General features: G+C 39.3%; 17 protein-coding genes, 4 long non-coding RNA genes and 1 pseudogene across 30 annotated transcripts; 9 read left to right on the top strand and 13 right to left on the bottom strand.

Annotated features, from left to right (window-relative positions):
• Positions 1–8,323: 8,323 nt before the first annotated feature.
• On the bottom strand, positions 8,324–9,776 carry LOC143890243 (large ribosomal subunit protein P2y-like). Its single transcript, XM_077394842.1, has 3 exons — positions 9,614–9,776; positions 8,660–8,901; positions 8,324–8,538 (listed from the first exon to the last, which is right to left on the bottom strand). The coding sequence occupies exons 1-3, from the start codon at positions 9,699–9,701 to the stop codon at positions 8,512–8,514; spliced, it is 357 nt and encodes a 118-aa protein (XP_077250957.1). The 5' UTR covers positions 9,702–9,776; the 3' UTR covers positions 8,324–8,511.
• A 1,747-nt stretch (positions 9,777–11,523) lies between these two features.
• LOC143890241 (Putative AT-hook DNA-binding family protein) lies at positions 11,524–12,354 on the bottom strand. The gene has a single exon (XM_077394841.1). The coding sequence runs from the start codon at positions 12,341–12,343 to the stop codon at positions 11,594–11,596; it is 750 nt and encodes a 249-aa protein (XP_077250956.1). The 5' UTR covers positions 12,344–12,354; the 3' UTR covers positions 11,524–11,593.
• Positions 12,355–13,328: 974 nt separating this feature from the next.
• On the bottom strand, positions 13,329–38,999 carry LOC143890240 (uncharacterized). 3 transcript variants are annotated; one of them, XM_077394839.1, is made up of 10 exons: positions 38,698–38,999; positions 37,892–37,935; positions 37,346–37,463; positions 37,049–37,175; positions 32,058–32,767; positions 30,610–30,916; positions 29,959–30,211; positions 14,919–15,083; positions 14,214–14,702; positions 13,329–13,936 (listed from the first exon to the last, which is right to left on the bottom strand). In XM_077394839.1, the coding sequence occupies exons 1-10, from the start codon at positions 38,852–38,854 to the stop codon at positions 13,658–13,660; spliced, it is 2,649 nt and encodes an 882-aa protein (XP_077250954.1). In that variant the 5' UTR covers positions 38,855–38,999; the 3' UTR covers positions 13,329–13,657. The 3 variants fall into 3 exon arrangements, with proteins under 3 accessions (XP_077250954.1, XP_077250955.1, XP_077250953.1); XM_077394840.1 differs by having other exon boundaries at positions 14,205–14,702; positions 30,610–30,895; positions 38,698–38,998; XM_077394838.1 differs by having other exon boundaries at positions 14,205–14,702; positions 38,698–38,996.
• A 2,661-nt stretch (positions 39,000–41,660) lies between these two features.
• LOC143890238 (uncharacterized) lies at positions 41,661–47,979 on the bottom strand. Its single transcript, XR_013255148.1, has 3 exons — positions 47,839–47,979; positions 47,537–47,633; positions 41,661–42,012 (listed from the first exon to the last, which is right to left on the bottom strand). It is a non-coding gene; the product is annotated as an uncharacterized LOC143890238 (long non-coding RNA).
• Positions 47,980–48,329: 350 nt separating this feature from the next.
• LOC143890236 (uncharacterized) lies at positions 48,330–73,929 on the top strand. Its single transcript, XM_077394836.1, has 11 exons — positions 48,330–48,508; positions 48,688–48,732; positions 62,347–62,388; positions 64,432–64,551; positions 64,789–64,934; positions 65,034–65,181; positions 65,285–65,368; positions 70,802–70,917; positions 71,992–72,050; positions 73,183–73,273; positions 73,478–73,929. Exons 1-11 carry the CDS (start codon positions 48,427–48,429, stop codon positions 73,706–73,708), a joined length of 1,164 nt encoding a protein of 387 aa, XP_077250951.1. The 5' UTR covers positions 48,330–48,426; the 3' UTR covers positions 73,709–73,929.
• On the top strand, positions 51,782–52,916 carry LOC143890237 (uncharacterized). Its single transcript, XM_077394837.1, has 2 exons — positions 51,782–52,240; positions 52,311–52,916. The coding sequence occupies exons 1-2, from the start codon at positions 51,797–51,799 to the stop codon at positions 52,788–52,790; spliced, it is 924 nt and encodes a 307-aa protein (XP_077250952.1). The 5' UTR covers positions 51,782–51,796; the 3' UTR covers positions 52,791–52,916.
• A 3,204-nt stretch (positions 73,930–77,133) lies between the features above and the next one.
• LOC143890235 (Protein kinase superfamily protein) lies at positions 77,134–82,546 on the bottom strand. Of its 3 annotated transcripts, none has more exons than XM_077394832.1 (7): positions 82,404–82,546; positions 81,588–81,843; positions 81,145–81,483; positions 80,773–81,027; positions 80,513–80,646; positions 77,750–77,951; positions 77,134–77,657 (listed from the first exon to the last, which is right to left on the bottom strand). In XM_077394832.1, the coding sequence occupies exons 2-6, from the start codon at positions 81,721–81,723 to the stop codon at positions 77,751–77,753; spliced, it is 1,065 nt and encodes a 354-aa protein (XP_077250947.1). In that variant the 5' UTR covers positions 81,724–81,843; positions 82,404–82,546; the 3' UTR covers positions 77,134–77,657; position 77,750. The 3 variants fall into 3 exon arrangements, with proteins under 3 accessions (XP_077250947.1, XP_077250950.1, XP_077250948.1); XM_077394835.1 differs by having other exon boundaries at positions 81,588–81,791; positions 82,404–82,530; XM_077394833.1 differs by lacking the exon at positions 82,404–82,546 and adding an exon at positions 82,318–82,403.
• A 2,401-nt stretch (positions 82,547–84,947) lies between these two features.
• Positions 84,948–88,178, top strand: LOC143889236 (uncharacterized). The gene is made up of 3 exons (XR_013254797.1): positions 84,948–85,084; positions 87,884–87,953; positions 88,054–88,178. It is a non-coding gene; the product is annotated as an uncharacterized LOC143889236 (long non-coding RNA).
• A 2,480-nt stretch (positions 88,179–90,658) lies between these two features.
• On the top strand, positions 90,659–116,804 carry LOC143890234 (two-pore potassium channel 3-like). Of its 2 annotated transcripts, none has more exons than XM_077394831.1 (2): positions 90,659–91,725; positions 116,115–116,804. In XM_077394831.1, exons 1-2 carry the CDS (start codon positions 90,689–90,691, stop codon positions 116,260–116,262), a joined length of 1,185 nt encoding a protein of 394 aa, XP_077250946.1. In that variant the 5' UTR covers positions 90,659–90,688; the 3' UTR covers positions 116,263–116,804. The 2 variants fall into 2 exon arrangements, with proteins under 2 accessions (XP_077250946.1, XP_077250945.1); XM_077394830.1 differs by lacking the exon at positions 90,659–91,725 and adding an exon at positions 93,762–95,037.
• A 1,363-nt stretch (positions 116,805–118,167) lies between these two features.
• Positions 118,168–126,475, bottom strand: LOC143890232 (forkhead-associated domain protein). 2 transcript variants are annotated; one of them, XM_077394828.1, is made up of 6 exons: positions 126,034–126,475; positions 125,482–125,681; positions 123,710–124,161; positions 123,042–123,108; positions 122,908–122,965; positions 118,168–118,447 (listed from the first exon to the last, which is right to left on the bottom strand). In XM_077394828.1, exons 1-4 carry the CDS (start codon positions 126,233–126,235, stop codon positions 123,069–123,071), a joined length of 894 nt encoding a protein of 297 aa, XP_077250943.1. In that variant the 5' UTR covers positions 126,236–126,475; the 3' UTR covers positions 118,168–118,447; positions 122,908–122,965; positions 123,042–123,068. The 2 variants fall into 2 exon arrangements, with proteins under 2 accessions (XP_077250943.1, XP_077250944.1); XM_077394829.1 differs by having other exon boundaries at positions 118,168–118,358.
• Positions 126,476–133,196: 6,721 nt separating this feature from the next.
• Positions 133,197–141,786, top strand: LOC143890231 (ABC transporter B family member 9-like). The gene is made up of 12 exons (XM_077394827.1): positions 133,197–133,972; positions 135,669–135,723; positions 136,284–136,459; positions 136,760–136,981; positions 137,094–137,332; positions 137,798–138,323; positions 138,427–138,700; positions 138,797–139,472; positions 139,547–139,775; positions 140,129–140,395; positions 140,502–140,765; positions 140,867–141,786. The coding sequence occupies exons 1-12, from the start codon at positions 133,721–133,723 to the stop codon at positions 141,512–141,514; spliced, it is 3,828 nt and encodes a 1,275-aa protein (XP_077250942.1). The 5' UTR covers positions 133,197–133,720; the 3' UTR covers positions 141,515–141,786.
• A 5,105-nt stretch (positions 141,787–146,891) lies between these two features.
• LOC143890230 (uncharacterized) lies at positions 146,892–148,639 on the bottom strand. Its single transcript, XM_077394826.1, has one exon. The coding sequence runs from the start codon at positions 148,533–148,535 to the stop codon at positions 147,309–147,311; it is 1,227 nt and encodes a 408-aa protein (XP_077250941.1). The 5' UTR covers positions 148,536–148,639; the 3' UTR covers positions 146,892–147,308.
• A 5,575-nt stretch (positions 148,640–154,214) lies between these two features.
• On the bottom strand, positions 154,215–155,460 carry LOC143889233 (mitogen-activated protein kinase kinase kinase 20-like). Its single transcript, XM_077393411.1, has one exon. The coding sequence runs from the start codon at positions 155,415–155,417 to the stop codon at positions 154,215–154,217; it is 1,203 nt and encodes a 400-aa protein (XP_077249526.1). The 5' UTR covers positions 155,418–155,460.
• A 7,116-nt stretch (positions 155,461–162,576) lies between these two features.
• On the bottom strand, positions 162,577–163,849 carry LOC143889232 (mitogen-activated protein kinase kinase kinase 20 pseudogene; annotated as a pseudogene).
• Positions 163,850–169,957: 6,108 nt separating this feature from the next.
• LOC143889282 (uncharacterized) lies at positions 169,958–170,552 on the top strand. The gene is made up of 3 exons (XR_013254802.1): positions 169,958–170,034; positions 170,119–170,213; positions 170,312–170,552. It is a non-coding gene; the product is annotated as an uncharacterized LOC143889282 (long non-coding RNA).
• A 1,489-nt stretch (positions 170,553–172,041) lies between these two features.
• Positions 172,042–173,067, bottom strand: LOC143891314 (uncharacterized). Its single transcript, XM_077395914.1, has one exon. It carries the CDS (start codon positions 173,065–173,067, stop codon positions 172,042–172,044), a length of 1,026 nt encoding a protein of 341 aa, XP_077252029.1.
• Positions 173,068–176,948: 3,881 nt separating this feature from the next.
• Positions 176,949–184,017, top strand: LOC143890229 (protein SRG1-like). Its single transcript, XM_077394825.1, has 4 exons — positions 176,949–177,234; positions 177,904–178,151; positions 182,977–183,301; positions 183,566–184,017. Exons 1-4 carry the CDS (start codon positions 176,980–176,982, stop codon positions 183,836–183,838), a joined length of 1,101 nt encoding a protein of 366 aa, XP_077250940.1. The 5' UTR covers positions 176,949–176,979; the 3' UTR covers positions 183,839–184,017.
• A 955-nt stretch (positions 184,018–184,972) lies between these two features.
• Positions 184,973–188,225, top strand: LOC143889231 (protein SRG1-like). The gene is made up of 4 exons (XM_077393410.1): positions 184,973–185,318; positions 186,448–186,695; positions 187,303–187,627; positions 187,876–188,225. The coding sequence occupies exons 1-4, from the start codon at positions 185,067–185,069 to the stop codon at positions 188,122–188,124; spliced, it is 1,074 nt and encodes a 357-aa protein (XP_077249525.1). The 5' UTR covers positions 184,973–185,066; the 3' UTR covers positions 188,125–188,225.
• A 1,596-nt stretch (positions 188,226–189,821) lies between these two features.
• LOC143889230 (uncharacterized) lies at positions 189,822–195,461 on the bottom strand. The gene is made up of 2 exons (XR_013254795.1): positions 195,006–195,461; positions 189,822–190,062 (listed from the first exon to the last, which is right to left on the bottom strand). It is a non-coding gene; the product is annotated as an uncharacterized LOC143889230 (long non-coding RNA).
• A 3,815-nt stretch (positions 195,462–199,276) lies between these two features.
• Positions 199,277–201,688, top strand: LOC143890228 (uncharacterized). The gene is made up of 2 exons (XM_077394824.1): positions 199,277–199,855; positions 201,316–201,688. The coding sequence occupies exons 1-2, from the start codon at positions 199,385–199,387 to the stop codon at positions 201,361–201,363; spliced, it is 519 nt and encodes a 172-aa protein (XP_077250939.1). The 5' UTR covers positions 199,277–199,384; the 3' UTR covers positions 201,364–201,688.
• Positions 201,689–201,930: 242 nt separating this feature from the next.
• Positions 201,931–211,746, bottom strand: LOC143890227 (bidirectional sugar transporter SWEET2a-like). 2 transcript variants are annotated; one of them, XM_077394822.1, is made up of 7 exons: positions 211,447–211,738; positions 210,361–210,397; positions 210,050–210,266; positions 209,798–209,956; positions 209,403–209,522; positions 208,963–209,101; positions 201,931–202,472 (listed from the first exon to the last, which is right to left on the bottom strand). In XM_077394822.1, the coding sequence occupies exons 1-6, from the start codon at positions 211,505–211,507 to the stop codon at positions 208,988–208,990; spliced, it is 708 nt and encodes a 235-aa protein (XP_077250937.1). In that variant the 5' UTR covers positions 211,508–211,738; the 3' UTR covers positions 201,931–202,472; positions 208,963–208,987. The 2 variants fall into 2 exon arrangements, with proteins under 2 accessions (XP_077250937.1, XP_077250938.1); XM_077394823.1 differs by lacking the exon at positions 209,403–209,522 and having other exon boundaries at positions 211,447–211,746.
• Positions 211,747–222,369: 10,623 nt separating this feature from the next.
• LOC143889229 (uncharacterized) lies at positions 222,370–230,628 on the bottom strand. Of its 3 annotated transcripts, none has more exons than XM_077393409.1 (4): positions 230,244–230,628; positions 229,457–230,121; positions 228,899–228,991; positions 222,370–222,805 (listed from the first exon to the last, which is right to left on the bottom strand). In XM_077393409.1, the coding sequence occupies exons 1-3, from the start codon at positions 230,317–230,319 to the stop codon at positions 228,905–228,907; spliced, it is 828 nt and encodes a 275-aa protein (XP_077249524.1). In that variant the 5' UTR covers positions 230,320–230,628; the 3' UTR covers positions 222,370–222,805; positions 228,899–228,904. The 3 variants fall into 3 exon arrangements, with proteins under 3 accessions (XP_077249524.1, XP_077249523.1, XP_077249522.1); XM_077393408.1 differs by having other exon boundaries at positions 228,899–229,000; positions 229,457–230,118; positions 230,244–230,623; XM_077393407.1 differs by having other exon boundaries at positions 228,899–229,000; positions 230,244–230,619.
• Positions 230,629–257,798: the final 27,170 nt, after the last annotated feature.

Genomic DNA, 257,798 nt, shown 5'->3' with positions numbered 1-257,798 from the left:
CACCTAGGTCTTGGTCACAATCTGTTTAGATCTCTTAATCTGATCGTTTTATAGTGCTTTTCGGATTCTACTTTCTAAGTCTAAGTAACAATCCATTTCGAGTATGTGTTAGGCCCTGCGTGGGGGCTCGGCTAGGACTGGATGACCCAGCCTGGTATGAGGCAGGTTTAAAGGGCCTTGCCTAACGCGTTCCATCAGCTCTAGAGCTTTTGGCGTATCGGTAAGGTACCTAACATTACGCTTAGGTTTAGAGAGGAAGAGAGACAAAACTGAGAATCATCAAGGAAACCAGAACCAACAAAGCAAACTGTTGTTTGTCATTTTGAGTAGGGGTTTTTCAAAGTTATGAAAATAGCCACCAGATATAAATGAAAAATATTTATAATGGGTAGTATTTTCATGCAATCGAATCTAGGATGCTCCATTGAATTGTACTGATATGTCTACTCAAAATCCGAAAAAATTTCGGACCTTAGGATATGAATCCATAAGACAGAATTCGGATCTAACTGTTGGGTCCAAATCCTGTCCATTAAAGTTCGGATTTTTTTGGATCCATCAGACCCTCTGGGTCTATTAACACGGCTATTTATGCTTAAGCTGCAAGGCATACTAAAAACTTTTTCGTTGATGAGTAAAAAGAAGGCCTAGAAAAGCTACAAATGTTTCACACAAGAGTGGAATCAAATAGAGAATGAAATGCTCGAATCCGGTCAGTTTAAAGAACAGTTAAATTCAGCTTAAAATAATGGTGATCCTTTTAATATGCTGCCCTTCTTTAAAGAGATGCTTGCCGTGTTCTTCAGTCTTTAACAAAGCAAGTACTAGCCAATGAGACACGTCTCACAATGGCGTAGACCAGAGATTGCCATGAAAGTCCCGAGGAAGCCTAGCCGATTTGATATTAGTATTCATCAGGGCAGTGATAAATCGACCCCCTATGTGTCTTTCTCTTTCCTCATTTGGAGGAGAGACAAAGACACGTAGGGTCGATTTAAGATATTTGGGGTCGATTTATCACTCTTGTGTGATAAATCGTCACCCCCGGGGCCATGGTTGCAACTATTTATGTCGTGGGTTTGTGGTGTAACTGTGTAAGTATCTCACAAGAAGGAGACAGTCATTGAATTTACCTCTATAATTGTGGTGAGTTGGTCCCCTATCATGGTAGATATAGAGAGAAGAGAAAAGGTGAAGAAAGAGAGAGAGAGCATCATTCCAAGAAATCCAAGCAAAGTTTATGGGCATTGCAATCATAAGGGGACAAGGGTGACATGAACAGACATGGCAGACATGTAATGATAAACCAAGAGACATCCCTAGTAGTCTCCTTGGATGTCAACGATGTATTGGCAATCAAACAAGGGTTTTTGCTGACATGGGACCCAAATGCCAAACAAAACCCCTAAGGCTCCGTTTGGATGTAGATAGTTACCTTTGATTAGTGGTATAAGTAGTCAATAGGGCGTAAACAAACATAAGTAGTGTTTGGTTGCCAATCTAGTAAATGTAATGGGAGGGGGTGTCATTACTAATTTATATCAAGAGTAGAGTAGAGTAGAGTAGAGTAGAGAGAGAGAGAGAGAAGAGAAAAAACAAATTCTACTTGAGGAATTTTACTCTTTTTGAGAGGGATGGCATGGAAGGTATAATAAGTAGGGAAGATGAGTGCCACCTCACCAAACAAACATTAATTAGCTTTGAATCTTATCTAGTAATCTCTAAGGATTGTGGTGCTGAATTGGCTACCAAACACCATAAAAGTTACAAAAAAAGTATTTTTTTTTTTTACTTGGGACATCCTTGAGGATGCCAAGCATGTGGCAATCAAACAGAGCCTGCGTTATCCAGGCTTTTGTGCAACCAAACATAAAAAATTGAAAGCCTCAGAGTGCAACCAAACCAAAAAATGAATGGTTTGGTTCATCTAATAATGTGGCTGCACCTTATAAGTGCACATTAAGTGAGCAAGAAATTATATAATGAAGTACCACACTCGATATTTGCTCCAACATCAGCTCCTTAAAAAGTGAGTTGTTGTTGGATCAAATATCAAGGATGGTATGATGAGTAGGTGTTTGTAAGGCGCTTCATCCACAGGGCTCCTGATAATCCCTTGGGACAAAGTTCTTGTTCATTAATAAGAGGATCCAAATGTAGATCATTGTTCATTTCTTCCAAGAGCGGTGTCACAGACCTTTGGTTTGGGATTGAGGTCTGTGCGGCCCGAAATGGCCACGTGACAGCGGTCTGGTTGTATACTAACCAATTTCTTGGACAAATTAGAACATAAAAATGTGCTTTCTACCATTTGGCTAACTCATTTTTCATGCAAATTTTGAGGGTTTTTCTCTTTTTCTAAAAGTATTTAATCCCTTCTGGATCTTGGAATATTTTTCCATGGAATTTTTTTTCAAAAATTGAAACAAATCCTTAACCGTCCATCCGTCTGATCGAATGGTTACAAAATGGTTCTCAAATCATGCCGTCAGCACGCCAGAATTCATTAATAAAGACCAAACTAGGGGGCTGTTTGGATGACATGGAAAATGAATTTTCCAGCATTTAGTAAACTCATTTTCAATTGATTTTTACCCATGTCAAAAAATTTAACTTGTTTTCTAGGAAAACTGCAAACCTAATGGACATTGGATTTTTTTTTTCATGAAATATTTTTACATGTAAAATATACTTTTCCACAAATCTCTTTTTCCTAGATCTGAACACCCCCTTCGTTTCCACAATGTAGCTGTGAAGGTAAACCCGTCCTTTTTACTCTCATTTCCCTCGCGAGCTCAGATTCGATTTTCCTTCTCAAATACCAATCTCCAAAATTTCTGGTTTTGAGTATATCCAAGGAGAATTTTCAATTTTAGGGGCCGTTTGGATACATAGATTTTAGAATCCAGGTCTTCGTTTGAAAAGAGTGTTCATGATCAAGCCGATGTATGCTGTCGGGACAGCATTTCTTGGATTTTAAGTGAGAAATTCATGTTTTAGAAATCTCTCCCCCATCCTGAGATTTCTAAAACCTGAAACATGAGACAATCTCCTACTATTGACTGATTTTCCAAGGTTTTTGTACCATTGTTTTTTACCCTAAGAAACAAGCTGAGTGACCATCACCTTATCAAGACCTCTCTCTAATTACCACAGCCACTCTAAAACAAATGCTGTTCAAAATAACTGTGAACACTTAAAAATCTTTCAGACACTTCCAGCTCCACAACCAAGCAAAATCCCCTCACGTCATAGGCAAAACCTAGACTTAGAGAATCAGTAGAGTGCTGCTGACAAGGGAACCAGCAGGCCCCGCATCAGCTTCATGCATTACATGACTAACTCAGGCCAAAAGGCTGCAGACAACCAGAAGCATCCTTGATGCAAGCAGAGCTGCAGCCCAAGGCAATGCAGTTCGCCACAAACGTTCGTGGTGGGAGATAAAACCGTCGAAGTACAATTGTGAGCTAAGAGGAGGATGATCAGGTGTGGAAAAATATTTAAAAGTTTGAATTTTGAATCTAGTAGATTGGCAGATTTAAGCTAGGTGGTATTTTTAGATTTCAAAATTGATAGTTTTAGGGAGCTGATATATTCGCCCCTTTTCATTACTGGGGACACCCGATTCAAAACCTCCTGGCTAATGAAAGTATCGGGTTAGACATACTTAGTCCTTTAGGAAATGACCAAAATGCCCAGGCAACACTCATCCTATCTCCATGCCTATTACTTTCGCCCAAATCCAGAGGCGCCCAAGTCCAGAGATGATGCCCCAGGAAGTGCAGAAACGTGCTAGGTCCCTCTCTCTCTCTCGCTAGAAATCAACAACTCTGGAAATTTTGTTCTCTTCGAGCATCTTAATTTGTTGTATCCCACCAACAAAAAGTTCTCACTGCCACCCAAGAATTATAACAAACATTAGCTCGGAGGCAGTTTTGGGCAATTTCTGGGAACAGATGGTTTTCTCTTTCGAAACCCTTTGATCTATAGAGAACTTGTGAGTGATTCACAAAATATGATTCCAAGTTTTCTGCATAAATTAAAATTTAACTTATCCTTTTACCACCATTGTCATCAAGCATGAGGCAGCTAAGGAACTCTGTCGAGAGAAAACTTCTCTGATTTTCTAGATACAGAATTCTGATGGCCCCATGCCATAAGAATACCATTTTTATGCTTAGTTTCTACGTCACAGTTGGTTCCAACACCCATGTCCACCAATGAACAATGAGAGAGGCTTGGGCGCTGGATTTGGTTTCTGAAGTTGGACTCTCCATTTGGACTAGAGGTGAGCGAGATCTAGTAGCCATACATAATATATTAGAAGAATGTGTAGATGACATAGTAGCCAGATCTAAAACTACGGATACTCATTTTTCTGTCCCCCACAAAATTGTTAATCTATAGAAATATAATCTCCGCTTCACCAGCAAAAATGTACATTTGGTGCTACTACAGGCAAACTGTTTTAAGAGTTTTATCATTAATCAACAAGGCATTGAAGTAGATCCTCTGGGGGAAAAAACTACATAAATGCCATCCCCTAAAAGCATGAGTGATACATGTAGCTTCATTGGGCATCTTGCTTCCATTTATAAGTTCATCCATCATCAAGCCTTGCATTGTAAATTTTTCACCAAAGAACTTCTCAAAGATACCCCACTCCAACTGACTTCTAGTTCTCGACAAGTTAATGAAGATCTTTCTCATGAACCCAGAAGTTCAAACCAGTCCTCACTGGTTGCACCACCAAATGGCTTGTCTTGCAGTCGGAATTTGACATCCAATGTCCATCAGACAGCAAGTAAAGATTAAGCCATTGTTGGCCATCTTCCCTGATGAATCTATATATTAAAAATCAACCTCAATGACATTCCTATTGATTGTTGAAGATTTCTCTTTGATGATTCCTACATCGGTCGTGGAACCGACATTTGAGTTGTCCTTCGCACTCCTGAAGGTGTCTTAATTCATAAATCTTATTGATAAGGTTTTTTTCTGCAAAGAATAATGTTGTCCGATATGAATTCAGGGCTACACGCTGTGTTTGCTTTAAATATTTAACACCTTCTAGGCCATGGTAACTTTTTCATCATTCAAAAAGTTAGAGAATTTCAAACAAAAGATGGAGAACCCCTACCATTTAAGTCTCTTGTTGGCAAATTAACTCCTTGCTTCACGTGCATAGAAACTTAACCAGATCTCTCTCTCTTCTAATCATTATGCTGAAGTCATTCCATTGGCTCGATGCTACAACTACCTCTTGAAGTCACACTATTCCTTTGCAATTGAAAAACTCTTTACCAATTCCTCCAATATTGGAGCTTAACCAAATCTCTCGCTCCAATAATCTTCTAAGGGGAAACCCTATATCGATGTTCTTTCGATGGCAACCAACTTAGGTGATTCACCCAACCCACCACCAAGGAGCTCACATCGAGGCAAGCAGCGGAACTAGTGCAGTCCAAAATCACTAAACTCCACACCAAATCTCAAACAAAAACATCATCATCTCAATCCCCAAATAAATCCTATTTTTTTCAAAAACAACTCAAATCAAGCCCTTTGCCATCTCAAAACAACACCAAATTGATTCTGCAAACCCCTCTCTTCCTTTATAAAAGCTTAACCAAGGGGACTTTTGAGAACACAAACTTCCACTGAGAAAGCCTTAACAAAGCTCTCTTAAAACAACATTTTTTTTCCCTCTTCGCTTGTGTTTTTTTCATGTTGAGTAACAACGCCTGGCAGCATCTCCACAGTCTACAACCAAGGTCTCTAAGACTCATCGCACACATTCTTTCTGGCCAAGTCGCATCTGTCAAAGGTTAGGTTGTTTTTGTGTGTGTGGTGTGGTGTGGGGGGGAGAGAGATTTCTCCAACTCCACTGCCAAAGCAGGATCTCCACAAGCCGGGTAGTACTAAACTCAATCTATTCTATTTGTGCATGATTGTTCGATTGCTAGAATTCCAATTTTCTCTATTAGATTGACTAAAAATTCATAATCCTTTAGTATGGATTTTATTTATTTGCTAAATTTTCTTCTAGTTTTATCTATTTAACTATTTTAGATATAACTATAATCATTCAGATTTAAATCAGATCAATAAGATTCTTATTTATTCATCCATTTTAGCACCCATTTTAAGGCTTTCTTCTAACAGCCTACGAATTAATTCAATTACAATCTTGCTTCTAGGCATTTACTAATTTTTCATTCCCTTTTTCTACTTTATTGATTTCATTAATTGCATATATGAAAGGGCGAGCCTGGGTGCAACGGTAATGTTGCTCCATTGAGACCTGGTGGTCACGAGTTCGAGTCACAGAAACAACCTCTCTGCAAAGCGGGGTAAGTCTGCGTACATCTAGCCCTCCCTGGACCCCACAATAGCAGGAGCCTCGTGCACTAGGTCGCCCTTATTAATTGCATATATGAGTTTCCATCGTATAGATCATAAACCTGCTTTAACTCAAGTAATCTTTGACGTTTAACTGGCATTTAGGGCCGTTTCTATGAAATCCAATTAATTCGATATTAGGTCCTTTGTCTATTATTTCAATTGACCATCTATTCGTTCTTTGTTTTCCAAATCAAAATTGCATAAATCTGTAGTTCGCTTAAATTCTGAATTATTCATTCAAATCAAGTGTCATACTTTATTTGCAAATTCTTTTCTATTCTTCCAAAGATACCATGTCAATCCATAAGTATATAAATCTATTTTGCTACTAATATTACTTTCATATCTCATTTTTTTTTTTGAATGGTGTCTCAGATTCTTTCTTGAATGGTATCTCATATCTCATATTCTTTACTCATATGTTAATCATCTAACCATTCTTTTCTTCACTTATTGGTAGAGCAAAATTAGTCTCATAATCTGTTTTGAGCCATTCACTTAATTAATGACAGCCTCATATTGTTAAAATTTTGTTACATATTTCCCTCAGTGAACAGAAAACTTAATTTCATTTGATCTCCTATTAGATTTTCTGCTGAACATTATTTGTCTGTTTAAAAGAATTCACTGAACTTCAGTTCACACCTAAGATTTCCAATACCAAACTTGCTGTGCTGGTCTCATTCATTTCCCGTTCTCTTCATTGATTTATTCCTATGCTTATTTTTCAATTGCCATAGATAACGTATCTAGAATGTGCATACTTAAATATAGACAGCACATTAAATTTCATAATTGACATTATTACATAAATGATTTCTGTGTTTCCAAAACATAACAAGTAATACACTATGATTTGCACCACTTTCATCTTTCATTTCTTACATAGCTTTGTCATTCAACCAGAAATACAATTAGCCAAAATTTGAAATATATCTACTCATTAGACCTATTTCTGTCGTATTTGAATCGCCAAAATCATCCCAAACATTAAACCTTATAGAACTATATCTTAAAGTTTAAATTTCAAATTGACTAACCTTTAAGGCCAGACTACACTCACTCAACCCACAAAAACTTGCAACTCCAAAGTTATTAAAATTAGTCAGGTCAACTATCAATTTCACATTGCATTCACCCAACCTATTCAAGTTCAGCACATTCACTATATAATCCAAACTATTATCCAAGATAGGTTGCATTATTAGAATCACTCTGTCCAATAAACTTGAAATCTTCATATTGCACATCTCACTGATCCTGGAAATCTGATCCTTAACTGCACTCAAGATTAATATTCAAAACTACGTTGAATCTACTGATTGAAAATCTCAAAATACCTTCTACCATCAACTTGGCAATCTACTAGATTCAAATTCAAATCTTTAAAATTTTCTTATTCTCATTTGCCACTATATTCTAACTCAAGCTTTTAAATTTTCCATGTTTTCACTTAGGTTTGACCAGCAAGAAATAATTTCTTGAACCACACGAGCAAAAGATAGCCAAAGGACATCAAATATTGGAGAGAGCTACAGAAAGAAAATGACCTTTATTAACAGAATTTTTTTTTCTGAAAGGCGAAAATTTACTAAAAACTTTACTAACAGATATAACAGAAAATCATGGTGTTTTTTCTTCCTTGTGTGTAGATAGAATGCCCCTGATGTTGTGCTGTCATCAATTTTTTTTTAAAAAAGACGTACTGATGTTAATGTTCTATGGTAGAAATAAGACTTGAAGAAATATTAGAAGTCTTCTCAATGTTTAAAAGATATGCAGGTATTTCTGAAAGACCCGGCAATAGAGGTGGGGATGTCATTAGAGAACAAAACAAAACAACCGCAGAGCTTGTGATCATTATCTCCAACAAATTCAGATACTCAGCTTGCATACCAAGCTCCAATGGCACCATTACTAGCAAAATTTTAGAATGTTATAGTTATTGAATCAGATGAAAGACAATATCAGTCGAATAACAGCTCATCACAAATCCCGAGAAGTTTAAATCACAAAACCAAACTACACCTAATTAAAGCATCCAAATTACCGACATCTCGAAGCAGATACATATATGCCATACCTACCAAAAATAGATGGAACCACTCAATCAAACAAACTAAATCCCATATCCTGCACAAAAAAAAAACACAGAACAAACAAGATGAAGATCATCATAATAGAAGAGGGCAACATATTAAGATGAACCAAAGATGGAAAAAAATCAAGAATTTTGAGTTCTAAGAAGCAATACATCATCAGATTCCTCCTTTTCTTCCACTTTCTCCTCTTTCTTTGCCTCGGGGGCAGGAGCTGCAGCAGCGGCTCCGCCGCCGCCGCCGCCACCAGTGGCGGCAGTCACCGCTATGCCACCACCACCACCGGAAGGAACCGAGGCGAGTTTCTCCAATCCGGCAGCAACAAGCTCATTGATGTCTTTTCCTTTGACTTCCAACAATAGCAGCTCGATCATTTCTTCTTCTGCTTCGGCTCCCACTACAGATCGAAACCAAAGAAATATCAAACCCTAAACAAATGGAAAACCCTAGACAAGCCTAAATCTACACTACAAAACGAAAGAAAAGAAATATCAAACCCTAAACAAGAGGAAAACCCTAGAGAAGCCTAAATATACACTACAGATCGAAAGCAATGAAATATCAAACCCTAAACAAAAGGAAAACTCTAGAGAAGCCTAAATCTACACTACAGATCGAAAACAAAGACACATCAAACCCTAAACAAGAGGAAAACCCTAGAGAAGCTTAAATCTACACTACAGATCGAAACCAAAGAAATAGCAAACCCTAAACAAGAGGAAAACCCTAGAGAAGCCTAAAACTACACTACAGATCCAAACCAAAGAAACATTAAACCCTAAACAAAAGGAAAGCCCTAGAGAAGCCTACATCTACAAAAAAGATCGAAACCAAAGAAATATCAAACCCTAAATAAGAGGAAAACCCTAGAGAAGCCTAAATCTACACTACAGATCGAAAACAAAGAAACATCAAACCCTGAACAAGAGGAAAACCCTACAGAATCCAAAATCTACACTACAAATCGAAACCAAAGAAACATCAAACCCTAAAGAAACGTAAATTTACACTTCAGATCCAAAGCAATGAAATAGCAAACCCTAAAAAAAAAAAGGAAAACCCTAGAGAATCCTAAATCTAGAAATGTAAAGCGGGAAACCTAGATTTACCAGATCCGAGGATCTTTTTTATGTCGCCAGCTGAAGGATGTGAGTTTCCGCCGAGATGGGCCAACAAGTAGGCAGCGAGGACCTTCATCTCTGCGGCAGCAAAAGGGCGGAAATGAAGAGAAGAGGGAAGTTATGGAAGGATGAAGAGAGCATTGTGGGGCAAAGGTGGAGTTTATATGGGTTTTATTACTCGTCAAAACCCTAGGGCAAGTGGGCAACCTCATCGTGAAACAATGGGGCCCACTATTGTATATTGGGTCCCAGCTGTGGTTGATCCGAACCGTCCACGCTAATCGTACCCGTTCCATTTGTGTATTTTTTTTTTAATTTTTGAAACATTTGACCGTCAAAACTACAGGGAACGGTTTACATTCGACAAACTATACTAAAATGCTTTGATGCTAAGCCGGAAGAGATCTAAAGCTATGCATTTTGAATGGACGGTCTGGATCAATCAAATGTGAGATGATGTTATGCCATCATGATCTAAAGAACACTTAAGATATACAAGCAGATGAGGTAACTACTTGTCTTGCCCAGGCTAACAAGGCATGAACCTATGATATGAACCAATTCCTGGGGCCGAAGTCCTATATAGTGGCTAAAGCCAACTAGAGGCATACTGTGGTGCTTAGGGTGCAACAACAAACTATCAGCATCAGTTTGTATGCGTAGTGTGTGTGTGTGTGAGAGCCTTACCCACCTATAATGTCTTGGGCCTGTTTGGTTGCCACATGACCGGCACTTCAAGGATGTCCCAAGTAGAAAAATACTTTTTTGGTAAGCATTACTCTTACGAGATTGGCAATCAAACTCTACTTATCACTATTCTACCAGGTAAATCCTAAGTAGATCAAACATTACAAATGTTTGTCACCTCCCGACTACCGGGTAACTATTTGCATCCAAACAGATACTTACGAAGTTACGAATCATACCACAATTCCGCCAACTACCAAGGTTTTGGCCCACCACCTATTAGGCCTGTAGGGGAGAAACAACTACTCATGCCACTCTGGGTCCTAACTAAGTGCATTCGATGTCCCCTCAATATAACCAACTATTCCACACAATTCTCCCATCCTTGGGCCTAATATAGCTCTGCATTCCATGACAATGCATCACTCAAGTGCAACTATCATGGAAAGGGAAGCAACTGGTTTCTCTGTGAAGATATAGCGGTTTCTCTTAAAAAAATCTAAACCAAACTGGGCGTGTTTGGATCAAGGAGCTAAGATCATTAAATGATAGTGAGATTGGCCCCAATGAATTGTACCCATGGTGTCCAGCCAAATCAGCTTGCTCTGATTGCCTCCGACATCCATGCATGTTGGCATGTTGTATGGGCTGTACCAATCCAAACTAATCTGAGTAGATGTTAACCCTAATGTTATTATAATAAAGCTTACAGGGATTTGCTAGGGACCATCGCATAAGATTTCGCAGGCGGGCTGTTGCATGAGAGAGCAACCACATAGGACGAGTTAAATTAATAAGACAAAAAGTGAGCCTATGTGGGTGCTCCCTCATGCAACAGCCGGTCCGCGAAATGTGATGGTCCCTAGCAAATCCCAATCTTAAATAGAATAAATCGGTTAGTTAGTCTCTTACATTTGAGGATTTGTTCAGATGATTTTCAATTCCACAAAGCATATGAACGGTTTGGATCAATCAAAGGTGGGACCCAGTGTGCTGTAGTGGGGGTGCCACTTTACTAGAGCATTCCTCCTTTGTTATAAACTTCATGGCTGTTTGTTAATGAAGATGGTTGTAACCATCAAATTATTAGTTATCACACGATTATTTAAGAGCCTTTAAATGAAAAGAGTAATCTTAATAAAAATAACATATCTCCATAACATCACGAGAAATCATTTCTCGAGTAAGGTAGCTAACCATAGAAAAAGAACAACTTCAATACATTCTAGTACTTCTATATTATTAATAACCAAATCAAATAAGCTAGATTAGCTTCTTAATCTAACTCTTCGTAAGTTGCCTCCCCGGCGCCCAAGTGTAAAGATCCGGAGGCAAGCTCCCATTGGCAATCAAGTTCTGAGAAACCCCATACAAGTTCTGCACCTCAAGGTGGTGGTGGTGGTGGTGATGCTGCTGGTGTTGATTATGTGTGGCAACTTCATCTTCATCTATAGGCAATCGATCAAACGTGGCGTTTGTAAATGAAACCGCCATGACCACCACCGGACCTGAAGCAACGAGAGTTCCGACCACCCCACCACCCACAACTTGACCTCCGGCGCCGGCCAAGTAGATTGTTAGGCCGGTAATCCCCGGTGGTGCCGGCGGAGGCAAGAATGAACCTATCAATGAAAGTATTTCGAACCGCCCATGAAGGGTGACAATTGCACCAGAAGAACCCGGTTGGCGTAGTGTTACATTCATCACAAACCCACTTCCACTAAGTAAGCAAACTCCGCGTTGTTTCCTTCTCGCGAAGTTTGCTATGCTCTCGCCTATATCGCACCCAGAGCCCACCTCCATGGCGTGGGCACGAAGGGCGTTGGCACTATCGTGTGTTATTATGATGGGTGGCTTTGGCTTGTTCTTGGACCCAGCAGGCCGACCTCGCGGCCTCTTGATAGACTCCCCCTCTGCCTTTGTTAAGGGCATGGTGGATACTAATAAAGCTCTGTGGTTATTGTTGGTGTTTTCTTGGCAATCAGTATTCTTGGATCCAACAGAGGGGGTTCCTAGATCTGCACTAGCCATTCATGCATTCGTTGTACACCTTTCCTCTTTGATTGTAAGAGAAAAGGAGCTCTTTGTTACAAGAAATGTGATTGGGATGAGAGGGTTTAAGTAGGAGGTTTATGTCCATAAAAATATGGGGAAAACCCAAAAGAATGATTGGGAATTAGGAGGTGGTTAAGTAAAACCAACCTTTTAATTTTACAGTATAGTATTTTTCACACTATCTAACTTTCAACAGACTCTCCTCCCATGTTATTTGTCTTTCCTAACAGATATCTGCCGATGGTTCCTTAAGACTAATGAAATAAACCCACCATAAAAAAGAGATGGGGGAGGAGCTTTTCAATAGTGACCATGTTTTCTATAAGGCCCTGTTAAATTTGAGTCCAATAATCAGTTTTGGACTCACAATAGGTTCTCGAAATAAAAAACAAACGGGCACTTGGGGTTTTGAGTCCACAAATGATTACTGGACTGAAAAATAAAACTCAATTTTGCGCCCATAATAAGCTTTGGACTCAATATCCAGAACGAGCAGGGCCTTAGAAGGAGTAATAGGCCATTTCACAACTAAAACTCCATGCAGAACTTGGTCTATTTACCCACTCTAAATTGACTTATCTCAAACATATAATCATAATATATAAAACCTCTGTTTTGGGTCCTTTGAAATAATAAAAAATCTGATGCAATTCAAAGTTCCCATGACTCTGCTTTGATGGAAATTTCATTATGCGATTGTGCAATCCAGTCTATCTCCATGATCCTAGAAACATGCAATTTCTTATGTCATAATTATCACATGAACCAAGATAACCTAAATATGCCTACTGTTTCAAATAATCAACAATGGAGACACCAAAATCGAATTCAACATAAGAACGAAGCAAGTGAATACATAGTTCTTTCACAATGGAATAAGGATTTGGAGAAATAACCCACACAATAAGAGTAGCTATTGAAAAATTAATTAAAACTGCAGCATTTTACCAGATAATTAGTCTACAGGAAAGCAAAAACTAATATGGTTAGATAACTTAGTTTCACTGTTACAGAGGTGCCAAGTCCAAAAGAGTGGCTTTTCTAACAACACAAAACACTAAGCTCATGACAGTCCCGTGTGCTCCTATGTTAAAAGTTAAAACATACCCAACAGTCGAAAAGTAGAATACAAACTCAACACACAAACTAGTAGCCAGTCATGTTCTCTTTAGTATGTACAGTTGATCAGAACCGTTAAATATTTTGATCGAACCATAACAACACCTCGGATTGGCCACGTTCCAACTAGTTATGAGATCTTGAAAAAAGAACAGAAGGCATCAGAGAGGATTAGTAACTTTGTTGCCACATCTGGTGGGACTGCTGAGATGGGGGACCTTGTGAGGCAGTTAGAGCCCCATCATTGGGTGTTTGCTGATGTTCTTGTGAGACTCCTGTCTGAGAATGGTAGAAATTTGGGTATCCCAGACTCCCATAATGTGAGGGCTGTTGACCTTGTCGAAACCCGCTATGCTGGTTCTGCCCTTGAAAGCTGTAATATGTGCTGGCAGGGAGAGCTGAAATCGTTCTAGAACCAGGCCCATGGACCCACATGGCAGAGCCTTCATTCTGGCAATATTACAAAAAGATAAATACTTGACAAAGAAAGGGAAATGATATCACCACAACCCTTATTTGATATTGGCACTAACTCATCTTGTCTTTTATTATTTAAAGAGCTGTCAAAGGTTATTACAGTTTCCAACAAGCTCTCATAAGCAAATTAAAAGAGAAAAGACGAGATGGATTTGTGCAAATATGAAAACATGGTTGTGCTGATATCATTTCCCCCAAGAAAACCTAATATAATAAGGCATAAGTGTGTGGGAGGAATCACCTGATTTACCTGCTGAAGAGGGACATAATGATTGTTGTCTTTGTACTGAGAGCTTATCACATCTTCGTAGCCCATTGTTGTGCTTGGAAGGGTAGTAGAAGGATTCAGTGTAAAGTTTCCAGGAATGTTAGTTGAACTTCCAAAACCTCCATAAGCCGAAGCTATATCAGCCGCCGACTGAGGTAAACTGCTGACAGAGACAGTGTTTTTATATTGTGGTAGTGTATATTTTATACCAGCACTGTGTACCGTTGCCGGAGACTGATGGTAAGCACTGTTCCCTGCATATGCTTGCTGGAAAGCCGGTGGCATATATGTATAACTCTGAGGCAGTAATGGGTAGCCAATCATGTTGGCAAAAGGACCTAATGGAAGAGTTGCTTGTGAATAAGGGTGCATAGCTAGATGTTGAGGAAGTGCGGGGCCCGTGGGAATGCTGGTGTTCGGCAATGTCTGTTGGGTTGGCTGAGGTGTATTAAAGGCACCTGCCTTTGAGGCCTGTATGTGCCAGAAGAGTAGCAGCTTAAGTAAGTTTTGAGTCACAAAGTTTAAATATTCGAACCCAGGACCCAATTTTCCATGTGCAAGAGCCACATATGGCTCCACCTATTACGCTCATCCCCTTACGTAAATGGCCCAATCAAGCTATATTGAACTCTGCATGTGTAACTACAAACAACTGAATTGTAAAGATGAGTTTCTCAAAGTGTTTACCTCTGGGATGGAAATGCTTGGACCGCTGATGGAAGACATAGCAGTGCTATATTTTGTTGGCATTGATTGTGTTGCAAGGAATGGTGAGTATGAAAGATCAGATTCTCGCAGAGGTTGAACACTAGACGCCAATAAATTACTTGGTAGAGAATTTGTATATGCTTGCTGTACCACAAGATACAATGTCAGACTAAGATTCAAAATCTGATTTCAATTCTTGCAATAGAAATTAGTTACACAAAAACAACTCCAGCAACATGAAAATGATGTAACAAACAGATATGCTAATTAATAACTTTACTAACTATACGAGATTTGTTTGAATACATTATGAAATACCAGAAATTATTTATGGCATCATTGCGAGGCAATGTACCATCCCCGAGACACTTATTATGAAGCAACTTGGTTTCTTATATGAAGATCTGTTATCGAGTTCACAAGCCTCAAGGTTCAAAGAGAATCAATAATCTGCTATCAGAAAGAAATAAATATCTAAGTATCACTTGTCATAATAATTACGTTGGTTTCAGTTTTTAAATGGGCCTCTGGCCTCTACTGATTTTTCTGATTCACTAATTTACATTAAAAGCATATCACATAAGTGGAGGCAATTCTATCCAGTTAAAACATCTGTCAGCAGTTGCCTTCACTTGGAATTTATGACGAATACGGAATACCCATTGTGATTATTTCATGAACCTTTTTTGAAATTGGAAATTCCATTGCAAAACAAAGAGAAAACTACATGAAAATTTTAAGTCGCTCCATTGTTGTGGATCTTGCAATGGTATTTGAGATCCTGAAACTTACAGATATGTGATATAATATTGAATAATAATTTGGCACAGGTGTAACACATCCAGAATATCTGGTTAGATGTTTTCCTGATTTTTTTTATTGAATGGTAGTATTTTATTAAAAAGAGAGGGTAGCATTTTCCTCAAACTTACAGATCCATGATATAATATTGAATAATAATTTGGCTCAAGTGCAACACCAGGTCGGTCCACCCTTTAGTTACCTACCTTTACACGAATTGCAAAAGCCAAGCAAGCCAATAAGGGCGTTTCTTGATTTACAGCAAGGTCCAAATCAGATTTTATCCCATATGAATTTCATCTAATTTAACCAATTAATATTACCAACTAAATCCTCAAAACCACAGCTTAAGAACTCCCTGTGTCAATCACCTAATCGCCGGTGTCGACTTGGTTTTACCTTGGCTGAGATCTCGTCAAACTCCGAGTTCAGCCCTACCAAGTCAATTAAAAGCACCTTCTATTTGCCTGACTTAATGAAAAGTTGATCATGTCAATCACCGACTCGCCCAAGCCAACACCTTTTTACCTTGGCCGAATTCTCCTTTGAGTCTGCTCAAAACAGTTACAAGAAAGCAGTTTCACCTATATAAGTCTAAAAATTATCATGTGGGCAAATCAGTGCATGCATTTACATGGATGTAAGAAACTAAGAATAATCCTTACTTTTGATCTTTTTCTTGTTTCCGGTGCTATGTATATACCATTTATATTTTATCAATGGAATCCATTCATATAGATTCATGTACAGATATTTTATAAGTATATAAATTTAAATTTAAATTATTACGCATGATAATATAAGAGAAAAGTGTTAAGCGCACCATTTTTTTGGTGCACTTAAGTGGTTATAACGCCTCCCCATTGGTTCGCTTAAGCGGGACCCAAACATTTAAACGAATGGGAGGCATTATAACCACTTAAGCGCACCAAAAAAATGGTGTGCTAACACTTTCCTCTTAATATAATCGTATAACTATGTGAGCATGTTAACATTCAAGTTTATTGGATCCAGCATGCCATCTCCATGTCTAGAGCGCAACAATACGGTCAGTTTTAAGTTACACAGATCTCACAAAAATTATAACTAATGACTTTAGAACTCTCTCAATAACTATATTCACAAAAGCTGTTGCAGGAGATTAAAACAAAAAAAAATATTCACAAAATAATCAGTTGAGTTTTGATAAGCTAAGAACTTAAGGTCAATAGATGGAAAGAGCTGGAAGGAGCGCTACAAATTGAGTTTAGTGCTTCCATCCAGGATTGGGGTAGAACCATAGAACAATAGTTGACGCTAAGGACAGAACACTTTCCAAAGGAAAGGATCAAGACAGAGACCCGAAGAGAGGTAAATCGAGATCAAGAGAGGGTAGAAGTATCTTTAGCCATGTGGGTCATGGTATTGATCCTCGAGATGTGGTTCAACAGTTGAGGTCTAAAGAGAGTGAAGGCTGTGGAAGGTAGATGAAAACCTAAATATGGGGGATTGGATCTGCCAGCTGAAGTTGTGGAAAATACTGGAGCTCGGCCGACGGAGAAGAAGGGACCCCGGGTGGGTCTGAGAAGTCTGATGCTAGGAAGAATGGGAAGCCTTCTGCCCATAAGGGTTCGTTGGTGGCTGTGGAAGGACCAAATGAGTTCTGACTCGCCCTGGCAGGGACCTTCCTTCAAAGAAGAACTGGTTGGTTCGAAATCAGTCTCGACGAGTCCCATTGATATACCAGGGGCTAGGCATCCTTACATTTGGTACGGGGTTTTATAGTAGCATGGGCGGGATTCAAGGGCTCTAGAAGTTTGGTTCAGGAAGGTTGGGGTCCCCGAGAAAGTGAAGGTCGTGTTAACTAGTTCTACGGTAATATTGGTCCTTGTCGAGGACGTTGAAGACACGGAGTCTCGGCCGCAGGTACTGCTGGAAACCATGGACTGCCCTTTTATTTTCTCAGCCTCGTCTTATGGAGTAGATTCAACGGCACCAAGGCATCTGCAGAGTGGTGAGCAGTACGAAGAGTCCTACACACACATCGTCCTAGTATTACAAACTCCAAAGCAGTGTTGAGGCAACAACAGTGCCGGGATATTGTCCGGACCAGTCATCAGTGAAGGTTCCGGAAGGCAACACTTTGAACCTGTTGGTCATCCTCAGCGTAGTCTTGGTTCTCTGGTGGCTTGTGGCAGTATCCGTGAGCTTGCATGGCAAGCCCAGGTGACGGGTACATTGAGTGGTGTGCTTTTGCCTAGCAAGTATTGGCTTAAGCATCATTGTTTCCAAGAGGTTTCTAAGGAGCCTTTTGTTGTGGATACTGGTAGTGACCAGCCTTTGGTGGGGCCCATCAATCAAAGTAGTATTGCAGAGGGTGATGGAAGGACTAGGCAAGGCTAACGGATAAGTAGCTGATTTTTTTTTTTTGGGGGGGGGGGGGGGTGAGGGTTGGGGGTTTATGAGAAGAGCACTGATTTTGAACATTCGACTGCAATGTCTTCTTTTGATAGGGGGTTCAATAACAGAATGGATGGTAGAATAGATGTGATAGTTGTTCTACTGTGAGTAGGCCCAGTCCTTTTGGGATGAATGTGTCCCCTGAGGTAACAGTAGAAGGCTGCTAGTTGGCTGGTTCAAACCTGGGGGTTCACAGGTTATTCCGGAGAACTTATAGGAGCTATATGAGTCAATCTCCAAGGATATTAACACAAACCAGTTCCAAGATTCATATTAAGCTTTCAATAGGTTAATCAAATCGTGTTAGTATTATTCTAAGTCAACCTTTGAGATAATTCATCAATAGACAAAATTCAGTTCAAACATCATTTGCAATAACAACTCACAACAAAGATAACAAATAGATAATTATGGGCAGGAATAAGTATAACGTCTGAATACAATCCGAAAATAATAAAAGTACAAATTCTAAGGCCCAAATAACAACCATCAATCTATAGGAAAACAGTCTCAAGAATAAGGCCGAAGGTAGTCAATGGTATCAAAGGTGAAATCAACTCCAATGAGATAGAAACGGTGTGATGCAGCACCGTGAAGAAAAATTGAGAAAAGGGGAGAGAAATAGACAAAAGGGGATAGAATTAGAAGAATAGGGGAAGCAGGGACGAAAATAACCTGAAGAAGAGACGAAATAACCTGAAGAATAGACGAATTTAGGAAGAGAAGAGAAGAGAAGAATTCAGAAGAGAAAAGAAGAAAACCAGAATTAGAGGGAGAATAATCTTTATTCCATAATCATCAAAAGTTACAAAATAAACTGTAAAGAGACCTATATTTAGGCAAATAAATAACATAAAAGATAGAAACCTATTAAAATAAGAATTATTAAAAGACTAAACTTCCTAATTCTAAATAACATAGAAAATAAAAGCTTAAAAACTAAATAACATGAAAAATAAATACTAATGGGCAAATATGCCACTTATTTGGCCTATTATCTGCATCACGGTGTAGGTTAGATTTCACCCTGAAAGTCACCACAACAGCCTCGAAACTCGTATGCTGGAGGTCCAAGAGGGTTGTGGAGAAACCCGGAAGCCCTGAACAGTCCCAACACAGCAATAATCAATAGTAGATGATGACATGAGTGGAAAATACAAGTGTTTAAAAATGCAGATGCGGGTCAAAATGCGCCCAAGAAAAATCCTTGTCGACTAGGCGCGGATGCAGCCAAGAACGCGGTTGACACGACTGAGTACTCGGTTGACGTGGTCATAACTCGAGAGATTCAAAGGAAATTTTATTGACACTGTAGGGGAAAACGTGGAACGCAGCAAAGGGAAAGGGAGTCGACTCAGGGGAGTCCACGATGACACGGGGAAGTTTTAAAACTATAGAAAATGCAGTGAGAATCTGCTTGTGTGCAGCTCAAACGAAAAGAAACTATTATAAGACGAAAAATCTTAAACAAGACGGTGCAAATATGAGAAGAAATCAATGAAATATCCCAGCAAATAGAAGGGTGCCTCTATGGAGCTATGTTACATGCATTCTTCTGAATGTGAGAAGGATCCGTGTCGAACAATGCTCGGATTCGGATTCCAATACGTTAGGATTCACAGAGAAACTTCTCGGTCTCTTTTAATTGTTTTTTTAATACACCAACCACAACCTTACCGTTACTACATGTTTTAAGTTTTATCCACCCTAATAGTAAGTTTTTAAATTTTTATATAAAAATAAAACATTATATTTACTCAACCTACAAAAAATTTAATATATTGTTTATTACAGTTAAAATTTCAGAATTAATTAAGATATTTTGGCAAATTTTGGAGAATCCACGAATCTTTCTTTTTGACGTTTACCGAATCCGACACTCAATACCCATGCTGGATTCCAACACTTTACCCATACTGATGCAACATAGCTATGGAGTACGAAAAATTCAGCAGGGAAGGGTAAGAAACTTGGAGAAAGATGGGAAAGAGAGAAGGGTAAGAAACTAGGAGAAAGATGGGAAAGATGGAAAGAGAGAACGTTATGATGAACAGTCTCTAAACCACTCTCTAACAGCCCCAAAAGTCTGCAAAAACAACAAAGAGAGGTTGAGGCAATCAAGAAAGAAAGAATGAGCAGGGGAGAGAAAAATAGAAGGGATGTAGATAAGAGAGAGGGAGAAAAGAGGGCTTGTGCAACTGGATGTTGCAATCAGTCACACGGTTTTGGAAGAGGATCAAATTGTGGGGAGTAAAGAGAAATAAGAGAGAAGAGGATAGAAGAAAAGAGGTTAAGAGGAGGAAGAGATGAGAGGAAAGTATGAAGGGGAGAAAAATCGAGGAGAAATAGACAAGGAATGAGGAGAAAAGGGAGACAGATTGGAGGAAGGAGATTTGCCTTAAGTGAGTGGTCCCTATCAATAACCAATAGGATATAAGAGTTTTTAAGTTACGAATTATTAATAAATGACTTAGATACCATTACGTAAGTCATAACTAAATACTACTCACTTAAGGCTAATATGGTCCAAGTATGCAATGAAATGGGAAATGGGGTGTGAGGTGGTGTGGGCCCTAGGTGATGTGGACAACGCCACACTAGGCTCCAAAATAGCAAAAATACCAAAATAGAAAGTGTATACCGAAGAAAAATAGAAACTATAAATAAAAAGCGTAATTCACATCATTGGCTCAGTGATGGGGGACCATACAAGATGATACAAAGAATCAAGGAGTTAAGAAAATGTGGGCCCATTATTACTATTAAAAGAGTTTTATTTAGTTTTTAGAGTGCTATTTGAGGGATGGGGGACCACACACATAACTCAAAATGTTTGAGCCACATGTTTTAAAATGGGTAAGTGATTGGGGACCACACACACACACACACCATATATATATATATATATATAGTTTTTAGAGTGTTATTTGAGTCTTTTTAAGTCATATAGGGGTATTAAAGTCTTTTTACATCAAAATAGCTTAAGTTCTTTGAGTTATGTGTGTTTTAAAAGGGCCCCATATGTGTATTACAGGATTTTTAAGTAGGAAGCAAGAGGGTATTTCGGTCCATAAGTATTGGTTTTTTCTTTAGGGTTTTAGAACTTTCTAGTTCTCTTCTTTCTTCTTTTATGTTGTAAACCTTAGGGCACTTTTTTATTATGCTATGTTTTTTTTTTTTGAATGGTTCTATTATGATATGTTATGCTATGGATGAATGAAAAACAATTTTATCTTGCTTTCTTGCAAATCATGGATGCAAAGTCTACTTTCCCTATAGTGTGATGCCTAGGAACCCCTTAGGAATTGAGGCTCGCTGTAATGTGGATCGAGGAGCACCCTCCGCATGCCCCAGCAGAAACAACTTAATGCCAGTTTTCTACTTTTCAATCTCTTGTGAGAGCCAGGTTCATCAGGTGGCGGATGTTACGAAGACAGAAGGATTGGTCTATCCGCTTAACTTTAAGATGTGGTATATCGCTCAAGTTTATCGAGAGGTGGAGGCTCCCTCTTTAGTCCAAAGGAGTATAACAAGTCCTACCTCCGGCTCTGATGGCGCTGCTGATTTGGAAGGCTGTGCAGCAACTCCCTCAAGAAACGGGTAGCCATTGGATGAGGCGGCAGACCCAAACTTGTTGCCAGATAATAGTAGACCGCCGATTCCGTCGGTAACATAAGAGAATTTTCATATCCTTTGGCAGAGCGGTAGTGTCCCTTCAGAATCGGGTATGAATATCTCACACTCTAGTTATTTGGGTGATTCTTGTAGTTTTGTGGTGATGCAGGTATGAATATCTCACACTCTAGCTCCAATAATTGAAGGATTGGACAGAGTGTTGAAGTGGGAGTTGAACGGAAGCTTGTAAGTGGGATCAAAGAAAAGATCATTTAGGATCTTGTGGATAATCACATAATGGTGATGAGCAGTACTAGGGCTGCCCTTCATGGGCCTAGAGGCAGAGGTCAGACTATTGTTTAGCAAAGCGCCGTCCTTCGTGGGCCTAGAGGCGGACACTGCTGTTTAACAAGAATGAGGTTCAAGATAGAAACATGCAAGACCCATTGGATCCAGCATGGAACGAAAGAGCCAGAAGAAAGATCAAGGAGTTGGTCCGGATCCAATCAACCGTGAATTACAAAAACGGATTAGCACGAGTGGTTGCACTAGTACTAGAACAGGAGGCAACAGGTGGTCGGTGGGCGCTCACAGCTAGATGTTTGCCAATGAAGATTCTTTGCGGGAATGTAAGGGGCTTGGGATCCCAGAAAAGACAGCCCATGTTAAGGAAATGCTGAGGATCAATAAACCTGTGATCTTTTTTTTACCATTTCAAAAAATAAACCTGTGATCTTTTGTTTTCAAGAAACAAAGTTAGTAGGGTGTAACAGAACTCTGCTCAGATAGTCGGGTTGCAACTGAGGTTTTATTTTTCCTGTCTACACTATCGAGGCTGTTGGTGTTATTCACTTATTCTAGTGGTTGCGCTTTGTTAACTTACCAACTTCTCCAAAAGCTTAAGCTGTTGGAGAAAGCCGTTATTTATCTTTTATGCTTTAACACTCCCCCTCACGTGTGGCCCACTTGGCAAACACGTGGCACATGTGGTCCGACTTTGGGCCGACCATCGCATGTGGATTTTTGCTATCCGGGAGGTTTGAACTCGAGATGACGAGATCTTTGGCTCTGATACCATGTTAACTTACCAACTTCTCCAAAAGCTTGAGCTGTTGGAGAAAGGCGTTATTTATCTTTTATACTTTAACAAGGTTCAAGATAAAAAAGGAAGTGACTTGGGTGTTCTCGGGTGTCTACAGTCCTTTCTCTGCAACGGATCACAGCATTCACTAGTTAGAGTTAGACACTATTAGAGCCAGATGGCACCATCCTTAAGGTATTGGGGTAACTTCAATGTCACCAGATTCATCTAATATCGTGTGAGGTGCACAAGGATCTCCTCCAGTATGCTAGATTTTCATATTTCATCAAACAGGAATTCGATCATTAATCTGCCATTGTCAGGGGCGAAATTCACTTGGTCAAGAAATCAAAGTAGAAGCAGCTTGTATCGCTTTCTGGTTTGCCATTCCTGATAAGATCGGTTCCCCAATACTTGCCAAGGTGCGCTGTCTACACCAGTCTCCAATCATTGCCATATTCTCTTGGATCCAAGAATGAGCTCTTTGAGACCAACACCTTTTCGCTTTGAGCTTGCTTGGCTTTAGGAGTCCAAGATGCTTGAGAAGCTTGCTGGTTGGTGGTCAGAAGCCTGGTTTTTTAGCGCCACTGATGTAAGGATTTGACAGAAATTAAGATATGTCAAGGATAAACTCAAGAGGTGGTTTCAAGAAGAGAAGGGTTGGACTGTTTATAAAAAAAGATGATTTGTTGGGGAGGGTCAAAGAGCTAAAGGACAAGGAAGAACTCAGAGCTTCAACTCATGAAAAGGTGACCCAGAAGGAGGTCCCCAAAGAAGACTACAGTCGGATGATTCTTCAAGATGAGTTGACGTGGAGACAATGGTCAAGGGTGAAGTGAATAAAGGTGGGAGACAAAAACACAACCTACTTTCTTGGCATCACGAATGGGAGACAAAGGAGCAATAGAATCTCCATTCTTTCATGATAAATGGGGTAAGAAGCGAGGATCAAAAGGCTACTATCATTGAAGAAATAGTGAATATTAATTGCTTTTCATACTCCTCAGACGACGACTCGACTCTGATAAAGCCTGAGGGTCTCAACTCCAGTCAATTGGACACGGATGGTTGTCATCAGCTTGAAGTTTTAGTGAGGAAGAAGTACGAAGAAGCATGCTCTCAAAAAACGAGAATTGAGGTATGTGCCCGGATGGTTACTGCCTAGCCTTCTTCTAGTTCCAAGTATTTTGGATGCCTTTGGACTAAGCACAGGAGCTTTCCTTTGGACTAAAGCATGGGAGCAACCTTCATTGCCTTATTTGTAAGAGGTATGGTGCCAGAAGAATATCAAATTTCAGACCCATCGACCTGGTAGGCAGCGTGTATAAGCCAGAGCACTTTTATGGGCATGATCAAGAAGAATATGGGCATGATCATCTCTCAGAACCAGAGCACTTTTATTAAACGCAGACAAATTTGGACAGAGTTCTCATTGCCAATGAGCTAGTGGATACCTCTTCTTATCATAGTTTCAACTTTCAAAACTTCCCTTCGTCATCGTCCAAACAGCCCCACTCAACTCTATCGTATGTCTTTTCCAAGTTCAATTTGCACAAAACAACATTGATCCGGCTATGATTCAGTGTTTCCAAATGCGGTTGCAGGCCAAAATGTAACCGTGAGGATGGTTTTTGGTGCGAACTGGTGATCGTGGATTTATAACTGCAATTCCTCGCAGGTATTGAGTAGAATGTTGGATACGGCTAAGAACCTCAAGATGAAAGAAGTTTCAAAATCAACCCCTCAGGTATTGAAATTTCTTATCTTCTGCAGGCATTCATTGCTATGAAGCTACTACGGGGAAGAGCTTGAATTGCAACAAGTCTATGTTAACGAGAATTTGTTTGAATGAGGAAGAGAAGATGTTTGCCAGAATTTTGGGTTGTGAAGTGAGATCCATTCCCAATATCTACTTGGGTAAGTTGGGTTTTCCAATTAGTGGTAGATATCCCCGCAAAGCCCAATCGGACCCAGACATAGAGAAGCTCCTCTCTTTCTGGAAGAAGAACAACCCTATCTCTAGAAGAGGGAGGGGGGACACAGTTACCTTGTGCTAGCTAACATGCCTCTGCATTCGTATTACTAGTCGTTGTTCAAATGTCCAATCATTATTGTCAATAAGATTGGACCGTTATAGCAAAATTAATTGTGGGACAACTTGAAATCCAAAAGTTGATTCCACTGGGCGGATTGGAAAGAAGTTTGCAAAGATAAGTGCTCCGAGGGCTTGGGAATCAGAAGTTTGAAGTTGACGAGCATGGCCCTTTTGGAAAAATAGGTTTGGAGATTTGGGGAAGATTGCAGTCAACTCCGGAGAATAGCAATAGCGGAAAAAAATGACGAGGACTTCAAAGGATGGACCTCTTTGGATGAGCACAGGTTTGGAGTGTCTACGGTGTGGGGAGGTATTATGTCTAGATTACATCTTTTCCACAAATGTGACCACTTCAGAGTGGGTCAAGACAATAAGATTGGGTACTAGTATGACTTGTGGTGTGAGGAAACGCCTCTCAAGGTTAAGTTTTCCGACCTTCTCCTAGTGGCTTTGGATCCAGGGTTCTTGGTAAAAGATTCGCTCCAGAGGCAAGATTATGATATTAGTTGGAGAGTTCAATTCCGCGGGAATTCCTTCAATAGGGAGATTGATAGGGTGGTCGGCTTCACGAAACTGCTAGACTTGATTTGTAGTCATGAGAAATGGAGAAGATAGGAGGGTGTGGGTGTGGGAATCAAGTGGTGTTCTCTCGGATCGCTTGTTCTAACAATACTTAATTCCTGCTTCATCTGCCTCGTCAACATGCAGAGCTTGGAGACATAGAGTGTATGCATTCGCCTAGACTTAGTGCCTCAAAAACTTTCTCATTGTGAACCATCTAAGAAGCCGGAGGATGATAATTATCAACAGTTGCATCCTCTGCCTCATGGTGAGAGAGACGGTGGATCATATATTTATTTATTGCAGTTATGCATGGAAGATTTGGTCCTATGTGTTCCAGTTGTTCGATGTTACTTGGACTCTATTTGTTCACATTGAGGATCTATTAGGGAGCTGGTCCTTTGCTCCGCGGCCTAAAAGATCGAGCGCTTAAAAGCGTTATGGAGCTTATTGTAGAGAGGAACAATCGTGTGTTTAAAGGAGTTTCCACAAGGAGTTTGCAGACGCCAACAACGTATTTTCTTATTGATGGTGCGGTGGGCTTGTGTTGCCGGATTTTAGGGGTGCTACATAAAACTCTATAAAAAATAGTGACACGAGGTCCGATTAGGGAAAAATAGGTCGGTGGGCAATGGTGGTCTACTTCATGAGCATAGCAAGATAACGAGGTAGGTTTCTTGGAGCCATCGGGATAGACAGGCGCAATTATGACAGAGGTTCAAGCCTCATTAACAGGCATTTGCTTGTTGGATGCGAGGGATCCAGAGTTTTAGACCAGTAGACCACTATCTAGTGGAAGGAGATTCCAAGAATGACATCAATGGACAGTTAATGGATCAGATTACCCCTGGAGATATGCAGACACATTGAAGAAATCCTCGATAGAGTCAAAGGTCATGCCGTCAAAATTCAGCATATTTAGAGATCTGCCAATAATGAGGCTGACCAGTTAGCTCACTTTGGAGCTGATAGAAGTGCCATGGAAGCCTTCGATTTTTATCCCCCACTTCTAGGGTTTTTTTTTTTTTTTTGAAATGGCCCCACTGATATGTTTCAAGTAGTATTTTGTCTATCTTTGCTTCTTTGTACTCTTCATCTCTTTACCAGGATTTCAGCACATTTTTTTTCAATGAATTACCAATCAAAAAAATAATCAGTTGAGTTTTATGCACATGTTTGTAAATTGGATGCCACAATTAACTGCTCCCATGTTCAACCACACCGTTGACCTTATAAATTGCAGTCTGTACATGTTTGAAGGCCTTTAAATACAAGCTTAGACATACATTGATGCAAGTATGCCCTCACCACACGAAGAAGAACGGTATGAAATGGTTTTTCCGCGACATCCCTACAACTTAGAGGATTCAGCACCCCCCCCCACCCCCACCCCCTTTGCCCATTCATACATGGGCCCCAGCTTAAAAGAAGTCCTACAAAACAAGAAACCATTTCCTTTCCCCTTTACTCGCCAAAACAGTGGGGAAAATACTTGTTTCCAAAACCCATTATCATACTCTTTATCAAGATCTTCCTCCTTCCCATTCCCATTTTTTATTCCATATGTAAACAACATTCTCCTTTTCAAGATCTTTATCCTTCCTCCTTACAATTCTCCACCTCCACCCCATTCATCCTTCTTACTTCCCTCTCAAAACTCAATAAAAACAAACCAAAGAACTCCAAAAAGCCCAAAGAACAAAAAGAATAAGAGAAAAAAGAGAAAACGAGAGAGAAATTACACAAGTTGCTGGTGGCATGTGTCGAGGCCTATGTCGACCGATGTCTAGCGCCACTAGTACAAGTACTGGCACTGCCTCTCATGTTTCTTTTAGTGAGCGGCCATTGCACTCTTGGCCTCACCATTTCAACAATACCACCCCATGAACCAAACCTTCAAATCATATCCGGTTGAAAACAAGAGCTTTAATCTCTCAAAACTGAATCAAACTCGATATGCAGCAAACGAAACGATGAGATGTAAGAAACACAAACACACAAAGCACGAAAACATAAGATTTGTGTGATTCAGCAGTGTGTCTACGTCCACGGGAGAAGTGTTTCATAATTTCTATTAGGGTTCCAAACTCTCATTTCTTCCTTTCCTCTCAACCAAGAAATAGCCAAAAACCTCACAACCCTGTAACCCTAATATGCGGCTTATATATTTAAAAAATCATTGAAATACCCTTATAGTGTAAACCAAAAATATTTTTTTCTTCCGGAGTACTACCCCTCAACACCCCTTCCTAATGAACTGACCGCACAGCTCAATCCGTGTGTATGTCCAGCACATTAGTCCGCCAAGGTGATGAATCACTGCCAGAATACAAGGCATCTACACAACACATGCACTTCATGTACCAAATGGGCACGTCCTCACCATCTACACCATCTAATCGGCACTTGGCAGCCCCCCATCCATCTCAACATTGGCCTACTCTTTCCTTCTTGATGACTAAAATAATGATTGCTCCTTCTCAGATAGAAAGTCGCACATGCCTCTCCATTATAAGGTGTGTCATATCGGCCAATACACGATTGCTACTGATGAATTCGAAAGATGAGATCTTCGTCATGTCATCTTTCCCTTAAATGTGTAACAACTGACAAAGCACAACAACTGACAAAGCACCAGTGCTGGAAGAGAGAGAGAGAGAGGACCAACAACTCTTTCTCCCTCTTTAAACCCTATAGAGGGGCCAACCTAGAAAGAAGTAGAACATGATAGACAAAGACAGACATGGAGAGATTAACCGATCACCGCCCCCAATCAATATTAGAGGGTGTCTGCAGAAAAATAAGGGGCAGATTTATCAGCTCTCACAGGTTATAAAGGATAAAAGGTGAGGACAGTAATTACACTGTATAACTTAAATCACTTCAGTTAGAAAGAAGTGAGGCCTATCACTTAAGTGAAGTTTTAATTAAGTAGTCAATAAATTATTTGGACGGCTAGGATTAAAAGAAAATAAATGGTTGTGATTGGTTTTAGGGTTTTCGTTTGCAGCTAAAAGAGGGGACTGGTTGTAGAGAAGACTACATTGAAGAAAAAGCATATTTTCATGGGTTGACTCCCCAAAACTGCTCGAGTGGCACGAACCACCACTAGTTGGTGATTTTTGCCCCAGTTTTGCTTATTTTCTGCACATCTCATTAATCTTTTTTACATCAGATATGTCTAGGCCTGTATCTCTTGCCTGCATCATTCAGTTGCAAAATCAGATGTGAGGAGACTCTTCCAGAATCAAGTTTTGGTACAACAGGAAAGTCTGAAATCCCAAGACTAGACTTAATAAAACTGAATATTGGCTCAACTTCATAGAACAATTCCTACTCTTGTTAGATTTTTCAAGATATATGGCTGCAGTAGCAAAACAAATCAATGAATATTCAAGCAATGTTACTCACATACTAAGAAACAGGTACCCTTTCCATGCCTTTAATATAAGTGGACAAGCAATGCCTATGATGTACCTAATAGTGTCTCTGGGTAGCACAGGATTCAATTAACAAGCAAATCAATTAGCCATTCAAAAAAAAAAAAAAAAACCAAGCAAACCAATTAGACTTAGCCACTTAGGGTTCTCAAAACAAGTTTGATCAAACCCAAAGCAGAACCCTTTTGATACCATGAAATAAGATGCAGAATGAGTAAATTTAACCTATTTGTTACAGACACAGGTCTTTATAAGTAATAAAGTACATGATCCAGCCGAGAACTGCACATTACTTAACATAATACGTCCACACAAAGTAACCTACTACAGAAACATCAAACTCCAACAATACAAAGCAAAACATATGGCTCCAAATCAGAGTTTCCACATAGTATACATTATATTGTCATGCATGAGTATAATTGATGTTAAATACATGACTGATGGAAAATGATACATCATATAAGAATCAGGTGCCCGGTTCCGATGTTTTGTCATTTTTTCTCTTTTAGTAATTACTCTTGAGATTCCCCAAAAAATATTTTGGTTCATAATAAATTTAAAGGCAAGCAACTTAATCCCCAATGCAATTTTTCTAATAATGATTTTAACAACAGTGTGACAGCAAAAAGATACAGACAAAGTTGCCAGTACTGAAATGAATAAAATGTGCTGACAAGAACAAAAGGGACTCCTATGTTAATCACAGCTGCTTGGAGTACTGAAAAAAAAAGGAGGTTTCTGGTCACAAAAATGAAAAGCTACCACCACTTCATGCTTCATAATATTCAGTTCATATAGTTTGCATACACAACAGAGCTTGATTTTTCAGTATATGTGCAGAGAAAAATGAGGAAAATATGTTGCCATTGTTCTCAAGAAGGGAAAAACAGAATCAGAATTCAGCAAGAGTCTGTCCAGTGTCCCTATTCAAGCCTGGTCAAATAGATAAGTTAGTGGGTCATGCAGTCGTGGAATTTACATTACCAATACACTTGAAAAAGGAGCAAGATTCTGCATCTGAGAGTTTGTTTGTGCGTAGGAATATGCTGAAGTACTCTGCTGTGCAGTGTTCTCGAACGCATAGTTAGGTACAGATGATGGAAAGCTGTACTGATGTCCATGTGTCATTTCTTCAGCGGTATCATGTTTGACAACCTCAGGTTGTGAAGATGAAGGTGAATCAACATTCTCATTCGACGTTGATCTCAGATTCTCATTTCCATAGTATTCAGGATTTCTGTCAGGAATGAGACAGAGAACATCACAAATGATCCACAAGTAAGATAAGCTATGTCACAAATATCTCCAATATTTTCAAAATATCAGTTTTTATCGCTATATTTTGATAAAAAGACAAAATCCAAAATAAGACCGAGATTTTAAAAATACAGCGATATTTTCCATTTTATCATAAAATATTGCAATAATATTATATTTACGATATTTTTATTTTATACTTTTTCTTAAATTTTATATATTTATATATTTTTTAAATATTTTTATTTTTATCATTTTTTCCCAATATAAACCTGAAAAAATTAAAAAATTTAATATATCCCGGGATTTTCCCTTCCCGAGAAATTCCAAAGAACAATATTTGTGACATAGAACATAAGTAAATAGCAGAGGGAATACCTGGAATCTGGGTGCTCGACAGAAGAACCATCACCGGATACAGAGGCATCCTCTATGCTACCCTTCAGTGTCTTTGACGCGAAGGATCCAGAAAACGTAGCGCTAATACCCGATCCAAAACTACCGAAGCTCAAATGAGAACAGTCAACAGTAGGCACCTGCAAGTGCTTTGGGATTATTACAGCCCGGTTATCTTCCGCTGGTGTCGCACCTAGATCATCCTTTTGTAGATTTAGTTGTTGCAAGTTTACAGTAGCTGATGATATGGCCACACCGGTATCCTCATCTGACAAAGGCACGGGATAATCTGGAATTGATAAATGTGAGTTGCCACCAATTCCTTGAAACAAATAATGATCTTTCAGCAGTTAGCAGAACAGCAAAAGTGTTTGCACATGATAAAAATAGAAATATTCTCAACTTCGCCAACTACACACTTGGTGAAATCAAACGTATTTGAGAAATCCACCCAATTTATGCATATTTTCACGTATAGTGAATATTTTATAGCGTGCAAGTGTTGGTTGGTAGCTCTCTTGAATGTGTTCTTCTGTTGGACCAGCGTATCCATGTTAGGCGCACATCACAAAAGTTATATGGGAATAAAGCACTTCCGGTATCAAGATCGGTAGATTGTTATATGGGTTCTCTTCTATTGCAATAAAATTGGCTACCATTCAAAAAAAAAAGATCGGTAGATATCTGACTTGCCAACACAACAGTTATACCGATGCTATGAAAGCCAAAGCCAAGATGCCCAAGGAAGATCTTACAATTATTTCAAAGTTCCAAATGCATAGCTACGTAGTGCATGCAAGAAGATTTGTTAATAGGGGGCAGCCTTGAGAATATTCCCTCTTGGAAGTCGTCACATAAGTTGGATAAGCATTTACTTGCTCCTTTGCTTTGAGGTGGCCAGGATCAAAGGGCAACTACCTTGCAATTAATGCAATGACTACTGCACAATTAATGCAGTTGAAAGATCCATTTCAATGTAAATATTTAATCCATTGACGTGGTAATACTCAACTCAACTCAACTCAACTAAGCCTTCGTCCCAAACTAGTTGGGGTCGGCTAATGAATCCTTTAGAAAATTTTCATGAAGAAGGATTGACGTGGTAATACTACAAGCACAAAATCTACGGAGCTGGATCATTGCCATAGGTACAAGGATATTGCTCCCTGTAGGGGATATGCATATCCGCATATTTCAGCGTGCCATAAATATGTCACACTGTACGCCATCATTATTTTTTAAGGTTTCATTAACCCTGTTACCCTACCCCTGTAACCGACCACCATATCATTAAGGGAATGTTACTAGTTCAAAGCTAGTCATATTGCATATGAAGATGCAAGCAATGGAGTATTAACAACCAATTGAAAAGATGCAAGACTTGAGGATACAAATCGAAATAAAATGTAGAGTGACAAATCAGAGATTACCTTCTTGATGCTCAAATGCAAGTCGTTGAGACGGGTAAGCACCCCTGCTCTGGAATGGGCCATCATCAAAATGAGATATACTTCCAGAATTATCTGCTTGTATTAGTCTATCAGATGCAGAGGCAGGTCCAATACAATCCGCCGCCAGATTTTCCACAGTATCATCTCCCTCCATTACTCGAACCTCATCTAACTGAGGATTTAGATGAACATTTACTCTATCAGCGTCCAGGCTAGATGAAGATGGGTCAGCATAAACTCCAGAACTACCAGAAGGTTCTACAACAGATGGCCCACTAGCAGCCGTTGAGGGGTCAATTAAGGGCCAATCATCACGAGAGGCATGCTGGCTTACAGCCATACCGGGCTCATGAATTATCTCTGAAAACTTGGAAGCGGGCTCTTGAGATGAATGTATATTATGCTGTGATTCTGAAGGAAGAGGTTTGGAATCCAATGGATGTTTGACATTGTGCTCTGATGTGTTTAACATATTCGCATTATGTGCTGAGTAGGAAACCTCTGGTGCTGAAATTGGAGTGTTGGAAGGCTTTCCATGAGGCCTACCCATCTTCACAATGTCAGCCATTGAAACTTGACCTGGGGCCCGCACCCAAGCAGGTTGAAAGCCTGATGAAGGTTGGGAAGATAAAGAGATGTCGTCAGCTGTTCCTATCATCTGTACTGTGTTTTCCGTGGAAACAGAGTCGCTGAAGAACAAAAGAACATGTCAAACACCTTTGATGCTAGTTTTTGGTAAGGTAGACCAAGAACCACAGAATTCAAAAATATGAGCACAAAAGTATTTAAACCAAAGAATAACTAGAGCAATACAACATTCCACAAAAATCTCATCTTAAATTTTCTAAATTAGTTAAATATTTGGATTGTATGAGTTATACAGTGTGAGACTGAGAAGTATATAGTATATACCTAGCATCCTTTTGAGACAGCCATGCATCAAATGCAACACAACAATGCCAACTGGGAAAATGAAAAAACAGAAAAATATTAGATGTTTCAAAACTATCCAGCCTCACGCCTATGCACTGGTTTCACTCAGGCATCCCATTGGGTTTCTAAAAAGACTAAAGCCATCGATGGTTGGTTCAAGAACCAAAGGATTATTTTTGCCAAACCCAATCCTCCATCACTCCCAAGAACCAAGCAATCGAATACAGTGTCCCAGAGTCGTCCGGTTACAAATCGAGGTAGGACTTTTTTTTCTGGTTTTACTTTCTTAGTTATCCATATTTTCTTTTCCTTTGTATTGGTTTTGTGAGCAGCCCCCATTTTTCTAAGGTTTTCTTTTCAGATTAGGGCCTGCCATAATCTCCTTGCCATCGAGTTCCAGCAGGACTTTTAATTTCTCCTCACTCCCATAAGCCAACAGCATTGAGAATTCACTCAGCCCCACATGTGGAAGAAGAGACAATCTCGATCAATGATTAGAAGGTGCCAGGTACCAGGAACTCCCTTCCCATGGATTTCCAGTAGCAAGAAAACCTTGGACATAACCACTAAAAAACAGAGAACCTTGGACATATTGGCAATCTGCCTAAAATCCATGCCTAAGGGTTCTAGCAGCCCAATTTTCATTGTAGTCATAGTCATAAAACTGGTTATTTAGAATGCATATATAGGTAAGGATTCACAATTTGTGGTTCACCACTTGTAAAATTTACCCAGAACAATAGTAAACTAAGTCGTCAGTTTTTTGACCTTTTGCTTCAATAATTTCAACTCACTAATCTGACATGCTCTATGTTAAACATATTTATGGGATGGCCCAGTAGTAGTGCTACAATTTCAGGAATGTTTATGATAGGAAAATTCAGATTCAATAAAACTTTAGATATACTCCGCTTCGACATGAACTACTAAGTTTAACCTTCCCACAGGAAGGACAGCTTCATATCCAGGAAGCATAGGAATATGATCTTATGGAGGTCACGGGCTGGTTTACTAAAAACAACACTTGTGCTCGCGGTGTTGTAGAGCCACTATCAGTCATTAAAATATGCATCGGTTGTTTTTTGAAGGGTGTGGGCAATATGCTGAGATGCTATCGTGACTGCATGTTTCTTAATCAATTGGTTACCATCTCTTGTGTTGAATAATAAGTTTTTTATTGACTAATATAAGTTTGTCTGGTCACCATCTGTTATTCCACTTCTATATCCGGTTGTGTGTTGATGCAATCGCATATGGGTGGAAGTGTAAAAAAATTAATCGCAAAAGGGAAATAACTTCAACCTTACCAGTGCAAAATAGAGGAAAAAGGGAAAAACTCGACATTTTTCTCTTCTATTTTATTTTTCTTCATAAAAGCAAAAACTGCATTGCATGTGGTCGTCCACTCCTTTTCCATTCCCATGGTGTGCTTTATTTGACCATGCATGGGAATGGATACGAGTGTGCCTTATTTGTCCATGCATAGGAATGGAAGTGATCCGACCGTTAGGCATGATTGGGATCTAGACATGATCCAATGGCTCGGAGCAATTAGGGATGGGCGCGATTGACAGGCGAGATTCAATGGCCAGGCGTGATTTCATTGGCTCGTCGAGATCAGAGGAGGGCTTGAATTACTAGCATATCTCAGCTTTTACACGGGCCCGACCGACCAACCGATGCTTACGGTTGGGGCAAGGTTGCCAGGGCGGGAATTGAAGGCTCCTAGGATGGTCGGAAGCGGGAATCGTGAAGAAGTGCGTGAAGGGTCGAAGGATTATTTTTAATAGTTAAATATATTTAAAAAAATTAGTAAAAAATATAAGAAATAATCATATGAACCAAATATTTTAAAAAATACTTTTTCTTAAAAGATCCAACATTTACTTAAAAGGAAAATCACTATCAGCCGAAATGCCTGTGTTGACCAGTGCGTTGATCAGTGCCTGACAAGATGATAAAATTTTAGAGACCAAATTATGAGATTTTTTTACCAGGCTTCTGAGATTTAATAATGTTTGGACTTGATAGAATTTATGAATTTTTTAAATTGGAAAAATACCCCATCGTTTGAAAGATGTTAATCTTAAGTAAATGGAGAATAAAAGTAGTAAAGACATAAGAGGAACGGCAAGAAGAGAAGAGGATCGGCAAGAGACAGAGAGGGTGGGTAGGAAACGCAGTTCCCATAGAGTGGGATACGTCGTACACGTTTCCCATAGAGTGGGAATCGCGTTTCCCATGTTTCCGAAACGGGATTCCCAAAAAATGGGGAATCGAGAAGATTCCCATTTCCGAATTGATTTTCGTTGAATCGGGATTCCCCGTTATGAATAGAGATTCCTGCTTCCTTGGGTTGGGGCTCCTTGCACATGAGCCTCTCCGATCTCTCTAGTGCTTTGGGGAGGGCCCACTGGCTCTCGATCTCATCATCGACGGCGTGGGACGCATCATATATGCTTCATTCAAAACTTGAGAGCATCTAAAGACAACTTGTCTAATTGTTCCACTTAGTGTATCTTTGTTGGTTATTCTAGGTTTTAAAAAGGATAGATGTGCATTGAACTCCTTCGATTAGGCCATTAATTGCAGCTCTACTTACTCAACTACATAGAGAAATAACAATAGAAACAAATTCCAGGTCAAAAGCACTAATTAAACTGAATTAATGGATCCAAAGTACTCCCGGAAATCCAACCCACGTCTTGCATCCAACCCACATCTTTATAATACGTAAAGACGTATTGTAACTTCTATAAGAACATGAACGAAAGAAACGGAATGCAATTGGAAAAATGAATAGTAATAGATTTTTCTTTATTCTTTCTTTCCACCATCCCATCCATATTTAAAGTATCCGTTATCAAGGAATTTCAGTTGAGCCTCATGTCATAGCAGTTATGATAAAGCGCTGCAGCATTGAGGCCATAGGTTCTACCAGCTTAAGCATATAAAAAGAAAGAACAAAGTATATGCATGAAAATACGCATACAAGTCGACAACCATCCCCCCCCCCCAATCTCTCTCTCTCTCTCTCTCTCTCTCTCTCTCTCTCTCTCTCTCTCTCTCTCTCTCTCTCTCTCTCTCTCTCTCTCTCTGTGTATATATATATATATATATATATGAGGAAAGTGTTCTTGAGCTATAGCTCAAAAACACATGTGGCCCCACATTTTTTGGGGGATCCAAAGCATTCATTTGAAAGGCCCTTCCACGGATAGGGTGTGTACCAAAATATCAGCCCTATAGGATCATCCTAACCCTGCCATTTGTGGAGGGAAAAAATGAGCAAAACATGGACACGCATTGTCTGTCCATTTTCCCCTCCACCATTGATTGGGTTAGGATGATCATACAGGGCTGATTTTTGGTACACACCCTATCCGTGGAAGGGCCTTCCAAATGAATGCTTTGGATCCCTCCAAAAATGTGGGGCCACATGTGTTTTTGAGCTATAGCTCAAATAAGCTTATCTGAGCTATAGCTCAGGAACAATTTCCTCTCTCTCTCTCTCTCTCTCTCTCTCTCTCTCTCTCTCTCTCTATATATATATATATATATATATATATATATATATATATATATATTAATGAGTTCCAGACACAATGCATTCAATTAAACTCTATGATTTGTGGACACGGACACGGAGCTTCGGACATGGCAAACCCCCAAACTTTAGAAATGGGGACACAGCTAAAATAGAAAGTATATGTAATCATGATTTGTGGATAGGGATTTGTGTGTCCAGTTTCGACATGGATACGAGTTGTCTAAATGAGGTAAACACAATATTCAATAAAAAACAGAATGTCACACTTGACACGGTACAAAAACATGTCCACACACCCACATTAAGTCTAACACTTCCAGTAATACAAGTAAAAGAGTCCAAAGGAGTGTCGACACGCGTGTCGTGTCGGACACGGCAGGACATGTGAGCCGGCAATAAATTTGAAGTGTCGGCCAAATAATAGAATTAAAGTCACATTCTAATACTCAAAACACTGCCTTTAACTAGAATATGTGATTGAACTAACCTGGGAGCTGTCGATCTGCGATTAATGTTACTTCCAACCATGCCAGATGCAGAATATGAAGAATTTGGAATGATAGTTGCGCTATTTTCTTTCTGGTACGCTGGTTTACTGCGGATAACTCCAGAGTCTGACAGAGTATGTAAGTGAAGGAATGTTAAATACAAATAGAAGGGGTTCAAACTTCATCCTTAATTCCCTACCTATCAAAATTAAATACAAATACCTACTATGAAATCCTACATCAACATCCACAAAAATATGGATCTGGGACATGATTTAATTATAACATTTACATACCGCTAGAGCTGACTTGAGTGGAGCCACTGCGTCCAACACTGCGCTCAGTACCACCCCTACCACCACGACTTGAAGTGCTATGAACACCTCGAGACCTGTAGTCTGTGGTCTCCTTGATCTGAAGTAACGAGAAGACAAAGAGAAACAATAAGGCCTCGTAGAAAGCATCCTAGCGAACATGAGGATTACATGTGCTGACAGCTCTAAAGCATTTTTTGTTGAATGTGAATCTAGTTCCTAGGTTATGTAAGCTCGTACATAATAGCGATAAAAGAGAGCACGCTATCTCCATCTTTTATTGCACAATGAAACAACCCCTATCTCCATGAGAAATAGTCACAGTTATTATCATCTAGCAAAAGGTCTGAAACATTAAATATTTTCATATATACAGACAACCCAACCATGAAGTAGCAAGCAGTGAAATTTAACGGGCAATGGATGTCTAATGTAAAGCATGTATTAAGACCTCTCTCATACACATGGAAACTCAGCAATCAACTTATATAACTTATGAAACTGTAGAAACTTTCTATATGCACTCACCTCCTTTTTCTTTTCTCGCTTGCTCTTCACCTCATGAAACGTATCTACATGTTTGACAAGCATCAAATTAAAAATGAGATTCATAATGATTAAAAATGTATCTACGTGTTACGGATAGTGTCAGGAATGCTAAAATAGATAATGTGCTTGATATTTCTGGTGATTACAGAAGAAACGTATCGATGTATGTAAGAATTCCTCCAGTTGGACTTTTAATGCCTTACCATATTTTCTTCATTTCCCATGTAAGCATGTTTTATAAGGTTCAGATTCTAGAAATAAAACTTTATCACTTCTTACACATTCAAGATTCAAACAGAATATAAGATCGATCAAATCTTTTATGGATATAATTCACAATAAAGAGAGACACTGAAAATACCACCTAGGAAAAAAAAATTAATCAAGAACAGTAAAGAAAATCCTAAAAAGGGAAATCACTGAAAGAAACTGAAAACCCCACCTTATAACTCAAATGTAAATATGGTACTTTCAATAGAAAAAGAGATCAAATAACAACGGAATATAACTATCCAAAAATAGACATCAAAACCAACAAATAAAACACTATGGTTTTAAAAAGAAAGCAAAAGGGTTTTCCAAGAAAATAAAAGAAAAACAACACAACACGCAAAAAAGAAGTAAAAAAGGAAAACCCACCTAAGAAGGTCGCATCACATAAAGGGATTTCAAGACATCAGATAAGAAATCTAAAATATGGGTTTTGTTCAACGAAAAAAATAAAACAAACCCAACTCAAAGAAGATCCAAACAAAACAAGAGGAGAGAAAAGGGTTGTTCTTAACCTTGAGAAAGGAGCCTATTAACGGTATCATTAGGGTCCATATTGCACTCTTTGAGCATGGCATAGATCTCATGTTCAGGACAGTTTACAATCTCCTTCAAGCTCTGAACCATCTTCCTTGAAGTCAATGGGATCGAAGAGGCCCTCACGTTACTCATCTTACCTCTCTCTCAAGAACAAAAACAAAGACAAAGAATCCCAACCTTAGTTTTTTTTTTCCCCTTCTTTTCTTTCAGTTCTATGATGCTGCCGAAAGATATCCGATCTAAGCTTACCTTGATATAAACCCTCTCTTTTTCATTCAGTTTTCTATATTTCTATTAATAATCGTTTCTTGATAACGATTAAAGTCTTACTATGTCATTTTGAGATTTTATATGGTGTAACCGTGTAAGCCCTTACGGACATATAGTCCCTTATTTTTCAAACAGTATGTGCCGACCACACTATAGGATGATCCAAACCGTCCATGTGATGGGCCACAACGTAACAGGTTGTGCCCAAAAAATCACTTGCATAGGATGACCCTAGCAATCTGATCTAAACCATCCATGTGATTATGGAAACTTCTATAGATAAGTGGGCTAGGATCATCCTATGGAAATGATTTTTGGGGCACTGTCTATTTACACTGTCGGTCATTACCTGGACGGTTTGGATCATCCTATAGTGTTTTCCGTATAGTACGTTTTGAAAAATAAGGGATTATAAGGGCTTACACCATACAAAATCGCGTCATGTTGTAGATAGGTCATATAATCGCCTCTCCTTTTTACTTGGTACAGCCCCCACTTGTGTAATTAATATTTGAGAAAACGGTTTTTACACACAAGTGTAGATAAGTTATCCACACACTAGCATAAAATGCAGCGGAGTGCATATTGTTTAGGCGATCCAAACCATTCATTTGACTGGCCTCACATAGATAGGGTGTCCACAAAAAATCAGCTCCATAGGATCATCCCAACCCTACGATTTGTGGAGGTAAAATGGACGTGTATAAGTCTTCACAAATCTGTCCATTTTTTACCTCCACAGTTCGAAAGGTTAAGATGATCCTATGGAGCTGATTTTTTTTGGACACCCTATCTATGTGAGAGCCAATCAAATGAATTGTTTGGATCACCCAAACAATATGGGCCTTCACTGTATTTTAAGCTAGTGTGTAGATAACTTATCAACACTTGTGTGTATAAACCGTTTTCTTTTAATATTTATGAGTTAGGACTACTCTTTTGTACGAGCGGGGCTGTCCCATGCAAAAAAAGAGGGGGGGTAATATGTAATTCCCGTGTAGATATTTGTAATCCATAGAGAAATAGATGCCTTCTTTCTGTAGCTATATACGCAGTTACGAATTTACGATCATCTTTTAAATTGTTTGTATAGTTGGACTGATATCCGCACTGAAATATTTTTTATAATGCCACTACTCTGTTTTACATTATTTTATTTTTATTAGCTGGTCAGAGCTCTTTGGAAATTGTAATAGAGTTTGACGGGGTTACAAAAGTGTGAAATGAAAAGAGTGGTGTCATTATCAAAATATAGTAATGCCGACATCAGCCTAGGGTTTGTTGAAAGAATCCACTAGTATAATAAAAGCCAAAGTATAATGCAATTATAAAAGGGCGATGATATTGTCACCCCCCCTGCGTACGCATTCGCCCCCCTTATTAATGCTTTTTGACGTCAAATCAAGCCAAAAGGGGAGCGAATGCGTAATTTAGGGGGGGTGACAATATCATCGCCCTTATAAAAAGTGCAATTATTGGTAGGAAACCCTAAAATCAATTTTTTAAAGTTTAGTGACCCTTTTTCTTTTGGTAAAAGTATTTTCAAGTAAATGTTTTTCATAAAAAAAAGCCCTTGAAGGAGTTTTTTCCAAGTCGTTCCTTTCCTTATTTGTCTGGCAAAATGTTACAATTCTTTTGTTAAAAGCACATGAGGTGGAGGCCGTGGGCCTGCCCCATGCACATGCTAGAGTGGAGATCATGGGACCCACTCTATCAAAGCATAGTGAGTGTAGTTGTTGGGACCTACGCTATCAAAACACGCTGTAAAGTTGTGGGGCTATGCAAGGATTTGGGCAGAGATGGTGGACTCATTCATGGATGTAAAATGTTGGGCTCAACCGCTCAACCATACTTATTGTCTTGGGTAGATATGGTAGGCCTTATCATATCCAAACACGAGCTTAAAACGATGGACCTCACCCATGCATATGAATGAGTTAAAAAGTCCACAATAGAAAAAATCCTAGTAAAAATGTACCATGGAAAAAGTTTCCCAGTAAAAATTTTCCATTTAGGCCATGTCTCGCAGCTAGGATTTTTTGTTCATGATGAGTCGGTGTCTGGAAGTGGTGAGGGAGGGGGTAGGGCAGTGAGAGAAGGAGAGAGATTTGAGAGGGCACGATTGAAATGAGAGCGAGAAGTGGCTAAAATCTAGTTTTGAGTTGAGTTTTTTATTTTCTGATTTTTAGCCACTTCTCATAGAGACACTAGTTTCCTAATTTTTAGCAACTTCACCCTCATCTCCACTTGGATACACCTATCTATCATGGGGAAAAAAATCATGACAGCCAGACGTGCCCTAAAAGAAACCAAATGACACAGGAAGAAACATCGTATAGTATGTATTATAGATCACATATTTTGCTCATCTTCCTGAATTGAATCTGCTCGGCGTAAAAAACATGTGAAAACTCATAAAGCAAAAAATGAGAGAAGCCCTATGGATAATGGTTGGCAAAAATACTCTTAATGTATTGAATATTTGAATAGAAGTGATAGGTTTTTCTCTCTCTGTCTACCTACTACATCTGATGTTAAAATTTTAATTAATACAAAGCATATAATTAGTAACTTGATCCAAAATAACTAAGCTTTTGTAGCTCTTTCGCACTAACGTTTGAATTTTAATTAATACAGAGCACATAATTAGCAACTTGATCCATAATAACCATGCTTTTATAGCTCTCTTGCGCAAACTAGATTTTCATACTTTCCTTTTCTTAGTTCTTTAGCTTTGAGATACAGACCTTCTTACATAGCAAGAAAGATAATCTACCCATACTCTCACTAATCTCAAACATGCACAAATGTAAGCTCAATTATATTAATACAACGGAACATGGGGAAGTGAATAGAAAGATACAAGGAGCTTTCGGTTTGCACCTTCTACTATCCAAATCAAATGGTTTCCTCAAAGTTCTTGCAAAACAAAATAATAATTACTTGGTTTGATCACATTCCTTGTCCTCGAATTGTATATTTGCCTCGGAAAATTGACTGGACACCTTTTCCACGAGACTCTGCCAACTCAAACGATGTTGTTTAACTACTTGTCGGATGAGTCACTTGGGATAATCTATCAAAACCAATTGACTTGACTTTGAGCAAGGCTGATGTAATAGCTTAAACAAATCCACTAAAATGAGTAGTTGAACTCTCTTAAAACTAATACAAATGTGTCGATTTTCATTGATATGCTCGAAGGGGATGGTGGGTGGAAAACCTAGTGTTTGGAAATAGAATGGATGGAAAGTTGGAAACCCCCTAACTAACAAAAAGCAAGAAAGAATATAGTTTCTTGATATGATGATCTTAACCCTTTGATAGTTGAGGTTTAGAAGGCGGCACGTTATAAAAATATGCACAAATTGGAGGGTTAGGACCACCCTGTGGAGATAATTTTAAGGCTTCATTGTATGAAACGAAGGGAATTTCCAGCAACCATTCTTCACAAGGCTTCTTTCAACTTTGCCTCGTGAGAATGAGAAAAAGGTGAAAATTAGAAACATCTCATTCAGCAAGGAGACCAGTTTCTGACTGTTTCTATAGATTCCTACAAAAATGGTGTTTGAGAATGTGTTTTCACCTGAATTTTTGAAGCCATACGTATGAATTCGACCTATTCTCATTGGTCCACTCTTCAGACGGAGGACTAAAAGGGCTGCTGAAAACCCTAAACAATTGTGGAAAAGGCTACATGGAAAAAAAGGCTAGATTGAAAACCATGACGTAGGCTGTTAAGGACGACGGATGCGGAGAAGCATGGTGTAATGTTACGGTCCAAAGTGGGGGCTTGCCTAGGTATGTGATTTGGTGGGACCTGACCAAGTATGGCACAGTTTTAAGACGCCTAAGTAACAGTGTAACACCAATTTTTTCTTTTACTACAAGTAGTTTGTGTTAGCTCTAAGAAAAACCAATAGCCAAGCCTAGCCAGATTGTCTGTACCCTGAAAAAATCAAATGTATTACAAATGAGTAGACCTGGCAAAAAGTGACCCGGACCCGCCCGGAAATTCCGGGTCCGGGTCACCAATATGTGACCCGTTTGAAATTGACCCGCGGGTCCACCCGGCCCGTCAAAACTGGGCCGGGCTGGGTGACCCGCGGGTGCCCGAAGTACAAAAGTTTTATTTTGGCCTTTTTTCCCTGTAATTGTCATAATTTTCTTTGTAATTTTTTTTGCTAATTGTCATATTTTAATACATTTTTTTTGGTAATTTTTCTACTTTGATTCCATTTTTCCGTAATTTTCATTTAAAACTTACTACCCGCATGATTATTATATATTGCTATTATTTATTGCTAGCCACCTTTGTGCAAATCATACTTCTACTGATCTTTGCAGCAAAGGATAGCCTCGGCAAAGGTGGCTAGTGAATCCCTATACAAAAAAAAAAAACCTTGAAAAATCCGGGTGACCCGCGCGACCCGGCCTGTACGGGCCTGGTGCGGGTCCAAGCTCAATGACCTGTAAAATTTTCCGTTTGACCCGGCCGGGCCGTTTGCCATGTCCACAAATGAGAAAACAAGAAATGATCCAGTGTACTCATTACCGTTCGATCAAAGATCAAGGATCAATAAAATCGATAGTGAAGTGAAGTGGGGTTGTACTTTGATCCCTCCACCTAGGGGTGTAAACGGATCGAATTCGAATCGGATATGGCTATATCCGAATTCGATTACAGTATACATTATTCGAATTCGGATTCGGATTCGAATTAGACGGATATTTAATATCTATTAGCAAATTCGTATCCGCCGGATATTGTTCGAATTCGGATATTATCCGTATCCGTTTATCCTGTAAATTCGAATATTTTATTGAAGCACTTTATCTTTCTTCTTCTTACTCCTCAAATGAATTGTCCAAACCCTAAAACCAAACATCTACCTTCTCTTCGCAAAATTAACATTCAAACCCTAAAATATATGAGATCCTCTTCTTTTTGAAACAAAGGCAGAGAGAGAGAGAGAGAGAGAGAGAGAGAGAGAGAGAGAGAGAGAGAGAGAGAGGCATTGGGGATGGATGATGGTGTTCGTAGTAGTCTTTGGGTTTTTTTTGTTTTTGTTTTTTTGTTTTTGTATATGATGGAATTGGTTTGAGCTATTTTGAACAGGGGCAATGGGAGTGCTGATTGTGGAAGATGAAGATAAATGGGGATGGAGATGAGATTGGGTTAGAGATGGAGGTGTCTGGTGGTAATGGAGGTGGCTGTGAGAAGGTGGAGAGGGGATTTTGGTAGGGTTGGAGGCACTAAGGAATGCCGAAGATGGTGTCTCAGCTTTCTCCTTTCTCCTCTCTCTTGCTTCTCCTTGCAAACCTTAGAAGTCCATTCTTTTAATTGCATTTTGGGTTTTTACATAACCCTAAGTTGAAAAATTGATCTGATCCATCAATGACCTAGATGGCGTTTTTGCATTAGAATTTTCTAGAAACTATGACATTTTTCAGTCACCGTCATCCATTTGTCTCTTTCATCCTACATCCCACATTTGTTGCTTCATAAAGAAGCCATGTCAAACTCCAAGAATGCCCTTAAAATGAGAGATTACTTCATTTCCTACTCAAAACACTTTTTGTTTTTGTTTTTGTTTTTTCTAAAAAGAAAATTCACTTTTCTTTTAGAAACAAACAAAGGATAGTGTGTCATTACTAAAATTAAATATTAATGATATTATTAATAATAAATAAAAAAAATTTACTTCTCAGATTCGGATGTTAAACGGACCGAATATACCATTTACCAGATTCGCATCCGCTAAGAGCCGGATATCTCATATACGGATTCGGATAATATCCGCTTGAAACAGATCCGGATAATATTCGCTTTAAACGGATACGGATGCGGAGCGTAATCGAATTTTCGAATATCCATTTACACCCCCTACCTCCATCTCCAAACAAAGTTCAAAAAATCAAACAGATGGGAAAGAAGCCATTTACATTACCATGAGTACTCTCACTCCTCATCCCCCACCAGCAAAACCCACCAGAATAAATGCCCGCACTGGCAGAATTTCCACACACCCATTAATCTCCATGTTAGAACTCTGCAAAAACATGAACGAACTCACCCAAATCCATTCAAATCTAATCAAACTCGAACTTTTCCACCACCCTCTTGCCTTCACCAGAGTCATGGCATTTTGCTCAATCTCTCCTTCCGGTGACATAAACTACGCGAGATCGATTTTTGACCGAGATAAAAACCCAAATTCTTTTGCTTACAATGTAATGATCAGAGGCTATTCGCAGAGTAATCGGCCTGAAGAGGCGATTTCTTTGTTTTATGGGATGGTTTGTGACGAGAACTCGACGCCCAACGGACTAACTTTCCCGTTCGTTTTGAAGGCGTGTTCACGGTTAAAAAGTGTGGAAGAGGGGAAGCAGATTCACGGGCAAGTTTTCAAACATGGGTTGAGTTTGGACTTGTTTGTTCAGAATGCTTTGATCGCAATGTATGCATGTTGTGGGTCTGTTGTGTATGCTCACAGGGTGTTTGAGAAAATTCCTCAACCGGATGTTGTTTCTTGGAATTCAATGATCACGGGTTTAGTGGATATTGGTCTTATAAGGGATGCGCACGAGCTGTTTGATAGAATGCCTGAGAGGAATTTAGTTTCTTGGAACTGTTTGATTGATGGGTATGTAAAACTTGGGTCATTGGGGATTGCACGGGAATTGTTCGATGATATGTCTATGAAGAATTCGATCAGTTGGAACACTATGGTTGGTGGGTATGTCTCTTCTGGTATGATGGAAGATGCTCGCTGGTTGTTTGATCAAATGCTGCCGGAGATGAAGGATTTGATCACCTTTAATAATATGATTGATGGGTATGCAAAGGATTGTCAATTCAAAGAGGTCTTAGAACTCTTTAGGGAGACGCAAGTAGTGAAAGTTAAACCAAACAATTTCACATTGGTGACGGCGCTTCTTGGGTGTTCTTATCTTGGAGCTTTAGATCAATGCGAGTGGATCCATTCCTATATAGAGAGCAATGGGATTAAATTGAATGCTGTTTTAGGAACAGCGCTTATGGATACGTATGCGAAGTGTGGGAAAATAGAGAGAGCCCTTTCCGTGTTTAAGATTATGGAGGAGAGGGATGTCGGGGCATGGAACTCAATAATTTCAAGTCTTGGCATCCATGGTTATGGTAAAGAAGCTATAGAAATTTTCTTAGAGATGTTGGAATCAGACATTGTGCCCGATGAAATAACTTTTGTTTGCATTTTGAGTGCCTGTCGGCATTCAGGATTTGTCGATGAGGGTCGCAAATTCTTTAAGCTCATGAGTGAAGTATATGATATAGTGCCCAAAGTAGAACATTATGGATGTATGGTTGATCTTCTTGGTCGGGCAGGGCTGTTAGACGAAGCTAGAGAGCTTATAAAAGCTGTGGATGTGAACTCAAGTGTTCCTATGTGGGGGGCACTACTTGGTGCTTGTAGTCGGCTTGGTAATGTAGAGATGGGTGAATATGCAGCAAAACGTCTCTTCGAATTGGATCCTAATGATATTGGTTGCTATGTGGTTTTGTCTAATATCTATGCGGCGGTGGGCAGGTGGGATGATGCCGTTGATGTACGGAAGCGAATGAGGGATAATGGGAAGGAAAAGGTCCCTGGTTGTAGTTCCATTGAAGTGAATGGTGTAGTTCATGAATTTCGAGTGGGGAATAACTCTGATTCTTTGGAAGAACTTTTCTAGTCTAGAAATTAGCTATTTCAACAAGATAGATTTTGATCTCCACTTGAAGATCAAAATGTTTGGGAACAACAGAATCTAGTCAAATCACCCTGAAGTTGATTCTCTGTTCTCTAATTCAACATGTCACGGTGGGGGCCTGCCTAGGTATGGGACTAGGTGGGAGCCAGCCTAGTATGGGACAGGTTTAAAGGGTCTAGCCTAACATGTTCACGTTTCGTCAGTTCTAGAGCTTTTGGCCTTTTGGCTTATTGGTTAGGTATCTAGGCTCACCGTGGTTATCCAAATCTTAATCCAATCCATGATCGATCTGTAATGGCAAGAAACAAAGCAAATACAGAACATGGACCTCGAGTTATTTGGTTCATTTCCAATGGAAGCTACATCCACAGATTAAGATGAGAATTTTCCTCTATATTCGAATTGCCACAGGTACAAGAGAAGGATATTTGGTTGTGTAGACCTGCAATATAGAATGGCTGAAAAACTCCAATTTGGGTGTACATCCAAAAGCTCCCAGAAGTATATATGCATCTGTTGTGATTACCATGTGTTGCTCATGTTTTTCCTTCTCGGGATTATGAACATCTTGTGATAAGGCAGCAATTTTATGATGCAATCAGTTGCACATTCCACTGCTAGATTAGTGATTGTTTTTCATTGGGTTTTTATTTGGTGGTTAATTGCTATCCATTCTTTTAGAAAATTCAACAGGCCTTATTCAATCTGATCACACACACAAAAAAGGAAAGAAAGAAAGAAAGTAAAAGAAAACAATAAGTACAAAGATAACACAAGTGGATAAAGTAGTAGTGGAAGTAGATGCCTTACATGTCATCCGGTGGGTCTCGTGCTCTCATCTTCATCCTTGAAGATTTGCACATTACTTTGGTGAAATCCAAGACTAGATTGGGTCCTCATCTTTAGCCTGTTATCATGTGAGAAGATCAGCCAACATCATTGCAGATAGCTTAGCGTGAGAGGGTGTGAATGAGGAATCGTTAAAAGGCTACGATTCCTTGCATCTTTGATCGACCATCTCGATCCTGTTTTTCTTCTAATAAATTATTTATAACATTAAAAAAAAACCGGGCCTTTAGGACAATTCTTGTTGAGACCTGGGTGGAACTCACCATTAAAAGCCAGCCTTTAAGGGGAGGATGCCCAATTCCTTATAAGCACATCTGCATCCATTCAATTTTCTGATGTCGGATCTTTGCTTTCGCATGGAAGTGGTGGAACCCCAATGCTGGGGGTGACTCTCACTTCCCCATATAAAGTCATGAATTATATAATAGAGGGGTCTACCAGGACGGAGGACTTATTGGTCAAAAGGGCAATGGACCCACAGGTATATTAATTATGGCTAATGATGTTGGCACTACCTTCTTTTTTTTTTTTGTTAATTACACTATCTCAATTAAAGGAGAAAAGGCAAGCTGACTTTGTGCAATTATTGAACCATGGTAGTGCCAATATCAGTACATTAATTATCCCTTTCCTGATCAAAAGCATGGTCGATCAAATGGACGGTTAAGATTCAGATTGATCAAAGGTAGGACCCACTAGGCCGTGGTAGGACAGAAAAAGTGCGAGCAAAGATCTCTACGTTAGATAGATCATTGATCAGACAAAACTCGAGTAAAGATAGATAGACCATTCATCAGACAAAACTCGAGTAAAGATATCGACAAGTCGCAAAACCCCTTCCAAAACCCTAGATGGATCATCATGGGGACGACGAAGAGGAAGTTTTTCTCGACGAAAATGATGTAATCCACGAAATCACCATTGATGAAGAAGGTATGGCCCATCTCTGTCTCTCTGTCTCTGTCTCTCTCTCTCTCTCTCTCTCTCTCTCTCTCTCTCTATATATATATATATATATATATATATATATATATATATATATATATATATATATATATATATCTGTTCCATTCCTTTATTTGCTATTTATATTTATTAAAACCCTAATACAGATCTTCCTGATGTGGGCGATGATGAAGTTTCAGATGGAGATAGTGGTAAGTTCCATCAATTTTTTTCGAATTTTGATTTCTCTGCTTAATTTCATATGTATACAAGTTTTTGTAGAAGATTTTCGGGTTTGTTAGGGTTCTGTAAATCGGTTTTATGCCTTTTTCGGTGTCAACCAATGTAAATACTATCTGAGCATTTGATAATTTAAGGGCCCGTTTGAATACCTCACCTTTTGTATTTGTATTTGGATTTGAGTTTTGGGTACAAAATAAATCGATCATCCTCATGCTCATGTTGTACAGAGAGAGATAAAGGAGCAGAGAGGGTGAAGGAAATTGTTGTATATACATGGATTTCCATAAGATTTGATTTGAATATTAAATTGTAAGATTTTCAAAACAATATCAAGACTGGCATTGTTGGTGTTAGACCGAAAATCGGTAACAGGTACGACAGTGACGTAAGAGCTGAGCTGGTTGACCAGAGGTACTGAATCCTGGAGGACCGGAGGTGAGATGAAGTGGCTGAGTCCCGCTATGAGGGCTGAGTCCTGCACAAAGGCAAGCGAGGTCAGAAGACCAACCCGGGTTTTACTCCGGACAGGCCCTTCGACACTCAAGTCAGTATGAGCAGGAGTGCAGAGCTAGTCTTAAGAGTTTTGGGTGGAGAGGGTTTTTTGCATTACCCATTGGTTTGAGCTTTGAACCCCTATTTATAGGGGAAAACGTGGTGACGTGAGATGACCTGTGCGAGGACAGGTGGTGGCCTGTGAGAGGCTGGAGTTCACCTACTCCAGGACAGGTGGTGGCCTGTGAGAGGCTGGAGTTCACCTACTCAGGGACAGGTGGCGGCCTATGAGAGGCTGGAGTTCACCTACTCCAGGACAGGTGGCGGCCTATGAGAGGCTGGAGTTCACCTACTCAGGGACAGGTGGCGGCCTGTGAGTGGCTGGAGTTTTTACACCCCATCAGTTGCCCCCCAGTTTTCCAAGTCCTTGAGGGACTTGGGAAAGTGTGGTTGATGGATTATCTGAACGGGCAGGCGCCGTATGGAAGTGAATCGAAAGGTTCAGTCGGGAGGTCCAGTTCGGAGTCCGGAGGTTCAGTCCGGAGTTCGGCTGGAAGCAGGTCTGGAAATCCAGTCCGGAGTCCGGCTGGAAATGAGTTCGGAAATCCAGTCCGGAGTCCGGCTGGAAATGAGTCCGGAAATCCAGTCCGGAGTCCGGCTGGAAAAGAGTCCGGAAATCCAGTCCGGAGTCCGGCTGGAAGTGAGTTCGGAAATCCAGTCCGGAGTCGAGCCAGTCCGGCTGGAGATGAGTTCGGAAATCCAGTCCGGAGTCGAGCCAGTCCGGCTGAAGATGAGTCCGGAGTTCGCCAGTCCGGAGTTGAGTTTTGTCGTTTAGCGAACGCGTTATATCCAGTCCGGCTTGGGCCGGACTGGTTTTTGTCGTCTTGTGTCCAGTCCGGCTTGGGCCGGACTGATTTTTGTCGTTTTGTAGAAACGCGTTATATCCAGTCCGGCTTGGGCCGGACTGGTTTTTGTCGTCTTGCGTCCAGTCCGGCTTGGGCCGGACTGATTTTTGTCGTTTTGTAGAAGTGCGTTATATCCAGTCCGGCTTGGGCCGGACTGGTTTTTGTCATCTTGCGTCCAGTCCGGCTTGGGCCGGACTGATTTTTGTCGTCTTGCGTCCAGTCCGGCGTGTGGAAATCCAGTCCGGAGTGCGGAAATCCGGTCCGGTTGTCCTTTGGAGATACGCGCATGCTCAATCACATCTTTGTCTGGGGGAACGTGTCCATCATTTAATAAGGGACACGTGGCATCATTTGAGTGCCCTCGAGATGCGTGCTTCGCATTTAATGCCCCACCGCCTTCGAAAAGTTATAAAAGGAGGTTTTTACCTCTCATGTTTCACTTTTCACTCTTCACCTTTTATCTTCTCTTCTCTTGCTCTGCGAGTTCGGCTTCGCAGTTCGGCTTCGCAGTTCGTGGTTGGAGTATCGCGCGGATCTTGGAGCTTCCTATTCACCGGTATTCCTCTCAGTCCCTCCTTTTTCTACATGTCTGATAGTAGTTCAAGTTCCGAGTCCGGTTCTGAGTCTTCCACCAGTAGTAGCTCAGAGCTTAGGCCGCTGCAGAAGCCTGTAATGGCTAGTCCGGCCGCTAGCATAGATATTATAGACAGTGACGACGGAGGGGACAAGGGCGAAGTGATATTAGATCTGAACGCCACCCCACTCCCGACTGATAGTCTCTACCGAGTAGGAGGGACTGGGGGTAGCGACGTTGCTGAGGCGTCCACAACGTTCCTTCCTGACCGGGCCGTGGAGGTCATTGCTAGAGCACGGATGGAGGCCAACCCTAAGTACAACATGTGGGCTCTGGTTGAGGAAAATCACCTCACCGAGTCCATGCTGAGGAACATTAGAGATAAATACTGTGTGCCCCCATCGTTCGAGCTGAGAGCGGCAATAGAGGGAGATAGGGCGTGTAACGAAAGCTCTGATCTCTGCATTTACGAAGAGTCGTTGAGAGCAGGGTTTCGCTTTCCTTTGCACCCCTTCTATGTCGCGGTGCTCCGATATTATGGACTGGCTCCTGCCCAGGTGGCTCCGAACTCATGGAGGTTACTGACTGGGTTTTTGTATCTTGTTCATGGCCGGCTGGAGAGGGGCGTGTCCGTGCCTCTATTCCGTGCTTGTGCTCATCTGAAGCGGCACAAAGAAGGGGGCTGGATTTATATCAGCCAGCGCCCTGATATGAAAATCATCACTGGTATCCCTTCGTCGATACACTCGTGGAAGAATAGGTTCTTCTACGTCAAGGACTCGGAGTCCAGGGAAGCCTGGCCGGTTCCTCTGGTGTGGGATACTCCGAATACCAGCGGACTGAGCCGCAAACCGCTTCTTGAGGGCGACGATAAGAGGACATTAATCCTGATGCGGGAGGAAGTGGAGCGAACAGGTCTCATTCACTGTTCGGAATTTTCAGGAGAAGATATTCTGGTCGGACTTGGTATAAGTACCGCGACTCCGGCACGTATGTAGCTAGACTCTAAAAACTGCTGTTTTTTCCTTTTATCTGCTTCTGACTGCTTCCTTACTTGCAGAAATGAAGAAACAATCAACAGTGGAGAAGATAAGGCAAGGAGCCCAGCCAAGGGCGCAGGAAGGGGCTCAACAGGCACTCCAAGATCGCCAAAAGAGAAAGGCGACCGAGCTGGCGAGTCCGGCCCCATCACGAGACACAGCGCCACCCCCGGCTCAGAAGGCAAAGACCACGGTGAGGCTAGTGGGCCCTTTTGCTCAGGGAGGTGGTTCTTCTAAGTCTGGTGGTACATCCACTGGAACTGGAGCTGGGGCCCGCCCTTCCGTGAGGACGAGTGACAATGTTTTTCGGCCCAATTGGGCCGTTCAGAAAGACGACACTGGTCTGGGCGAGAGCCGAGTAGCGTCTGAGATCGTGAGCAAGTGTCTCCTTGTGAAGGACAAGCAACAGGTCGTCCACGAGCCGCCGGCTACTGGTGAAGAGGCGGTGTTCTCTTCACTCTATCAGGTAATGAATTTGTTTACTTTCTGTCCATCTCTTGCTTTCTTCCTATACTGATGCTTGTTTCTGTCTGTAGATTGGGATATACTACAACGATCTCAACCAGAAGAGCAAGAAATTCTCCGAGGCCATCACCAAATCTGAAGAGGTGAACGGAAAGCTAGCCCGCGAGGTCCAGGAGCTCCAAACGAGCATCGGACGGGTGCAAGCTGAGAAGCAGCTGCTGACGGAGGATTTGGCCCTAGAGAGGCAGAAGTTGGACAAGGCTGCCGAGGCCATGGACGCCCAGAGGAGGAGAGCCAAAGAGAGGCAGGATGTGGCAGTAAAGGCGGCCGCAGAGGCGAAAGAGGCCGAACTCTTCAGCCTGTCGAGTGAGGCTTATAGTCTTGGGTACTACGACTGCCTCCAGGAACTCCAGGCGTGCAACCCGAACTTGGTGATGGCCAATCTGACTCTTCCTTCCAGGCCGACGATTGTTGACGAGGAGCCAGAGGCCCCTGCCGATACCGCTGCCGATACCGCTGTTGACACTGCCACCGACTCAGATGCCTCTTAGTATTTCTTTCTGCTTCTTTTTGTAATGGTCCTTGAGACCCTATACTTTTTGACAGCCTTTTGAGGTTAATTCTGTAATGGCCCTCGAGGTCTCACATTTTGATTAATGAAATCATACTTGTCCGTATCTGTTCTCCTCTTTCTGATAAGCTTTAGCTGAGTAACTTATCCGTCTTGCCAACTAGTTTCAATAACCTGGGATTTGGGGCGTTTGAGAGCACCCATGTTTTCTAAGCTGGGTTTTCAGAGAGTACCCAAGTTTACGAACTGGGTTTGCAGGCGGCTTTGGTTTTTGCTGTCCGGCTTGCTCCTAACCAGGAGTGGGCTCCTGGTTTTTGTGGAGACAAGCCGCAGCGAACCAAATGGCAAGTTCCCTAGTTTTAATGAACCAGGGTTTCTCAGCAACGAGTACCCAGTTTTAGCGAACCGGGTTTCCAAAAAGTACCCAAGTTTTATGAACTGGGTTTCCAGGCGGCTTTGGTTTTTGCTGTCCGGCTTGCTCCTAACCAGGAGTGGGCTCCTGATTTTTGTGGAGACAAGCCGCAGCGAACCAAGCGGCAAGTACCCTAGTTTTAATGAACCAGGGTTTCTCAGCAACGAGTACCCAGTTTTAGCGAACCGGGTTTCCAAAAAGTACCCAAGTTTTATGAACTGGGTTTCCAGGCGGCTTTGGTTTTTGCTGTCCGGCTTGCTCCTAACCAGGAGTGGGCTCCTGGTTTTTGTGGAGACAAGCCGCAACGAACCAAGCGGCAAGTACCCTAGTTTTAATGAACCAGGGTTTCTCAGCAACGAGTACCCAGTTTTAGCGAACCGGGTTTCCAATTATAAGAGGAAAATTTGAATCTGCAAAAAGAATTATTTATTCATATAAACATAATTTACAAAATCACCTCTCACACCAGACGATGTGCCTACTGATAATATTTCCTGAGGTTTTTGGAGTTCCATGCGTGGGGTAGTAGACGCTCCTCCAGTGTCTCTAACTTGTAGCTACCTGGACGGATAACTTCTTTCACTCGATATGGCCCCTCCCAAGTCGGGGAGAGTTTCCCGACTTTCAATGGTTGGGAGACGGCCGCTCTCCTGAGGACTAAATCTCCTGTCCGGAATTCTCTGGGACGTATTTTGGAGTCATGATAGTTGGATACCTTCTGCTTGTAGGCGGCGACTCGGATTCGAGATTCTTCCCGGATCTCCTCTAGTAAGTCAAGATTGGCGCGGAGCCCGTCATTGTTAAGCTGCTCGTTGAAGCTGGTGACCCTGGGAGACGGAGTGCCTATATCGACCGGTATCACAGCCTCTGTTCCAAAGGAGAGGTTGAATAGCGATTCACTGGTTGGCGTGCGAGGAGTAGTGCGGTATGCCCATAGAACGTGATAAAGCTCGTCCGCCCAGCGGCCAGCTTTTTCATCCAGCCTTTTCTTTATCCCCTGAAGCAGGATCCTATTAGTCACTTCTGTTTGCCCGTTGGTCTGGGGGTGAGCTACTGAAGTGAACCTCTGTTCAATCTTTAGGTCGGAGCAGAACTTACGAAAGTTCCGGCAATCTAACTGTTTGCCGTTGTCCGTTATCAATGCACGAGGAATCCCAAATCTGCAAACTACTGATTTCCAGAAGAAGTTCTGCACGTTTTGCTCTGTGATCTGCGCTAGGGGTGCCGCCTCCACCCACTTAGTAAAATAGTCGATCGCTACTACCACGAATATGCCCTTTCCGGAGGCCGGTGGGAAGGGGCTAGGGGTGTAAATGGATATTCGGAAATTCGATTACCGTCCGCATCCGAATCCGTTTAAAGCGAATATTATCCGAATCCGTTTCAAGCGGATATTATCCGAATCCGTTTATGAGATATCCAGCTCTTAGCGGATGCGAATCTGGTAAATGGTATATCCGATCCGTTTAACATCCGAATTCGAGAAGTAAATTCTTTTTACTTATTATTAATAATATCATTAATATTTATTTTTAGTAATGACACACTATCTTTTGTTTCTAAAAGAAAAGTGAATTTTCTTTTTAGAAAAAAAAAAACAAAAACAAAAATGGCCCAAACCCATTCCATCATATATAAAAAAAGGAAAAACCCAAAAACCACTACCAACACTATCATCCATCCCCACCGCCTCCCTCTCTCTCTCTCTGCCTTTGTTTTAAAAGGAAGAAGAGGATCTCATATATTTTAGGGTTTGAGAGTTAATTTTGTGAAGAGAATGTAGAGGTCTAGTTTTAGGGTTTGAAAAATTCATTCAAGTAAGAAGGAGAAAAAAGATAAAGTGCTGCAATAAAATGTTCGAATTTACCGAATAAACGGATACAGATAATATCCAAATTCGAACAATATCCGGCGGATACGAATTCGGTAATAGATATTAAATATCCGTCGAATCCGAATCCGAATCCGAATTCGGATAGTGTATACTGTAATCGAATTCGGATATAGCCATATCCGCTCCGAATTCGATCCGTTTACACCCCTAGAAGGGGCCCAGGATGTCCATCCCCCATACTGCGAAGGGAAGTGGACTAATAATTGGAGCCATTGCCACGACGGGCTGATGGATGGTTGGAGAGAATTTCTGACACCTCTCACACCTTTTAACCAGACTCAGCGCATCCTGCCTTATGGTGGGCCAGTACAGACCTCTGAGCAGTACTTTTATTGCCAGGGCTTTGCCCCCTAGATGTTCTCCACAAATTCCTTCGTGCGTCTCCTGGAGTGTGTATGCGGCGTCACCCGGCTTAAGGCACTTCAGGTACGGGAGAGTATAGGATCTCTTATACAAGACGTTATTGTTGAAGGAGAATCGGGCAGCTCTTTGTATCACCTTGCGGGCTTCCTTTTTATCCTCAGGGAGTTTACCGTCGCGCAGATAACTGATGATCTCGTCCATCCAGCACGGCTCATTCTCTACCTGCATTGTTTCTACGGCTTTACTTTCGATGCTGGATCTTGGCAGGAACTCCATGTGTATGCTCCCAAGGGTGGTATATCCGGAGACAGCGAGTTTTGATAGCACATCCGCCTTGGCATTTTCTGTCCTGGGGACTCTGATGACCTCAAAACTTTCGAACTTACTGACGAGTTGGTGGACCTTGGCGAGGTACTTGATCATACGCTCGTCTCGAGCTTCGTAGACTTCCTGAATCAAGTTTGCGACTAGCTGAGAATCGCAGTATGCTTTTAAGTTCCGGGCGCCGGTTTGGATTGCAAGGCTCATTCCGGCAAGGAGAGCTTCATACTCCGCCTCGTTATTGGATGCGCGGAATCTAAATCTTAAGGCATAATCCGCAGTGAAGTCATCAGGTCCGGTGAGGATGAGGCCAGCTCCACAACCACTTTTGTTTGAAGACCCGTCGACATATACTTCCCAGATTAGTGCGCTGGTCGTGGAGCTCTGCTCGGCTGGCGGATGAATGATTTCCGTTTCTGCTCCTTTGCTATACATTCTTTAGGGGCTGCTTTCTCCGCGACTGGGAGCTGCACAGCTTCAGAATCGACGAACTGCTGGGGGATGGTGCATTCAGCTACGAAGTCTGCTAGTACTTGAGCCTTGATGGCTGGCCTAGGCGCGTACTGAATATCAAACTCGCTTAGCTCCACGGCCCATTTCACAAGTCGCCCGGAGATATCTGGTCGATGGAGTACTTGCCGGAGTGGCTGATCAGTCAAGACTTTTACGGTGTGGGCTTGAAAGTAAGGCCTTAACTTCCTGGCTGCCGTTACCAGCGCGTAAGCCAATTTCTCGACCCGCTGGTACCTTGTTTCTGCGTCGTGAAGAACCTTGCTGACATAATAGATAGGTTTTTGGTATCGGTGCTCTTCGCGGACAAGGACAACTGCCAGAGCCGTTGAGCTAATGGAGAGATACAAAAATAGCTCCTCACCCGGCTCCGGCTTTGTTAATAGTGGTGGGGAGGACAGGTATTTCTTCAACTCCTCGAATGCGGTCTGGCATTCCTCCGTCCAGGGCGCAGTCTTGAGTCTTCTGACAACGCTGAAGAAAGGCAGGCACCTTTCCGCGAACTTGGAGATAAAGCGCCCCAGCGCGGCTATCATTCCCGTGAGCCGCTGAACTTCTCTGATAGTTTTTGGAGCAGTGAGCTCTATCACATCGTTAATCTTCTCTGGATTTGCTTCTATCCCTCGTTGGCTTACCATGAACCCCAAAAATTTTCCCGAGCTGACTCCGAAAGTGCGCTTGGTAGGGTTAAGCTTCATGCTGTACTTTTTCAAGACCTGAAATGTTTCTCTGAGATCAGATACATGGTCCTGCGCACTGCGACTCTTGACCAGCATATCGTCCACATAGACTTCCATGTTGCGGCCGATCTGGTGCTGAAAGAGTATGTTCACCAGTCTTTGGTAAGTAGCTCCGGCGTTTTTGAGGCCGAAGGGCATAACATGGTAGCAGTAAGTCCCTTGATCTGTGACGAAGGAGGTCTTCGGTATGTTTGATTCGTACATCCTGATTTGGTTGTATCCGGAGAAGGCATCCATAAAGCTCAACAATTCGTGACCCGCAGTGGCGTCGATGAGTTGATTGATCTTTGGGAGCAAGTAGCTGTCTTTAGGGCAGGCCTTATTTAGATCGGTGAAGTCGACGCAGGTCCTCCATTTTCCGTTTGTCTTCTTGATTAGGACTACATTTGCCAGCCAGTCCGGATATCGAATCTCGTGAATGAAGTCAGCCTTCAGAAGCCTCTCCACTTCTTCTTTTATCGCCTGTCGCCTTTCAAAAGCGAAATGCCTCCTTTTCTGTTTAACCGGTCTACAGGTTGAATCAACACCAAGCCTGTGCGTACTGATCTCTGGGTCAATGCCGGGCATATCAGCAGGAACCCATGCAAAGACATCTGCATTGTCTTGGAGAAACTTGGTGAGCTGGTGCTGAATGCTGCTGCTGAGCGAGGAACCGATCAGAGCGACTTTTTCACTGTCTTCTGGGCATAGTGGGATGGAGATGAGGTCTTCAGCGGGTTGAGTCCCCCTGAGCTCGTCCCTTACATCGAGCAGTTCGATTGGCAGTGATTCCATTGCATTTTTGCCCTTGAGTGCCATTGCATAGCACTCCCTGGATTGAGGTTGATCTCCTCGAACTTCCCCCACGCCGTTGGGGGTTATGAACTTCATTTTTTGGTGATACGCTGAAGCGACCGCTCGGATCAGGTTCTGGCCAGGCCGCCCTAAGATAGCATTATAGACCGAAGTGGCCCTTACTACCAGGAAATTGACCATGGCGAACGCTTGGCAAGGTGGCTCTTCGACAAGGACTGGGAGCTCAATCTGCCCTTCTACTTTCACAACCTCTCCGGAGAAGCCAAACAGGTCTGAGCTTGCCGGCTTCAGGCGGTCGTCACCTATCATCATCTTCTGAAAGGCGTGATAGTACAAGATATCTGCCGAACTCCCGTTGTCAACGAGGATTTTCTTTACTTCCCAGTTGGCGACGAGCATGGTTACCACCAGTGCATCGTCGTGAGGCAGTATGAGGTTGTCCAAATCTGCATCTGAGAAGGAGATCTCATTCTCTGTTCTTGTCTTCTTGCTGGTCGTGTGCACGGCGTTGATCCGTCGTGCATACGCTTTGCGGGCAGCGGAGGACGTGCCCCCAGCGGCAGGTCCACCCATGATTGTACCAATGACCCCCCTTGGCTGAGATCGAGGTGCCTCTGGCTGCGTACTGGGGGGCTGAGGAGTTTTGTTCCGAGCAGGGGGCGGCTATGATCTTCGAGGGCTGCGGCCTCGGGGGCTATTTACCCTGCGCTCTTGCTTGCGGCCGTCAGTTCAGATATACTTTTTCAAATAACCCCGGCCGATCAGCTGTTTAATTTCCTCTTTGAGCTGCCAACACTCATCTGTGTCGTGACCGTGGTCCTTATGGAACCGACAGTATTTTGATGGATCTCTCCTGTTTCCTTTGGAGATCATTCTAGCAGGCCACTTCACGAATTCCTCTTCGCTGATCGCAGCCAATATATGTTTTCTGGAGGTGTTGAGGGGTGTGAAGTTCTCTCCTCTTCTTTGCGGAAGTGGGGACTTCTCTCTTCTCGGAGGTTTATCCTCCCTGCGCTGCTTGGGGGGATTTTTCTCTTCAGAGGTTATCCTCCGAATTGAGTTAAGAGTTGCCAGCGTTTCTTCCACCGTTATGTACTCCTCTGCCCCGGCCATGAGGTCTGCCAGTGAGAGCGGATTTTGTCGACCGACAGCCCGACGGAAATCATTAGACCTGGCACCCGCGAGGAGCGCATTCATAGCTGCTGAGGGATCTAAATTTGGCACCTGAAGTGCCTCCCTGTTGAAGCGGCGGACAAAGGTTTTCAGAGGTTCATTATCCTCCTGCCGTAAGGCCATCAAGGATGCTGTTGTTTTCCTTGGCCTGCGGCTGCTCATGAAGTGGCGGACCAGATCCTCCCCGAAGTCGTCGAAGTTACTGACAAAGTTTGGTTTCATTCTGGTGTACCAGTCTCTTGCCGCACCAGTTAGCGTCGTTGGAAACGCTCTGCAAATGAAGCCGTCGGAGGCGCCGTGGAGGAGCATCATTGTTCTGAATGTTTTCAAATGGTCAACGGGGTCAGTAGTCCCGTCATACTGCGGGACGGCGGGCATTTTGAACCCTCTGGGTGCCGGGGCACCCAGGACATCGTCAGTGAACGGCGTTCTACTTGAGAATGCCCTGGAGGCGGGCCGGCTCTGATCCTTCTTCAGTTCCTCTATTCGGTGGTCCATTTCCTCCATTCTCTGTAGGAGCGGATCCGTTCTACGTTCCAAGGACCTGATTCTTCCCACAGATTGGCTTGCCGCGGAGCCGGACTGACTCTCCGGACTCGTACGACGAGGCCGGGACTTCACTGGTGGTGCACGATCTTCATGAGCTCGACGCCTTTGTGCGGAGCAGGACCGCGACCTTTGACGGCGGTGAGTCTCTATTCGGGCATGCCTCGCTGTGGGGTGATGGACTTGTCTGGTGGAGTGGTGAGTTCGATCCTCACCATGGCGCGACGACTCTCCCCTGTGGATGTCTGGCCTTTCTTGGACAGATCGCGGAGCCTCTGGAGGAGGTTGTGAAGGCGTCTGAAGCAGTTGCTGGTACTGCCCAACGAGAGCTGTCATCTGTTGAAATAGAGCTTGAACTTGCTCCGGAGTGGGCAGGGGATTCAGGTGCCCTGAGCTAGTAGGGCTCTGCTCAACTGTAGCAGAGGCCGCCACCACCAGCGAGGCGATTCGTTCACTTCATGTCCTGCGAGGCAGCACGGCTTGATCAATCCGTGCAGCTGGTACCCGCGCATTCTTCCGCCCTGCCATTTTTTGTGAGAGATCTGAACAGCTTTTAGTTCTGGGGTCCCACGGATGGCGCCAATCTGTTAGACCGAAAATCGGTAACAGGTATGACAGTGACGTAAGAGCTGAGCTGGATGACCAGAGGTACTGAATCCTGGAGGACCGGAGTGAGGTGAGGTGAAGTGGCTGAGTCCCGCTATGAGGGCTGAGTCCTGCACAAAGGCAAGCGAGGTCAGAAGACCAACCCGGGTTTTACTCCGGACAGGCCCTTCGACACTCAAGTCAGTATGAGCAGGAGTGCAGAGCTAGTCTTAAGAGTTTTGGGTGGAGAGGGTTTTTTGCATTACCCATTGGTTTGAGCTTTGAACCCCTATTTATAGGGGAAAACGTGGTGACGTGAGATGACCTGTGCGAGGACAGGTGGTGGTCTGTGAGAGGCTGGAGTTCACCTACTCCAGGACAGGTGGTGGCCTGTGAGAGGCTGGAGTTCACCTACTCAGGGACAGGTGGCGGCCTATGAGAGGCTGGAGTTCACCTACTCCAGGACAGGTGGCGGCCTATGAGAGGCTGGAGTTCACCTACTCAGGGACAGGTGGCGGCCTGTGAGAGGCTGGAGTTTTTACACCCCATCGGTTGGCATCTTTAGAAATGTGAAGGGGGAGGTTTTCAAAGTATTGTTTTTAGTCCCCTAAGTTTGCACCCGTGCCTCTTTTGAAACATTGAAAAAAGGATCTGAGTTAAGTGGAATTCCTTGCTCTTCACACCGGTTTGTGTAATCTATAAGGAGAAATAGTCGGGTGTCGATGGAGGTGGCCAACATTATTGCATGGGCATCGAAGTCGAGTTTGGGTCATCCCCCTCTTTAGTTTTTTTTTTTTTTGCGTATTGGTATGTACATTCCACTTTTTGATTTATGTCATTAGATCATCATTTTTTAAATTTTTTTAAAAAGATGGAAGCGACTTTCTAATGTAAGCTGGAAAGGAAATTTGTCCATCTATTTGTTGCATGTTTCATATGACGAGATAACATTGTCATGCCTTTGATCTGCCGCTCTCTCATGTCTTCACCTTAAGAGGAACCTTAAGCAAGCGGAAATGTATGCCTTATAGGTTATCTCCTATCCCTTGACAAAATCAGAAATCTGCATTTCTCCTTGCAGGCATGACCCGAGAATTTGGGCACCCAAACAATATATTTTCACCCAAAAGGACATAATTTAAAAAGTCTTCTTCCAAAACCAAATCGGTACACTAGTTGTTTTTCTATTTATTTGTTAATGGTGGTAGGGGGTGAGGGGGTGGGGTTGATCATAATTTTAAATTTCGGCTGAAATAAATTACATTGAATAGGATTTTTACATGATTTCCTTGAAATTTCGCCGAAATCCAACTGAAATTTTGTTTTCCACCATTATTTACAAAATTTCTTACAGAAATGTTAAAGATTTCCACTGAAATTTCCACCAAAATGGCCGAAAATTTCACCGAAATTTTATACATTTGAGTGGAAATTTAAAAAAAACCGAAATTTTTGTAAATTTTTTGCATGATTTCGGCCGAAATTTCGGTGGTGGCCGAAACCGACATTTAAAACCTTGGGGTTGATTTTCTTGCAGCAGTGAATAGTGTTGAGGTGTTGAACCTCTATAATTAACAGGGGAGTACTTTATGAACTTGAGATGAGAGGTAAAAGTACAGTCTAAATGAAATAATTTCAAATTTGACCATTAGCTTCTTTTTTAAAAGCATGGTGCTTTCGAAGTTGCTGATTTCAGAGAGTATTTTAATTTCCAAGGTGTGATTAGATAGTTAAACAAACAAACTCTTTCTTCACACCTCTTCCATAGTTTCATTGGATCATATATTAACTGAATGAGTGTATGGAAGCTCATCTCTAATGCAAATCTTGATGATCAACAAGCTCTTATCTGCTTTTTATTACCTGTCGTACCACATATTACAAGCAGAATTAAACTATATTGTCGTATGGAGTCAACATAGCTCTTTAAAAAATCTAGCAGCCTTTCTTTTCTAGACGACTGATCTTTTGGATTGGAGAAGAGGAATCAAGCAAGGGAGAAAGGGACCATAAACTTGTTGTAGGCAGCTACATGCAAAATTTGTAAACTTTAATATACTTATTATTGCTTTTTAATGCAATATTGGGCTTTAAGTATCTTGTATTGTTTTATTCCGTTTGGTGAGCATCACAGAGTCCCGATATTTCTTTCTGTAAAAGTATCTGTTACTAACTGTTGATCATTTTGTGGTTGTAGAAGAACCTGATGATTCCATACACATTTTTATCGGTCATTCTGGTAAGTTCTGTACATATACATTTTTTTTATCCAAATACTGCGAATTTCCTTGTGGTTAGATGAATGTTTACTTGTGATTTCATTATTTGTTTACTGCATTGTGGTTTATCACACATCGGTTCTATTTACTTCTTACAGTTGCTTGATGCGAAATTCGGAAATGAGTTATGATGGTTGTATTAATTAGTGTATTGTTTATAAAAAATGAACATGTAATTCTGCACATTATGTTTGGATTTCCTTTTTTAACTTCTTTGATCAAGATGAGGTGTTGTGGCTATTGCGTCATTGTAGAATATTTTTCTTTTTATTCTCTTCTTTGATCAGCTTAGGAACCTCTTCTTGAATCTGCACATGTTTCATGATTTACTACATGCTAGTACAGTACAGACTACAGAACATCAAACTTTTGATATATGTTCCACTGTGCAATATTGGTTCAAATGACAAGCCTCACAACTACATGAAGTTTATGTTTTACGTCAACGATCTTGACATTTATTTAAAAGAAGCCTATGTACGGCGTGGCTCATTTATGGTCTTTTACTCATAATTCTCGTTGTTATTTATGTTGTTGGAATATGTGCAAGTCAATTTCGAAGTATTTGGTCCAAGCTGGGCATGGATGGCATCCATGCACCAACTTTTGGAGTGTTGAAGATAGGCTCCATCATATGAACTTACAACCATGAGAGGTCAAATAGCATTAGATATGTATCAATACTTAACTCACTTCAGTGTTCTTTGTGTGTAAATGTTAGGGCCCAGCTTTGGATGGACCTAAGAACATTATTATGGTATGGTTTAAGTGAGCATTATAAAAGGATTTAGATCATGGGTGTGGGAGCTAACTCACCCTACGAAATCTTCTTTTTTTGTATTCTTTTTTGTATTCTCGTCTTCTCTAATTCTTCTGTCTCTTTTTACTTTCTTCTCTACATTTATGAGGGTGGACTTGGCAACCTTGACACAAATAAATGATAATCACCCATCAATCAAACCTTCGAAGTATAACTTTTATGCAAGAATAAACAAGGTCATGTATCAATGATCCATCAAGAAGAACATAATCAGTAATTGTTGGATTGACATACTTATTTCTGATGTCTCTTTGTTGATCGTTATTGGTCAATCCTCTCTGACACTTGATCTCAACTGTTGCTGTTCCATCCAGTCATCCACTGCTTCTGCAGCGTAAATCATTGGCTGTCAGTTTTCACGGGAATGCTGTAGGAGTCCGACTTGTCAGAATCTATAGAGCTCACACAATAGGAGCCATAACCGATGACGTGCGGACATTAGGTTCTTTATGCACAGGCATATCTAAACTTTTAATGTTTACCTGACTCATGCCATGCCACTCACTTGTATTCAAATTGTTTGGATTTGGGCTTGTCATCACTAGAATACAAGTTTCAGAGTTCTTTGTTTACATCACGAATCCTAAAAAAAAATTTCGTTATTTTTGTAGATGATAGAAAATATTTTACCATTAAAAAATGATAGTAAATATTTTATTACGTGGTTCTAATCACATTCCATCCAATCTAGTCTTTTACGTGTTTATAAAACTGTTTAGAGTCTGAGCTTAGGGCTTCACATGAGATGCTCTAGAGATGGGGTAAGTAGGTCTGATGGAAGATACAATGGCTTGTAATTTTGTGTGGGTATGCTGGGATCGACCCCCCGACTTCTAGGTCAAAGAACAAAGCCTTTACAATTGAGCTATAGGCTCAATCCCCGCTTGTAAAGGTGTTGCGTTAAGACTGTAGAAACTTTTGTCCACCATGGTGAATTCTCTGGGAACTTGTAAAGATATTGGGTTACCAATCTTACCCTTGTCCTAATTTGCGTAGTCTTTTTGAGTTTTGTTATGGATATTTTATGTTCGATATTTTAACTAGTTGCTGAGCGAGCTAGCTGATCTGTCAATTTTTTTTTCATATAACCTTTTTGGTAGTATCTTAGTTCTTGCAATTTGTTTGTTAATCTTATAAAATAAGAAACTTCTCTTATTGTCTGCTATATTTTATGTTGTCATAGGAGAAGTTTACACAGTTGCATGCAGTCCAACGGATGCAGCATTGGTGGCGACAGGAGGTGGAGATGATAAGGGGTTTTTGTGGAAGGTTGGCCAAGCAGATTGGGGTTTCGAGCTCCAAGGTGGGTGTATGTGTGAGATAGAAGTTAAATTACACGTAGGTGTTATTGAATATACACGTTTATTGGAGGTACCAGATGATCCATATCTTACCTTAGTTTTACTTTTGGAAAGTCAGAATCAAATTATATTGACTTCTCTGGAGAATATTTGATTTGCTTTTGGCTTTTACTTTGGTCACTTTAAATTTAACTGTGTATCTGAACAAAAATGTTCAAATTGTTCTTTTCTCTCTGCAGGTCACAAGGAGTCTGTTTCTACTTTAGCATTCAGTGCTGATGGTCAGTTGCTTGCTTCTGGAAGTTATGATGGACTTATTCATGTGTGGGACACATCATCTGGTACTCTTAAGGGAGTGCTTGAAGGTCCTGATGGGGGAATTGAGGTGAAACCTTGCCAAGGGTGTTCATTGAAAATTGATAGTTTAACATCTTTTTTTTTGTTTCTAAGAAAATTGATCTGAATTTTCTCTTGTACTGCTCAGTGGCTGAGGTGGCACCCAAGAGGACATTTGGTTCTTGCTGGTTCAGATGATTCCACTGTTTGGATGTGGAATGCTGACAAAAGTACCTATCTTAATACGTTCTCTGGTCATGGTAGCACTGTCACATGTGGTGATTTTACCCCTGATGGTACTGCACTACTTTTCTGCCAAAATGTTTACATTTTCATTTTTAAGTTGCTTATAGTTCATGATATAAATTTCTCCCCCTTTGTTTCTGTCGCTGGTTGAAGGTAAATCTATTTGTACGGGTTCTGATGATGCATCATTGAGAATATGGAACCCAAAAACTGGGGAGACCATCCATGTTGTTAAAGGTAAATATTCAGTTTGATACTTTGATTCTTGAATGAAATTCCTTCATTTCTAATAACGGTTCATGTGTGCGTGTGTGCATCTACATGGAAGAAAATGATCCATGTAGACGAACCCAACTAGTGTGAGGATTAGACTCAGTCAATTTGAGCTGGGTAGATTCTTTCACCTTCTTCATGAAAATTTTCTAAAGGATTCATTAGCCGACCCCAACTAGTTTGGGAGAAAGGCTTAGTTGAGTTGAGTTGAGTGTGCTTGTATATATGGGACTTGATAGGCAATTTCGCAGAAGCCGCTTCGCGGATCACTTCTTCTGGAGAGAACAACCACCTAAGATGAATTACATGAATAAGACAAAATCTGCTACGAGGTGGCAGTTCTCTCCTGAAAAAGTGAGTTGCGAAATGGCTTTTGTGAAATTGCCTAGCAAATCCTTATGTTTATATATATCTATCTATCTATCTTCACATATACAAACCATGTTTCTTTCCATTGTCATTTGCTTTTTTTGCAAGAATTTTTTTTATCGGAAAACCTTTTCTTTATATCTCATGTATTGTTTTGATAGGGTGGGGCCTGACATTTTATACCCACGCATAGCACGGGTGGGGGCCACCCATTCCTCGGCTCCAAGAATCAATCTAATAAGGGCTCCATTCCTCCTTTTGGAAAATCCCTTTATGAGTCCAATCTCCTCGGCCCCAAGAATCAATCTAATAAGGGCTTACCTGTCAAGGTAATCCTCACAAATGATAACCGTTTCATCTGTAGATTGGAGATGAGAAATAGGAACTCCATTTCTCCTCGTGGAAAATCTCTTTATGAACCCAATCTCCTTGGCTCCAAGAATCAATCTAATGAGGGCTTTACCTGCCTTGGTAAATAGAAAAGGGGATAATGGGTCACCTTGTCTTATGTCCCTCGAGCTTTTAAAGAACCCTACATCCTTTTCAATAATTAAAATGGAAAGGTGATTAGTGTGCTTTTGTGATTTGCATAGTCCTTTCCGATTGGTCTTTTCATGTGGCAACATGTCAGTTGGCCTTTGGTTACTTCTTAGACTGGGAGTTCAAATACTAGGATATATGCAAAGAAGGTGATGTAGGACAATCAAGCTCTTATACCAAATTTGAATGTATAAAATCTCACAAGGTCTCAAAACACTAGCAATATGCATATGAGGAAGATTCTGGACCTCAAAGAGGGCTTTTGGGTAGGTTTAAAAGTGCGCGGTCACAAGCTAGAAAGTTGCAGATTTATGTCGGGATAGTATGAGCGAAAAAATAGGTAAAAATTAGAGATTTTGGTCCTAAAATAGGTGATTAGATCAAAGAAATATTTCTACGAGGTTTAGGATAGATTTGGAGTTGTGCAGACATATGCTGGAAAGCCGGCGAAGGATTCTGGGAGGGTGTAAAATTAGGTTTAGGAAAAAACAAAGGGGTGTAGGGTATGAATAGATTTGACTGATGTTGCTATGGTAAGAAAAATTTTTAATATGAGAATTTTATGGGTTTTCTATAGAAGATAGGTGAACAATAATGAAAGAGAGGTTTTGGGTGAGAGATTAACGGAGGTTTACGGTTCCTGGGAAGGTGGTTTATAGGAAATAATAAAAAAGAAACATGAAATAGATAGATAGCAAGATTGGAATCTCACCAGCCAAAACCCAAGGTATCGCACCTTAGGGAAGTTCAAGGCATCACACCTTGGCAAAGAGTAGACATCATATCCACACAAGAGAAGAAGCTTTCAAAATCTTTGTTCCACCATCAATTTCATCATTCATTTCATCATGGCTACACACACACACACACACACACATATATATATATATATAGACACACACACACACACACATCCAAAGCATTCATTTGGAAGGCCCTTCCATGGATAGGGTGTGTACCAAAAATCAGCCCTATAGGATCATCCTAACCCAATCAAAGGTGGTGGGGAAAATAGACAGACACTGTTTCTGACCATTTTTTCCCTCCACAAATGGCAGGGTTAGGATTCTCTCCCTCTCTCTCTCTATATATATATATATATATATTCTCTCTCTCTCTCTCTATCTCTCTCTCTCTCTCTCTATATATATATATATATATATATATATATAGAGAGAGAGAGAGAGAGAGAGAGAGAGAGAGAGAGAGAGAGAGGAGGGTTCCTGTGCTCGAGCGCAGATGGCTTATCTGCGCTCGAGTGCTGGAAACAGGGGTGGGGCCACATGGGGGGGTGATCCTAAGCATTCATTTGATGGCCCCTTTCATGTATAGGGTGTCCACAAATCTGCTCATTTTTCACCCCACAAATGGACACCCTATGGTGATCCAATGGAGCTGATTTTTGGTGGACACCCTATCCATGAAAGAGCCTGTCAAATGAATGCTTTGGATCCCCCCCCCCCCCCCCCTACGAATAAATAAATAAATTTGGTCCACCCCTGTCTTTGCACTCGAGCGCAGGAACCCTTTTCTCATATATATATATATATATATATATATATATATATATATATATATATATATATATATATAGAGAGAGAGAGAGAGAGAGAGAGAGAGAGAGAGAGAGAGAGAGAGAGAGAATGGTTTGTGTGCAGCTGCACAGATAAGCTATCTGTGCATGGCTGGACAAACCATAGTGGGGGCCACATTTTTTTGGGGATCCAAAGCATTCATTTGGAAGGCCCTTCCATGGATAGGGTGTGTACCAAAAATCAGCCCTATAGGATCATCCTAACCCAATCAAAGTTGGAATGGGAAATGGACAGACACTGTTTCTGCCCATTTTTTCCCTCCACAAATGGCAGGGTTAGGATGATCCTAAAGGGCTGATTTTTGGTACACACCCTATCCATGGAAGGGCCTTCCAAATGAATGCTTTGGATCCCCCAAAAAATGAGGCCCCCCCATGGTTTGTGGAGCCATGCACAGATAGCTTATCTGTGCAGCTGCACACAAACCCCAATCTCATATATATATATATATATATATATATATATATATATATATATATATATATATATATATATATATATATATATATAGAGAGAGAGAGAGAGAGAGAGAGAGAGAGAGAGAGAGAGAGAGAAGAGTTCCTGCTAACGTTAGCAGGAAACTTATCTGCGGACGTCCTATTATGTTGCTTCCCATTGGCTCGTTCAAAGGGTCCCACAAGGAATTTGCGATGAGGCTTTTGCGTTAAAGAAACAAGTCCATCGTCTAAAACCTCTCTCCTCTTTGAAACAGAAATCCCTAAAACCTCTCTCCCTCTCGTTCAAATGGCCTCCTCTCTTGACGAATCTGGCAAAATCATGGTAGGGCAAAGCCTTCTTCCCTTGGATCTACTCCGATTCCTGTAAGTTCTCCATTTAAACCCTATTTTCTAGTTTTTTTCCCCATTCACTGAGTTATTTTTTGTATTTTGAGAGCTGTCTTCCCTCTTATTTTCTTCATCAATCATCATGGGTTTTGTTTCTGTTCCGTTTTAAAAGTTGAAAAATGGCAACATCAGTGCTTTTAGGGTTGGGTTTCCTTCCCCCTAATTTTGGTCTTTCAGATTTTTCAAGCAAATGGCTTTAAGGTGATTGGGATTCATGAGCTGGTTTTTTTTCCAACCGACTGAGCCATTTAATCAGGCCATGTAGGCCAGTTTGACGGAGAGGTTACCTCGAGTTTTTTTAGGCGCTTGTATTTTTTTCTTCGTTAACATATGTGGGACCCTTATTACGAGCCAATGGGAAGCAAGATAATGAGACGTCCGCAGATAAGTTTCCTGCTAACGTTAGCAGGAACACTTTCCTCATATATATATATATATATATATATATATATATATATATATATATATATAAGAAAATAAAGAGAATTGGAAAATTTTAAAGCCCTAAACAAAAACCTAACACTTTTGGACTAAAATATCCTCTAATGACTTAAAAACTCTCTCCCAGCCCTACTTAAAAATCCCATAATACATGTGTGGGGCCAATTTAAAACACTCGTAATTCAAAATACATAAGTGATTTTGATGAGAGATGACTATGGTACCCCTAACGTAAGGGACTTAAATAACACTCTTAAAAACTAAATAAAAGTTTTCTAATATCAACAATGGGTCCCATCTTCTTAACGCCTTTATTCTTCGTGGATCCTCGAGCTTTTAAAGAACCCTACATCCTTTTAAATTATCAAAATGAAAAGGTGAGTAGTGTGCTTACGAACTAGCGTGCTTTTGCTATTTGTATAGTCCTTTCCGATTGGTCTTTTAATGTGGTAACATGTCTGGACTTTTGGTTACTTCTTTCTTTCTTGGACTGTGAGTTCCAAATGCTCGGAATCCTAGGATATATGCAAAGAAGGCTATTGCGTACTCGTAGGGAGAAATCCTGTAATGTGGAGCAGTATGAAACAAATGACTATTTATGATCAATTGCAGAAGCTGATAAAGAGTCATGGTATCTGCTAGTAGAAATTATTGGCCTCAAATAATTTCGAAAAGATCTTTACGACACTTCACCAATCATCGCTATTGGTAGTCAAAGGCCTAGCTTCACTCTGTAGACAGTGGAAGACTGAAGCACACCGTGATGAGTATTTTTTTTTTGTATGATCAAAAAATGTCAAATTGGGTCATATAAACCCTCTACGTTCGGTGTAAATCCTTTGGAGAGAAAGACTGTCCTATCTCTCAGGCAAATATGCTATGCGTATATCATGCATTTTGGCTTGGGGAGAGAATCAAAATACCATGGATGATTACTGTATTACTTGAATGGGACACATTAGGATAGTGAAGGACCCATTAGCAGTGGCAATTTATATAGCATTCGATTCTTGAATGGGATACACAAATTAGCAAATGCTTACAAATAGGTAGCTGCAATCCCTATTTCTAATTGATGTTTAAAATCCAAATCATCAAGTTACGGTATCCTAAAATTTTTGAGTTGCTTGGGCATGGCCGAAATGCTGAATGAAACAAGGAAGTCAAAATATGAGGGTGTCTGAGACTGTTGTCATAGTGTGCGATGTCTTTGTTTGACTAACATGACCTGGAAGTACTCATGGTTTCAGTATTAATTTTTATTAGCTATAGCTTGCTTATTGAAGAAACATGCTTCATACTGTTAAATACTTAAATTGTGTTTTGTCTATCATGGAGGTAAGCTTTTGCTTAAATAAGATTTATCTAAATTGCTATATATCTGTGCTTAAAAAAAAGATAATCTGGGGCTCCCATTAGTTGACAAGAAGGTCAACCCGTTTGTTGCATGGGTGTCCAATTGAATCAGCCGATGGGATTTGCATGGTTCCAAAGTTGCAGGCTACATAACCTGCACTCTTTGAAGGAACCCATCATTGAAAATTGATATTTCCATTTTAGATTTTTTACGTATTTTATAGTTTTCCTCTGATTTCTACTTTATCTAGGCCATTTTTATCATACCGAGGGACTGACATGCTTGACGATAACCTCTGATTCAACTCTTGCAATCACTGGTTCAACCGATGGCTCTGTCCATGTAGTGAATATAATAACTGGGAAGGTCTGATCTCTCTTTCTCATTGAAGCCCTTTGACTTGTTGTTTCCCTTTTCTTTATTTATTTTTTGTGAATGTTATTTATGCTCATCCTGGTGTAGCCACCATCGAATCAATTATCTGTGCTTCTATTGTTTCATTGTTAAACTAGCGTTCTGGTACTCCATCAACTCATTTTATCTTTCTAGTTACAAAGGAATATGGATCCTAAAATAATAGAGAAAACCTGAAAGCAGAGTGACATTAAAATCTTTTTCGGAACCAATTACATTGACAATCTACCTTGACAAGGATGGCCTATCATCTCATGCTTGCATTAAATGCTCTAAGTTCCATGTTCTCTTAAAATTTAAGATTTATTTGCTTGTGTGGTACTCCTAAATGATTTTTTGGTTGCAGGATTCTGCTTGAATCCATGTGCCTTAGATCTATGTTGCATGGGTATGGGTACGTTTCGGAACCAAGTGTCGGATTTGACTAACCTCAGGGAAACGAATTCATGGATTCATCAATCTATTTTAATTAATTCTAATTTTAATCATTTTACATGATAATATGGTCATAACCTGTAATCAATTTATTGGGAATTTTATTGGGCTAAGTAAATATAATGTTTTATTCCCATTTAAAAAACTTACTATTAGAATAGATAAAACTCAAATCATGTGATAATAGATAGAAGAGTAAATTTTTTGAAGAGTATTTAAGAAAAATATGTAGAAGAGATCTAGAGTGTCGCAGTGAATCCTAAAGTATTGGAAGTGAGAAGGGTATGATGAGTAGATGCGATCTAGTAACACTGGAAGAGCTCCCGTGCTTGGTCTGAACTTTTTGTTTGTTATTTTCTCATCTTTGTGTTGCGCTTGTGTTTATTTCGATTACTTTCGGTTAATTCTTCTGCAAATGCAAAAATCCTCCAATTTTATTGCCTTCTTGTCTTCTATATAAGGGTAGATGTGCTTCGGTTCGTAATAATTTGGGGATTTCACCTCCATCATATGGCATTGAACTAGAATATTGCAGATATTTACATTTATTATATAAAATGGTCCCTAATGGACAAAACCCTTTCTGTTCAGGTGGTTAGTTCTCTAATTGCTCACTCTAAATCCGTTGAATGTGTTGGTCTTTCACTGAGGTACGCCCAGTATCTTGAATAAGCTGTCTTCATCTTTAGAGATTTTTGGAATATTTGAAATTCAACAAGAATTATATTGGACTTAGATCTCTCTCTCTCTCTCTCTCTCTCTCTCTACACACACACACACATATATATCAAATAAAATGTTTGAAGAAGCTTAATTCTTTCTTTTCTTAAAGGAAAAAAAGCTTAATTCTTTCTCCTCTCATATCCTCCATAGTTCAAATTAATTATCTGAATTACCTGCTAATGGGGATTTGAAGAGGGAGTACTTGTATGTGTGAGCTAATGGGGATGTGAAGAGGGAGTACTTGTATGTGAGGCAATATCTGCCCCCTTGTAATTTTTGCTGTTGCTCAATAAAGTTTTCTTGCTGTTAAAGTTTTCTTTATTTCCCTTGTGAGAAGTTTATTGCCAATGAGATAACTTTGATGTGTTATCAAAAGGGGGTTTGAATAGAGATCTTTTTGTATGCGGGGCAGTCTCTGCCCCCTCGGAAATTCTGCTTTTCTGTTTGCTTTTAATAAGATTTCATCAACTGTGTAAAAAAAATAAAGAATAGTTCAGATGTAGACAAACTTCAGCAACTCGATCGAGTAGATAACGTTATCTACTCCGTCGGCAGAAACACAGTGGGGCCACATTGTTTGTTTGATCCAAAGCATTTGTTTGATAGGGTGTGCCCAAAAAATTAGCTCCATAGGATCATCCTAACCCTTCGATTTGTGGAGGTTAAAAATGGGCAGTTTTGTGGAGGTTTATACCTGGCCATTTTAACCTCCAAAAATTGAAGGGTTGGGATGATCCTATGGAGCTGATTTTTTGGGCACACCCTATCTATGTCAGAAGCCCATAAAATGAATGGTTTGCATCACCCAAACAATGTGGGCCCCCACTATATTTTTGGCCGACGGAGTAGATAATGTTTCTCAAAAAGCTCTCATGAGCCAATTAAAGAAGAAAAGGCAGATGGGTTAGTGAAAATATCAAAATACACTTGTGCCGATATCGTTTCCCTATATATAATTTGTATGTGTAAATGATATTCCCACGCCCTCTCTTTTGTATTTCACACTTTTGGACTGGCTATGGCCTAGAAATATAATAACCATTTTGATCTGTCTTGCAGCTTCCCTTGGGCTGCAACAGGGAGCATGGATCAAAAGCTCATCATCTGGGATTTGCAGCATTCATCACCACGATGTACATGCGATCACGAGGTACTGTTGGAAGTTCTTCATTTGCATTTTAAACTAAGCCGCAATGTGAAAGGCCTATATTGCCCCCAAATGCAATTTGATTTATCCCCCCAGATGCTCTTTTTCTTAGTTCATATTAACTGTCCAGTAAACTTTTCATGAATTATCCAACATGAAAAAAAAATCTCTGTTTCATCTTCACGTAGAGATTTTTGTTGTTGACAGGAAGGCGTGTCATGCTTGACATGGCTGGGTACATCCAATTTTGTAGCTGCTGGTTGCATAGATGGCAAAGTACGAGTCTGGGACAGCCTCTCTGGGAATTGCGTAAAAACATTTAATGGGCATTCTGATACCATTCAGTCTCTGGCCGTCTCTGCCGATGGTGAGTTCCTTGTCTCTGTTTCTGATGATAGAACTGCCCGAGTGTTTGAAATTGCGGAGTTTCGTAGGTGAAAAATGGCTCCGTTGAGCCAACCATGTTAAAAATAATTGTTTTTTTAAATGATGAGAATTTTATTATCACAAAAAAAGAGAGAAAAGCCCGCGACCGATATGGTTGGAGCAATAATATGTTCAAAGTATGTGATCTGTGCTGGAGATGTTCATATTGAAATGAATCTGATACAAAGAATGGAAGATCTCCTTGGATGTTTTTATTGAAAACACTGGCTACACCTTCAGCTCTGCTCTATGTTTCTCCAATGGTTGCATCTATATGTGATCCAATCTGTTTATTTCTATTGTCCCTACTATGGATAGGCCATTCCCCAAAAAACTTCTCAATTGGATGACCCTGACCATTTATGTTGTGGGCTGTAAAATGGAAAATAAGATGCAACAGTGAATGGTTTGGATCACCAGGGTGATAGACTCTACCTATACTTTTGCTACGAAGTTTTTTCCACGTGGTGCATTTGATTGAATTCCAGTAAAATGGCATTCTAGTGAAGTGAAAGTATAATGGCCGAAAATTTCACTGTCCTTGGATAGTTACTTAGGGTTCGTTTGGATGCATGTAACATAGAAGTAGAAGGAATGGAATACAGGTTCCCATTTCTTTATATTCATTTTTCTTCTGATTTGAGAGGAAAGTCTGAACAGTATAAAGCATTTGGAAAGTTTACACTTTACAAATGGCAATGCGAATAATAAGTGGTAACCAAACTATGCTAGGAAATGGAAAATGTGTCCTCGCTTTGATTGTCCCTGTTTTTTTTTTGGTATCCACACAGATGCTAAATGAAAGTTTCACTTTCCACGGGGTCTTTTGTTGTCGATAGAGTGTGAGGGAAAGCATAATGCTACGTTTGATGGGATGGAAAGGAGAAGTGAAGTGAAGTGAATTGAACACAGAACACATGGTAAGGCCCGTAACATACTGTGGGTCCCATATGTGGCAGTCCACACATCTAGTGCGGGGCTACCGATGGTAGACAACGCACCACATGGGCCCACAAATAAACGGATCCGATATCCACGATCTGATCTAGTGTTTGAAACCCCCCATTGAATATTTGAAATCATAGAGGGTGTTGCTAGGAAGCCATTTCTATCAATGACCTAATCACCATAGATGCGTGTCACGTGAACAATGGGCCAGATGTTAGTTTTGCTATGTTACCATTTAGTTAAGGAGATTTTTTTTTTTAAAAGGGAGTTTTGTTAAAAAAAAGAAAAAGTCTGGAAATGTTATATTCACCCATTTTTTTTAACTTGGGGCAGCTGACAACCCCCTCTACCGGAAAAGAGCGGTCATAAACATGATTTCAAATTTCGGTTTCGGTCCTCCCCAAAACCGAAATTTTGGCTGAAATCCAACGAAAGCAAATAAACGTCTATTTTATCTCGTATAGAATTTCGGCCGAAATTTAGGGAAAATATTAGATAATTATCAAAAATAGAGATTTTCGGGTGAAATCTCTTAAATTTTGTCAGAATTTTGGCCGAAATAAATGAATGTTTCGGGTTATATCAATTTCGGTCCCGACCACAACCTGAAATTTCGGTTTCTATTCGAAATTTAAAACCATGATCATAAATACACTAGAAAGGGCTGTCCTAAGTAAAAAATATGGCGGCAATTATCTCATTTCCCAAAAAGGTCTCCTATTTCGCCCAATATGCAAAAGCAGTCTTCTAGTTTGATAATATTTGAGTGAATTTTGGAAATCCAGTCTTGCCATCAATTTGTGACCAAATTATTCATGAGAGAGAGAGAGAGAGAGTTCTCATTTTTCCATGCATGACTAAACTTTCAACCGACAAGCGTTTTACAACACACTTTGACAAACACAGATGAGAGAGAGAGAGTTCTCATTTTTCCATGCATGCCTAAACTTTCAACCGACAAGCGTTTTACAACACACTTTGACAAACACAGATGTTCCAAAAATAAAAATTTTGAAAATTTCCAACAACCTTTAGATTCTTGAATTCTCATCTTTCCATGCGGGACTAAACTTTCTTCCCACAAGCATTTTACAGCACACTTTGGAAAACACCCATTTTTAAAACAGAAGAGTGTTTCTGCGCACGCGCAGAAACACTCCCTGCGCACAAGTGGCTTAAAAAGCCACTGATTGGTTCATATGGTGGGTCCACATCTGCAGGGTCCACAAAAAGCAACCTATCGGTGGCCTTTTAAGCCACTTGTGCGTAGGGAGCTCCCTGCGCACGTGTGCAGAAACACTTTTCTCATTTAAAAAAACAAAAAAAAATTTGAAAATTTCCACGAACTTTTGATTCTTGCCTTGGATGGAGCCCGTCCAAGATGCTAGTAAGCTCACACATATGCACAAGAACATAGTATGCATGTGCAGCCTCTATGCATCCATTAGTATAAAAATGTTTGTATTCATGCATTCATGTGTGCGTACATTCAATATTGCATGTGCGGGACCTACATACTTTGTCACTGTACGGTTTTGTGTGAAAAAAAAATGTATGGGTAGAATTTGAATTTTCAATGAGTTTGTGGACATCTAAAATCAGATGTATTTCGTATGTATTTGCATGTTTACATTTCATCAATGGTTTCCATTCTAGTGTGGAATCCATGATGGGATTTTTTTCAGTAAATGCTCCTGTTTCTCCCCCCCCTGAAAGCCTTAGTTGCTACTGAAGTAGCAGAGTTAAGTAAGATGCCAGAGACTGCAAGTTTGTTTAACTATTATTTTGGAGAATAGTTACATATGATATCTTTTTAGTTGCCATTCAGATGTTCAAGGAATAACTATATGTCTCTAGATTGCTTGTCATGGTTGCTGCATGGAGTGGAACTCTTTTTCATGGAAATGTTATGGCTTGGAGTACTGTCTGTATCAACTTTTACTTGAATTGACTTGTACTGAAAACGACTAGGCCTTTATCTTGAGCTTGGAAGTTACAGCATGTCAAGAAAATAGAAAAGGGAGAAGGGATTAAAATAGAAAACAATGAAGAGGTAGAAAGAGTTTTTTCCAATGCCTTCATCTCTGTCATTAAGTTTGGAATAATAGAATTGTATAAACCTTGAAAAATGTTGAAGACTCATGTGAAATACTCCCTTTATTATAGTAAATATGCTGACAAAGGAAAAACATTCTCCATGACTGTATCCTATAGAAGAAGTTAAACATGATGAAAGAGTTACAATGTGAAAACCCAGTGAGCAAAAGACCCCCTTAATAAGATTGATTCATTTAAAACCTGTCTCTCAGTTTCAAACCAGCTTGGCCACCAAATGAGTTGGATCCTGAGCTAGTTCTGTTTCTTTCTTTCTAATATAGTGCTAAATGTACTGAACAATTATATGCCACTTGTCAGGGACCCCCAGACCCCATTATATGACAACAGAGATAAAGAGAATGCAATGAGCGGCGAACAACAACACAACTACATTTTGTTTTTTTAATATCAGAGAATTATATTAAAAGAAGAAAAAAGGAGAGAACCTCCAGGACAGAGCGAGAACAATAACAAAAACTACAACAAATAACAAAAAAACCAAAAGCCTCACAGAGGAAGAAAATAAAAAATCTCCAAAGATGCTCTCCCAATCCCCGCCCAAGCTAAACTGTTCGCATCACTATTGGCCGATCTCCTGACATGCTGGAAGCACACTTGGAAATCCGCCGTACGCTATCCTAAATTTTGTCAATCATATGCACAAATCTCCAAGGAAAATGATGATACATTTTGGCTTTTCCCTCCATGAGATAAGCCCAGTGCATTGGAATGATGGATATGAGAACTGAACTGGCCCAAAAAGCGCTTAGGCACTCTACATACAATGCAGACTCCATCATATATATAACAATTTCTTTCTGAGGGATCCTGAATAGATGATAGATATCTTGTCTCAACTCCTCCCACTTCTGTCAAGTGACCATGCTTTTAAAGTACTGCAAAGAGCTGGACAAACCTGGAGCATATCAACCACGCAAATTAAGTATAGAGAATGAGGATCCATCCATAACAATAACTTCAAATTTTGAAAAGAAAGAATGATCATACTTCAAGACTCTGATACAGGTTTATCTGCTTTTATCTGCTCAAGCATCTTGAGGACCTCTCCCATGGTTGGTCTATTGGATGGCTCTGGTTCAAGGCACTTCATCGCAATACTGAATGCATTTTTAACTTCATCGACAGGTGAACATTCTAAGCTACTATCAATTGCATGCTCCTCCCTCTTGTCCTCCACAACTGCTTTCACCTGTTACATCGTGCATCTATCCACAATCAAATCTCATCCATGATATGCTCAAGTTAAATGACAAGAAAATTAGTAATAAATAGATCGAACAAATACTCTCTACATGACTACAAACTACGTGGCAGGGAGGCACAATCACAAATATTATTTTGGAAACCATATATCTCAAGTAGTTTTGCACACAGTTCTGATAACTTTGGATTCAAGATATGCAAGTTGGTGGTTTCCAATGTCACATGGAAGGGTAACAAAAACATTATAATTTTGATCTCTATGATCTCTTGGCATTATTTACAGTGGTGTTGGAGACTGTTCCAGATTTGGAATTAATTCCAAGTTAATTGCAAGGGACGGCCTATTACAAAATTTAGGAAAATCCAACCCTGGAGGATCGGCCAACGAACTAGACGACTACTGTCGTTTCATGAATGTAAAGGATGTTACTGAAAAATTCATTTTAGTTATCATAGTTCCAAAAACTGCATGACATTTAGGAAAAAACTGAAGAAACATCATATTCCTGGGGAACGGTTATTTGTCACTAGAAAATAGAAGAATCTAAAGGCATCTCATTTATTTTTACGCTGGATAGGCAGAGATTTAATGAAAAAGAAGGGAGAATAAGATACACCAACAAGATATGTGAATAAAAGAGAATGAGGGTCCGGACCAGCTCAAACAATAAAACTGAAAAACAGACCAAGAGAGAAAATACAAGGGGAGAAGATCTAGTGAAATCTGAATTGAGGGTAACTTGATGAAATTGATTAAGGCATCTTTATGTATTCATTCATACATTTGAGCTGTACGCATGAGAAAACAATACCAATGAATTAGCTCATGATTAACTTCTGTAAGTGTAGTAATGAAAAGCTTTGCCATGATAAGAATGCTCTTTGTTGCTTGCCCATGCATTGGCAATGTACTTTGTCAATGGAGACTGATGTGAGAGTCAGTAAAGTTGAGATTAACACAAGACAGACTGTTACCTACATGAGATGCTTCTCCCTGGTCCTACATCTTAGCACTTTAGGCAGTGACTTTGGAAAGATTAAATTGGTCATTGGTTGGACGTGTATGAGACAACTCCAAAATATACCAAGAACTCTTTATTTTGGTAGGTCATCTGGGATTGAAGCTACGACCTCGAGGTTAAGATACAAAGTCTCAACCAATTAAGCTACAGCCTAACTCCAATTTACTGAGAACCCATTTGCTCTTTAGGTGTGAAAAACTAGTAAGGCCCATGGGCTTTTATCCTTTGTTTCTTAGTGATAGTAAAAATCACTTTGCAATTTTAATTGGACCTTTCCTATTGTTTTGTTCTAGCTGTACCAAGCTCAACCAGCCTTCTTTAATTATATTGTTTGCATCTATATGTCATTTATCCTGCTGGCTATGCTTGAGAGTTTGCCAAAAACAGAGCAAAATGGAAGAAGATATAATTTGAACAGCCCTTCATCTGAAGATTATCTCCATATTGCAGTAAACCTAACTCAAATATTCTCTGACCCTTGTGGCGTGATGGATGCCAATGAAGCTTAGGCAAGGGTCTCCTCACGGCTCTTCGAATTATTGATTGTTCAAGGATCAGTTTGGAAGCAATTGCATTATTGAAGCTCCATAAGAAATGTCATCTCCTGGGTCTGAAAGCACTTAGTTTCTTGCTCCTGTAATCCTTGAAATTGTAGATCTTTGCAAAGTGATTAAGCCTTCTCTTCACCATCAATTCAGATCAGTAATTAACAATGTGGACGCCTTAGTGAAGGACAGAATACTGCGCTTAGATTAACTATCAGCGATAATTACCCTATTGTGTGAAGTTCAAATATTTCTTTAGTTCCTTGTTTTTGGCCAAGACAACTCATCCTGATTTTGTACTGCTATTTCTGTTTCTCTGCACTTATATTTTTGAAGTACAACCTTTTTTCAAAAAAAAAAAAAAAAGCAAACTGAAGGGGATTGTATCATTGTCAACTGGAAATATCAATGAAGGATTGATAATTAATCCTCACACTTGAAGTTCAAATAACAGACCTGTACAGTAAAGGTCATGGCAAGGAGAAGTTTCGGCTTCACTGTCACAAACACAAACTTGGAATGATTGATATCCATGCAAAATTTTGATGGGGATCATAGCCAAACTAGTATAACTCAAGTCTAGCCAAATCAAGGCAATATAGTAAATTCAAAGAAAGGGTCAACTTTAACATCTAATTAGAGCTGCAATAAAGTTAAATCTACTTTAAATTGAACATTTTTTTTTGAATGGTACTTTAAATTGAACATTCTCAAACAAATACGGATGCTATCTAAAAGATCCTTATTAATAATCTTCTAAATTGTTCTCTAAAGTCTATGTCAATACATAAACATCCTGTCTTGATACATAAACAATCAATATGCCATGCCAACTAAAATGGAAGTTACAAAACGGGACAATTTAATTTCATAGAAAGCTCAAAGTAATAATCGAGTGTAAAAAAAGATACATAGTTAGGTTGAAACATGTATAAACTCAACTTTCACTTAAACTTGTTTAAAATGGGTGCGAGACTTACCCAGGTCACCAGCTTGGTTCCACTCTCAATGAATGTTTCATCCGTCGGCCTTTTCCCTGTTAACAGCTCAAGTAAGACCACACCAAAACTGTAAACATCTCCTTTTGCTGTTGCTCTTCCCGTATCAAAATATTCTGCGAGGGCATGGCAAAATATGTCAATGTTCATTTTATACCAAGCACTAAATAACCTGGGGAAGGATCCCATGAAAACTGATCATGATCTAAGGTTATGCACCGATCTGAGGTTATTGACCATACCAGGAGCTAAGTAACCAAAAGTTCCAGCAACAAATGTTGATACGTGAGTCCGATCTGGTTGCATCAGTGTAGCCAGTCCAAAATCAGAGACCCGAGCCTCCATGTTTTGATCAAGCAATATATTGCTAGATTTAATATCTCTATGAATTATGTGAGGGATGCAATCGTGATGAAGGTATGCTATGGCCCGAGCAGCACCTACAGCTATCTTGTACCTTGAAGGCCAATCCAAGACTATTTTTTCACTTAATTTTCCTGCACCAAAATCTTTTTATGATAGAGAACTCAAAGATTCAGAGTAACAGAACTATGCTAGAGAAAGACCCATGTAATATTTATTGTAAGAAAGGACAAAAGGTAAAAAATGAATACCATGAAGATATGCATCCAAACTTCCATTTGGCATAAGATCATATATAAGAAGATTAAAGACAGGGGTTGTATAATATCCATGAAGAGTGACAATGTTTCTATGCTTTATGTCACCCATAGCATCCAGTTCTCTCTCAAATCCGCGATCCCTATCAGCACTACCCCTGTTTAGTTTCTTTACAGCAAAAGCGATGGAATCGCTTACAGTTAGTCTGTACACCGTCCCGTAGCCTCCCGATCCGATGATATCCTTATTGGTCAATTTCATTGTTTTCTTCAAAAAGTTCTCCGATGTGAGAGATTGCATCATTGACTTCCGGAACATTACCATTTTCCCTCCTGCTACCAATGCATTATCAGTAAATTTTTTCCATTAAAATTCTTGAGAACCTAGTAAAATTATAATTTGTCCAGTTAAATATGTTGCCAATGGGTGTCTTTACCTGACAAGCTATCCTGGAAAACCATTCGTTTTCTGCACCATCTTTGATAGAGGAGGACTGAAATTATAATCTTCGATATGATAAATGCGACGATACAAAGAGTTATATAGGATGCCAAAATGCGAACATTGCCCATTTTTGTTGAACCCCAACAGTGTATATAATCTGCCAGAAACTTTCCTACAAGTCCATGGTGCTTAAAGCCTCCATATAGCAAGCAAAGCAAGTATTCTCATCATCAAAAGAGCACCCAAATCTAGAAAGCGCATAAAATAATTTTAGTGAACTGAGTTCTCAGGATAATCAAAATTATACAAACATTTGCATTTTAAAAACACTCAGATTAACTGTATCCTTTTCTATTTAATTGACTTCAAAATTCTGATAAAAAAAACAAAAACAAATGCAGGTACAAGATATATCATATACCAAAATCATCCAAGGAAATTCAAACCTACTTAAAGATAATTAAAGAAAGAAAGGAAACTCAATATAAAAGACTCTGATAACTCTCAATAAGATCAAAATTAGAACCCTATCCTTTTTTTCTTTTTAGCTTTATTGATTGATAAATCAATTGTAAAACCCAATTAATTCACAACATAAGGAGTCAAAATAGTTACAAAAATCCAAGCAGCCTTAAGTTAACAAAAAACCCATAAAGGATTCAACCTAAACTGAAAGAGATTTGAACAGTAGTAGTGCATTACTTCCAAATAATGAAACTTACAACTACAGATTCATTGAACTTCAAGAAATTAACAAACTAGGAGCAATAGAAATGTTTTTTTTTCTTTTATTTTAAGAAAGGCTTACCAAATGATACCAACCCAAGTTCTGGATTTTTGTCAAGAACCCAAGCCCAAGAAATGATGAAAGACTAAATGGGAAAACAAAGGGGCTGATAAGTGATAATCTAAAAACAGTGGCTTTGACTACTATATTTATCATTTTCTTAGTCGACTTAAATGTAGAACGTGTAACTGTTGCTTTTTTGACGTTTGAGTTCTAAAGACACGTGAAGAAAAAAGAAGGTACGAGTAAAGACAGCTCTAATCCCCACCAACCCAACACATGGTATCATGTGAATTCATTGGCGTTTTTTGACAAGGAAAGGACGACTAAAAACTTTCCTCTTCGCTGAGATATCACTTTCGTCCTTATTTAAGGATTATGTGGGATTTGCTGGCCTACCCCAACTAGTTTGGGACAAAAGCTGAGCTGAACTGAGCTGAGTTGGGGGCTTTACTGCAACTAAGGGTGTCAATTTTAGCTCGGGCTCGGAGGCTCGCTCGAGCTCGGCTCATTAAGCTTAACGAGCAGGCTCGGCTCGGCCGAAAATCAAAGGTTCGAAATTAATTTTGTCCCGTAATTGTCATAACTTTTAACATTTTTTGGTATTTTTTTCTTAATTGTCATAACATACTATTTTTCTTGGTAATTTTTCATTTTAAACTTTATAAATCAGCTATTTTACTTTTTCTCTGTCATGATTACTTTTTTTTTTCTTTACTTTTGCTACAGACCTTTGCTTTTGCTACCAACCTGTGCCATGTGCGAAACTCGATAAACAAGCTCGATAAAGCTCGCAACCGGCTCGCGAGCCTGGCCGAGCCGAGCCGAGCCCGAGCCGAGCCCGAGCCTAGCCTTTAAGCTTAACGAGCCGAGCCGAGCCTGGCCAAGTTCGGCTCGGCTCGGCTCGGCTCGTTTACACCCCTAGCTGCAACTGTTTTATGGGCAGGAAAAATGAAAGGGTTTGAAAAAGAGGATACCTGTGGCCTTTGGTTCAATCCCAGCTTACGTACGCACTAAAAAGTGGATACCTAGTGCCTGATATTTACAACCCCTTGTTTTGGTTCCATACACCCCCACTTTCTTTGACGCCAGTAGCTTGTACAACTGATTGTAGGGGTGCAACTATGGTTGGGCTCAACCTGAATCCGATGGGTTAGGCTCGGGTTGGGTTGGCATTTCCTCGGGTTAGGCTCGGGTTGGGTTAGGGTTGAAGTCTTGGCAACTTGACCCGAACTAGAACCAGAACCCGACCTCTGTCTTCTACTTTTATCTTGATTTTCTTTGGGTTTATGTTTTTTTCTAATTGGCCCTACGTGAATCGGAACCCAACGCAACCCGACCCAATTTCAGGTTAGATGGCTTGTGTTATGGTTGAGAGATTTAGAGACAAGTTGGGTTAGGGTTGACAATCCTCAACCTGAGGCTCGTTGGGTTAGGTTTGAGGGAATGCTATCTCGGGTTGGGCTAGGGTTGGCCTCAACCGATCCAACCTGACCCAAGTTGCACCCCTACAACGAATGATAATTTTGAAAAGAGTACTTGTAAGGAGTCCAGCTGCCTACCTGAGAGTGGAACCGAACAAATCCCTACATGTCACGTGGCAGAGGGAGGGGTAGTTTTGCCATTTTGAGATGAAAAAAAAAATATTGATAATGCTATTTCGTCGGTTCCCATTGCTATGAGTTCCCCAAAAATATAAATTTGTATCAAATTGGAACTAGTCACTAATCTTAAGATGGAACTACGGGAAAAACTCATATAAGCAAAAGAAATCTCAAATATCCTTGGTCATAAAACATACACTTGTCCTGATAATAACTACGATTAGTATTGACGTAATCGAAGGAAAAACTAGAATTGATGGTCCAAGTCCATAGATATTGATAGATGGAACTGCCATCTATCTGTTGAACAGAGTGCTTGGCCGAAGAGAACCCTTGACTATACTTACCAATGAAACACTAGGAAAAGCCCACATATGACCAAGATGTTTCAGCACTCCGTGTCATAGGTCAAGAATAAGTAGGGAGTATGTTTGGACACGCCTCTGCTAATCAGTCGCAACTTGATTGTTTAAGCCCTATTTGTTTTGGATTTTGAGAATATAATTTGAGTTAATAACTGTTTATTGGACTCAAAATTAAGCTCAATTTTGGGACTGAAAATCAATCCTTAATAAAAATCCAAAATGAAAGGGTGCTAGACAGGCCTGTCACTTGTTAATAGTGATTGGGTGGAAAACTACCAAAACCTGCGAGTGGTAACAAGAGCTCTCTAATGAGAGAGTTGATCCTAACCCTCTATAGATCGGAGGGTTAGGATCAACCTCTGGAAATGATTTTGGGGGGCACAACCTATTTAGGCTGCGGCCCATCTAATGGACGGTTTGGATCATCCTATGGTGTGGGCCATACCATACTTTTAATAAAATGAGAGTCCCTCGTAAAACTACAGTAGTGCTGATAACATTTCCCTTTGTAAATTGTAATTGGATTATGAGAGCTTTTTGGAACTGTAATAAGTAAGTATTAGCCACGCTCTTTAAATGATAAAGAACGAGAAGAGTTAGTGCACTTATTAAAACAAAGTTGCGCGGATATCGTTTCCTTCCTTTTTGTTCTTATTTAAAAAATTAGGGCTGGGATTTGTGAATCTGTAAGAACTCGAAAAGGTTTCGTTTTTTAATCATCTTTCGAAAAATGGTACGCGCTAATAAAACCCTAATCGTTTCTTATGCCTCTGATTTCCTTCATTTGAATCTCTTTTTCCTGCTCTGTTATTGTTAACACAATTAGTATCCAAGATTTTCCCCTTCTCATCGATTAGGGCCTTCACGAATCTTAAATTTAAGTGTCTTGCTTTTTAACTAGACACCCTTTTTTTTTTAATTCTCTCAAGAACTTTGAATCCACTGTGAAATTAGGGTTCCCCATGCTTCTTAAATTCTTATAGCGGTTGAAATCATATGGAGTGTGATCCGTGGAATATTCTAGGCTCTGTTCGTTTACTATCATGCCAACCGATTGTGCGTCCAATACCACTTATTGGACTCAAATTTAGGTTTAATTATGAGTCCAATAATTGGTTTTGGACTCACAATCGGTTGGCATAATCTCAAACCAACAGGGCCCTAGCTGGGTTCGAATTGCTAATTGATTAGTTTTGGTTATTTGTTTCTTATTACTCCACATTTTTTCGTTTATTGGTAGAATAATGATCAATCAGATATTTGAAACTTTAAGGCCCTGTTTGTTTAATATTATGAGCCAAACCAATTTGAGCCCAAAAATCGGTTGGCATAATATTAAACGAACAGGGCCTGAGTAAAATCAATAGATTCTGATAAGAAGGTTTGGGACCTTTCAATCTGATGCTTCTCTGGTTAGGATTATTGGGACTCGTGTATTATTCTTATTATGGAGATAGCATTCCAATGATCTTTGTCGGCAGTTAGTGTGACAAAATGTTTTTCCTTCTGCATTTTAAGAGCCAAGATTTTGTTGAGAAAGATCTATTCAGGAAAAAAGAGCTAGTGTTTGTCAAGAGAAAGTTGATTTAGAGTAAAATATATAGGGAGAACTACCAAAAGCACCCTTTGGTCTATGTTTGTTAACCCAAATCCCCCTATGGTTTGGATGATAACCAAAATCATCATTTGTTTTTGAATGATAGATAATTATAATAAAGAGGAAAAAGATCGTGGCTGAGATGGTCGAAACAATAAGAAAAGCAAATACACAACAACAAAGAATATATCAAAAAGGGAAAATCATGGGGGAAGCGAGTCGTATAACTCCACTCTAATCTTGTCAATTCTTGATTGGGTGAGACGATTTGGCTCGTTGTTAGCCGATCTCCTAACATGCTGAAATCGAACAGGGTGCTCCCGCCATACATTCTTGAATCTCCTCAATCATATCCATGAACCTCCATGGGTGGGGGCGGGTCCCTTCCATTCATCTGTTAACATTGAGGGAGTCTTCCTCCACAATAAGTCTACTTGAATCACTGTTGTTCATGATCTTAATGCCCTGAAGCAGTGCCATCACTTCCTGTTTCCTGCTCATTGGAGCCCTTAACCTTGATGGGACCCGAGAAAGCCCATCTAATGAAACTGGCATCATCTTGAAGGATTCTCCCTAGTCCAGCTAGTTCAGGGTTACCAATACTAGATCCATCAAAGATTCAAAGTTGGCTTCACCCATCCTAGATCTGGAGGGGTCCGTCTGGGAGCAATCGTCTCAATCCTTTCCTTGTACAAATATTCTTCCAATACTATCTAAGGTCTGTGCTAGATGAAAACTTGAAGCAAGGTAAGATCCTTACATAAGAGATGATAAGCAGGATGACTTTCGTATAGATAAATTATGATCCTTTTGCTGCATTTTTGAACTTCCATTCATTCCTCTCCTTCCAAAGGGTCCATGTAGTAGCAAGAAGTGCTACTATTTAAAGAATGCTCCCTTTACTACATCAGCTATAAGAGCACTATCTAGAATTTGACGACCATGGATAAAGCAGATCGCTTCTTAGAGAAGGCCTTGTGCGAAACCTTCTTCACTCTATTGGCTAGAACTTTAGCTAGGACCTTATAAAGGAATCCCACCAAACTAATTCGTCGAAAGTCCGAAATGTTGATCGCATATGTACTTTAGGGATCAAAACAATAAAAGTTGCACCCTTGCTCTTATCTAGCACCAATCTCTCAGAGAATGCTTTGAAGAAGCCACATATATAATTTTTCACTGTGTCCTAGCAGCACTTGAAGAAAATTAAGCAAAGCTCATCCGTTCCAGGAGCTCAATCTCTACTCAAGGAGAACACAACCCTAATCTCCTCCTTGAAAGGTTTATCCAAGAGAGATCGGTCCATGTCATCAATCTAGCTAAAGTCCACTCCCTGTGGTTTGGGATGACCCCCGCCCTAGAGGGAGGGGGGGGGGGGGGGGACCAATCTGGAGAAAGGGAAAAGGATTCCTCCCAGCAGAAGCATATTTGTTGTATAATTGGTACATGGAACTTTTAATGAAATATGTTCACTGGTAAGTTTTATTTGAACAAATGAAAAGTATAATAACATCAATAAGTTCAAGTGAGAGAGGAGCCTAAAAATTACATGTTTGGATTTTGTGGGTGTATTCTTCTGGAGGTAAACGCACCTCAACTACTAGTGTTCTTATGGATATCAGTATGCCTGCCTATAGCTAATATATTGTATTGTTTTGGTACTTAGTAATTTTTTTGTGTCTCTGGTATTGTCTGTCGATGATGATCCACAATATTCTAATCATATATAGGTTTTGATATCTTGTTATGTGATTTTTGAATTCCGAACCATCAGGCATAAAGAGTTTTGACAGGCTATTCCTTGTGAAGTTTTGGATTCCAAACCATCATAAAGAGTTTTGACAGGCTATTCCTTGTGATTGTTAGAGATTTTTTATTTATTTTTAATTTGGAATGTTTACAAAGTCCTGAAAATACACTTTTTTTGTTGACTAGGATGATCCAGAGTTAGAAGCCATCAGGCAACGAAGAATGCAAGAGTTAATGGCACAGCAGGGAGTCATAAGTAATACTCTTAGAGCATGGATGGATTCTACATATGAGTTTGGTACACTTAATTTCTTTCTATAATGCTGCTGCTAATGAATTTCATCTACTGTTTTTAGGGGAATCAACAAAACACAGAACAACAAAAGGCACAAGAAAATGCCCAGAGGTTGGCTTTGTTGCAATTAATGGAATTATGCCATGCCTAAGTTTTTTTTAATTTTTAATTTTTAATTTTTAATTACCAATCAATGGGCTTTTGCTTGCGGAACGCGAATGAATGGACGGATGCTGATTTGGAAATTTCGAATCCTGGGACATTGTCTATGAGCCATTGTCCTAAAATTGCACCATGGCCATTGCTCTCTGATGGACGGATTTTCACTTGCAGAATATCATTTTCACTTGCAGAATATCAGTTACCCGAATTTATTGTCAATCCATACTCCAGGCTTTGAAATTTTACGAGGTGGAGTGAAGTGGGGCGAAGGTGGGAGCCTTGAGGATGGATATTTAACATAAATGGCCATAGTCTATAATTTCTCTCCGTCTTTGAAAGATTTCCACCACCATTTGGCAATCAGAGCCGAATTTCACAGTATGATTGTTTTTTATCTCAATACCCCTAATGATTCCATTGTCACCAGTTTTTTGAGATAATATAGCCTATATTTTCATGTGCCACATTATGTAGAAATGGAGACAATGGTTCCTCCTTTCTAAGACCTCTATGTGGAAAAAGTGGATGAATTGCCTATCATTGATGACTGGATAAGTGAACGGAGGAAATGCATCGTTCACTTCTTTTTTTTTTCATCTGTTCCCTGAACCCATCTAAGGTCTAAAATATTAAGGGTCATTCTGGCCTATCACATGATCTCCAGGTCCAGCTTTAGGAGATCCAATGAAAACAAAGTAAAAAAAAAGATTTTTTTAACAGTAAGAAATAAAATCCTCATCGAGGGAAACCTGAAGGTAATTCTAGGCAAATACAATGCTTGTCTCCTCCCTGTTGACTACTTATTCTACTATGAATCTTATGGAAAAAGGATTTGAGGACATGGAGGAAGGATGGTAGGGCTGGGAGGCCCACATGCAGGGCGCACAAATGGCATCCTGTATCCCCATGCCATGATCTGATCCTTTCAATATGAGAAATTGACAAACTATGATATTAATCACAAGACCTCAATCTCTTGAAAGATCTCATTCACCACTACAGGAAGTTAGTTTTAACTTTTAACATAAACCTTATATCCGTAGGTTTTCTCCTAAAATTACTTTCTCCTCGTATAAGTAGGAAACACAAGATCTACGTTTTTTTTTTTTTTTTTTTTTTGTTTTTTTTCAAACCGTACAAGACTCTCCTCATTGTTCCTTTTCAAATTAGGAACCACATCCACTTGCCTGAAAACAAGACACCAACCTTGTGTCTGTTTGGTTGCACAAAAGCCAGGATGACTTAGGGGTTTCGCTTGGCATTTGAGTGCATGTCAGCAAAAATCTCTCGTTTGGTTGCAAATATAGCATTGAAATCCTGGAGACTACCAAGGATGTCTCTTGGTTAATCATAGCTTGTTTGCTGATGTGGCATACTTGTCTCATAAAACCCTAGCCAAAAACCACAGAAATTGGTTTTTTGCTTGGATTTCTTGCGAATGATGCATTTTTTCTCTTTCTCTCTCTCTCTCTCTCTCTCTCTCTCTCTCTCTCTCTATATATATATATATATATATATATATATATATTGGTAATGACACTCACTAGTACTACTACTTGAGGTTGACAACCAAACACTACTTACCACTATTCTACAAGATAAGTTACAGGTAAATCCAATGCTTGTTTCCTTACACCACTACTCTAGTTTCACAACTTATAGTAGTTCAGAAGTAAGGGATTGTATTCATTGTATGAACCATGGTTTTAAATTTCGACCGAAATCCGAAATTTTGGATTTCGGTTCCTGAAATTTTGATAATTTTGGTCCGAAATTTTGAGAAAATAACATTGTTTTTTTTTTTTTTTTAAAAAAAATGTTACAAAATTTCGGTTCCAAATTTTGAAGCTTAATACCAAATTTCGGATTTCGGTGGGGTTCGAAATAGGTACCGAAATCGAAATTTAAAACCTCGGTATGAACCAACAAAAACACTTCTAAAAGGAGGGGACATGTGGAAGGCTGCCAAACAAGTGGGTGACAATAATAAGACAACGTTCCATAGTTCTTGGGGAAGAGATGGTAAACCGTAGCCGCTGCACCACCTGGATTGATGGTCTGACCTCCCCCCAATCCCAATCCCAATCTCTATAGTACATGTGTCTCTATTAAATGCTTAAAACTATTCATTTGCTAGACCTTACCGTATATTTTCCACAGCCCCGAATCATCCCAATTGGCCAAGCCTAACCATTCAATCCATAGGCTCGTTGCCATTTGAATGTAAACCAATGGCCTTTTTTGGTTCTAATCCTCTATTTTCAAGCGACCAATCAACTGGTTATGATCCTAACTGCAGGGATTTGCGCCGAACCACCAACTCGCGTGGTGCGAGGTGCTACCAAACCGGTCCAAAACATTTGCAACAACCAGCAACAGAAACTAAGAAAAATGGTTAGATGATCAATGTTACTCAATTTGTGGTTGACTTGTAGTTGGCCACTAGTGTGTACAGGATTCAAGGAAGATTGACAACCTAAGAAGCTCCTAAAAATCCAAATAAATACATTCTTCTGCAAAAGCTTACTTAAGCCATGGATGAGATCTTGCTCCCTAAGAGATCACAATCCAGCAAATCACCCAAAAAGGAACCCCTCTTCTCTTTCCCTAACCCCAATTCCTCTTGGCATCATCTACAAGATACCCATCTTCTAAACTTAGACTCAATCACCCCCGTCGGTTCCCAATCGTTCACTCGCCTGACAACCAATTCATCTTTTGTAAATCTCATAACAAACTTGAACAAGCGACGAATAATTACACATCGGTCACATTCCGCCCCTTCATTATTTACATACTCAAAGGAACCAACTCCAAATTTTGCCGACAAAAGTTCCATTTCACAATCGACTCCTGGGATAGTAAGCCGAGCTTTCATCAGCGTTGTAGTTTACATATCGATCGGAGTCATTGTTTTTGTGGCGGCGAGTGGTAGCTTCAAAGGGGATAGTACATTTAGACTAGTAGATGCTCTTTACTTCAGTGTAGTGACTTTGTGTACTATTGGGTATGGTGACATTGTTCCTAACACTACTCTTAGCAAGCTATTTACTTGTGGGTTCATCTTAGTCGGTTTTGGGTTCATCGATATCTTGCTTAACGGATTGGTAACGTATGTTCTAGACAGGCAAGAGGCAGTGTTGATAAGCACAATGGATGCAAGCTGGAGTAATGCCGGATTTCGAACATATATAATGGATATGAAGAAGGGAAGAATGAGAATAAGGATGAAAGTGTGCTTGGCTTTGGCTGTTGTAATTGGTTGCATTGCTTTGGGGATGGTCATGGTTCGTGTCTTGGAGGGGTTGAGTTGGGTTGATAGCTTTTATCTCTCTGTTACCTCTGTGACTACAGTAGGTTATGGGGATTATGCCTTCAAGACATTAAAGGGGAGGTTGTTTGCATCTGTGTGGTTGTTAGTGAGCACACTAGCAGTTGCCAGGGCTTTCTTATACATGACTGAGCTGAGAATTGAGAAGAGAAATCGCGCGATCGCAAAATGGGTTCTTCAGAAGAAGATGACTATAGGTGATCTAGTGGCCGCGGACCTCGACAATGATGGATCAATAAGGTATGATCCCATAGAATTAAGTGACATAATGAACTTTGATTTCAAGGGTAGAAATGTCATTCAACAGAGCCTGGTGTTTAGATTGAAATAAAATAACTTCATGTAAGTGTAGATCTGTATAAAACTAACGGGTGTAATGGTTGTTATACATAGCAATTTTTGTGTGTGATGATTAAATCGGCCAAACCCAATTACCTTAAATGCCTAGGCTGTAGTTTTCTATTTGGAATTTGCATAACTAAGTTATTAAAGATAATTGGTTAGCTCGATGGAGTAGGACCACAAATTCATTTCAAATCACAAACACACAATGTAAAGTCCGTGAAATTGAGTCATTGTCCCTTGCTCTAAGCAATCCTAGTGAAAGAAAACTGCTCATCTCCATAAAAAAAAAAAAAAAATTCATCTCATTGCAAGCTATTTAGAAAAATGTGTAGGGAACTGAAGATTACCCAATTCTCTTTTCACTTGGGGGAACATTTATTTTCATCTACTGTCTTCTAATCTAATCTGAATTGGTACTGATATTAGGAGATTTGATTCATCCCATTAGAACCCAATTTGGTACTTAAATGTATAATTCACAAAGTAATACTTTAGCCTTTAGTGGAAGGTCCTGAAATTGTCCTCTAACCATTTTCATGTTATAGTAATTAGGTCACTCTTGCTTGAAGCATTACACCCAAGATATCTCGTTTGGAATACCGAGTTTGTTGCCTCCGGTCCCTATATATAGAGATACACTAGGGTTTTAATAGGTTAATGGGCTCTAGCCCAAATAGGCCCACTACACCAGTCCATTATCTTATTGGGCTTATATTAGAACATAATAGGGTTATATTATATACCCAACATTTCATTGGTGGAAGCAACTTGGGTCCCATTTGATCTCATGGGAGTGTCCCATATCATTCATAGGGTCCAACCTGTTAAGGATTTCAGGATTTCAAACAGGGCTTGAAATTCACAACACCTAATTTTGATAGACATACCTGCATCTCCTCTTTAATTTTGATTTTTTAATTACCTTGTGTATCTCATAGACATACCCGCATCTCCTCTTTAATTTTGATTTTTTTTTTGGCTTGTGTATCTCATTTCGAAACGTAGCAGCAAAAAAGGGTTCAGAAAGAAAGAGATGATGTTTCTTTCTACCAAAACATTGATGGAGTCTTTTGGGCAAAACCATCTTCTTAAGAAATGACAGACATACCACAATTTTGTCTCTTCGCAAATGCTCCCATTAGATATGCAAATTTCTGAGCACTCATCCAATCTGAGAATACCCTCATTAGATTCCAAATCTACAATCCCATGTAAGCATTCGTACAAGGGGATTGCCTGCGTCCATCGCAAAAGGGTTTTCACGGTTGGTCTATCGAACATCAGACCAGCCACCTCATTAATGAAGGCAACAGCTTTTGTCTCCATTCACGAGGTGGCTGGTCTGACGTGCAACAAACCAGCAGCGAAAAGCCTTTTTCGCCCGGGAGCTTCGCAAATCCCTTCATACAATTATTCCTAAAAATACCCTCATCAATTTTAGACTGTGAACGAAACACTGATACTCTGTTCCCAAAATGCCTCAAGCATAACTCTTCATGTAACTTACTCTTAAAACACCCACATTTATTTACATGCAAATTTGGGAGATTTTATACATTGTAGAGACCTTATAGTATAGTATTTTTTCAAAAAGTAGTGTACGGCTTACACCATAGGATGATCCAAACCGTCCATTTGATGGGCACATCATAAATAATTTGTGCCAAAAAAATCATTTCCATAGGATGATCTAGCCCTCTGATCTATAGAGGAACTGCATATTATGGAAACTTCTATAGATTAGAGGGTTGGGATCATCCTATGGATATGATTTTTGGGGCACAACCTATTTACGTTGTGGCCCATTAAATGTACGGTTTGGATCATCATATGTAAGACGTAAAGTACTTTTTGTAAAATTACTGGACTATAAGTCTATAACTCCAAATTTACATGGATAGTTCGATACCAAATCACATTCCCAAATACCCCCACTCAGTTGCTTCAATTTTCCACACTCAGTTCTTAGTGCCGTTGTCTCATCTTAGTAGAATCCGACTCAGATTCATGTGAGAAACAGAGTATAAATTGAGTTCTTACATGTCTCAGTCAAATTCTCAGCATTTCAGTGAGATCTATAAACAGCCATGAATCATATTTTCTTCAGTCTCTGCTTTTCCAAATAACCACCCCTGTTTTTCCCCTTCACACCCCCAATCTACTACGAATGGACAAAGAGCCCCTCCTCCCCTATCTGAGCCCAAGAAGAAGACCCTCTCTCAACCCTCCTTCCCTTTTCTCTCTCCCTGAAGACGAAGACATAACCCTCCCTCCTCTAACCCCATCAGCCCTCAAAGAACGCCTCATTTTCGGAACATCACCCCCTGAAACCCTAACCCTAAAATCCCCTTCTCCTACCTTCTCAGATGACCAATCATGGCTCTCAAACCCCAATTTCACTCGTTCCAAAACCAATCTCCACCGTTCAAAAACCGCCCCCGCCATGTCCACAATCAACGACCTAGATCACCCTTCTCTCCCAAACCCTAAATTTGCATCCGCATCTATAGTCCGCCAGGGTGTCCTCCTCCTCATTCTGTATCTTTCTCTCGGGGTTCTTATCTACTCACTCACTCGCGAAAATTTTAATGGAATTGAAACCCATCCTGTTGTTGATGCCCTATACTTTTGCATAGTAACTATGTGCACAATTGGTTATGGTGATATCACGCCCAGCTCTACTGCTACTAAGCTATTCTCAATCACATTCGTCTTGATTGGATTTGGATTCATTGATATTCTGCTTAGCGGGATGGTTAGCTATGTACTCGATTTGCAAGAGAGTTTGATCTTGAGCACAGTTAAGGGAAAAGCGTCCCCGTCTTATTTTGTTGATGTTAAGAAGGGGAGGATGAGAATTAGGATTAAGGTGGGATTGGCATTGGGTGTTGTGATTCTTTGTATTGGTGTTGGGACTTGTGTGATGCATTTTGTTGAGAAGCTTGGGTGGTTGGATTCGTTTTATCTTTCAGTTATGTCGGTTACAACAGTTGGGTATGGTGATCGGGCGTTCAAGTCGTTGTCTGGTCGAGTTTTTGCCTCGATATGGTTGTTGGTTTCAACGCTTGCGGTTGCTCGCGCTTTCCTCTATTTGGCTGAAGCTAGGGTTGATAAGCGGCATAGGATGATTGCGAAGTGGGTGCTCGATAGGGATATGACGGTTTCGGAGTTTCTTGCTGCTGACATTGATAACAATGGCTGCGTGAGGTTTGAGATTTTTGTCTTTTTTCATTTCAATAAGATTTGATTACATTATGTTGAGTTGCCAATAGAGGCTACTTATCATCTCAATTGTCTTTTATTAAGCTTATTGCTAGTGAATTTTTAATTTTTTTAAGTCAAATACTTTTGCATATGGCCCCTGCCTTTGAAATGATAAAGATGACCAGCAGTTTTCATTCATTGAATCATAAACTTTATAGGAACCTGGCTCTTTAAAATTAGATTGACAAATGGCACCCCATATTTGTCTCAATACGATATTACGAACTTTTAACATAAATAAACACAAAAAAATAAAAAATGATATAATTTTTCTGACCGATGCTCCCTCGTCAGTCACCTTTACTTTAAAAGTTTCGACTTCATTGAGTGAAGAATCTAGTCCATCTTCATCAAGCCTTCAGAGCTCTGAGTAGTTCATCCCTTTGAGCAATAACTAACCTCCAAAAGAAATCCCGTTGCCATGCGATGCCATCCGAACTAATGCTAATTTGATGCTAGGATGTATCTATGGAAGCAAGGACTCTAGGTAGGGTCAACTGGATCTAAGTTGGGTTGTGATCTAGACAGTTGATCTGGTTACAGGATTTAGGTTTAGAAGGCTCCTGGTTACAAGGTAGGTATGTGACTGATTTAAGGATTTAGAACAAACATATAGACTGGTTTAAAGTTTTATAGGTAGTGCAGTTCGAGAAATATAACCTTTATTGCACGGTTTTATGGATAAGGTAGCACTAGTTTTGGGAAGTATTTTGGGTCGTGGAAGGTTTTTTCTGGGTAGGGTTTTAGATCTGGATCAGTTCTATAACATGTTTAGGATTAAATTTGGTTTAGGAATAAGATGTGGGAAACTTTTACAGTTTTATAACAATTGTAACAGATTAGTAAAGAGCGTAAAGATCTGGAATCACACTTAGGGTCTCCTAAGCATCACACTGTAAGATCTAAGGCATCACACCTTTGGGCAAACCAAAGGAATCCCTCCAATGGCACCAATGACATCGCGCCAAAAACTCGAGCATGAACATCACCCCCACGATCATAAAGTTAGGAAATCACTTCCGCACACAAGGATCAAAGCTTCATTTTTTTCTTCATTCATTCATCATCCTCCCAAAATGTACAAGGATTTCTCTTCTAAGAGATGAGAGGTTCTGGTAGTTTCATAACTACTTGGGGCATTCTTTAAAAGATCGACTAATACATGGAAATGAGTAGTTTTGGTTGGACATAATTACCCGAGCTCTCTTTAAAAGAGAGACTGACACGTGACAATAGGAGGTGATGGTAGTTTCATAGCTATTAGGGCTCTTTCTTTAAAAGAGGAGGAATGATAGATGCAAGGGCCCACTTTATGCAAGGGCTAAAGAAGGGCCCTTGAATAGATCCACGTCATTAAGTGCAACTGAATTCAGTTTCTCAACCCACTTTAAAAATGATGTGGATTTATTCAAGGGCCCTTCTCTCGCCCTTGCAAAAATAGAGCCCTTTCATCTATCATTGAGTTCATAAAAATCATATCTTTGAGTTCCCACTCAAATTAGTCGAATCTTAATGTCTCACTTCCATAGATAAAGCTTGAGCATTCGAAGATAACATGGTTCACAAGTAACACATTACTCCATAAAAATCATATCTTTGAGTTCCCACTCAAATTAGTCATAAAATTTTCTGAGTCCAGCAATTTCGCCACTTACCGGATTTCAGCTTCACTTAAAAGAGATTATGCATTTGTTTAATCATTTTCAGTCTTGTCTCCCTGCCCGCGCCCCCCGCCCCCCAAAAAAAAAAAAAAAAAACACTCACACACTCCCTCCCTCCATATAATCATGAAGAACGAGACCCCATAGACTTCCCCCAGGTTTTCAATCCAGTTAATCTGCTTATCTTAGGTTCGAATGGCTTGATTGGGTTGTAATACATTTCAGAGTATTTGCTAGATGAAATATGCCATTGTTGTAAATGTGGGCAACAAACTTGGGGATTATGATACATTTTATGGAAAAAAGGAACAAAAATGGTGAACTTACTGTGTGATTGTTTATCGTGAAAGCAAAATGAGCTAAAAGGAAAGCCATCCTACCAAATATTACCTTTTTTTGATAATGTAGATTGATTCCACTGAATCTAGATTATAATGTAGGAATTGTTTTGATAACATTATGACGGATTTTTTTAATCAGAATGATTTATTATTAAAAAGAATGGGGCAAGGCCCAAGGTCTCAGAGGTTGATACAAGCCAAACAAAAATGAAGGGATGCAGGATGGGTTGGGTGATAATTAAGGAACAAAGGGAAGGGGTTGTTTTGAATGTTAAACGTTTATTTAAGATGGTTAAGAATTTTGTTAGGGTTTTAAAATCAAGAATAACAATAAGAAAAGTAAGGCTAATCAATGGAACTCACAATAAATAGATGAAAAATTGTAGGAAATAAATACATTAATCAAATAATCACAAGAGATAAATATACTAGTGTAACGACCCGATTTCCAGAACCAGGCCGCTACACCTATTTTGACAAAATCACCTGAATTTTTTTTTTTTTTTGAAAGGAACAACTTAAATGAGCGGAAGCATTCACAATAATAAATCCATCCATAATTTTAAAACTCACTCTGTTCCAAATTAAAGACCTAGCATTCCAAATAAAATTTATTACAGCCCGAAATTAAATAACTTAAACTGAGTTTAATAAAACGACAGGTGACCCATCTGTCACCCCACCCTCTCTATTTATTTCCCCATTCCCGGTTTATTTATATGTCTTCGCTTGCGAAGACTCCCTCTTCTACAAATCCTGTGGAGGGAAAAGTAGCAACGTAAGAGCAATGAAAAAGGGCTAACGACATAAAAGCAACACGGTACAATAACCATAAAAATTCTCAATGATCAATATTAGAATCCATTTTAACTATACAGTTTTTCTCAAATCCTACATAAATGAGACATAACTACATTGGCATTTTATTTATTCAAATTTCAAGAAGAAATATACGTGCAAATAAATCAAGCAATATGCACTCTCATCCCCAATAGTCATACGGCAATTCCCAATAAGATCATGTTCGGTGGCCTTCCAGCCTGGCCGTCAACTATTGACCATCAAGGAGTCCTCCATCCCCTAATGAGACGTGCTCCTTTCTAGGGTTCTCTTTGGGTCACCATATGGTTCCACCCGAAATGCATTGTCAGCCAGGTGTCGTACGCTCTCAGCCTGGGTAACTTTTGGCTTTTGCCCAAGGACGAATCTAAGGGTCTGCCTTAGTCCTTCCTCCCTCCCTCATTTCCAAATCCTAGAATGGCATACAGAATCTACAATTTTTCTTTATGAACATGCTGGGTCTATTTTAATTTACAACTTTATCTAACATAAATCATGGCAAATTTGCTTTCTGAAATGAAAGCCTAAAGAAATATGGTATTGAAACATATGCGATGCCTTTACCTTCTAACACAGTCACATATCAAATAATCATAGGAATTACACTGAGTTACCGTTATGAAGCGAGTCCATATTCACTTGCCTTGTTTTCTTTGGTGTTGGTAAGAAAGGTCTCTATAAGTTGCAAAGGCAGCAGTCTGTACAAATAAAATTTATCATCATCCGATAAGTGTTCTAACCACCGTTCTAACCAATATAAAAATCTTACACTAGACCATTGGGCATTCACGTATGAAATCTGTCACGTTCAGTCAACATGGCCTATTTGAACAAGATCTGTCACCATAGAATAATTTAATCTAGTATTTTATTTCAATAAGTCACAGTTGCACTGTTGCTCACTAGGAGAGTTTTCTACTCCAATTAGTAAGGGTTTTTACATTAATAAGGAGAAGCCTCTATTTATAATAGAGGGCCCATCTACAGTGACAATTATATTGGGACCCCTACTTTAAAAAAGAATGCATTACTCATTAGGACTTCTTGGAATTTCATCTCTTTTGTTAAGCTACCACTTGAACCTGACAAAGTTAATAATAGCTTTGACATCTCTATTTGATAATGACATCCATAATGATACAAACATGCAAGAACCCATTCCAAGAATTTTATACAGTATTTAGGACCCCTTGAAACTCCAAAACTTCGTCCGTGAATTTGCGGCCACAAACCTGATCTTGTAACCCGTACTATATTTTTAAAATATATAGGCCTCAGTACGTGGATTCTATATATCATGTTATGAAATAGACCTCTAACTCCGAGGGGGGGGGGGGTCCACCATCTTGGGCTGTTATGATACTGTCCCAAAACATGACTCGCCAATTTGATGGTTGATCATCATGCGGGCGAATCATGCGACCTTTCTCGCTATATAAAAATCTTACACTAGACCATTGGACATTCACGTATGAAATCTGTCACGTTCAGTCAACATGGCCTATTTGAACAAGATCTGTCACCATAGAATAATTTAATCTAGTATTTTATTTCAATAAGTCAGAGTTGCACTGTTACTCACTAGGAGAGTTTTCTACTCCAATTAGTAAGGGTTGTTACATTAATAAGGAGAAGCCTCTATTTATAATAGAGGGCCCATCTACAGTGACAATTATATTGGGACCCCTACTTTAAAAAAGAATGCATTACTCATCCACCTAATCCACGGCCATGTTTGATTCACAAGCAGGACACTCTCCTGTGCCCTTATTTTACCGATGAAATTTATGCCTCCAAAGGACCGAACCCTCTTGGATAGGACCTGCAAATAGGGGAGAAGAAGAGATGTGGTAGATGTGGAGAATAGAAATGGTAATGGGTTTTAAAGAAGAAAACATGGACCCTTTTTCTACCTTAGACCACCACTCTTAGTATCATTGTTTCTACGTACAAACACTACAATGGGGTGGTACTGGTAGGAAAGGGGGATGAGTAGAACATGATTACCTGATCTTGTAACCCGTACTATATTTTTAAAATATATAGGCCTCAGTACGTGGATTCTATATATCATGTTATGAAATAGACCTCTAACTCCAAGGGGGGGTCCACCATCTTTGGCTGTTATGATACTGTCCCAAAACATGACTCGCCAATTTGATGGTTGATCATCAACTGATGCTAGCATGCGTGTATTGAACATGGGTTTGTGGCCGCAAATTAACGGACGAAGTTTTGGAGTTTCAAGGGGTCCTAAATACTGTATAAAATTCTTGGAATGGGTTCTTGCATGTTTGTATCATTATGGATGTCATTATCAAATAGAGATGTCAAAGCTATTATTAACTTTGTCAGGTTCAAGTGGTAGCTTAACAAAAGAGATGAAATTGCAAGAAGTCCTAATGGGTAATGCATTCTTTTTGAAAGTAGGGGTCCCAATATAGAGTGTCCTGCTTGTGAATCAAACATGGCCGTGGATTAGGTGGATGAAGGCCTCTTGGTTGCCCAACAGATGTGCGTGTCTTGGTGATGCTCCCAACAAAATTTTGCCGAGCAAGATGTGTTGAAGGTTTTTGGATTTCAAAGAAAATTGTATTTGGGTTTTATCAATTTGGTTAAGGTTGTTACATTAATAAGGAGAAGCCTCTATTTATAATAGAGGGCCCATCTACAGTGACAATTATATTGGGACCCCTACTTTCAAAAAGAATGCATTACCCATTAGGACTTCTTGGAATTTCATCTCTTTTGTTAAGCTACCACTTGAACCTGACAAAGTTAATAATAGCTTTGACATCTCTATTTGATAATGACATCCATAATGATACAAACATGTAAGAACCCATTCCAAGAATTTTATACAGTATTTAGGACCCCTTGAAACTCCAAAACTTCGTCCGTGAATTTGCGGCCACAAACCCATGTTCAATACACGCATGCTAGCATCAGTACACTTGTTGCTCTCACACACCTTCAAAACCTGCAAAACCCAAACCTTAGTTAGAACAGGAATTGAATCAAATTATGTATATATATATATATATATATATATATGAGGAAAAGGATTGTACACTTGACCGTACCTAAAGTTAGGTACGGTAGAGTGCCAAATCACATGGGTCCCCCATTTTTGGTGGGCATCTAAACCATTCATTTGCAAGGCCCCATCATAGATAGGGTGCATACCAAAAATCAGCACCATTGAATCATCCTAACCCCTCCAAAACTGGAGGCCAAAATGGGCAGATTTGTGGACAAACACTGTCTGTCCATTTTGGCCTCCACAAATGGATGGGTTAGGATGATCCTATGGAGCTGATTTTTGGTATGCACCCTATCTATGATGGGGCCTTGCAAATGAATGGTGTAGATGCTCACCAAAAATGTGGGACCCATGTGATTTGGCACTCTACCGTACCTAACTTTAGGTACGGTCGAGCGTACAATCTTATTCCTCTATATATATATATATATATATATATATATATATATATATATATATATATATATATGATGAATCTTTTGATCACTAGAAGACGGGGAACCAAGATAAAATCGAAAATTCCAACACCGTTGTTAAAACAGAATTAACCCAATTAAACCTAACAAGATAATAGGATGGTTAGAACGGTGGTTAGAACACTTATCGGATGATGATAAATTTTATTTGTACAGACTGCTGCCTTTGCAACTTATAGAGACCTTTCTTACCAACACCAAAGAAAACAAGGCAAGTGAATATGGACTCGCTTCATAACGGTAACTCAGTGTAATTCCAATGATTATTTGATATGTGACTGTGTTAGAAGGTAAAGGCATCGCATATGTTTCAATACCATATTTCTTTAGGCTTTCATTTCAGAAAGCAAATTTGCCATGATTTATGTTAGATAAAGTTGTAAATTAAAATAGACCCAGCATGTTCATAAAGAAAAATTGTAGATTCTGTATGCCATTCTAGGATTTGGAAATGAGGGAGGGAGGACTAAGGCAGACCTTAGATTCGTCCTTGGGCAAAAGCCAAAAGTTACCCAGGCTGAGAGCGTACGACACCTAGCTGACAATGCATTTCGGGTGGAACCATATGGTGACCCAAAGAGAACCCTAGAAAGGAGCACGTCTCATTAGGGGATGGAGGACTCCTTGATGGTCAATAGTTGACGGCCAGGCTGGAAGGCCACCGAACATGATCTTATTGGGAATTGCCGTATGACTATTGGGGATGAGAGTGCATATTGCTTGATTTATTTGCACGTATATTTCTTCTTGAAATTTGAATAAATAAAATGCCAATGTAGTTATGTCTCATTTATGTAGGATTTGAGAAAAACTGTATAGTTAAAATGGATTCTAATATTGATCATTGAGAATTTTTATGGTTATTGTACCGTGTTGCTTTTATGTCGTTAGCCCTTTTTCCTTGCTCTTACGTTGCTACTTTTCCCTCAGGATTTGTAGAAGAGGGAGTCTTCGCAAGCGAAGACATATAAATAAAGCGGGAATGGGGAAATAAATAGAGAGGGTGGGGTGACAGATGGGTCACCTGTCGTTTTATTAAACTCAGTTTAAGTTATTTAATTTCGGGCTGTAATAAATTTTATTTGGAATGCTAGGTCTTTAATTTGGAACAGAGTGAGTTTTAAAATTATGGATGGATTTATTATTGTGAATGCTTCCGCTCATTTAAGTTGTTCCTTTCAAAAAAAATAATAATTTCAGGTGATTTTGTCAAAATAGGTGTAGCGGCCTGGTTCTGGAAATCGGGTCGTTACAGTTGTGGTATCAGAGCCGCCAGGTTTAGGCTGTGAGGAACCTGATGAACGAGTCTTGGGTACGTCTTAAGATGGGATGCGAAGACCTAAATAATTAAAAGTTATGGCACCTTCCTATTACCTCTGAACAAACTTAAAGGAAAACACACACCAACATAGATAGCTAGGACGAATGGGTTTAAAATCTTCCAACACACCCTGAAAATGTAAATTTGCTGTGTAAGAAGGATATTTTCCTGGAATTAATTGTAGGCTTGTGTTGGCAGAAGATGAATACTTACCAGAGAAGAGGAGCTGGGAGAGATGGCCAGGAAGAGGAGCAAGACCCTCTGCGTATGCTTACGGAGATACTTAGGGGTCAAGCGCAGTCCCAAGCAGCGAATCAGGAGGCTCTCCGAAGTATTGCAGCAAATTTGGCCGTGCGCCAGCCAAGGGAAGATCCTACCAAACTCCATCGTCAGTTCAGGGATTATCACCCTCCTGAATTCACTGGGGTGGGAGATCCTATGGTGGCCGACAGCTGGATCTTGAGCGTGTAATGTATCTTTGCTGTCATGGCGTGCAATGATGAACAGAAGATTAGGTTGGCCTCATTTCTTTTCACTGGCGAGGCAGGAGTCTGGTGGAGAACCACTGTACAGAATTACCCGACGGCGACCACCGAGACTTGGAGCCAATTCAAGGCGAGATTTAATGTCCATTTCTTTCCTGCTCATGTAAAGGACTCACTGGCTGCAGAATTCGCAGCACTGAAGCAAGAAAATTTGTCGGTGGCCCAGTATGGGGCAAGATTCAGGACTCTATCCCGCTATGCCCCGGGTTATGCCGCCACTGAGGAGGATAGGGTAAGGAAGTTTGTGGACGGGCTCCGCCCCACCCTTATGGCCAGCATTATTATCCTTAATCCTCAGACCTTAGCAGAGGCCTGTGCGAAGGCGGAAGTCGCAGAGAGAAGCGAAAGGATTGTTTCGGCTGCAAGGGCGCAATCCTCTGCGAACCGAAATCAACCACCACCTCTAAAGAAGCAGAAGTCAGAGGATGTGAGTCATACTATCCCAGTATGTCCAACTTAGGGAAAGAGACATGCGGGACAATGCTGGAGGGGCATGGATGTATGCTATTCCTGTGGGGACCCTAACCACAAACAGTACAACTGCCCTAGGCTGGGCAGACAGCAAAGTGGGACCCCAACCCAACCTCAGCCTCAGACTCTGATACAGTCTGCCCCTCAGCGGAATCAGTGGAGGGGTAATCAGAACCAGCCGCAAAATCAAGAGAAGAGGAACCAATATCGCCCTCTAAATCAAGATGAGAAGGCGCAAGGAGGGTCAGCGAAGCGTATCTTTGCACTCGTTAACGACATTGCTGAGGCATCTAATGCGATAACTGAAGGTCAGGATTTTAATTACTATTTCCCTTACAATTTTATTATTCTTATAAATCTCAAGTTATGCTTCGTGTTGAAATAGTCGGCCTCCATTCTGGAATGGGGAATCATAAGACTTGGCTTGTTGACCTAGGGTGAAAATTCATAGAGTTTTCATGTCTGAAATTAAGCCTGCGAAAATTTAGATATGAGATGGTAGGATTTGTAAGGGGGAGAAGCTAGTTAAGTGATAGAAGGCAATAATTGAGAATTTAGGGAAATCTTTGCATGGGACATCCTCATTGAGAAATTCTCAGGGAAAAATTTGTGGTTGTGACTCGAAGGATGTCTTTGGCAACGCCAAAATTGGAAGGATTCTAAGAAGATTAAGTCGGATCTCAGAAACTTAGGATGGAACTGTAATTGGAGCAAGGAATCATGGAATCAGATATAATTACTACCATATTGTATGTTCTGAATGGATAATGGTAATGATTTGTTTACAACACTCAGTAGCACTGGAACCCTGTGATGATTTTATTAGTGGATTATAAATTTTGATCAATTGTTGGAAAAACCTTATGGAGTCTGAAGATTTGATTTCTTGATGACTATATTGTTGTTTTTATATAACATGGGCTAACATTATTTTATTATGATATGTGGGATTCAGGATGGCTAGACTACTTGTGACCGCTAGAAAAAGTTCAGCTAAACAACATAAAAAAGATCAGGAGTCACTCAGGGTAAAAAGGCAGGAACCTGAGGTCATTATAATAGAAGATAGTGTCTCCGATGGTGAACCCTCAGAGACCAAGGACGTCCCTGATGCCTCGTCAAGGAACGACACGACCATCATTGCAAGAAATAATCCCAGTGGGTCTAGGCACCGACTTGTGGAAGAAACTTCTTCCAAGAGAGCAAATATTATGCTGGGCGTGAGTGAGACCCCGCCATACTCGGGGATGGAAGTCACTAGTGCCTTAAAGAAAAAAGCAAAGTTTGAGGTTTTGCCTGGCGAGGTTGTAGGTGAAAATTTTCCCACTATTTCTGAGGTATGATTAGTTTTATTTTTATTGGTTCAATTTCCTTGATCGCAAATTCAGCTCAAGTTGTGAGGTGGTATTCGATGGCTTATGCGACACACCCTTTTTCCTTGTTCTTCTAGAATAGTGAATTTCAGGGATGAAATTCTCTTTAAGGGGGGTAGAATGTAACGACCAGGTCTAAAATAAATAAATAAATAAATAAATAGATAGGCAACCCTTATCAAAATTGTGTACTAATTGATATGAACACCCCTATGTAAACATGCTCACTTATTTTTTTTTTATTATTTCAGGGTGGACTTGTTTGATATTTACAACCCTCCATTTAAATTCGTATGCCATTGATATGTACACTCCGATTTAAAATCTCCAAGATCATATTAGTAGCCTAATTATATTAATTGGGTAGATCCCAGTAAATGCATAATTTTAGCCATTAAAGTATAGCTTTAAGGCATTACTTGCTCAAAAAGAAACTTAATTTAGGTAAGCTAGGATTAATGAGAGAATCTAATGAATTTGAAGGATTTACTTCGAAATATAATTATTTTAACTTAAACACTTCTTGTTTGAGTCGCACCAATTAAAGAAGAAACCATGGGAAAAGGAAATAAGATCCTTTTTTTTGGATTTTAGAAAGAGGGTGTGATGGGTTTTAAAGACCCAACGTATGGGTCTCTACTCTCTACCCATTTTCTATTGCCGCTCAAAACAAAAAAAAAAGGAAAGAGAGGGAGGCGTGAGATTTGTGTCACAAGGGAAGAAGAAGAAGACCAAGAGGAGAAGAAAGGCTAAAGAATTACCTCTTCAAATTTGTTTCCAAGTAAGTAACCCTAGATGTTGTTTTTCTCCAAAATTAATTAAATTTTCTTGTGGAAATTTTGTTCATAACCTTAAGATTTTAAAACCCCAATACCCAATCTTCTCGATTGAATTTCAGCCATGAAACCCATAAATTGTAACCATAAAACCTTAACAAACTAGATAAGAAAATGATTATTCAGCCACTTAACCAAATTGATAAAACCCAAATACAATTTTCTTTGAAATCCAAAAACCTTCGACACATCTTGCTCGGCAAAATTTTGTTGGGAGCATCACCAAGACACGCACATCTGTTGGGCAGCCAAGAGGCCTTCATCCACCTAATCCACGGCCATGTTTGATTCACAAGCAGGACACTCTCCTGTGCCCTTATTTTACCCATGAAATTTATGCCTCCAAAGGACCGAACCCTCTTGGATAGGACCTGCAAATAGGGGAGAAGAAGAGATGTGGTAGATGTGGAGAATAGAAATGGTAATGAGTTTTAAAGAAGAAAACATGGACCCTTTTTCTACCTTAGACCACCACTCTTAGTATCATTATTTCTACGTACAAACACTACAATGGGGTGGTACTGGTAGGAAAGGGGGGTGAGTAGAACATGATTACCTGATCTTGTAACCCGTACTATATTTTAAAAATATATAGGCCTCAGTACGTGGATTCTATATATCATGTTATGAAATAGACCTCTAACTCCAAGGGGGGGGGGGGGGGGGGGTCCACCATCTTTGGCTGTTATGATACTGTCCCAAAACATGACTCGCCAATTTGATGGTTGATCATCATGCGGGCGAATCATGCGACCTTTCTCGCTATATAAAAATCTTACACTAGACCATTGGGCATTCACGTATGAAATCTGTCACGTTCAGTCAACATGGCCTATTTGAACAAGATCTGTCACCATAGAATAATTTAATCTAGTATTTTATTTCAATAAGTCACAGTTGCACTGTTGCTCATTAGGAGAGTTTTCTACTCCAATTAGTAAGGGTTGTTACATTAATAAGGAGAAGCCTCTATTTATAATAGAGGGCCCATCTACAGTGACAATTATATTGGGACCCCTACTTTCAAAAGAATGCATTACCCATTAGGACTTCTTGGAATTTCTTCTCTTTTGTTAAGCTACCACTTGAACCTGACAAAGTTAATAATAGCTTTGACATCTCTATTTGATAATGACATCCATAATGATACAAACATGCAAGAACCCATTCCAAGAATTTTATACAGTATGTAGGACCCCTTGAAACTCCAAAACTTCGTCCGTGAATTTGCGGCCACAAACCCATGTTCAATGCACGCATGCTAGCATCAGTACACTTGTTGCTCTCACACACCTTCAAAACCTGCAAAACCCAAACCTTAGTTAGAACAAGAATTGAATCAAATTATTTATATATATATATATATATATATATATATATATATATATATATATATGATGAATCTTTTGATCACTAGAAGACGAGGAACCAAGATAAAATCGAAAATTCCAACACCGTTGTTAAAACAGAATTAACCCAATTAAACCTAACAAGATAAATAGGATGGTTAGAACGGTGGTTAGAACACTTATCGGATGATGATAAATTTTATTTGTACAGACTGCTGCCTTTGCAACTTATAGAGACCTTTCTTACCAACACCAAAGAAAACAAGGCAAGTGAATATGGACTCGCTTCATAACGGTAACTCAGTGTAATTCCTATGATTATTTGATATGTGACTGTGTTAGAAGGTAAAGGCATCGCATATGTTTCAATACCATATTTCTTTAGGCTTTCATTTCAGAAAGCAAATTTGCCATGATTTATGTTAGATAAAGTTGTAAATTAAAATAGACCCAGGGTTCCCAATATAATTGTCACTGTAGATGGGCCCTCTATTATAAATAGAGGCTTCTCCTTATTAATGTAACAACCCTTACTAATTGGAGTAGAAAACTCTCCTAGTGAGCAACAGTGCAACTGTGACTTATTGAAATAAAATACTAGATTAAATTATTCTATGGTGACAGATCTTGTTGAAATAGGCCATGTTGACTGAACGTGACAGATTTCATACGTGAATGCTCAATGGTCTAGTGTAAGATTTTTATATAGCGAGAAAGGTCGCATGATTCGCCCGCATGATGATCAACCATCAAATTGGCAAGTCATGTTTTGGGACAGTATCATAACAGCCAAAGATGGTGGACCCCCCCCCCCCCTTGGAGTTAGAGGTCTATTTCATAACATGATATATAAAATCCACGTACTGAGGCCTATATATTTTTAAAATATAGTACGGGTTACAAGATCAGGTAATCATGTTCTACTCACCCCCCTTTCCTACCAGTACCACCCCATTGTAGTGTTTGTACGTAGAAATAATGATACTAAGAGTGGTGGTCCAAGGTAGAAAAAGGGTCCATGTTTTCTTCTTTAAAACCCATTACCATTTCTATTCTCCAGAAATAATGATACTAAGAGTGGTGGTCTAAGGTAGAAAAAGGGTCCATGTTTTCTTCTTTAAAACCCATTACCATTTCTATTCTCCACATCTACCACATCTCTTCTTCTCCCCTATTTGCAGGTCCTATCCAAGAGGGTTCGGTCCTTTGGAGGCATAAATTTCATGGGTAAAATAAGGGCACAGGAGAGTGTCCTGCTTGTGAATCAAACATGGCCGTGGATTAGGTGGATGAAGGCCTCTTGGCTGCCCAACAGATGTGCGTGTCTTGGTGATGCTCCCAACAAAATTTTGCCGAGCAAGATGTGTCGAAGGTTTTTGGATTTCAAAGAAAATTGTATTTGGGTTTTATCAATTTGGTTAAGTGGCTGAATAATCATTTTCTTATCTAGTTTGTTAAGGTTTTATGGTTACAATTTAGGGGTTTCATGGCTGAAATTCAATCAAGTAGATTGGGTATTGGGGTTTTAAAATCTTAAGGTTATGAACAAAATTTCCACAAGAAAATTTAATTAATTTTGGAGAAAAACAACATCTAGGGTTACTTACTTGGAAACAAATTTGAAGAGGTAATTCTTTAGCCTTTCTTCTCCTCTTGGTCTTCTTCTTCCTCCCTTGTGACACAAATCTCACGCCTCCCTCTCTTTCCTTTTTTTTTTGTTTTGAGCGGCAATAGAAAATGGGTAGAGACCCATACGTTGGGTCTTTAAAACCCATCACACCCTCTTTCTAAAATCCAAAAAAAGGATCTTATTTCTTTTTCCATTGTTTTCTTCTTTAATTGGTGGGACTCAAACAAGAAGTGTTTAAGTTAAAATAATTATATTTAGAAGTAAATCCTTCAAATTCATTATATTCTCTCATTAATCCTAGCTTACCTAAATTAAGTTTCTTTTTGAGCAAGTAATGCCTTAAAGCTATACTTTAATGGCTAAAATTATGCATTTACTGGGATCTACCCAATTAATATAATTAGGCTACTAATCTGATCTTGGAGATTTTAAATCGGAGTGTACATATCAATGGCATACGAATTTAAATGGAGGGTTGTAAATATCAAACAAGTGCACCCTGAAATAATAAAAAAAAAAAAGTGAGCGTGTTTACATAGGGGTGTTCATATCAATTAGTACACAATTTTGATAAGGGTTGCCTATCTATTTATTTATTTATTTTAGACCTGGTCGTTACAACTAGAATCACCTAGTATGTTCTTGCCTTCACACCTAGTGACGAAGACATCGCACCTTGAACTGGAAGTTATTACAGAAACAAACTTTCAAGAGATTCATTCCTTCCATCATTCAAAAATGTACATGGCTTTCTCCTTTAAGAAATGGGAGGTTTTGGTAGTTATGCAATTACCCGGGGCTCTGTCATTAAAAGAGACTTACACAAAACAATTGGCGGTTTTGGTAGGACATACTACTTGAGACCCTCTTTAAAAGAGAGTGACATATGGAAACATGTGATTTTGGTAGGACATAGCTACTTTGGGTTACTACTTGGACTCTTTAAATGAGAAACCGACACGTGGCAATGGGTGGTTATAGTAGGACATAACTACCTGGAGCCTCCCTTTAAAAAAGAGGCTGACACATGGCACCTAATAATGTCTCAATGCAATATTTACAAACTTTGAGCATATTTAAACACAACAAAGTAAAAAACAAGATCTGTTTTCGTGATTGATGGTCCTCCGTCGAGAAGATGGAAATACAAAGAAAAGTTTAAGGAGGAAGATAATCGAAAATATCTATCATTTATCTATCGAGGCATCTCGAGCTAAACGATCAGCCTCACTATTCGCAGACTGCCGAATATGCTGAAAGCTAGTCGGGTGCTCCATTACCCAGTCAAGAACCTTTTCAATTGCGTCAGCACATCTCCAAGGATAAGTTGTGTCATTGCTCATCCAATGGATCACATTTAAAGTCTCTCTTTTCGATAATAAGATGGTCTTTTTTTAATTTTTCATATGGCTTGCATAACCAATATATATATGTATATATATATATATATATATATATATATATATATATATATATATATATATATATATAAAAGGTTGTGTCCTTGAAAATAGTTGGATATGAATAAAAATAAATGTTTTATTATGTTGATGGGGTTAGATGTATGCAGCCTTACCCTTGCTTTGTAGAGAGGCTGTTTCCGTGACTCGAACCCGTGACCACCAGGTCACAATGGAGCAACCTTACCGTTGCGCCAGACCCCGCAATGGCGGGAGACTCGTGCACTAGGCTGCCCCTTTTTATTTTATGTTGATGGGGTTAGTTTTCTATCCCTAAACTCTTGTTTCACCCTCTTTCTTTCTTTCTCTCTTTTCCTCTCTCTACTTGATCTCCCAAGCATTTCATGTCTTTATATTCTCCCGTCTTCTCTTCATCTCTCTCTTTCTTTCCCTATTTTACCTCTCTTCTTCCTTGCCCTGTTCCTTCCCTTTCTTTCTCTCCTCTTACGTTCTTTTCGCCCTTTCTTTTTTCATACCCTTGGTTGGGTTCATAACCCCCCTTAGTTGGGTTCATAAACCGCTCCCCCTCGGTTGTGTTCATCTGGTGCTCCCCTTTCTACTCTTATATTCTCCCTTTCTTGATCTCGATCTTGATTCTATTTCTTTTTCTTTCTCTTGGCTTGACTCACCTCAATTTGGTATCAGAGTGTAGGTTCGAATGGCTACTTGAAATACTAGGAATATCAAGGGAAGATCCCAACCCATGGGTCCTAATCAATACACTATGAGGATTAGACAGCATAATCCATGTGATGACCAACTGATTTGCATTACCAGGAAAACTTTGGCTGGGTGAGCCTTAGAGTGATGGCTATTATTGAAGTAAAAATTGTGCATCATGGGAAAACCACCTGTTATTCGTTGTTGCGACACGAGGGATGTATTTTTTGGAAAATGTTGCTCCAAAGACTTTTTAAGAATGTAAAATACTACAGCTAGAACGATTCAAGATGATAAATCCAAGAAGACCAAAGCTCGTGTGATGAAACTATCTGCTTGTCTAAGGATCCATAAAACATGGCAAATATACAATGTCAAGTGTACAAGAGACAAGTCACTTGTGCCATCTAGATCCAGTCTTGTGTGTGAGGATTGATAGCGCATAAAGTGTTCAATGTCAAGCAACATACAGGAGCTACACTGGTCATCTAACGACAATTTCGACACTCCATTGCTCGTTCACGTTAGTTAAGGATTCAAACAGTGGCTATCATCCTTCATAATTGGTTCCATCAGAAGATGTCCCCTGAAGATGTCTCGTGAATGAGGATCAGGAGGAAAATAACCCTCATCCAGCACTCTTGGAAGAGGAAAGTCATTCTCCATAGTTAGCATGAGCTTCAGATCACACCAAAAAAGTCACCGATCGTAGTGTCTGGACCACTGCTGAATTTTTTACTACTTACTCAGGGACGCCCAAGCAGAAGTCTATAGGCCTAAGGAAGTGGAGGACCCGTGTTCCCTCCCCCCAAGCTGACACATTACAAGGACTGTATCAAAGGCTAGCCTTGTAATCACATTACTTCAAACTGACAATCGAATTGCTCAAAGCTTTTTTCGCGTTGGAAATACTTAATCTACTGAAAGGGCCTATCGTTTATAGATCGTGCGAGGATAAGAATCTATGTAATACGACTTTTATTTCAGTAAGGAGTTAGTAGTTACGTATAATAGAGTTCTAATTAGGCTAGGAGTTATTTTGCAACAAGGATTAAGTCTTTTTCTTTTTAATTTTCATATGGCTTGCATAGCCTCTAAATATGAAAGGTCTATTGTCCTTGAAAACAATTGAATATGACTAAAAAATGATGTTTTCTTATGTTGATGGGGTGTTTTATGCCTTTTCTGAAGTGTGGTGCTTCATATTAGGTCAGTTTTCTATCTCTGAGCTTCTCTTTCACTTTCTTTCTCTCTCTTCCCCTCTACTTGATCTCACTCTCTCATTTCCCATCTTCCTCTCATCCAATCTTCTCTTCACCTCTTTCTTTCCTTCTCTATTTCACCTCTCTGCTTCCTTGCATCGGTCCTTCTATTTCTTTCTCCTCTCTTACATCCTTTTCTCCCTTTCCTTTCCTCACCCCCTCTAGTTGTGTTCATAAACTGCTCCCCCTCAGTTGGTTTAATACATCGCTTCCTTTTACTCTCTCATTTTCTCCCCTTTCTTGATCTTGATCTTGATTATCTTTTCTGTCTCTCTTTTTCTTGGCTGCCATGGATTCGTGTCACTGTTGCTATCACTATTTTGTATTGTTCTAAGGAGTAATCTACTCAATCATCTAAGGCGGCGTTTAAAAACAAACTCTTCCACTTTCATGTCTCCTCACCGTCTTCTTCTTCTATCTTGTTGGAAAATGCCAGTCCCCGACAACCTCATAGCACGTCATATCCTGCTCTTACGAAGCTCCTGCATGGCCATCTAGCTCACCTTCCACCAACCTCCACCTCCATGGCAGTGTTTCTGGACAGGAACCGCATGTCGTAGATCAAGACATCTGAAGAAGACGATGTGGTTTTTCATTTAACCTTGGTCGAAAAACCATATAGTCTCCCATTTAACCTTGGTCTCCTCTCCTACTAAAGTAGAGGAGATAATATGATTTCCTAAAAACAAAAAGAAATAACCACCACGTATAAGGCTTGGCATTTCCCAAAAAAGGACTGTATGTGGAGAGACTGAGCTGAAACCTTATTTTAAACTAGATCTATGTGTAATTCTAATAGAAAGGACCACCGTGGAGTTTAGGAGTTTTAGCAGGAGCATCGTGTTAAACCCCATGATTTATCTTTGCTAGATGCCTTGAGCATTTGAAGAATCTCATTGTTGATTACAATAAAAAAATAAATGAGCATATTATAGGGGTGCACCTTTATATCCACTCTTGATCTATTGATATGTAAATTTCAATTCTGATATGCTCGTGTTATGCATCAGCCCCTGCTTCTAATCACTTCAGCATTTGAATTTATGATTTCTTGAGCAAGGATCATCATGGATTTATCTCAAGGTTTTATGAAGCCCATTTATCTTGTCCCATTGATTTATGGAATCAGTAGACCCAGTCTTATGGCTAAGGTTTTCGCAAGAATATCGTAAGCATGTGTGCGTAAGGTTTTTGCAACAATCCACACAGACGTCGAAAGAGAAATGTCTCGACTGCCCAAGGTTAAGTGAGAAATATGGGGTGATGAAGTATCAAACACGTACAAGAAATCAAAACTAATTCTTCTGAAGCAAGCAACAACTTAAAAGGCCTTATCAGTCGGGTCTGCTAGGCACTTAAGCTATGTTACATGGATTCTTCTGAATGGGTGGTGAGGTACCTGTGTCAATGGGTGGCATAACTGTGAAAGATGCCGGATTCCAATATTTAAGGATTCACTGTCACACTTCTAGATCTCTTTTATTTAATTTTATTTATTTATTCTAAATACTACAACAAATTTACAATTATGACAAATTTTGAGTTTTATCTATTGGAAATAAAATATTATATTTACTTAACCTACTAAAATTTCCAATATTTTATCTATTATTACCATATTATCATATAAAAGAAACAAAATTAAAACTGATTAAAAATTTAAAATATATTGGTGAATCTACATATCCTTTTTTCCGAGGTTAGCCAAATCCGATACACAGTACCCACGTTAGATTCCGACACTCGTGTCTGTACTCATGCAACGTAGTGCTTAAGTTTTTTCAGCTGGTTTCAAAACCCATATTAGTCAGGCACGCAGTGGGCTGTAATTGTGAAAAGGTTGGCGGATCAGGCACCATAAGCATGAGTACATAAGAATTGGTTAAAATATAATACTTATTTTATTCCTGGGGCTGCAGAGATTGCATTCAGTCTTAAATCCATGCTTTGTTGCAAAAATCTTAATATCAAAAGCATAATAGTCAGTGGAGGTAAAGGCGTTCGTGTCGGTGCTTTATTCAGAATTTTAAACTGTAATATGTTATTTTTTATTACCAGTTTCTAATTCTAGACAATGTTTAATGACTGAAAATATCAAGATAGCAAATGTCACAGGAGTTTAGCATAGTTAATAATATTGAGTCTAATAATATTGAGTCAGAAAAAATAAATGTTGAGTTTGTGGTGTGATCAGTACGGGGCTTTCTCCGATATGTTGGGTATTGGTTTAAATTTGCAGCCCTACAGATATTTTGTGCTACTGGGTCAATGAAACAGGTTACAAGAAGAGGTGTGTACTTCGATAAGGGTGGATCATGGATGGTAAAATACAACATTCAATTGATTAATACTAATAGTTGTCCTTACATGAGTATGGGTCTTTACCGCTTTATCCGGTACTATTTGGCCAATCCCAAAGTTGCAAAGATGTAGCAATATATAGATTGTAGAAATAAATTATGCATATTCTCTCCCCCTCCCCCATCCCTCGTTTATGTCTCAACCCTCACACAGATAGGCAGGTCCAATTGAAATCTCCTTTTACTATAGACTGGCATAGTTAAGTGGTACATTTAGGTCTTATTGTTATCTGGACTTGTACTCCACATCTCAACTAGACCAAGGACATCTAAACTCAAGTCCTAGACAAATAGGCTACATAAGATACTGGTTAAGTAAATAAATGCCACAAACCCATCCCCTCCGTTTTTCCCCTTTTTGGTAGGTAATCTGCCTTGAGCCCAGAACATTGTGCTTGCTACATGAAGCACATCACACCTTCCGACTGTGATACAGGCCCAAGCTCAACTCAGCCATTCTTCTGTTTAATTTTTATATCTGGGTTCAGTTGGACAGATGTTACGCATCAGCTTGTTCTCAGATGGCTCTTATTCTTCATTTTGAGTTGTTTGCATCTAATGAGATGGACTTGCTATTATAGGGAGATGGTTATATAACTTCATCTACCTTACTGGAGAGATCCTGGGTTCGAATCGTGGGTATGGACTCTGCCAAGAGATGCGGTTCTGTTTGTGGGAGAGGCAGAATAATGAGCCTAGGCAAATTTGGTTGTAAATTTCCTTGATAGTATGAGCTGATTTGGCAGTGTTTGCTTTTGCACGTGTTGTCTAATTTCTTTAGTCATCTGTGGTCAAATGCTTAGTGTAGTGTTAGTCATCACAAGTTTGGCTCTTAGGAGGGTAAGGTTCTGTTCAAATCTTATCTCACATCACCTTTTTTGTTCTTCCGTATAATAGTTGACCACTGCCGAAAACAAAATAAATCTTAAGGTTTAATTCTAGTACTAAAGAGGTCGGCTTTTTTGGCACCTCTTTCAACACCCTAACCTCATCTGATTAGCGTTCATTCAAAAATTGGAAATACTTTGGGCTTCAAATCTCAATTATTTCCAAGCCAACATCTGACTTGTTATCATAATTCAAATGGTTTCTTTCTCATTATTACGAGTACCTCTTAGTCTTTTACTACCTATCACTAGCAAAGAAAAAAGAAGAAATTACCTGCATCTCCATGTATCTTGAATCACTAAGATCCTGCCATGTGTGTTTTTTTTTTCTGATTATTATTGCGCTATTATTGAACCCCTAGTTTTTGAACTTTGAACATTCTCGTTTATTATGTCAGGTACATTTAATTTTTCATATTTAGCTTTATAATGTCTTGGTTTCTTTTTGTCTAATGTCCATTTAATTGTGGCTTCATATGTATTGGTAATCTCTTCTTATTTGCAGTAAATCTGAGTACGTAATTTACAAACTCAAGGAGATGGGAAAGATAGCAGAGAAGGACATTCTGCAGATCTGCAATCAGTTTGATAGACTAGACTCCGGCAATTGCGGAAAGATTACTCTTTCTGATCTCATGGAGGGTCATCACTGATTTTTGTTGGGGCTGTGTTGTTCTCATGGATGGATGAGAAAGAGTGAGCACCATTATGATCCTACAATGGCACCCTCATGGCTTGCTCCCTTTGGTACAGCAGAAAAGCGATATTCCCCGTCGCATAAATCTATACATATCTGCTATGTCCTGGAGGAAAAAACAGGGCCGCTGGTATCCCACAATCTCTGGTTAATGTTAATCTCCCTGTTCCTTGCTGGTTTTGTCGAGGGAGCAGCTTCCTGCCTCTGTATATGAAGGTAGAAAATGCACATAAACTCCCAGATGGAAGGAGATATTCGGCTTCATTTTTTCTCGAATCTCTCAACATCGATAATTTGTATTTATGATTTCGAAATTTGTAGTTATTTCGTTTACTGGGTTGAATACATAGGATTTTGTGTCATTGGAATAGAAGTGGTGATTGTATATATATCTGTTTGGGAACGAATAGTTTTCAAGCATGGAGTTTCGCCTCCCTTAACATTGGTCAGAATTATGTGACCAATGAATAGGAATGAGATGGCCACAGATTATCTTTGCAGGGGACTTAAGTGGTGCTCATTTGGTTGAAATCAAATCCATTGAGAATGATGGCCAAATTAACATATTTTCTGACAGATTGGCTTTGCAGAGCTTTTGTAAGTGGCTTAGATGAAAGATCATTTTTCTTTGCTTTGGATGTCTTGGGACTGTTAGAACTAGGGGTGGCAAAATTGGCTGAACCGGAACCGAGCCGAAAATTTGGTTTCGGTTTGGGGATCAAACCGAATCGAAACCTAATATTTCCAATGATTATGAGTAAGGGGTGGCAAAATTGGCGGAACCGAACCGAAACCGAACCAAAAATTCGGTTTTGGTTTGGTAAAACCAAACCGATTCAAATTTTGGTTCGGTTCGGTTTGACCCTCAGACCGAACCCCAAACCGAACCGAAACTGAACCATTGCCACCCCTAGTTAGAACTATGACCAACTTACTGATAGCAGAGCCAGGAACTGGCATTTTGTCGAACCCGGATTTCTGCTTAATAACGGAAATGGTTTTATTTAGTAGGTTTGTATCTATCCATGTCCCATTTGCAAATAGAAAAATGGCTTCCAAAAAAGGCCTTGATGTCCCATTTGCAAATAGAAAAATACTACAAGAAACTCATTTTTACACTCCTGCGTAAAAGACGTATATTGATCAGATGATCCTAGGCCCTCATCAATCAAGCCTTGACCTAGCGTCGTTTAGGGTTCTGCCAAGAAAAGCTAAACTATTAAATTTTTGTACTCTATCTAACACATTAGATGCCTGTTTGGTAACAGACCAATATCGGGTGGGCTGCCTCAAAATGTTATACAATATCAATGGTCATGATCTCGCCGACATCCCCCATATGCCCCCCTTGTAGGTTCCTCAAAATGTTCTACAAGATCAATGGTGATGATCTCGCAGACATGCCCCCATATATCAATGGTCATGATCTCGCCGCCATCCCCCATATGCCCCCCTTGTAGGTTCCTCAAAATGTTCTACAAGATCAATGGTCATGATCTCGCAGACATGCCCCCATATATCAATGGTCATGATCTCGCCGACATCCCCCATATGCCCCCTTGTAGGTTCCTCAAAATGTTCTACAAGATCAATGATCATGATCTCGCAGACATGCCCCCATATGCCCCCTTGTAGGTCTCAAAAATTGCCTCAGCCTCGGCACCATCAAACTTAGCTTTATTCCAACACGCCTGAAGCAAAAGATTTGCTAATCGAGCTAAAAATTTTCAGGTCAGCATTACAATTCATATTTTGATGATGACACTACTCACTTTGTTTTTCACCTTTCTTAATTAGCTCTTCACAGCTGTTACAATACTCAAGATGCTATTAACATCCAATTAAAAAATTTGAAACAAAATGAATAAAAACTGTTGTGTTTTATTAAGGTAATATAGATCATAAGGAAGCATTCAGTGTTAACCCAAATCACATAAAGCTTTGGAGCTTACACAAACCCAAAGAAACAGTTCGCATGAAGTGAGGGTCAACTTCTGAACAACTTTGTAGCTAATCACCTGCCATTGCTGTTGTGATTTTCTTCGGAATCACCTGCGAGTAACAGCTGATAAGCACCATCAAAATGATGATTGTATTTAACTCTCCTTGCGCTTTACTTTGCAAGTGTCTGCATTAGAAAGCTAGAGAAGATACGAAAAAAAAAAAAATCAGGAAGCAGCAAGCACTAAAATATTCAGAATTTCAAGCATTAAAAGGAAATTACAGTTTTAAATTCTTTAAAACCAACACAATGCCCTCATGAGTCATGAGAAACGTAGATTGGGAAGATCTACAACAAATATGTGTAAGTCTTCGGAGTTCATCCAAAGGTGTGAGTTAGTCTGTCTTCTTTCGGAGGGGATCACACAACCAACCAAGTAGAATTCTTAGCAGGATTGATAGGGTCGTCATATAAAAAAGACTGGGAGATCAAGTATCCCAATACAATACAACAGACTTTACCTAGGACTTTATCAGATTGCCATCCAACATTGTTAGAATCAAAAGAATTGGGAGGGGCCGATCCGGTTTAAGTTCGACTTGGCACACTTGGATTTTTGGGTTTTGATACAAAAGTGAAAGAATGATGCAGGCGTTTGAGAAGAGGTGGAAAGGTTTTATTTTTTGCAGGAAACTAAGACTTGGTAAAGATAAAAAAGACTTCGATGAAAGCAATATTATAAGGAAAGAGGAGATCTTGCATATAAGTGATGGCATCGATCCCATTGAGGAACAATAAAACCTATTAGTGAAAACAGAAGGAATGAGAGGAATGAGCTGAATTTCGAATATGACTCCGTATTAAAAAGGGAAGAGATTAGCTGGGGACAAAAGTCAGCAGCTTTGTGGCTAAAAGAAGAGGACAAGAATACTAGCTTCTTTCAAAGATTGCACTGTGGAAGACTGAGGTAAACACAATAAATTGTATAGTTCATGAAGAAGAGAGGATAAAACAAATAAAAGAAAAAGGAGAGGATAAAACAAATAAAAGAAAAAGGAGAGGATAAAACAAATAATGATTCCTACCGTTTTCGAAGTTGAATATGAAAGATTAAATTTTGGAGACACAAAAATCGACGAATTGGATTTCAAATCCCTTGAACCCTATCAAAGTAGATGGTTGGAAAGAAACTTTGAAGAAGAGGAAGTCAGGAAGAATATTTTCGCAACGATAAGACATAAAGCACCCAACATAGATGGTTATCCTATGACGTTCTACCAATCATTTTGGGATGTAATTAAGCTAGACCTTCTGAACTTCCTGAATGAATTCGATGGGAAAGGAAAGCTGGGAAAGGAAATTATACTACTTTCATAACCCCAATACCCAAGAAGGCACAATAGAATTAAAAGACTTTTGGCCAATTAGCTAGAGTCATAATGCGTACAAGATTTTGGTGAAGGTGCTTGCAAATTGAATTAAAAGGGTTACGCAGTAGGTTATATCACCATATCAAGGAGCATTTGTGAGGGGTAAATAAATTCTTGTTGGCATATTAATCCGTAGTTAATGCCTGGACTCTAGAAAAAGAGAATAAAGGGCGATGATCATGTGTAAGATTGATATGGAGAAAGCCTATGACAACCTGGATTTGGAGTTTCTGGATGTGATTCAAAGGAAAATGGGTTTTGACAACAAATGAAGAAGCTGGATAAATTCATGCATTTCCTCAACATATTTCTCGAAAATCATTAATGGAGCCCTGACTGGTTTTTTCAAAGGATCAAGTCTCCGCAATGAGGAACCTCTTCCGCTCCAATTGCTCATCTTCCTCTGAGATGCTCTGTATGAATTCATGAGTGAATGGCTCTGGCTCCGGAGTTGGCTGCTGATTTGCCCAACCCATACAGCCAGCGGGGAGGATGGCACTACTGGCAAAGACCTAGCACTGATGAGCTAGCTGGGCGAAGAGATTCAGAAGACCGAGTCAAGCAACTAAAGCAACTACCACACATAGAGCTGGAAGCTGCATATCTCCACATCTGTTTATCATGGTGACCGAGGTTCTTAGTCAGATGCTGAAAGGGCAAAAAAGGCTGATTTGGTGGGGAGCTTCAAAGCTTGCAGGAATATCGCTATTTCTCACTTGCAATTCGCAGATGACATCTTAGTGTGTTTTTTTAAATAAGGATGATGAAGAAGTAGGGAACTTAAAGAGGATTTTTTCAAAGGTTTGAATTGATCTCGGGCTTAAAAATAAAATTTGGAAAAGTTTGATAGCATGGAGAAATACTCCAAAGGAAGACATCCAAGAGGTGGCAAACATACTGGATTGCAGATCTCAACCCGTTCTGGTCACTTATCTTGGCCTCTCCTTAGGTGTGGGTTTGCCAACTCGATACCTCTGAGATCTGGTATTGAAAGAACAGAAAGGAAATTAGCCACTTGGAAGAAGAAATATTTATCTTTTGATGGGAGGATCACACTCATTAAACTGACTCTGCCAAATCTTCTGATATATTTTATGCTGTTCTTTAAGTTACCAATGAAGGTAGCCAACATGATGAAGAAATTCCAAAGGAACTTCTTAGAGGAATTAGGGGAATCAAACAAAAGATTGAAGCATCTCAAGAAATGGGACAGAGTGAGCAAACCCAAAAAAAAACAAAGGGGAGGGGGAGGGGATTGATTGACTGAAATTGAGAAATAAAGTTCTATTATGGAAATGACTAGATATTTGGTGAGGAAAAAGATGCTTTGCAGCACACAATCATTGGAGAAAAATATGGTAAGGAATTGGGGGAGAGAGGGGGAGGGGGTGAGTGTAGGGACCCACCGGTAGGTAAAGGTTCAGGAGTCCGGTAGTCCATTTGTTCGTTAAGACCATTGTTTAAGTCTAGAATTAGAATCAGGTAGGGAAGTGGGGAGGGTACTAGATTATGGGAGGATTTATGGTTAGGAGAGTCTCCATTGTGCCATATGATCCCGAACCTTGGTTCAGGAGTATGGTGGTTCATTTGTTCGTCAAGATCCTTGTTTAAGTCTAGAATTTGAATCAGGGTGAGAAAGGGGGAGGGTACTAGATTCTCGAAGGATTTATAGTTAGGGTAGTTTCTATTGTGCCATATGATCCCGAATCTATGTGCCCTGGTAACCAATAGAGGGATGAGAGTGTGCAACTACATGGAGAAAAGGGGGGGATGGGTCTATCTCTCGGAACATTAGTCTTAGGAGAAATTTCAAAAATTAAATAGAGGACTTTTCCAACCTTTTAAGAAAATTTAACTTTACCTTTCTAACCAAGTGCCTCATAAAAGAGTTTGGATACCAGATGTTCATGGTACCTTCTCAGTTCGTTCATTCTTCTAGGATATTATTAACAAAAAAGGTAGATCTCATATTGCGAAAATATGGAAAGTGACCCTTGTACAACCTAGGGATGTGGCTTTCATGTGGACGGCGATGCAGAAAAAATTAAACACATGTGACAGGCTCAAGTGGAGAAGCTTAAGGCTTGCTAATAGATGTGTATTGTTCAAGAGAGATGAAGAAAGCATTGATCATCTAATCCTTCATTGTGACTATGTGCACATAATTTGGTGCAGGATTATGTGTCGTTTTGGGATAAATTCGGTCTCTCACACTTTAAAAAAGTAGTTCTCAATTGGGGAAGATATCTTTTTGTGAGGCCGAGAAAGCATTGTGGAAATTAGTGATTTACTGATGTGCGTAATAATTGGAAATCTTTGGAAGGAAAGAAACAGTCACAATTTCAATTAAAAAGGTAAATTGTCAGGCAATGTCATATTGGATAAAAATGGATATAATTGCTTGGTCATAAGTTGGCAAGAAGCTACGCTCATTCTTCGCTAGAGATTATGAGAAATTGGAGGATAATTATTAGGGAAAATAGTACAAGATAAAGGCCACCCTCAAACGGATGCCACCGTTGACCGGATGGATAAAGGTGAACTTTGACGGAAGTTCAATGCGAAAACCAGGGTGGTTGGCATAGGGGGAGTTTTCCGTGATTCAAGTAGGAGTCATATCAGGACCGGATGGTGTTTGTGATTCAAATGAAGTAGAAGAAAGAGGGCAGCTAAGTGGGTTGAAAATAATATGATTATAGAAGACTACCCCTTAAATGCCACTGTGAGGGCAAAAATATTTAGCAGCTGGACCTTGGAAGTTTTCAGAGATCATCGTAGAGATTCAAGATCAGAGCAATCAGTTTCAGCAACAGATCGAGCAAAGTCATAGATCAGTAAATCCATTGGCAGATGAATTGGCAAAACAGGGAATTAATTAGGGCAGGTTAGTTATTGGAGAGTCCCATTAGACGTCTAGTGGCAATGTATTTTAGGGGACTGGTCTGTAACCAGGTTTCTGTAGCAGAGTACACGTGATCTGATATGTATTTTGCTTTGGGTTGTATGTTTCCCAATTACGGGATTTCTCATCCCTGTAATTGTTTCTCTTTTTAATAAAGTTACGATTTCGTTTAAAAAAGAAAAGAAAAGAAAGCAGCACAATTTTTAGAGACAATAAAATAATGTAAATGCAAAGAAAAAAGTCCTTCAAATCATTCTCCTACAAACTAAGCAGCTTTTTCACTTTTTTAAACATGAAGGTAAAAGCTGAAGGATGCCTGGTTGTTACCTGTCCTAGCTTCTTCCTATAAAACTTGAGTCGATTTCAAATATCTACTCTGCAAATGCTAAAATCCATAGTACAAATTTAATTAGCATAAATAAAAGACGTCAAAAACAGATTTTTTTTTTCTAATTACCTACCATTGAAGCAAAACCTTTAGATGAAGCTTATCTGCCTTCTGTTCTAGTCTGAATGATGCTTGCAATCCTGTGATATGTAAGAGTTAGATCTAGAGAACAAATCAGGATATTTGAACATAGAAATACTTTGATGAGACGAGAAACACATTGCTTGAACATGTTCCATATAGAGTGTTGTTGTATAGAGAACTTATACAACAAAAGCTTCACCATAAATGCAGCCTTTTGTATGGTTATCTGTACATGCACCCGGTGAGCCTATTGTAGATGGGTTGCAGCCCATAATCTCATTGATAAGGAAATCCTAACCATCAGATCAGTGGGATATAAAGAGAAGAAAAAACAGATGAGGGCAACATTCCAAATTGAATGAGCAAAAGTCTTTTTAAAAAAAAAAAAGGTGATGAGCGAAAGCACATTGATCAGACAGGATTCTCCAATCAGTATAAATTTGGGCTATGACCCATCCATGATAAGTTGCCTCATACATTTTACCAATATGACAATTATAATTATAAGTAGTTAAATGTTTCCTAGAGGACATTATCAGTTGTTCATAATAAAGAAAACCTAAATATCCCCAAACAAGCTTGAATTCATGCTTTAGCTTTTATATTCTTCACATTTCACATTTGCAAAAACAGATAAAAATATAAACTTCAACTCACCTTCCTCTAATAATATGAACATCCTCAAGAAATTCCGCTATTTGCTGCAGTTTTGAATTTTTTTGCTTCTCATTGCTTTCCAATACCAAGGTTGAGAACCTTAAAATCGTGATGAGTTCTACTTCAATTTCATGGAATTGCTGATCAAGGTGTTGCAAAAAATTGTCATAAGATGATATGCCCTTCAATCTTTTGATCGTGTCTTCTCCATTCCAAGTCCCCATGCCAAGAGCCCCTTTAATATTTTCTTCCTGCCAATCAACAACGAAGTCTTGTTCATGGTTCTCATCATATTTCATGGCAACTGGGTCAAAAGCCTCAGTTTCTTTTGACTCTTCTGTTGTGTCTTCCTTTGGAGAGATGATCCGAATTGGATAGGAAGTATCTTCTCCCTTTGCTCCAAGATCCAAATCAACACTCCCAATTAGCTGTGTTTCCTTCACGGTAATTGCCTGAAACCAAATGGGGCTTTCAATCAGATAAATATGTGCAACACTACAATTTTCTATATACATATTTAATGAATTTATTTTAGTATGCTTATTTTTGCTCATGTTATCTTAACCTTTTAATGCTCAAATCACCTTTATTTCATTTTTGTAATCAGTAGTTAGTTTTTTTTTAAATGAATTACTAATTAGCTATTACAGACCTCAGAAACAATGAGATGAATAAATTGTTTCCAAGAGAAAAATTTACGCCTGCTTTGACATCACATACCATGGATTTTAGGCTCGTCTTATTCAGTCCATTCATACTAAATAAAATGAATGCTTTGTATATGTAAATGAAATTCTGCTATATAGTAATCTACAAGCTACTGTTGCTAAAGACTTGCAAAAGAAAAGATAAAGTTGCTTGAGCATAAAAGAAACGAAGGTCTACCCAAAAAAAAGAAGAAGAAAAGATGCAAAAGCCTTGTGAAAATCTAAAACTGCATATTATATTTATGCAAGTTAGAGTTGCTCCCATCTTTTACTCAGGTCTTTACATCATTTGATTCAAGAGGGTAACTACCCTTCTAAAGTTAATGAAATGAGAGAGTAAAGAATCTTAATATAGAGAGAAACATAGAGAGACATATCTACAAATGCTATAATTCTCTTCTTTAAGTATCAACTCAAATATAAAAAAAATCCTTTGATTTAAAGATTAATTGCATACATAACTAAGTAGAAGCATGCTATTAGAAAGTAAGTACAGAAAAATATCATAATCTCAGAGGTTCTGTTTTCATAGCGAAATTTCCCTTTTGTCCCCATTTGGATTTGAATCAATGGCAATTGCCATCCAAATGTTTGCCTATGATTTAGCCGACACTTAAAATTTATTGCTGACACACGTGTTGTGGCTGTGTCCGACACGACGCGCATGTCCACACGTGTTGGCACTTTTAAAGGTTACCTAGAAGTGTCAGACTTAATGTGTACGTGCCAACATTTTTTTGTGCAGTGTCAAGTGTGACATTCTGTTTTATTATTGAATATTGTGTTTACCTCTTTTTTAATTATGGGCGTATCACCATTTTGAGATTTTTAGGAGTTGCCATCTCAGACACACCGTATCCGTGTTGAAACTCGACATATGAATTCGTGTCTACAAATCATGATCATATATACTTTCCGTTTTAGCCATGTCCCAGTTTCTAAATTTTGGGGCGTTCCATTTTAGCAAAACTCGTGTTGTCCGTGTGCACAAATCATAGATGTTCGCTAACTCAAGTAAACAAAACCAAGAAATTAGCATTCTAAATGAACAAACTATAATTTCACCTCATTAAGCTTTGCTGAAAGCTCATCAAGCAACTCAATGCGGCCCTTTGTCTTCTCCAAAGCTTGCATAACCTTCTGCTTCTGTACAAGTAGCTCCCTTGCTTCATTCTCCTTCCCAATTTGCACATCAACAGCTGCCTGCCTTCGAATCTTCTCCGCTGCCTCCGACAATCTCATAAGCCTCGATCTTGCATTATTTGCTGCCAACAATCAGTAGATATACTGAAAATATACTTATTGGAGAAACAAGCTGATAAACTCAGCAAAAGGATTCTTATTTGTGGCTGCAGATTTTCATTTTGATATGGGTATCAGATGTGGAGGGCTTGTAGTTGTAATTTTTCTAATTCATGAATTTGACTCAATTCCTTTTGTTGGGTTGAGCTTCTTCAAAGTTCTGAGGCTTTGGAATCTTGTTGCCTTGTTGGCATGATTCTAGAATGGCTAATGTTACAATTGAAATATTCTGATGAAGGAGATTTGATGCAACTTTTGTACAGAGAGAGAGAGAGAGAGAGAGAGAGAGAGAGAGAGAGAGAGAGAGAGAGTTACCTTTAGCCCTTGTTTGGTGGGCTTCAGTATGAAGTTGGTCGAGTTGGGCTCTCAACTGGTCTGTGTTGTTGCCGGGCTTGGGTGCCGAGGATCCAACTACAAGGGTCTTTTTCTTCTGAGGAGCTATCTGTTGTCTATGTCTCAGATACAGTCTGTGGGGAGAAGGGTTTATGAAAGCAGGATTCAAACTCGTCCACGCCATTCTCCCTCTCCCTCTCTATCAAAGTAAGGTTAAGGTTATTGGACTCTCTTATCTCTCTCGATATCAAAGGTTAAGGTTATTGGACTCTCTTATCTCTCTCGATATCAAAAAGTAAGGTTATTGGAAAGGCATATGACTTTGCTCCTGATTTGATTTTGTCTACTTCAACTTCGCATATCATCGTTTTAGAAAGAAAGAGGCTACCATTCATCGTATTTTGAGCTAATAGAGTTTTGCACAAAACCAACCAATTAATAACCTAAGGCCTCTTTGGATGCCCTCAAACTATTTACATATAATCTTCTATTCAAATAATTAGTAATAGTACTGAGTCCCTATTGGTCTAGTTGTGGCAGAAGAGTAGTCGGCTAGTCTGGTGTCCGCACTAAGAGAAGACGGTCATTAATGCTCAAAATTAGAGCTCTGAAAACCCTTCGACACTCAAGTCAAACGAGGGAACAAATGAGAGCTTCTCATCTGATCAAGCAATAGCCAGCTCGAAATCCCGAGAACTATGGGTCGGCCTCGCATACCTAGGTTGTGGCATTAAGGGTGTTCGTTCGGTTATAACTAAACCGAATAGACCGAAATTTGATAACCGAAATAATTTCGGTTAACAAATTTCGATAACCGAACCGAAATTTCTAAAAACCGAACCGACATCGAACCGATTAAAAATTCGGTTATTCGGTTATAACCAAATAACCGAATAGTAGGAGAAAAAGAGGGAAAAAAGCAAAATCTCGGTTTGGATGGGAGGGCTAGGATCATCCTATCGAAATGATTTTTTAGCACAACCTAATTAAGTTGAGATCAATCAAATGGACGCTTTTGATCATCCTACGGCGTGCTCATATAACACTTTTTTTCTAGAAAAATAATGGTTTTTATCCATAATTTAGATTATTCAGTTAACTGATTTTTTTTTTTGAAATAACCGAACCCGAACTGAAATAACTGAAACCGAACCGAAAAGGGAAAAAACCGAACCAAACCGACCAAACCAATTCGGTTCGGTTATTCGGTTATAATCGAATAATGAACACCCCTATGTGGCATTGCCCTTTAATTGGAGTGGTGGTCCCCGGGGCGGAGGCACATATAGCGTGGGGGTGGCCACAGCCCCCCAATGACTTGCAAAATCCCTTTTTTTTTAAAAGGTAAGCTGGGAGTTAACCTGCAACCTTAGTAAGCTGGCCTCCAATCACCAATGCAGACAAAGTGTAAATTAGTCCCCTCCCCTATGTAAATTCCTGGCGCCACCCCTGGGTGGTCCCCATTTTATAGATGGAGGTCCCCGTAGTCGTGGGTCAGTGATGGGACGACAACATGGCGCATGGTTGTCTGTATGGGTGTGACTATGGCTCTTATACGGCCATCAAGAATTGTGGGTCAACGATACGGTGGCCGATGTAATGTCATACGGTCTCCGGGATACACATTTCTGGAATAGCAGGCCGTACTGCCTTACGCCGGGATTTCAAGGCTCAGCTGGCCAAGGACCTAGAATTCTGCGAAGACCCAATTTGGCCATGTCACATGGCGGCTTCTCACTGGGGATGCAAGGCTATTAGAGTAAATCAGATTTGATGAGATAAGCAGTAGATGAGAGGAGAGGTAGTTAGGATAGATTAGGGAAATAGTTAGTGGTGGCCATGTCCATTCGAGCCATATCCTACTACTAGTTCAGGCAGGCACGCGCGCTCACAAAGGTACTTGGGGGACAATCCGTGTGATCCAGCAAACACCTAGTGGCACGTTTGGTGGGACGACCCAGTGAAAAGGTAGTGCATGTAAAAAAGAAATCATCATCTTCCTCGCTGTGAAATTGAGCATCCCATCCCTCTACAACCTCTCAAAGTAGATATTGAATTCGGCCTCCAATTTCGCCAGATTAGTGATCTTCGTCTTGAGATGGATGATATCCTAAATGTAGAGGTTTCTAATTACGAGATTGGATGGAAGAAACAAAGATGTAGAATTTGGGAAGAAACAGCTAGGATGGAGCAATAGGTACGAGCCTAGGGGAAAAAGGAAAGAGAACAAAAGGAGAACAAAGAAGAGAAATGAGCACCAGTTTTTAATTGAGTGTACATATGTAAACGCAAATTACTTTATAATCCTAATTTCTTAAAAAATAGATAATTCCCAATCAAGGGACCTTTTCCAGCTCATTTTGCAAGGGCGCGCTTGCATCTATCATTCCTCGAAAAATGATCCTTCATATATTTTTTATTCATGTTTATTCATTATGAATGGTATTTTTGTAATATTTAGAATTCATGCTTAAAATGACAAACAATAATTTATTGGGAAATGATACCCCCCCAGAGTCATCGTTAAGTTACGTTAAAGGGGGTAAATTTGTCCTCGAGCGGTGAAACATTCTCACAGAAACCGTGCGTCTGGGGGGAGATAATCTCCCCCCAGGCGCCCAACCCAAAGCCTTAACCATGTATAACAGTAGTAGAATGGAAATGGATCATGAGCCAAAGTCGAAGTATGTACTTTATTCGATACAAAGTCTTTTTTTTAGGATCCACTGTGATAATAAAAAAGATTTCTACATATACGCCCAAATCGATCAATAATATCATCTTATTTTTTGTTTTTTAAGACCTTTAGACAACATTTTGTTCTTTCTTTTAAAATTCTGAAAACTCGAAAATATATATGTTTTACTTTTCTCATTTTTTTTTTTCGAGTTCTTTAAAAATGGGTTCAAACCGAAATTGCATTGTACATCAAGAATAGGCCTAAGAAGACATGATCCCAGTCAGATACTTGGTATGTCCCCCCTCTTCCAGGTCCGTCACAAGGGAAATGAAAACCAAGATTTGAAGAAGTGCAGCAAGCACATTTGCAAGAATCTTAGCAGACAGAATTGTGAACATTTTTTAATTAAATAATATTATCTACATAGGGTAGAGCTTGGGACTCAAAAAGTGTGAAATGAAAAGCACACCTAAACGGTTCAGAACCATATCGTGATCAAGACATAGTGGATTTGATCTGAAGTGGATCCGTTGACACCACTTATTTTTAACTCCGCTTATTTTTAAGGTAAAGTAAGGACTAATTGGCAAAAATAACCTTTAATTTTGGCATTTCCTAAATCAGGTGCAACTTAGGCCCAACAGATTATTAAGGAAAAGATAAGATACTCATATGATTTCCCTCCACTACATTAAACATGTACACCACAAACTACGCCTTATGCTCTGTTTGGTTGCCTTCCCAATATTGGGTGCGTTTCGTTACACAAAAAGTAAGGTTTTACCACTTGTAATCAACATTCTAAATTTAGGCCGAAATCCGAAGCTGACATGTTTTGAAACCGAAATTGCTGAAATTTACCGAGTCGGAAATTTTGGCAAAATTTTTGATAAAATATTAATTTTTATTCCTTTATAGAATTTCAGCCCAAATTTTGGTAATTTTGGCCGAAATTTCGGCAAAAAAAGAGAGACATTTCTAGCGCCTTTACTGGATTTTGGCCGAAATTTCGGGATTTCAGCTAAAATTTTGATTTCGGTGAGGACCGAAATTACCCCCGAAACTGAAATTTAAAACCTTGCCCGTAATTAACAGTTATGCATGTGATATTTTAGGACGGCTACTACACCGTCCTTGCCTGCTGAAGATTTTCCAAATGCGCAGACCATTTTTTAATGTTGGGAAAAAGAAAGTAAAGAAATGGAAAATTGGCTAAATTTTGCATCATTTTTTCCATAATTCGACCATCTTTTAATGTTTTTTTTTAGCATAGAGTTTCAATGACATATAATTTTGTTTCCATATTGATACAAAGAGGAATGATAGACTTGCAGGGCGTCCTTGCAAAAAACCAGTTACAAGGGCACTCCTATTAGTTCTTCTCGACATAGTGTTGCCAGGGCTATCTCCCGTTCTTCCACGCACTTTCCTGTGGTGGACCAATACGGGCGCCCTTGTAACTCGGCGCCCTTCAGTCTATCATTCCTCTAATACAAATAGGGAAATGATATCAGCAGCACCATGTTTTTATAATGGACGAACCCATGTTGTCATTTATTATTTAAAGAGCTGTCAAGGGTTATTACAGCTCCCAAAAAGCTCTTACAAAGCAATTAAAAAGGAAATTACAAGCTGCATTTGTGCAATTATTAAAGAACATGGTTGTGCTGATTTCATTTTCCTACTAATAATATGACCAAGACTTTTTTATCTTTACTTTCCACCGAGGGGAGGCAACCAGACAGAGGAATTTGATACCCTTTTGCAGTAAGCTAGTAGTTCCTCCAACCAAAGAAAGGACTTCACATCACACCTCCTTTTTTTTTATGGCGTACGATGTCCCCACCCCCTTCGGGAGTAGGACTAGTCCCTACAGATACACGCAACGACTCACTCACCACGTGTATCATGTAACTCGGGGGTGGGATCGAACACTCGTCAACAGGAGCAAACCTGTGACTTTATGCTGAAGAGCTCAATCACATCACACCTCCTGTTCTTAACTTTAAAGCAAAAGCTTAGTGCGTGGGTAGGCCCTACAAGCCGTTTACATGGACAACTTAGAGACAGAATCCTTTCACATCATGTTCCTCTCTGTCCACACTACAATTTGGTCTAACAAATGGCTTAGAAGAGGGGAATATCTTAACAGAAACAGTTGTAGAGCCTATCATTCTTAGGGTAAAGCAAGATGTTTATAGCAAATATGAGCACACTACCCTGGGCAGCGGGGCCCACTCGTTCAATGATCCAAACCATTCATATATTAGGCCTAACTATGGAAAGGTATGCACCAAAAATACAGTGGAATTGAATGATGACAGTGACAAAACAAAGACGAGTGTTTGTTTCTCCTTGAAACATGCACTTGTAGTGTAACAGTAAAGCACTAGATGGGGCTGGGGGCTGGCCCAAGGGAAAAAGGGGGCAAATATACCATTTCCCAGAAAATACCAATCTAAAGCTAATGTAATCTCCTTTGGGAGATCACAATATAAAGTAAAAATAACATTTGCCATGCTTTCATGTGTATTTTTCAAAACATATAGCGGGCCCATCCTGTTTGAAGATCGGAACCATTCATTTGGAACGCCTCAAGGTAAATCGTTTGGGCCCCCAAAATCATCTCCAAACAATGATCCTAACCCATCAATCTCTACAATCGTACAGATCGAAGGGTTAGGATGTGATTTTGGAGGCCAACTTATTTACTGTTGGGTGCATGCAAGTGAACGATTTGGATCATCCTTTGAAGTGGGCCTCAGTGTAATTTTCAAAAAATACTGGACTTCATGCCCACACACTGTATAAAATCTCCTTTGAACAAAGTAAAATCTCCAAAATCTGTGTCTAAAGTGCTTTCCAATTATAAAATCGAGACCCCTGTGAGTTCTCTTTAAAATTAGAGTTACTTAAAACATAGTAGATTCTCTGTTATTTGTCCAATTAAATTTGGTATTCACGAGTGTCAAATCTACCAAGAAAGTGGGCTTACTTACCCCTCAGATTTTTCCTTCTTTTTTTCCCTGCCAACTTTACCAAAATAAGAAAGCTTTCCCAACAACATTCTCATTCAGAAATATGAATGAGAATGTGCCGGTTCTCCGGATCATGGATAGGTCTTCCCCCTCTTCACAATGAAGCGCTTTACAAACTCTAAAGCTCCTGTTTCTGTTTTGATATAGGTACATAGAGTTCATTTAGAGCGTCAAAACAAGGGCGGAGAGAGAGAGAACCCCTCCACCCTTGATTTCCGATCCAGCAAAAAGTAAAAAAAAGGGGGCTTTTGCTGGATCAGAAATCAAGGGTGGAGGGGTTCTTTCTCTCCGCCCTTGCTGTTTGATGTTCGGGGACCATATAAAATCTCTTATTATATTACCCTTAGAAATCCCTAAAATCTCTCCATCACTAAAGCAACATTAAATCCTTTGAAAATGTCTCTCTATCTCTCTCTAATAAAGGCAAGATGGTGAAGCTCTAGCAGACCATTATTATTCAAAAAGTACTGTAAGGACCACACCTTAGGATGATCCAAACCGTCCATTTGATGGGCACAACGTTGTATGATCCAACCGTTCATTTGATGGGCACAACATAAATAGATTGTGGCCCAAAAATCACTTCCATAGGATGATCCCAAATGTCAGATCTATAGCAGTTTCTATAATATGCAATTCCTCAACAGATCAAAGGGTTGGGATTATCTTATGGAAATGATTTTTGGGCCACATCCTATTTACATTGTGGCCCATCAAATGGATGGTTGGGATCATACAACGGTGTGCCCATCAAATGAATGGTTGGATCATTCTATGGTGTGCCCATCAAATGGACGGTTTTCATCCCACAGTGTGGCACGTACAATACTTTTTGAAAAATAATGGACGATACCGGCTTACACCATATAAAATCTTACAAGAGAGATGTTGCCTTCGTAAGGGAGAGAGATTTTTAGGGTGTGAAGTGAGAGATTTTAGGGGTAAAATGGATAAAAGAAAAAAAACTAAAACCCCTTGATGTAAATCAAATGGGTAGTAGATCATGCTATGGAAAATATTTATACTAAAAGGCAAATGATATGTTCTCCGCTTTTTCTTCCTTGGCAGTTGGCACAGGTAGCGTAAAATTGTAGTAATAAATACAGTAGATAGGGCTGGCTCAAGGAAGAAAGGGGGGGAGAATATTTCACTACGTTATAAAATAGTAAAATACGCGTGAAATCTAAGTTCCAGAAAGATATAGTCAACCAAGCCCGAGGCATGAGGAGGGAGGTTTTGGATTTACGTTCGTGAGGAGACGAGGGTCCGCATTTCTTCAGAGACGTGTATTTTACTAGAATTTTGTATTTAAAAAAAGGAGATCATAAATTCGCACCCCTAATAACGTGAATTGTGGCAGAATTTTGACGTCAAAGGGTGCGAATTATCCTACAGGGGTGCGAATTTATCATCATGCAACAAAAATTGAAAAATGATATATGTTCTCATTTCACCTTATATACATTCAGTATACACCCAACAATCTTCAAAAACAACCCACTTTTTTCCACCCCATTCACGCTCCCAAAATACAAAAGCCTCTTTTTTTATCTACCCATTTCTGCTTTTTCAATCCTGAAGGAAGAGAAAAAGCAAAGGAGGTTTTTTTTTTTTTGTTCTTGAAATTTTCTAAACCTTCTCCAGCTGTTCTTTCCTGTTGAGTTTTGGAGTTTCCAGGATGGAAAAATAACCAATCTTTCCTGTTTTCCTTTTGTTGACTCGTTGAACCTTGTTGCCTATTTGGGTTCTTTCTTTCTGTTTCATCCATTTTCACTTAAATTCTTCTCTTGTATTGTTTTTGTTTTTATTTTCATTTGACCCTTGTTTGAAAACAAATTCCCATATATACAATAATATCTCTTTCTCTTCCTTTTCTGAATCCTAGAGGAAGGGAGAGAGATATAAGAGCAGAAGAAACCCATAAACCAGAGATTAAAAAAAATAGAGAGAGATGAAAGAAGGGTCAGATAGAGATCTTGTTTTAAGGAGAGAGGATAAGAAAGATTCATCAGGGGATGAGAAGGTTCCCTTCTATAAGCTTTTCTCATTTGCAGACCCTTTGGATGTGTCTTTAATGGCGGTTGGGACATTAGCTGCTGCTGCAAATGGGATTTCCATGCCTCTCATGACGGTGATCTTTGGTCAGCTCATCAATGCATTTGGATCGTCCGATATGAATCAAGTTGTTCATGAAGTATCCATGGTATGTACGATCAAGATTCAATAAACCCTCAATTAATCTTTTTTTATTTTTTAAATGCAAGATTTCATCACAATCGGATGGTGATGAGTGATGTGGGGCCCACACTCATTGGTTGATGAAAATGATCGTGTACCTGTGTGATTTCATGTGATTGCTTCATACTTCATACCCATCAATTTCATATGTATTGTTTCAATTATTATCTTGTCTAAATATCTTGGGTTGGGTTTTTAATGTTAAGCTTAGGATAGTGACTAATTTCAAAGATTATAATAAGGGAAGTGATATCAGCCAAACCATGTTTTGATAATTTCACTAACTCATCTTGTCTTTTAGTGTTTATAGAGCATACAAATTGTCTCCCAGGCCAATTAAAAAATAATAGACAGAGTGAGTTTCTGAGATTATGAAAACATGGTTGTGCTGATATCATATATCCCTATAATAAACATCAAATCTTAGTCCCTAAAATCTTTAAATTTAAATCAAGTGCACAAATTGGGATTTGCATGAAGTGTAAGATCTCATCACAGATGTGAGGACCAGGGTCACAGTTACTAGGTGATGAAAATAACAGCATACATGTGAATTCATGTGATTGTCTCCTACCCATCAATTTTATTATTTATTGCTCTTATAATAGCTGTTGTTATTATCGAATTATCATGGATAAATGACTAATTTCAAAGATAGTAGAAAACAGCAAAACTTCCTACCAGAAATTTCTAAATTTAAATCATCGAGTACTTAATATAAATTTAAGAAGGAAACTACTTTTTAATGTCACAGACCTCACCATCTCAATGAAAACAATTATATCAATATACTAAAAAAATAATGGGGAATGATACCCCCCTCCCTCCCTTTTCACGTTATCCGTTAAGTTTTAAAGGGGGGTAAATTTAACCTCAAGCAGAGAACCATTCTCACAGAAAATGTTAAAGGGGGGGATTTTATCCGTTTAAGGGGGGAAAATATCATTTCCCAAAAATAATTTGTCATCTATTTAAGAAATTAATTAAGAAATTCCATGTATAAGAGTGGGGTTGAATATTGGGTTTCAGGTTTTTTTTCTTTAAACCCAACCCGACTCAGATTATGTCGGGTTTTCTACTTGAAAACCGACCCAACCCAGGACCCACGATTTCTAAACCTGACCGATTCAGGTCGGGTTTGGCATCACAAATATTTATGTCACAGACCTCACCTGACCCGGGTTATTTCGAGTCACATCCAACCCATGTTGCAACCTTAATTTTGGCATCACAAATATTTATGATTTGTCTCATAAACATCGACTCATCCTCCTTTTTTTCTTTGTCTTTTTCTTTTTTGCCTTAATGATGGTATTGTTGATATTCTAATGCTATAGGCTTATAACAAGTGGTGTGAATTTAGGTTTGTTTTGAGGGAAATGATATTTTCTCCCACTTTTGTCTGTCCTTTAATTTCCTGGAAAACCCAAGCAAGAGGGGAGGAAAATGCATTCATTTTCTAGAAAAGACAAACGAAAGGTGTAAATGCTGGGAAAGGGAGTGCAAATACCATTCCCCTTAATTTTATTGCTTTTGTTTTGCATGCAATGTTGATGTTCTGAAGGTAGTAGTTTACCCATAAAAAGAAAAAATTTCTGAAGGTAGCGTGGGTATTCAGTGATCTGAATTTCGGTTTGGTGGTATGTTTTTTTTTTTTTCAGGTAGCTCTTAAATTTGTGTACTTGGCAGTTGGCTCTGGTGTTGCCTCATTCCTACGTAAGTGCAAATCTTTTGAGCCAAAAGTTATAATCTGGGAAAATCTTATCACCGTTGGATATTCAAATGGGATCCCACTTGTTTTGACATTACAGAAGGCAATGTTACAATCTAGGGCCTGCTTTTCATCGCAGTTATATCTTAAGTGAGCATTGATAGTATCCACACAGTGTACTAATTTGTTATTGGTGTTTCAGAACCAATCATTCCTTCATTTTATAAATTTGCTAAACAGATGCATGCAAAGAAGTCACCCATCGATCTAGTTGTAGGAGATAATACAAGTGACATCAAGCATCCTAAGAACCAAGCATTGGGCATACTCTTTCAAGGGTAGTCCAGCCTCTTTGTTCTTCTGTTTTGCATTTTTTGTAAACTCAATGGTCTATTTTATCAAAAAAAAAAAAAAAAAACTCGATGCTCTATTTTATTTCTTGGAAAATCAGTTATAATGATTATTTCTGTCGATATATTGAGAGGCCTAGATTCATGCAAGATGATGATCTGGGTATACATTAGAAATTTCCCATTTACATCGAATCACTGTTTGTCCATGGCAGAGGTTTCAAGCTGGATGGTGACAGGAGAAAGACAGGCCGCTCGCATCCGAGCTCTGTACCTGAAAACCATACTGAGGCAGGATATTGCATTCTTTGACAAGGAAACCTCCACCGGAGAAGTTGTCGGGAGGATGTCGGGTGACACGATACTCATTCAAGATGCCATGGGTGAAAAGGTGGGATGTTTTTGAGTCACAAAGACAAGTTTAGAGAGAAATCACAGGCCTATTTTATCGAATAGATGTTCTGCTTATGTTACAGATGACACAAGCCCTATTGAAATCCATGTTCATGATATTGATGTCTTTATCGTTCACACTTGTTTTGCTATTATCAATTCCCACAAGTCTCTTAGATTCCTACCACATGGGAAGATTGATACATGGTAATACTAGTACTCAATTCATGTTCAGTTCATGGCCAAGAAGCTTTCTTCTAAAGTACGTGGTTTTGCTGGTCACATTTTTTTTCCTCAGGTTGGGAAGTTCATACAGCTTGTTTCGACTTTCTTCGGTGGCTTTGTGGTTGCATTTGTAAAAGGATGGCTTCTCTCACTTGTAATGTTGTCATGTATTCCACCTTTGGTCGTCTCCGGTGCGACTATGTCAATACTCATAGCAAAAATGTCAAGTCGTGGACAGAAAGCGTATACAGAAGCAGGAACTGTCGTAGAACAAACGATTGGATCCATTAGAACGGTAAGAGACACTCTATACTAAGTGTTGCACTTGTTAGAATTCTATCTTTTTTGCAGTCTTAGTTCAGTGAGACAGAATTGTACTGATTTCCTCTTACATGCACACTTGCAAGGTTGTATCCTTCACAGGGGAGAAGCAAGCTATATCGAAATATAACATGTCTCTCAAAAAAGCATATGCATCTGCCGTCCAACAAGGGTTGGCCGCTGGATTAGGGATCGGTACTGTTCTGTTAATCATATTTAGCAGCTATGGATTAGCAGTGTGGTACGGATCCAAGTTGATAATTGAAAAAGGGTACACTGGCGGAGAAGTAATCAACGTCATGATAGCCATCATGACTGGAGGAATGTAAGTCTGAACACGCCAAATTGATAATTCTATCTGTAACCTTTGGCTTGGTCTCTTGAAATTGTTAAATGTATTCATGCCACTTAAGGGCAAATTAGTCATTTGAATTACATTTAGGGAAATGATTTCTGCGCTCCCATGTTTTGATAAACATGCTCTCCAGATGTTTGCCGTGTAGTATTAAAGGGCTGTCAGAGGAATATTATGGATCTAAAAAAGCTCTTAAAGCCCTTTAAATACTACACGACAAACATCTGGAGTGCATGTTTATCAAAACATTGACGCGTAGAAATCATTTCCCTATATTTAATATACAAGTGAAATCGTGGGGGAAAACGCTACTTTTTGCTTCTCCCTTTCACGCCATTCTCTATCTCCTCTCTTCTCTTCTCCTCTCATCTCATCTTCTCTTCCACCATCCACTCCATCATGTAGAAATCTAACAGAAATCATGTGGTGAACCAGGTCTCTAGGCCAAGCATCCCCTTCCTTGAATGCATTTGCAGCAGGGCAAGCTGCAGCTTACAAGATGTTTGAGACCATTGAACGGAAACCAAAGATCGACGCCTATGACACGAGCGGGATTATATTGGAACACATCAAGGGTGACATCGAACTTAGAGATGTGCACTTTAGCTACCCAGCAAGGCCCGATGTTGCAGTGTTTTCCGGTTTCTCAATTCATGTTCCAAGTGGCACAACTGCGGCTTTAGTTGGGGAGAGTGGCAGTGGAAAGTCGACAGTGATTAGCTTAGTACAGAGATTCTACGATCCCCACGCTGGTGAAGTGCTTATAGATGGTGTAGACTTGAAGAAGCTGCGGCTTGGGTGGATCAGGGAGAAAATTGGTCTTGTTAGCCAAGAGCCTATCCTATTTATGACTAGCATAAAAGAGAACATTGCTTATGGAAAAGCAGGTGCAACACTAGAAGAAATCAGAACAGCCACAGTGCTTGCTAATGCTGCTAAGTTCATAGATAAACTGCCAAAGGTAACTCACTTCCACATTCTTCTTTCAGTGAATTTGTTGTTCTATCAAATAGAGGTTAAATGGGATTCGTAATTATTGACTAATTAGACCTTGTGATCTGTAGGGCCTGGACACGATGGTCGGCGAGCACGGGACACAACTGTCTGGTGGACAGAAACAAAGGATTGCAATTGCAAGGGCAATTCTGAAGAACCCCAAGATCCTACTTCTTGATGAAGCAACGAGCGCATTGGATGCTGAATCTGAGCGCATAGTTCAAGATGCTCTTTTGAGGATTATGTTAAACAAGACCACTGTGGTTGTTGCCCATCGTTTGAGCACGGTGAGGAATGCTGACACAATAGCAGTCGTGCATCGAGGAAAAATTGTGGAGCAAGGTAATAAATTTCTGTTCTCAAAACAAACAGAAAAAATACAGTTAAACCGGTCTAACGTCTATTTTAGCATTTTACTTTACTGTTTTCTTCCATCAGGTTCTCATTCGGAGTTGATCAAGGATCCCAATGGGGCTTACTCTCAGCTCATACGTCTACAGGAGGTGAATAACCAACCGGAAGAAGTACCCTCCATCGACCCGGATAAGGTTGATTTAAGCTTTGATACCGGTAAGGCAATGGGCAGATCTGGAAGCAAAAGATTGTCTCTAAGGAGATCCATAAGCAGAGGTTCCTCTGGAGGGGGAAGTAGTAGACACTCTTTCTCTGTCTCCTTGGGCTTGCCTGGTGCCATAAGCTTTCAAGAGGATGGCCAGGTAGGAGATGAAGGTAAAGAACGAGGCGATGGGTATGATGAAACCCGACGGGATGTTTCAATCAAACGGCTAGCCTACCTTAACAAGCCAGAGCTGCCAATTTTACTGCTTGGATCCATTGCTGCGGCTGTACATGGAGTGATTTTCCCCGTATTCGGAATCTTGCTTTCAAGTGTCATCAAAATCTTCTACGAGCCACCCCGTGAGCTTCGGAAAGATGCTAGGCTTTGGGCCTTGACGTTTGTGGGTCTAGGGGCCATTTCTCTGGCTGCAATACCAATGCAACAGTTTCTATTTGGAGTTGCAGGAGCTAAGCTCATCCAGCGAATCCGTTCCTTGTCATTTGAGAGGGTGGTGCACCAAGAAATTAGTTGGTTCGACGAGCCTGAAAATTCAAGGTTTGTTCATAAACTAAAATCCACTTGGCCAAATCTGCGAAGCTTTCTAACTGTGAATTCTGGTTTCAATTCAGTGGGGCAATTGGTGCGAGGTTATCGGCCGATGCTTCAACCGTGCGAAGCCTTGTAGGGGATGCTTTGGCTCTTATGGTACAGAATATAGCAACAATCACGGCAGGATTAGTGATAGCCATGGTAGCTAACTGGCGATTAGCACTTATAATTCTGGTTCTGCTACCTTTGGTGGGTTTGCAAGGATATGCTCAGATGAAGTTTCTTAAAGGGTTCAGTGCTGATGCTAAGGTTGGTTCCTTCATCTATGTCTAACGTTGCTTCATATCTGTCTTCCAGAGTACTGACACATATGGCAGGCCAAATGTGGCCAATTGCACTTGGCGTTAATCTTAACGAGCCAAATGTGGCTGAGAACCAATTTCTCGTTTCGTCTCTATTTTTTTCCGTGTTTCCCACTTATGTTTCACATTTCACTTCCTGAATTCGTTTCCCAACCTGGTAACTATGGGTTATAATCATCACCATATAATTGCTATGGGTTTGATCTTCATAGAGTATGTCATAACACTTGCACAGCACGAGATAAAATGTGCATATTATGCAGGCAAATTTGATTACAATGATGCTGCCATTGGTTGCAGGTGATGTATGAAGAAGCGAGTCAAGTAGCAAATGATGCAGTAGGAAGTATCCGGACAGTTGCATCGTTCTGTGCAGAACAAAAGGTAATGGATCTTTACAAGAAGAAATGTGAGGGCCCAATGAAACATGGGGTTCGGCAAGGAATTGTTAGCGGCGTGGGTTTTGGCTTCTCCTTTTTTGTGCTCTTCTGCACCTATGCTCTCAGTTTCTACGCCGGAGCGCGTTTTGTGGAAGATGGAAAGGCAACATTTTCCCAAGTTTTCAGAGTAAGTAGCCAGTTTCTTACTTTCCCTTCCTTTTCTTTTGGATTTGGGTTTTTGTTCTGGTTTTCCATGCTTATTTTGGCCGAATGGTGGTTTTTCAATCACACAGGTCTTCTTTGCTTTGACAATGGCGGCTATCGGAGTTTCTCAGACCAGTGCACTAGCTCCAGATTCCAGCAAAGCTAAGGATTCAACTGCTTCTATTTTTGCGATTCTTGACAGGAAATCCAAAATTGACACAAGCAGCGATCAGGGAACGACATTACCCAATGTGAGGGGTGACATTGAGTTCCAACATGTCAGCTTCAAGTACCCAAGTCGCCCAGATGTGCAGATCTTTAGAGACTTGTGTTTGAGCATCCCCTCTGGAAAGGTACCACTAGGTTTACCTCTAGCTCTTCCCATACTAGGATTATGTAACAAAGAAACCTTCTAAAGATTTTTATCATGAATTTGATATTATTCTCTTTGCAGACTGTTGCTCTTGTTGGAGAGAGTGGCAGTGGGAAGTCAACAGTAATCGCCTTATTAGAGAGGTTCTATGATCCCAATGCGGGCCAGATATTGCTAGATGGGGTGGAAATTCAAAAGTTTAAGCTAACATGGCTGAGGCAACAGATGGGTTTGGTAAGCCAAGAGCCAGTACTGTTCAATGAAACAATCGGTGCCAACATAGCTTACGGGAAGGAAGGAAAGGTCACCGAGGATGAGATAATTGCAGCTGCGGAGGCGGCCAATGCCCATCGCTTCATATCAGGGCTGCCACAAGGGTACAATACATGTGTAGGTGAGAGGGGAGTACAGTTATCGGGTGGGCAGAAACAGCGTATAGCCATTGCAAGGGCAATATTGAAAGACCCGAAAATCCTTCTACTTGATGAGGCAACAAGTGCGCTGGATGCAGAATCTGAGCGTGTGGTTCAAGAAGCTTTAGATAGGGTGATGGTGAACAGGTCAACTGTAGTTGTAGCTCATCGACTTTCCACTATCAGGGGGGCTGATGTGATCGCTGTGGTAAAGAACGGCATGATAGCAGAGAAGGGAAGACATGAGGCTTTGGTAAAGGTGACAGATGGAGTGTATGCATCTTTAGTAGCACTTCACATGAGTTCTTCCACATAAAAGACGAAAGAGGGTGGGAAAGAAGGATTTCTCATTTCTTTAATACTTGCCTGTATCACTCATTTCTTGGAAGTTGAAAAGAATGCAGTTGAAGGTGGTGTGATTAACATAGGCTTGTCTTGGCTAACATGAGCTTTGTTTTGATACCCTAATGATATATGGGTCTAGTAAATGAGAATCATTTTTCTTTTTCTTTTTGTTTACAGCTGTGGTAGTAACTGAGAATTGCCACTGCTGATTGGAAGAGAAAAACATACTTCACTAAAACCCAACTTGTCCCCATCTCTTTGTACTCTCAGAAAAAAAATGCATAAAAATTGGTCTTTTAATAAAGTTTCAATATCACTTTTTCTGATAAGAGGACTACAAACTTAGAACAACCAATTATGTTGCGAAGTACATTTTGGATTTTAATAGATAATATTTTCATGGTTTAATAGCGGTCTTACTGGAATTCTATCTTACTATCTACTATGTTTTCTATTTTCTGATTAATTAATAAGACTTGTTGAGGCAATCAGACAAACCCCTTTAGACTTTGCAGCCACATGCTCACTGACGTATGGACTAAAATAATACTGGAGAAAAACTTAGCTCTTCAAGCAAATAAAACCAAATGCATCAAGATCAAAACAAAAGCATCAACTATATGCTACATGATTGAAACACATAAGAGGCAATCCTACAGATCGAAACAGAACTTCAGTTATCTATTAAACTGGACTCCTACTTGCAAACCAACGAAACAACACTGCCATGAAGGCGCCAGTATACTCTGTACAAATCAGAGGAACAGAACCTTCAACACGCCAGGAGAGCAGAAGAGCAACTTGAGCATAAAAAAAAAATTCAAACTAGATAAATTGGTGCTAGACAAGATATCGGTCGCCAAACAACCAAACAACACTGCTATAGAAGATGCCATCACATCTATACAAATCCCAGGGACTAAAATCTTGAACCCACCAGGAGAGGAAGTGACCAACCAACTTGGAATACCATAAAGGCCGTTTGGATACGCGGATTTTAGAATCTTGGATTTCCTCAAAATCGGAGATGAGAGACGAGAGACACCAGCCGTCGTTTTCTGATTTCTTGCCCTTCTTTCCATCAGCAAGAGAGTAGGAGATCATCCCATGTTTCCAGGTTTTAGAAATCTCAGGATTGGGGAGAGATTTCTAAAACCTAGATTTCTTATAAAGAGAAATCTCAGGATTGGGGAGAGATCATCCCATGTGTCCTCCTTCTCATCTCCCATCCAGGATTTTGAGTAAATCCAAGATTCTAAAATCTGTGTATCCAAACGCCCCCTACATGTTCTCTACTCCAAACTAACTCACCTCCTATTTCACGCCTAAAGCAAGTCCATCTTGTCGAGAAGTTGGCCAAAGTAAGACTATCGTTATGTTAATCATCCAATGCAAATAGGAGTCCAGATAGTAGACGATCATGTATTCTTGACTACAAACAATGCAGCTGTCGGATAAAATAAGGACAAAGCTGACCAAAGGGCTCTTCCCCAAAATAAATATCATCCGAAATTCTAACCATTCTACTATCACACAAGGCAGTCCAGCAACAAGAATGCTTGCCACCGACATGTCCAGAGATGAGAATCAACAAACTTCCTACCACCACAGAGTCACATCTCATAAAACTTATTGTTTAATTTTATTAATAATGTAACTAGAACACATCTCATAAAACTAGCATATTCAGCAATAAGACTCAGCCCTGAAGATCAGAAACCCAAGGAGAGACGGCATCATTATTTACAGTACTAAAATTCATTCTTCTTCTAAATAACAAACCCCTACTTCCTTTATTTCCAGGACTACTAATTCATTAATCTTCTAAATACCAAGCCCCTCCTTATGGCCTCAAAAATCATTCCTCCTTTTGAAACTTCAATTTGTCATTATCCCTTTGTTAAAGAAACTCTGTTGGATGTTTTTCGAGGGTCATAAATAATTGTTGGCATCCAATCAAATGACACAAACTTCCCATGGTATATTTGTCATTTACCTTAACAATAATTAGGCATACAAAAGAGAATTTGCACCACAGTTGTAAATTTCGTTTCGTTTCGTCCGAAATGGACGAAACATTTCGGTTTCGGCCGAAAACCGAAACGAAATGATGAAAATTTTGTTTCGTTCCGGATTTCGGCCGAAATTGACCGAAATTTACAGAAATTTGACGAAATTTACCGAAATTTACCGAAAAGTTTTGAACGAAATTGTCCGAAATTTTGTTTCGGTGGCCAAAACAAAATGGCCACCGAAACGAAATTTACAACTAGGATTTGCACCTTTGATTAAGATTGATCACCACAAGAAATGCTTAATATAGATACTGTTTTCTTCTTAATAAACTCTATCAATCTTTAAGATGAGCTCGTCCGCATTTTGAAAACAGAAGCCAACATCTAGACAATAGGACAAGCAATTTTGTCAGTCTTATTTGGTTTCACATTAATACCGTAGAAATTTTTTCCTTGAGTTGCATAATGACCATTTCTATAAAACATATGGGAAACCTTAGGAGTTTAACATGCATCAATGAGGCCTTAATAATAAAGAAAGTGAGAGGGGATATTCCTCTTTGAAACCTTGGACTACCCCTAACAATAACTCAAAAGATAGATACCCGAGCTGTAGAAAAACACAACCAATTAATTTCCTACGCTTCAAGCCACTCTCTCTCTCACTCCAAGATCAACGTGAAGAAAAGATAATATCTTCATGTTGAGAGCCTTTTTTGAAACGATCACAGATACTTTATTGCAAGTTTCAACAGAACTACATATATCAATCGTAATTACAGTAGAAATTACTGCCAGAAAAACAAAACAAAACAACAAAGGGGATGAGGTGTCCCAAATATACTCTATACATCTAAAATACCCTTACATAGCCCAATTTGCTGAATCCATCCAGCACAGATCTGTTCGCCACAGTCCACCCCAACATGTGGTGAAACACTTCTATAATGGAAATGAATAGTCGATTACCAACTCTTTCCCTTCTACACCTTCCTTTGCTAGTTTTTCTGCCATCTCATTTGCCGATCTAAGTTTATGCTATAGTAAAAGATTCATTTTCATGCAAAGGTATAGAATATCCGTTATGATACTAGCTAATCTCCACGACCCTTTGAATTTTTACTTGCCCATGCGATCACATTTGTTGAATCTCATTTAATGGCGGTTGTCCACTTAAAGATGAGAGAAAGATCTTTAACCAGTAAAGTAGAGGCTCAAATCCAAATCCTTGAATCCGGGTCATGTGTGTAACAATAGTAATTGCTATGCAATCTGAGAAGAGAAGTTATCCATTTCCCAATCTTTAAGATCCCTCCTAAGTCTAATATCCCAAATGATTGTCCCATCACCCTTCTCTCAATATAGTCACAAACTCTAGCCCCCTCTATCTCTTGCAAGAAGATACGGTCCCAAAAATACATTACGCAACAAGGACTCACACAACTACAGAAACTCTCAAAACCAAGATCTTGGACTACAAAGAGATCGCCATACACCTGAACCTTTACCTAATGGCGGGTTCCTACTCTCCCAATGCCCCAACCCTTCTCATATTTGTCCCCAATAAATTTCTGCCACAGCACCTCTTTCTCCTCAGCATATCTCCACAATCATTTTTTGAGGAATGGCTTATTTCTTAATCTTATTTTACCAATGCCAATTCCCACTTTCTTTTTTAATTTACACACCTTCTTCCATTTCATGAGATGCTTGAGTTTTTATTTAGACTCTCTTCCTTCCCACAGAAAGTCCCTTTGAAGCTTCTCTATTTTACTTGCATTTTTATAGGTTTCTTGAAGAGGGTCATAAAGGACACAATAGATTAGCCAAATCAGCTTTTATGAGGGCAATTTGTGCGTCAAATGAGAGGTAACTTTTTTTCCCCAGGAGGCTAATTTTCTTTCCATTCTTACAATAACCGGATCCCAAGGAGACGGTGCCGATATATACCGAATCCTAATGGCAGTCCAAAGTAGGTGATCGACAACTCTTCTTTCCTAAGACCATGATGTTTGCTACAGAATTATTATTCTAGCTAAGACTTTGACCAAAATTTTGTACACACCATGCACTAAGCTAGTGGGGAGGAAATCTTTAAGCTCAATTGCTCCTTCAATTTTAGGTACTAAGGTGATGAAAGTAGTATTGTTTTCATTCTCTAATCTACCTCTTTCTTAGAATTCCTTAAAAATTTTCATAATGCCTCATTTATAATCTCCCAATATCATTGATAAAAAGCTATTGGTAATCCATCAAGGGCGGGTAGATTGGCAAGACAAGGAGTCTGGAGGGAGCAATTGGAGCCTTTTGATTTTCTACACCCTTAACTTTTGTTTTCTCTTGTTCTATGCATTTTCTTTTTCATCCTTTGTTGTATATTTGGGTCCTTCTCGGTGCCGTTTTAATTAATGAAATCTTTTCACCATTAAAAAAAAATCCATCTAGGCCGGGTGACTTGTCTTTTTTCATACTAAAATTGCCACTTACCTCTTCTTCAAATCCCATCCCAACCATGCTGTTTTTTCTTGATTCATTCTTTTAAATTCCACCCCTCCAATCATTAGTTTCATGTTGCGAGTCCTGTCCAAGTCCCATATGAGTCACATTTAGAAGCAAGACTTCTACGAAAAACTTATAGCTTCCTTAAAACATCAAATTTCCCTAATTTTTTTATATAATAGAAGTATCAAGATTCAATTGTGCACTCCTTTTAGTGTATTTGAGCAACAGAATTTTTATGAACTCGATTTGAATACTGAAGTTTGTGAGCCTTGATAATTGATATAGTATTAAGAAGAGTCTTGAGCTTTTCGTATGTGAAACTCCAGTGTGGACCTTCCAGATATGGTTTTAAACTTAGTTTCACCCTTTATAAGTTTGCATATGAACTTTGTACTTCCTCTCTTTCAATTCTGTTAAGCATTCGGATTATTTCCCTTAAGCCAGTAAGATAAACTTTAAATCCGCTAACAACCGTAAAACCCTATGCCAATTCATTATCGAGTGAGATGTATAATTCATGTGCAATGCTTGCCACTTATGATCCAAGTTGAGTTCTCAAACATTACTATTAACTATTAAAAATAGATAAATAGTATATGAATGGAAAAATCAACAATTTTGACAACATTGAGCCAGAATAATGTTAGAAAATCTTCAGTAATAAAATCAACTTAGAATAATGTTAGAAAATCTTCAGTAATAAAACCAACTTTCAGTTTACTGTATTTAGTGGACATGCAATCACTGAAGAATAAAAAAACTGTTAATTTTATGAAGGGAAATAGAGAACTGAATGCATCATCTCTTCCATGAGTGACAATATCCAGCACAGAATGTCGAATCTTCACTAACCTTCATTCATCAATAACCAACAAATCCTAAATAAACAATATCCTTGCTGCACATGTAACTATATACTAGGAACATAAACTTTTTTGCAGCATGTCCATTCCATATAGTTAGCTACCAGCAGGAATGAAAAGGTTAAACATCTTAATCAAAACATGACTACTCACTTGCTATTCTCTACCCTTCTAGATGTTCAAACATAAATCATCGATCACAACTAACTATAGAAATGAATACAAAAAACAAAATCTGAGACAACAGACTTTAAACTACAAAACCATACTCGATAAGTTCAGCAAGAAGAGTAATTCCACACAAGACTCCCTCAAAATGCCATCTAAATAAAAAGTACCGATTAATCAGACGCCTCCAGATCAATAAAGCAGGTTCTGTACTTCTCTAAGTCTCCCTCTTCTTCACCTTTCTCACCTTTCCCGCAGACTTTACAACTTTTCTTTTCTCCTTCTTCACTGCATCAATAACAGAAATGCCGCCCGAAACTCCATCATCCACCATTTCTTCCCCAATCGCTCGCCCCTTTTTCAACTTTGCCAATTTCTTTATTTTCTTTCCATCCAATTCAGGAACCATCGCCTCCTCCACTACCGCCGCCTTCTTTTTTTTCTTCTTCATTTTACCACTAATTTCATCCCCACCCAATTCATCACCTCCATTTACCTCCCCACCTACAACACACTCTTCAACTAAATCCGTCATTAACTTATCAATCTCATTATCCATATACCTCACTTCATGAATCCTTCCCCTCTTCAAACTTTTCTTCTTCCCCTTCTTTACCCCAATCCCCTTCCCCAATTCCGTCCCCGCAACAACAATCCCATCTTTCTTCTCCTCCTCCTTAAATCCTTCAATCCTCAAACCCATCTCAGGCACCGCCTGATAAACTGGTAACGCCAATGAACCCAACGATTTCAAATGAAAAGATCGAATATTCGCCCATTTCTTAGGCACAATCTCCGCAATCCCTTCAATAGCCGCAACCAAATTCTCCACAATCTCATCTCTCCCCTGCGAAAGCCTCCCAATCTTAACAATGCTACAAGTACCAGTCCTCAGATAAAGAAGCGTAGAATTACAAAAACTTCGAATCTGTTCCTTCCAATTCTTATGTTTCAGATCTAGGGTTATTGGGATCTTCTTCTTCTTAAAAAACCCTTTTCCAATTAACTTTGGTAGGAGAGGAACTATCCTTCGATCTGCGAAAAACAAATCGTAGGACCCACAAAGCTTTCGTTTTGCTTCAAAGGGTTTGTAATCTGTTTTGAGTTTTGAGAGTCTGAGGACTTTGGAGATTGGAATGGATTCAGATTTGATTTTCTTTTTGGCGGAATCGGAAGAGAGAGAAGAGCGATCGTCGATGATGAGGCAGAACTCATCTGAGCCGTCGAATGAGTGGAGGGGGTTTGGGAGGGGGATTTTGTAGGGTTTTGTTCGGGAATTGGGGGGGATTTTTTTTAGGGTTAGAATTAGGTAGATGAGCTCGTCGTGTTCTAAGAGTTGAGCTTTTTCGTGTTTGGTTTGGGATTTTATCCAGTTCAGAAGGGCATCTACGGCTTTACCGGGGGTTTCTGGGTTAACGTGAGAGGAAAGAGGAAGAGTAGCCATTGAAACAGATGAGAGAGGAGGAATGTTTTGGGTTTGTTCGTGAAGAAGAAAAACCCAAACCCTAGAGAACCCAAAACCCTAATTTTTCTACTATATATAGGGGTGTTTCATAGGGGCCTTAAAGTAATAATAGACATAGAGGGGGAGGAAAGGGTGTGTTTTAGTTACCGGAATCAGTAATCGGAATGGGTATCCTATTCCGATCCACCAGTAAATGGAATAAAAAAATTAATTAAAAAATATATATTAAAAATTTCATTCTGCTCGGGTTGAAATGGCACAATCAGAATAACACCTCTTGGAGCTGGAAACTGATTCCAGCATTTTGGATGTCAAAAAACGTTGAAGTTGCCCACTTTTCAGTCAAATCACATTATAAGGGGAGCGCATGTGTAATGCAGGGGGAGTGAAAATATCATCTGCCTAATTCTATTCATTTTTTTGAACCAAAAGTTGGAATCGTGGGGAATCAGAATAAGATTCTGATTCAAGCTCGTTTTTTTCCAAATTTCTTTGCAATGCAGTTGCAACTTTATTCATTGACAAAAAAAAATCTCATAAGCATATCCTAATAACTTTAAGACCCATTTATGGAGAAATTATATGATGAACGAGTGGACATGCTCATATTCATCATCCTGCCGGACTTGCCCTTGATATTTGATTCGACGGCAGCAAGTTTTTAAGATGTTGTCGGATCAAAAATCAAGGTTGGTACTTCAGTCGTACAATGGATACTAGCATTTCTGCTTGTTCATTGTATAATTTCTCCCCATTTATGTTACCCTGGTGAAGTTATCATTTGCTCGGTGAAGGTTGCGGTTGGATTGCCGGAATTAGGAATTGGAATTGACATCATATTCTGATCCTCCCTTAAACATAATGAAAAATATTAAAATAAAAAATTTAATTTAAAAATTCTGATAAAAAATCAATTTCGATTGGGGGAGAATTAGAATACCACCTCTTGGGGAGGAAACATCTTTCGGCCTTTTCCACTCTAATTCCGCCCCAGTGTCAATTCTACCCCCTTTCTTCCATTCATTTTGGTTTTTTTAATCAAACACCCGAATCAAGTGGAATTAGAATCAGATGCCAATTCCAATGCGAGATTCTGACAATCCAAACACACTTGAGGCCATGTTTAGCAACCATTAATTTATTTTCCATGGAATATTAACTTATCCAATGGTGAGGGAAGGTGGGAGAGGGAGAGAATTGGGACGAATTGAGTGAAGAGAAAAGAATGTAATAAAGATTGAATAGCCACTCAAATTATGATTTACCTGTCCCTATATTTTAGCCACCACTCACCCTCTTTCACCCTCTCCTTGTTTATACCCTCTCAAATCTCTACTTCCCCCTCCCTCCCACCCCTCCCTCACCACTTGATAAACTAATATTCCATGGGGAAAATTTTCAAGGTTGCCAACACATGGTCTTAAAGGTGAGGTGGTAGTGTAAATCTTGAAGTGTCGACCCAAAAGGTGAGGATACTAACTACTTCGAGATTGAGTGAATGATGAACACAATTTCTCTCATGTATGTTAATAATGTAATGATAATTGTTTGCCTAATATAGCATTACTAGTAAAGGCTCAATACGGGCTGGTTGCCTTGTAGAAGGGCCATCGCAAGTTGCTTTCCATATATGTGAAACAACTAATTGCCCCCAAAAGCTTAAGCGGTTAGAGTTGGTGCGATAATTTAATCATTTCTACTTCAACAGCCCACTCTTGTGTCGCCCCTCTTTTATTTGGGTTAGCCTTACATGTAGCATGTGTGGCTCCTCTTTATGGAGAGGCACGTGGATTTTTAACATCAAGGAGTTGTTGGGTGGAGTTGCAGTGAGACAACAACTCTAGTACTTATGTGAAACTGTTAAAGTATCAAAGATTAAATAATGCCTTCTCCAACAGCTTAAGCTTTTGGAGTAACTGGTTGTTTGACATGGTATCAGAGCCAAAGGTCGTGAGTTCAGCAATGGTCAAACACGAAAGAGGGGCCACGCATGCCACATGTAGGCCAACCCAAAAGAAGGGCCACACGTAAGGGGGGAATGTTAAAGTATAAAAGATTAAATAATGCCTTCTCCAACAGCTTAAGCTTTCCACTCCCAAAACACTGTGCTCAACTGCAAAGGTTTTGTTAAAATCGGACAGCACAAGTATTGGTGTAGTAGTCATTGCTGTTTTGAGGGATCCAATTTCTTGCTGCGTCGTTGGATTCCAATTGAATGTATCGTTTTTTAGGAGGATAATAAGGCGCACATTGACTTTTTCTTCATGGTCCATGATTTTTGACAAATTAAATTCGAGAAATAAAACATGAAAAAGGTGGAAGAAAATCAAGGCTTCTCATGTTCGCAGTTTCTTTTTAAAATATAAGAGGAAAAAAATTTAGCTGACATTGTTCAGATGTGTTGATGAGAGAATGAAGGTCTAAATCTTTGATAGTTTGGGACTTTTCCTGGCCTTAGTGATTGACATTCATGTCCAGAATTTCATTCAAATTATCCAAAACCTTCACTAAATATCAAAAACTTACAAGAAAGAGGGATGAAGGAATTACGTAGAAAGATTTATCCAGAATCAAAGAATACCATGTCTTTGACGCGTTAAATGTCCTGCCTGAAATTCCAGCTTATTCTCACCTAGGGTCTCCCATTACACCAACTTATGCCAAACCAAACACCAAAATCGAAGGAGATAGAATTAGATCCTGATTCCAGCAATCCAAACATGCCCTAAGTGTTAATATGTAATCCCGAGAATCTTCTAAGTTCCTCAAGGACGTGTTTGGATTGCTGGAATCAGGAAACAAATTAGGATTCTATTATGTTTCCCCATATTCTTGCATTTGGTTTGAACTTGTTAGCGGAGTGGAAAATTTTTGGCGGAAATAAAGGTGGAATTTGTAACTAACTGAAATGGTGGTATTCTGATGCCTAAATGGCGTCTCTCTCTCCCTCGTCGCCCTCTCAATCTCTCTGCTATCCACAAAATTGAGCATGTAATCAGAGAGAGAGAAAGGCTAAAAGCGATGTTACATGAAAAGAGGGCCGTCAACAATAATGTAGGGAGATATTCTTTCTTAGTTTGTGATGGTTGAGTTGGGATTAGGAAATCCTCTATCTGTGTAAATGAGATCTCACCATTAAATTGTTGTTGAGTTTTCACTATTGGATTGCGTTAAGATCTCACCGTTAAATTAGATCGAGCTTGATGAGGTAGTTGGTCGGATTAGACACCTAAGATAGAAGTCATAGTTAGGTTAGATCAAGATGTGTCCATCTTTGATATAGCACATGGGAGCTTATTTCATCCTTATAGGCTTGCTATCATCTATACACAGTCATGACGTGAAGGAGATGACAGGATCACAGAATTGCAGTTCTCAGTTCTCACACGAACCCAACGACCCAAACATTGACTTACAAGATATTGATGTTTTATAACCCAATGGTTATAAATGTCCTCCGAGATGGCCTAATATGAGCAACTCCGGCCCCAATAGCCCATCGTGTGCCGGGTCATTGACACTTCTAATGGATCTGTACGATATATTTGGGGTCAACTTCCAGAAAGTTTTCTCTTGTTTCTCTTGACCTCCTAGGTCGTGAGATCTTTTCTTCCTTTTAATAAATTCCTCATCCGTTTAATAAAAAAACATACATTCTAGAAGGTTAAAATGGATGCGTATAAACTCAACAAATCTGTCCATTTTTAACCTCCATAATTCAAAGGGTTAGGATGATCCTATGCAGCTGATTTTTTGGGCACACCCTATCTATGCCAGGGCCTATCAAATGAATGTTTTGGATTATCCAAATAATGTGGGCCACTGTGTTTTTTGGTCGGTGGACTAGAGAAGGTTCTCTAGCCGACGAACTGAAAACACTTTCCTCTAAAATAAAATATAAAGACTTTGTGAATGAGATTGACTTGTGTAAGTAAATATAAAGACATCTCTAAACACGTCAAGGAGATGTCATGATCACAGAGTTGCAGTTCTCACACGAATCCAACCACCAAAGCATTGACTTACAAAATAAGCAAATGCACTTCATTGAAGTTTTATAATCCAATGGTTATAAATGTCCTCCGAGATGGCCTAATATGAGCAACTCCGGCCCCAATAGCCCATCGTGTGCCGGGTCATTGACACTTCTAATGGATCTGTACGAGATATTTGGGGTCAACTTCTAGAAAGTTTTCTCTTGTTTCTCTTGACCTCCTAGGTCGTGAGATCTTTTCTTCCTTCTAATAAAATTCCTCATCCGTTTAATAAAAAAACATACATTCTAGAAGGTTAAAATGGATGCGTATAAACTCAACAAATCTGTCCATTTTTAACCTCCATAATTCAAAGGGTTAGGATGATCCTATGCAGCTGATTTTTTGGGCACACCTTATCTATGCCAGGGCCTTTCAAATGAATGCTTTGGATTATCCAAATAATATGGGCCACTGTGTTTTTTGGTCGGTGGACTAGAGAAGGTTCTCTAGCCGACGAACTGAAAACACTTTCCTCTAAAATAAAATATAAAGACTTTGTGAATGAGATTGACTTGTGTAAGTAAATATAAAGACATCTCTAAACACGTCAAGGAGATGACATGATCACAGAGTTGCAGTTCTCACACGAATCCAACCACCAAAGCATTGACTTACAAAATAAGCAAATGCACTTCATTGAAGTTTTATAATCCAATGGTTATAAATGTCCTCCGAGATAGCCTAATATGAGCAACTCCAGTCTCAATAGCCCATCGTGTGCCGGGTCCTTGACACTTTAAAAATATTCTAGAAAGTTAAAAAAAACGTCTAGAAAGTTCAGATTTTCATTTGTCCATGATTTGGCATGGTGGTAGATTAGCAGAGTAGGGAAATTCTCTCTTTTTTTAAAGGATTGGAGGTGGAAACTATTTGTCTTATGGTAAACTTCAAACAAGCTCTTTGAAACCATTAAAATAAAATATAAAGACTTTGTGAATGAGATTGACTTGTATAAGTAAAATTATTAGGATTTTTCAGGCTAAAGTAGGACTTGTCCGCATTTGAAGCTGTGAAATGGTAAGATAGTTCCTAGTCAAACGAAGGCGCCTCGTATATTCAACATGGGTCCTGAGTCAATAGGTTGAAACCAATGTGAATGTACTGAAACATTCCGGTAGGCAAGCCCAAGGGAAAGAAGAATACAATTTAAATTCATTTCAAGACAAATTATATGGTGGACGGCCCGCGTGCACGTCCAGCCCCAAAAAACAGTGGGGCTCACATTGTTCGGGCGATCCAAACCGTTCATCTGTTGGGCTCCGATGTAGATAGGGTGTGTCCAGAAAATCTTCTCCTCAGAACGTTCATAACCCTTCTATTTGTGGAAGTTTAAAAGCCCATCACCACATGGGTCCATTCTCTTGTTGTGATAATGGCACCCCTTTTTTTCTTTAGACCTTTCTGCAATTGCTTCTAGAGGGCTTTAAAATTCCCAAAAATTTTCAAACCAAGAGAATGCAGATATCATCTTAATTATGTAATCAAATGCCAACCCAAACTGGGGATTTGAGATTACACAATGATTAATCATAAATCCAGTATTTATTAACCATGTAGTGTGACAAAGAAAATAATTCATGTTCTACTCAAAGCAAAAGCAAAAGCAAAAGCAAAACCATGATTAGTAAAAACTGCTGTGTTTGTATTCCTTTGAAATGGAAGAATCAATACAAGTAGTGTGTCCAAAGAATTGCAACAAATCAACCCCATTATCTATCCTAGAATCAGAAAAACTACACCTATTGTTCCTAATACTACTACTAATACTATTACTACTATTATGGCCCTCTCCAGAAACAGAGTAACCCACTCTCCTCGCAGTGACCCAATCATCGTCCCAACAAGACGACCAATTGGGCGCCTTTTGACCCGTCACTAACTGTCTAATTCGATCCGCCGGAGACGAGAAAGAACCCAATTCTCCTTTGAATTCCTCTCCAAAACCAATAACACACTTTGAGGATGAACAAATTTGTAAAGAATTCCAAGTGGGAAAATCAAAAGCACTCTTTGGAGAATACACCACCTCCACTTTCACCATCTCATCCTCAGAAACAAATGGGTGTTTCAAGAGCATCTCGGCCGTCCATCTTTTCGCAGGATCCTTCACAAAACACTTACTCAAAAAATCTCTCCCCTCCTCTGACATATCCCATGGAATCTCAGGTAACTCTTCCCCAAACCCAATCCTAAACAACAAAGCATTGATATCGCCACCCACCGGACACCTCCACGCCGGCTTCCCAGTAATCATTTCCGCAATCGCGCACCCTAGAGACCATATATCTGCCGGCGCCTCATATTCACTCCGGCAAACGGACTCCGGCGACATATATAAAGGCGTACCAAATAAGCTAAAACATACTCTTTCTTTCACCCTCTTTGCTAATCCAAAATCCGCAATTTTCACACCTGAAGAAGATAAAAGTATGTTTTGTAACTTTATGTCACAATGAACGAACCCATTTGAGTGTATATGATTAAGCCCCCTGAGAATAGACTTGGTGTAATGTCGCACGTCGGATTCTGGCAATCGACCGCCGGAGTTTTTGAGTAAATCAGATAGATTACCTCCAGAAGCATACTCTAAGAAGATGTTATAAATTTGACGCCCGTTTTCAGTGGTGATATCATCTCCAAAACACTTTAGGATTTGAGGGCAGTCTTGAAGATGGCTTAAGATTTCTTTCTCCCTTTGTAGAGAGGATGATTGAGAGAGAAGAGCTGATTTTACTGCGATTGCATGGGGATGGGTTTTCAAAGTGGCTAAATTTACTGTTCCAAAGCTGCCTTTTCCCACCATGGCTCCTCTCACCCACTCCATTTTTTCTTTTTCGCTCTGTTCTACTTTGGTCTGCGGTTTTCTTCTCTTATAAGGTTTCTCTTTGTACAAACCCACGAGGTGAGGAAAGCAAAAGGAAAGGAGGGTCTTGAGTCATCTGATAGAAACAAATGAGATTTTTTGTTTTTACACGTTGGTCTAATTGATATTGATATTATCGTTTTTTTCTTCTTCAATGCCTACGGTATTTAGACACGTTTTACTTCTTCTAGAGCATTTATCGAGTTTCCTGGGGCTTAAGCGGGAATTCAGTTTGAAAAGTCCCTGCAATCCTTCCTAAAAATTACTGATTGGCCACTTGACCTAGGCCCACCTACTTGACTTTTGCATGATCACTTAGGGGTGTCAATGGACCCAGATGGTCCGATGGATAGTCCGAATCCGAACCTTTTTAGACAGGATCTAGGCACATTAGAAGGATCCATGGACATATTTTGGATCCTCTTCGTAAGATTCGAAATTTTTTGTATTGTGATACAGACATGGCAAAAAGATCTGATCGATAGTCACAATCCGAAGTCTCTTTACTAAAATACCCTCAAAATATTTCTTATATTAAGTCTTAAAGGAGTGGTATTTTCATGAAAATGAAGTAAATATTGATTAACTTACGACTTTCCACTTCGCCCCTTTTCCACACATCTTTTTCTCCTCATTTCCTCAATTGGTTTTTCTTCTTGTAAACTTGCCACTCACCCTCAATAAATGTTGGAAAGTTGTCTTATTTCTAGTTTTGTTTCCCACGGCACAGTGGAGGCAAAATAGAGAGTGTTTATTTTTCTTAGGTTTTCTAAAAACCTATAGGATATAGAAACTATTGTTTTGGGTTTTTTGGAATCTCTAAGGTATAGGAGCGAGAGGTTTGGGGTGTGATGGCTACCCTAAGGGAGAGAGAGAGAAAAAGAGAGAGGAGGAGATAAATAAGAAGAAGGAAGGAAAGGTTTTTTTTTTCTTGGGTGTCTTCTTGGGTTCCTCTTGGATTTTCTTTCAGATTTTCTCGGGTTTTTCTTGTGTACGATCTTGGGTTTGAGAAGGAAGGAAAGAGTTGCGGGTTTGTGAGTTAGTGATTAATCCATTTTAATCCTTGTATTTTGTTTTTCTCATAGTGGAAGATCGTGTTTCTCGTCCGTGGAGTAAGCTTGGTCGAACCACGTAAAATCTTGGTGTTCATCTTGTGGCTTGCTTGTGTTTATTAATTTTTCCGTTTAATTTGTGCACGATCGGATCGGATTGCCCGACGGATTTTCTCAACAAATGTTATAAGAGATCAGGGCGCGGTCACCCCGATTTGCCTCCGAGGACGGGAATGCCCCTCGGGGAAGATCTCGAAAACCCCGATGTAATATCTCGTGGTTCCCACGTTGCCGTCATGTGGAGGGGCGAGATGGTCCACGTTGCTTCCGCATGGAGGGGGAGATTGTTGGGGTTCCACGCAAAAACAAATAGTCCTACATCGGATAAGTGAAGTGGATGAGGACGGGTTATAAGGGAATGGGCACGCTCCCTCTAATGGCTAGCTTTTAGGGGTGAGTTCTACCCGGTTTGATTCCCTACAAGTGATATTAGAGCTGTGGTTGGAGCGATCATTTGTAGGGTGGAGTGATCGTGGGTGTTGTGGCTAGATCACGGTTAGAGCGATTTTTGGGAGTAGTAAAAAAGCTTGGCCAACCAATTGTATCTGAAGCAGCAATTGTACGGGTTAAAGATGCAGGCAGTCGGTGATCTTCTGAAACACATTATGGTGTTCAACGGGATAGTTGATTAGCTCCCCAAGGTTGACGAAAAGTTGAAGGAAGAAGACAAGGCTCTTTTGCTTCTTACTTCGCTTCCTAATTCGTACGATAACTTAGTGACGACTTTATTATATGGTAAGGATACGATAAAGTTGGAGGAAGTCACGGCATTGCTCTTATCGAATGAGATGCTGAAGAAACCTGTTCTTAGTGGAAATGAAGAGCATGGGTTGGTTGTTCATGGTGGGAATCAAACAGGATGGTCGTCTCACAGGGGATCGGGAAAAGGCAGGTCAAGATCTAAGGTCGGCAGAAAGGGCATGCAATGTTAGCGTTGTAAGGAATATGGCCACATCAAGTGGGATTGTCCAAAACGAGCTGACCAAGCTGACAATGGCCCTACGAATATTGTGGTGGCGGTAACGGATGAGCAGGGTGAAGAGTTTAGGGGCGTTCTCACAGTCTCCATAGGTAATTACATTTCTCCTCATGATGAGTAGATTTTAGATTCAGAGTGCTCTGTTCATATATGCTCTAAGAGGAAATATTTTGATACATTTCAGGAGACAAGGGCGGGTGTAGTGTGACGTCACGGGAGTTGGGACGGTGAAGATCAAAATGTTTGATGGAATGGTTCGTACTTTGAGTGCTGTGGCGTATGTCCCAAAGATGGGAAAGAATCTAGTCTCTTGGCCAGTTGAACTCCACGGGTTGCAGGTTTTCAGCTGCAGGTGGAGCCATGAAAATCACACGCGGCTGTATGGTTCTGATGAAAGGAGAGACGTGTGGCAGATTGTATTGTTTGGTCCGAGACACGGTGACTAGTGTTCCAAATATGTCGGATGGCTAGTTGGAAACAGAGTGGTAATGCGTGCACACGTAGGGTCTCTTTCTCAGTTGGTGCAGGGACAGGTTTTCAGGTTGCAGACGATAGTGAGAAGGTGACAGTACCTGCGTTGGGGAGGATGGATCGAGATCCCTCTCCAAGGTTGACTAGGTGAGTCAACGGGTTGGCAGCTACACATATGCATTAGCCGTGTTGATCGAATCGAAAGGAGTCTGAACCAAGGTGATTCGAGGGTGTTTAGCTGGTACTTCAGAAGGCCAATGGTAGTTTGCAGTGATAGAGGACCGATGGCGTCATCAACAGAAAATTTTCAGGTAGTTGGGAAATAAGCCAAGGTGGAGATTATTCTAAGTGCCCTAAGTGTTAACTTGTAATCCTAAGAATATTCTAAGTGCCTTAAGGACGCGTTTGGATTGATGGAATCGGGAAACAAAATTAGGATCCTATTATTTCCCCTATATTCTTGCATTTTGTTAGAAATCATTAGGACAATGTGAACTTTTTGGCGGAATTGAATTTGTAACCCACCAAAGTGGTGGTATTCTGATGCCTAAATGGCGTCCCTCCCCCCCCCCCCCTCCCCTCCCCTCTCTCTCTCTCTCTCTCTCTCTCTCTCTCTCTCTCATTCCCAAAAAAACTTCCCGTTTTTTTCCCGCCATTAACTAAGGCATATGTTCACTTTTAATTTCCTTTTGCTGTTAACTTGTCACGGAGAAGTCTCTGTTCCTAATGCTAACCTCATTTTTCCTCCTGGAAACGAAATTGAGCATGTAATGTGTGTGTGTGTGTGTGTTTGAGAGAGAGAGAGAGAGAGAGAGAGAGAGAGAGAGAGAGATGTTACATGAAAAGATGTCTGTCAACACTAAGGGGCCACTTGGATACACGGATTTTAGAATCTTGGATTTCCTCAAAATTGTGGATGGGAGATGAGAGAAGAATGAGACCATTTGTCGTTTTTTGATTTCTTGCCCTTCTTTTCTTCAGCAAGAGAGCAGGCGATCATCTCATGTATCTAGGTTTTAGAAATCTCAGGGTGTGGGAGAGATTTCTTACTTAAAATCCAAGAAACGTTGTCAGGACAGCATGCAATAGCTTGATCATGAACCCTCTTTTCACCGTTTTGAAACTAAAACCTGGATTCTAAAATCCGCGTATACAAACGGCCCCTAATGTAGACAGATAATCTTTCTTAGTTTGTGATGGTTGAGTTGGGATTAGGATATCCTCTATCAGTGTAAATGTGATCTCACCATTAAATTGTTGTTGAGTTTTCACTGTTAGATTGTGTTAAGATCTCACCATTAGGTTAGATCGAGCTTGATGAGGTAGTGGTGTGGATTAGACACCTAAGCTAAATGTGATATTTAGGTCAGATTAAGGATAAATTATATGATGGCCAACCATGAGAATATACAGGGCGGAAGGAGACAAAACTTTCTTCCTTGGTTTTTGAACCAAGGAGAAGTCAAAACAGGGCTTTCTCTTGGATTTAAAATCAAGGGACAGCTCTCTCTCCGAGCCTTATATTCACGGCCGGCCACCGTGTAAGTTCTCTAGATTAAGAAGTAAGTTCTCTAGATTAAGAAGCTTCTACCTTTGATATAGCACATGGGAGCTTATTTCATCCTTATAATCTTGCTATCATCTATACATGTCATGACGTGAAGGAGATGACAGGATCACAGAATTGCAGTTCTCAGTTCTCAGTTCTCACACGAACCCAACGACCCAAACATTGACTTACAAGATATTGATGTTTTATAATCCAATAGTTATAAATGTCCTCCGAGATGGCCTAATATGAGCAACTCCGGCCCCAATAGCCCATCGTGTGCCGGGTCATTGACACTTCTGATGGATCTGTACGATATATTTGGGGTCAACTTCTAGAAAGTTTTCTCTTGTTTCTCTTGACCTCCTAGGTCGTGAGATCTTTTCTTCCTTTTAATAAAATTCCTCATCCGTTTAATAAAAAAACATACATTCTAGAAGGTTAAAAAAAACATCTAGAAAGTTCAGATTGTTTCTATCAAGCTAGAAATGTCTAGGAGTGAAGCACATGAAAGCGAAGACAATCTTTGTTAAACTACTGGTTTTTCTTAAAGTTCATTTGCTTTGAGATCATTGACATGCTAGTAAGACATTCTTTGCTCACGATTGGGCATGGTGGTATATTAGCAGAATAGGAAAATTTCTCATTTTTAAAAGGATCGGAGGTGGAAACTATTTGTCTTATGGTAAACTTTAAACAAGCTCTTGAAACCATAAGTGTTTCTCGTCGGTCGGCTAGAGAACCTTCTCTAGTCCACCAACCAAAACACAGTGGGCCCATGTTGTTTGGATGATCCAAAGCATTCATTTGATGGGCCCTGGTATAGATAGGGTGTGCCCAAAAAAATCAGCTCCATAGGATCATCATAGCCCTTCGATTTGTGGACGTTAAAAATGGACAGTGGAGGTTAAAAACACAGTGAACCCACGTTGTTTTGATGATCCAAAGCATTCATTTGATGGGCCCTAACATAGATAGGATGTGCCTAAAAAATCATCTCCATGGGATCATCTTAACCCTTCGATTTATGGAGGTTAAAATGGACGCATATAAACTCCACAAATCTGTCCATTTTTAACCTCTACAAATAAAAGGGTTAGGATGATCTATGCAGCTGATTTTTTATACACACCGTATCTATGCCAGAGCCTATCAAATGAATGTTTTGGATTATCCAAATAATGTGGGCCACTGTGTTTTTTGCCCCGCGGACTAGAGAAGGTTCTCTAGCCGACGGACTAGAAACACTTTCCTCTAAAATAAAATATAAAGACTTTGTGAATGAGATTGACTTGTGTAAGTAAAGTTATTAGGATTTTTCAGGCCAAGTAGGACTTGTCCGCATTTGAAGCCGTGAAATGGTAAGAATAAGATAGTTCCTGGTCAAACAAGGCCCCTTGTAAATTCAAAATGGGTTCTCAGTGTCAATCAGTTGAAACCAAATGTGCATGTATTGAAACATTCAAGTAGGCCAGCCGAAGGAAAAGAAAAATACAATTTAATTTCACTTGAAGATAAATTATATGGTGGACCGCTGTGCATGCACGTCCACCACCAAAAAGCAGTGGGGCCCACATTGTTCCAGCGATCCAAACCATTCATTTGTTGGGCTCTGATGTAGATATGGTGTGCCAAGAAAATCTTCAATCTCCTGAGAACGTTCATAACCCTTCGATTTGTGGAAGTTTAAAAGCCCATCACACATGGGTCCATTCTCTTGTGATAATGGCAGTCCTTTTTTTTCTTTTGACCTTTCTGCAATTGCTTCTAGAGGGATTTAAAATTCCCAAATTTTTTGTAAACAGCCTATAGAAAAGTGCAAGTGAAGAGCGGGTTATCAAACCAAGAGAGTGCAGATTGTTAGAAAATAATTCTAACGGTGGATATGGCTGTTGCAAGATCGACGGTCAAGATCATTTGGTGTGAAAAGATATAAACGTTTGAAAAAAAAGAAACGTTTGGGGAGAGCGATCGGCGCTATGAGTCCATCTCTTCCCACAAACGCTTATAAAAGGAACTCTTGGGTCCTATTTGCTCACAACAAATTTGTTTCAATCTTTGGGAATCCACGCTTGAAGAGAAAGAAACCGGTCCCCATCACCGACGGTTGTGTAGCAAAGAGAAACTCAGAGAGAAAGAAAAACCCGATTCATGGCTTCCGGTATGACTTTTTTTTATTTCAATTCAATCCCTACTGTTCTGTGATTTTCTCAATGTTGAATCGCCAAGATCTGTTGCCGGTGTTCATATTGCATCGAACACTCACACATATATCATCTTAATTATGTAATCAAATGCCAACCCAAACTGGGGATTTGAGATTACACCATGATTAATCATAAATCCAGTTTTTATTAACCATGTAGTGTGAGAAAGAAAATAATTAGGGCTGCAACTCGGGTCGGGCGGGTCGGGTTTTGGAGAACCCAACCCTACCCGAGAAATATCTCGGGTCGGGTCGGGTCGGGTTTTTTTTCTGAAAACCCACGATTCCCAAACCCGGCCCTACCCATGATAAATCTCGGGTCGGGTTTTTTCACGTTGACGCAATTATTTAAGGAAAATTCTTATTTGGCAAGGCTACTCAACTCATAGAAGCAGAAATTACACTCACATTACACTTGAATCAAACAATGCTTAATCAAGCAATGTTGTAATTACAATCAAACAATGCTGAATCAACTCAACTCATAGAAGCATAAATTACACTCACATACAATAACAGTGGATGCGTGGGTTTTCACTTTTAACTTTTAACTAACAATAGAAAAAAAATGTACATACTATAACTTATGTAACTCGGGTCGGGTCGGGCCCCTTCAAACCCGGCTCGACCCGAGATTCATGCGGGCTTTTGAATGCTGAACCCGGCTCGACCCGAAACCCATGAAACCTGAACCCAACCCAGGCTATTTTCGGGTCGGGTCGATGCGGGTTGGGTAAAACCAGGCTCGAGTTGCAGCCCTAAAAATAATTCATGTTCTACTCTAAGCAAAAGCAAAACCATGATTACTAAAAACTGCCGTCTTTGTATTCCTTTGAAATAGTATCAATTCAAGTAGTGTGTCCAAAGAATTGCAACAAATCAACCCCATTATCTATCTTACAATCAGAAAAACTACACTTATTGTTGCTAGCACTACTACTGCTACTTATACTAATACTACTACTAATACAAATACTAATACTATGAAGTTGATTATGGACCTCTCCAGAAACAGAGGAATCCACTCTTCTCGCAGTGACCCAATCGTCGTCCCAACAAGACGACCAATTGGGCGCCTTTTCGCCCGTCACTAACTGCCAAATTCGATCCGCCGGAGACGAAGTTGACGGGCAAGAACCCAATTCTCCTTTGAAGTCCCCTCCATAACCAACAACACTCTCTGTGGATGAACACAATTGTAAAGAATTCCAAGTGGGAAAATCAAAAGCACTCTTTGGAGAACACACCACCTCAACTTTCATCATCTCATCCTCAGCAACAACAAAGGGATGTTTCAAGAGCATCTCAGCCGTCCATCTTTTCGCAGGATCCTTCACAAAACACTTACTCAAAAAATCTCTCCCCTCCTCTGACATATCCCATGGAATCTCAGGTAACTCTTCCCCAAACCCAATCCTAAACAACAAAGCATTGATATCGCCACCCACCGGACACCTCCACGCCGGCTTCCCAGTAATCATTTCCGCAACCGCGCACCCAAGAGACCATATATCCGCCGGCGCCTCATATTCACTCCGGCAAACGGACTCCGGCGACATATATAAAGGCGTACCAAATAAGCTAAAACAGACCCCTTCTTTCACCCTCTTTGCTAATCCGAAGTCCGCAATTTTCACACCTGAAGAAGATAAAAGTATGTTTTGTAACTTTATGTCACAATGAACCAACCCATTTTTGTGTATATAATTAAGTCCCCGTAGAATAGACTTAGTGTAACGTCGCTCGTCGGATTCTGGCAATCGACCGCCGGAGTTTTTGAGTAAATCAGATAGAGTACCTCCAGAAGCATACTCTAAAAATATGTTATAAATTTGAGACCCGTTTTCGGTGGTGATATCATCTCCAAAACACTTTAGGATTTGAGGGCAGTCTTGAAAATGGCTTAAGATTTCTTTCTCCCTTTGTAGAGATGATGATTGACAGAGGAGAGCTGATTTCACAGCGATTGCTTGGGGGTGGGTTTTGGTAAGGAAAGTGGCTAAATTTACTGTACCAAAGCTGCCTTTTCCCACCATGGCACCTCTCACCCACTCCATTTTTCCTTTTTTCGCTCTGTTCTATTCTACTTTGGTCTGCGGTTTTCTTCACTTATAAGGTTTCTCTTTGCACAAACCCACTATGTAAGGAAAGGCAAAGGAAAAGGGTCTTGATTCATTCGGATAGAAACAAAATGAGATTTTTCGTTTTCGCACGTTGGTCTAAATGATATTTCGTTTTTACCCATAAAATAAATGATATTTCATGTTTTTTTTTTCTTCCAAGTCTATGGTATTTAGACACGTTTTACTTCTTTTAGATACACATGGACAGGGCAGTTATTGGGAATTCAGTTTGAAAAGTTCCTACTCTCCTTTCTGAAAATTACTGATGGCTACTTGCAGAAACTTCACCTGGCTCACCTATTTGATTTGAGAAATTATATGATGAACGACCGTGAAGTTGAAAAGGGCGGAAGGAGACAACATCTGCTGCCTTGGTTTTTAAACCAAGGAAAAGTAAAAAAGAGGGCTTTCTCTTGGATTAAAAATCAAGGGAGGGAGGTTTTGTCACTCTCCGCCCTTTATTTTTACGGTCGGGCATCATATAATTTCTCTTTGATTTTAGCACGATCACCTTTCTCAAAAGACTTTGAAGTGTTGATTTTAGGAGGTGTTTTCCTTTTTATTAACATTCATTGCCATTGAATGGATCGTCAAGATTATCCATAATTCTTATAAACGGTCCAGATCATTGAATGATAACTCGTAAGTGCGAGTGCCTGCTATCACACTAGAGTGGCATTTTCGTAGTTTCTCGCATCGCTAAGGTCCTTCCTCTAGTTGAAGGCGCTTCTAAGTTATAATTATAAAACGCCCGTCTCCCGCGACTGCGACTCGAGGGGATCACGTTTTCCGGCTGCGGTCTTAAGTCAGCACGTGCTTCCGTTGTTTTTTTTTTTTTTTCTTTTTCTTTAAAAGGGTGATGATAAATTCGCACCAATTGTAAGATAATAGGCACCCTTGGAACGTGAAGTGATGTGGCAGACTAAACGCTTTTTCACGTAAGTTCATTCCGTTTGGTTGCCAGTAAATTTTTTATCCTAGGAGCTTTTTAATCCCAACAGTGAAGTCAACGGGATTTGTTAGGTTTTTTTTTCCTACGATTCCTAAAACTCCCGCCAAAATTTAGGAGTGTCATTACCAAATATAGGAAGGGAGGAGAGAGAGAGGGAAGAGAGAGAAAGAGAGAGGACATCATTCCCTAGAAAAGAAAAAGAGGGGACAAGGAGTCCATGTCATACTCATAAACAACCATTACAAGAGTGGGATTAAAAAAAAATTAGTGCTAAAAGGCAACCAAACATGGGATGGAACGGGACGAAAATTTTACTAAAAACTTCCTAGGCTTTAAATTTTACTGTCAACCAAACAGACCTGCAAATTATCCTAGAATGGGTGCGATTTTATAATTACCCCGAAAGAAGGGCAGTGATAAATTGACTCCCAAATATCTTAATCGACTCCCCATTTGTCTTTCTCTGGAGAGAGAAACACGCATGGGAGTCAGAGTGGAGAGAAAGACACATGGGGAGTCGATTTATCACTGCCCAAAAAAAACATAGAAGAAAGAGAAAAATTGCAGAGAGAACTTGCACACAGGTCAATTTTTTAACTGATCTTGCCTTATTCAATTTATTAATCTGAGGTGGCTGTTCTCGCTCGCCGAAGTGAGTCTTTCCCAACGTTGATATTTTTGAATCTTCTATATATTTTAAGGATTTTGTTTCACATCAGTCACAAACCAGCCTTCCACTTTTTTGGTGAAAGGCTGAGATTAATCCCACTAAAAAAATCAGGCTTTTAAATTTCAGGGTGGACGCACTTAGTCGAGGTGAAACAGCCTCATATCACGTTTAAAAAAAATATCTAAAGAGCCTGCTTTTGAACGATTTTACTGTATTTGTCTAGAAGGTAAATACCTCTTTACCTTTCCTCTTCCACCAATCGTATCGTTTCAATTCTCTCCATTAACAATCCCCCAATCTCATTTAGTGTTATTCCAATCCAAATGCCATAATTGAAACAGAGAGATAAGCTCAACAGCATTATAACTGCTGCTTGGACTGTATCATCTGTTCTATGATTTTGCAACTCAAGAATAGGTTTGGGTCGTCAAAATCATTGTCGTCTGGAACCCTGAGATGTCATTTTTGGTAAAATTCTTCTTTTTTTCTTCAGTTGAGTGGCGGATCATCAATAAATTGTTGGCTTAATTATTATGATATGACCAGGGAAGAAGAAAGGAAAATGGCAGAGTATATGCAACTTCCAAGGGGAAATCTTGCATACAAATTGAATAAAAAATGCATCTAATATTAAGTAGAACCATGGCTCTTGAGAGGGTGAGAGTTGTATGTCAAAACTTTTCATAGCCCACCTCATGACATCCAAGTTGAGAGAGATATCTTAACCAGAACAGAATATTAGTGTAGTAAGGATACTAAAGGGCTACATGACTCCCTTCACAACTCCTGATACTGAAGGGCTACATGGGTCCCTTCACAACTCTTAACTTAAGCAATGATATTAAAAGATAAGTATATATGTTCCTTCTACTAGTTAAACTTCTAGATTCCTAGCACCTAAAAGTACTAATAATTAAAATGACATTTAGATGACTTGACATAGGCTAAGGCTCTCTTCGTTTCAAATTGTGACAGCTGATGGTGAGGGGCCCAATCAATTCGATTATTGGCCCAAAATTATTAATTTTGGGCCAATAATCGGTAATAATTTTGGGCCAATAATCGCCGGTTGGGCCACTCACCATTGGCTGCACAATATGAAATCAAGAGGGCCTAATCGATGCACAAAATTGATAGTAATAAAATTAGAATATATATATATATATATATATATATATATATATATATATATATATATATATATATATATATATATATATATAAGTAAAGCAGAATCCTCTAATCCATGGTGGTGCCACGTGTCAACCTCTCCTCTATCCCGCAATTTTAAAAAGCACTATTTTAAAATACGGAAGAAAGCTATTAAATCTCTTACTTGAAAAATAAATTAATTGTGGATTTATGAATTTCTTTCTTTTGGATCTAATACTTTTCTTCATCGCGATGTAGATCGGGTTGCCATGCAAGAAAGCGTCGTTCGAGCTACACATTCATCCCTCTTCGGAATTGATGGTGAAGGTCAATAGCTTTTTTGTATGTCTAAAATCTATTATTTCTACCTGATCGGAATTGATGATTATTTGTGTAATTAACCTGTTCAATGATAGAAAATATAATATGGTTGTGACCGCAATTTCTCACTATTTCTTTCAGAATGATTTGATTCTTATAATTGGTTTCTTTTAATTTTCAACAATTTTGTGCTTTATATTTCAACTTAAATGTGTTCTAAGTTTATGCTTACTGTGATTTAAGATTGGAAATGAGGAAAGCTGAAAGCTACAAATTCAACTTGAAATTTCACTTGATTTGTAGTTATTTACTAGGAAAGCATGAATCTTGCATTATGTTCCTGAACTTTAGCACTGCTTTTTGTTACATGAGTTTTTAATGCATTAGTGTCAAACACGGGGCAACTGTAAATTCAGTGCGAGAGAGGCTCTCCATAGCTACATTCTACAACCAAACGCACAGGGTCTTAATGGAGAAGAAGAATGATACTCTGAATTGAATAATTAGTGTTTCATGCATGTATTGTTTCAAGTGTTGGTCTTTTTTATAAATTAATTTTGAAGGATTTATTTTGGGGCTGTTTGTAGCACTCCTCTTCATCTTAGGTTCATATGAGTCAATGCCTGCATGTCATTTTCTGTTAAAGAGATTTTCACCCATTCCAATCAGGAAAGATATCAACGATCTCTTAATTGAATCTTCTCACTTCATGTATTCCTTTAACACTTCTTGAAATTCAGATTTTTATGGTCTGTTGTGACTCTATTCCGGTTATAAACCAATGTTTATAGTATATTATACCGTTTCACACGTATTCCTCTATCACACGTAACCTTAATAAAGTATCTTTGCATTCCGAAATTTAAAATCGTTTTAAGGGGATGTGGCACCCGGAATTTAAAACGCTTCTTATATTGGAATTGACAAACCGCCTAAAATCAAGCAATGGAAAAATCGCCTAAAATCAAGGATTCATTAAAATAATATCTCTCCAACTATTAAATCTCCTAAAATACGCTTCTTATTTTGGAATTGAAAAAACGCCTAAAATCAAGGAATGGAAAAATCGCCTAAAATCAAGGATTGATTAAAATAATCTATCTCTACGGATTAAATCTCCTAAAATCATCGATATCACAAGCGTTTTTAAATATAAAAAATGTAATTTCTATATAATGAAATAACTCCAAAATCAAGGATTGATATTAGACTTTTCAGCCATGCTATTATTGATATTGATATCTCTCCTCCAAACTATTCCTTTCTATTTGAAGTCATTTTGTTATTCTTATTGCTTGCAAAATTATTGGGGTTATCAATATTTTAGCACATATCCATCTCCATCCCGATTTTTTGAAGATCATATCTGATTTTATCAAGATCATAACTTTTTTCTTTCTAAACAGATTAAATCGGCACATAAACAGATTAAAATCACAGGGGCTGTGGCACCCAGATTTTAAAACGATTCACGCTTTAAAAGATTGTGGGGTCCACTGTCAATTACGTATTCTAAAAAACTATCTATACTTTATTTTTTACTTTATATATGAATAAGTTTAACATCAGCTCTTTCCGTATTCTACATCTCCTCTCTCTCTCTCTCTAAACCTAGCCCTCTCTATCTTATATTCGATTTTATCTGATGCTGAGTGATTCATGAAAATCACAGGGTGCAAAAGCAAAGGTAATGAGGTGTAATTTTAGGCTTTTGAGAGCCGAAATTTAGAGGGCATTTGTATAGTTAATTAATAAAATAATCTTTGTTTGGCTAATTAGAGTTTATCTTTTTGGCTATTTTTTAGGGTTTGGCTCTCACAGAGGTCCTTAAAATTAAATTTCTGATAATTATTGGAGGTGCAAAATTGGCTTCCCCAACTTGGTCTGAGAAGGCCTACTTATCTCTGATCGAATTCCCGTATTATGTTTCTTAACTCACTTCAAATGTATACATAGAAATGCCTCAAAATTCCAGTCAATAGTACTCAATAAGGTACTTAAAAATCAAAGGAAAAATTGTCAACCGGTGACAGAAAAATACGAAAATAGTGAATGGGTGACACCCTTTTGAAAGTTGGTGAACGGAGGTCGAAACACCTTTTTCTGACATGACCTTTTACCCAAATACCCCTTATGGCAAAAAGAACACGTTATACTAGATTTTTCTCTCTCTTACTTTTCACCTACCAAAGTTTACCGCCTACCTCTTGCAAATTTCTCCATTAACGCCTGAAACCCACGAAGTGTAAGTGAAGGTTAGTAGCTTATCTACTCTCTTAGGATTAGTGCTTCCATTAATGCGTTTGAACCCTGTCTTTAGTGTGTGATAATAACCATGTCTGTATTGTGTGTGATAACCCTATCTTTATTGTGATTGATAACCCTATCTTATAACCCTTTTAAAATGGTGACTTAGGGCTTCTGCTTCTATTATCTCTGAAACTGTTCTTATAGAGTTGGTACCCTACTAATAAAGTTGGTATTAGTGTTTGATGACCCGAATATAGATGGTTTATGTAAACCCTTTTGTACATGAATCACAATTTTTTGCACTTGATAATCCCTTATTTGCTGTTGGTAAGTCCCATATATTTACCTGATAAACTTGTTTTGACACTTGATGTAGTTGTAGGTGTTGGATGTATATGGGAAGTATTTGTGCGCCTCCAGCAATGCCTTGATTGGACGGATTGTATATATTCCTTCGTCAGTACATGTAAGAGGCTTTTTTGTAGCTATACATGTTTCTTTACAACTTATCCATGATTTAGTGTTCCCACAAAATTCATTTCATTGTACAGGGATATAAGACTTCAGGGCGTGATTCAATGGATGACAAAAATAAGTTGGACTCCGATCGGTTGGCGAACGAGCTGTTGCATCGTACACTTGACCATATCCCGTCAGAAGATATTGGGATGCTTTTAATCCCATGCTGTCAAGACTTTCATTAGGCTGTTATGCTTGTTGATATGGTGAATAAAAAGATGGTCGAGTTCAACTCATGGAAGGGGACTCATTTCAGGAGCGAGCATCTCCCACTGTAAGTAAATTAACATCTTCCGTAACATTTAAAGTTACTTCCATATGTATAACACTCAATATTCCTTCGTTGTCTTAAATTCAGGTAGCATTAATGAAGGAATATTTGAAGGGCCGGGGTTGCAACATCGATGACTTTCCATATTCACAGATGGATGGCTTCCGAAAGCAGAACAATGGGTGGGTTCAAACTTAAAACTTTCGATTTTTTGTTAGTATTCCTACCTCGTTCGTAGTTAGCTTAAAAGTAACTCCATTCAATGCATGCTTTTATACAGGGTTGATTGCGGCGCTTTTGTCCTAAAAGCGATTGAGCATCTCTACCATGGTCAACCACTGAACTTTGGGCCGACAGACATTCATGAATTTCGGCTACAACTCTGTGAGAGATTTTTACGAGGAGAGTTTGGGGACTGCACACTTATATAGGAACACCTTCTAATGTTGATGGATGTTTATTTTTTCTGATGATCAAACTTTATTTTTTAATGGAGATTGGCAGGGGATTTGTTAAATGGCAAGGGAAGTTGTTATGATCTGTGTTTTTGTTTGTGAATGGGTGGAGAACTTGTAAATTGAAATAGGTTTAATGGAAGTGTGTTTGTGTTTGTGAATGGGTGGAGAACTTGGTTGGTGAAACAGGTTTTATGAAATTGTGAACTTGTTTATGAATGTGGAGAAGTTGTAAATGTAAGCAGGTTTTATGGAATTGTGAACTTGTTTATGAATGTGGAGAAGTTGTAAATGTAAGCAGGTTTTATGGAATTGTGAACTTGTTTATGAATGTGGAGAAGTTGTAAATGTAAGCAGGTTTTATGGAAGTGTATTTGTGTTTGTATTTCAATTTGAATATTGGAATTTGTAAATTTAAACAGGTTTTAGACATGTGTGTTTCTGGGTTGATAACCCACATTCGAAGGTTAATAACCCAAAAAAAGGGAGGTTGGTAACCTTAAGTTCCAATTCCAGCAACTTTACTCGGCTGGACAAATGGTTGGTGACCCTCTTTCTGGGTTGATAACCCATATTCGAAGGTTAATAACCCAAAAAAAGGGAGGTTGGTAACCTTAAGTTCCAATTCCAGCAACTTTACTCGGCTGGAAAAATGGTTGGTGACCCTCTTTCTGAGTTGATAACCCACATTCGAAGGTTAATAACCCAAAAAAAGAGAGGTTGGTAACCTTAAGTTCCAATTCCAGCAGCTTTACTCGGCTGGAAAAATGGTTGGTGACCCTCTTTCTGGGTTGATAACCCACATTTGAAGGTTAATAACCCAAAAAAAGGGAGGTTGGTAACCTTAAATTCCAATTCCAGCAGCTTTACTCGGCTGAAAAAATGGTTGGTGACCCTTTTTCTGGGTTGATAACCCACATTCCAAGGTCAATGACCCAAAAAATGGGAGGTTGGTAACCTTAATTTTCAAGTCCAGCAGCTTCACTCCTCGGACGGAAAAATGGTTGGTGACCCTTTTTCTGGGTTGATAACCCACATTCCAAGGTCAATGACCCAAAAAATGGGAGGTTGGTAACCTTAATTTTCAAGTCCAGCAGCTTCACTCCTCGGACGGAAAAATGGTTGGTGACCCTTTTTCTGGGTTGGTAACCCACATTCCAAGGTCAATGACCCAAAAAATGGGAGGTTGGTAACCTTAATTTTTCGGTCGATCACCTACTTTCGAATGTTGGTAACCTCGTTTTGAGGGAGTCGATAACCTGGATTTTGAATTCCAGTAGCTTTATCAACCAAGGGAATGGGTTGATGATCCAATTTTGAGTGTTGATAACCTCACTTCCGATTGGTTGATGACCTATTTTGGGGGAGTCGATAACCTAGATTTTGGTTGACAACCTAGGGAATTGGTTGATAATCCTATTGTTTGTGCCGGTAATCCAATTCTGAATGTTGATAAGTCCCTTTTTCATGGTTTAGATGTAGGAGAGCGACAACTAAATAGAGAACAAATAGCATATCTATATCCAAAAAAATTGTTTATGTATTGATGTTCCAATTACAACCATTCTTTACAAAATAACAAAAAAGAAGTCATCACAATATCTGAGAAGTTTGTATGTTCAAGGGACCGTACTTCATATTCATGAACCCCAACTCGATAAGCTGTATACTGGCGGCTCTCTTCCCTCGCTAATGTTATACGTTCTTCTGTGTAATGAGTCAACTTTGTTTGCCAACTATGACCCAATTTCTGACGCTTTTGAATGAAGTCTGTAGTCTGATGTCTACTGTGCTCTACCAATGATGCAATCGGCAATCTTCTTGCATCCTTCAGGACAACATCGAAACACTCCGATCTATTTGTAGTCAATACATCATACTTATTCCCCTTAAAATAAAAACTAGCCCAGTGTTCGTTCGCAATGTCACTTATCCACTTGTGTGCACGTTCATTCTTCACCTTAATCTTCTCCATTGTTTCTCTGAACACACTCTCTCTCAAAGTCCGTGTGGCTTTCCAAAACAATCTCTCAAGTAGAACATCTTTGAACTCGGATCGCAAATTGGCGGCGAGGTGACGCATGCAATAACTATGATGAGAATTGGAAAATATATTAGGCACTGCCTGCAACAACCCCTTATGTCGATCGGAGCATATGGTGAATATGTTCATCTCCGCTGCCAATACGTACTGCCTCAGCAACATAAAAAACCACCTCCAACTATTTTCGTTCTCCGTCTCAACAACCCCAAATGCTAATGGATATAAACCGTTGTTACCATCGACCCCGATTGCAATCAATAAGATTCCTAGATACTTCCCTCGCAGATGTGTCCCATCAACCAAAATTATAGGCCCGAGTGTTCGATGAAAAGACCGTATGCTAGGACCAAATGTCCAAAATAAGCGAACAAATCTATCATCTCCCCTAGGTCGTAAATCTCTGGCTCTGAAAACACGCATATAGCTGCCGAGATTTCTTCTCATCATCTGAACTGTAAGTGCAGGCAATATTCGATAAGAGTCCTCCACATTCTCACACTTAATCTCAAGTATGATGTTCATCGCGTTATACGCCATTTCCAACCCTCTACCTTGCATTGAACGGCATACTTCTTCGGTGTTGACTTTGACCTCACGAACATAAACCTCTGCCGAATAGCGTACTCTTTGACAACCTTTTTGAAGTGTTGCATATAGAAAATATTGCCCCAACCGTTAACTGCTCAAACTGAAGATTATTAGTATCTACATCATGGGCCCCAACAAACATCTCATCTGCTTTCATTGGCCGACTACTGTTAGTCGGAACCGGTTGAGATCCCTCTCTGATAGGAGAATCCGCACTGAAAGGCTGAGCGCATGGACTAACACCGATATTTCCATAATCGTCATCATCATCATCCTCCTCCTCCTCCTCCTCCTCATCATCATCATCACTACCATCGTCATTATCATCATCATTTCTTTCTTCTTCTAAATCTAAACCCCTCACACAGAAACCGTCTTCAAAAACATTACTGAAGTCCACTTCAAGATCTCCCACATTTTGGAAGTCATCAATACCTCCACAAACATGGTTGCCATACAAATCACTTGACAATGTTTCATTTAAGTCAATTTCAGACCTGCATAGTTCGGCAATATATAATCAAGTTGGATCCATATGAATTATAAATTGAAATATGGAAGTATTCAAACATTGTCAAATAACTACAATACCTTATGACAGGTTCTGCTGGAGCACCTCTGATCTCTTCACTAACATATCTCCCATCAAATTCACTTTCGTAGTCTTTTTGCAAGTCCACTTCAAAACGAAGACTTTTTTTGGACGGAATCGAAGTAGAAGGAATGCTACGATTAAGAGAGGGTCTCCTAGTGCAGAGTTTGTTTGGGGGAAGCATTGACGAATTCAAGGAATTAATACATTTGTCATTTATGCTCTTAGTTATGTATATCATCACAGAATTGAACATGTATCTGTCAAACATCATTAACATTGTTTGGAGGACATCATCATCATCGACGTCGATTAAAGTGACTATATATGGATCCACAACATATCGACATTTTATTGATAGTAAAACCTGCCTTTCTATAACACCAATCCATCTTCGGATTGCAGCTTCAAATTCGTCGAAATTGATTCCGCGGCTGACAGATAAAAATGTCTTCTTCCCTCCGACGTATTCCCAAGAAACATCATCCTTCAAATCTCCATCATAGTGTAAAAGAAGAGAAACCATTGTTTCAGACATTTTTATAAAATTCTAAATAGGGGTTCTAAACAGAGTTGTTACTAAAAGGGGATCTTCATATCTTCTTGATGGGTATTCAAGTGTACACAATGGGTTACCAAGTTCATAATGGACTCTAAATGGGGTTTTACTACCTCAATGGGGGTTTGAAAGTCAGTCCACAAGGTGTTCTAAGAGATTATCAGCTACCTAATGGGGGATTCAAGTCCGTACGGAGGCTTCTGTAAAGGGTAATCAAGTTGCAAATTAGGGGTTTTCAACTCTCTACACAAGGGGGTTTTCAAGTTTCTAAAGGGATTACCAAGTACATAGAATGGGAGTTACCAACAATGTACAAGGGCTTTTCAACACTCTCCAAGGGGGTTACCAAGCCTCTCCGAGGTGTATCAAGTGTCAAAACAAGTTTATCAGGTAAATATATGGGACTTATCAACAGCAAATAAGGGATTATCAAGTGCAAAAAATTGTGATTCATGTACAAAAGGGTTTACATAAACCATCTATATTCGGGTCATCAAACACTAATACCAACTTTATTAGTAGGGTACCAACTCTATAAGAACAGTTTCAGAGATAATAGAAGCAGAAGCCCTAAGTCACCATTTTAAAAGGGTTATAAGATAGGGTTATCAATCACAATAAAGATAGGGTTATCACACACAATACAGACAGGGTTATTATCACACACTAAAGACAGGGTTCAAACGCATTAATGGAAGCACTAATCCTAAGAGAGTAGATAAGCTACTAACCTTCACTTACACTTCGTGGGTTTCAGGCGTTAATGGAGAAATTTACAAGAGGTAGGCGGTATACTTTGGTAGGTGAAAAGTAAGAGAGAGAAAAATCTAGTATAACGTGTTTTTTTTGCCATGAGGGGTATTTGGGTAAAAGGCCATGTCAGAAAAAGGTGTTTCGACCTCCGTTCACCAACTTTCAAAAGGGTGTCACCCATTCACTATTTTCGTATTTTTCTGTCACCAGTTGACAATTTTTCCAAAATCAAATATCCAGTTTTCATGGTGGGCTTGCTTAGTATATCAGTATTTAAAAACTATTTTTTGAGGTTTTATGGACAAAGACAGAAAAGGTCTAGTAGTCATAAAACCTCACTAACTGTTCATTGTTAAATAAAGGGTGATTTGTTTTTATTGCATAAGTTTTCTATTTCTTTGATTAATTTTAGGTTTCTCTGCCTCTATTATTCTCTCTAGAATCTAGATCCAATCTGATCCATTTAAGATTAGAGCTGATCATAACTTGGCCCAGCTTCTACCTACTTGCATATTGGGTGGAATTTGTGTGTAGAATGCAATCTAATACAGAAATTGCTCCCAAAATGCATGTGGGTTGCAAACACAAATTGACCATTAGTATTTTTTTTGGGTTTGTCGAGACTCGAGATCAAGTTTGATTTCTTCATATTTTTTGTGTTCTTACATTACTTTCTGGGAGTTAATTCTAGAAATCATGTTATTAGTATTTTCTATATGGGATTTTGTGTTTGCCATTCATGCCCATAAGAATATGCCACCGAGCTTCAAGTTGTACACGAAAGAGAAGCGTATCAATTCACAAGATTCAAGCTATGTATTAGAATTTCATTAGATTTTATTTATTTTAACTTTGATTTTATTGACTTTTCTGAATTAATTTGATTTTTGTCCACTATCTCTTTCTCACCCCGTGCATCGCACGGGTCTGCAACTAGTTAAGTATTAAAGGCAAAGAAAAACACTAGGGGGGTGAATTTATCCTCAAGCAGTATTCTCACAGAAACCGGGAGATATTTTATCCGTTTGGGTGGCGGTAGAGGTGTAAACGGATCGAATTCGAATCGGATATGGCTATATTCAGCAACGCTTTATCTTTCTTCTCCTTATTACTCCTAGAATGAATTTTTCTAGCCCTAAAACCAGACCACCCAAAACACTTTTGTATTTTTTTTCTAAAAAGAAAATTCACTTTTCTTTTAGAAACAAAAGATAGTGTGTCATTGCTAAAAATAAATATTAATGATATTATTAATAATAAATAAAAAGCATGTACTTCTCGGATTCAAATGTTAAATGGATCGGATATACCATTTACCAGATTCGCATCTGCTAAGAGCTGGATATCTCATAAACGGATTCGGATAATATCCGCTTGAAACGGATTCGGATAATATTGGCTTTAAACGGATTCGGATGCAGATGGTTATCGAATTTTCGAATATCCATTTACACTCCTAGGTAGGGGAGATCATTCCCCATGATTTAACACCAACTCTAAAAGCTTAAGCTTTTGGAGTAATTGGTTGTTTCACAAGGTATCATAGGTATTGCCTCATGGCAGGGCCTTGGGTTCTAAACTCAATAACTACTTTATACTAAAAATTCTCGACCACCCCAAAAGAGGGTCACATGTGCCCGTGTACAGCAAATCCAAAAAGTAGAGGAACTCCCCATTCATGAAACTTTCACCACAACGCGTTAGGCACCGTTGGTGTTGGACCTCTAGCTCAATGGACAAGGCTTTGTTCTTCAACCAGGAGGTCGGCAGTGCAATCCCAGCTTACATATCAAAAAACAAAAACACGTTAGGCACCGTTGAAAAAGGAGAAAGGTATAGCATCATCCATTTGTCGTTATCGGAAAACAGTAATAGGTGAATACAAATTCCACACCTGCTCCCTTCTCCCCACCTAAACCATCTCTCTCTCTCTCTCTCTCCTTCCTTGTGCATATCCATGGAGTCTGCAAAGAGTGTGGTTCTTGGAAGTTCTATTCTAGTGCCTAGTGTTAAAGAGTTGGCCAAAGAGCAATTGATCACAGTCCCACCTCGTTACGTTCGTCAGGATTTAGACCTTCCTTCCCTCAACTCTGCAAGTGTTTCCCTTCCAGATATTCCGGTCATCGACATGGAGAGATTGCTTCATGGTTATTCTATGGCTTTGGAATTGGAGAGGCTGCACTCTGCTTGCAAGGAATGGGGTTTCTTCCAGGTCTTTCTCCACCTTTTTTGTATGATCATTTCATTTGTGAATTAGTGTTAAGAGAACTGACATTTACACCACTTCGTTTTGGTAGGCACGAGTGTCTGGTGGTTAAGATAGTGCAACTCGGGCCGGGTCGGGTTAAGGCCAACCCTAGCCCAACCCAAGGCCCCAAAACCTCAACTCTAACTTGACCGATCCTGAGCTTCCGGTTAAATCTCTCAATCCTAGCCCGACCCAGTTTTCCAATTGGGGCCGGGTTTGGGTAGGGTTATGTTGCCCAAAGCCTTGACCCTATCCCAACTCAAAATTAAAACGGTGGCTTTTCCCAACCCAACCCGGGCTGAAATCGGGTTGAACCTGTTGGTTTTGAGTTTAGCCTGACCAAAGTTGCACCCTAAAGTGGTGTTAGAATTTTTTCTCTCTTTTGGTATCTAGCAAAGCAAATGGGTGTAACCGTGTAAAGATACTCTCTTACTATGGAAGAAGAGAGGAACTGAAAGAAGAGGGGAAGAGGAGAAGAAGAAGGAGAAGAAGATAAAAGCAGATAGAAATTTATATTTTAAAAATGGCAACTGACTAACTTTGTCGTCCTAGGTCCAAACATGTGGTTTGAAAAGCAGCCATGTTAATTTATTTATTTATATTTATTTTATGAAAGCTTGTTGGCGTTTATAGCTGGTGAACCATGGAGTGGACTCTTGGTTGGTTGAGAAAATGAAAAGGAAGATTGAAGAATTCTTTGGGCTTCCCTTGGAAGAAAAGAAGAGAGTCTGGCAGCAAGTAGGGGAGGTGGAAGGATATGGACAGGCCTTCGTAGTCTCGGAAGAGCAGAAACTTGATTGGGCTGACCTCTTCTTCTTGTCCACACTCCCAGTTCATCTGAGGAAGCCCAACCTATTTAATAACATCTCTCCATCTTTCAGGTACTCTCTCTCTCTCTCTCATGGTAACTTTGGGTCCTCACTAGAACGTGTGAAACAACCAATAACTCCAAAAGCTTAATCCGTTGGAGTTGGTGTTATTTAAGCATTTATACATCAACACCACTCCTCATTTTTTTAGATTTACTTTTTATATTAAGGAGTTGTGAGTTTTGAACCTAGAACTTGCAAGCTTTGATACCATGTGAAACAACCAATTACTCCAAAAGAGTTGGAGTTGGTGTTATTTAATCATTTATACTTGAACTGAAGGTGCACCAATCAAACAATCCTAACCATTCAATGATTTTCTTGCTTTTGATTAGCATTTTAATTAGCATAAATCACGATTTAAAATAAACGGATAAATTGGTTGATTTTTTTTTTTAATTTTTTTATACGCAGAAAGGCATTTTGTGTCTAGCTGTTGCATGTGAAAGCAGCCACAGAAGGGTCACTTTTCAGCCAATTTTGTCTTATTCATTTAATTCATCTGCGGTGGCTGCTCTCACATGCAATAGCCAGCCGCAAAATGCCTTTCTGCGATGGTCCCTAGCAAATTCCTTTTTAAAAACAACCAATATCACCTATATGGATAAGGAAATGATATCACCACAACCATGTTTTATAATTGCACTAGTGTACCCATCTTGTCCTTTATTATTTAAAGAGCTGTCAAGGGTTTATTAAAATTTTCCCAAAAAACTCTTACAAACCAATTAAAGGGGAAAAGAGAAGTTGCGTTTGTGCAATTATTAAAGAATGGTTGGTCCCTGTAGATATTATATATGAGATTTGCTAGGCAATTTTGCGGAAAGCTATTTCGCGGCTCACTTCTGGGAGAGAACAGCTGGGTCACATTTTACTAGTTACTAGTGGGACAACCCGTGCAATGCACGGGCCAATGACCAAAAATAACATTATAGAAATTTTTAAAATGGGCAACAGACCAAAATCTTTATAATAACTTTTGAAGATTTCGTTGAAGATTTCAAAAGTAAAAAAATGAAAATAAAAAAATATCTGGCAAAGGAAGTCGAGCTTATCTACAATTACTCTTCTAAAACCCCAAATGATGCAAAATTAAGTATACCACCCAAAAAAAAAAAAAAAAACAATTAAACCAAAAAGAAGCAACTCCCATCTAAAACCCACTTACCAAGGTGATTTTCTACACAAAATAGCAAATTGTCGGCCTATTTAACATCAAGATGATTTCATTTAAATATGGGATTGAGTAGAAAATATAGTTATATCTGTTAGTGTTAGAAAATGCAAGATAATATCAATCTCTCTCAATAAAATCAAATTTATGAAAGAAAAGTAAAATTAATTAGAAAAATCCAGTACCACTTCAAATATCAGGAATTAATAAAGAATATGTAAAATAATCAAATTCAGAGGTCAAAGGTAGGAAACAATCCAATATTGATTTATGAAACAATTGGATATTGGTTTAGTTTTATGCGTTTGTGAAGAAAGGAAACTTGGAATAGAAGATATGCCACGTGGTGCACCCAAAATCACATCTCTTTAAAGTCCTTATTATTAGGGACTGAGAATTAAAATTAGAATTTCCGAAATCATTTTGGAAATAGGGAGAGAGATTTTCGTCTCTATCTTTCTCTCAAAATACCATCTCTTTTAAATTCTTATTATTATGAACTAAGAATTAAAATTAGAAATGATTTGTGAGATGTTTTAGGGTGGGAGAGATTTTAGAAGATAAATGATTGAAAGAGATAAATGAGAGATTTTAGGTAAGGGAGAGAATTTAGGGAGAAATAAAGAGGAAAGTGTAGAATTTGAAGGAGGGTGCAAAAATCGAAAATTCTCGTTGGAGAGAGTTTTACGTTTAAGGAGGAGGGGGTGCCACGTGGCGCAACCACGTCGTCTAGGATTCCGTTTTACTATTATATTATATGATATGATGGCTTTCTGGTAACTGTAATAATCTTTGACAACTCTTTAAATAATCTTTTTGGCATATCAGATTATCAAAACACGGTTGTGCTGATATAAAATAGATAATACACTGGTATATCATATTATTAATCTGGGCTAATTTTTTCTTTATTTTCAGATATATACACACACAGTGACGCTCTTATATTTTATATTCTCGGTAGCATCTTTTTATATAAAATATGAGAGCGCATACCACCCCCATAAATTTCATTTCTTTTTTTGGCATCTAACACTGAGAGAGAGAGAGAGAGAGAGAGAGAGAGAGAGATGAGTGGTCGTATACTTCTTATCATTTGAGAGATATGACTTGAAGTTAGAAACATATCTTATGTACACACCCTCCAATACTGTTGGAATCCTAGTGGTATGAAATGTTATTGGGATCTGTGGATTTTGACTCAGGTTTCCTTTTCTATTTTATTTTTGTTGGAGAAAAGTACGGAATGTGGGCCGATGTTTAGTGAAAATACGGATTGCGGGCACCTTTTAAAATAAGAACAAAAAAAGGGCTAAACTTCAAAATCGGGTGGTCAAAAGACCCTGATACCCTTCTGACACCGACAGAGTCCTCCTTTTTCATTACCGTCTCTTAAATTGGCCCGATTCACAAGGCTTCTTGGTTCATTTAAATGTGTATTTGAACCGAGAGAACCGGGTTCGTTTTTATCTTGGCCGTCGAAAATAACTAGAGACAGACGGATTTTGACACGTGTTGGAAAACTTTTTGGAACCTCGACGTTATTGTACTTTTAGGAACACTGACGTTATCTTTTCTCACTCATCTTTTGGCTTAGAACGGTAGACGTTATCTTTTCTCACTTATCTTTTCAACATGTGTCAGGCATCTATCATTCTCTAGGTATTTCTGACGGCCAAGATAGAAATAATGGGTACGCCGGCGGAAAATAATGGGTACGCCGATGGAAATAATGGTTACAGAGAGGGAAATAATGGGTATGCCAGCGGAAATAATGGTTACAGAGAGGGAAATAATGGGTACGCCGGCTAAAATAATGGATACGCGGATGGAAATAATGGTTACAGAGAGGGCAATAATGAGTACGCCGGCGGAAATACTGGGTACGCCGATGGAAATAATGGTTACAGAGGGGGGAATAGTGGGTACGCCGACGGGTACGCCGGTGGAAATAATGGGTACACTGATGGAAATAATGGTTATAGAGAGGGGAATAAGAAGGCGGAAATAATGGGTACGCCGATGGAAATAATTGTTACAAAGAGGGGAATAGGAATAATGGGTACGCAGGCGGAAATAATGCGTACGCCGATGGAAATAATGGTTACAGAGAAGGGAATAATGGTTATAGAGAGGGGTATTATTAGAAGACGCCACCGTTTCATATTGATGTCCAGTGTCGTGGATCCGACCGTCTATTCATATTGGCAACGACCAAGATTTAAAGGAACCCAAGGACTCTGGGTTCACAGAAAGATTTCAATCCAAACCAAACATACTAGGTATAGAGCCGCTAGCATTCCAAAAAGTTTTTCAACACATGTCAGGCATCCATCCGTCTCTAGGTATTTCCGACGGCCAAGATAGAAACGAACCCAAGGTTCTGTGACTTCTGTCAGTTCAAATACCAGACGAATCAAAAGAACCTCGTGAAACACGCCAGTAATGAAAAAGGAGGCTGGATGATGTTTTGTTGATGTCAGAAGGGTATCAGGGTCTTTTTCCAACCTGATTTTGAAGATTAGCCTGTTTTTTGTTCTTGTTTTAAAAGGTACCCGCAATCCGTATTTTCATTAAAATCGGCCCTCATTTCGTACTTTTCTCTTTTTGTTGTTCCTTCTCCTATGTTGTACTTACGTACAATATTGTAAAGTATAAGTACTTTGAACAACATTTTCTAAGAAGGTACTATCTTATATTTTACATCACTAGACTTTTCTATTTTTTTCCTTTTCAAGTATTAGAAATAAGAGATTATAAATTACCAACATAGGGAAAATGATGGCTCCTGATCTAGCAACAGGATATAACTTTATGGAGCATTAATTATGAAAGCCCCAACTGTTATATAGGAATTGCAAGCGTCTATCGCAGGAGGCATTTTGCGGCTGCTCTGTCGCACGTCAGACCAGCCACCTCGTGAATGGAGACAGAAGATGTTGTCTTTATTCACGAGGTGGCTGGTCTGACATGCGACAGACCAGCCACGAAATGCCTTTGGCAATGGACACTAGCAAATCCCCTGTTATAGATATATGTAAGTATGCATATATAGGGAAAACTGTTTATGAGCTCAAGCTCAGATAAGCTATCTGAGCTCGAGCTCAAAAACAGTGTGGGCTCACATTTTTTGGGTGATCCAAAACATAGGACCATCCTAACCCATCCAAAAGTGGAGGAAAAAATTTATAGATATTGTTTCTCTACAAATCTGCCCATATTTTTCCTCCACAAATGGAAGGGTTAGGATGATCCTAACCAGCTGATTTTTTTAGGAAACCCTATCTATGTAAGGGCCTTTCAAATGAATGCTTTGGATCACCCAAAAAATGTGGGTCCACTATTTATGTATATGTAACTATTATGAGCATTATTTGGAAATAAGATTATATGCAAATATTCCCTAGTGCTATACACAGTTCATGGGACTTCCCCCAAGTGATCCACAATCTGTGAAGTCCAGGGCGATTCAAAACCCTGCATGACTAAGCCCCGATAAGTAGAGACTTTGGGTCATTCGGACTAGCAGGTCTACTTAAATTCCATGGCGTTTGGAACACCTGTGACTTAAAAAAATGGAGTAAAACTTTGTTTTACCGCCCTTTTACTTCGGTTGGATTGAGCCCTTTATTAATTTCTTATTTTCATCTCTTTCCATGACAGAGATACTTTAGACGCCTACTCATTGGAGCTGCAAAAGCTGGCCATGAAAGTATTGGTACAGATGGCAAGGGCTCTAGAGATGGATGCTGAGGAAATGAGTGAGCTGTTTGAAGATGGATATCAGGCAATGAGGATGAATTGCTATCCTCCATGTCCTAAACCAGAGAAGGTGATTGGCCTCACACCTCACTCGGATGCTGTAGGACTCACTCTCCTCCTTCAGGTTAATGAGATGGAAGGCCTTCAGATAAGAAAAGATGGGATGTGGGTTCCTGTCAAACCACTCCCAAATGCCTTCATAGTCAACATAGGGGACATTTTGGAGGTAAGTTAGAAAGATAATTTGCCTCTCTTCCTCTTTTTGATTATATATCATATGTAAGCTAACCAGAAAGATAATTTCCTTCTCTTCCACTTCTAGATTATAAAGTATATGTGTACTCTCTGATCACTATAAGTCCTTCACATATTACCTTTTTTACCATCTTTGAGTCAGAAAGGGGTGGGAAAACGTCATTGTTGTAGAAGAAGGTAGTTATTTTCTCCATTGAATTGCGGGTTTACTGTTCATTTTTATGTGCTTTGGCAGATGGTAAGCAATGGGATTTATCGTAGCATCGAGCACAGAGCAACAGTAAATTCAGTGAGAGAGAGGCTCTCTATTGCTACGTTCTACAGCCCAAGGTTGACGACAGAGATTGGTCCTGCGTTTAGTCTGATCAACCCACAAAACCCAGCTTTGTTCAAAAGGATTGGAGTGGAAGATTACTTCAAAGGCCTCTTCACTAAGGAACTCAAAGGAAAGTCATATCTTGACTACATGAGGATAGACAATGAAAAAGGCAACACTATTTCTGATTGATGATAAACACATTTGCCTTTGAATATAAGAGAACATACAGTACACAATAAACTATACTAAGTCCGGGGAATGATACATATGTACTCTCAATTGTAATATCTTTCTTTTTGAATGTACGGACAGGGCCCCAGCTTACCTAGCTACCAAAAATATGCTAAAAAGAAAGGTCTTGGACCCCACTACTGCCTTGTGTAACTAATCAAATCCTTCGATCAATCTGAAGCAAAATTCCATTCAGGGTTCATCCAAGAAAAGCTAAACTACTGACTTTTGTAATCCTTTATCTTGCTCATAGGATGTCTGTTCAAGATGGGACCAAGACCATGGATTTGGCATAATGTTCTAGAAGATCAACAATCTTGAATGGTCTTGATTTCACATGCATTCCCCATGGGACCCAAAAATTACCTTCTACTATTAGTCGCAAGAGTGTTCTCTAATTTGAGATACGAAAACAGATTACACATTGACTCAAAAAATTAACAAATCATACATTGGCTCAAAAAAATAGAAATAATAAAGCACACATTTTTAGCCCCTTCTCCTGTCTGGTCAAAATTTTGCGAATGCACATGCATGGGATTTGGTAGGCAATTTCGAGAAAGCTATGTCGTGGTCGTAGCTGATTTTGTCTTATTCTTTTAAATTATTATGAGGTGGCTGTTCTCTGCTGTGTTAGAATGTGTGATTCAACGGTTGGATTGGGTTAAGATCTCACCATTAGATCAACTTGAAGGTAGATTGGGTAAGCTGGCTAAATGAGGTAACTAGATAAATTAGGCAAGTAGATTAAAATAGGCAAGTAAGATAACGAAAGAATCCATTCAGATTCTTTTGCGATTTAGGATTCTTTCATTATCTTTCAAGATTCTCTCCTTATCTTTCTTGCCTGCCTAATTTATCTAGTTGCCTCATTTAGCCGACTTACCCAATCAACCTCCAAGATGATCCCATGGTGAGATTTTAACCCAATCCAACTGTTCGGATCTCGCATATTCTAACATCTAGAATGGCTTTCCTCAAACTTGTCTTTGGAACCAACGCCTTAGGCACCGTTGAAAACGAGAGAGAGGTATAAAAATCATCCATTAGTCGTTATTGAAGAAACAATAGTGTTAGGCAAAAACATATTCTACACCTCTCCTCCCTTTCCCCCACCCAAACCATCTCTCTCTCTCTCTCTCTCTCTCTCTCTCTCTCTCTCTCACACACACACACACACATATCCATGGAGTCTGCAAAAAGTGTGGTTCTTGGAAGTTCTCTTCTAGTGCCGAGTGTTAAAGAGTTGGCCAAAGAGCAATTGGTAACAGTTCCACCTCGTTACGTGCGTCCGGATTTAGACCCTCCTCTCATCTCTTCAAGTGTTTCCCTTCTAGATATTCCGGTCATTGACATTGAGAGATTGCACCATGGTGAATCTATGGCTTTAGAATTGAAGAGGCTGCACTCTGCTTGCAAGGAATGGGGTTTCTTCCAGGTCTCTCTCCACGTTTTTCATATGATCATTTCACTTATGAATTGGTGTTAGAGTACATGCACTACCTCTTTTTGGTAGGTACGAGTTTCTTTGGTAGTGTTATGGGTGCAACTCGGGTTGGGTCGGGTTGAGGCCAACACTAGCCCAACCCAAGGACCCAAAAGGGCCGGGTTTGGGTCAGATCGGAATGAAGAAAAAAAATTAGGGCAGTGATATTCCCCCCCTCCTTCTAGGATAAAATCCCACGCCCAAAAATTATTTTGTTTAAATCTTTGAGCTGGGTGGGGCCTACAATTGGACCTTAATGTTACTACACGACCCATACCATAAGATGATACAAGCCGTCCATTTGATGGGCCATAACGTAAATAGGTTGCACCTCAAAATATCATTTCCATAGGATGACCCTAGCCCTACGATGTAAAGAGAAACTGCATATTGTGGAAACCTCTATAGATCCGAGGGGCAATCATCCTATGGAAATGATTTTGGGGCACAACCTATTTACGTTGTGGCCCATCAAATGGCACAGCTTAGTGGGGCCTACCTTGTTGGGCCCACCAACGGTTCATGCTGGGGTATCACTGCTCAAAAAATCGCTATAAAATCACAATAAAATTAGGAGGACATGATTGTGTTTGGGTCGGTTACTTTTTTTTTTTGGTATTTACCAAAACAACAAGGTATAAATATAGCTACCGATACTAACACTACCATGTTTTAATAATTGTGCACACTCAGTTTGTTCTTTCCTTTTGAATTGGATTGTGATAACCTTTGACAGATGTTTAAGAAAAGACACAAGATGAGTTGGTGCAATCATCAAAACATGGTAGTGCCAATATCAGTAGCTTAAATATATTATCTCCCTATGGAAGATGGGATGAAGTAAAAGAAGAGAGGAAGTGAAGAAGAGGGGGAAAGAAAAGATAGGGACCATCGCAGAAGGCAATTCTCGGAACGGCTGTTGCATGAGAGTGTGCCACATCAGATGAATCAAATGAATAAAGAAAATCTGTTGAAAAGTGGGCCTATGTGGCTGCACTCTCATGCAACATCTGTGGTCCCTAGCAAATCCCGTTCGTTTATTTATTTAGTTTATGAAATTTCATGGCGTTTGTGTTTGTAGTTGGTGAACCATGGAGTGGACTCTTGGTTGGTTGAGAAAATGAAAAGGGAGACTCAAGAATTCTTTGGGCTTCCCTTGGAAGAAAAGAAGAGAGTTTGGCAGCATGCAGAGGAGGTGGAGGGATATGGACAGCATTTCGTAGTGTCAGAAGAGCAGAAACTTGATTGGGCTGACCTCTTCTACTTGTCCACCCTTCCAATTCATCAAAGGAAGCCCCATCTATTTAATAATATCCCTCCATCTTTCAGGTTACCCTCCCAGAATTTTTGTTTTATCTGGATTTCAACCCAAATCAATTAAAAACCAGAAAATAAGAAGGAAAAAAACAAATACTTAAAAAGGGCGGCCCAGTGCACGAGGCTCCCTCCATTGCGGGGCCTGGGAGGCTAGATGCGGGCAGCTTTACTCCTGCTTTACAGATTCCATGACTCGAACCCATGACAACTGGGTCACAATGGAGCAACCTTACCGTTGCACCAAGGCTCGCCCAAAAAAAAAAAAAAAAAACTTCCTTTAGAAAATCTAAATCTGTCTCTAAATTTTAAACCCAACATCTAATATATCGGCACGCCCCAAATATACTTGAACCATCTACCATTGATAAGATTTTACTAAACTAGATACTAAACCCATATTAGATTCTCAATCTATGAATTTTTTTAAATTATTTTCACATAGGTATGGAACTATTAGAAGACTAATATGCAAGTAAGATTATATGCAAATAATTTTTAGAGGGTATCGAAAGAGGCCCTTAAGTGTGTTAAGAGACCCAATAATCCTATGACAGATGTTGGGTCATTAGTGCCCACAAGTTACTCAACTAAGGGTAGTTATCTTCTCCTTCCATTGTAGAGAGACTTTAGATGCGTACTCATTGGAGTTACAAAAGCTGGCCATGAAAGTATTGGTGCATATGGCGAGGGCTCTGGAGATGGATGCTGAAGAAATGAGAGACCTGTTTGACGATGGACATCAGTCAATGAGGATGAATTGCTATCCTCCATGTCCTCAACCAGAGCAGGTGATTGGCCTCACACCTCACTCGGATGCTGTAGGACTCACTCTCCTCCTTCAGGTTAATGAGATGGAAGGCCTTCAGATAAGAAAAGATGGAATGTGGGTTCCTGTCAAACCACTCCCAAATGCCTTCATAGTCAACATAGGGGACATTTTGGAGGTAAGTTAAACCAGAAAGATAATTTCCTTCTCTTCCTCTTCTTGATTTTATATTATATTATAAGTTAACCAGAAAGATAATTTCCTTCCCTAACACTTTACTCTCTGATCACTATTAAGGCCTTCGCTATTACCTTTTTTCAATCTCCGAGTCAAAAAGGGGTGGGAAAACACCACTGTTGAAGAAGAAGGCAATTACTTTCGCCATTGAATTGGAGGTTTACTGTTTATTTTTATGTGATTTGGCAGATGGTAAGCAATGGGATTTATCGTAGCATCGAGCACAGAGCAACAGTAAATTCAGTGAAAGAGAGGCTCTCTATTGCTACATTCTACAGCCCAAGGTTGACAGCAGAGATTGGTCCTGCGTTTAGTCTGATCAACCCACAAAACCCAGCTTTGTTCAGAAGGATTGGCGTGGAAGATTACTTCAAAGGCCTCTTCACTTTGGAACTCAAAGGCAAATCATATCTTGACTACATGAGAATAGAAAATTAGAAAGGCTACAGTATTTCTGGTTGATGATAAATACATATATACCTTTGAGCATAAGGGGATAAACAATAGACAATAACAATGCTTTTTTCTTCTTTTTTAAATGATTGCCAATTTATTAATAAAATGACAGAGGTGGTCATAGACAATAACAATGCTATGTTGTATTATAAGTTCGGGGAGTGATACATATGTGTAATGTTGTAAGATAAGTATATCTGTAGAAGGAATAACAAAGAGGTAACTCAAAAAATCCACTAAGCCCAGCAAACAAAGAGCCAAAGAGGCCACCTATATAACTATATCTCACATTATTTTATATTATGTCCATTACAACTTTACAACTTGGAACTAAAGTGGGGTGTTGCATGTAATATGCAATTGTTAAGGTCCAAATATGATAGCATTCAAATGATACAATACATACAGAAATTTCTTGGAAAATACTCAATAATATAGAATTTTCTAGGTTTAATATTGATTGTTTTTCATTGTCTTCTTATTTGTTAAATTTTAATTTTAAATTTTAAATTTCTGTTTTTACTTTGAATTAAATCTCAAATTTAGTATACACAACACATAGTAAAGTCATAAAGAACAAGAAGATTATGAAGGAAGGTATAAACCAAGATGAGTCTCCATCTGTTGAAATTGAAACTGGTTCAAGTAGGTCCAAAAAGATTCCCAAGCCTTCTTTCTTAAAAATTGTCTGCTCTTTCAGTATTGTTATATGAATATTTGAATACATGTTGATTCATACATATTAATAATTATGATTATATTTAGTAAATTTACGAGATATTTTTATTGCATAACATTCTATGCAATAGTATTCTATGCTTGTAGTGATGATGCATAATATTCTATGCTTGTAATGATGATGTTACGACACGAGGGTAATTAGTGAATTTAATTATACAATTAACTAATGATTGTCGAGGCTAATTTATGATTCACAAGAGAGTCTGATTTGGTATTCACAAGAGTCCTGTTGAGGAAGATGAGGCTAATCACATAAAAATGATGAGATACTTTGATTCATTGGATATTTTTTACATTGTTACATGTAACGGCACCATGGATCTTAATTGTATTGATTTTGTAGTTGCAAATTTTTCCATCCATAAAGATAGCAGGAGGTTCTCCTCCATTGTGCGTGGTGCAATTTGTTTGGGTTTTGTAGACACCCTATTTTTTCCTGCCTCAAATCCTGGGCATTTGGGAGAAACACTGAAACCTGAAGCTTGACCTAAGTAAACCCAACATAAAACCATTTAAAGCCCCAGAAATACCACACCCAATACAAGCCTGCAGCCCTATCAATCACTGGAAACCCAGCATTTGCAAAAATTAGGGTGTTTTTTTTGGACCGCAAACATTCCAAAAACTTATCTTTTAGATAACCAGAGCCACCCCCTCAGTTTAAACTCCATCATTTCTTCAGTCACCCATGCCCAATATTACTTTTTATTTATAAGCCATTTGACATTCTTCAGGTTAACTTGAAGGTTCCGTAACTTTAGTTTTCAGTTTTCAGGGTCTTCTAAGTTTTCAACAATTAAATTACGCTACTGTAACAGAATGCAATACGAAGTAATAAACGACTGGCAAGAGATGCCAGTTCTTGGTAATTTAGTAGAGGGGGAATACGAAGTAAAAATAATGACACACATACAAAAAATAAGAGAGAAAAGCAAAGGTAGAAAACGGAAAAGTCCAATTGAAATCAAAAGAATTTCAGTATATCTGAATCCATGATTAGTATTGGTGATATGAAACAAACATTTTATATGCTCTCCGGACCAGTGGCTTCATTCCCTTCTCCAAGCACGAGCTTGTGTCAAGTATTTCCAATAATACTAAAGGGACTAGAAAATTCTTTTATTATGTATAATGCTGGAAGAATGCATACTGTAGCAAGTATCGCTTTCATCTTTGAGCCTAGCAAGAACAAACATAGAGGGAGGGGTAAGGGCAAAACTCTGGATCAACCCAAATAGAACACATATTGGATGTAAAAAACAAGTATCAGCAATGGCATCAGAATTTTTTGATTTATTAACTTACAACTGCATAGTTAAAATGAACAAATGCAGTTTGGATATAAATGATCATTCCAAATTATTAAGCAAATTAAGCAGCAATAGCATTCAAATACAAAAACACTGATGAGCCAATAATAAAGATTCCCATCACCATAAACAGGCACTGTTCAAATAGCACATAACTTGCTATGTCGAAAAACTGTAATGACTTTTTGGGCCAATTGAGGACAACAAAACATGGATCAAGCAAATGCCAAGCCACAATATTTGAAGTAGGTGAGACATGCTACATGGGAGACATTAAATAGAGTACAAAACCCCATGAACACATGAACACAGGGACCAATCGACCAGCAGCTGCCAGTACGGCAGAATGGGTACCAGCACACTGTTGGTAGTTTACATTTAAAAGCCAAATGCTCGGTCTCACAAGAATATATTCAGATTTCACAATGTTGTCTTTCAGTTTGCGGCAGAAATGGTATGAGCCACTTCATCTGGTTTTTCTGATGGTTAACCTGAATCTATTTGGGAGAATGTTGAATGATCGGGTTATCCACTAGCCACAATTGATGATTTCAAAAATTAGTCTACGACACTACAGGCCAATGAAAAACTCGCTTGAATTACCCAAGTGAAGCAAAAACTCCTTGGGCCATTCATTTACTTGTCTGAGTTGACCAACTTTTGCCCCAGGCAACTTCTTGACCGAGTAAAAACCTTTTTTCATCATTTTTTCTAAAACGTAACGTAATTTATTGAAATAGAGTATGGTTTTCATTGATTTGGAGTATGCGTATGATAGGTTTCCGATGAGTGTTATGTCGTGGGTCATTGAAAGGAAAAAAATGCCTACTAAATATGTTGGTGTAATTAAGGATATGTACGATGGAGCAGTAACTAGTGTCAGAACCACAGATGGTACGTCTAGTGAGTTCCAAGTACAATAGGACTGCACCAAGGATCAGTTCTAAGCCCTTATCTTTTTACTCTAGTTATGGATGAGCTTACGAAGGGTATCCAGGATGAGGTGCCGTGGTGTATGCTATTTGCAAACGACATAGTATTAAATGACGAAACCAAAGCAGGAGTAAATGCTAAGCTAGAGTTATGGAGAACTACTTTGGAATCCAAAGGTTTTAGACTAAGTAGGACTAAGACAGAGTATATGGAGTGCAATTTTAGTAATGTAAGAAGGCAGGACGAGGATGTAGTAAATATGACTGGACAAGGGGTACCTAAGAGGGATATCTTTCGCTATCTAGGTTCAATTCTACATAAGGATAGATTGAAGAGGATGTTAACCATAGAATAAGAGCAGGTTGGTTGAAATCGAAGATTGCCTCAGGAGTTCTGTGCGACTGTAAAATCCCTACCAAGCTGAAGGAAAAGTTTTATAAGACAGCTATGAGGCCAGCCATGCTGTACGACTCAGAATGTTGGGCCACCAAGAAGCAACATGTGCATAAGATGAATGTAGCGGAGATGCGAATGCTTAGATGGATGTGCGGCCACACAAGGTTATATAGAATTAAAAATGAAGACATTCGTAAAAAGGTGGGGGTGGCACCAATTGAGGAGAAGATGAGAGAGCACCACTTAAGATGGTTTGGACATATCCAAAGTAGGCCTTTGGATGCTCCAGAAAAAAGAAGCGACTCGTGCCAAGTTGATTGAGTAAAAAGAGGTAGGGGCAAACCGAAAACAACTTGGGTAGAAACAGTGAGGACAGACTTGATAGCTAGGAACATAACAGAGAACATGACCTTCGATAGGATAGAATGGAAGAAAATGATCCATGTGGAAGAACCCAACTAGAGCCAGGATTAGAGCCGGGTAAATTCCTTTCACCTTCTTTATGAAATTTTTCTAAAGGATTCATTTAGCCAACCCCAACTAGTTTGGGACAAAGGCTTTGTTGAGTTGAGTTGAGTATCATATAAAACATACAAAAAGGGACAAGTTGTTCTCGTTACACATGTTTACATGATAAAGCCCAAAAACAACCCAAGGTCACATTAAACTGGGGGTATACCAAGAAGCTCGCCAGCACCGATCATAAAACACCATATCGGAGTCGTGAACCACACCTGCCTTAGCCAATTCATCTGCCATAGTATTCGCGGATCGCCGCATGTGAACGACCGCCGGGCATATGAATCTCGCTAAATCTTGAATTTCATCAATTTTGCTTGCTAGCCGCTAGGGGCCACAACATTTGTTTTTAGCCCAAATGATGGTATTAGAAGAATCAATCTCCTTCAACAATTAACGGTCCTAAATTTTTCTTCCCAAACCATCAAAGCCCGAATAAGAGGGAGGACACCTCTGCCCGAACCTTTTTTCGTCATTGATCTTGACATGAGAGATTTGGGTAACATTACTCACATTCAATTATCCAATGGTACCTTACTATTTTGTGGGGCCACCAAGGAGCAGGTTACCAACCTCAAAATTGTCTTTAGTGGTTTGAGTTAGTATTGGGTTTAAAAATCAGCTTGGGGAAAAGTTCGATTAGTAGTTGTGAGATAGGGATGAAAACGTGGGAGTTACGGATTGTAAAACCGAGAAGCTTCCAATTTCTTATCCCGGTCTACCTTTGGGATATAGGATTCCAAATAAGTAGCTATGGGACCACGATCATCGAAAAAATAGAAAAGAAATTGGCGGGCTGGCAAAAGAATTATCTCTCATTTGGCGGACACATAACATTGATCAAAGAAATTCTTGTAGGGGTGATTTTTTGGGAATTCGGGTTTAACTTTTACTATAAAATCGGGTCCGGTTTGGGTTGATTCCAATTAAGTTTTAGCAAAAGCTCGACTTAATCCAACCCAACTTGTAACCCTAAACTGTTTTTTTTTTTTTTTTTTTTTTTGAATGGCATTGTACTCCAAAACTGTTGCAAACCTCCCTACTTATGTCATGTCCCTTTTCAGAAGTTCAAAGGAGGTGGCTCAAATAAATTGGGCACCTTCTAAGAAATTTCCTATGTAAGGGTCAAGTAGAAGGAAAATATCTTAAGCACCTTGTTTTTTTTAATGGTCAAAGATTTCATTAAAAAGAAGACCGAGGTCCAAGGACAAATTACAGTAAGAGAAAAAGAAAAGAGAAAGAAACAACAGAACTGTACAGGGAATAAAAACAACAAAGAGAAGAAAAATAATTAAGGCGGAAGGAAGTCAAACTGCTGCATTGACTCCAAACGACGATCCTAGCCAACATATCCGCTTCGGCATTAGCCAACCCTCCTAATGAGACGAAAAGAGATGGACGCCCTGCCCACTATGTCTTTAATCTCATCAAGAATATCCACAAATCTCCAAGGACAATCATGAGAGCCCGACAACAAATGTTAAATGAGAGGAAGTATGCAAAGACAAAATGGAAGGTGGCCTTGGCCTTGTCAAGATGGTTCTCGAGAACAAAGCGCTCCCTGCTAAATGACTTTGGAGATTAGGCAACAAAAAAGAACCCTTCAAGAGGAAATTGATAGTTAGCAAATATGGGGGTGAAAGGTGGGAGATTAAGTCAAGGTATAGGTCGAGGCTTGGGGGCATAGAGATGCATTTTTCAAACAAAAGATGACTTCAAGGAGGGGAATAGGTTTGTGGTGGAAAAAGGGCAGGAAGTCTTGCTATAGAAAGATGTGTTGATAGATAATTGCCTTAGGTTCCCAGGCTTATATAGAATAGCTAAGAAAAAAATGTGAGGGTGTCAAATTGTTACAAGAGAATAGGAGGTAAAGTACTGTGTGGGTAGGAGTCATTTAGAATTCTTGGGGAAATAACAAGTATCAGTAACATGTTTTCTCTTTTGGAACAATCATTTAGAATCCTAATGATGCCATATGATCGTATCCTTATTCAGAAAGTTAAATTTTAACTCTTACTCCCCTCAATGTCATTGGAGAACCTGACGGAAGGTGTCAGCTCCACCTCGCATGAGTCCTAGATTGTGGCACATCCACAATGAGGCCTGCTAAATGAAAGGTCAGGATCATGTACACATGGACGAGTGACAAACAACACAAAGAAAAGAAACACAGACACAAATCTAGAAAAGCTCCTTCACTCTTAAAACAAGTGGTTGGAAAAGCTTCAATTTTATAGTTAACTACACGTAAGGTTTAATGTCAATGAGAATCCAAGAAGCTGTTAGATTAAGTATCTAATCAACCCACTCCCAACCCTTAAACATACAGAAACCTAAGTCCAGGATAAAATTCGAATCGTGTTTTTTTCTCAACTTGTTCACTAGTCAAACTGCAAATTCATCTAAGCTAAAAGCACTAGATCAAAGTTTTTTGTTTGAGTGGATGTAACTGGTATGCATCAACTTGGGATAAAAATGTGTCATGCAATGTATTAGCCCTAGCGTAAGACTGTTCCATTCATAGAAACCCTGCACTCAACTGGAACTAGAACCCTACTTTCAGATTGCAAAAAAAAAAGAATCATCAATCACCATTACGCTGCATGACCTAGACCCTACTCAAGACGCCACAGTAAGACATTGACAGACCAAACAATATATCTAGCAAATAATCTAATAGACCCAGATAAAATAACTGAACAATATGCACAAATCAGTGTAATAGTAGTGAAGTAAAGCATGAAAACCCATACATAAAAAAGGGAGAGAGAAGATAAAGTAACAAATAGCTTCCATTCTACTACATTTGTCTGCATAAGTTGGGTATTAGCATGGATAAAAAAAACACATATTCGTATCTGAATCTTACCATCCAAAACCCTAAAAAAGAAGATGGTGAAAAGAAAAGAGGGTTTTTGCTTCTTTAAATGAGGATATAAAACTAAAAAGGGGGGTTCCACTGACCTTTTGGGCCCACGCCATCTGTCACAGAGGTGGCCGTCCAAGTGAAGAGCAGCGAAAGAAGAGAAAGGACAGCCATTGGCAGCAGCAAAAGTAACCTGGGTTCGAATCGCAGAGGGCATGAACTATGAAGAAAACCCTAACCCTAGTTTTGTTCTTCTATTGTTCCTCTGTAGGGGAAGAAAGAGACTTGGGAGAGCCTCTCCCTTCTCCCCCTCAGCTACGGTTTATGGGTTTCCTTTTTTTCCAGAAAGGAGAAAGCACGAATCCAGAGAGAAATTTTCTGAATTGAAATGGAGCCACGCGCTTAATTTCCCAACGGGCAGCTTTCAAACGGTCTCTCTCTGGAACCTTCTTACGATGTGGACTAACAAATGAACGGTTTGGATCATCCTATGAAGTGGGCCATCCGAATCTAAGGATCTATCACATGAAAGGAGGCTTACCAAAAGGGCAGTAGAATTGTAGAAATGAAGGGTCTTGTAGGGACGAGGATAAAAATGACTTTGTTTTTAGCATTTTCCATAATTTATTTAGGGCCCGTTTGGATACCTCATGCATTTGTATTTTGATTTGGATTTGAGTTTTGGATACAAAACACATCAATCATCTTTAGGATCATGTTTTAAGAAAGAGGGAGAGAGTGAGGGAGGGAGGGATGTCTCGCTGCTGCCGGAGCAACGTTGAGGAGCAGCAATGGCGAAGGAAGTTGCCATAAATATTGATTTCCAAATAATGTCTCGCATAACACATTTGAAAATCAGAATTTTTTGCACTGTTCTAGCCGATTTGGAAATCTAAAGATCTGATCTAGTTGAAAATATAAACTAAATCCAAATCTAAATCTTGTTGGTATTCAAACGTGGCCTTACTTATTTTGTTTTTTCGACAACTTTTCCATGGTGACACTTAATTTGCAATTGGTTGATCAAGCTGTGAAAATTTTGGTATTTTGTTTGTTAGATTGATTTTTTTTAACTTCATTTTGTGTTTCTATAGTCCTACTTGATTAAGAATATCCCCTAAATTAATTTGTTGTTGTGCCTAAAATGCAAGTTATTTTTTGCAATTTCAGTCTCCTAGAAAATGAGCTTCTTTTGTCCAAAAATAAGGTTTCCCAAGGAAAATCAGAAAATTCTTTGAGCCTTTGTTTGGTTGCACCCAAGTGGAAAGTAAAATGAAAAGGGAGGGGCGTGATTTCATTATTTGTATCGATAATGGAACAAAATTTCATATAAAAGAAAGTTCAAAGAAAAAAAAGGTTGTCGGGCTCATAGAACCCAAAGAAGGATTTTATGTAGAGAAGCAGTTTTGCTTAGTCCAAGGGAAATGATATATTCGCCTCCTTTTATTTCTTGCCCCTTGCCCTCCCCCCTTTCCTTGCAGTGTAAAAAGAGTAGTCATAAATAAACTAGAGGGTGGTTGGGTGGTTGCTCGGGGAAGAAAAGGGGACAAATATATCACTTCACTTAATTTTAACTGTAATGGCCAGTTGTATACAAACATGAAGAGAATTGGTCTATCGTGTGAATAACAAGGTTTTAAATTTCAGTTTTGGTTTCAGTTGGCACGGCAATAGAAATATTTTGATTTCGATGGAAATCTTTTCAAATTACAGGAATGTATGGGGACATGTGCAAGTGATGGAAACTTTAAGATGAAAATTTGAGAAATGCTAGAATAAGCACAATTATATAGCAAGAATGCCATATTTAATGGCTGAATCATATCGAACACCAGTTGCATGCATTGCATTGTGGCACATGTTTGGAGCAATAAACTCAATAAAGAAGTATAATGATCACTCTCCCCTCCAAGGATTCCAACTTTATGGTAATACTGGTGCCATTCTAGCCCATGGCTTTAAATATGGTGATATTATCTATCAATGTACTGGAAAATATAGGTATTGACACCCTTTCGATATCAATATATATTGGCCTTAATATTGCAATATATCGGAAACATCGGCTGAAGTTGTGATATATTGCAGGATCTTAAAATCATATTGTAGCCCTTCAAAAATTCCGATCATCCAAAGTGTCAATTCCGATAATCCAACATGTGAACTGTGTACGATGGGCCATACCAATAAAAATTTAATTGGAGGACTTTAGTGGGCCATGCCCATCTAAAATTGGTTTTGTGTGGGTAAGAAAAAAAAGACATAAATCTCATCACAAGGGGGGGCCGTTTTGATACGTACAAGGATTTTATAGCTAAAACCTAGATTATATGGGGAAATGATAAATTCGCCCATTTTCTTTACATGGGACAGCCAGCTCCAGTGCGGTTGTACGTTTTAAGGATTATATAATCCAGGTTTATAGAAACTAGTTGCAGACCTGTGCGATGCACAGGGCGAGGAAAAAAAAAATGCTTTAAAACTGTTTTAAATAAAGATGCATTTTAAAAGAGATCCATGAGGATAAATGTTGATAACCCGATAAAAAAAAAGCTAAATATACAAACAAATTAAGAATTAATGGGCGAGAAAAATTATAAATCAATTTTTATAAAGTCGTAGAAGCATAAACCAATATATAAATTAATTGCAAAAAAATGCCTTTTCTTTAAGGAATAAGACATAGCACAATAAAAAAGAGTCCCTGTGTCTGATATAATGGTGGATTTTGAGCAGAAGATATAGGAAAAATTGCAGAAATGGGATGGATGAAGGGTAGAGGCAAGGAAACTATATTTAAATAGGTAGAGTTCAGGAGGCATTTCTGAAAAGACATAATGTATGAGTGGGTATTTAGAAATTATAGATGGAAGGGTTGTGATCCTTCATAGGGTTTGATTGGAGAGAGAGAGAGAGAGAGAGAGAGAGAGAGAGAGAGAGAGAGAATTAAACAATTAGAAAAGCTTTGTGAATAGATGCGTTAAAAAAAAGGGCTGAAATTATGGATTGAAGGGTTGTGATCCTTCATAGGATTTGATTGGAGAGAGAGAGAGAGAGAGAGAGAGAGAGAGAGGGAATAAAACAGTTAGAAATGCCTTGTGAATAGATGCGTTAAAAAAAAGAGCTGAAGTTAAAAAAAAAAAGGCTGAATGCGGTATGCAGAGGGGGAGCCACGTGGCATACCCTCAGCGTACCACATCCAGCTTTATATATATATATATATCCCATTTTTCCCTCCACTGTTGGATGGGTTAGGATGATCCTATGGGGCTGATTTTTCGTGGACACCTTATCTAGGTAAGGGCCTTTCAAATGAATGATTTGGATCACCCCAAAAATGTGGGCCCCCACTGTTTTTAACCCGACCGAGTAGATAAGCTTATCTACTCGACCGAGTAGATAAGCTTATCTACTCGACCGAGTACGCACATCTTTCCCATATATATATATATATATATATATATATATATATAGAGAGAGAGAGAGAGAGAGAGAGAGAGAGAGAGAGAGAGAGAGAGATGGGAAAATTCACGTATCCATGCCAAACGGTCCAAGGTGTCGGTAGTAGTACAAATTTTGGTCCCAACCACTGCATCCGATTTTAACTAGTTGTAAACTCCATTGAGAAAGGGATATGAAACTGTACAGAAAACCAATTTAAACTTTGTAGCGTTGAAAATGATGTAGAATCGAATCCAAACAACGGAAATATGTACGTTGATTGCATGGCAAGTATTGGCCGATGACAAATCCATCCAATTCTTGTTGACCCCACTTTGATTGGACTATCCTACCTGATTGATCCATCAAGCCTAATCTAGGGTTATGTCAAGAAAAAGCTAAACAATTGATTTTTGTAGACCTTAATCTTATGGATGGGATGTCTGGTCCGCATGGGCCGTCTTGTGATGGTCTACGAGATCAATGCTCTTGATTACACATACATGTCTTCTTGCGGGACCCAAAATTGATTGTTAGGATTGACCGCCACTTGTATCTTCCTTACTAAAAGACAATGATACCCATATTATTGGAAGATCCAAACCGTTCATCGGTTGGGCCCTCAGTAAGATGGTCCTTAATTATTATGATTTTTTAGTTACATGTGTTGCCCCCAAGACCCCGCCTAATAGATGACACTAGTCTTTTGTAACAATAGATAAGATTACAAATTTCAAATTTAAGGAAAAATTTGCATGTGGTTGATAATTAATATGATGGCAACAAATTAAATTCTCGTGATCTACACTTACTTAAAACGGTGCATTTTTTGCAACGGCTAAAAGGAGCGGCCCCACAAATTAACAGGGACACCCCAACAAGAGGTGATGTCACGGGAAATTCACATCCCAAGCAATGCATGAACAAAAATTCCTAATAACAAATGAACCCAATGCTCCAAAAGCCATCTGGTACTCTACTGACTCACTACTCTTATCTTCTTCTAAGGCTAGTACTGCAAACACTGTGAGAAACCATGGAAGCTTTGAGAAAATTGGAAGAGAAATGGAACTTGACACCCCCTGAAACTCTGCTAGTATTTGTCTGTGTGATTCTCGGCGTTGTAGGCCTTTGTGCTATGGTGGTGGTGACGAAGAGAAGGGTCCGAAATGAACAAAGAGTGGTGGAAGTAGACAAGTTTGGAGAAGGGTCCCAGCCGGGGTCTGGTTGGGGTGCGGTAAAGAAGGTGTTGATGGGTTCGGGGTGTTGGTGTGGAGAGAGTAGATTGGGGGTGGCTGACTGTGGAAATTATCAGCAGCAAAAAGCAACATTAGTAGTGGGATCTGTTGGAGAAGGGGACGGGGGAGCGAGGAGCAGCCCTATATCACCTTTGTGGCAAAGGAGGATATTGATGGGGGAGCGCTGTGAGCTCCCTAGACACAGTGGTCTTATCCTCTATGATGAGCGAGGCCGTCCCCTTCATCAATCAGATAAAGCTATACATCAGGTCAGTGAACCCTTCCCAAATAGTTTTAAAACTCTCATGCATCATCGTGGACCCCTCAAGTGGACCCTCTTTCCCTTGCTGGCAATCTGCGATTGGCTATCAAATTCCGTGTTTTACCCTACAAAGTCAATAAAAACCCCTTTGAGTCTCATAAGTTATCAACTAAGTACTCATCCGCGTCAACTGCATTCTTGGTCGCATCTGCACAAGTCAACGAGTATTTTTCTTAGCTTAATTTTTACCCGCATCTGTGTTTTTAAATACTGCCTTCACATGAACAAATACTTAAAAGGGAAATGGTATTTCCACCCCCGTTCTTATATGATTTCTATGTGTTTGGGACGTTTTTGTTAAGGAAAGCAATTATTGTACATCTTTTAGCATGGACCCACTGCCATGTGTATAGAGATACAGGTCCATGTATGTTGTTGGCCTTCACAAGTGCCTATTGCTCTTGGTCCCACCCTCTTCGAATGATTCTAGACCTTTGATTAATCATAATGAAAAGTATGTATTTTAATATATCTTTAACCCATCAATTATTGCACGCTTCATCGGAATTAGATCATTTTTGTTCATAAAGTCAGACCTCTTTAGACTATCTGCTTTTTCTTTTCTTTTGATAGATAAGTTGGCTTGAACCCACACTTGGGCCTGTTTGTTTTGGATTTTCCAAAACTGATTATTGGACTCAACATTAAGGGCCTGTCTGTATTGGATCTTGAGAACCGATTGTGAGCCCAAAACTGTTTATTGGACTCAGAATTAAACGTGAATTTCAGTCTAATAATCAGTTTTGGACTCGAATCGATTCACAAAATCCAAAATAAACAGGGTGTAATCACAATTTTAAGTTCAATAATCAATAATCAGTTTTGGACTCACAATTTGCTCTCAAAATCCGAAACAAACAAGCTCTTAGGATTTTCCAACTTAGACACAGGCTCAAGATGAACCTTTTACCCCAATTTCTCCTTCTATTTCTCCTTTTTTTTTTCTTTTACTGTTTCCCTTTCCCCATTCATTTTCCTTTACCCATTCATTTTCCTCACCTTACGCAGTTGGCGTTTAATAGTATTTCTTAAGGTGCCAATAGCATCTTAAGGTGATAACTTATTTCCCACTAATAAAGACAATATGGATGAGACTCATGAAATACAAATATATGTCTACTCCTATCATTTTATCAGTGGATCACACTACTCCAACAAATTGTATCATGTTTCAACAATCCCCCTTTACCATTTCACACTGTTGATACTGAACTTTTGAATGATAGTTAAGGCCCTCTTCGTTTTGGATTTTTGAAATCGATTGTTTAGTCCAAGCCTGATTATTAGAGTCAAAATTGTGTTTAATTCTGAATCCAATAATCAGTTTTGGACTCTAGCAAAAGTGAGGGCCTAAAAGGCAAAGCTAGTAGAAATCTCACGTGTGTTTTGTTTGTGGGTTGTGTGCAGGAAAAAATACCACCCGTTGTGACCACTACTCTGAGGGACTTGCTCTGATCTCCTTTCTATTGTGCCCTATGTGCATCAACACATTAATAACTGTTTTATCACATAAATACTCTTGTTTTTTTTCTATAAATTACAAGAATATCTTGAAGTGGTACTCATGAGTCATGACTACTCTGTAGAGGTATGTTAGGGGCAGTCATAAAACAAGTGATGGTAATTAAAAAAATGAATGAACAGTGGAAATTTTGCTTTTTGCTAATTTTCTTAAATGTAGATCTGCAAGAATATTATTATTGAAAAGCCAATATAAGTTAAGAGGAATGCTAAACAGAAGGGCATCGTCGCAAAACTGAATATAGAAGTAACTTGAGCTTGATTTGAGTTCAATCCTTTGTTTCCTACTACATGATAAACGATTCTTACCACGACAAAATATTCAGAGGCCAAAAATGGACTTCTGGTCATTCAGATCTTAGGCACAACAAACATCAGCATAACATCCTGTTTGTAGTCACTAATCCTTTTGAGTAGAGGGAGTTTCTAATAAAGCTCTTTAAGATTTTAACAGATTTAGAATTGTTTTCTCTCAACTTACCTATTTACTAACAAACCTGATTGAAAGTAAATATGATATTGTTCTTTCGCTTCCTAAGCGAGAATCTTATTAAATATGGAAACAAATTCATAGCAAGAATTTCATTAGATAAAGAAAGAAAATGCTAAAATACATAAAAAAAAAACAACAGCTGCAGCTAAAGTAAATGATTCTTCAATGATGAGGAACACTGAAAATCTAAAAGACATACATATACTTATAGAAGGCAGATGCCAAGATGGACCTTTTGGCATGAGAAGCAACATGCCAAGATGGACCTATAGAAGGCTAGCCAGTCCACTATCTGGTTTCATTGACAAAGAATATGAGAAAGCTTTCAAATTCGAGATTGAAAATTTTCATTACTTATTAGAACCAAGTCAGGCAGCGTCCATGAAGAATGGATTTTGCCCAAGATTGCATCCATTGCAAAAGTCAAATCACATTCAATCCAACGATTGGAACTAGGCAGGTGCTAATCAATGGAAAGATGCATTCCAATATAAAAATTGCTTTGAATTCTGCTACCGAGTTTAAACAGGAACCCAGATCCGAGCTGGACCTGCAATTAAAGCAACATAAAAACATCAGGTAATGAAGTATCCATATGTTCTAACATACATCAATGTATTTTTTCAGAAGCTCCATCTCATGTGTTGTGTTTTGTGTTTAATGGTCTTCAAGTGATCTTCTATCCCACTCACGAATAACAGATTCAAGATGTGCATATGCTGGATAAGTTTTAGCCTTATTCACTTTCAGCTAATTCAATGGACACTAAAAAGGATTTTCTTGGAAATTCAAAGGAGTTTATTGGGGATATAAAGAATTCCTACTCCTCTATGCATTTCCAACTCCAAGTGGCTTAGATTGCTTTGGTCCACTCTCCTTGGGTGCACAAAACTCGGTGTGACCCTTCTGATTGTGACCAACTCAGCCCAGCACCCAGAGGGCTTGTACAAGGCCCAGATGGGCAGTGCAAAGGCACACCGGCAAGATCATAAGAGAAAGACTAATATGGTTTTGCATAGAAAGAAGTACAATAAAAACAGCAAGGATCGGGAATTAGATAAATGAGTTAACTGGGTAGGGTTTAACCATGAGACCAAAACTAGTGTTTTCTTAAACGCTTCAAATTTTTGTTGGTATAATATCCTTCACTGTTACAATGTTCCAATCTGACCAATCGAGTAGATGAAAACATCACTTCTTACTGAATACTTGAGATCAATCAACATCACTGAAGCCTGTTCATCTTTGAACGAATTTTTTGGGCAGCTAATCTTTGCTGGTTACAATGTTGAATTATACCAACTTGATTTGATCTATAGACTTAACCAACTAAGTGTTTTTCAAATATCTTAGCATATATAGTCAACATCTTACATGTAGGTTTGTCAATATTAATTTGTGCCATACTTATCTTGGTTCTCCTAATCAGGGTTAGCCTTATCAGTGAGATAGAGTTTAGATGTCACTCTTCCGATCTCTAAATCACTTACGTAGGATGCAACCAATTTTAAAAGTGTTCAAGAAAAGGATACTGAAGTATACTAATTTTGATTGGTGGTGAAAACCAAATCAAGGGTACAAACTGGGCATGTGGATCAATGTTGGGATTGTGTTTCCTAAATCCCTTCCATGATCAGAAGGCCCCAACTATCTTCAAGAAGCGCCATTGGTAGCACACCTCAACATCAAGATTCACATTTAAGGGATTAGGCATTATGAAAGATGATTTCTGACATTTGAAACTGGAATCATGATGTAACACTTCAGCCTCATCATTGAGATAAGAATGGTAACTCAACCCTATTAATGTATCTCCTTGTTGAACTAGAGAGGGGGCGTTCACAAACTAATTCATAAAAATAACATGATAGATGAGAGACCCCAAGGATTCTTTATGTCAAACAGTAAAAGATCTTATCACAACCATTATAACAAGGGTGTGCATGATTCTCTTTTAGATGGATTTTGCATGTGAGATCTGTAAACAAGTACACAATAGATATAATTAAATTTATGTTCTTTGACGCTTAATTAAACTAAATGGGAGTGCTAGTACTTAAGACTAAAAGGATTTAGAAGCTTTTGATTAAGGGAAACATCAAGCAATTGATGATGTAAGTGGACATCTTCAAAGCCTCAATCCAAGAGTAATGAGAAATGACAATATGGGAAATCCAAATACTTATGGAGGTCAAACATACCACCAATGCCCGTACCTGATCCTTGATGAATACTTCTATAGTTCAAAGTAGCTATCGTGTTTCAAACATGTAACCCTATTTTATTTATGCATGTACTATGTCTTATCGCATGGTATGGATACTCATATCCATATACTTGTCCTACATTTTGAATAATTCCAAGTCGTATCGCCATTTCTGTGTTAGTATTGTATCTGGGTATCATACTATGGGACACCATTCATGATACAAAACAAGACAGCCCTCGAGAACATTTTTGTTATTGGAGAAGGGTCAAAAGGCAGTCGGTGAATTCTCCAGTCCAACCTCATCAGTATAAAAATGATTATTTTAGTCAAAATATTTCTCAAGAAATGCCTAGGAACCATACTATGAGAAGCATGATGATGATCACAGACTAAGGGTATGGATTCTAACAGCATATAAATGGCTCGAGTCATGCATCTCATAATATCATTCAAATGAAGGCAAATAACAACAAAGTTGACAAACAGAAGAAATCTGAAATAATATTGGTATAATTAATTGAAATCACAGTGGAGAACATGATAGATATTAGAATAAATTCAATCCTAGATCAACTGCAATACCTACAGGTTCTGTAAAACACACATAAAAAAACAATATGCAGCAAGAAGACAATAAATACGTCCCTGATAGCGTGAAAATACGGCGAGGCCATTAGATCCTGCCACGTGTCACCCTTACACCAAAGGAATCTAATTATGATTAAGCAAAATACCAAGACACGGCTGAGCCACGTGATCCCGCCACGTGTCATCTCCCCGCCACCAAAAAACTTCTTCATCACGATTATAGGCAAGATTACACAACAAAGCCACGCGCGCCGTCGAACCAAGGGGACAACCCAATCCAACGAAAGAAGGTTTTCTCTCTGAAATGATGAAAAGATCCACGTGGTGCCCCATGAAGAGAATTTGCATGCAAGATCAAAGTATAAATACACCATTAAGTCCCTAGAATGCGGGGGAACTACTCTCTGAAATCAGGCACCATTAAAAGGAAGCTCTAAACCGTTATTAAGACCGTTCGACCCTACGCAAGAAAGGGAAAAAGGTGTTGGACGCCCTATTCCCTCAACACGCCTGCGATCTCATCTTCTACTAAAGGAGCATCGAAAAACAGGAGAGGGGCCTCCAACCCTAACCCAGCCCATCTATCTGTCTCTCAAAATGCTGTGATCTCATCCTCTACGAGAGAAGCATCGAAAAACAAGAGAGGGAGCATCGAAAAACACCATAAAACCTTCATCCAACCCGTCGTTTGAAGGTATAACGCCCAAATCTCAACAAACTTCTAGCTCGGTCCCCATCCCTTCATCATCCACTCCCTCTGAAAGTATAACGCCCAGATCTCACCAACCATCAACCTCGCACCCGATCCCTCCTTCAGTCACTCCGTTTGAAGAAGATATTACAGATATTCTAAATGAGAACAGGCCTCTAGGCCAATTATTGAGAGCTAACATAAATACCACTGACCTCAACATCTCTCAAGCATGCCATAATATCATCAATCCTACCGTTCATATGCCTCTAAGACTTACAGGAATTCTCCCCCATCCCTTCACTATGCAAATTTGAGGCATGTTGCAGATTAGTAGTTTCCTGACTAATATCCTGAATATTTGTATGAGTCGACTCGGATATGATTGCATTTATTGGCATCGTAGACGGAGAGGGACGTGGGGAAATGAGCTCTGTTAGCGTTGTTGGCAAGATCTAGTGTTTGTCCCGATCTTTCTGTTTTCTACGGCTAGTGTCGGCCAACAGAACGTGCAATCTGGAAAGTTGTGTGTTTGTAGGAGATTGTTAGTTTGATCATTCTGAGGCCATGTGATCAAGCGCTGACCTAGGATTGTCGAACTTGAATATATCTCCCTCAAGAGCCTTCGAATATTCAAAAAGATCATCCGTTTGTCTTTCATGTATGCTTATAATATGTTCCATGAGAATTCCTAATTCTTAGAGGCATATGTACGGTAGGATTGATAATATTGTGGTATGCTTGAGAGATGTTGAGGTGTATTTACATTAGCTCTCAATAATTGGCCTGGAGGCCTGTTCTCATTTAAAACATCTGTAATATCTTCTTCAAAGCTCTCAATAATTGGCCTAGAGGCCTGTTCTCATTTAAAACATCTGTAATATCTTCTTCAAGGTTACATTAGCTCTCAATAATTGGCCTAGAGGCCTGTTCTCATTTAAAACATCTGTAATATCTTCTTCAAAGGGGGATGGAGGGATCGGGTGCGACGTTGAAGGTTGGTGAGATCTGGGCTTTATACTTTCAGAGGGAGTGGATGACGAAGGGATGGAGACCCAGCTAGAAGTTTGTTGAGATCTGGGTGTTATACCTTCAGACGGCGGGTTGGATGAAGGTTCCATGGTGTTTTTCGATGCTCCCTCTCCTGTTTTTTGATGCTCCTCTCATAGGGGATGAGATTGCAGCGTTTTGAGAGACAGATAGATGGGCTGAGTTAGGGTTGGAGGCCCTCTCCTATTTTTCGATACTCCTTTAGTAGAAGATGAGATTGCAGGGGTGTTGAGAGAGAGATAGATAGATCGGGATGAACAACATATCTTGACAACAACGCTAACAAAGAGCTTTTCCCCACGTCGATCTCCGTCGACGATGCCACCAGAGGCAATCATATCTGAGCCGACCCATACAAATACTCGGGATATTATTAGTCAGGAGGCTACTAATTTGCAACATGCCTCAAATTTGCAAAGTGAAGGCATGGGGGGAGCATCTCAATGGCACGAGGTAGCCATTGAGAGGCTCCCCCCATGCCGGTGGAAATAGACGATCGCATTTGAGCATGGGGAACACGAAGTACGGATGTAGTTACGACAGTGGACAATCCCATATTCCAGTCTGACTATCCCAGGTCCCTGATCCCATCGATGAAGGCACTGATACGGAGGAACAGTCAGAAATACCAAACCAACAATCTCCTGCAAACACGGCAATCATATCCGAGCCAACCCATACAAATACTCAGGATATTAGTCAGGAGGCTACTAATTTACAACAAGCCTCACAGCCGGAAGACATCGTAGGAGCTTCTCAGGTACATGAGGTAGCCCTCGTTATGGGGTCCCTCGCATAAAACGGGGAACACAGAGTACGAATGCAATCATGGAACCTTCCATACCACACATTCCGTCGGCTGACGCTAGGCGTAAAAAACGGAAAGCTCGGGACCAACAACAAAACTTGTCAACATTCCCAACAGTGCGCCTTCCCCCACGGCCCTCTTCGTCGACGATGCCAACAGAGGCAATCATATCCGGGCCATATAAATACTCAAGATATTAGTCAGGAGCATAGTTACCAGAGTGGGAAATGGAAATGGGAAACGAAACGTGAAACGCATGAAAAAAATACAGGGGAAACGAGAAACGAGAAACGAGAAAAAACAGAAAATTGTACAAGAAACTTCTTAGGAAATGATATGTTTTTTTCACAATAATTTTTGTAAGTTCCACACATGTTTCCTACATATTTCATATGCATTTTCTACGAGTGATACATACGTTTCTCACGCGTTTGCACATTATTTACATAAGTTTTCCATATGTTTCCCATGTGTTTCAGAAATATTTCTCTAATTTTGTATCATATTTTGTAAACGTTTTCGAAACGTGTTGCCCTCATTTTAGGGGAAACGAGTTTCCCAACCACGAGAAATGCGTTTTAGGTGAAACGGGTTTCCCACCTGCCCAAGGAGTTTCCGAAAACTATGGTCAGGAGGCTATTAATCTGCAATATGCCTCAAATTTACATACTGACGGCAAATGGGGGATCGCAAAAAGGAGAAAGCAACTAAGTAGAGAAAACAGAAGGAGGAAAGTAAAAAGAAAGAGAAAGATCGAGAGAGAAGCGCTACTTCAAGAAAAGCAAAGCTCTCCCTCAACAAGATAATCAAGAAAAGCTCTCCATCAACAAAAGCAATCAGAAGAACACTTCCAAGAAGATCAAGCCACCAAACAAGGCCCTTCGTTGGAGGAAATTCAACCGCCTTCAACACTGATAAAGCGTAAAACCCGGAGTGAAGTCCAAACATTCTAAAAACACCGAAGAACAAGAATCACACTACGAAAGCCCTCGTCTTCAAAACACTGATCATTGTCTTCAAAATTTTGATCGTTAATCAGAGGATTACAGAAAGTTGTATCACATTTTCTTATGATTACAATCTTCTTTGTAATTTTTCCTCGAGTTTAGTGAATTCTTTGGATTCGCGAAATTTGATGTCGACAAAATTGTGGCACACCCGGTGGGACATCTTTCTCCTCTCATCTTTCGATCGACTCAACATTCAACTACTCTCAACGACACTCAAATGGCCGAGAAAAATGGAGTAACTTCTACACTAGTCACTACCGCAGGGGGCATGAAGATTAATCCACTTAGCCTGTCTTCCTCCACAACCACTCCTGTTGGCCCCATAACGCACGCTAAGACAACGGTGGGACTCTCCCAACTCATGGAGCCAGTCGACTACGTCAAAGGGTGACCGGTGGCAAAAGTTCTCTAGTCCAAGGACAAAGTCTGATCTCTCTCGGTCCTCTACAAGTTCAAGGTCAAGTACCGTGTCGAGGACCGGGCCTAAAAAAGAGATATTTAGTATAGAAGTGTCGCTAAAGAAGCAATTCTAAGTGTTCAATATCTCTGTTGCCACTACATGTGAACACAAGATCATCGATGTAGACAACTAAGTAACTAACACAAGTTGACTTGTCTTACCAATCAAAAGACAAAAAAGAAAAGAAAACACGATAATGAAAGAATTGTAGTAAAATGACACACCTTTAACTTTTATTGACGGAAAGATTTACACAGATGGCCCTATCAAGGGGCGTCTTGAGCCTTCTCTTGATGCTCTGCTGTAGTACACATACAAGACCAATTGTAGTGCCCCAAGAACAGTACCTATCCCATTTGGGACCTGAAATCATGTAAAAGCAAATCCAAAATGAATTGTTAAAGAAATAAGCACAGCCATTTTACAATATATATATATATATATATATATATATATATATAGAGAGAGAGAGAGAGAGAGAGAAAAGCGTTCCTGCGCTGCAGTGCAGGAAGCTTAACTGAGCTTAAGTTGTGTATAAAGCCTTCCATTGGTTCCTTCTTGTGGACCCGCTATACGTTTCAAAGGGGGACTTGCTATACAAACCAATGGGAGGCTTTATAAACAAATGACCGCAAAGTAAGAAGTGGATTAGTGGAATTATTACATAAATGAAAGCGTCATGCTTAAGCATTCCATATGCAAAGAATGAAAGGCTCATCAAGAAGGTTGAAAGAGAAAGATAGAATGGCATGAATTCAACACTTCTTGTCCGGATCACTAAATTCTGGTCAAAAAAAAAGAAAGTAAGTGTATTAGAATCAATCAGGCATATAACAAATGTTCCATCGCATGGTATGTTGTAGTTGGGGTCTTTATATCAAGCAACCTTAATAAATTAAAAGTAATCTAATGATCAAACTGAATGAGATAATCTTACTACATTCTAAGTGAAGAAGAACTATGAGGCTCCAAGTTCAATACATGCCAAGAATGGTTAGTGCTGTTGCATAAGGTAAGTTATAAAAGGCAATGTATGGTGGATGTTTGAAATGTACATACGATGATAAATAGCGGGGAAGCAAACATGCATATGAGAGAAGCAACACTCAAACATCCGACAAATATCTGCCTTGTGATTGGATCAAGACACCAGATGCTGACAAATACTATGGCCCCAAAAATGCCAAAAACTGCTACCAATAATCCAAACATATTCACCTGCCAGCGGAAAATGAACAAGAGAATTAAACACACAAATGGGCCATAGTCATGAAATAACAATGCAGGTAAGTACGGAGGAGAAGATTGTACCCTCTTTGATTTTTCAGCATAGATGATGAATATAATTATATATGTTAGCTGGAAAACAGCTCCAATTGAATTGACTGTAGCAACCAAGATAACACCAGGTGATACACAGGGAAGGCCATACCAAAAGCAGATCAAGCAGTTCAAGAGAGCATATATATAGGGCAACCCTGAGAACTGCTCTGTTGATTTGTTCCGGCCAATTCTCCTGAATGTGTCTCTGAAAAGGCAACATAAATTGTTTATGACCACAAAATGGAAGTCAGATTTTAAGTCCTACAGACAATGGAAAAAAAGTTGGCAATGAAACTTACATTGGTGATACAAACAAAATGAAAGCAAAGAGGTTCCCTGCATAAAATAGACAGATTGTTATGCAGCTTCGTCGATAATGAACCCATACCCGTGAAGTGCTAAGGCCCTGTTCGTTTTGGATTTTGAGAATTGATTGAGTCAAAAACTGATTATTGGACTCAAAATTGCATGTAATTTTGAGACCAATAATCAGTTTTGTACTCATATTCAGTTTTCAAAATCCAAAATTACCAGGGCCTAAAGTCTATGAATAAAAGGATTTTAAGCTTGCTACTATCACATATGCAAAACAAAGCATTCACCGTGACTAGGGTATTGGGGGCTTCCACGCGAAAGCAAAGATCCCACATCGGAAAAGTGAATGGATGTGGATGTGCTTATAAGGACTTGGGTACCCTCCCCTTAAAGGCTAGTTTTAAGGGTGAGTTCTACTCGGGTACTAACAAGTGGCATCATAGCATGGGCGTGGTAATTCCTGTGTGCCTTCAAGGATAGAAAAAAAAAACTTTCGGGAAAGATCTCATAATTCCCACGTGGCTCCCGCATAGAAGGGTGAGATTGTTCATGTTTCTTCTGAGTAGAGGGGAAGATTGTTGGGGGTTCCAAGCAAAAGCAAAGATCCCACAGAGGAAAAAGGTGAATGGGCGTGGATGGGCTTATAAGGACTTGGGTATCCTCCCATTAAAGGCTAACTTAAGGGTGAGTTCTACCCGGGTACTAACATAGGGAAAAGGGCCTAACATCGAACTCGTTTACATGAAACTGATGCCAACAGATTCAGAAGATAAAAGAGGAAAAAAGAAGAAGGAAAGATAATTCTCTTACCATTTCCTAAATGACTATTAGCAAGAATCTAAACTGAGCACTATTAGCAAAAATCTAAGTAAATAGTATTCAAACACCTCACATAGTCAAAAACTCATCTGAAAAAAAAAAAATACAGAAGAAAATCCAAAAATATGATGTGGGTTTTCTTGATTAAACACCATTAAATAACAAAGACAGCAGAATTCGAGCAGAAATCATGGAAAAAGTAAATTCAAATCAGCATGCAAGAAAGCAGAATAGAGAGAGAGAGAGAGTACCAGCGATTCCAGCTCCATTGCTTACAACTGAATAAGGGATTGCTAACCCAAAGGAATTCATTACTCACTTTTCAGTACAGAAAATCAAAACAGATCTCAAACTTCAAAAGAACCCTAGTTTTTCTTCCCTCATAAACCCCAATCCTCTCTCTCTCTCTCTCTCTCTCTCTCGAAAATGGTAATATATAAAGTGACGTTGGACGGCAATATGGCAGCTTTCTGACCCATTTCCGTCGTCTTTCCAACGGGAAGAACGGTCAATTAATCGCCCATTTGATGTCCCCACTTGTCTGAAACTCTGAATTAATCGGCATTCGTCACGTGCTTCTTTTCCCATATATAAAATGTATTCAATGACGTGTTCCTGTTCCTTCATCCATATCCTTTCTTGAGCTTCACTTTAAAAAACACATGTTATCTTTTCATGAGGTTGCGTCCTCTTCTCTTCTCTTCTCTTCTCTTCTCTTTCCCAGCAAGAGTTTAAATTTAAATTTCCATTCATGGGACAATGACTTTGCACACCCCTCTTGGATGATGCACACCCCTGTAACATAAATTGACTAAAAGAGCTTTAAAGTTTGATGCTTTTTTCAAGCTTTTTGACACTTTTTGAAGCACATTACCTCACACGGGTGCAAATCATCCTACTCACCTAATTTATTTCTAGCGTAGATCACAAAAGGCATTTCGCAGATGATTTATTGTATCTTACATGTCAGAGCAGCTACATAGCCCACTTTTCAACAGATTTTGTCTTCATTCGCGAGGCGGCTGCTTGACATCTACAGACCATCTGCAAAATGCCTTCCGGATGCTAGCCAATTCCTTTCAATTTATATATTTTAGACTTATCACTTCTCACACCTCATGTCTATTTTCAACTTTTGAGTTTTAACTTCCCACACCTCTCTTGTTTAAACGAGAGGATTTGCTAGGCAATTTCGCATAAGGCCAATTAGCGGCTCACTATATAGTATTCAAGTTGCTAACTACAACCCTCTTTATAGAAAACTTGTTGTTAGAAAACGACATCGAGATACTCTCGCGTCAAGATTGTCACAACTTTAAGAGCATACCTAACGCGAGCGTGTCTTCTTCACAACTTTTCCCTGCCACTTGCAATTCCAAAGATGTTAGGAAAAAAGAGTGGAATGCTAAACTGAAGGACACCGTGCAAAACCCAACTGAAAGGGACCCTCATTGGGTCCCGTCACCCGACCACATTAATAACAGCCCAATGTCAAAACAAGGGAGTGTGGATATAATCTCCTCGTTCTGTATTGCTCCAAGTATTTATTTTTTTAATGGGTAAGGAGTCCAACAAGGAAATATGATAAGGTGCCCAATAAGGAACTAGGATAAGGAACTATGATAAGAAGCCCAACAGGTGTCTGTGTGCGCGCACGCGTAGGCGTGTGTGTTGGGGAGTGGGGACCGGATGAAGTAAGCCAGAATTTTTATGGCAGACAATCGCGCATTGATTGGCATTGTCGATACCTCAATAAGTGCAAACCTTAAGCTGTCGTGGTTGCTTATGAGTGGGGCCAGCTTTCCATTTTTTAAGGCTGGAAGTGGCCCTTTTACGCTCCTTCATCATTTTGGTTTCTTTGGGTCTACACTTTACCACCTGCCATTATTATTATCCTTCACTACATTGGACGGGCACGAGTTTTAGGCATGATTTTAAATTTCAACCGAAATCCGAAATTTCGGTGGAGACCGACACCGAAACCACAAAAAACCGAAACGGTCATTTATTTCGGCCGAAATTCCGAAATTTGACCCAAAATATCTGTTTTTTTAATATTAATTTAATATTTCACCAAAATTTCGGCCGAAATTTAATATTGAATAAAATATTGGTTTCGGGTTTTGTACCAGATTTCGACCGAAATTATTTCAGGGTCCGAAACCGGTACCGAAACCGAAATTTTAAACCTTGGTTTTAGGTAGGGGTGCGCAACTTGGGTCGGGTTTTACCCGACACGCATTGACCTTACCCGAACCGAAAATAACATCGGTCGAGTTTAGAAATCATGGGTCTTGAGTAGGATCGGGTTTTAAATTGGGAAACCTGATTCAATCTTGGGTAGGGCCGGGTTTAAAGAAAAAAAACCCGAAACCCAACCCGACTCACATGGGCGTACTGTTACTTTCTTAAATATCTCTTGAATAACATAGAAAATTATTTTCCAATATATTGATACGATTGTTTTCCTTGAGGTGATCATGTCTGTTATGTGAAAATATAGTGTCCATCTTATATTTATACACTTGATGACATAAATTTAGACATTTTTTGTGTGAAGATTTGTTTTTTTTTCCTACAATCTTTAAAATTATTCACTATCCCATGCTAAAAAATGAAAACCCGGCCCGATCCGACCTGGGAAACTATCTTCGGTAGGGTCGGGTTTACGAATCTCGGATTTTTCGGTAAAAAATTAGACCCGACCCGAGTTGCACCCCAAGTTTTAGGGCTGTTTGGATACGTGGAGTTTAGAATCTTGAATTTCCTCAAAATCCTGGATATATGGGAGACGAGAGAAGAAGGACACCATCTGTCGTTTTTTTTTATTTATCGCCCTTGTTTCTGTCAGCAAGAGAGTAGGAGATTATCTCATGTTTCTAGGTTTTAGAAATTTCAAGATGGGGGAGGGACATCTAAAACCTAGATTTCTTACATAAAATCCAGGATTCTAAAGAGAAGTGAAACAGACGGTCTCCTTCTCTTGTCTCCCATCCATAATTTTGAGGAAATCCAAGATTCTAAAATACGCGTATCCAAATGGCCCCTAAGAGATTTTCTAGATAAGTTTGACTATGATTTTCGGAGCTTCTAGGAGGACGCATCCTTTCATGGGGCTCCTAACAGTCCATCCAGTAATGCGACTAGCCCCGCGATGCCTTCATGACCAAGGTTTAAAATTTTGGTTTTGGACCCTGAAATTTCAAATTTTTGACCGAAATTTTGAAATTTCGATTGAAATCTGGTACACAAATCGAAACCAATATTTTATTCAATATTAAATTTCGGTGAAATATTAAATTAATTTAAAAAAAACAGATTTTTTGGGTCAAATTTTAGGGCTGGCAATTTCACCCGTGAAACCGGGGATCCGCCCCGCCCCGCCCCGAACGGGATGGGGACTTAAAAAATTCCCCGAAGCGGGGACGAGGCGGGGATGGAGATGGAGATGGCCCCGCCCCACCCCATTTTACTATGCAAGCCATTATCAATATCCTCTTATTTTAGTATTGTTTTTGTGTTTTTTAAGTTAACAGTAAATATTTTTTTTATGCTGGTGATATTGGCACTACCATATTTTGATTAGTGCACAAATACGGCTTATCTTTTTCTTTTTTTGGGATGTTAAAAAGCTTTTTTGAGGTGAGGATTTTTGTGTGAGGCGGGGATGGGACAGGGATGGAGATTCCCCGCCATCCCCGAAGCGGGGACGGGGAATGCAACATCCGACCCCGCCCCGCTGCCAGCCCTATCAAATTTCGGAAAAACCAAAATTTCGGCCGAAATAAATGACCATTTCGGTTTTGGGTGGTTTCGGTGTCGGTCTCCCCCGAAATTTAAAACAACTGTTTACAAAACACCCCACCTCTATTATAAAATAGCAAACAAACTCCTATAAAATTGAGAATTTTGATTGTGGGTGCGCTTGAAGTCCTGTAATTTTTCAGAAATGTAGTGAGGCCCACTTCACATGATGATCTAAACCCTTCACTTGTTGGCCATAATGTTAATAGGTTGAACCCCATAGATCATCTCAATTGGATGATCCTAACCATCCGATGGTTAGGATCATCATAAGGAGATGATCTATGGGTACAACCTATGGTTAGGATCATCATAAGGAGATGATCTATGGGTACAACCTATGCGATGGCCCCAAAAAATGACAGTGGGGCGCCTCACTGTACTTTCTGAAAAGTACTGGACTTCACATCCGCTCACCATATAAAATCGGATGGTTAGGATCATCATAAAGAGATGATCTATGGGTACAACCTATGCGATGGCCCCAAAAATTGAAAGTGGGGCCCTCACTGTACTTTCTGAAAAGTATTGGATTTCACATCCACTCACCATATAAAATCTCCTAATAATTAATGCTCCATAAACTTAGAGGACTGATATCCTCACTAGGATGTTTTGATAATGATACTAATCACTTGGTTTTACACTCGTGAATTTTGAGAATTGTAATAGCCTTGACAAATTGTTTAGAAAGTATAAAACTTGATGATTGGCACCATTGTCAAAACATGGTAGTGCCAATATTAGCCCCTTAGCCCTTGTAGAAACGGTGGAGGAGGGCACAACCATTTGAACCACGTCATTGCTCTTGCATTTGTTGTGGAACTAAAACGGCAGAAGTAATGACGTAGATCCAATAGTGCCACCCTTTACCACCATTTCTACAAGGGCTCCTGTGAGTTTAGCATCACTCTATAATCTTTTATGCTGGTAATTTATACTCTCATTTCTTTACTTTTTGACTTGATTTGGGAGGAAACAATAAAAACATTCTTGCATTTGAAAAAATCACTGACCAAAATGTGTGCTCCAAGTGATTGTGTAAAATAGAATGCAAAGAGTTCAGCCCCACATTAGAAAGTGGAAGAAACTTTTGCTTCCTTATTAGAGGTGGCATGGAGGGAAAGACTGGGCCTTTCAAGGGATATTGGATTTGTTTGGGTAAGGCCATTTGTACTCAACTCAACTCAACTGAGCCTTTGTGCCAAACTAGTTGGGGTCGGCTAATGAATCCTTTAAAAAAATTTCATGAAGAAGGTGAAAGAATCTTCCAGACTCTAATTGACTAAGTCTAATCCTGACACTAGTTGGGTTCGTCTACATGGATCATTTTCTTTTATTCTCTTCTATCCAAGGTCATATTCTCTGTTATATTCCTAGCCATCAACTCTTTCTTCACTGTTTCGGGTGAAGCCATTTTAAGAAGAACTAAAATAAATACACACGAACGTGAATGTTGGGTTGGGTTTTGGTCGTGGGCGCGATGTGACGTGCCGAGACATTCATTTGCATGCAAGTGAATTTTCAACTCCTAAACAATTTTTTTTTTAAATTTTCCGTCCCAAATAATTTGTTTTCCACTCAAATTTTGCTATTGAAGTTTAAATGTAGCGTTTTATGGTTTTACTACTTTGAACGGATGCCATTTAAGCATATTTTTATTTCTTTATGTTAAGGTGACCGTTTTCTTAATCTTGAGGTTCATTTTTTCTTGATAGGCACCTCGCAAAGAAGATGTTTCTGTTGTTGATTTTTTCTTATTGAAAAAACTAAGTTGTAATTCAAAATTACAAATGGTGGGACATTTTGTCATTTTTTGGTTTGTCCTTTGTGACCTACTTTATAGTTTGTCCTTTATGACTCTCTTTGCCTTTTGAGCCTTTTAACTCAAATTTTGAGTTTCCCTCCAACTCTTCTAAAGCAAGGTGAAAACCTTTAGCCCTAGATGGGAGAATGGATGAGAAACTTATGGGCATATATATATATATATATATATATATATATATATATAATTCCACTTTTATATGTCTTGTGTATGAGAAGAGGAAAAGGGAGACCCTCGCACTTGAACCGTGGGGTGGTCCGGTGGGCTAGACCATACCACACGCGCACCACCCGGCTTGGCTCGGCCGTGCGCGTGGGCCCAACTCCTTTTCTTTTTCTATTATTTATTTTTCTCTTTTCTTTTAACGGTTCAAGAGTTCATTTATTTTGTTTTAACTCTTTTTTACCGTTTGAGATTCCTTAATAGTGGTTTAGTGACCATTTGGGAAACGTCGCACACGCACTAAAAGAGTGTGACGTTTCACTCTAACGTGTCGATTGCTGTTCTATAAAACCAGTTTTAGAGAAAATAGAAAGATATCCTTAACGGATTCTTCTTCTGCTCTATTTCTTCTCCGATTTTCTCACTGGTTTCTGATCTTTTTCCCCCTAGCTTTCTTATCAAGGCTTTTGGCACATATAAGCGAATTCTTAGGCATCCAGGCTACGTGAGTACACACCCCTGGAGCAAGAGTTGTTGTATCCTGGAGGCATACGCCGAGATGCCCATCTGCACCATTGATTCGTCATAGTGGGAGCGAAATTTGCCTTAAGGACAGTGAAGATCCTTCGTGCCTCAACTCGATAAGTGGCTTAACTATTTCTCTGTTTGATTATAATTGATTCTTGCAGAATAGTTACTGTTGATTTTTGCTTTCTCAAGTTAAGGTGTTAATTTGTTATAAGGTATTCTCGAATCTTAAATTACAGATTTGCACATCATTTTTCTAATAGTTTCTTCTGCCTAAGTGTTTCTTTTATATAAATGGAGAAGAATTTCACGCCGAACATATAGTTGCTGCGACTCTGTTCTCTAAGTCTTTTTTCACTCTCTAGTCCTCCATAGTTCATTTTGCATGTGAGCTGATTTGAAAAGAGTAAACGAAGTGTACGTCTATTGGAGCCTGGGGACTGTTTTATCTTGGAGGTTAGTTCAGGCATCCCTGTTGGCACCGTAAGGGGCGTATATGATTCTTAAGTAGGGACCAAGCTTTCCATTCCTTGTCTGCATTTTCTTCGAATATCATCAAGCAAAGTGCATATGCTTCTATATTTATATTTCGAGGGAGGATAGAGTGGAGAGCACCCTTGTAAAAACATAATTTAGAAAGCATATGAAATATTGGTCCAATATTTCATATTTTGTTTGATTTAACTTTCCAACAATCTTAAAATCTGAGTAGTCATACTGTTGCAATATTTTCCCAAGAGTGACACAAGCACAAGAAGACAAGTGTGCATGTCGAATCCTTACAAAATGCCAACAAACAGTGGAAATGACCACATCTTTGGTAATGTCACTGTTTTTAGGGGAGTGATAAATCGACCCCCATATATCTTAAATCGACCCCTGTGTCTAACCGAGAGGAGAGAGAAAGAGACAAAGGGGGTCGATTTATTTTATAATCTTCCGAAAGGAGTTGTTTTGGAAATGTTTTCCACGAAAATACCCTAAGTTTTTGTGCAATCAAATGGAATTTCTGCTAGAAAAGCTATCACAATTTAAATACGAGAAAAACCCCAAGTTTGGGACTGACAGTGCTCATTGCTTGTGTCTTTTTGTGTGGAGACCACCACCCTTTGGCTTTTGGTGGGTGGGCCCGAATGACATCAAGGCACCACGAGGTTCTCTTACTTTGCCTAACCTCAGTTGGTCCACCACGAGACCGACACCAGTTTTCCAAACCTAAGCCAAGCAAGGACCTCGGTATTCATTATGCCGTATTTGCAGAAGTCATTTTGCCGAGTCGTGAGAGTGCAGCGAATTAAATTTAATAAGACAAAATCTGAGCCTATGTGGCTGCTCTCTTATGCAAGCAAAATGCCTTCTGCGATGGTCCCTAGCAAATCCCTTATGAAGAGAAATTATACGATGAATGGGGTTACACACGTAAAAGCAATAGAATGTAAGCAACACCCTTGATATTTGATCCAACAACCCATCCTTGGATCAAATATCAAGGATGGGATGATAGATTAAAGTTTGTGCGCCCACTCATCAGTCATCGTAACATCTTTGCTCAATGGCAAGTTATATGATGAGTCATGAGTGGGCGTACAAATATAAATAAAGGTTGTATGATGAAAGTGCCATCCTTGATATTTGATCCAACAAAAGCTTCTCAAAAAGTATCCGCTATTATTGTTTGTACGCCCACAAATCATATAAAATCTCTGTTTTTTTATTCATTAGCCATTCTTAATGAGGAGATTTCATATGGTGTGTGCATGAAGTCCAGTATTTTTCCAGAAGTACACTAGGCCACTTCAAAGGATGATCCAAACCATTTGTTGTTTGGCCACAATGTAAATAGGTTGTACCTCTAAATCATGTAGATGATCCAATCTGTAGAGGTTTTTATGCTCCTTCCTAAAGTGCACTTATTGAAGGTGAACATCCGCCTCATTTACCCTATCAATCCAGGGTTTCAAACGCCAACAGTAAGTCCGTCCAAATTCCATTTAAAACACGTTGACCTTGATTGGATGATCTAGGCCTTGGATCCATCCTCATTAGGGGTGTAAACGAGCCGAGCCGAGCCGAGCTTGGCCAGGCTCGGCTCGGCTCGTTAAGCTCAAAAGCTCGGCTCGGGCTTGAACCAGGCTCGGGCTCGGTCAGGCTCGGCCAGGCTCGCGAGCCTTCCCGAGCTCGGGTTATATTAAGTTCACACCCTTCATCTTCCCTGGACAGCCCTACTAGTGTAATTTGACTACTTTTTTTACACTATAGGGAGTGGTCCAAGTAACAAATGGGGTTCCAAAAATGAAGTGACATATTTTGCCTCCCCCTTTCACTCCCTGGACAACCCTTTTAGTGTATATATTAATATATAATATATATATATTTAAATATATTAAATTCTTAACGAGCCTTAACGAGCCGAGCCTGGCCTAAATCAGGCTCGGCTCCTTAAGGATTCGAGCCGAGCTCGAGCGAGCTTCTGAGTCCGAGCCAAAATTGACACCTTTAATCCTCATTAAGGGTTCCACCAAAAAAAAAAAAAACTAAACCGTTGATTTTGAGGCCATTTTTTTTCTGCATGGGACGCTTGTTTGGGATGAGACAAAGACAGTGTGGGTCCCCTCACGATGCGCTCCAAGATCAACAGTCCTGATTTCACATACATATCTTCCATATGTCCCAAAAAATCACTTGTAACGGTAAAAGTGACTTTCCGCATAGTCGTTCTCTTAAATAATCTATGATAGGGCGAACAGGCAACGAAGTGACCATGATGCTTGAATAGTAATTAGGGATATGATGAATGCCCCTCCTCCCCCCCTCCCCACTCTACTCTTTTTACTTGGGACATCCCCGTACAGTTAGTCACAAATACACTAGAGTGGGCCCGTTTGGATACCTCATATTTTGTATTTGGATTTGGAATTGAGTTTTGAATACAAAATGAATAAATCCGCCAGCTCATGCAGGAGAGAGGGGCAAGGGGGTACTTCCTATTGGAAGAGAGAGGTTGATGAGCAAAGAGGGTGAAGGAAACTGCCATATTTGTGGACTTCCAATTACTTATTTCCACAGCATATTTGGAAATCTGATTTTTTTCACTGTCGGTCGCTGATTTGGAAATCCAAGGATCTGATCCGGATCCAAATCACAACTCAAAAAGGGCTGCAAATGTGAGAAATCCAAATCAAAATCTTCTCGGCATCCAAACGGATCCTAAAATTATTCCAATCAATCAGACTGATTTAGCCCAAAAGTTAAAACATTCGAAAGCATACTTCTGTTGAGAATACTTATGTTGACATTCATCAGACTATTTTTTAAGAAAATACCCATCAATAATTCTAAAAGCTTGATTCTCCCACAAAGTGTCTTTTTTTTTAGGGAAAATTACATTTACACCCACTCTAGTTTCTGACACATCCACTTTCACCCCTATAGTTTAAAACGTGACAAATACACCCCTGTAGTTTCAATTTGTTTAAGGTAGGCCCCCTCAGTTGAAGGTTTGTCCATAGATTGAAGAGTTAGGATGATCCGATGGAGCTGATTTTTTGGGCACACCCTATCTATGTTAGGGCCCATCAAATGAACGCTTTGGATCATCCAAACAATGTGGGCCCACGTTATTTGGATGATTTTTTGGTAGTGTTTGGATTTGGGTATGGACCCACATTATTTGGATGATCCAAAGCGTTCATTTGATGGGCCCTGACATAGATAGGGTGTGCCCAAAAAATCAGCTCCAACGGATCATCCTAACCCTTCAATCTGTGGACGAACCGTCAACTGAGGGGGCCTACCCTATACAAATTGAAACTACAGGGGTGTATTTGTCACGTTTTAAACTATAGGGGTGGAAGTGGATATGTCAGAAACTAGAGGCTGTGTAAATGTAATTTTCCCTTTTTTTTAATTTGGATTCTTATGAAAGATTCATCTGTAAACACTAAACAACTTAATGTTAGTAAATCACGAAGGCTTGTGCTACTCACACTACAATTCTTCACTAAAATAACTACATTTGCCTTTTGAGGTGGTCGACCCTCTGAAAATGATTTATTTCCAAACAGATGATATGAGGTTAATTATTACTCTTGTTTTAAATCTCAGCCGGTGTCTCCCACTTTTTTTTCACAGCCATTGCACCCAAAATGAATCTCTATTGTGACCAGCTTCAATCACCTCTTGCTTCTTTATGAAAGGCTCTGGGCTCCTAGCCTAGAAATGGGGCATTAAGCAAAATAACAAACATTCCAATTGTAAAAGGTATAATAATGGGAAATGCTTCCATGGGTTTATGAACAAAAAGAACAACCAATAACCACAGAACAATGTTTCACTGTCTCACCCACTTGCACCGGCAATTGCAACCGACAGAGAAACTTAACGGCAAGGAATGGGATATATACTTAGAAACTGGCAAATGGTAGTGAGTGAAAAGGGTGCGCAGATCAAAGCGGTAGATGAAACTAAACTTTGATGGAAGCTGAAAAACTAATATGAGACAAACGGGCATGGGTGGTATCATTCAGCACTCCATTGGGTGACAAAAATGTGTTAGTCTGTTAATCTTTTCATTAGCAACATCTATAATATATGCATAAACTGTGAGCTTTGAATCCCTGATTTGTAGCGATTTATTCCTATATTTACATGTATATTCTATCTTTACAAATATTGAATGGGAAACATTATAAACAGCTATAGTCAGATAATAACGGTGAGGAAATCACGTGATATCACGGATATCACAGCGAGCTTTCCTAATATTGGGGTCTAAGATGGTATGCAAAGAACACTCTTGGACCCTTAATTATTGAAGCCAACTCAGCTAATGAATTAGCATTGGCAAGTAGCATAGTAAGTGGACCATGGGAGTTAGCAAGTATTATTTTTGAAATCAGGGATCTTTCTTTGAAAATTGGACCTCAATTCCAACTTATGAAGAGATCAGCTAATGAAAACTTCATGGCAAAGTAGCACACTCAAGATGCCCAACTGCCTAAGCAATGTGAATGATCTTTGTCACAGTATGATATCAGACAACAAAGAAAACAAAAACAGAATCCTACACTCTATCAAAATGAAATTTTCAATTGCTGTCCATCTGACCAAGTTCACTAGTATCCTTCTCTATTGCAATCACACATTCTTCATTCAGCTGATCTTATTGCTAACCCAGGTACTATGAACCTATCTTATTCAAAATGCTCTGAACTTTTCACTATTACCATTTCTATGACAAGCTTTCCTCCAGCAATCATCCTTATCCATCTCTGGTTGTCATCATGCATTTGCTGCATCAAAGGTCATAATTGATATTAGACATAATCTCCCTCAAGAAAATAAGTATAATAGCATGTCTCTATGAAGCACGGATACGTTACGGGGTGCGGGTACGACACGATACGGGTACGTGGATACGTGATTTAAAAAAAAATTAGGATACGGGTACGTTTGGGGGTACGTTGAATATAATATGTTTTCTTATTTTATTATATATTTATAAAAATAAAAAAATTAAATATTTTGTTAAAGAATTCAAACAATTTAATTGGAGAACAATCAAATAACAATAACATCACCAAAATCTAATATTACTTCTAAGTTGTGAGGTTTTTAATTACGGGATATATATATATATATATATATATATATATATATATATATATATATATATATATATATATATATATATATATTCTAGTTATTTTGATATATTCAACCCCTCTTTTGTTAATTGGGACAGCCCCTCTATTGTAAAAGTGTTCTTGCTTCGGCTTAAGATATGAAACACCAATTGGCTCGAAATAGGCTAAAAAACCCCACTCCCCCCTTCTTAAAAAACATCCTTGTATCCTAGCTAGATCCAGGTTACTAAGAAGCAGCCATCGAAATTTATCTTGACAATGCTATGACGGGGTGGGGCCCAATTGGCTTTTCACATGTCCTACATCTCATCTTCACAATTTCCATCCATTTTTTTTTTTTTTTGAAAGGTAACAATTTATTACAACTGTAATCGTGTAACAACATTCGGGGACAAGGTGTCCCACCAGTGCAATACAAATACAGCAAAAACCCATCAAACCTCACGTCCTCGCCCAGCAGGTTGAATGAAGCTTTTCATAAGAGTTCAACCATCTAACAGTATCAGAAACACCACCACTAATGCATACCCAAGACCACTTACTGACATTAAACACCCTGGGCAACCTAATATATTAAGGAACTGCACTTCTTTGACCCCACTTCAGATTATGGACCGGGATTTCCTGAAGTGCAACCCCCTTCCTCCCCACCCCCGATTGGGCAACTAAGAATTTGCAGGGGCAGCAAAGACCCAGACACCAGAATTGTTGTCTCGATATTTAACTTTCCATTTCTTCCTCTCTTGCTTCATTCTGTGTTGCAGTAAAAATCAACACATCTTCCTTCTCAACCCCCAGTTTGGCAATTTGTCACCATGTTTGTTCGCCGACCTTTTTGGTGTTGTAGGCATGGCAAGATTTTACGAACCAAGTCTTTTATTTCTGCTATAATGCTTGCTATCTTCCAAGGACCAGCTGCCTTGCTACTAGCCCTAGAAATGATGTTGGCTGAATCACATTCAATAATCGATGGTCCGAGATTTGCATTTACATAACATCTTAGCCCCAATAACAACATTTTTGCCTGAGCTTCATTAGCATCACATTCTCCTGCAGGACAAGAAAATGACATGACCGTCCTCCCATTAGAATCACAAATGTTTCGCCGATTTCAGCCTGACCAGGTTATCCATGGAACTACCATCGAAAATCAATTTCAGCCAACAGTTTGGTGGCGCTTCCCATTTGGGCTCAATTTTCCGCTTCATTTTCTTCTCAGTCATCACTATTCACACATTCTCAGTACTTCACCCACGTTATAACCAGGATTCCCTTTCTATCTCTTCCCCATTATATCAAATCCATTTTCTGTTATAATTCTTCCCCAGCTCTTTTCTTTCTCTTTAAATATCCAGTTGTTTCCTTTTCTCCATGTGTGCCACATTAATGTGAACGGGACAAGCTTCCATAGCACTTGCTTCAAACGGCCCTCCACTCCAATTTCTAAGGACACCTGTGATTGATCTTTCATGCAACCATTGTAATCCAAAACTATTGATTATAGCTTGCCATAGCTGGTAAGAGAGCGGACATTGTAGCATCAAGTAATCTAACAACTCTTCATTCCTTTCGCAAAAGATGCAACGGCTCTATTTTCTCACAAGCTAGCATCAGAATCCCCAAATTCCTTCCTCACCAATGACCAATTCACCAACCTATTGCTTATATCAAATAGCATTCTTCGTAATGAATCTAAACCTACAAATGTGAGTTGGTTCCTTTCCAGACATAATGGAAAGCACACTTTGAACGAGACATAAGCCACAAAATCTTGCCTTCATCGGTGCCGATATCTCCATCCTCAATAAGGTCCCCATAAAATTTGGGAAGACCCAATAGATACCAATCCATCTCAAATTAGTCCACCATATTTTCCTCGCCACCTTGCAATGGATGATAATGTGGTTAACCGATTCCTCTGCCTCTTTTCACATCATACATCTATTCACTAATCACATTTTCTTTCATATGAGTCCATCCAAAGTGTTTACCTTCTCAAGAGCCACAGATCGAAACAAGCTTCGCACCCTAATTAGAATTGTAGCTATCCAAATCCTAACTCAAATTCTGTCCGGTTTGTCTCCCTTCAACAAAACATTGAAGGACTACACCAAAAAAGACAACATGAGGATCCACCTCCCAATTTGAACATCATGTTCAACCTATGAAATGAACACCCATTTGGACGACATGAATTATAGTTTGACTAACAACAGACCTCAATTGGTGATGGCTTGTCTCGACTTTTTCCTATTTTCTTTGGATTGGGAGAATCACTTCTAGTGCTAGTACCTACACTACACATTACCCATCTTACCACAATATAGTCAAGTTGAGACCCCCTATTTAATGAAATCTCATCCCTCAATATTTTTGCGTTTTTCTCCCCCATTTTCCACTTTGTCATTTCATGATTGTACACTTCCCGCCAAACCCCTCGCCTATGTGTCTATAAGGACCCTTCATCAATGCAATGGCAAACAGACATTGCTAACCCACCTTTTTAGCAAGTTAGTAGTTGCATGTCTCCAAAGGCTGCCTTGTATCCCATCACTCTTCCACTCTTACTAGAATCGGTTCTCTTCAATGAACCTCATAGAATGGAAGCCAAAACCAAATCTACCCCTCAATCATGAGTATGCACCAATATCTCCACCCTCAAGTTACTTTAAACCCCAAAGATTCGAGTTTCTGTTTCAGTATGAGTTTCAGTTGTGATGAAAATGGAAACATGTTGATTCCAGATGGAAATTTCAGTGGAAATCTGGTAAAATCACGAAACGTATAGTAACATATGCAAATGAAGGATATTTAAGATACAACTTCACAAAGTGCTAGAATAGGGACAAAAGCACACTGAAAAAATCATCACATATGGGAAAAAAAACACCCATAATAGTTTAAAACATTGAATAGCTAGTACCATGCATTGTCGGGCATATCTAATAATTTAGTAGATACCAAATTTCACATGTAGTTCATACAAATATTTATACATAATACACATATCACGTTTCACAATCAATTTATATAAAAATAATTATGTAACATATACAGGTATAATGTAACACTAATACACAAATGATTTTGGTTTCAGTATGCATTTCAGTGGGGATGGAAATGAAAACATTTCAATCTCTTCGTGTCTATTTCAGTGGAAATTTAAAACCATGGATGCCCCGCACCACAATGCTCATAACCTTTCTGTAGGTCTTTGATATTCTTTAATCTGATGTGCTGCCAATTCTTTTTTAGTATGAGCTTGAGAGCCAAGAAGGAACTTCCAAATCTAGAATTTCCACCAGCATTAAGAACATTTGTCTGGTTCTAGTATTGTTTCTGATGTCTCTAATTTTCTAAAGGCTGCATACTTCTTTATCTTCATATTTCCATTAACATTTTTTCTAATGACAAAAAACAATATCATTCCCTTAAAATTTAATTACTAGAGCTAAAAAATTATTTTGTGTGCATGTTCTTTTGCCTTTGGAGAAATTCCTTGGTTGCTCATTAAATCATGCATGCCTACGCTCTTGCTCACAAATGAGTATCTATTGACACTCAAACACCAATCCTATACGCCAGCAAGGTTCAACCACAGAAAACAAATAGTCACATATACATGCCTACAAGCTATATCTAGAATAAGAAACCTCCTGCTTGAAAGCCCCATCGCCATTTTATGGAAATGCTGGATATCATTAAAGGGACAAATGAATGAAACATTTCCCACAAACATCGTGAAGTAAATGGTCTCGTGAACAGATTAAAGAATTTTGATGTCCCTTGTAAAGCATTGAAAATATGGCATAGTATGCCTAAGTTGTAGTTTTGCTCAGTCCGAGACTGTTTCTCTTTTTGTTAGTGGCGGTATTGTGGGTTTGGACCTGTATTGCCCTGGCTCCTTTTCTAGTGTATGGCTTCGACCTTTTATGTTTTTCCTTTAATTCAAATCTTTGTCAGACAAAGGTCATCTTGTCGGGAATAATCATTGATTAACATACGATAACCAACCATTAGCCACTCCCATACACTTATAAGTAATAATGGCAAGTACATAAGTGCATGGCAATCCATCAAAAGAATTGAGAAAGAGTGAAGAAGTGAGAACTGGTTCATTTTAGCAAGTACCTTGTAAAAGATCAATGATAGCATTACTAAATCAAAACAAGCCATTAGATTTTACTAGGATTCTGATTTGAGTCAATCCAATCCAAATAATTGTATTAATCGTTTCAGCTTCCAAGAAGTTTCGAGAGTTCTTCCAACTCCCTCAAGTTATGTCCAAGTTTTCCAATTTTTTGGATGATCCGTGTCTCGCATTGTTGTTAACAAAAATCCCTTCGAGTCTTTACTAACTAGATTCAACCAGACTAACTTCATAAACAACACTGATATATGCATCATAGTTTCATTGCACATATATTTCCATCAAAATAGAACTAAAAAAAAGTTAAATCCTATTGGCTGAAATTAGCTTGAATCCTATTGGTTGAGATTAAAAAGGAGAGAGATATTTTAGAAAGAATTTCTAAAATTTAGGCAACTTGCTTACCAAGCTAAAATACTATTGGATGAAAGTTCAAAAGTCCATACTGCCTCCTTCGTTGCATCTGACCCAGCGATAAACTCTGCCTCAGTTGTGGGGCCCATCATGGTGTCTTGCCTGCAATCCTCACTTCCCATCAGCGAGATTGGTCCCACGGGGAGTGGACATCAATTACCCCTGGTCCCACCTAATGGTATACCTTTAAATCTATCAGCATGGGCCCACAAATGCATTTGCAAATACCTTTTGAAAACAGCCATTGTTTTTTAAAAACCTTTCGATAAACAATTTATCAAACTGACTGCTGAGCCATTATTTAAAGGTCTACGCTGAGATCGAAACTGTAAATGACTTTGACATCATCATGTCACGTGCCCATCAGGCCAGCAACCAGATCTGCTGACTTACATGTCTACAAGAGCATACCTAGCCTAAACAACTGCTATCATTTTGGTAAATACCGATGCATCTAAGTCAGCTGCATAGGCAGGTTACCCCGGAGGAACTAATTATAGAAACAAATGCATTACCTGCCCCCACTTTTAAACAATATTGCTTTATAATGCCACTTGATCCATGTGAAATTTCACAATGAACAAGAAAAAAAACCAAAAATGAGATTACACAAACCCTGTAAAACCCCTATAAATCATATGAAATTTCAGAACAAGCAACGTGCCATTCAACACATTATATAAAACTTATGACCTGCCTCAAGTTCTATATTTTTCCAGTAGTAATTGGTCAACCGTGTTCTACACGGAGTATCTATATAGTTTATAATTAAGTAACTTATCTAAGAGTGAATATCTATCCTTCCATTAATCTGTTAACTCTTCAATCCAATCTCATATCACATACCAAACAAATTACAAAATATAAGAACTTATTCCAACATTTAAACGCGGAAACAACATAAATACCCCGGCTCAACTTAGAAGTGCTATTGAAATCAAATAGATGAACAGGGAGGACATATGATGTAAAGCCAGCAGAATACCAAACATCAGTCAGTCAACTGCTACAGCAATTAAATCAACTGATTAAGAAGACAACAATCAAAAGTATTGACTGGCCACATGAATCAGCTACAGGGAAATACTTTTTAATGTAAAAGAGAACATGATGGTGTGTAGCAAATATTCTTTCAAACAGAAGAAAGAACAAGAGTCTGATAAGAATTTCTTCACCTATTCTTATCCGTGTGAGCCCGTCAGAAGGTCAAACAAACCACAACAAGTCCACCATGAAGTAGGCTTAACTGGTGGTAGAGCCAAAGGAACCTGCAGCATCTGACAAAATTTCAGAGTAAATGTTACATGCATAGATGCGTAGAATAAATTAGTTTAGATTTTTGTAGCTTGTGAGTTTGCTATCTAATTGTTTGGTATGGGTAGGAGTCTCAGAAATAAGGGGTTGCGGTGTCTAGATTGGTTTGGGTAGGAATTTTAGAGGAAGTGTTTAAGTGGCTGCAAAGTGGGTTTTCTATTTAGTATAAACAACATGTAAGTACCCTTTTTCAAATCAATGAAGAAATCTATATTGGAAATTGTGTTTTTGCACACGAAAGAGGACTGACCCATCCCTCCAAGTGGGCTGAGAAGCCAATCTTCCCTCTAAGAAGATCAATCACGTTGCGAATCGATTTGGGTTTGTAACAAAAAGCAAGATCGTTTTATTTAAAATTTGATAAATTTAACTCACATGCGGAAAAGAAATAATCAATCATTCCAAGATTATCAATATACCTCTTTATTCGTGCTCTCTTGTTCGGTAGACTCCTCACGACATTCACCACTATCTTTGGGCTTCTCACTTGAATCAGTTTCTGATGGCAATGGCATTGTTATAAGCTCTTCATTCTCCTTCGGCAATGTTATAAGCTCTTCATTTTCCTTCGCAGTAGAATCAACCACACCCAAAACTCCAGAATTATCAACTGGGGTGGCTTCTATAATAGTAGTAACCTCTTCAGACAAAGAAACAATCTGCTCCGTTGGATCGACAGACTGAGAAATCACCGAATTAAAATCCACCACTTTCCCCAATTCCCTCTCAGAGGGATTTTCAACTGATTGAGAATCTTCTTCCGAATTCCCATCTTCACTAGACAAATCACCATTCAATCCCTTTACGGATTCGACAAACTCAATACCAATATCTTTGATTTCAGAAATGGGTATCTCCATAGAAGGCAGAATCACCTCTCGATCCTCTAGTTCGGACTCTGTGTTCTGGGTATGGACCCCATTTTCAGATCCTTCCATTGTTTCGCCGAAACCCAATTGGGAAGAATATGTCATTTTCTGGTTTTCAATAAGAGGGTCCGAATTTGGAGAAAGGATTTTGTTGCTTTCGCTTTCTTTCCCGTAATTCCCAATGATGAGATCGTCATCTCTCCTACCATTCCCTTCTTAAATAAATGAATAAAGAAACAAAAAAAGAAAAGAGAGAATATCAAATCAATCAACAAACAAACACCCACAACGCACAAAAAAGAAGAACAAAAGCAGAGAAAAAAAAAAGAGAAAAAACCTTGAGAGTTTGTTGAGGAATCAAGATTTGATTTCTTTCCCTTGTTTTTCTTGGCAGCTTTCTTGTTCTTTCCCATGTTTGATTGGGAGACGAATCGAGGGCCCGAGAGATTGAGAAAAGTTTTTTTGTTTTTAATCCTTTTCTCTCCTTCCAATCAAATTCTCATTATTTAGATGGACATGGGAGTTATTCTGTTTCTAGAGAAGATAGAAGAGTGGGCTTTAATAATTGAAATGAATTTTTTTGGGAAAGTGGATGTAACAGTTTGAAAATTAAAGTTTGTGGAATTCCATTTCCATTTGGAGGGATGTTATTTGAAGCATTAAAGGCGGGAGATTAGAAAACGGGCAAGGGAGGGAAAAGTGGGTGGCATTGGAGCCTTCCACTTGGCACTTGCTTTATCTCCCCTCTACTTTTTCCTCTTTGAGGGGAAAGATGGGCTTATTTATTTGTAGGGGATGGGATTTGCTAGGGCCCACCTGTTAATAAGACAAAATCTGTTGAAAAATGAGCCTATGTAGATGCTCTCTCATGCAACAACCAGCCTGCCAAATAGCTCTGATATGGTCCTGCCAAATCCCTTATTTGTATTAGCTTGGGTTCTGTTTGTTGGAGAATTTATATGATGCCCAACCCTCAAAATAGCAAGGGTCAGGTGGCAAACCACTTTGCCACCTAGCCCTTGATTTCTGATCTGGTCAAAACACTCATATTTTTTGAGTGTTTTGAGCAGATTAAAAATCAAGGGCTAGGGTCGGCCATCATATAAAAACTCCTGTTTGTTCTCTGGGAAAAGAAAGGGCTTATTTATTTGCACGTGTGTGTACTCGTGCGATCTTGTTAAATACAGCATGTAGAAATTAATGGACATCTGAGGTTGCCTTTTCAGTTTCAGGGGCTTTGCACATTAAATAGTGCTAACTTTAAGCAAGCAACATGGGAATTGGGAGTAGGTCTTCTGGCTTTCCAACTTCTAGACCATTTAATTCATTATCTAAAACTTCCGGAGCTCTTTCCTTTTTAGTGTGGGGTTAGAAAACCTCGGATAGGATGTTCTTGGGATTGGCTATCCATATTCACAAATTTTGTTTTGGCAATAATTTATCTAACAACAAAGGCAATCCTTGGATAAGCTGTTCTTGGGATTGGTTCACTATTTTATTTTGGCAATATCTTATCTAACAACAAAGGTTGAAGTCAACAGAGAATAGCATGTCTATGGAAGGATAAAATAAACACAACTTGCTATACTTGAAATGGTGCTTGCTTAACTAAATTAGGGTCTGTTTGGATTGATAGAATCAGGATCTAGACACCAGGGCAGAATTATGTGCATCAAAGATCTCTTAGACCCTGTTCATTTAAGATTATTACAGCCGATTGTAAGTGCCAAACCTATTATTGGACTCAAAATTACGTTTAAATTTGAGTCCAATAATCGGTTTAGCACTCACAATCTGTTATCATACTCTTAAACGAACATGAGAAGTATTTTCAAACCCGAAATTGTTAGTTGAATCCTCATTTGCACTATTACTTAATGACGCATCATTTATGTCACACATTCTCAAGATAAAACAAGCAGGTAAAAAAACCTAACCCGACTTGCACTAGGGTCAAGCCTATGAATATTGGATTTTTGCATAAAAAATCCAACCCGAGCCGATCGGACTGACCCGAGTTGCAACCCTAAGAGAAATTAGTTATAAAGACATTAAAGGGGATGGTCATTGTTCAAATAGCGGGGTTGTATTTATCATCAGCCAAAACTAAACATAAAAATAAGAACAAAAATGTATTGAAAATTTTATCTACGACGACAAATTATTCTCGAATTTAGTAAAACTTTGTGTTTAATTTCCAAAACTCTCATCTCTTCAAATTAAAAAAAAAACATATAGTTATTTTTTGGATTTATTCATGTATTTTTAAATTTTCATATAGCACAACAAAAACTTGCAAAACTTTTAATTAATATCTAAGTAGTGTAACTTTGTAGGAACCCAACAGAAGTGAACTCGAATCCCCATTAAATGCAAAAAACACTATGGAGATGACCAAATCGTTGGTCGATTTAACTTTCATTTCTGGGAAATGAAAATGTAATTTGGTTATCGAGGAAGAATGTTGTCCGAACTTTGTTATGTTTTGGGATTGAGCCTCTACCTCAATTGGTAAAGAATATGTTCTTCAACCTTGAGGTTGGAGGTTCAATGCCTGCTTCCTACCAAAAAAAACTTGTTAATGTTTTGGCCATTTGACAGATCTGGTCATTTCTGAATGCGTCCAAATTCAATGGAGCCAAGATTTCTTGATACATAATTATTCATATATTAAGTCCTAGTGGAAGGACACTCTTCAATCACAAATCATTCCAGTCACTTGGCTAAAGTAAAATCCAAATGGGGTATCTGGATCTGCTGGTTGTTGATTAGTTTTTATAGACAGCTATAGTCCCTTCAAGCTTGGCTTTAGTGTTTTTTTGATTGATTGATTGATGATGTAGGGTATCCCCACGCTAATTTTATGGCGGGACTAATCCCTATGGAGGGACACAATCACCCATAAACCAAGTGAACTCGAACTCGTGTCTATGGGGAGCAAACCCACTAGCCGACGTGCTAACCCCGTCCGGGTTAGCTTGGCTTAAGTTTCAATGTAGGCCCGTCACAAACTTAAGTGCAGAAAATCACCCGATTGGCCGATTTATTATGGGATCGTCCTTACTAGGGAACTCTTTCCTCAAATTCCTATATGGATTTCGGCATTGGTGGTTGGATCCAAGAACCTTCTAGACACCTCTCAATGGAAAAATTCACATGTATTAAGAAGGGAACAGGGGCCAGTATACTACGCCATAAAATCTAGCATGATAGCCATGCTAGTTTATTCAAATGTAAAAAAGTAGAAGCAAACCAAAGAAGATAACAGACATCTAGAAATGCCTCTACATCAATCACAAGAATCATAAAACAGGATTAGGTGGACTGTTACCATTGATTCAGAAAATAAAAAATGCATATGAGCATTCCTGTCCAAAGAAAGCAGAGGTTCAACCCGACCCGGTTGAGGCCAGCCCTAGCCCATGCCAAGGTATCATAACCTCAACTCTAAGCCAACCCAAATCGAGCTTTGCGTAGAGGAGTTTCAATCCTAACCCAACTCATCTAATCCGATTTTCCAAATTGAGCCGGGTTGGGTTGGGTTGGGCTGAGTTCAAGTTGTATCGGGACAAAACAAGAAAAAATTACAAAAAGGGGGAATTGATATATCTGCCCCTTTTTCTATTTTTTGTTTTTTTTTTTTGAAAAAGGTAACAGAAATTTTATTCCATTTCACTGGAAAAAACCGGAGGGGGACAAAATGTCTCCGAGTACAATCAAAGGCCGATCCCCATTGGGATTACAAGTAATACTAACAGCCGATCTACATGGGACTAAGGATGCAACTCGGGTCGATTTTGGCGATTTAGATTGGAGCTTTTATCTTAAAATCAGGTAGGGTTTGGGTTGATTTCTATTCATTTTTTTTTAGCAAAAGCTCAACTCGACCTTACCCAAGTTGCACCCCTACTTGGGAGCCAGCTCTGTATCTATGACTGCAAAGGGGCTGACGTACTTCACATAGGAAGTATTCAATTGGCCTGATGTCCCATGTAAAGAAAAGGGGCGAATTTATCATCCCCCCTAACACTAACCCAACCCAAAATTAATTAAATCAGGTTGGGTTGGCTTATCCCAACCCTAACCCTAACCCTAGGGAATAACAACCTAACCCGGGCCAAGATTGGGTTGGCCCAAGTCGCAGCCCAATTGGTTTGGTGTACATCTTCACCAACCAAAAGTGTATCGAGGACGGAAGTGCAACGTGACACTTCTGTTACCACCAACCACATGCGTGCAACTGTTTTCCAAATTCAAAAAAAGTTGCAACAGCATGATTCTACACTGAGATGGCTACTGATTAACAACGAACAATTCAAAGGCTAGAAATGTTCTGTTTGGGACTCTGATGCCTAAGTTTGGCCCTCAAAACCTACCATTTCTCTCAGTATAAGTAGCTCCTTCCATGAACAATTGCATACAAGCCAGTTAGACATCGTCAATTGAACCAATCCATGGCACCAAACACATTGACTCGATTCATGCAATTTGCGGTGCTACTACTTATAGCGGCCGCGGTCAGCTCCGAGGCTAAAGGACAGAGGTTGAAGGAGACAAATATGGTATTCTATATGCACGATTGGGTGACTGGTACCATGACCGCACTTACCGTTGCCGGATTGAATGGCCTAAAATCAAGTAAACAAAATTTACGAATTGAAGGCATTGAGAGGGACACGAAGAAAGTGGATGAAGCACGAGGCATCTAAGTGAACTCGGCGATGGATTCGACAGACTTCCATCTGTTAGTGATTTTGCATTTTCAAAATCATGTATATTACATGTTTTTAGTGTTTTGGAAAATGTTTTATCAAAAACGTTTGGGAAAAAGAAAATGTTTTTTTTGGAAATATTTGCTTTTACAAAAGGATGTAGAAGTGTAGTTGAAAAGATAGTCCCACATCGGATGAGAGAAAAGAAAGAGAAGGGCTTATAAAGCACTACCTTTTCTAACTCTTGTTGATTGCACATTGGGTTGAACCCATGGTTGGACCCGCGGGACGGTGCAACGCACCGTTCGCACACGCGCACGCGCGCGCGCGGCGTGGGCAATGGGCTATAGGGCGCATAGTGGCACTTTTTTAGGCGCACTTTGCACTTTGCACTTTGCACTTTGCATGTACGCAACGTCGCGAGGAGGGACCATTCAATATCAATGGGTGCGATCTAACGGTCAGATTTCAAACATTCTGGAAAGGTGCCCTGTAGAGGTGTTTTTCACACTGAAAAGACACCAGATGGTCTATAAAAATGTGCAAACTTCAGTCATTTTAGATAGAAATCGAATTGGCAATTCTGACAGACTTTACACTCTCTTCTACACTCCTACAAAAATCCCCAAGTATTTCTACATACTGTTTTTCTTTTGTTTACTGTTCTAGATATTGTTTTTTTGCAGAAACAGAATCTAGAGATTTCTCTAAGGCTTGAGATTTCGGAAGGGCATTTCGGGTTTGATTCCGCTAGTGCTACGCGTCATCAAACATTAGTATGGCTTCCCTACTAGGCTTCATTGTATCTTGGAGGCAATTCACGAATCCCCTTTGCACACTACTAGTGGGGGCGAATCTTGTCTTAAGAAAAGTGATATCACGCCTTGAAGCAACAAGTTTCTGTTTTCTATCATCAACAGTACCCTCAACAAATTTTCCAACAATCTTAAGACAAGATAATACTACTGTTGTTTCAATGGCACTTTATTCAGTTCGTCAAATGACCCAAGACTTTGTCAAACTCGAACGTTTCGACAAAGGAAATTTCAAGCGCTGGCAGAAGAAGTTGCACTTCATTTTGACATCACTCAAAGTGGTCCATGTTCTCACTACTCTAAAGCCGTCAGCAAATGAAAATGAAACTTTGGCGGAGGCTCGTGCAATGATGAAGTGGGAACAGGATGACTACATTTGCAAAGGGTACATCCTAAATGCTATGTCAGATAAACTATTTGACATATATCAAGGCATGGAATCAGCAAGTGAAATCTGGAATGCACTTGAAGCCAAATACTTGGCGGAAGATGCCAGTAGCAAGAAATTCACTGTGAGTCAATTTTTAAATTTTAAAATGGTAGATGATAAGTCTGTTATTGATCAATTACATGAAATACAACATGTAATTAATCAAATTCATTTGCAAGGCATCCTTCTTGATGATTCCTTCATTGTCCCGTCAATTATTGACAAACTTCCACTAAATTGGAAAGACTTTAGAAAAAGTCTAAAACACAAGAAAGATGAAATGTCTATTGAAGACTTGGCTCAATGCCTCAGGATTGAGGAAGAGTCAAGAATCAGAGACAAGAAAGAAAATGAAACTGTATCCTCTAAGATCCATTTAGTGGAAAATGTCAAGAATTCGAACCAACAAAGAAAAGGCAATTGGAAGAGAAACAAACACCCTGAAAAGAATACTAATAAGAATAAGAAAAGAAAGGGTGCTTGTTTCAACTGTGGCAAACCAGGCCATTACAAGAGTGAGTGCCGACTTCTTAAGGATAAGAAGTCGGGTGCACCAACAGACAAAGAAAAGTTTGTTGCCATGATTTCAGAGGCAAATATGCTTGAAGATGGCAATGATTGGTAGATTGACTCTGGTGCGACGATGCATGTCTGTAAAGACAGGAACCGGTTTTCAACTTATGAAACAGTTGAAGATGGAAGCGTGTTATACATGGGAAATTCGTCGACAGCAGAAGTCAAAGGGAAGGGCAAGGTGGAACTTGAGTTCACATCCGGCAAGCGACTCACTCTAACCGGTGTCTACCATGTACCAGAAGTTAGAAAAAACTTAGTGTCTGGAAGCATTCTCAACAAGAATGGTTTCAAACTTGTATTTGAATCTGACAAGTTCATTCTTTCTAAGGGGGGTACTTTTGTTGGGAAGGGATATATGTATGAATGGATGTTCAAACTTAATATCAATAAAGTGAATGTCTTTGCTTATGTTTTGGATTCTTCTTTATCTTTATGGCATAATCGTTTAGGACATGTAAATACTAGGAAAATGAATGATATGGTTAAGTTAACCTTAATTCCTAAATATGAAAATGACTTAGTAGATAGATGTAAAACATGCATGCAAACCAAGATAATCACTAAGTCATTTCCTAAAGTAGATAGAACTTCTAACTTGTTAGATTTAATTCATAGTGATGTATGTGACATACATAGTGTTCCCACAAAGGGAGGTAAAAAGTACTTTGTTACATTTATTGATGATTATTCTAAGTACTGTTATGTTTATCTACTTAGTCATAAAGATGAGGTTTTAGAAAAATTTAAGATTTATAAAACTGAAGTAGAAAACCAATGTATAACAAGCATTAAATGTCTTAGATCAGATAGAGGTGGTGAATATCACTTTCCCCATTTCTGTGAATCAGTAGGCATAGTCCATGAAACTTCTGCCCCTTATACACCACAACAAAATGGTGTAGCAGAAAGGAAGAATATGACACTTACTGAAATGATTAATGCTATGCTTGTTAATTCTGGTTTAAATAAAAGTTTTTGGGGTGAAGCCTTACTTACAGCTTGTCACATTTTGAATAGGGTACCAAGTAAGAAATCTGATATAACCCCTTATGAATTGTGGAAGAAAAGGAAACCAAACTTAAGTTACCTTAAAGTTTGGGGTTGTAGATCTATAGTTAAAGTCCCTAAACCTAAGTTAAGAAAATTAGGTGAAAAGGGTATTGAGTGTATCTTTTTGGGATATGCTAGTCACAGTAAGGCCTATAGGTTCTTAGTTATAGAACCTAATGATTTAATAGATGTAAATACCATAATTGAATCTAGAGATGCATTTTTCTATGAAAATAGGTTCACTTCAATTCCTAAAGAAATTGAACCTACAACTTCTGTAGATCATCCTTTAGATTCACAAACAGAAGTTGGTGAACCTAGTGTACAACCTAGTAAAATAAGAAGAAGTTCAAGAGATAGAAGAGATAGGAGTTTTGGCCCTGACTTTGTAACCTACCTGGTAGAAGGGACAAGGGAAAAACTCCAAGGTTCTGTCTTGTTAAACTTAAGCATAGAAAGTGACCCTCAAACCTATGGAGAAGCCATAAAGTCACAAGATGTTGCTTTTTGGAAAGAAGCAATTAATGACGAAATGGATTCTATCATGGGTAATAAAACTTGGATTTTGGTTGATCTACCACCTGGGTCTAAACCTATAGGATGTAAATGGATCTTCAAGAAGAAGATCAAAGTAGATGGGACCATAGAAAAGTTTAAGGCAAGGTTAGTTGCCAAAGGGTTTACTCAAAAACCCGGTATTGATTACTTTGACACATATGCACCTGTTGCTAGGATTTCTACCATTAGAGTGTTGATTGCCCTTGCTTCCATATACAAACTTCACATTCACCAGATGGATGTTAAAACCGCATTCTTAAATGGTGAACTTGATGAAGAAGTGTATATGGAACAACCTGAGGGATTTATTCTGCCAGGCCAAGAGCATAAAGTATGTAAGCTTATCAAATCTTTGTATGGGCTTAAGCAAGCCCCTAAACAATGGCATGAAAGATTTGATAAAGTCTTAGTGTCAAATGGTTATAAGATACATGAGTCAGATAAATGTATATACAGTAAATTTAAGGGTGGCAAAGGTGTTGTTATTTGTTTATATGTTGATGACATGTTAATTTTTAGTACCGATATTGAAAGCATTCAAAGTACTAAATCATATCTTTCTCAAAACTTTGATATGGAAGATATGGGTGAAGCTGATGTGATTTTGGGTATTAGAATCATAAGACAGGATAATGGTCTTATTCTAACACAATCACATTATATTGAGAAAGTTCTAAAAAAGTTTAACCATTTTGAATGTTCACCCATTTCAACACCTTTTGACCCAAATATAAAGTTGTATCTTAATACTGGTAGGACTATCTCTCAACTAGGGTATGCTAGTGTAATTGGTAGTCTTATGTATGCTATGACTTGTACTAGGCCAGACATAGCATATGCTGTAGGTAAACTTAGTAGGTTTACCAGTAATCCTAGTTTTTCTCATTGGAATGCAGTCTATAGAGTTTTAAAATATTTAAAGAAAACTATAGACTGTGGTTTATGTTATAGTGGGTATCCAACTGTAATAGAAGGATACTCTGATGCTAGTTGGATAACTGAGCGTATAGACCATTTATCAACCAATGGGTGGATTTTCACCCTTGGTGGGGGAGCAGTCTCCTGGGCCTCTAAGAAACAGACATGCATAACAACTTCAACTATGGAAGCAGAGTTTATAGCTCTGGCAGCATGCTGTAAAGAGGCGGAATGGCTTCGGAATTTGTTATTGGAAATTCCGTTATGGTCTAAACCAATGCCATCGATTTATGTCCATTGTGATAGTCAGGCCACACTATCAAGGGCATATAATCATGTTTATAATGGTAAGTCCAGACATATAGGACTTAGACATAGTGCTATAAGAGAGTTACTGTAGACACCCCATTTTGACTAAGCCCTAAACCCTCCCGGCTCATGCCAAATCCATCCGAATCTCAGCATTAGGGTCCCAAACTTCGCCCTAGGCTGGATTAGGGTCTCTTCTAACCCCTTGCAGAATTTCATCGAGATCATGACTCGTTTGCCCAGTAATCAGGTTGAGAGGGTGTGTGTAGTGTAAATAGGGGGTGGCCCACTAGGTTTTTCATTTTTACCCTAAAAACCTTGTATTTTAGAAAAAATTCAAGTTATCCAAAGACCCCAAATACCCATGAATACATTTTCAGAAGCCTTAGGATCTCAGAATTGTCTCGGCAAAATTTCAGAAAAATCCACCAAGAAAATTCGAAAAAGACAAGCGGAGTTAGTGCAGTTATCAAGCTGTAGGGGGGGTGAATCATCCGGTCAGGGTCGCACATTTGTGCGCTTATCAGTGGTAGTGCCAATATCATTTCTGAATTTTTCTATAAGAATGAAAAACCATCAGCTTAAAAGAGGAAGAAGAATTTTTTTTTCGTTGGAGAGAGAGAAGCAGAGAGAGAGTATAGATCTGAGATTTTCATCTGCCTTATTCGTTCCGTTCTTCTTCTCCGGCGATATTTTCCGATCGATCATCTGTAAGATTCCGATCAATTTCTGTCGCCTTAGATCCTTCTTCTCCATCTGCATTTTGTCTGTTTTATTTTTCCCTATTGCAAATCCGATTTTTTTTTTTTTTTCGATCGGAATCGTCTATTCTCCGTCCAGATCCACTAGATTCTGACCCGATTCCGGTCAGTGCTAGCTAGGTTCTTTCCCTGTTTATGCTATTTTCTCCTCATATTCATTTTTTTTTTTTTTTTTTTTTTTTTTTTTTTTTTTTTTTTTTTTTCTTCCTTTCCATGTCTGAAATTCTATTAGTCTTCTTGAAACCTTCATAGAAACCCTAACCTCCTCTTCTTCTTCTCCGTTTGATTTTTTTCCGGCAAATCTGTTGGAATTCCGGCCAATAGCAACCTTGGATCAATTTCTTTGCTATCTTCTTCTTCTCCAAATCTATTTTACTCTCAATCATTACAAGCCCTAGTTAAAGTTCTTAAAATCTTAGATCTGTAAAAGGGGAATCTCATTTTCGTCACAGAGGAGAGGAGCAGAGAGGGAAAGAGAGAGAAAACCTTCTTATTCTTCATCTTCTCCGATTCAAGAGCTTGAAAAAAAAAAAAAATAAAAAAAAATTTCAAGACAAATGAAAGTGAAGATTCTTGTACAAGCTTCTACTCAGAGGAAATTCAGAGGTGACTAATCATTTGTTACAATCGATCGACGGCATTATCAGGTACTTCTATTTCTTTTTAATTTGCAATAAGGATATGTGCTGATCTTGAGTTTTTTTTTTTTTAGAGAATCTTTTACATAGAGTATGTTTTGAAATATTGATTTTGAGTAAATGAAAGAGTAATTTCAAATAGTGTTCAGAGCATGAAAATAGTGGCCTAATTTTATTCTTGAAAATGAATTTTTATTTTTGAGAAGTTAGAGCCTTTTGATTTTTCTCATTGATCTTAAAGATGTAGTATTGAGTTATATTTGATATAGATGTCCCGTTTATTAGATCCTTGTTGTTTTTTTTTTTTGTCTGAATTTTAGATCATAATTGTTTTGACCGTTGTGTGTTTTAGGCTTAAGTTTTGTTCAGTTTAGTTCATTGAACTGTTTAAGCCACCGGTGATTCAAGTGTTTTAATTTTTATACTGTATTATTATTATTCCTGTTATGATATAATCTCTAGAATGATGTAAATTCAAAGCGTGTTGTACATACAGAGTTACTACTTTAGTGTTTTCCTGATTGCTTATACCCCACTCATTTTTCTTGTATAGCCAGCATTTATTTCATGATAATTTTTGGGTGATATTTATCTTACATAAAGAAATGGTTTTATGCTAGTTGGGTTGCAAAGTGACATGTTTGCCTAAATAATAATATGGTTTAGACTAATGTAGTACTAAGCCATTAAGAATCGTTCAAGTTGTGAGGCCAAGAGAAAATCATTTTGGATTCTTCACTTACAATCTATTTTTAGTAAAATGGATATTCTTATATATTTTCTGGGATAGTTATAATAGTAGATCTTCGACATTATGTACAGTACCTCATTTCTAAGAATATCCTAAGAGTTCTAGAGGTGGTTTTAAATGTCAAATAGAAGTGAGCATTTATTCCGGTATTTTGTTTTAAGATTATTGTACTATAGATCATGATTTTATTATTATTATTATTTTTTATATAGGTAATATTCTCTAGTGTGATGCCCCTTTCTATATCAAATTCTTCTTAATGCTCTTAACACTCGGTATTTTTATCTTTAAAATTAACCATAGAAACATCTTGGACAAATATCCATTTACAAATGAGCTTACTGCCCTGTATTATCATATTATCCAACTGCAATTTATTAATGATTAAAATCTATGTTTTAGAATAGTACGGTCAGCCCTAATGTACTTATCCATAAATAATTCAACTATTGTTAGAAGTATATATTCAAAGTCGATTGATGTTTCATCTCACAAAATTTTAGAGAAAATTCTAAAAAAAAAAAAGAACTGTTATGGCTGATTAGTTTTGACGGGTTCATGATCATTTTGGATAGTGGACAAAAACATGGTTCATTTTTTTTAAGGCAATAGCCTTTATGCTTCAATTAAATATTCCTTATGATGAAAAAGTTAAAAAAAAAATAGAGATATATGTATACTTGATCTAGTTTGTTTCTTATTAGTACCTGACATTGTGTCATGTTAATTTTATGGGAAATTTTGTTTTAATATTATTTGTAAAAGAGGGCAAAGTTGTCAATGATTGTTCATGGTCATGACTATATCATTTTTTTTTTAGATCGAAGTATCTAGAATCTTGTGATTCATATGTAAAGAACGTATTGCATAGCAAATGATTAGCAGAAATTTAGGATTTATGTATACATAGTAGAGAGTTATGTCTTGTCAGATGGCAGGGACATTTGTATGATAGATTTTGATCTGAGAGGGAATAAGATATTAATTGTTGATTTTGCTTAGTTATTTGGATATTACCTTGTTTTATATATGTGTCCATTATTTCCTTCACTTTATAACACTTATAATTGATCATGTAGATTTCATTTCCTTTCATCTTTTAATATGCCCATCTCAGTGAAACTGCTGTCCATCATTTTCTACACTGTTTTGGCACACGATCATTTCATTTTCCACACTGTTTTGGCATATGATCAGCACATTTTCCACACTGTTTTGGCACATGATCATTTCATTTTCTGCACTGTGTTGGTATTAACTCAGCCCATTTTCTTTTGCACATTTCTCTATTGTCTTGACACTGGTTCAATTCATTTTACGCACATTTTCTGCACATTTTTGTCCTCTGTTTAGACACTGGTTTATGCACAGTTTCTACACATTTCCGTCTTCTGTTTAGACACTGGTTTAAGCACATTTTCTGCACAAGTTGATGCCCTGTTATGTATTAAATTTTGTATAAATTGGAAATATCCTTAAAAATATTTGTATGATTTGTTAAAAATTTATTATTTGTCTTTTATACTAAGCTTTGAGTTAGGTTTTGAAGACGGTAAATAAATGGATTGTTCAGGTGAGATTATCTCAAAGCTTATTACACTCATTTCCTATTTATTTAAATAAATTGTTTAATAGGAAGAAGGAGATCAGATGACTACTCTATTCGATATTATCGACATGAGTACTGTCTGATCTCAAGGCGGGATTAGAAATATTATTATGTGTATGTGATATCAGATGATTACTTTGGCATCATCTGATTTCATTGGAGTCCCCGTATTGGGGTTTGTGGTTGGTTTAGAAGTGTTTGATATTGTTTTTTTACTTTATTAGGCTATCCAGCGGCTGGTCTGGACTAATTAATGTTAGTTATCATTTTATGATTACAATTAAATTGTATATTCTTCTTTGCTTAGCACTTGATTTGTTTTTAGAGTGAAATTTGCAATTATCTGGCAACTTTTTCTTCTCTCTTTGATAGACTAACACAGTCTTATAGATTGCTGTTAATTTTCTTTAGATATTAGAATCCCCTTTTCTTGTAGGGCGATGAAGGCGCTAGCCCAAGCCCATCTCTAGGGGACTTGCTCAGTCCAAATAGCATTCTATTTTCTCAAAAGACTTGCCTAGTCTTTTAGATCCAAATCTTTGGAGACAGGCATTGTCTCATTAATGAATCAACCTGAGTTAACCTCTAGAAGACTATCTCTAGTCTCATAGGTCTTAAATCCTCTTTGTGCATCATTTGGTTTTGGGAGAACACCCTACTCGGCTTGGCTTCATACCCCTATCCTATATGGGTATCTGGTTGCACATTTGTTGCACCCTAGGGCTAGGTAGCTGTCCGGCCCGGCTGGGTGTTTTACCTAAACCAAATATGCACAAGGTCTCTTTTTCCTTGTTAGCATTTTTCTCTATCCTACCTATATGTCTAAGAGACTTGCCCAGTCTCATTCTATTAGCATCCTCCTCTTTGTGCATCATTTGGTTTTGGGAGAACACCCTACTCGGCTTGGCTTCATACCCCTATCCTATATGGGTATCTGGTTGCACATTTGTTGCACCCTAAGGCTAGGTAGCTGTCCGGCCCGGCTGGGTGTTTTACCTTTGCCAAATATGCACAAGGTCTCTTTTTCCTTGTTAGTATTTTCTCTATCCTACCTCTGTGTCTAAGAGACTTACCTAGTCTCATTTTCTTGCTAAACCTTCTCTTTGTGTATCATTTGGTTTTGGGAGAACACCCTACTCGGCTTGGCTTCATACCCCTATCCTATATGGGTATCTGGTTGCACATTTGTTGCACCCTAGGGCTAGGTAGCTGTCCGGCCCGGCTGGATGTTTTACCTTTGCTAAATATGCACAAGGTCTTTCCTTATTACTTGTGAGCTTTATCTTAGCTTGATAGTCTCACTAGCACCCTTCTTTATCTCATTTTCTTTTAGGAGACAGGCTTTGTCTCATTAGCACCTCCTTCTTAGAATCCTTTTTTTTCAGAGTCAGTCCTTTGCCTAGGAGTCTGTCCTTAGCTAGAGAGTCTATCTTTCTTTCAGGTTTCAGTCCTATCATCATAGGGGTTAGGATTTTATCCAACCTCTCATCAAATCTTGTGTTTTTCTATCCGCTCTTGTAAGGTATAGGATGCTGTCCAACCCTTGCAGAGTCGTGTTTCTGTTCTTTCTCCCGCAAAGCATAGGATGCTGTCCAACCTTTGCGGGATTTCAGGAGTCTGTCCTCCCCTTATGATGATAGGATTCAGTCCTCTTGCATCAAAAACTCAAAAAATACTATAAAACAACCAAAATATCAAAAACATCTGAAAAGCTAAAAATCTCAAAAATCTTGAGTCATTTAGAAGTAGTTAGGAAAATCGTTTTTCGAACTACGTTGGCTTGATCCTCTTCCACGAGGTACGTAGTGCAGCTTGAGATTCTTATCTCAGGTCCAGCCAAACCTTTGTAAATAAATCATTTACCCATTTTAAGAAAAAATACCAAAAATCTTCAAAACCTTGTTTTCAACAAGATCTTCCTCTAGAGTTAGGAGTTTGTCTTGGTTAAAGAGTTTTAGAGTTTTGAGTTTGTCTTTGATGTGTTGTGTAGTTTGTTTGTGTTTGTGTTAGAGTTAGGAGTTTGTCCTAGAGTTATAGGAGCGCCTCCGTCCAGTCAGTTGGCGATTCATATCGCCGATTGATGATTAAGTCTTGGATACGCTAGTGATCCCATTGTTTTCCTTAGGATATACAGCCTAGCTACACATAGATTATAGGAACCACCTGCATTAGCTTAGGGCTAACCTGCATTTAGTTAAGGCATATAGGGTGTCTTAAAATCTACAATCCATTGGAATTTAAATAATCACATAAGAAGCTTTAAGAACTAGTCCGGTCTTTTAGATTGAGTCTAGGATAGAGGTCTAGATGTCTTAGGCATCATAGCTTAGAATAGGTGCGAAGAACTACGTTGCCTTGATTCTCGTGGAGGCGGGGATACGTAGGCTTCTTTGGATGAACATCAGATCATCTAAAGACTCGGGCCTAGGTATAGATTAGAGTTTTAGGGTTGTATGGTATCGAGTCATTTTCTATGTTTTGCAGTGTTTTCTTACTTTATTGCGCAGACCTTAAACTTTTTTGGTGTGTCATGCATGTGTTTGTTCATCAGAACTTAGACACCCATTAGGCATGTCACTTATAACCTAGCTATGCTTAGGTGATACATGTTTCTTTTTATTTTATCTTGTGTGCCTTTGATTTCATCTCCGAGACATGCATGATTAGATAGACGTCTTCTCGGAGATATTCATTCCCATTTCATATGATTCCCCCCCCAAAACTCTTCAAAATTATTAAGTAAATGGCATAAGAGACCAGGTGTTTGCACTTGGGCGGATGAGGTGCTCTTTAGACCTTCCGAATTCGTAACCAGGCACGAACCTTATTTTATATCTCTGGTTATCCGTTGCAACAGAGCATAGTATGGGATCCAAGGCCCATTTGCCTTTTTCCTTGGATGGCGACTCTTCTTTGTTTAAAGTACGCCTCGAATCTGGGCTAGTCCCCGAATCGAGAGGTATCTCACCTTTTGTATCGCCACTCATGCTGTGAGGGGCACTTCTTTCGAGAGTTCCTTGGTAGAGCTCTCCATTCATGTGGAGGATCCTGAGACTTAGTGTGGGGCCCGTTCCCCGCCTCTCTCTCGGATCGGGGTCCACAGGCTGGCGACTCTGCTGGGGACTTCTTTCGAGATATTGCCTAACTCTGTTAAAATGCCATTTTTATTAATTTTGAAGAATTTTGAACTAAAGTCATTATCAATGGGAATTTAATCGATTAGAATCTAGGGGCACCAAATAGGTGTTTAAAACAAGGGATTCACACACTGCACAGAGACATACATCATTTTGTTCTTTATTTTCTTTTATTGATTTTATTATAATTGGCTCCACGGGATAGAAACAATGCGTGCCACATGGGATGTCATTACCCTGTTGGTGCTGTTGTATCTATTTCCAAGCTATGCGCTCGTGCTGCACCCGTAAACACTCGGTGCACTTGTGTTTACAGCAGCCGATGAGCAATGAAGCATACTATGTATAGCACTCGGTGCACTTGTGTTATACATACTAAGTATGGATCATATGCATAGTACCTAATTGAGTCCGGAGCTCTACTTTCCTTTCACATATATTATGTACATGAGTATATTTGCTAACCTAGTAAAAACCCAATTAGGACTTGCTTGTACTAATATATGTATTTTATTCATATAGGAGCGAACATGTGTTGCTTACACATGTTGGAGCCTAGATTTAGGAGCCTTGTCCTGTGTATAGATTATTGTAACTCACCTTATGTGGTTACAATGCGGTCCTAGTACACTCACATGTCTGTCTTGAGTCAAGTATCTTGACTCTGTTTGGATATATTTAGGGCTGGTGCCCCTGGTTAGGATATATATGTGTATATATATATATATGTATATTTTGATTGTTAGATTAGGGTTCTCCTCTCTCCCTTTAGTTAGGGATCCTTATTCATTTCAGTAGGTTATCTCCACTTATTATCCAGTCTCAGATCTAGTCTTTGACTCTTATTTGTCCATTATCATCGTCATGATCTGTTATTCGATCTTTCGGCTATTGGATTAGACCCTGTGTCACATAGACTCAACTTTGGTCAAATTTTATCCAATTACTTTCTTTTCGTAACACTGTCATTTCGAGATGATTAGTATTCTTGTTCAGAGTGCTACATTACTGTTTCTTTTTACCCATATACCCTTCGTAGCACCGTTATGCTGTCAAATTTTACCTAGAACCTTTTGTGATAGAGTTAGATAACCATGAGCCTATCTTATCATTGCCTCATGAGTTTACTTTACCCTGACCTCCCTGTATAGCCGTTATGCTGCCGGATTTTATCCAAATCATTTTTGAGCACGACTGCTAGTCTTTAGAGTCAGTTTGCATTGTTTCGATTCCCATTTTCATGTATCAGTTAGCTTAAAATTTCACTCTTAATGGGAATCTCTGATTTGATCAATTGCGTTCACGTTCTTTCGTCAGTGACCCATACATGTCATTGTTGGTCATAATCTATTTTGTTATCTTTTTTTGGAGGATAACCATTCTTGTGTTGTATCATAGATTCAATTTGTGCATATATTTGTTGTCTACCTGTTTCGTTTTGAGATCTGGCCGATGGCTTCCTTGTTATCCTCATGACCATGATCTATCATCTTGATCTCCTTGATCGTAAAGTTAATATTCATCGCCAGATTTAGATCCAGCCTATGACCTACTTCTGTCATTCCATGACTGTGTTCTATCTTCTGATCTGTTGATCATTTTGATCATAGATGAAAAATCCATTGTCACCAATCGTATCCTTCCTATATAAATGATTGTCAAATTATTCTTATCATTTGCAAGGTCCTTATTCCTTCGTAATCTCTATCTTATCTGAATGTCAGGTTCAATCATGTCGAATAATATGTTGAAGATTTGGATAAGTGAAGTCATCAGAACCCTTCCGCGTGAGCATGAGCGAAGCATGATCGATCGGTTCATAAGCACGTTCAATTACTTGAGCGTATCTGGTATAAATTGGAAATTTCTTCAGGCAGTTGCAAAGTTTTGGGATCCCATTCTTCATGTGTTTCGATTCGGTTCTTTTGAACTTTGCCCAATCTTTGAAGATTGGTGCGCCTTGCTAGAGATCACATCTGAAGGACTCTGGATTCAACCTGCAAACATAAGCTCTCCTAATTTCCTCTTTTGCGGGTTATTCAAAAATGATATCGTTGATGCCTTACCTTGCTTCAAAGGCACGCATGTAGAGGTCCATATCCTTATTGAAATTTTTTCTAAAAACATTGACCCTACTAACTCCCGTTTCCAAAGCTGTCGGCGTAGTGCCTTAATCTTTGGAGTTTTTGCTCGCCATATCATTCGTGGCGACCCCCGTGTTGCCCCATTGGCTTTGTTGGGCATAGTAGACCAGATTAACAAAGGAAGAAATCCTATTCCTACTATGTTGGCAGAAACTATCTTAGGACTAGATCGTATTGATCCTTCAAAAGTCCAAAATAGTTTCTATGGGTGTGCTAAACTGCTTTATTTGTGGCTTTGTGAAAAGCTTACTATTCTTAAGCCACAAAATTCCATTAAGTATACCCTTAAGGATCATTCGTCATGGCAATCAATGGCCAACCAACCCCAATCCATTGACGAATGGCACCATTGGTTGCAGCATGTAGACCATGACAAACTTCACATGGTGAGTCATTCATGCCTTCAGGTCATTACTAGTACTTACCCATATTCCTTTGTATATCTTATGGGTTTGGAAAAATCAACCTTCTACGCACCCATGCGTTTGCTTTACCAGATTACGGGAAAGCCATATCCTCCCAGAATCGTAACTCCTCCTCTTTGCGAGAAACTTACTCCTGATCTCATCCAGTCTATTGTAACTGCCTGGAGAAACAAAGTCATCAGTCAGAGATTTGCTCTATCGTCTAAAATCGGGCGGAATGATTTTTCAGAAGAACCCGAGGGAAAGAGAGCCCGTATCGAAAGACCTTGAAGACCTTATCATATTTTTGTCGTATAGATTTCTTCAATTACCATTTGTTTATCTAATTGAAGTCAAAGACTGATGTTTTCATCAATTGTAATCCCAAATTTCTATCAATGAAAGTGTGTTTTCTGTTTCTCTTGTCATTATTTGATGAGAATAGTTTATCTCAATTATTAAATTTTTTTTAATCTAGTGTTTATATTTCCATATCAGGATTCTTGATTGAGCAGCCATTGCTCCTAAGAAAATCCTCGTTTCAAAATCAACCTGGTCCCGTCAGTCCGCTGATTCCAGGCTGAGTCGTTTTTCTTCCTCACCAATTTCTTTTACCTCCCCTGCATTACCTTTCTCCAATATCCAGGAAATCCCTTCGCCTGTCCAATTTCCTATTGCACAGATGGCTGACTCTGGAAACGCTATAGCTGAGATGAGTGAGATGATGAAGGCTATGCTTCAACAGATGAATAATATGAATGAAGAGATAGCCCGTCTGAAAAATGACAGAGAGTCTACTTCCAGAGAGCATGTAGCTCAGCACCCATCAGTTATACCTCCTCCCCCTCCTGCAATGGCCGGGCCTGCTGTCTTGAACGTCGAAGACGATCTTGATAATGAGCAGTATGAAGAAGAAAATCGTCATCCTAATCTGAATAGAGCCAATGAGGACAGAGCGATGGCGGACAGAATGGATAGGCTGGCCCAAGAGATGGAAAACATAAAATTTCAAGGCCCGAAAAAGTTGAACATGGCCGATTTTATGTTGTATCCGGGAGTCACATTGCCTCCTAGATTCAAAGTTCCGGACATGGATAAATACGATGGGACCGGGTGTCCTCGAAGCCATCTAATGTCAGTTCTTCCGCTTTTACAACAGCATGGTCTATCTCCGGAGCAAGTTGCTCTATTATTTCCCAGATCTTTGGTCGGAGTGGCTAAAAAGTGGTTCTTGAGCTTAAAGTCAGAGGAGATCCGAACTCTAGAGAATATTGCAAATAGGTTCGTCGAGCAGTTCTCCATGGAGGAGGGAATCGACGTGACTAAGAGAGATTTGAAGGCTTTGAAACAGGGCCATAATGAAACCTTCACTTCCTTCATCCGTAGATGGAGAAGGAAAGCCGCCCAGATGACTCATCGTCTGTCAGATGAGGATCAAATCAAGATTGTGGTGAAAAATCTGTCACCACAATATTATCACCATATGGCTATTCAGTATTTCCTCGATTTCAATCATCTCATTAAGACTGGGACTCAGATAGAAGATGCATTGGCTAAAGGCTTGAAATCAAGAATTCCATCTGATGGCAGAGAAGGGAAGCGACCTGTGATGGCGCCGAAAGAGGTCCATAATGTCAATTATGTCAGGCCGCCCCCACCCAGGGTAGTCACTGAAGTGAGAAGGCCGCCGATGGAGCAGAAGCCTCCTCGTCATTTTGATCCCCTTCCGTATTCTTTGTCCGTAGCTTTGAAGAAGCTATTAAAGGACAAGAAGATCAAGCTGCCTGACATTAAGCCTCCTCCCAACCCGTTGCCAAGATCCTGGAGAGAGGATCAGTTCTGTGATTATCACCGCAACACTGGCCATATCACTGACAGGTGTTTAGCTTTGAAACACCAAATTCAGAACATGATCGATAGGAAGGAACTGTCAATCCAGTTACCAAATGTAACTAGAAACCCCCTTCCTACGCATGCAATGCCGCCTCCATCCTCGGTCAATGTCATTTGCGCCGAGGAGTCTATCATTGATCCGGCTTCCTTCATATGTGCTGTGGAATCCGAAGAACCCTATGTCTGGAAATTTGAAGAAGGAGATCAGTTGGCAGAATCCGAAAGGCCATATGTTTTATCCTGGAACGATCCTGATGTGGCTGGGCCATCAAACCAGTCATATATTTTCCAGTGTGAAGATGAGGAGAAAGATTCTGAATCTCTATATGTCTTAAGGGTGAGTGATGATGAGGGAGAAGAAATAAAAACCCCTTACACCCTTAGGATAGAAGATGAAGATTTGTTGCTCCTGAACGATCAATGTGATGAACTCCGCCACGTCACACGAGGTGGACGAATATTTAAGCCAGCTGAACTCAGAGTTGATAATCCAGCTGAGGTTGCAAGAGGGGTTGACAATCAGAAACAGAAACAGAGGCTTGAGGAAGAAGAAGACAATTTGTTGAATCAGCTCAAGAAGACACAAGCTAATGTGTCCATTTGGGGTTTATTGATGGCATCGCCGAAGCACAGACAGGTTGTACTTCGTGAGCTGAACTCGTCCCAAGTATCTGTTGAGATTACTCCAGATGAGTTGGTCGGCCTGGTAGCCATGACCAAAGCTTCAAAAGCTTTATCTTTCTCAGATGAGGACTTGCCTTCAGAAGGAAAGGATCATACTCGTCCTCTCAAGATTACCCTACTTTGCAATCAGAAGAAAGTATCAGAAGTACTGGTAGACAATGGGTCAGCTTTGAACGTGTGTCCTTTGAGCACTGCCACTACTCTGGGGTTTGGGCCTGAAGATTTTATTCCGTCTGAGCAGGGTATACTAGCATATGATGGTACTCGAAGGGATGTTATCGGAACATTGGCTACTGAGATTGTCATTGGAGGAGAAACCTTTGACATTGAATTTCAGGTGTTAGATATCAAGACTTCTTTTTGTCTGTTGCTTGGTCGACCTTGGCTGCACAAGGTTGGAGTTATCCCTTCCACGCTTCATCAAAAACTGAAATTCATTCGAAACAATCGGGTGATCACAGTCAAGGGAGATCCCGAGCCAGAAATCGGACAAATATCTCAAGAGCTTGTTACTGAAAACACAAGAGATATCAGTCTGACAGGATTTTCAGTGGAGGTTTCGGCTATCACCATGAAAGAGGCTATGAGTGAAGAAATTATGTTTCTCTCTAGCACCAATACTCGGGTAGTCAAGATGATGCGCCGATTTGGGTATCTCCCAGGGGCAGGTTTGGGAAAGAATATGCAGGGTCCGACTGAGCGGCCCGAGTTGAAAGCATCTGATGGGTTGTTTGGGTTGGGATACAAGCCAACTCGCAAGGAGATGCAAGAAATGAGAGCTTACATGTTCAAATGGGCCGAGTGTCGCCGCAAAGGTTTAGAATTTCCAATGGGACCCTTCAGTATGATAATGAATGGCAGATTTCGGAAAGAAGGAGCTGATTGCCCTTATTACGGTTTTTCAGAGCCATGGTATGATGAGAGCGGGGTAAAGCTGCCTGGTCTTGAGATCTTCTTCGCAGATGAGCTGCCAGTAGACTTTTTCAGTAAGCAGATTGCGGAGTCAGTTGTAACAGAGGAATCAGATTTAGACTGGGTTGAGAACTTCGAACCGGAACTCCTGAATTCTTTGTTTCAGACTGAGGCACCAGTCATTGCTATGATTGGAAGAGATGCACCTTTTCTGAACCCAGAGGACTATATCACCCCAGCCGAGGGACCTCTGGATAACTGGACCTCACAGGTTATACCCCAAGTAGTCCTTCAGTATACTCCAGTCTCTTCAAAAGAGTCAGTTGTTTCAAAATTTGTGTCAGTTTCTGAGTCTGTCCCAGAGTCTGTCATTTCTAACTTTTCTTTTGATGCAGGTACTGTAGAGGTCGGGTCTACCTTTGGAGTGGATGACGAGTCTGTCCTTGATGGTGTCAAGTCCGAGTCTGAGGGCGTATTCATTGATTCTTTGGCTGTACATGTTTCTCATCGCGTCGATACTGATGTCGGCTTATTTTTTCATTCTGTTTCAAAGTCTGTAACGCCTGATGTGGGCAAGTCATCTGATGTAATCATTCATTCTGATGAAATAAAAGATTCTTTTGCTTACATTCCTGTACTTGTCTCTTCTACTGATCCTGCTTCTAAACCTGATCAAGTAACAAATAATGATAATCAAGACTCCCCCTCTAATGAGGTAGCCGACGAAACTCCCCTTGAAATCAAGCATATGATTCAACAAGAGGAGAGTCGCCGCGCTAAACCACTTGAAGAGGAAATTGAAACCGTAAATATAGGTGATGAAACCTTAATTCGGGAAATACGAATTGGTAAAATTTTATCTCCTGAGGAGCGTGAAGAATTAATCACCTTGCTAAAAGAGTTTAAGGAGGTTTTTGCTTGGTCTTACGACGACATGCCGGGATTGAGCGAGGATATTGTCCAACACAAATTACCTCTAATCCCTGGCATCAAGCCGAAGAAGCAAAAACTCCGAAAACTTAAAACAGAATGGGAGTTGAAAGTTCATGACGAGGTTAAGAAACTACTCGAAGTGAAATTCATTGAAGTAGTCGAGTACCCTGAATGGCTTGCAAATATTGTACCTGTGCCCAAGAAAGATGGAAAAGTCAGGATGTGTGTCGATTTCAGAGATCTGAACAAGGCAAGTCCAAAAGATGATTTTCCGCTTCCGAATATTGATCTCCTGGTTGACAATACCGCTGGACATGCACTCTTATCCTTTATGGATGGATTCTCAGGGTATAACCAGATCAAAATGGCGCCTGAGGATATGATGAAGACGGCATTTATTACTCAGTGGGGGACATATTGCTACAGAGTAATGCCATTTGGTCTCAAGAATGCTGGTGCCACCTATCAGAGGGCCGCGACTACTCTTCTTCATGACATGATTCATAAGGAGGTCGAGGTCTATGTAGATGACATGATTATCAAAGGCAGGACTCGGCCAGAGCATACAATCGCTTTGAGAAAGTTCTTCGAGCGAATCCGAAAGTTTCAGCTTCGCTTGAACCCTAATAAATGTGTATTTGGGGTCACGTCAGGGAAGTTGCTTGGATTCATGGTCAGTGAAAGAGGAATCGAAGTAGACCCTCAGAAGATCAAGGCTATCCAAGAAATGCAACCACCAAAGACAGAAAAGCAGATTCGTGGATTCCTTGGCAAAGTGCAATATTTGAGGAGATTCATATCTCATTTAACTATGACGTGTGAACCCATCTTCAAGTTATTAAAAAAGAATTCTTCCAAGAAATGGAATGAAGAATGTCAGGAAGCATTTGAAAAAGTCAAGCAATGTTTGTCTTTGCCTCCTGTCTTATCCCCGGTCATTCCTGGTCAACCGTTGTTGATGTATTTGTCCATCACGGATACAGCAATGGGTTGTATGCTTGCTCAGCAGGAGGCAGGGTCTAAGAAAGAAAAGCCCATTTACTACATTAGTAAGAAAATGTTGGAATATGAAATCAAGTACACTGTCTTAGAAAAGACGTGTTTAGCATTGGTCTGGGCGACTCAAAGGCTTAGACATTATCTTCTGTCGAACAAGATATTTTTGCTCTCACGGATGGATCCGTTGAAGTATTTGTTCGAAAAACCCGCTCTTACTGGAAGAACAGCCAGATGGTTGCTATTATTGTCTGAGTTTGACATCACTTATGTCACTCAGAAATCAATTAAGGGACGGGTCATCGCTGAGCAGTTGGCTGATGCTCCTGTTGAGGAGAATGCTTTTCTGAAGGCTGATTTTCCTGATGAAGAGATTATGGACATTGAAGAAGAGACTCCGAGTTCCAAGTGGCTTATGTACTTTGACGGAGCTGTCAATAATCATGGTCAAGGAATAGGGGCAGTTTTGGTATCTCCAAAGAAGGAGTACATTCCGTTATCCATCAAGTTGCAATTTGAGTGCACCAATAACATGGCAGAATATGAAGCATGCATCGCAGGACTTGAGGCAGCTTTGGCTTTGCGAATTCAAGACATCGACGTATTCGGAGATTCAATCCTGATCATTTGTCAAATAAATGGGGATTGGAAGACAAAAGAGGCGAGGTTGATCTCATATCATACTTATCTCGAATCTCTGGTCAAAAAGTTCAGGAATGTCACCTTCACTCATCTGTCAAGGACAAGGAATCACTTTGCTGATGCTCTAGCCACTCTGGCATCAATGTTGGACATTTCTGCGACAATGGAGGTTCAACCTTTAGCTGTAAGATTGCAATGGGCTCCAGCACATGTGAATGCCATTGAAATATCTGCCAGGTGTCCAGATGGTAAGCCATGGTATACAGATATCAGAAATTTCATTTCAGGCAAGGGACATCCGCCTGAAGCTTCCAGCAAAGAGAGGAAAACTCTTCAGAAGTTCGCTGCCAACTTCATCATCTGTGGTGAAGAATTGTACAGAAGGTCATTTGACGGTATTCAGCTTCTGTGTGTTGATGAAGATCAGGCTGCAGAGCTCATAGAGCAAACACATGAAGGTGTTTGTGGTCCTCACATGAATGGTAAGATGCTGTCAAGGAAAATCCTTAGACTTGGCTTCTATTGGCCCTCAATGGAAACAGATTGTTTCGCATTCGTGAAGAAATGTCATAAATGCCAAGTCTATGCGAATCTTATTCATGTGCCTCCGTCAGAGCTGCATTCTATGACTTCGCCATGGCCATTCTCAGTATGGGGAATTGATATCATTGGCAAAGTCTATCCCAAATCGTCAAGTGGACACGAGTACATCTTGGTGGCCATTGATTATTTCACGAAATGGATAGAAGCTGCTTCATATGCTTCCATAACTTCCAATACAGTTGCGAAGTTCATCCGTGCAAACATCATTTGCAGATATGGAGTACCTCATGAATTGATTTCTGATAATGGATCTCATTTCAAGAAAGAAGTAGTGCACTTGTGCGAAGAGTTTAAAATCAAGCATCATAAGTCATCTCCTTACAGACCGCAGACCAACGGGGCTGTAGAAGCAGCGAATAAGAATATCAAGGTCATAATCAGTAAGATGACCGAGACTTATAAGGACTGGTCGAACAAGCTTCCTTTTGCTTTATGGGCTTACAGGACGTCGATCAGATCCTCTACAGGTGTAACTCCATATTCACTAGTGTATGGAATGGAAGCAATCCTCCCTGTTGAAGTGAGAATCCCGTCCCTAAGAGTTATGATGGAAGCGAATATGTCAGAGTCTGAGTGGGCAAGAGCCAGACATCAGGAATTGCAGATGATTGATGAAAAGAGGCTGAGAGCCTTATATCATATCCAGGGGTATCAAAGAAGAATCGAAAGAGCCTTCAATAAGAAAGTCAAGGTCCGAGAGTTGAAGCCAGGAGATCTCGTCTTGAAGTCTTACCGGGCACCGGTGTTTGATCCCAGAGGGAAGTTCAGACCAAATTGGTCTGGTCCTTACATTGTTGATGAAGTTCTGCCTGGAAAAGCCGTAAGACTCCTTAATGAAAATGGAGAAAAATTAACAGAACCTACAAACCTGGACCAACTAAAGAAGTATTATGCTTAAATACACCAGGAGGTCGTCTTTGATCGATCAGAGCTTAAAAGCCAACAACCTCAAAGTCAAAAATCATTTGCAAACACTTTGAGCCTAAAAATAAAAACATTCTTTCTTTGATAAACTTAAACCAGGGGCATCTTTTATGACTTGCGTCATAAAAGATATTGAACCTGAACTACGTCATGACCTGATCCCTCTTTACAGGGTACGTAGGTAGCCTGATCAATTCGGGTTCGGTCAAATCCTTCAAGACTTTCAAATCTTCAAAAAAAAAAAAAAGAAACAAAACAAACAATTTTTGAAATCCAAATGGGCGAACTACGCAGACCTGATTCTCATTTCTTTGGGGATACGTAGGCAGTCTGGAGGGCCAGATTCGGTCAAATACATGAAAACTTACCAAATGTTAACCTGTTTGAACCCAAGCCTACCTAAAAGTCCTTCTGGTGTACTTAGGCCCAGGTTTGTAGAGAAATAGAAAGAAAATAAAAAAATATAATGGAGTCTTAGACCCGCTAGACTGAAAACCCGCAAGGGCGGTCTAGGCAAAAGTTAGGGTCATTTGCCCGCTAAGCTGAAAACCTGAAAGGGCGGCTTAGGCAAAAATTAAGGCATGTGGTCCGCCAAATCGAAAACCTGAAAAGGCAATTTGGTCATGGCAGTGACTTCATAAAGGACAGAACCTCTGGAAGCCAGCAAGACTTTCATTTCTTCGGCAGCACTACTTCAAAGTCTGAGTAAGCACCGGCAGAAATTCTTCTGACACTCTCAAGGCTAAGGGGGTTAAGACTAAGCAATCCAAGGGAATAATAACCATGATGGAAATACCGGAAAAAGGAATGAAACACCTTTAAATATGGTTTTCAAAAGATTTTAAGAGTGGTAGACTGTACCATTTTAAAAATACTTATCAAACTAAGAAGCAGATTCAGTCTCTCTTAGAGTTTAAGTCATTGTGCCCATCGAAGTTCTCATTTGCTGGTTGTCCAGGTCTTTTTATATGTCGAGTCAAGGTCAAATTCCAGAGTCCTGTGTGGTTAATATTCCTTCCAAGGCTGGGGTGATAAAAAAAATGAGGAATTTGTATCCCCTCAAGGGTGATGCGCAGCAGAGTGAAGTTCAGAAGATGATTGATTCTCAAGTCCATATGGCAGGCTTTCAAGCCCATATGAAATGGCAGAGATCGTCAGAATTGAAAGGCAATTGTCGGGCAGATACAGCCTGTTGTAAACCTGAAAACTTTGTAACCTCAAGTATTCAATGAAATGAAAATTTTTGACCATTTCCTGTGTTTTGCTCTCTTACGAATCTGTTATGGAAGTATTTCATACTAGGGGCATCTTTTATGACTTACGTCATAAAAGATATCAAGCGTGATGATAACTAGGATAGCTATTCTCAGCAAATGAAAACCAGAGAAGCTTGAACACAATCTTTGAGTCAGTCTCTTCAATCAAATTGTTTTCTTTTGAAGTCCAGTTTTCAGAAAATATTATCCCTAGCGGAGTTTAGAATTTGCTCCTGC

Source organism: Tasmannia lanceolata, unplaced genomic scaffold (assembly GCF_043159265.1).
Source record: "Tasmannia lanceolata isolate RefF3 unplaced genomic scaffold, GAP_Taslan_0.1 ptg000013l, whole genome shotgun sequence".
Classification (NCBI taxonomy): domain Eukaryota; kingdom Viridiplantae; phylum Streptophyta; class Magnoliopsida; order Canellales; family Winteraceae; genus Tasmannia; species Tasmannia lanceolata.
This window is presented reverse-complemented; position numbering and strand designations above follow the sequence as displayed.

What these genes read in the sequence shown, in the direction of transcription:
- LOC143890243 (XM_077394842.1), bottom strand. Translation starts at nt 9,701, where the DNA reads ATGAAGGTCCTCGCTGCCTACTTGTTGGCCCATCTCGGCGGAAACTCA. An exon ending in AAAAAAGATCCTCGGATCTG is followed by an intron (nt 8,902 to 9,613) that starts GTAAATCTAGGT and finishes TTCGATCTGTAG; the next exon opens with TGGGAGCCGAAGCAGAAGAA. An exon ending in AAAAGGAGGAATCTGATGAT is followed by an intron (nt 8,539 to 8,659) that starts GTATTGCTTCTT and finishes TTTTTTGTGCAG; the next exon opens with GATATGGGATTTAGTTTGTT.
- LOC143890241 (XM_077394841.1), bottom strand. Translation starts at nt 12,343, where the DNA reads ATGGCTAGTGCAGATCTAGGAACCCCCTCTGTTGGATCCAAGAATACT.
- LOC143890240 (XM_077394838.1), bottom strand. Translation starts at nt 38,854, where the DNA reads ATGAGTAACGTGAGGGCCTCTTCGATCCCATTGACTTCAAGGAAGATG. An exon ending in AGCGAGAAAAGAAAAAGGAG is followed by an intron (nt 37,464 to 37,891) that starts GTGAGTGCATAT and finishes TCGTTACTTCAG; the next exon opens with ATCAAGGAGACCACAGACTA. An exon ending in CTCCTTTTTCAAGTGTATTG is followed by an intron (nt 15,084 to 29,958) that starts GTAATGTAAATT and finishes CTTGTGGTACAG; the next exon opens with CAAGCATATACAAATTCTCT.
- LOC143890236 (XM_077394836.1), top strand. Translation starts at nt 48,427, where the DNA reads ATGGATCATCATGGGGACGACGAAGAGGAAGTTTTTCTCGACGAAAAT. An exon ending in CATTTTTATCGGTCATTCTG is followed by an intron (nt 62,389 to 64,431) that starts GTAAGTTCTGTA and finishes ATGTTGTCATAG; the next exon opens with GAGAAGTTTACACAGTTGCA. An exon ending in TGTGTTGGTCTTTCACTGAG is followed by an intron (nt 72,051 to 73,182) that starts GTACGCCCAGTA and finishes TCTGTCTTGCAG; the next exon opens with CTTCCCTTGGGCTGCAACAG.
- LOC143890237 (XM_077394837.1), top strand. Translation starts at nt 51,797, where the DNA reads ATGAAGAAACAATCAACAGTGGAGAAGATAAGGCAAGGAGCCCAGCCA. An exon ending in TGTTCTCTTCACTCTATCAG is followed by an intron (nt 52,241 to 52,310) that starts GTAATGAATTTG and finishes TTCTGTCTGTAG; the next exon opens with ATTGGGATATACTACAACGA.
- LOC143890235 (XM_077394832.1), bottom strand. Translation starts at nt 81,723, where the DNA reads ATGGGCAATGTTCGCATTTTGGCATCCTATATAACTCTTTGTATCGTC. An exon ending in TTTGGATGCATATCTTCATG is followed by an intron (nt 81,028 to 81,144) that starts GTATTCATTTTT and finishes ATTTTGGTGCAG; the next exon opens with GAAAATTAAGTGAAAAAATA. An exon ending in TTTTGGTTACTTAGCTCCTG is followed by an intron (nt 80,647 to 80,772) that starts GTATGGTCAATA and finishes ATGCCCTCGCAG; the next exon opens with AATATTTTGATACGGGAAGA.
- LOC143890234 (XM_077394830.1), top strand. Translation starts at nt 93,998, where the DNA reads ATGGACAAAGAGCCCCTCCTCCCCTATCTGAGCCCAAGAAGAAGACCC. An exon ending in GATAACAATGGCTGCGTGAG is followed by an intron (nt 95,038 to 116,114) that starts GTTTGAGATTTT and finishes TCTTATTTGCAG; the next exon opens with TAAATCTGAGTACGTAATTT.
- LOC143890232 (XM_077394828.1), bottom strand. Translation starts at nt 126,235, where the DNA reads ATGGCGTGGACGAGTTTGAATCCTGCTTTCATAAACCCTTCTCCCCAC. An exon ending in CCACCAAACAAGGGCTAAAG is followed by an intron (nt 125,682 to 126,033) that starts GTAACTCTCTCT and finishes GATTGTTGGCAG; the next exon opens with CAAATAATGCAAGATCGAGG. An exon ending in GTTCATATTATTAGAGGAAG is followed by an intron (nt 123,109 to 123,709) that starts GTGAGTTGAAGT and finishes TACATATCACAG; the next exon opens with GATTGCAAGCATCATTCAGA.
- LOC143890231 (XM_077394827.1), top strand. Translation starts at nt 133,721, where the DNA reads ATGAAAGAAGGGTCAGATAGAGATCTTGTTTTAAGGAGAGAGGATAAG. An exon ending in GCCATCATGACTGGAGGAAT is followed by an intron (nt 137,333 to 137,797) that starts GTAAGTCTGAAC and finishes GTGGTGAACCAG; the next exon opens with GTCTCTAGGCCAAGCATCCC. An exon ending in TCATAGATAAACTGCCAAAG is followed by an intron (nt 138,324 to 138,426) that starts GTAACTCACTTC and finishes TGTGATCTGTAG; the next exon opens with GGCCTGGACACGATGGTCGG.
- LOC143890230 (XM_077394826.1), bottom strand. Translation starts at nt 148,535, where the DNA reads ATGGCTACTCTTCCTCTTTCCTCTCACGTTAACCCAGAAACCCCCGGT.
- LOC143889233 (XM_077393411.1), bottom strand. Translation starts at nt 155,417, where the DNA reads ATGGAGTGGGTGAGAGGAGCCATGGTGGGAAAAGGCAGCTTTGGAACA.
- LOC143891314 (XM_077395914.1), bottom strand. Translation starts at nt 173,067, where the DNA reads ATGGCGTATAACGCGATGAACATCATACTTGAGATTAAGTGTGAGAAT.
- LOC143890229 (XM_077394825.1), top strand. Translation starts at nt 176,980, where the DNA reads ATGGAGTCTGCAAAGAGTGTGGTTCTTGGAAGTTCTATTCTAGTGCCT. An exon ending in AACATCTCTCCATCTTTCAG is followed by an intron (nt 178,152 to 182,976) that starts GTACTCTCTCTC and finishes TTTCCATGACAG; the next exon opens with AGATACTTTAGACGCCTACT. An exon ending in ACATAGGGGACATTTTGGAG is followed by an intron (nt 183,302 to 183,565) that starts GTAAGTTAGAAA and finishes GTGCTTTGGCAG; the next exon opens with ATGGTAAGCAATGGGATTTA.
- LOC143889231 (XM_077393410.1), top strand. Translation starts at nt 185,067, where the DNA reads ATGGAGTCTGCAAAAAGTGTGGTTCTTGGAAGTTCTCTTCTAGTGCCG. An exon ending in AATATCCCTCCATCTTTCAG is followed by an intron (nt 186,696 to 187,302) that starts GTTACCCTCCCA and finishes CTTCCATTGTAG; the next exon opens with AGAGACTTTAGATGCGTACT. An exon ending in ACATAGGGGACATTTTGGAG is followed by an intron (nt 187,628 to 187,875) that starts GTAAGTTAAACC and finishes GTGATTTGGCAG; the next exon opens with ATGGTAAGCAATGGGATTTA.
- LOC143890228 (XM_077394824.1), top strand. Translation starts at nt 199,385, where the DNA reads ATGGAAGCTTTGAGAAAATTGGAAGAGAAATGGAACTTGACACCCCCT. An exon ending in CAGATAAAGCTATACATCAG is followed by an intron (nt 199,856 to 201,315) that starts GTCAGTGAACCC and finishes GGTTGTGTGCAG; the next exon opens with GAAAAAATACCACCCGTTGT.
- LOC143890227 (XM_077394822.1), bottom strand. Translation starts at nt 211,507, where the DNA reads ATGAATTCCTTTGGGTTAGCAATCCCTTATTCAGTTGTAAGCAATGGA. An exon ending in CTTCCCCGCTATTTATCATC is followed by an intron (nt 209,523 to 209,797) that starts GTATGTACATTT and finishes TTTTTTGACCAG; the next exon opens with AATTTAGTGATCCGGACAAG. An exon ending in AGCATGACGCTTTCATTTAT is followed by an intron (nt 209,102 to 209,402) that starts GTAATAATTCCA and finishes ACATGATTTCAG; the next exon opens with GTCCCAAATGGGATAGGTAC.
- LOC143889229 (XM_077393407.1), bottom strand. Translation starts at nt 230,319, where the DNA reads ATGGGAAAGAACAAGAAAGCTGCCAAGAAAAACAAGGGAAAGAAATCA. An exon ending in TTCCTCAACAAACTCTCAAG is followed by an intron (nt 230,122 to 230,243) that starts GTTTTTTCTCTT and finishes CATTTATTTAAG; the next exon opens with AAGGGAATGGTAGGAGAGAT. An exon ending in AAGAGAGCACGAATAAAGAG is followed by an intron (nt 229,001 to 229,456) that starts GTATATTGATAA and finishes AAATTTTGTCAG; the next exon opens with ATGCTGCAGGTTCCTTTGGC.